The sequence below is a fragment of the Musa acuminata genome, chromosome BXJ1-1, assembly GCF_036884655.1.
Source record: "Musa acuminata AAA Group cultivar baxijiao chromosome BXJ1-1, Cavendish_Baxijiao_AAA, whole genome shotgun sequence".
NCBI classification, from domain to species: Eukaryota; Viridiplantae; Streptophyta; class Magnoliopsida; order Zingiberales; family Musaceae; genus Musa; species Musa acuminata.
The window spans coordinates 8,816,608-9,025,435 of NC_088327.1; the positions used below are offsets into that span (position 1 = coordinate 8,816,608).

At 38.5% G+C, this 208,828-nt stretch overlaps 21 protein-coding genes, 3 long non-coding RNA genes and 2 pseudogenes across 37 annotated transcripts in view; 9 read left to right on the plus strand and 17 right to left on the minus strand.

The window, feature by feature from the left end:
- Positions 1–285, minus strand: part of LOC135655067 (RPM1-interacting protein 4-like) — a 3,895-nt gene extending 3,610 nt beyond the window's left edge. The window contains exon 1 of the mRNA XM_065175697.1: positions 80–285. Coding sequence (XP_065031769.1) covers positions 80–85 — 6 coding nt within the window. The 5' untranslated portion in view covers positions 86–285. The remainder of the gene's footprint in view (positions 1–79) is intronic.
- A 3,721-nt stretch (positions 286–4,006) lies between these two features.
- On the minus strand, positions 4,007–5,498 carry LOC103994622 (ethylene-responsive transcription factor 3). Its single transcript, XM_009415016.3, has one exon. The coding sequence runs from the start codon at positions 5,199–5,201 to the stop codon at positions 4,551–4,553; it is 651 nt and encodes a 216-aa protein (XP_009413291.2). The 5' UTR covers positions 5,202–5,498; the 3' UTR covers positions 4,007–4,550.
- A 7,542-nt stretch (positions 5,499–13,040) lies between these two features.
- LOC135615418 (uncharacterized) lies at positions 13,041–13,571 on the plus strand. The gene has a single exon (XM_065114222.1). The coding sequence runs from the start codon at positions 13,041–13,043 to the stop codon at positions 13,569–13,571; it is 531 nt and encodes a 176-aa protein (XP_064970294.1).
- Positions 13,572–16,690: 3,119 nt separating this feature from the next.
- Positions 16,691–18,201, plus strand: LOC135656394 (1-aminocyclopropane-1-carboxylate oxidase 1-like). The gene is made up of 4 exons (XM_065175837.1): positions 16,691–16,911; positions 17,000–17,226; positions 17,308–17,641; positions 17,735–18,201. The coding sequence occupies exons 1-4, from the start codon at positions 16,804–16,806 to the stop codon at positions 18,011–18,013; spliced, it is 948 nt and encodes a 315-aa protein (XP_065031909.1). The 5' UTR covers positions 16,691–16,803; the 3' UTR covers positions 18,014–18,201.
- A 1,110-nt stretch (positions 18,202–19,311) lies between these two features.
- Positions 19,312–23,149, minus strand: LOC135656048 (protein CLMP1-like). 2 transcript variants are annotated; one of them, XR_010504017.1, is made up of 2 exons: positions 20,447–23,148; positions 19,312–19,625 (listed from the first exon to the last, which is right to left on the minus strand). XR_010504017.1 is itself a non-coding variant. In XM_065175813.1 (2 exons), the coding sequence occupies exons 1-2, from the start codon at positions 23,056–23,058 to the stop codon at positions 19,605–19,607; spliced, it is 2,400 nt and encodes a 799-aa protein (XP_065031885.1). In that variant the 5' UTR covers positions 23,059–23,149; the 3' UTR covers positions 19,362–19,604. The 2 variants fall into 2 exon arrangements, 1 of the variants encoding a protein (XP_065031885.1); XM_065175813.1 differs by having other exon boundaries at positions 19,362–19,625; positions 20,680–23,149.
- Positions 23,150–24,001: 852 nt separating this feature from the next.
- Positions 24,002–28,100, minus strand: LOC135656242 (plant UBX domain-containing protein 4-like). Its single transcript, XM_065175824.1, has 4 exons — positions 27,556–28,100; positions 26,500–26,785; positions 24,634–24,729; positions 24,002–24,551 (listed from the first exon to the last, which is right to left on the minus strand). The coding sequence occupies exons 1-4, from the start codon at positions 28,059–28,061 to the stop codon at positions 24,171–24,173; spliced, it is 1,269 nt and encodes a 422-aa protein (XP_065031896.1). The 5' UTR covers positions 28,062–28,100; the 3' UTR covers positions 24,002–24,170.
- A 965-nt stretch (positions 28,101–29,065) lies between these two features.
- LOC135656545 (pentatricopeptide repeat-containing protein At1g74850, chloroplastic-like) lies at positions 29,066–34,053 on the minus strand. Of its 2 annotated transcripts, none has more exons than XM_065175848.1 (5): positions 32,424–34,053; positions 31,918–32,330; positions 30,514–30,828; positions 30,284–30,391; positions 29,066–29,931 (listed from the first exon to the last, which is right to left on the minus strand). In XM_065175848.1, the coding sequence occupies exons 1-5, from the start codon at positions 33,879–33,881 to the stop codon at positions 29,592–29,594; spliced, it is 2,634 nt and encodes an 877-aa protein (XP_065031920.1). In that variant the 5' UTR covers positions 33,882–34,053; the 3' UTR covers positions 29,066–29,591. The 2 variants fall into 2 exon arrangements, with proteins under 2 accessions (XP_065031920.1, XP_065031943.1); XM_065175871.1 differs by having other exon boundaries at positions 29,792–29,931; positions 30,284–30,356.
- Positions 34,054–37,870: 3,817 nt separating this feature from the next.
- LOC103994572 (calmodulin-binding protein 60 A) lies at positions 37,871–45,401 on the plus strand. The gene is made up of 7 exons (XM_009414944.3): positions 37,871–38,126; positions 38,246–38,321; positions 39,797–39,849; positions 39,970–40,463; positions 43,420–43,580; positions 44,177–44,380; positions 44,459–45,401. The coding sequence occupies exons 1-7, from the start codon at positions 38,029–38,031 to the stop codon at positions 45,011–45,013; spliced, it is 1,641 nt and encodes a 546-aa protein (XP_009413219.2). The 5' UTR covers positions 37,871–38,028; the 3' UTR covers positions 45,014–45,401.
- Positions 45,402–47,408: 2,007 nt separating this feature from the next.
- Positions 47,409–56,062, minus strand: LOC135656934 (uncharacterized protein At5g50100, chloroplastic-like). The gene is made up of 8 exons (XM_065175907.1): positions 55,832–56,062; positions 54,037–54,167; positions 53,798–53,905; positions 52,562–52,618; positions 51,501–51,566; positions 49,627–49,687; positions 49,134–49,180; positions 47,409–47,796 (listed from the first exon to the last, which is right to left on the minus strand). Exons 1-8 carry the CDS (start codon positions 55,944–55,946, stop codon positions 47,758–47,760), a joined length of 624 nt encoding a protein of 207 aa, XP_065031979.1. The 5' UTR covers positions 55,947–56,062; the 3' UTR covers positions 47,409–47,757.
- Positions 56,063–56,344: 282 nt separating this feature from the next.
- LOC103994554 (pyruvate dehydrogenase E1 component subunit alpha-1, mitochondrial) lies at positions 56,345–62,506 on the minus strand. Its single transcript, XM_009414918.3, has 8 exons — positions 61,701–62,506; positions 61,523–61,602; positions 58,661–58,738; positions 57,281–57,376; positions 57,139–57,210; positions 56,970–57,023; positions 56,811–56,876; positions 56,345–56,621 (listed from the first exon to the last, which is right to left on the minus strand). The coding sequence occupies exons 1-8, from the start codon at positions 62,395–62,397 to the stop codon at positions 56,577–56,579; spliced, it is 1,188 nt and encodes a 395-aa protein (XP_009413193.2). The 5' UTR covers positions 62,398–62,506; the 3' UTR covers positions 56,345–56,576.
- Positions 62,507–65,909: 3,403 nt separating this feature from the next.
- On the minus strand, positions 65,910–70,418 carry LOC135657072 (putative multidrug resistance protein). The gene is made up of 7 exons (XM_065175925.1): positions 70,069–70,418; positions 69,920–69,974; positions 69,665–69,843; positions 69,112–69,569; positions 68,442–68,982; positions 67,458–68,345; positions 65,910–67,379 (listed from the first exon to the last, which is right to left on the minus strand). The coding sequence occupies exons 1-7, from the start codon at positions 70,297–70,299 to the stop codon at positions 66,021–66,023; spliced, it is 3,711 nt and encodes a 1,236-aa protein (XP_065031997.1). The 5' UTR covers positions 70,300–70,418; the 3' UTR covers positions 65,910–66,020.
- A 7,471-nt stretch (positions 70,419–77,889) lies between these two features.
- On the minus strand, positions 77,890–84,045 carry LOC135584245 (putative multidrug resistance protein). The gene is made up of 7 exons (XM_009414893.3): positions 83,408–84,045; positions 83,262–83,316; positions 82,994–83,172; positions 82,459–82,916; positions 81,853–82,393; positions 80,230–81,147; positions 77,890–79,452 (listed from the first exon to the last, which is right to left on the minus strand). The coding sequence occupies exons 1-7, from the start codon at positions 83,666–83,668 to the stop codon at positions 78,082–78,084; spliced, it is 3,783 nt and encodes a 1,260-aa protein (XP_009413168.2). The 5' UTR covers positions 83,669–84,045; the 3' UTR covers positions 77,890–78,081.
- Positions 84,046–87,126: 3,081 nt separating this feature from the next.
- On the minus strand, positions 87,127–89,200 carry LOC135680463 (uncharacterized). The gene is made up of 3 exons (XR_010515452.1): positions 89,144–89,200; positions 88,973–89,030; positions 87,127–87,400 (listed from the first exon to the last, which is right to left on the minus strand). It is a non-coding gene; the product is annotated as an uncharacterized LOC135680463 (long non-coding RNA).
- Positions 89,201–90,120: 920 nt separating this feature from the next.
- LOC135657521 (dynamin-2B-like) lies at positions 90,121–102,233 on the plus strand. Its single transcript, XM_065175974.1, has 22 exons — positions 90,121–90,658; positions 90,842–90,892; positions 91,002–91,122; positions 91,269–91,361; positions 92,538–92,599; positions 92,710–92,827; positions 92,986–93,328; positions 94,122–94,269; positions 95,909–96,010; positions 96,100–96,219; positions 96,830–96,913; positions 97,009–97,136; positions 97,907–97,991; positions 98,126–98,258; positions 98,792–98,868; positions 98,974–99,030; positions 100,009–100,150; positions 100,296–100,444; positions 100,806–100,919; positions 100,998–101,065; positions 101,291–101,463; positions 101,692–102,233. The coding sequence occupies exons 1-22, from the start codon at positions 90,518–90,520 to the stop codon at positions 101,934–101,936; spliced, it is 2,754 nt and encodes a 917-aa protein (XP_065032046.1). The 5' UTR covers positions 90,121–90,517; the 3' UTR covers positions 101,937–102,233.
- A 567-nt stretch (positions 102,234–102,800) lies between these two features.
- LOC135657671 (histone-lysine N-methyltransferase TRX1-like) lies at positions 102,801–117,895 on the minus strand. 4 transcript variants are annotated; one of them, XM_065176022.1, is made up of 29 exons: positions 117,081–117,894; positions 116,905–116,956; positions 116,752–116,826; positions 116,168–116,387; positions 114,797–114,920; positions 114,489–114,593; positions 113,300–113,499; positions 113,043–113,135; positions 112,825–112,922; positions 112,359–112,520; positions 111,199–111,324; positions 110,960–111,007; positions 110,753–110,870; positions 110,609–110,674; positions 110,464–110,525; positions 110,237–110,293; positions 110,010–110,078; positions 109,673–109,868; positions 109,195–109,476; positions 108,372–108,433; positions 108,212–108,289; positions 105,633–105,728; positions 105,300–105,403; positions 105,013–105,193; positions 103,522–103,569; positions 103,328–103,394; positions 103,155–103,202; positions 102,995–103,067; positions 102,801–102,878 (listed from the first exon to the last, which is right to left on the minus strand). In XM_065176022.1, the coding sequence occupies exons 1-24, from the start codon at positions 117,680–117,682 to the stop codon at positions 105,052–105,054; spliced, it is 3,237 nt and encodes a 1,078-aa protein (XP_065032094.1). In that variant the 5' UTR covers positions 117,683–117,894; the 3' UTR covers positions 102,801–102,878; positions 102,995–103,067; positions 103,155–103,202; positions 103,328–103,394; positions 103,522–103,569; positions 105,013–105,051. The 4 variants fall into 4 exon arrangements, with proteins under 4 accessions (XP_065032094.1, XP_065032110.1, XP_065032078.1 ...); XM_065176038.1 differs by having other exon boundaries at positions 102,801–103,067; positions 105,025–105,193; positions 117,081–117,895; XM_065176006.1 differs by having other exon boundaries at positions 102,801–103,067.
- Positions 117,896–122,445: 4,550 nt separating this feature from the next.
- Positions 122,446–127,817, minus strand: LOC135658095 (probable alpha,alpha-trehalose-phosphate synthase [UDP-forming] 9). Of its 2 annotated transcripts, none has more exons than XM_065176096.1 (5): positions 127,509–127,817; positions 125,538–125,639; positions 123,523–125,444; positions 123,155–123,431; positions 122,446–122,999 (listed from the first exon to the last, which is right to left on the minus strand). In XM_065176096.1, the coding sequence occupies exons 3-5, from the start codon at positions 125,415–125,417 to the stop codon at positions 122,712–122,714; spliced, it is 2,460 nt and encodes an 819-aa protein (XP_065032168.1). In that variant the 5' UTR covers positions 125,418–125,444; positions 125,538–125,639; positions 127,509–127,817; the 3' UTR covers positions 122,446–122,711. The 2 variants fall into 2 exon arrangements, with proteins under 2 accessions (XP_065032168.1, XP_065032154.1); XM_065176082.1 differs by having other exon boundaries at positions 127,389–127,514.
- Positions 127,818–128,714: 897 nt separating this feature from the next.
- LOC135658321 (uncharacterized) lies at positions 128,715–131,398 on the plus strand. Of its 2 annotated transcripts, none has more exons than XM_065176119.1 (2): positions 128,715–128,944; positions 130,465–131,398. In XM_065176119.1, exon 2 carries the CDS (start codon positions 130,474–130,476, stop codon positions 131,209–131,211), a length of 738 nt encoding a protein of 245 aa, XP_065032191.1. In that variant the 5' UTR covers positions 128,715–128,944; positions 130,465–130,473; the 3' UTR covers positions 131,212–131,398. The 2 variants fall into 2 exon arrangements, with proteins under 2 accessions (XP_065032191.1, XP_065032195.1); XM_065176123.1 differs by having other exon boundaries at positions 128,715–128,913.
- A 669-nt stretch (positions 131,399–132,067) lies between these two features.
- On the minus strand, positions 132,068–144,284 carry LOC135658701 (uncharacterized). 2 transcript variants are annotated; one of them, XR_010505561.1, is made up of 7 exons: positions 144,204–144,282; positions 141,607–141,715; positions 139,805–140,042; positions 134,704–134,776; positions 133,667–133,788; positions 132,699–132,861; positions 132,068–132,598 (listed from the first exon to the last, which is right to left on the minus strand). It is a non-coding gene; the product is annotated as an uncharacterized LOC135658701 (long non-coding RNA). The 2 variants fall into 2 exon arrangements; XR_010505556.1 differs by lacking the exon at positions 141,607–141,715 and having other exon boundaries at positions 132,073–132,598; positions 144,204–144,284.
- On the plus strand, positions 132,514–142,401 carry LOC103994466 (ABC transporter G family member 41-like). The gene is made up of 24 exons (XM_065176133.1): positions 132,514–132,893; positions 132,990–133,113; positions 133,314–133,403; positions 133,671–133,772; positions 134,683–134,842; positions 134,926–135,002; positions 135,162–135,215; positions 135,380–135,470; positions 135,619–135,920; positions 136,012–136,293; positions 136,372–136,685; positions 136,777–136,937; positions 137,019–137,122; positions 137,222–137,375; positions 137,473–137,613; positions 137,701–137,795; positions 137,878–138,210; positions 138,362–138,652; positions 139,174–139,257; positions 139,498–139,631; positions 139,836–140,063; positions 141,202–141,373; positions 141,463–141,717; positions 141,990–142,401. The coding sequence occupies exons 1-24, from the start codon at positions 132,514–132,516 to the stop codon at positions 142,254–142,256; spliced, it is 4,395 nt and encodes a 1,464-aa protein (XP_065032205.1). The 3' UTR covers positions 142,257–142,401.
- A 1,352-nt stretch (positions 144,285–145,636) lies between the features above and the next one.
- On the minus strand, positions 145,637–146,658 carry LOC135679035 (S-adenosylmethionine synthase 1-like; annotated as a pseudogene).
- Positions 146,659–146,921: 263 nt separating this feature from the next.
- LOC103994451 (protein MODIFIER OF SNC1 1) lies at positions 146,922–165,400 on the minus strand. Of its 3 annotated transcripts, XM_018827486.2 has the most exons (11): positions 165,206–165,400; positions 164,821–164,971; positions 164,010–164,156; positions 160,533–160,612; positions 158,477–158,551; positions 158,342–158,386; positions 157,832–158,207; positions 157,565–157,661; positions 152,629–152,706; positions 150,821–152,499; positions 146,922–149,850 (listed from the first exon to the last, which is right to left on the minus strand). In XM_018827486.2, exons 4-11 carry the CDS (start codon positions 160,562–160,564, stop codon positions 147,361–147,363), a joined length of 4,872 nt encoding a protein of 1,623 aa, XP_018683031.2. In that variant the 5' UTR covers positions 160,565–160,612; positions 164,010–164,156; positions 164,821–164,971; positions 165,206–165,400; the 3' UTR covers positions 146,922–147,360. The 3 variants fall into 3 exon arrangements, with proteins under 3 accessions (XP_018683031.2, XP_009413065.2, XP_009413073.2); XM_009414790.3 differs by lacking the exon at positions 164,821–164,971; XM_009414798.3 differs by lacking the exons at positions 164,010–164,156; positions 164,821–164,971.
- A 13,546-nt stretch (positions 165,401–178,946) lies between these two features.
- Positions 178,947–182,831, plus strand: LOC135584266 (uncharacterized). The gene is made up of 5 exons (XM_065176284.1): positions 178,947–179,081; positions 180,228–180,302; positions 180,851–180,975; positions 181,063–181,245; positions 182,206–182,831. The coding sequence occupies exons 1-5, from the start codon at positions 179,060–179,062 to the stop codon at positions 182,578–182,580; spliced, it is 780 nt and encodes a 259-aa protein (XP_065032356.1). The 5' UTR covers positions 178,947–179,059; the 3' UTR covers positions 182,581–182,831.
- A 1,178-nt stretch (positions 182,832–184,009) lies between these two features.
- Positions 184,010–190,494, plus strand: LOC135659284 (protein NPG1-like). The gene is made up of 5 exons (XM_065176291.1): positions 184,010–184,463; positions 186,631–186,880; positions 187,039–188,249; positions 189,197–189,344; positions 189,959–190,494. Exons 1-5 carry the CDS (start codon positions 184,278–184,280, stop codon positions 190,276–190,278), a joined length of 2,115 nt encoding a protein of 704 aa, XP_065032363.1. The 5' UTR covers positions 184,010–184,277; the 3' UTR covers positions 190,279–190,494.
- A 1,254-nt stretch (positions 190,495–191,748) lies between these two features.
- LOC103994417 (beta-glucosidase-like SFR2, chloroplastic) lies at positions 191,749–200,211 on the plus strand. 4 transcript variants are annotated; one of them, XM_009414739.3, is made up of 10 exons: positions 191,749–191,997; positions 192,962–193,316; positions 193,894–194,032; positions 194,316–194,482; positions 197,302–197,523; positions 197,703–197,871; positions 197,950–198,183; positions 198,264–198,413; positions 198,618–198,747; positions 199,677–200,211. In XM_009414739.3, the coding sequence occupies exons 1-10, from the start codon at positions 191,817–191,819 to the stop codon at positions 199,859–199,861; spliced, it is 1,932 nt and encodes a 643-aa protein (XP_009413014.2). In that variant the 5' UTR covers positions 191,749–191,816; the 3' UTR covers positions 199,862–200,211. The 4 variants fall into 4 exon arrangements, with proteins under 4 accessions (XP_009413014.2, XP_009413021.2, XP_018685110.2 ...); XM_009414746.3 differs by having other exon boundaries at positions 192,965–193,316; XM_018829565.2 differs by having other exon boundaries at positions 197,703–198,183.
- A 440-nt stretch (positions 200,212–200,651) lies between these two features.
- Positions 200,652–201,771, minus strand: LOC135680470 (uncharacterized). The gene is made up of 3 exons (XR_010515455.1): positions 201,346–201,771; positions 201,020–201,258; positions 200,652–200,774 (listed from the first exon to the last, which is right to left on the minus strand). It is a non-coding gene; the product is annotated as an uncharacterized LOC135680470 (long non-coding RNA).
- Positions 201,772–202,006: 235 nt separating this feature from the next.
- On the minus strand, positions 202,007–207,159 carry LOC135680466 (probable pre-mRNA-splicing factor ATP-dependent RNA helicase DEAH2; annotated as a pseudogene).
- Between the last annotated feature and the right edge of the window lie 1,669 nt (positions 207,160–208,828).

The following is a 208,828-nucleotide window of genomic DNA, read 5'->3' on the forward strand; positions in this document are numbered from 1 at the left end:
TAACATCACGGAAGAAAGTACTAGTTTTCAGGCAAATCAAAGCAATCGAAACATCCAGTGCATAAAACTTGGGACTCACAGCCATGCCGACGCGAGAAGAGGAGGTGTAGATGTTGGTGCAGAACAGGAGGAGGAGGTAATAGAGAGGATGGCTGTGGCGATTGAGGAAGAAGGTCTCAAATGAGAACGCACACCGACGGTGTCCATGCTCGTACTCTTCAGATTACGTGAAGACACGGCGAGCAGCCCTCACGCGACCGAGCCAACGCATGCCCGTTTGGTCGTAGTCGTGGCGGCACACGACTTGGCATCACGTCCGTTCGATTCGGTCAATTCCTTGAGTGGTTCATAGTCTCGTATTGAATATCACCATGTCATTCACTTATCCTCTCTCTCTCTCTCTCTCTCTCTCTCTCCCTCTCTCTTATTTATAAATGTTGGTGGAATTTAATTTTACATAAAAAAATCAAAATTTAATGTTGATAAAAGGGACCAAAATTTTCAAAAAAAAATAAAAATAAAAATATTTTATAAAAAATATTTTTTTTACAAAAGATTAATGATGAATACGAGTTCAAGAATTTATGATAAGGAATTAAAATATTTATCAATTAAATAGTTGAACCAAATAATTGGGAATAATATATTATTATTATTATTATTTAGGCTAAATCATTTTTTTTAACTCACAATGTTGTAGCTCTTACAAAATAACAAATATAATTTATTTAAACGTTCAAATAATAACACATCTACACTAACAACACCCATTAAGTAGGTGTGTTGAAAACGAACCAAAACCAATTCATCAATAATTTAATTTTGAAGATTTTAAACAATTCTGATTCAATAATACTTTTCTTCGATTTCGATTAATCGACTCAGATCGAACTAATCTTAATTTAAAAAATACCAACCGATCCAATTCACCGTCTTAAACCCTTAATCGATTCAAACTGATTAATCATGCCATCTCAAAGACCCCAAATTGATGATCAAACTAGACATTAAGTAGAAATGTTAACAAAAATTTAATGCTATAATTTGACAAATAATATGAGCTCTATTTCATAGCCCAATTTCAATACTATAATTTGACAAATGATGTGAGCTTTATTTTATAAATTATATTAATCTTATTATTTAGACTCAATTAAACCAAATTTTCAATTCGATTTAATTGTACCAAATCAATTCATTTAATATATATATATATATATATTTAAATTATAAACCTTGTAATTAAATAGAATTAATTAATTTTAGATAGATCTGAATCGATTCCCATTCGAACCTATTTTGATTGAACCAAACCAAACCGATTTGGTTAGAACCGGATCGAAAACCCAGGCTTCATCAAACACCCACCAAAACCTTCTTCCAGCTCCCAGCAATGCAGCAAACAGATGCCCTTCTGATTCATGCAGCAACAAGGATTTGATCTCACCAAAAAAAGTAGTGAGCTTTTAACGACTAACAATAATGCTAAACTGGAAGCCAGTATTTGAAATGAGAGTGCAATTTGGATGCTTTCTCACCCACCATGGTTTGGTCTAACCACTCCATCTGCTTGCTTCAGAAACTGGAAAGGCCAGACTTCCACAACACCCCATAGTCTGATATCAATCTCTGTCCATCACTCAAACACAAAAGAATCACATGCATATTCCATACCATACTGTGGGTTAAGAAAAAAGCAAACAGTAATTTTTGTTTCATGTCTCACTAAAACAATCACCAAATAGAGAATATAGTACTAATCTGAAACTGAAGAGACTGTTGAGGTACAAGTGATAATTCATATGAGAATATGATGATGCTTAACATGCATTGACCAAACCATTTTCCTCCAACTCAACCAACATAAAAGATTAAAACAGTAAGTGGCCAATGATAGAGCTGATCCTCATTTCTGGTTAATCAACTGATGGTAAACCTCAGTTGGATGCCGACATCCATCATTTTCTACACACCCTCAGCTCAATACAACAGATGTACAAACCAGGAAAAAAGCACATGAGCAGCTCCAACTATGGAAGAAAGAAGAAAGAAGATGCATAAACTAAAATAATAAAGTTAATTCTTTGAAGGTACTAATTGGACAAGTAGAACTATTTGGACAATGAGTAAATTAAATGCCAAAAGAACTATATGGCCGATGGAAAACAATGCTGTTGGATATTCATTTGAGCATTTCATATACTAATCAGCATTCAGAAAGGAAAGAACTAGAAACATGCCGGAAATTATGCTGCACATGAGGCAAATGCAATATTTCAGTTGCATTCACCACTAGCTTAACTAAAATGAACTGTATCTGGTTACCAACAGGTTTTGGTATTTAAATAGCCAGCAATCCATGACTCTACAAAATGCCGATGCATTGCCTTTGATATACTGCCTAAACTAGTACAAGTGGGCCTGAAAAATTAAGAAGAGATGAAGATCGAAACCCTCGACTAAATTCTCTAATTGTATCTCAGGATCTTTCTTCCCTGCTTTTTCACCCCTTGATAAAAGAGCATGGTAATAAACACAGATCCATTATACTATGATAGTAAAGACTAATGAATTCAATAGTGTATTCTAACTTTTATGTGAACATCAAGCCAGTTTTTTCTAACAGAAAAAAATAACATATTACTTTAGAAGCCTATTGCAGCTTACACCCTGCTCATCCGAGCTCAACTGGTTAAAAAAAGTCTAAATCTGGACCATTTAGCAAAGGAGACAAACCAGCGAGCACATTGATGACCTTCTCTAAAAAGGTGTCACACCTCGCTATTTCGAAGCACAAAACCTGCACCTCCAAGCTATGAAATGGCCTAAAAAGCCCCATCCATATTCAGCTTGATCCACTCCGCTGCAGGACGTGACCAACATACTTGAATAGAGCTTATCCCCAGTTGCAAAGGTTGCATCCCTGCAGGCCGGTTTACAATAGAGCTGTCATACAAGTATGAAACAGCTTTATAGGCAATCAAAAGGGGACTAATACAGACATTTTGGAACACTACATCATTCCGGGCTGTCCAGATCAACCATAGGCTGTAAGCGACAAGGCTAGCCGAGTAATTGGAAGAGGAAGGAAATAGGTCAGATCCCTCTTTTAGCCAGGTCCCCTCCCCACAAGAATTGAAGATGTTGAAATGCAAATGAAGTTTAGCCCGAAAGAAATCCCAAACTCTTAAGGAGAAGGGATGTTCAAAGAATACGTGTTGTTGACTGTCAGGTCTAGCCGAGCCAACTTGAAAACTAGAAACCACCACTTATTCCTAGTAAACTAGAAACCTTGTATAAATGGATGGAATAGGAAATCATTGTATAAAATCCATTTTTTACGTAAAATTTTTTGCAAGAAGAAATCCAGGGCAAGTCCATTATATGAAGACAGGAAACCAACTAACCATGCAAGAATAATCTACCCTCAAGGCAGATATCGGCCGTGAAAAATCATAAACAAAGAGAAAATTTGTCTCACATAGAAACTTGGTATCAAGTATCTGATAATGCAATCAATATAATCTCAACCAAAAAGGGAAGCAAAAAAAGAAAAGAACATGCTGGTAGCAAAAATATATTAGCATCATATTTGCAGATGACCACACAATCAATATTCTCCTTACAATAGCATAAACAAAACCAACACCAGCAGCTTAGATAAACTCCAAGAGCACCAGTTTTAACAGAACAAAAAGAGGTTAAAGCAATCAAAACAGCATCCAACATCCCAACGATGCAATCATGGAGTGCACTTATTACCAGAAATAATGCCCCATCAATTTGATCCTAAATGCCTACTCAATAGATTTATTGACCTTGTCTGGTAAGTAATCAAAAGATGAAATCCATAAAGAGCATTTGAGACATTACCAAACAATGCTGATGGATTATCATGTATATATATAATATAATCCAGATACTTCTACCAATCTAAATTTCCAACCTACTTATGACACAACCTCTCATCTGCAATCCACAGGAAGTCATCAAAATATTCATGGCATCAATGCAACCAGAAGAAAATAGCAATCGTTTAACATGGGCTAAGAACAACCATAAACCAGTTGAACCAGCATCTAAATGCATACATCCCTTTATCCATTTCCAGAAGATAGATCTACATATCAATACTGCCATGCCAAAAAAATCTCCCCTTGTTATCCTACACTGAACAGGATCGAACATGAAACATATGAGAGGTTAGAAATTTGATGGGGGAAAAGATAATCTTCGACACTTTCTTTTGGTCTTTTTTGTCATTTGATCGAATTAGATAGATATTTGTTTGTACAAGGAAAAAAAAGAAAAAAGAAACAGCAACAGATCTAAGAGATATCTCAGATCTGATCTGATACCACCCGATCCCTATATCCTCACCCCTCATAATAGCTTTCAGTCCTCAAATCCAGCCCCATACAAAAAGATCAAGTATAGAAATCATAAGATCGAAAGTGTTTATGAGAGTCGATAGGCGTAATGGTAAGAAGAGAAGCAAAAAAACCCATTTTTTTCCTATATTTCACTCTTCTCAACCGTGGGATTGAGCATCAAAGGCGGAGAGCAGTATCGTGGAGATCATCGTCAGGGAGCGGGAGGAGGTTGAGATCGAAAGGCAGCGGCGGCCGGCACATCAACACGACATCGCCATCATCATCGATGACGGAGGAGGAGGAGCCGCAGTCGCTGTGGCAGTCGTCGTCGCCGTTGAGCACGCGCGGGGGAGCCGGTGGGTTGGCCTGCTTCTTGAGGATAGGTGGCCGGAGGCGGATAGGCGCCGCCGCAGACGGGAGCCGCGGCCCGCTGAATGACTCCACGGTGCTGCTGTGGCTGCTGGACGTTGGCCGCTGAGGGGGCGGCGGCTGCTGCGGGTAGTGCTGCTGATGATGATGGAAAGAGAAGTGGGCGGCGGCGGCGGGAAGAGCGGCTGGGGGGAAGGGGGACGGGGGCGAAGGGAAGTTGGTCTTGGCCTTGGGACCTCGGAGGGCGATAGCAGCGGCGTCGTAGGCGCGGGCGGCGTCCTCGGCGGAGTCAAACGTGCCAAGCCACACTCGGGTCTTCTTCCAAGGGTCCCGGATCTCGGCGGCGAAGCGGCCCCACGGCCGCTTCCGCACGCCACGGAACCGCTTCTCCACCGCCATCGCACCACCGATCTGAGCCGCCGCCAGCGGGTCCACAGCTTGTGCGCTGCCCTTCCTCATCACCCACGATATCGTCAACGGCAAGGGGATGCCCCAAAAAATAGGGTTTCTACTCACCGATCAAGGATTGGATCGGGGAAAGCAGGAGAAGAGGAATAGAAGCGGAGGAAGCCTAAAAGAGGAGTCTTGACGAAATCACCATCCTTCGTAAATTTCTCCCTTGTTGGCCGTCGATCGCCCACGATCGTATCGACACGATCGACCTACTTACTTAACTTTCTCCTCTCGTTCTTGGTCGGCGGTCTCGTTCTACCATCCGCTCCTCTCCGCTCCCCGGCTCGCCCTCCCCTTCCTCCACCGGCCTATTCTTTTATGGACTTCCTCCGTACATTTGTGCTGTTGTGAAATGACCATAAAACCCTTCATTTTTCTTCTTATTCTTCAAATTTCCGCTGCTATTCATTTATTTCTCGAGAAACGGCGAAGCTGCTCGATCGTCATGTCACGTAGAAAAACATCGAACGACTTACCTATGCGGTTACCTTTCCTGTGATTGGAAGGAACGGCGGGCCAGGAGATGCGTCCGAGCAAGAGCAATGGAAGGGCTCGGAGAGAGAACCTGGTCGCTAGTCGTCATACGATGGAGACGGGAGGGCAGGGAAGAAAGAGAGGGTCGGATCCAAACACGCGGCTCCGAATCGGGCTGGAATCCGATTCTCGTTCCAAGTGTAACGTTCATTCGTCCGAAATTAACATGTGTTTCATTCCTCGGTTGTGATACGATCAATTTTGATCATTTATCGTATGTTGTATCACATATCTTGTATTTTATTTCATGTCTACGAGTAGAATTGCATTATTCCTTAATTTAGAGAAAATAAACTGCGATGAGAAAAGCAAAACTTTGATATCACATCTCAAAAATCGAGAAATCGATCACATTATTAATTTGATTTTACATCCAAAGGTCTATGTTTCAATGACTTGTAAATATTATGTTTGAAGCTAGTCAAAGTCACTTCAATGTTGATTTTTTGCTTTTGATGGAACAAATGAAACCTAAATGTTTATACTGTTTAAATACACGAGAAACTAATCGAGACTAAGGTCACTGATTCACTGGTCGGACCAGTGAGTGAATTGGTCGAACCGTATCTTTCTTCCCAAAATATATTAAATAATAACAATAATAATATAAATTTACTTCAAAAATATAAAGACAAAATAATAAAAATCAATCTTAAACGTAAGTGAAAAGAGAAAAACGATAATTCAAGAAAGAGGAGGAGAGTGCATGAGCGAAGAATATCTAAAATAAATGAAGATTACACGTCGATTTCCAAACTCAATTATCTCAATAGAGATGAAAAAATAAATATATAATTAAATTTTTAAGAAAATATAATGTCAAATACATATCAAATGGGATGTCTTAATGAAGATGGAAAAAAAGAAATTAACGGATCCATTTTTTTCTCTCATTAATTTTAATTTAAAATTGATATAAATCTCTCATAAAACAAATAATAAAAATATTTAAGTGAAGGGTATTTAAATTATTGTTATAAAATTGAACTGGGATTAAAAAAATCGATCTGGTTAGTCAAATTTAATCTGATTTTTAAGAAAATTAATTCAATAATCGGACCGTAGCAATCTTCGATTTTTCCGGTCCAAGGATCGGATCCGAAACGAACCGTCTTGATCTAATGTAAATGGATCCAAGCACACACCAACGGTCGAGATGTTCCGACATACCAATTCAATTTCTTGATTAGATTAAATTAACGATTAATTTCCAAGACCGGTTGAGTCCCATTCGGACATCATCATTGCCTATTACCTCCCCGGAGAGTCGAGGAAGAGACAGCCACCAAACCCGGCGAGAAGCCCGGCTTCGATGCCGATTGCTTAGTCTTCCTTCCCATCTCCCCGTAAACGACCGCAGAAGCTTCGTGTGCGGACACAAAACGACCACTCCTAAGTGAAGTCCAATCCGTGCCGTCCATTTCCTCCCGCATCAAACAAATCACGACCGCCCACCCGTTGAGCTCGGGCGCGCCACGAAACTCTCCCGATGTTGAATGACGATGTTACCCTCATCCTAAATTAACTGGCAATCGGGACCCGATCGTCCAACCCAACGTAAAATCGACTCGGTGATTTGGACCGACATGTGAGGTTTCCACGTCGAACGCGTGGAAAGTGGTGCGGTCGCGGTGCCTTCTCCCTCACGATTCGAATAGAAATAATATCGCCACGCGATGCCCGGATGCACCCCCTCACCCACTACTATTCCCCCTTATTTTGATTCCCTCGACTCAGGCCAATGGAAGGGTGGTGGGGTCACAGATGGCGATCCCACCGCCACCCACGTTGTTGCTTTGAATGGGAAGCAGCGGGGAAGCTAGCCTTTTCAACGAGGACAAAAAGGTCTCCTCCCTCGACTACTGGAATCATATTACAGGCATATGTATGCGGATGGATTGAGAGACGGATTGGGAGCAGTGGCTCGTATGGCCTCCACGTCGCCTAGTGTTCGGTGCCTTCTGTTTTTTGGCTAGTGGGAATTGCTGGAACCAAATGAACGAGTCGACGCAGCAGCTGCACCATCACCACCACCTTCTCCCTCTCCTCCGCTTCAAAGCGGGAGGAAATAGTACCCCGGTCAGGAAAACGACGCCAAAGGTTGGCGTTGGCGTTCAGCCCATGGCGGGCGTCTCCACCACGTCGTCTTTTGTGTGTTACGACGGGAAAAATTTTACTTCCTTTTTCGTGTTATTGACCGGCCTGCGCGCTCTCGTGACTGCAGCAGCGCATGTTCGCGCATTTAGTGTGCGAGGCAACGGCATGGGGTGGCCGGCGCTGGCTGCAGCTGAAGGCTTCAGAGTCGCAGGCTGGCCGGACCCAGCGGTCCGAGCCAGTGGAAGGTTGACACGTAGGCTCGTAAGCCTTTCTCGTGGGCCGAGGAGACACCGACCAGTCGTGGCTGGACCAACAGGGGAGGCCGACAGCCCCCAGCAGTCGCTGTCCTGCTAAATGGAGTCTGTTCCTTCTCTTCTTCGTCTTCTCTCTTTTTTACCTCTCGCGTTCGTTCACATACGGGGGTTGAAGAGTAATTTCGGTCTGTTCCTCGAGTATTCAACAGCAGTCACATCTCGTCATACGTTCTGCTTTCGGGTTATTTATTATGAGACGCAGAGGGGGAGGGAGATAAAGAAAGGAAAAGGGCGGTGGGTGCAGAAGGTGCGAATGAGTGGGGAAACCCGGGGTTGGTGGTTGGGGGATGGGGCCCAACATCCATCGCGTCTCGTGGTTCGCTCCGTCCGTCTGCTAGGTTGACCGGTCTTTTCATCCTCCTTTTTCTCTTTAACCCGCAAACTTTACTGTAACGCTCGCCGACAACCGTGCCGTCCCCGCCGGGGCCCACCGCCACTCCTCTCCCCCACCGAGGACCTGACCTTGTGGCTAATGATGGGCCAACGGACACGCGTCCCAACCTTTTGTTTCGTCCTCTTCGAGGACCTATTCCTCTTGATGGTCATCGCCAGCTTTGCACGGTCCTCACCGGCGGGACGGGACGCACTGCCAATCTGAGGGGAGGAACGTGTTCCCTGGCTCAGCGGAGACAGGCGAGCCCGTGGCGTGGGCCGTGGCCCGCGTTCTTTTCAGCCCAAGCTGTGCGCTGCCACCCCGTCATTAATGCGCCGCAGTCATAGTAAAAACCGAGAGCGAAAACAGAGGTGCGTGTGCTGGCGACGTCAGGGCGGCATCACATACGTTTCCAAGTGAAAAGGCCAATCAAATAAATAGTTCTCTAAGGTTAATATTCTATCCAACACTTCAACATATATTTGTATATTCAAGTGTCTCTTAAACTAAATGGCATCGATATTGGTATATGGAAGGTATGGAGTAGCAAAAATTAGGACACGAATTAGGTCAACGTTTCCTCCATTGTATTAGGCTTTAATTGAAATGTGATGCTACATGCAAAATTCTTATGATAAAGAATCTGGACCGTCAAATCTCGTAGCACCTCATCCGTTGGTTCATCACATCCGTGAAAATACAAAGCACACGTCAGCGGTAATCTTCAGCGTCCTGGGCCTATCGCAGTATATTTTCCCAACAAAACGGCATCTGATGGCCATGTGTCGCGCATCAAGAATACACCGCTATTTTTGAACGGTCACGATGAGCCGGTGAAAGAAACAAATATTTCATCGCAATAGGGTTCGTTATGCAGAAACTACACCCATATAAACCCCTCCCTCCTTCCTCTTATGTTCGCGCTCAGCGTCGACGAAGCGGAAGGCGATCCCCTTCTTCCACAACTGATCACTGATGCCGACTAAGGTTTCATTCTCTCAGATCCAGTATCTTGTCGTACCTTACATGGCTCTTTGGACGAAAGGTTCGTGGGGTTCTGATGCGACTTCTAGACTAGCCATTGTTCCATGTATTTAGTTGTGTTTTTGAGATAATAATCCTGTGCTTCGGTTTACTGCTGTGGATTTGGTGCTGATGATTGCTCGGCGTTTGCTTTGGGGTTCTGATCGTTGTTTTGTGAACGATTTGATGCATCTTTGTTTTGTTCGTTTTACTTTTTCCATGACGATTTTGTTTGTGCGCTTTAGTTTTGGTGGGTCTTGATGATTCGTTCTCCATTTCGGTTTATTGCTCCGTAGATGTCTGGTTGCTGATGAGATGAATAGATTTGCTTTGGAGAAGTTACCCTCCGTTTTGATAGTGGTTTGGATGTCCATGAGATGCCGAACCTTCTTTGCATGCTGATTAATTACTAATTTTCATTTGGTATCAATATCCCAATTACAAGTCTGATAAAGTTTGTCCACGAACTTTCTCCTTATGCCCTAACCATCAACAGAATCCTTATGTGATCATCTTACATCAAATAATCATTGAAAAGAAGACTGAACTGAACCAGGAATCATGTAACAGCAACGTAGTAACACATCACAAAATAAAAAACGGTGCTTCTAGAAAACAGAACTGTTATGCTGAATTGGATAGTGTAGTGGAAAGTAGTCAAGGAGCCAAGCAAGTCCGTGTCTGAGGGAGTCCTTATACAATATAGCCATAATTGTCATTAGTAAGTTTCAATTGAAACATGCTCTAAGTAAATATTTTTATACAAAACTGAGGGAACGATCAACATAATATTTGATGCAGTGAGTGCGCAAGCAAGCAGAGAGATTGATCGATATAGTGCTTAGTGGGAAACACAACTACTGAGCTAAGTAGATAATTTGTAAAAGACCCAAATGACATCCTAGATAGCTCAAGACTTTTAGCTACAACAACACAGCATAGTTAAGTGAGATAGTCTAATGGAGTAAATTAAGTTAATTTATCCCTTAAATAATTAAATTAATTATATTATTTTTTTGCATAGGTTAATCATATATTATCCTCTACATTTGAACCCTATTAGCATTACAATTCTGTACTTAAAAATTTTACATTATAATTTTTATAATATTAAAAATAAAATAAAATAATCTTATTTTTCGTAATATCGTTAGTTATATTGATGAAAAATATAATACATGACATAAAAATGATGGACAAAATGATAATTTTATATCTCTTTCTTTTCTAGTTTGTGGAATGTTGAAATTATCTTTTTGTTGATAAAATCGTTAAAAACAGAAGGAATATTAAAATTATCTTTTTTTTCATCATTTTTGTTCCGATCAAACATGTGGTGTCTCTTGCTATGTTTTTCGCAGATACAGTTCATGACTTTGAGACAAATAAAATTTTTTATTTTATTTTTAAAATTATATATATCTCAATATAAAATTTTTAACTATAAAAATAATAGAATCTAAATATAAAGGATAATCTATAATTAATTCTTTTCTATACATCTACTAGTGGAAACCCAAGTAAAATTTATACTCAAAATCATTGTATCATACTAGAGATGTTATGTTTTGGGAGTGCTAGACATTATTTCGAGACAACAAGAAGATGTCTAAAGGTACAAACCTTACGATGACGTTACAATCCATTTCACTTGTGCACCAAACTAAAGATGCTTTGAGAGTGCTTGACATTGTTCGAAGACAGCACAAGTCCTAAAGGAATAAATATTAAGGTGTTCTAAAGCAACTTATCATTGTGAACAAACATGCATCTTTATTTATTATGCCCTTTTGTCTCTGGGTTTGTGTGTCGGTCACACACTCGTTCTTAAGTGGTTGTCACTTGAACCATGCTGACTTAGATGGTGGTCCCACTGACTTCCTTAGATTTCACTCGAGCTTTGCTCCACTCGGGGTAGTTCGTCACTAAACATGGATACTTGTGTTGATTGATGCATTTGTGCAGTTATCTTGCTAATGCTTTTGAAGGCTGGATTTCATCTAGTTTCACTTCTTTCCGCCGCTATGAATATGGCACCCTGTTCTGGATATGTTTTGCTGGTCAACCCGAATCTGCAGGATCATAAATAACCGATAAAATGAATTTAGTAAAAATAACGGATCGTAATTTTAATAGAAGATAAAATGAAGAAAAATTGTTAAATATAATGTGACTCTGTTGGTCGAAAATCCACAGATTTCTAGTTAGAGGAGGCAAGTAAATTAAAGTTACTAACGGGACGAGTTACCGAGATCTGAATTGTTTGTAAACTCCTTAAATAGAGAATAATAGATGGAAAAGGTTCCACATAGGAAAACCAAAATAGTTGGTTCACAACAGTTTGTCTTCGTGTGAGCAGTAGATATCCTGGTACAAGGAGAATTCTCTTTATGATGGATATTAGGGTTCTCTGCTATGAGCCATAATTTCATGTCATGACATCGTTGTAATCCCTTATTTTCTTTGCCTTTGTTTCAGGTGGACTTCAGAGAGATTGGTAGTAGACTTCAGAGAGATTGGTAGTAGGAATCGATTTTAAGTCATCCCACTGGCTTTCCAAGCGCGATCACCGTCTTGGAATCCGTCTGTTAGGTCTTTGTTTCGGTACATCGCTGGGTCCTTGTATTTTGACAATGAATAGTAATGCCTTCGAGGTACGATTACTTCTGGTCGCGGGGATTAAGAAATATGCTCCAGGTATAACTTGCAAGCATTAGATGCACCGGGTGGTCGAATTTAACTCATTCCAATTCCCAGATGGCTGCTTGGCTTCAGCTTTGGTTGGCTGGGAGTAGGTAAAAATTAAGGTGCGTATTAAAACCACAATCAATCTTTAGAAATTAGACTCAAGCAAACAATCAAAAATAAAATAAACTCAAATTTTAATTAGAAATATCATAAACAATCTTTATATCAAGCATATCATCAGAACAAAAATCAACTCGATCTTAAACGAGAAATCACAACTTATTTTGGATGGGAGGCTTTTAGGCGGGAAGGAGGATGAGCAAGTACGCTACTTCTCTTGCCCACCGTACCAGCTGGCTTCCACGTGGCGCTCGCCTCAATCCGCACGCCATCATGGTTGGCTTTGACTTCCTTGTGGCACTTGCCCACACATTTTTATCATTACTCTCCCATCATTTTACGACTATTGATCGAGTCCGGTGCCCTGCAAGTATTAAACAATGCCTTCTACTGCCTTCAATCACTCACACTCCCCCAACCCCAACCTCTTCTCCCTTGTGAGAAGCCAAAGCTTCTGATATTATCTTTATTCTTTCTTGCCGTCTTCTTCCGATCTATTTCGGCAGTTGGGCATTTAGCGCTGAGATTGGATGGAGAGGTGCGGAGGATAACGACGAGGCGGCGGCTGCACTGAGCTTTGTAAGTAGTGCTCATGCTGGTCTTCCTTCCATTTGTCGTTGCTATTTTTGTGTGCGTGGAGTTCCAGTAGCATGCAAGAGTTATAAGAGGCGGAGCGAAGCAGAGCGGAACCCAGAAATGGAGGCGGAGCGGATCAGGAGGAGAAAGTGGAAGAGCCTCAAGGAGCGGTTGTCGCTTATGGGCTGCTGCGCCAGCGGTTGGGGGTTCCGCGCCTCCAATCCGACCACCATCACGATTAACGACGAGGAGGAGGCGGAGGAGTACGGAATCCACCGAAACCATAGAGAAGAGCAGGCGGAGGAGGCGGGGTCGGGGGAGGCAGTGGAGATGAACCTGGCGGCCGCGTTGGCCGCGGAGCGGCAGTACCGGGCGATTTCCGCCGCGGCGGACGAGAGGCTGGAGCAGGATGAGGCGGAGGGAGTGGAACGGGTGTCGCTGATGAGACTATTGGAAGAAGGAGAGGAGAATAGAGGCGGGGGAGGAGACGGGTGGTGTTGGTGCTGCGTGTGCATGGGGCGGCGGAAGGGGGCGGCGTTCATACCGTGCGGGCACACCTTCTGCCGGGTGTGTGCGCGGGAGATGTGGGTGAACCGCGGCTCCTGCCCCCTCTGCAACCGTCCGATCGTCGACATCCTCGATATCTTTTAAATCAACGGCTGCTGCTGCTTCACGCCCCCAAATCCCTTTCTGCTTCCACTATGCTACGTGGTATGACGAAAAAGATGAGACCAGGGAAAAGTGATCTCCGATTACTTCTGTTTTGCTCTCTGGTTATTGTCTTTGTTCTTTCTTGAATGAATCGGATTAAAGCAGCCGTTTTATCATGTTGGGAGAAGTATGACAAGTCATGAGAGCACTACCGCCGGATCCAATCTGGCTTTCCATCAATATCAAAGCTCTCCATCGGAGAAAGGATCACTGAATGAAATTGAGAATTCAATCGTTACACATCTGTTCTTACCTAATCTCAAATAATTTTGTCATGTCTAACCTCCAAGCTTTCCAACCTAGTTTTAACTTCGTTCTTGCTTTTTCCCTATAAATTACACAGGGATTTGGGAGTTTTCTCAATCTTATATGTTGATATCACTTTAAATGTTGTAGAACTAAATATTTTTCTCTAGGCCTAAATTCCAGTGCTATATATCATCTCTTTTACCTACTTGCACGCAGCGACGTTTAGCATCGTTTCCATGTTAAGCCCGACAACGGCAGCCGATTGGATGGGTCGGTGTTGGGCTGTAACACATTTCAGTGAACGAGAATGGCCTGTTTCTTGCAATTCTAAGAATCATGAACTTGTTCCGGAGGAGTTGATCTGATGATTCGTGGAGTTAAACCTTTTAAAGAATCTGAGCTTACGGCTGGAATTCCTAACTTCGACTGTGGTTTTTTGAGATATATGTCAATCGTACTCGAACGTCTAATCTGATTTCTCAATCTCCTCAATTCTCAATCTCATCATGATTTTGAGGATTAATTATATATTATCTCCCTAATTAGTTATTTTTTATTTTTATATTTTTTAAAATTATATTAAGTTTTTTTTATACTTACGAAGATATAATATTTAATCTTATTTTTTCTTATATTATCGATCTTGCTAATGGAAATATAATGTGTGTTCAAGGTGCATTACTATGTAATATACTCAAGATGCATGACTACGTAAGGAAAAATCCACTATCGTAGAGGCATAAGATAAAATGTGTTTAAGGCGCATGAGTCGAGAAAACTCAGCCTGCATAAAGAAAAATTTATCACGACAGAAGTATAAGATAAAATGTGCTCGAGGCACATGAGTCGGGAAAACCTAACTCGTATAAAGAGAAATCTGCCATAATAAAAATATAAGATAAAATGTGCCCAAGATACGTGAGTCAAAAAAACTTAATCCGCATAAAGAGAAATATATTATGTTAGAGACATAAGATAGAATGTATCCAAGGTGTTTGAGTCAAAAAAAACCTGACCCGCATAAAGAGAAATCTATCACAACGGAGGCATAAGATAAAATATGTCTGAAGTGCATGGGTCGGGTAAACCCAACCTGCATAAAGAAAAATATATTACGACGAAGACATGAAGTATAATATGCCCAAGGCATATATGTCGAGAAGACTCGACTTGTAAGAAAAATTTTCTAACGCTCACACGTCGAATGAAGTAAACATCACACTTTGACCCCCTCTCGAAAGAGCCTTGAGATAATCACAAGCTTTCTTTTTACATTTTATGATTAAAATGATAATTACAAACTTCTTTCTCACTATTTATAATGAGAAAGACATCATAAACTCATTCATGCTCTTTACGATCAAGTATAAAAGCTTATCTTTAACACAAAGAAAATGAAAAACTTAACTATTTACGTTCGCACTCATATATCTCGGGTTACTAACTTAACCATCGAAGATATAAGGTTGAAAAACCTTTTCGGACCTTAGTCACGTTTTTACCTCAAAGGCACATCGGATAATTCTATGCATATGGGTCCATACCGTATCGGACTGATCAAGACATTAATGATATTTTTTCTTAATAAATCTAAAGATAAAAAAAAAAATTATGGAACTCAGCAAGGAGAAGGTCCAAGATTTAAGTGTTATATTCGTAGGATAAAATAAAATGAAGAGAAATCTTCCCTATTCTCCCTCTAGCAGAGGAGAATCACAACACCCCTTTAGAAAAAGCCGAGTGACTTCTTTTGGTGCCAGAGGTTAGGTTGGTAGGTTTTTTTTATCGCTAACCTGCACAAAGGTGCCACAAGTGCTCGTTGAGTTCGAGCTTGTGATGCATTCGCTAGCTGTGTCGGAGGGGAAAGCATTGCAATTCTAAAATGGAAGTATATAAAAAGTCTCTGAATTATCTCCGAGTAAAAATAGACAAACGCAAGAATGAATGCTCTTTTTATCTCTTTGTTTTCCTTTTTTCTTTTTTTTTTTCATCACTCACGTGGCACAGTCAAGCTGCATGCACGATGGTCATTTATCACTTAGGACAAAAGGAAAAAGATCTATGCAGGATTAATTATATATTATCATTTATAATTAGTTATCTTTTAATATTTTAATTTTTATATTTTTAAAAATTATATTAAAATTTTTATATTTATGAAAATAAAATATTTAATCTCGTTTGTTTCTTCTTACGTTTTTACTGATGGTGAGGGGAAACGAGGTTAAATATTTCACTTTTATTTTTTAAAAATACTAGATGTAACTAATTATAGAGATAATCTATAATTAACCCTCTATCCACCACAAGACTCATAATGATATGAATGCTAGTCATTCATCACCTAAGACCAAAAATAAAAATCATATGCACTAGAAGAAATATTTACTCATAACGATATGTCTTAACCATCCAATTTAATGGATATCAACGAATGATTGTAGTTATAATGAGAAGATCATGTAAAACTTTTAAAGATCAAACTATTAATGAACTGATTCAAGCCAAACCGGTTTTGGATAGTCCCGTTCCGATTCCGGTTCGGTATTTTTCTTCGGCTCTGTATCTCCATCAGATCACCCGAGCAGTGCCATGTGCAGATAAAGAAACAAGTACCGATCGGAAGAACACGCCACTGCAATTTCTCCGAGTCACGCTACAACAGTAGCTCTCTGCAATTCGCACATACAGACACCAATCCTTCCAACCTCACAATAGCAGCAGCTACGCGCGAGGCTTCTTCCCCTCCCCCACCCATCACACCGACCCAAAGGTCGACGACAAAGATGGTGGGGGCTCGAACATGGGATCCAATACTCCCACCACGAGCGCTGTTCTCTTCCCCGGTGGCTATATATAACCAGCAACGCAGGGAGTAAAAGACCACTCGAGCGTGGAGTGACGAGTGAGAATAGACAAGGAAATGGCGTGCTCCTTCCCGGTCCTCGACTTGGAGAAGCTCCGAGGAGAGGAGAGGGAGCAGACCATGGACCTCCTTCGTGACGCTTGCGAGAAATGGGGCTTCTTTGAGGTGCTCTCATTCTTTTTACGTGAACAAGTTGATGCCCACGAGCATTTGAAGCTAATTATCATGGCTTTCCATTTGCTTGCTGATGTAGCTGCTCAACCATGGGATCTCGCATGAGCTGATGGACGAGGTCGAGAGGCGGACCAAAGCGCACTACGAGCAATGCAGGGAGCAAAAGTTCAAACAGTTGGCGTGCAAGGCTCTCAAGAGCGGACCCGGGACGGATGTCACCGACATGGACTGGGAGAGCACCTTCTTCCTGCGCCATCTCCCCGTCTCCAACATGTCCGACTTCCCAGACATGGACGAGGAGTACCGGTACCGCTTCGATTTCCTTCGTTACAGCGCACCCCCCACCACCATCGACTGTAGTCTGCCCCGACTAACCTTCGCCTTCAGGAAGGCGATGAGGGAATTCGCGACGGGGTTAAAGAAGCTGGCGGAGCGTCTTCTCGATCTGCTCTGCGAGAACCTCGGCCTGGAGGAGGGTTACCTCAAGAACGCCTTCTACGGATCCAAAGGTCCGAACTTTGGCACCAAGGTGAGCAACTACCCGCCATGCCCTCGCCCGGAGCTGATCCACGGCCTGCGAGCCCACACCGACGCCGGCGGCATCATCTTGCTCTTCCAAGACGACCGCGTCAGCGGCCTCCAGCTTTTCAAGGATGGCCAGTGGATCGACGTGCCGCCCATGCACCACTCCATCGTGGTCAACCTCGGAGATCAGCTAGAGGTCCTCTCTCTCTCTCTCTCTCTCTCTCTCTCTCTCTCTCTCTCTCTCTCTGTGCGGGACAAATGATCAAACAACATGAGGGCGTTCATGCAGGTGATCACGAACGGCAAGTACAAGAGCGTGCTGCACCGGGTGGTGGCTCGGAGCGACGGCAACAGGATGTCGATCGCCTCCTTCTACAACCCGAGCGGCGACGCCGTCATCTACCCCGCGCCCTCCCTGGTCCAGAAGGAAGCGGAGGCGTACCCGAGGTTTGTGTTCGAGGACTATATGAAGCTCTACGTCACGCAAAAGTTTCAAGCGAAGCAGCCCAGGTTTGAAGCAATGAAGGCCACGGTAATAGTCACTCGTCAACCTACGCCTACACCTTAGGACACCACGACGTCTCACGTTGGAGCTGCCACTATCTATTAGAATGTGGCATCCAATTGTGGAAATAATAAGCGAAGCACTATGAACGTGGCTTTTTTTAGTCTCGAGGGTTATGTCGTCGATCCAATTTTCCACTTCTTTGCCAACACTATTTTCTAATTAAATATATCAATGTCGAATAGCTCTAACTATAGTTTGATTCAAATCGGGTTGAAACTAAAACCGAATCCATCGACCGGTCGTTGATTTCAAATTGAATTGAAATCGAATCTGGATGATTCAATTAAGGAGGTTCTTAGGTTTGAGAAACCAGAACCAACAGTTCCAGTTCCAATTCAAATCACCGATGACATGATAAAATAAATAAATTATAATTTTTTCATATTTTAAATTATTTTTAAATTAATAATTATAAAACAAAACATCAAAACAGAGATGTTAAATATTGCCAGCTTGAGTCAATTAGAGTAAAAAAAACCACTTTCAACTTATTTTAGTCTAGATTGGCCAATATTCAATATGTTCTTGATATACAAAACAAAGTGAGAAAAATGAATCTCATGGTAACCAACATGTCAATTGAGAATGCAAGAGTCATCCAAATATTAAATATCTAAATCATAATTCATCTTATTGATCTGTACCGATTAACTATTGGTACAAACCGAATATATCGACAAATCAATATGCAACATCCATATCGATCCCTTGTCGGATCGATACATACAACCCGTACCAAACGGTATACGGTAGTATGCGGAGTCTTAATCTAGACTTACAACTACCTATGTACTATATCATCACGTAGATAATTCTTTAAAATGAACTTTGATGGTATCATAGGATAAAAACAATAAATGATTAGGAGTGCAGAACAATTTAGAGCAGATAAAGTAATGATATAATTCAGCTTCTTTAATGTTGTCATAAACTTCTATTCTTATCCCTGTGGATCAAGTTTTCTGAAATAAGAATTTGATGAGCAATGTCGAACCCATTGCAGCTCTTAAAATCAGAGAGAGAAAATTCAGTGTCAGAATGTACTATGTTGATTTTAACTTCTGAGAAGGGTATCATCCAGCATGAGATACTCCTAACTTCAGCCAGGCAAACATTTTAAGTTGCACAATGGTAAACTATAGACGATAATGCTATATAATATGACTTATGGCAACATAAGGAATTATGCTGGTGGATAAGCTGTCAGATGATCCCAATAATTTCATGCACTATACTCAACCTCATGCATTTTACCAGTACGATACAGCAAGTAAATCCTAGGTTTGTAACTACAAGTATTTGAACTGTAAGAAACAAGTATCTTTAACAGTTAGTTTAGAGAAGAAAATGTACCAACATAACAAGTTGTCTCATGGGTTTTGAAATCTCAGTACATCCCAGAATGTTAGATGAAGCTAACAGAAGTAGAACATGTCTCACCAAGACCACCATTGCTATGGAGTACGGCATGATCAGACAATTATGCAACATAAATAACTGGCTAAAAAGATGAATTTTGACAAACAGATGATGAGTACCTCAGCACATCCTAACATCTGCAAACACAGCAAGCTATTGTCTCTGAATTGTCTCAATACATCCCAGGTGATATCTACATCAAAAATCAAATGAACACTATCTCAGAGGCACAAAAGAAATGACATAATCACTGAGAGAAACGATACAAGCCTTTTTAACAAGATACAGAAAAGAACACCATAACTTACAAAATCAGAAATCCTCAATAATATTAACTTACTAACCTACTAATGCTTAGTGACCCAATATACAAGGAGGATCTAGCAAGCAAATAATTGATATTTCCATCATTCTTGTTCATTTTCAAAATGCTTTTTGATGGATAAGATACTCTATAAAAGCCAGCCAATTCTTCCACCTGATCTGGCAGAAGCACTAAGTAGTGCCATATTGACCTGCTATGATGCTGTGCAACTCCAGAGTCTTCATGGTTAGGCACACAACAATTTGATTCTTAGGCAAACACTGCTATAAAATAATTCCTCATAGTAATTTTAAGCCCAGAGAACCCCAATAATATAACAGAATAGTCCCCCATTCATACTCTTTGGTTCTCCATTAATGTTTTCTAAGTCATATTCTTTATCAAAGTCTCAAACGGCATAGAAAACAAGCTTGCTTTCACCGTCTATAATGACAACCAAGGAAATGCATGATCTATTATCACCTATGACATCCCAGTAAAAGCACACAAGTGGATACATCACTTGCAATAATTTATAATAAAAAATATATTAAAGAATCATGAGGATCCACGTTCCACTCTTGAGAGGAGATAAATGCAATTTAAACTAGAAATGCATACACTCCTATTCATTAGGTTCATGTGTTAAGTTTTTGTCTCAATCAAGAAACAAAAGAGGTTTCATGTAGATCTTTTTCGAGACTAAATACCTCAGTCAAAAAAGCACCAACTTCCTTCAGCAAAAAGCAGAAGCATTGAACCACAAGGAAAGGCAACATTGCCACACCAGGGACTAAGAGAACCTTGCTGAACTGTTAAGATAGTCCTTCATCCAAGCCAAGAAGATCTACCATCTCAATTTAAAAACTCTGTTATAACCAAACATGCAAGTCCTACGATGTCAATTCTCCAGCATGTGCTTATCCTCATCTTTGGAATTTACCTCTGAAGCAGTGGTGCTCGAACTTGTCACTTTCTTCTCATCACACTCGGCTTCAGTTTCACAGGAAGCATGTTTCTTCAGAACTGTAGATATGTCTCCTTCAGAAGCCCCAGCTAGCGTAAATCTTTCAACAGCAGCATCAAGATTCTTTTTCCAGTTGCCAAATCCAAGCTTAAACTCAAGTTGTGATCGCTCAAAGAGCATGTTACCCCAAAACAGATGTATCTGAGATCTCATTGCTGCAGCTTGCTCTGCTGCTTCATCGGCTGACAACTCAGCCTGACCATCTATTGCTTTCTGTTTCTTCCTCTTCTTTAACAACTCATCCTCCTTGCTTTTTCCAAGGTCTTTAAGCTCACTAATCCTTTGCTCCTCCACTTTCTCCCACATCTCAGTAGCAGACTTCATCTTCTCCTCTGCACTATCAAAAAGTCTGATTGTTTCTGAAGAGTCCCATGTTGACAGATCCACATTCTTAGCCAAGACAAAGGACCAATGGAGCTTTGCAGTTTCAAACTGCTGCTGCCCCAAAGCAAGCAACCCTTCATAAAAGTCGGGCTTGATTTGAAGCGCCTCCTCATACTTTTGCCCAGCAAGAGCATATCTCTCCCGCACCCAATCATATGCTGTTTGAAGTTGAGCAGCCATAACTTCTTTGGGTGAAGCCTCATCCAGGGGGATGCGTTTTCGTGCAGCACACATGTGCACATTCCCCCAGTTGAAGAAGGCCAGTGCTGCCACCTCCTGGAACTTAGCAGCTGCCATGTCAAAGAGTCCTTGGGCTTCCTCTCCCGTAATTGTCTCCTCGAGTGCCTCAGAGCACAGCTCCATTCCCAGTTCGTGCAAGTCTAAGTGGGCATCAGGGTCTATTCCAACTTGATTCCTGAACAGATGAGCAAATTCGAACAACCAATCATCAATCTCAGCCTCCTTACACTCAGCATGGCCGCATCCGTTGTTTGCATCCTCACCGTTATCTTTTGCAACTTCTTCTGCCTCTGAGCCTATCTTTACGACATCATTGTTTACTGCTTCAGCAATGGAGTCCCCATTTGATGAATCCGACACACTCTGATCAGTCTTTATCAACCCCTCATCCTCCGGCATCTTCTCCTCTTCTTCTTGAATCAGAGGTTCTTGCTCAGGGAACACCTCCACGATGTGCAACCTCAACAGTTGTAGTTTATCATCCATATCCATTCCAGTACCATCCTTTTTGTCTTTCTTATTGAGCTCATCGACAGAAGACTCAGCCAATCTTAACTCGGCAGTGCTGGTCACAGTCACGAGATCACCATCGGCATCCTTGTACTTGATCAGCACCGACTTGGACGATGGAAACCTATTCGCTACAATCTCCCTTAGAACCTTGAAGCTACAATACGCTGGCATCTGACCAAGCCTTATATCATGGTCATACACGAGCTTCAGCGGCCTCCATCGGTTTACCACCGTTCTCAAAGAAGGCTCCTTTCCAGCGCTTTGCTGTGAACCGTCAACGGGTGAACCAACCAGCACTGGTTGCGATGAGGCCTCCGCACTAGACGGCTTAGAAAGAAGCTGCCGAGGGGGTTTAGTGTCAGGACCATTAAAAAGAGCAGGTGAGGTCGGTGGGTGGTGGTTTTGAGAAGAGGAGGTCGGCTTATTGGCCGTCATGAAATTCTGTGGATTCTGTGCAGAGGGCGATGACTTCTTGGGGCGGGCGGGGAGGCAGGGTCCGAGACCCGCGACCGGGGCGCCAACTCGAACAGCGGAGGCGCCGAGGGCCGCAGGCGAGGGACGACTACCGGGATCGGCGGCGGCAGGGGCGGAGGGGGCGGAGGGGGCGAGGGCGGCGCGGAGGCGGCGGGCAAGGTCTAGGGCGTCGGAGTGGGAGGGGTCCTGGTCGAGCAGCGCATGGACGTCCTGGAGAGCGACGTCGTAGCGGCGAAGGGCCTCGAGAGCGCGGGCACGCCGGAGGAGGGCGCGGGGGAAACCCGGTTGCGCCTGGAGGGCGAGCGAGCACTCGGCGGCGACGGCCTCGTGGTCCACGGGGCGCATCTGCATGAGGCAGGCCGCGCGATTGCTGTGGAAGACGGCGCGGTCTGCGTGGCTGCGGGGGGTGAGCTTGAGGGCCATCTCGTACTGCCGGAGTGCGCCCGCATAATCCTTGGCCTGGAATAGCCGGTTGCCCTCTTCCTTGAGACCGTGGGCGCGCTTCAAGAGGAGGGAGAGGTCGATCTCCACGACCCCGTTGGAGGAGGCCGTCGGTGGCGGCGGCGGAGGTGGCGACGCTGGGGCGGCGGGGGCCGGGGCCGGGGCCGTGGCGGGGGCGGTGGCGGTGGCGGCCACGGCAGGAGCGGTCGCGTTCTTCTTCTTTCGGCCACCGGACTTCCCCATTCTTCTCTGTGCCGATAATTGGAGAGAAGGGAACGGGGTTACGGGTCAGGAGAGTGGCGAATGGATCCTTCCCTATATGTAATGTTCTCTTTTCTCCCTATTTATAGAATGCAAGTGTAACCCTATCGAACGAATGGGGGAGATGACGATGATGATGAAGCTCGGAGAGGCTGTGTCATTTCCAGAACGTTCCCTAGGCTCGGCCCAAATCGCACACTGGTGGTTCCATTCTGGTCTCGGATCTGATCGAGGTTGACCCAACTCGATCTGGCCCGAATTGGATCATACTTTGACGGATTGGCTGGCCCTAATTGTGGCTGCTTAAGAATTTGGTTCGGCCACGAGACCGATAGATACCAGACAAGCCACTTATGTTACTAAACCCGACTCCGAAGTCCCATATCCAACAAATGGATTTAGATAGGTTGGATTATGTTATCATTCTGGAATATCTGTCGATAACATCCCATGATATGATTCATCATAATCTTATTATAAAGACTGAAAAATGAAAATGATTTTATATAAAGCCTCCACGAGTATGTTACAGTTAACAATAGATTAAATATTTTTGGCACTCATCAAATCGATCAACTATACAAGCAAGAATTAGCAAGAGAGATTTAAGGAAACGATGAAAAGAGAAGGAAACATGAAGTATACGTTGTAATGTGTCCAAAGAAATCCTGATATCATATAGAACGAGAGATGAATTTAATACGTTGTTTACGAAGAGATTGATCAAAAAAGGTGAGCCCTGCCATAAGACACTCCAAACATTTCATTTACTGAAACCTAAAAGCAAAAAGAGAACAGCATATATTGCTCACAGAACTTCCCTAATGCATAGATTAATATAGCTGCATCAATATCATTTGTACGGCTTAATAAAATACTGCAAACATCAACAAAAAACTGCATCTTGAGGATTTACGCCACATGATTAACAAAATTATAGGTAATAGAAATGTATCATCTCAACACCAAACAACAAATTCCAAATCATTCAGTAACAGTTTTAAAAGTCTGAAAGCATCCGATAGGACACAGGCTATGCCTAGTCTTTAGTAGTTTAGGTGCTCCTAAATAGCAACACTAATGCATGAAATCAATCAACCTTTTTGAATAATAACCGAGTTGGCAAGTCCTGCTTCTTCGATTGTCTTACCGACATCATTCAGCTGCTTGGGTGGAAAACCAACAGTTTGTAGCTGGTAAGTTCTCGCTGAACCAGGCCTTGATGCATCGATGAATGCCCGAATGTCACCTATTGTATGATGAGTATTAAAGCGTGCAACCATGCGAGTGCCGTCCGCTAACCTTAGCTGAATTGAAGTGGACGGCATAGATTCATCAACTGAAAGACCGAAAGACGAAGGCACTGCACTGGACGCAGCATTATCCACAGTAGGTTCAGTCACAGAACTGTCAGAAGATCCACCAGCAAGTGTCCTTCCTACACCTTGGAATGGAGTGAGGCGTCTTGCAGGTTCCTGTCGAAGAGTGAAAATTTGGGGCATGATACCTCAGTGTATAATGAAACACGTATAAAGTCAATATTCAAAGTATACATACTGGGCAATTTTCTTCCCTCCGAATGAGATTGACATTAACCATAGACCTCCGATCTGCTGGTTCAAGTTCTTTAGGGCATTCAGACTTTCTAATGCTCTGCAAATCAACATCGTGGTTGTGATCTTATCATTAGAATAGAAATAACAGGACAATTCTTGCAATTTCTTTTGAAAATCTTAGCAAACTATTCAAGGATTGAAGCAAATTTGGTCTCAAGGATGATGTGTTGAGCAAAGTGCTAGACCTATAACATTCTGCCTACAATGTATATTAAGTTGTTAGCACATAAATTGCCGATCTATTAGGAAATTTAGCCCTTATTTCTGTTTTCTTTGTAATTTTGAACTTGAGTATCAACAAGCATTCAATCAGCAACAGAACTAATTAAATTTGCCTCACTGGTTATTTCCTTTTAAAAATTGACTTAGTTAAAGGTGTGGTTTACACAGCCACATGTGACACACAGCCTTTTGAGATTATCTTCCCCACTTGAAACTTTTGAAGATCATTTACGAGGGACGAGGCCAAAAGTAATTTCCATCTGATAGTACACATACAGCTTGTAAGGCATCATTTATTCTCACATTAAATGCAATTAACAGACTGATTGGTATGCAACGAGAGTTTCTACAAGTCACTTGGGCTTGAGTATCTTGGGTTATGTGGTGAAAAACACATTCTATTCATAATATTATCTAAATGAACACGTAAATTTCATCAATACAGGGCCATAACAATTAGTATTGTAGTGATTATATTACCATGAGTATTGATGGACAGTCCAAGAGAGATATTACGGAGCAGAGACATCACCAGTGCCCAGGGTTTCTGACACCTATTAGGGAATGATTACAGGATACAATTTGAGCCTTATAAGGACAACTTAATTTTTAACGGGAGATACTGTGATGTCCTTATGTTTTCCACATTAAAAATAAATAGGGGATTGGATCGGCAGAGAAAGCTTAATGGACCTGCCACTAGTAACTAGAGCTTCAACATTTTTAGCCACATGTTCAAGGCTCATCCTATCTAAATGATTGAGATAGTAAGTCCATCTGGTATAGTCACACTAGTACTATTTTCTGAAAGATGGTTTCATGATAATGAGAAGCCTACATCAATGACATATGAGACCTACCCCGGTTTAACAAAGAGGTGAGATTTGATTTCTGTTAATTCTGTGCACATTTAAGTTGACCTATATAAATAATCTTTGTTGATTCTGTGCATGTTTAGTTGATATTTTATTACAAAAATTGTTGGATAGCAATGTGGAACACACTATCCATGACCTGTAAGGCATTCTTCGGGTTCCTTATTATAATGTGATATCATATTCATTGATTCTCTTTCATCTAGAGCACTGTGTAACCTCTAAATTCCCCTTGATCTTTCTCATATATAACTGTTACCCTACACTAAACCTATTCAGTATAAAACCCAATGTCCTTACTCTTTCACATCAGAGTCCAATAAGTGAATGACATTGTTAAGAAAAGAAAGTAGAAGATAACCAATCTCAGATTTACCAGACTTTGACAGAATTCATTTTTCAATGACCCATAAATAATGCTGCTTCATTCATTGTTAAAAGTCAAACCCAAATGTATAATGATCACATCAAACTAAAGATGATTGGAACTAACATAAGAATTCAAAGCATCATCCAATATATGAACTTTATGCAGAAGAAGATGCAGATCTAATCAAGATTATAGTTCACATTACATCACAAATAGGATCACTGATCCTGATTCACAGAATGACAACCTGCAACTTTAAAACCTTAAAAGGAAACAGTTTTAAGAAATAAATAAATAGATTAAAAACAAATCAAAAGAATAGGATATGTATTTATTTTACCTCTAAGAAGGACGCATTCTCAGGATCATCAAACCTCCTTAATGGACCATCATTCACAGTAAATCCATTCCTCCAGAAATAGATATTGTGCACAACATTTTCAGGCTGTTGGGGAGCAGGTGGTACTGATTCACCTGTCAATAACCTACCAGTTCCAGTAAAACTTCTAGAACTAGAGGATTGCTGAGGCTCAAAAGGTCCCTGCATGGCTCCCATCTGCCTAGCTTGCTCAAATATTGCATCAACATCATTGCCACCTTTTGAAGGATCTTGAACAAGCATACCACTGCACAACAATTAAATGGAGTGAAGCAGAACCAATGGTATTTTTATATGCATAATAAGTTTATGAAGTAGTTGTGTCTAAGGAATGGTTATATTTTGGTGATCATGTTAAGCTTTTTGCAAGGAATAGTGCCTACAACATATATATACATCATTGGAACATGAAACAGATCTATTCCACACAATACGTCAGGCTAAACACAATTGCATTCATTTTCATCTTCTTTTATCAACAATTTATTTTGACAACATAAATATTCCCAAATATGCAATGTGCAAGGGCCAAAACTTATAATTTCGTACAAAAATATCTTATAAATATAACACTATGCTAGAAGTTATGCAATCTCTCCAGTACTTAATCCGTCTCTCCTTATAAACCAAAAGTTGGAAATGGGTGGCTTTATATGCTCTCAATCGGAAAGATATGTCTGCATAAACGCAAGGTAATATCATAATGTAAAATCCCGTGGAACGTTCCTGCGTTCATTTCTCTCCCAAAGTTACAACACTTCACTCAGTTCAATAATTATCTTATATCGTCATTCTAATAGAATACATAGCTTGAGATCTTAAAAGAACATATCAATAAAATTTGTTTGGAATACGCATCAAATTAAAACGCTTTCCTAATTTTTGATATCCTTCTTTACCCGTTTTTTTGGTTTCAGAGCCTACCAATGCTCGATGTCCCCAAACAACTGATCTAATATTCACATATATCATTGCTACTGAAATCAAGTGAAAAAACAGATTAATGGAAATTGCAACCTCTTCTCGCCGCCAGTGTAGTACTCTTGTGGTCCATCGGAGTCGCTATCGGAGCCCGGATCAGAACTCCGGTTCAGATCGGCTAGGGTTCGGATGGTCGGCCGGCTGCCGGACGGTTTGGAAGGCTTCTTATCCCCTCTGGAACCCATCGCGGTCGAGGATCCACCGGCAGAGGCAGAAGAACGAGTCACCCGCGCGGTCGGTGCAGCAGCGGCGCCGGTGGAACGAGTCACACGCGGGGGCGGTACGGCTGCGGGAGCGGCGACTTCCTGAGGTATGTAGTCCTCGTCCTGGTCGGCGGGGTCGTCGTCGTGGTCTTGGGGTTGGCGGTGCTGGTGGGAATCGGAGTTGTCGTCGTAAAAGGAGAGGATGGCAGAATCGAGGACCCAATCGTGGCTCTCGAGGAAGAAAAGAGCTTCCTCTCGGGTAGAGGCGGTGATACCCAGGAACGTCTCTACCAGGCTTCTCTTCTCTTCATCCTCCAAGCTGCTGCCACGCCCCTCCATCGCCCCCCTTACCCTTATTCTCTCAGCCCTCGGCCCTTCTTGACCGATGGAATCGTGTTTGCTTGGATCTCACGGCAGCGGTACACGAGAATGGGCCGTGGATCGATGCTATTGGGCTGGTCCATCGCGAAAGTGCTATTGCACCATATCGGTTCCAAGGAAACGGATCAGGGCTCGAAATGGGATATCAGTTACGTGTACGATCGATCTGAACTTGACTTACGGGGTTGATTGTAAATATCGCAGCGGATCATATTTTGTCGTTACTCGGATCTCCACGACCCGATTAAATAGGACTTGCGAATCTTTTGAAGATAGAATTCAAATTTTAAGGATGTCAGCTAATGTAATTGGTAATTGATAGTAACCATTTAAAATATTCAAATGGAAAAATAAATGCATGAGGGCACTGCAGTTTTGAATAAAAAAAATATATACTTCAAATTCATAATATCCGCATCAAATATATAGGTAGGTAGTTGATTTTGAATTAGAATATAATATAATTCGAAACTGGATTTTTTTTGGAATATTTGTGCTCATCCGATTTGTATAAATTGGATTCACAAATTTTTTTTTTTTATGAAGTTTGGAATGAATTCAGATAATAAAAGAAAAACAGAGACATTTAGATAATTAATTGAGTTTAAATTCAGGTGGAATGAAATTCCAAGTTACCAATACATGTTGCTATTCTCAATTGAAAGTTTTAGTATTAATCTGTTGTTAACCCAATGGTATTCAATCTCAGGCAGATACTTGCAGAACATAATTTGTCAATCTAGTGGAAAAAATATATATGACCAGATTACTATTTATTGGATCAATTGTAAAGAACTTATAAAAAAATAATATGCCAAATAAAATCACCACTATATTATTTCCTAATTAATGAGCTTCAATCACCTTAGTTAGTGATAATAGATCTGTCATAATCTACATGAACTCATAATCATCTTTCTACTTTCCATATGGGAGTAAATTGGAGAGTGGAATTAGCTCCATCCAGAAACAGTGCCCATCAATATAAAACCTTATTCCAGAGTATGAACAACAACTAAAGCAAACAGTTAAAAGAACTTTGATACATACAGAAATGATCTATCATAACCAGACGAGTAGACAGCCTGCTAGATTTTTTCCGACTAACAGGATACCACCGCAAAATAAGGGCTTATATGTGTCTCTTTCAAGAGTATATTGGATACTTCCCAGGTTACATAGACCCATCTTAAGCAATTAAATTCAGACATCTGCAGGATACATCCATGGAACATTTGGATGCAATCAAGAGCTCCTAAACTCACGCCTTGCACTTCCATAGCCTTCCATCTCATGCTACCGGTATACTGATACACCATGTGGGATGGTAACCATCCTGTAGTAAGCCCCATTAATTCAAAGCTAAAACTTCGACAACTCGCAAACCTCCAATTCGGTCAATGTTCTTTCTGCACCAGCCACACTCAAAATTGTCCCAATGTCAACAGGGTTAGCTGCACACGCAGGATTGCCAAGTCACCTGTGCATTCATATCGGTAGAAGTTCTGCTTCCTTTTCACTGCTTAATGACTCATCATCAGTACCGCTTTCACTGTCACTGTTGAACTCGGCAGTGTGTATTCGGGTACCAGGTTGTGGGAAGGCTGTATTCATTATAGGAACCAAATCCGTAGCTTCAGAGGCATCTGTAGATGAATCTGAGACACTTAATTGGAGCTTTTTCAGCTGAGATCTCTGGCAGACAACACGGCCCTTGTTCCATCCAGGAAAATGGAATGATGAAGATACATTATCTCTTAGGAATGAGTATACTGCCTTCGGAACAGGTAACCCCCTTGTTACTGAACTTTTCTCCATCTCCCCACGCCTGATTAACAAATAAAAATTGTCAAAATGAGCATTAAACATCACATCATAAACAATAAGAAACCTTAATAACTAATCCACTATATAATGCAATTGGAATAATCAGAGCCACTCTGAAAAATATTGTGTTCAATGAAAAATCATAAGTAGAAGCCATCAGCTAGTCAAGATTGCATGGTCATGATCAAAATTCTTAAACATATATCTTGCAAGGATATAATAGGCAACGTAAGCTGCAATCATTTGATCAACTAGGTAGGAGTGAGATAAAGTCCACAAGCGTTAACGAATTGTCATGAGATATCATAAGAAACTTTAAAAGAAACAGCTTAAGGAGGATGCAACAAGCTCACACTACAACAACTGTCGCCAAGTTAGGAAGATCATCCCCTCGCTTGAATCTAGCATGCATGTCGCCAAGCCACACTGATACAGCAGTAAGAGCACCACCAAAAGACAGCCTGATGAGTGAATAAAATCTTAAGTTTTGAACGTTTCCGAACTTGTATGAAAGTTACTGTATCCAGCATTGCTGTAATGCAAGAGATACACAACATGAATAAGATAAAAAAGTACATGGTACCTATGGACATCAAGAGACCAAACTAGATTGCTTTGACGGTACAGCTCAGGAAAGAGCCCACGCTTGGTTGCTTCGTTGAGTACACGTGCACCCCTTTCTTTTTGGCCCAGCCACCAAAGTGCTTCTAGGAGTGCATTGTACAATCGCAAACCGTAACCACAACCTTCAGAGTTATATTTGTCAAAGACATACTCCACCATTTGCCAATTGGATTCATCATCATATTCCCCCTTGATCATTGAAGCAATTACTTGATGAGTATTAGAAACCCTATTCGTTTTCATTTCTTCCAGCAACTGGTAAGCCTCATCCCACCTATAATATGGGTGAAAAATAGAATATGCCAAATTGGTGATAATGATCAAAATCGGGCAAGAAAAAGCTCTTCAAGAGATAATATGGAAAGAAGCAATCATATTCTACTACTCCTGAAACTGAAGAATGGAAATAAAATTAAAGAAAGAACTTGTAAATACTGAAGAGAAGCCAAATACAATAGTCTTGTTTTAGTCATGTTTGCATATAAAGAAGAAAAATATACAAAGCAAACTAAAGCACAGAAGCAATATACATTAATAAACCAATATTCTATAAACGATCATCATCGTAGGCTAAGCAAGATTCACATGTAATGTCCTTTCATGGAAAAGGGAACAAAAATGGACACTATCTCTAATTTACATCAAACTTTCAAATAATATCATCAGCAGAAATTGAGCTAATTAATTCCATACACAGAGATAATTAATGAGAATGACAACTACGAGACTGAAGAATGGTGTGCAGTTTATAAAATTCAATGACATAAGTAGGAATTGGTTGAGTAATACGGTTGAAATGAAAGACAGAAATTATCATAGTAGATATTGCATATCAGATTTGATAATTGCACCATTTGATACGCTATGCTATGGTACAAGTTAAATATACTTAATTATAGTTTTCCCATTGGGCTAAGTCGAGACCTAGTATTAAGTACTTGTAGAGGCACAACATGATGTGAAACCACAGATGTACTGGGTTTACATGCCCTGCTAGGGTAATTCTAAGTTATGAACCTCGAAGATATCAAGATTAAGTGGGACATTGTGACACCCTAAATTTGAACTTGTATCAAACATGGAAGGAGAATTAAGTTGGTCTAGAGAGTTAGATAAAACTACTACTATAAATATGGGTTCAAACATTTTTAGTGGTTCAGATTTGAATTAATTTTTAGAGCAAAAAAGCTATAATATCATGGTTATGCAGTCTAAAGCTCACTAGCTATCATATCATAGTTATGTGGTTGTTTAAGTCTATGAGCTCTCATAAATACATGGACCATATATGAAAAATATGCTAGAGAACTAGCATCCTAAAACAACAAAAAAAAGGTAGCCAAAGACATATTTCAGTTATTACCTGTCATTCTTAGCATATATGCCAAGCAACATGCAGTAGGCCACGACACTAGGCATGACCCCAAGCGACTGAATTTCTTGGAACTGCTCCTTGCTCTCATCAACAAGCCCAGCGATGCAGTAGACGTTCAGAATTCCCTCCAGGGTCCACTCATTTGGTTTGCATTTTGATTTCTGCATTTCTACATAAGCCTTCAAAGCATCCTCAAACTGTCCTCCTTGACAGTATGCATCAATGAGGGCATTGAAAGTATCATCAACTCTCTGAACCCCAGCTCCATCCATCCGTGCCAAGATCGCCTGTGCTTCCTTGAAGAGACCCCCTCTAGCAAAAGTATATAACAGGGAATTATAAGTCTCCACTGTCGCTATGCTCCCAATTTCATGCATAGTGTTAAATGCGACAAAAGCTTCCTGCAAAATAAATGAGTAACCAAATTTATAGAGCTGGTGTGATGACCACTGGACTAGAAGAATTAACTCGAGCACACAAGTGTGGCAGCTGACCTCATATAAAGCTGCCTGTCCATATGCTTCTACAACTCCGGTATAGGCCTTTGAGCTTGGGACAATTCCCTTCTGGTTCATGTGGGAGAGCACCGCCTTGGCTTCTTGATGAAGACCCCCCTTTCCACAGGCGAACATGAGTCCTTCATAGGTCTCCATATTGGGCTCTACGTTCTCCTCCACCATGTCATGGAACAGCGTGATCACCTCCTTGAAGTAACCCCCCTCCCCAAACACACTAATGAGGATGTTATATGTGGAGGCATCCGGTGCGGTATTCCCGACCTTCATCTCCAAGAAGAGGTCGCGGACGTCCTCGTACTGCCCACTCCTCCCGTAGAGATTGAGAAGGATGCTGTAGGTCGCGGCGGTGGGGGTACACGCTGCCGCCTGCATCTGGCGGAGGACCCCCATCGCCTCCTTCGTTGCACCTGCCTTCGCGTACGCCTCCATGAGCACGTTGTAAGCAACGGCGTCGGGAAGGTGGCCGCTCGCTTCCATTTCCAACAGAAGCTCCGAAACACGATCGAGTTGGCCAAGCTTGGCGAATGTGTCGACGAGGTAAGTGTGAGTTGCGTTGTCGGGTAAGACGCCGGCCTCAAGCATGGTCCGAAGCACCATCTCCGCCTCATCGGCAAGCCCCCGCGCCCCTGCGGCGGCAAGGAGAGTGTTGTAGGTGACGAGGTCCGGATGAATTCCGTCGTGGCGCATCTCCGCGAACAGGCCGAGCAGAGAATCCCATGGGAGCCCGCCACGAGCGCACGCGTTGATGACTGTGTTGTAGGTGAGGGACGTCGGAGCCACGCGGTCGTCCTTCATCCGGGCGAGGAGCGCCAGCGCGGTCTCGTGGTCGCCGTTGCGGCCGTAGGCGTTGATGAGCGCCGTGTAAGATAGTGCGGTGCGGGGGACCGAATGAGCCGGCATGTCGTCGAACACGTCGAGGCACTTGTCAAGGAGGGCCTCGCGGCCGAGCACGCCGATGAGGATGGCGTGGATGTGCTCGTTGGGGCGGCACCACGACTGGCGCTGCATGTACTTGAAGAGGCGGAGGGAGCGTTGCCAGTCGCCGCGGCGAGCGAACTCCTTGAAGACGAGGGCGAAGTCCGCGAGGGAGAGGCGGTGGCGGAAGGCCTCGAGACAGCGGGCAATGCTGCCGCGGGGCGGGAGGCTGCTGAGCTTGTTGATGAGGGTCTCCACGTCGTAGCTGTACTTGCCCTTTTCCACGGCCACCGACGGGTTTCCGAGCACCAGCTCCTTTGGCTTGCTCCGCCCGGCCGCGGTTATGCCCGCCCTCGGACGTAGGCGCTCGATTGGGGCACAATTAAGCCGCGGCGGCGGAGGCTGCGCCAGCCGCTGTGCGCCCAGGAAGGGCTTGCGAAGGATCTGGGAAGAGAAGAATGTGGAAGTGGGAGTGGTGGGGGTTCGGGGAGTGGGGAAGGGGTGAGAAAGGAGGGTCATTTCTGCGACCAATTTGGGGCGGAATGCAACCACGGAAGGTGGAGGAGACCGACGGGATGTGGGAGAGTTTGGGATTGGGCGAGTAGGGGTTTTAGATGGGGAAGAGAGAACAGAGAGGCGAAAGGTTTCGCCTGCCACCGCCGTGGAGTTGAGGCATGGAGAGGATTTTTACGGCCCGTCGCAGTGTGGATAGCGGTGGTTGAACGCGAAAACATGCGAAACGGTCAGGACCCGAATCCGATTATTGTCGAATTCAAACCATAATTGGATCCACAAACGATCGCCAAAACATCTCTTGATCGCACAGCCTGAAGTGGATCCGACCCGCAAACTTCCTATGTTGCTTCCGATACCACAGCGGGTATCATAGTGGATCCGACCCGCTAATCCTAAATGGCACTTTTGGCAATTGGATTATACTACTACCACAACAATAAATCCATACAGTTCAACAATTTGGGATAGGCTACATTAATTTTTTATCATCATTGAGATTTTATAATAATTATTTAATTAAATTAAATATATTTAAATTTTTATTTTATAATTTTTATTTTATACATTTTATTTTATAATTTTTATTAAAATATTTTTAGTTTTTACTATCGAGATCTATAATATATATATATATATATATATATTAAAAATATTTAAATTTTTATTTTATATTTGTTTATATCTTCCTCTCTCTCTCCTAAATAATCATTCAACATACGTTTATATAATATTAAATGTCTATCTCCAATTTTATACCTTATTGAAATTACACCTAATTCTTGATGAATAAAATATTTTTTTTCTTATATTTCCCAGTAGTTTCACACGTTCATCTTAATATTTTCTTCTCACCAACATAATTTTTCTATATATATTCTTTCTTAATTACTTAATATACAGATATATAAAATATTATTAGTATAATAATTATCATATAATTTTTCTTTTAATCTCAAATACATCTGATGATCACATAAGTATTCTATCATCCATCCTTAGTTTAATCAACTTATTTTTTATTTATAAATAATATATTCATTAAATTTTTTATTTTGTTAAATATTCATAAACGGAGTTAATTTTGTCAACTCAATGTGTGGATGTAACACAAATGTGCTAATCTGTGTTGGTATTATATTGATTCCCAAACTAATACACCTTAAGCTTCATTTGAAATTACGATGATATATCAAATTTAGATTTTAATTTATGAAAATAATTGTATTGATCGTCGAAATATCTCGAAGAACAACCATATGGACGACTAAGATCGATCATTATAATATCATGAATTATTATGATTCATCTTCAAATCATCTTTTTTATTTCCCGAACAAATAAAATAGTATTATTACAAAATATATATATATATATTCCTGACAACGAACCATCACAATTATAGCACATAACATAATTAGTTATTGAGATTGTAGCCTTATAATATTCTCTATAAGCATGATTAATTTTAAAGTCTTAATTTTTTAATCAACGTTATATTTTTTCTATAAAATGTTGATAGAATGCAATCTGAACAAGTTTTGAACATGGGAGCTATTGCCTTCGTACCATCTTAATTTTTTTATCAGCATATTCTCAATAGAGGATATCAAAATAATATAACATTTAAAAAATTAATTAGATTAATAATATATCAAGAAAATTAAATGTAATTACTGAGAATATGAATGCTATTAAAATAAATTTTGACAAATTCGATCATGTTGACTAAATTTTGAATTTTTAAGAGTCTAATAAGATAATACATTTAAGATGGGTTTTTATAGTATGGTTTTGGACTATCACACTAATAAGATATAGTTTAATATAAAAAATGATAATATGGTGTTGTGTGTAATCATGTAATGGTATAATTATGTACAGGATTGTAATGTTTCGAGAGAGGGGTTGTGTCCACTGCGAGGTACTGTCACGTAGTGTTCTGATGATATTCTTTAGCTTATTAATTTTATATTGAGTCTAAAATTTTGATGATAAAATTTGATAAACTAATATTATGTTAAATGATGTAGAAAATATTTACTAAGACTATTGAGCGGCAAATGTCAAATTAAAGAGTAAAATGTTATGTTAATATTAAAAATTAAATTTCATGTTAAAGGTTCAAGCATTACGTCAAAGGATTAAATATAACGTTAAAAAGGTAAATGTTACGATGAAATCGATACGTCGGAGGACCAAATAATTTACCGAAGAATAAGATGACATGCTGAAAGTTTGAATAAAATGCTAAAGTGACAAAGTACCAAAATAAGTGGTTGGTATTTTGAAACCTTATTTAAAGATAATTTGGGTTGAAATTAGGCTTCAATTGGGTTATATTTGTACTCAATTAGGGTGACATTGAAATAGATTGAATTAGCTTTTATTAGGATAAATAGTAATAGCACTATTATTATCCAAAATAGTAGATAATCCAATTGGCATAATTTTAAAATATTTTTCATGATATTATTATCCATCAGTACTATAGATTTTATGTAGATTTTCATGATTTATTTTATTTTTTTAACTTTTGGTAATCTATAAGTACCTCATTTATATATGACTAAAACATAATAATTAAATCCAGTCTTACTTAAATTATACAGTTTCTTCTCTCCCCATAGTGTAATACCTACCTTAACATCATCAACTAAGCCACATTAGCATTCACATAATAAAAAAATTACTTTAAAATATTATTCTTACTTTGTGAAATATTTCTTCTAGCTTAATCAGTTATAAAAGGTTAGTCAAACTATAAAGACAAGACATTATTGATCTTTCCTCCCATTTAATCTCAAGATTTAATTTGACTATTGTAAGGATTAAATATTTTTTTTATCTCTCCTCAATGCAACTGATCCTCTCTCCAAACCCTAACTATAAGCAGCTAAAAGAAAATCATACATAATATTTATCAAAAAAAAAAAAAAACAGATCCTCTCTCATTTAAAGACATTTTAGATTTCATTTAAACCCCTCTTCTTCCAAGCCATCATCAAATCATCTCGTAATATAAAATAAATAAATAAAATAAAATAAAATCAATACATTCAAGTTGTAATACTCATGATTAGTTCCACATTGAAAATGTATAAGATTAAGATTGACTTATAAGGGTTTGATGAGTGTATTATTATCAACTCTTTAAATTTTTTTTATTGACATAAATTTCATGTATTAGGCTCACCTTTCGACGTTGAAAGACGTAAATTTAACCTCTTACAACAATCATTGTTATTCATAAAGATCCAAAAATAATTCAAATCACGATGATTGTTCATTTGAGCAATAAAGTTGTTGTCTCTCATTCAAGCTCGAGATCGATGATTATTCATTTGACCAATAAAATTGTTATCTCTCCTTCAAAATTGATATCGATGTAAGACTGAATCATGATAGCTTAGACGTCGATATAAAACGTCCTCAAGTTTAATCGGTTCTTTGCTATCATCTCAATCATAATCGTTGATTTAATCAAACGTCGATCATGACCGTTCCCTTGATTGTCTAAAATTAGATCACGGCCGTCCATATACACAGCGCGGAGAACGTAGATCGACTTCGGACGGATGGCTGAGATATAATCTCACGCAACTATAGTCGTAATATAATGAGAGACACATCCTTTTACTATATAATTGATCATTTTAATCGAGACTATATACCCTTCACTGATGATAAAACACGTGCCGAGACACGAATTAAATATGCCACTCGCGTGGCGGGTCTCGTGGGGGCCCCGAGTGACATAAGAAACTAATGACACGCGTCAGCGGGACAGACGCCTTCTAAGACACTTACGCCCTCGGAGGCCGACACCCGATCCCCCGGTGCGGACCGCATCACGAGGGACGCGTGGACCGGCCGCATCGTGGGCTCACCGCGTGGGGCCCGCCGACGCGCTTCCGGCGGGCCCCGCCCTCATGATCGATCGCTCCCGCGAGTCGGTTTCCGGAAGAGAAATCTACGAGACGAAGCGCCTTCACGCACAAAAAATGTGGTTGTGGGGGACAGGTTCGAAGCAGATAGGTGGAGGCGGGCGACCGATAACTCGAGGGCTTCTTTCTTCTCGGCTCGCGATCGTCGAGGTCTGCTGTATCATCGCCAGGGATTCGAGTGGGATCCCGGCCCACGGAGGAGAGCCATGTCGCAGAAGCGGCAGCCGGAGGAAGGGGAGGTGGGGGCGTCGTCCGACGGCAGCGGATCGCCCGACGAGAAGCGGCAGAAGATTCGCTTCCATAGGTCAGTAGCTCCGCCACTTTCCCCCTAATTGCCCGATGACGGCGTGGGATTTCTCGCTGGGGTTTCGCTTTGGCGTGTTCTTGAAGTGATTCCTTCTGAGATGGTGATCATTCTTTCAGGGTGGTAGAGGAAGCGATGCAGAAGCACAAAATTCAGAAGTGTCTCGCGGCAATGGAGCCGTTGATCCGGAAGATTGTGAGAATTAATCTCAACTCCATATGTGTACCTTCTTTCCCTGCAATGTTATCTGAAATTGCTCCATACTTCTGCAATCAGCTTGGGGTCAATTGGAAGAATGCAAAGTAACTGGTTAATTTCTCTCTTAGTGGTCGATTGCCCTTTGGTTATAAAAAGCTTATTCGCATGACAAAATAAGACGAAAAAAAAGAAGAAGTAAAAATCAAACAGTGAAGCTAGCATGATAATAGTTGGTACACTTTAACTGCTGGTTGGCTGAACAGTTTGATTATATTGGAAATTTTACTTAATAAAAGGTAATGCATATTCTTATTGGGTAGACTATAGTAGTGAGTCAATATAAATTGTGCATCACTCCATCCCCATTGATAACCCAGTTGGTAGGGTCATCGCCACTATTTGTGAGTTGGTTGGGTTTGAATCCCTGGACCGTTGTCTAAAAAGAAAGTATTACCTTGTGCTATATCTATGCTTAATATCAGCTGACATCATTTCATGGACAAAGAGTGATCAGTCTATGTGCTTACTGATCATCTCACCAGGTGAACTGTGGATAGATCAACAAACTAGACAGGAGGAAAGCATGATGCTGCACAGTCAAAAAGGTTTCTGCTAGTCGTTGTGGGATATGTAGTTGGATTGCACGTTTTCTAAATGTCCATACTAAAAAAAACGGAGATTTTGGCAATTGGCACAAAATAAATGAGATCAGACCAAGCTAATTTACAGAAATTGCTGCAGGGGATAGATGTCTGCTTTTAGAGAGCACATGGAGATTGATCGGATGAACTTTTATTGCTTCCTATTGGATTATTTCTCTAACCGTGACTTGGCAATGATACGGAAGGGACATATTTACATAATTCTTGACATATTTACATAATTCTTGACGTTATTGAAGAGCCCTTATATATCATGGAGCCAAAGATCATTTTTTAACAAATAACTTTCTGCCGTGGCTCCAACTCACCTGCTGATACTCGGTGAAGAAAGTTACCTACTACTTAAATCACTCTCCTTTCCCTACGATGAATTTTGATCTAAAATTTAGAATTCTTTTAAAGTTACATGAATTGAACTTCTTTGACAGATCATCACAATATGATGGGTTCGAATCCGCCTTCGCCACTTATCCTTTGCAAAGAAAAAATCCTTATTATGCAAATATTCTGTCTATGATTCAGTTTAATTTTATCAGTGAAAGATGTGACTTGAGAGTTATAGATGGAAGCTAAATAGATAATGATCGAACAATCAGATTAGTGATTCTTTAGTAGTGTTCAATTTTTCTATGCCAGAGAGATTTTATAAACCCATGACGTGGTCAAAAGAATTCCCTTTCTGTCAAAAATTCTGATTATTGTTTCATGATTTATTTATCACTATTCACTTTTTGTCTGTATTACATGATCTAGCCCCTAGTTTAACTTCTTACGTTTTTTTTTTAATGATATTCTTTAAACTTCTTGCAGATTAGGGAAGAAGTTGATTTGGCCCTTTCGAAGCACTTGGCTAGCATTACAAGGTAAGAACCGACTTTTTTTAAATGAATATTAATCTTTTACTTTGGAATAATTGAAAATGCCATCATTTGCTCATCTTCTCTTGGAATTTACAGTTGATAATAATATCTGTCATCAATCAGACAATGTGAAAAGCAGGTTGTTTGTTCTACTACAAGAAGTCTACAACTTCAGTTCAGGAGCAAGCTCTCTCTTCCCATATTCACTGGCTCTAGAATTGAAGGAGAGGATACTTCTGCCAATTTTGTAGATTTAATTGATGCCTTGACTGGGCAAGTTGTCACAACAGGTCCTGAATCATCATTGAAGGTGGAAATAGTTGTTCTTGAGGGAGACTTTGAATTTGGCGAGGATGGCAATTGGACATTTGATGAATTTAAGAATAATATTGTGAGAGAAAGGGAAGGCAAGCGCTCATTGCTGACTGGCGATGTTTTCGTAGATCTTAATGAAGGGATTGGTATATTGGGAGAAATTTCATTTACAGACAACTCTAGCTGGACAAGGAGTCGAAAATTCAGGCTGGGAGCAAGGGTTCTTGATGGTCACTACAATGGGATCAGAGTAAGAGAAGCCAAGACTGAGCCATTCATGGTTAAGGACCACCGTGGTGAATGTGAGTTTATTGAAACATTTAGTTCTTCTATTATGTTTCTGTTATATATTAACAATACATTATCGAATGATGCTATGTAACTCTTTGATTAATGGTGTGTTACTTCATGAGCAGTAGCTAACTTATAATGAATCTAATTTGGTTGATATATCTGATATTGTGTCAATTTCAAGCTCAAATATACAATTATCTGAAATATTAGTGACAAACAAGTTTTCTATTTTTTCTTTTTTCCTTTCTTTTGACCTGTAATTGTAGTCTGCATATTTTCTTCCTTTAAATTAAAAAAATGGGTGCAATCAAGGGTGTTGCGTGTGTGGGTGTTTACTTCTAAATGTGTACACACAAACACTCTATATTATCATGGTTGCAACTAATTATTCAACACCATGAAGATGGTAATCCCTTCGCATTCTCCTTTACTGAGTATCTTTTGATTCATTCCAAGATTATGTGCTTATTAACATGTTTTTCATTATATTTCTGCATTTTTAAATTCAAATCCACTGTGAGACTGTTTCCTTTTCTGAGTATTTTTTGATTCATTCCAAGATTTTGTATGTGTTTATTAACAAGCTCTTCATTATATTTTTTATATTTCAAAATTCAAATCTATCCCGTAAGACCATTTCTATCATTGCTTTTATTTTGCATTGGTTAACTCTTGATTTTGGATAATTGAAGAGACTTGTCTAGTTGGCTTGATAATCATACTGATGCAACGGACGATGAAGCCTGTCCTTTTCAACTCTTATGATGCTTTCCATGATAGATTGATGGAATGTCACTTGGAATTTGAAGCTTAATTGTATTTGAACATACAAAAATAGAGAGGTCAATTCGAAGTTTCAAATCTCGATCCATGTGTCGTTACTGGACCTTAGGCAGATTGGTAAGATACTGGTATGCTTGTGCATACCGTGTGTCAGTATGCCCTTTTGCTTAGCAGTACATGTCTAATCAGGAGAGAAAAAGGGGAGACTTGAAAGACAGAGAGACGAGAGGCATAGAGGGAATGGGGGGAGGAGAAGCTGAAGAAGAGGGTGAGGTATCCTGGACTAGGAAGAGGACATGGTGGGGCAGGAGGGGAGGTGAAAGCAACAGGAAAGGAGGAGTGAACAGTGGGAGAGAGAAAGAGATTGAAGTTAAGACAGCTGTCATATTCTTATAGAAACAAAAAAGGGAAATAAATTTTCGGGTGGTAAGCCTAAACCAGTATGGTGAGTTTGCTAGGTGGTAAGATTTGTTTTGAAACAAACTAGGTGAATTTGTCTGGTCCAGATTCTCCTTCCACTTTCGATGTAGGATTAAATTGGGGGTTTTGCTATATTACTTAAGGGCTTCATGTTCTTTTCAAGGCGCAAATATAACCCAAAATTAAATCATAGCATAATGTATGTGAGGCCTACTCCAATAGTGGCTTTATGCCATGACGTGCTTATAGAGATTGGTAGTCCTCATTTCTCACTTGGGCCCTCATCATTTCTAAAGCTAGATCATCTCTCTGATACCTACATTTCGTTGCCTTTTTGAGAAAGGGCTTAATAGGTTTCAAATGATATTCAGCTCTGCTGCAATAAGTTTTGGAATGTAGTTGCTAGTTTGATTAGAAAGTGAACCTTAAACTTGTTGATGGCTGAGCCTGAAAAACAAAAGATTTAAAGAAAATGGGCGTCCGATAGTCAACATAGATTAGGTGAGTACCTGAAGAGATGTTTTGAAACAAGAGCAGGATGACAGAAGTTGAATCATAGGAAGAAGTTGCTAAAGTTGAACAGTAGAACAAGAGCAGGATGACAGAAGTTGAGCAGGATGACAGCTGTCATATTCTTAAGTGGTTTGTGGCTAAATCCATATGGGCTAAAATGGATCTTAACCAAAAATCAAAATAAAAAATAAACTTAAAATAGGAGGAGGATTTGTTTTGGCAAAACTCACTAGGATCGTGGAAAAAAAAAAAGAAACATTCAGTTGTGCTTTCTGACATTTGATTATGTGTTGGATTGGTAATGAACAAGCCATCGTGGTTGGTCTCAGCTTGAATCAGGCACCAAAGGGATGGAGCAATTTTTTTTCATGATATACATAATATTGTAATGGTATAGGGGAATAATAAGTACACAGCAAATGAATAGATGGGTAAGAATAAATGCATTACTTTGTAAAAGCATGTCTTTAGGTGTATGAGACTTTGGGAAAAGTTTAATGAGGCACACGACTAAGCATGTCAGTGTGCCTTGTGTCTAAGTGCATCTTTAATAGCTTTGTTTGGAATGAAGTTTTGAGTCAACTCTACTGAAAAGTTTGCAGTCTAATAATAATATAGATTTTTTTTATGTTTTTGTTTCTAAGAAAATGTTGTTGAGTCTTGGGACAATTTTTTTGAAAAGAACCAAACCGATCATATATTTCATGTCATCATGTATACTTGTAGTGCTCATGCTAAAATGTTACTCAACAGTGCAAATGAACATTGATGACACAACAAACTAATCTAAAACTAGTGGTGGCAACTAATCATGAGGGTTGCGATTTTTATATTTTCGTGCTGCAACCCTATGGAAAAGTTAGTAAAATGAAATCATGTGTCAAAAGGGTACACATATTTTTAACATTAGATTGATTTTCTTCAGAATTCTCTGAATATATCTGATATCTGCTAATGATGTAATAATATCAATGTTCTGCCATCATTATGGAGAAATACATCTGGACTACCATATATTTAATATCTTTTGAGTGTGTCCAATATTCTTTTGGGGTGCATGCTTATTGTTTTTGCTGACTGGTTTGACGTCAGTTTTTGTCTGTGATGTTATATCCAATGTGTTGGTCAAGTGGATCTTTCAATGTATCATGTACCCTAATTACGTTAATTGTATTACTTATTCCTAACTTCTCATAAGAGAGTATTAGTTTATGTTAGGAATATCTAAATTTTGAGTTTGCTTTACAGTGTACAAGAAACACCATCCCCCAGCACTTAGTGATGAAGTGTGGCGCCTAGAGAAGATTGGCAAAGATGGTGCTTTTCACAAGCGACTGAGCAATGAGAATATTAATACTGTCCAGGATTTTTTATTTTTACTGTGCAAGGATTCTACAAGGCTGCGAAATGTAATAATCTGTCTCTTTATTGTCATTTTCTATTCATCATTAATGTTTTTTTTCCTTCATTTTATTGCTTTCAGCAAGTATAGCTGCTAAACAAGCAAGTTGCAGTTGTCTAAAAGGATGTCAGCATATTTGATTATGGTTTTTTTTTCTATTAGCATATGTCAAATGATGTCGTATACATTTTTGCTAGTCTTGCCATCATACTGTTCTAGCTGTTATTATTATAATACACAACATATAAATATAATAGAGCATTAAAAAATATCGTATTAACTCTAGAGAACAAGTTAATTTCTTATTAACTTAAAAACATTATTTTGAGGCTTCCCTACTATTAATAAAGGTTTGAAAAATAAATTACTATTCAATGTCAAAGATTATTATTTCTTTAAATTATTTTAAACATACATAGTTATATTTTTTAAAATTATATACTTTTTTTTTCATTTTTCCACTGTGCATTGCATAGTTTTTCCCCCCTTTTAGTTTCTATTGATAACTTGGAAACCTGTGTTTCACTTGCAACTTCAGCAGTGCTAAAATTATTAGCTAATTTTGTGTTAACCGTCATCTTTCCTTGCAAAATCTTTATGCAGATTTTGGGTAGTGGAATGTCAGCTAGGATGTGGGAAGTTACTGTTGAACATGCCCGTACATGCATTCTCACTGACCAGGTGCATGTGTACTACCCAGATAGTCAAAGGAAAACTGGTTTCATCTTCAACGATGTCGGTGAAGTACTTGGGGTGCTTTCGGAGCAGCGATTAGTGTCAGTCAACGATCTTCCAGACGATGAAAGAGTGTGTACTTTCCTTGTTCCTATTGCTGTAGTAACTAAGTCATATGTTGTGTTCCTAACTTGTCATTGTTTGTATTAGGCAGCAGCACTTGATCATGTAAAACAAGCATATGAGCACTGGAACGATGTCACTACTTATGAGACAGCTGATGTTCTTGGTATCTCATCACCAGCACCGCAAACTTCATCGTTGGGATTGGAAAACATGTACAGCAATTTTCCAAGTCCTGTCAAGGGTGATGGCTTTGGTTTCACTTACTCAAGCATCCCATCACCAGATATATTCTCGGTTGGGGGTATGAGGGGCTTGGATGCTTATACTCTGGAAGCTATAGGCAGCATGGAGCCTCGATATGAGCAAGATAGCCAGAGCACTTCACTATACGACGGGTGTAGCAGCCAGGCATTGTTCAGTAGCATGCCTCAGTATAATTCTAGCTTTTCCTCGCCATCTATTGGCTTCATTTCTGAGTCACCAGCTGACTTTGGGGTTGCCTACAAGGGCTTCATCGATCCGCAATTAGCAGCAGCAGCCCCTGTAAAACCTCGCAGGGGTTGGAGGAAACTGTCATGTGTGTTTAAGTTCATAAGTAAGATTGTGATGTCGATGAAGTCGAGGGTGCATGAAGCATAGACTTGGTAAGATTTTACTCCTGGAGAATAATAGAATGGCAAAGAGAAGGTTTTAGATGGCTCAGATGAAATGGATGGAGATTTCACTCGCTCCTCTGTTTATTCTTGTTGTTGATGGCATGGGATTCTTATGAAGAATAACAGAATCACAAGAAGAAGGGAAGGTTTCAATTTGCTCAGATGAAATGGATATGCGTCATCCTTGTTTCATCTTGTCAATATTCTTCTTTTTGATGGCTCGCGGTATAAGATTGATAGAATGGTGTACATAATGAATGATATTAAGACACACCAAAGGGTCTCTTTTATCGGGTCCTTGGTTGCTGTGTATTACTGGAGAACGTAATACACATATATAAAAAATGATAGGATATTGTTGTTTATCTTAATCCTTGTTGGGTCCATACACTTTCTACAGGCAATATGAGGTTCTTTATTCTTTACTGCATCTTTGTAATCAAAACACGAACTAGAAGATTACACAAACCCAAATGAAAAAAATGAATACAGGTAATGGCTTTTCTCTTTGTCGAAGAAAGGGATATTTGTTTTGTGATTGATACCTCTGATATTGATGTTCATATCACGTCTGTCTAGGGAGGTCATCCACTGAATGAACAAACTAAAGTTGATTATTTTTTGAGAGGGGAGTGGCCCTCTCATTTTCTAAAGTCTGATATCAAGTCTGAGTAATTTGTATTTTTTCTTTGTATATACATATATATATATATATATATATATTCAAAAGTATACCTCTTATACATTAACTGATGGGACTATTGGAACAAGACAGCTATTCTTCGTTTACACACAGCGGTGGCGGTGGAATCTTGCCTGCGAAACTTGGGGTTGGGACAAAGATCAAAGAGTGGCTTTCGTGCTCGATCTTTTGCCGCCTCGACGTCCACCGATGGACAATTTTACGATGATCCGCTCAGGAAATGATGAACCCCATTGTTGAGAGACTGCATGGTTGAGTCAGTTCGATTTAGTCTTAACCCGTAGACATAGAGATGTTGAAGAATCTCTCCGAACAGTCATTTAATGACTTATGTGGCTTCGAAATAGTCTTTGTATAGCTCCGAGGTATATGAGGTAGTCCGGTATCTAAGGTGATTTGGATGTCGCTTCGAGATTGGGTCTAGCCTCTCGGGAGGTTCATATACAAAGACCAACGTTGATAGAAATTTTTCGATCCGACCCTCCGACACTTAAGTTAGTCTCAAGAGATATAAGGGATGTAAGATATTCTTTAAAAACAGTAACCCTTGAGCCAAGGTCAAGAGTTGATTTTTATACCTGATCGACTTAGGAGACCTTTTGTAACGATTTTAAAATCCTTTGAGATTGTCTGTACGAGGACAAGTTCGAACGATCTCATGTGAATTATTGTTCACGGAGACCAACAGACTATAACCACCCCCACGTCATCGAGATTGACTATCAAGATATTTTCTATCACCCATGTTTGCGACGTGGGTCATGTCTACGTTGCCATGAATCTTGATCCGACAGCATCACTCGCCATCAAACCTGTCCGATGTCTCCCTCTCTCCCTCCTTTACTCAAAAGGATCGTCAGGGTTAGAGGATTTGATTTTTGGGGCATTTCCAGGTTTTGATTGAAACGAGCAACTCCTATGGTGAAAATTTCCTTCTTTCTTTCACAAATAGCGTCCCAATTCACACGCATACACATGTAGACATGGACGTACACGCACACATGCTAACACATATATGTATACGTACATGCGTGACGATCGTGCACGCACACATATGCATATAAGTTGAAGATCGAGAAGTGAATGGTTTCACGCATGTGCACACACGCGTAGACATACGTATGTACACACACGCATGTATATATAAGTTGAAGATGATGAAGCGTGTAAGGTTTCAAAGAACCTTTAGGATCACACGAGGGAGGTCAAGTAAAGCTTCTGAAAACATATTCATGGCCTTCTGCCTCAACAAAATTGGAATCAAGTTCACACCATTGATTCTTTCTAGAGTTAAAGGATAAAGTTTGTGCACATCTTTGTAGTGTGAAATGCTTTAATCCTTCTATTGAGAGGATCCTATAACCAGACTCAAATTTCCACCTTATAATGAAGCTAAAGAATATGACAATTGCTACCTTTCATGATATTTAATGTTTTTTAAAAATTATTTAACTGTGCAAGTGAAAAAAAAAAGCAGTTTTGAGGATACATAAATCCATTTTAATTAATTATTCTTTCGTTCTTCAGAACTGGAGGAAGAAAAAGTCTAGCAATTATGGTATATTATCAAGGTGAACAATATCCATGGTATTATTAGGACTATGGTCCTCACGAATTAAAGGAAGAACAACATGCACAAAGACACAAAGATTAACTAAATGCACTAACACAAATATGCAATAAGCATGTTTGATGAGCACTTTGCTAATATGTGATGTCCCAGATTTCATTCACAGGATGCCCATGTTGCTGGCTGTGTTTAACTAGTTAAACCCGGATACATACTTCCTTGGACACATTAATCCTAAATATAACTCTTCATTACATGAGAGTGTTCACCTTTGATGTGGCATACTTTCAAATGCACCAATCTTTTTATATAAATATCCATTAGAAAAGACGTTCTGAAAGATAATATGTGAAAGGGTGAATGACTGCATAGACAGGCAATCAGATTGCACCGCACCTTTAACCTATATGTCCAATCGTGCGAAATGTTTTGGGATTAATATTCGCAGATGCTCTCACGTCTTACAGACTTTGTCGTTGCTGCATGTTTCACCCTGAATCCACCAAAACTTAGACATATAAGAACAGGAGGACTGTAATTCTTGCCAACAGTTAAGTTTATAGACATAGAAGAGATAAAAAGAACATGAGCCAGCAGTATAACTACATATTAAAGGAACAATTTTCAACCATAAAGCAGCCAGCGTTTAAGTAAACACAAGAAAGAAAAGAAGAAAGACACACATGGTGGAAGATGTTTCAAGCTCCAAATACTGAAGCCCTTGCAACATGACAAATAATTACAAATGTCTTACCGAATTCTAGACGTTCATTTAATATTATTCTTTTTTTCTAGGATGGGATGAGTGATTTGTGTGATATCAAATTCAAAGAAGAAAAACAGAACTGAGGATTTAGACTTCAATCTAGTACCAATACCAATTGTTAGTCGTATTGGTGTAGTAGCGGTTCTGGATCATATCATCAGTACAATGGGATGCAGACGATCTTCTTGAGCCACCAGGGGAGGCTCACATCAATTTTGGTGAGGGAGCACAGGCTGTGTCGATAGCCTCGTGGTCAAAGTAGTCATCAAGGAGGTGGAGTGGATTTGGGCAACTTTAGAGATTGCAGAGACCGTGGGGACAAGATGGGCCCAGTGCCGGAGGAGGCAGTCGCTGCACCACAAGATCAACCTCCTCAAGATGTGGAGCGATCCACCGAGAGAGGCTGATTGATCTCAATGAGGTGGGTTCGGATGACCTCATGGTTGAGGCAATCACTAAGGAGCCAAAGTACAAAGTGGGGCTAAGCAACTTTGGAAACGACAAGAGGCCATGAAGGTGATGGTCAGCCGCTCCACAAGATCGACATTAATTATCATGGCAGAGGTTGAAAACATCAAGAGGGGGCTGCTTGAAGGTTTATGAAGCATCGAGGAGATGATCTTGGGGAGGCCGGGAAGGACTTGGGGCTGGGAACAATCATTGCCTTCAGGGAATTGGGAAAAACGAAGTCTTATGTTTATTAGTTGAAACATTTGGTCCAGTAGGTGTACCAAGTGGTACAACCAACATGAAATCAGGCTAGCCAGAATTGACTGGTCAACATATCAGTTGGTCATTAGATCTGTAGGTACCAGCATGAATCAACCAGGAGCTCAAACATGTTCAAGTTGGGTGACAAACTAGCAAGGTTATTAGACAAGTGCCTCTCTTAAATTTATCTTTAACAAAAAAATTTCTTATTTGCTTGTCGGCTAGGCAAGCCATATAACTTTGCTACTCTTATAATGGACCACTGTTGGCATCAAACTATGTTTCATTCCACATGGATGAAAACGGTTGTGCATAAGTTTAGATGTCTAGGTAACACTGACAATTGCACTCACCACATTTTTCCTTCTTAACTCCATAACGTCTTCCAATGGAGGGCGTCCTGCAAAAGGGATAGCACATCACCAAGTGTAAACTGAAACAAGATTTGCAAATTCTAAAATTCAAATTAATAATCAGAAGCTAATAAGTATCACTTGCTAGATTTGAGGCTTAGTTTCATGAACCAAATAAGTTTACAAAATCATGATATACAATAAGCTTTGAGCATCTCATATATTTCAATACAAAACTTTCTCTAAGCTTACTGCCCAGCTTTTCTTCAACTTTGTTATTGATGACAGAGGTAGGTCACAACTGGCAATATAATTTCAATCAAGGAGGCAGAAACAAGGAATGCGATTAGATATAAATTGTTCTGTGCAAATTTGAATTTCATGGCAGCCCACCAATTTGTCTATGTGCTATTAGGATTTGATGTCAACAACCAGTGAATACAAGATAGACTACAAACTGAAAGGTCATGGATCAGCTAGTCAACCACAATACCTGTAATTTGCAGACGATATTTGGCCCAAACACTATAGATTGCATTTGCTACAGTAGCCATCTGTATCATCGACATAGTTATGTCAGAAAAGATAATTTTATCTTGTTGAAAATGGTATTAGCATGCTTTCGAAAACCAAAAAACTATAATATATACTTGAAGCATGACCAAAGACCAATATATATTTAAATCATAAAAAATACAAGGAGTAACAATATAGACATGCATTGCTGTGAGATAAACGGCTAGACCCATAATTAACTGATTTAAGCACTATTAGCAATGTATCGTTATTGGCTGAAAGAAAAAAAATACTCAAATTAGACAAAACCTTCAAAATTTTAGATATAAGACTCATTCCTTGGTACAATCTTAAGGCTTAAATAAAACGTTAATTGCACTCAGAGTAAAATTCTTTCAGAGAAACCAAAGGAGAATGGTAAACCAAGGATGAAGAAGGCAGCTAAAGGAGGTTTAACATAGAAAGCATGATAACTGCTAGAGTTGATTAGCTGTTGTAGCCTCAACATATATTCATGCTGAAATTGGTAAGATGTAGAAAGTAGAATTGCTTCATGAAAATATAAGATGGCACATGTTGCATCGGATGGATCAAAGTATTGAGCAACATGGCAAGTAAATAACATAACCTGCAAGGGATGTTAAGCCTTTTGATGGCAAGATAAACAATATAGAAAATGAAAGAAAACTCAAAATTGCAGAGCAAAGATTGAATTTTAGTGAAATAGTCTGAATAATAGAGAACAAGGCTCATGTCTGGAGGAAGAGTAGACAAATATAAATGGGGCAAGAAGACCCAAAGATTAGTAGGAAAGAATGTATGATGATCTGAAATTAACTTTAATAAAAAAATGTACAGCACCCTTGATATAAACATATGGTAGAGAGGTATAATTGAAAAATACATGATTTTGACCAATGTCAAAATACATCGTGTTCATTAAAATCTATCATCCATCTTCTTGTAGCTTGCAGATTCCTTTTTAAAATATTTTATAAAGGTGAAATCCTGAGAGTTGGTTTTGTAGGACCTCTTTAAATAGCTAAAACAACAGATGTAGTACAGCAGTCAACAGCAAATACATCTGCAACCCAAGATTTCCCAAGCTACGGGCAGTGGTACCAACTGTATTCTTAAAAAATTAAATTCAACACTAATAACATATATATATGTCAAAAGCAAATAGTATCAGACTAAAGAATCATTTAAATTATATAAGACGGTGCTTTTTTTCTAATTATCCAAAGGCTTTAGCATTCAATTGGCATATGCATTTCTGAGAACTTTTTGTTTCCAAATAAAATATCTCATCTACCATGGATCTGCATATTTATCCTTTAGAAGAGCACTCAATGGATATTATTGAGCAAAGACGTGACAGCATCAGCATGACTTTTCCATGGATATGTATACAAATAAGAAGTGTTTTGGGGTGTAAAACCCATAATGAAATTCTTATTCAACGTTAAAAACACGACAAAGGAAATTCAACTTAAATGTGGAAAGTCACAAAGCCAGTATGAAGACATGACATGACATAACTTAGAAACATGACAAAGGAGATTCAACTTTAATGTGGAAATTCACACTCAAAGTTGGTAAATATGAAACCCAAAATTTAGAGTAAAGACATGAAAACATACGTGACTTTTCCAGGGATATGCATACTGATAAGAAGTGTTTTGGGGCATAAAACCCATAATGAAATTCTTATTCAATGTTAAAAACATGACAAAGGAGATTCAACTTTAATGTGGAAATTCACACTCAAAAGTCAGTATGAAGCATCACTTCCTAAAACTTGAGCCCATCGATTAATGAAGGGATGGTTTCGGATCGAAGTAAACTTACAGGCTCATATTTTGTTATAGCGTAAACCCAGCCTAAGCCAACTTCCTCATACAATCTTCGAAATGCCTGTGAGCAAACATTCAAATTAGAAGCAGCACTTATTGAGATTAATAAAATCACATTAAAAGTTAAACGGCAGATCCCCAAAATAAAATGTTTGCCTCTAATTTCATTTGATTGACATGCAACCTCTTTGGTAAAATTATTGAAATAGATTCTATCAACAAAAAAAAAAAAAGCACAGTGGTGCCCTATACTGTACAACTTTTGGTTGGTTGCTGACTTCATTGTAGAAAATAAGTGCTTATGCTTGTTTTCTCTGTGACCAAAGAACTCTATTCACAAGTTTTAAGGTGATATTTTACTCAGTCTATGACCAGGAAACAAGATATAAGTATCCTCTCCATGAATACTAGATAAAAGCATTTGAATAATTGCTGGTTGCATTGATTTAGCAGTGAAAATTGTGACTCTTATACTTCTACCGTTCTATGTAAATATAGGTGCACTTAATACGATGACCATGAGCATGTCATCAGCACGCTTTATTGGTAAAAGTGACTCAACTACCACAACTTTTGTCTTCTCCACAAAAGATATTAAAATCAATATCATATCAGTATTCACCAGTCTTGTATAATTGTTTCTGCATGTTTTAGGACTATGCCAGCAGAATCATGGATAAGCAACCTATGTAGCATCTGAATTTTTCATTCAGAAGTAGTTGGCAATGCACCTGCATCTTATCTATGAAAATAAATCAACTCCAAGTGTCTCTTTGGCAAGCATGCCTGCAATTATAACATTTGAAAAAAAAAACCTGTGTCGAAGCAAAAATGACAAAGTCTATAATAATGCTCTTTTTTGTAGGACATAACGCATCAAAGAATTTATATATGGACAAAGCAATTATCAAGGACATCAATATCAATTATCGATATATCTAGCCAGAAAATTAGAAAGCTAAAAGTTAAATTTTACTTTACAGTAGAACCAACAGCTATTAAGATCCTAATTGAATGAAGCTTATACAACTTTATTGTAGTTTGACTATGACATACTTCGACATCTCTAAGTACAGTGCCATCGGATTGAATTGCATGGATCCTTCCCATCACCTACATGAACAGACAATTGTATTCAATAAAGGGGAAGGACATAATATATGCTACACATAAACTTCATATTTAATTTCTCTTATCATGCCTCGTGTACTGATTATTTCTACAACATGTTAAGATTTCAAACTTTGTAATATGATTTTCAGAAATGTAAAAGAAAATCAAATCATCCTATTTCAGAACTTTAGCTTACTGTGCAATTCTTATATCAACAAACTTCTCGACTATAATACAATTAGTGTTTCATTACAGCCTAAAAACATAAATGTTATTCACTAATCTCATGTGCTCTGGACAACTGAACAAAATCCATATTTATGACTATGGATACGCAGATTACTGCATTGAACTTTCATGAAATGGTGGTTCAGAGACCATGGAAAAATCATGATTATTAACATCAACAAATTTTAAACTTAAACAAGTAAGCAGCAATATCTTTGAAACCATGAATTTAAACAAGCTATAGTTTTTCTACAGTCATTAAATCAAAACTTTTGTTTAAATCATCTAGAAAGATAAGAGGATAAGTGATATCTAACTTTCCAACATCTACATCATGAAGATGCAGGCAAGAAGGCAAAATTTCAGCTATCCTCCTTACTCTTACTTGTTTTATTTATCTAGGCACCCCAGTATAAGATTGATGCTACTCAGCCATCTGATAGATCGCAGTCTATCTCAAATATTTTAGTTGAGCTATATATTCAATTGTCAAATATTCAACCATAATATTTATAACAAGTATAATTCTGAATCGATGAAAGTTGAAACAAATGCAAGATAACTTGTCAAAGAACCTCAATAAAAGGCAAGAGATCAACAGTGAACGTCAACCTTCTGCATATATAAAAATGTCACCAAAACAAACAAACAAAAATCCGAATGCACTATAGGTGGCAAAAGTACTATAACTGCTGATGCTAACATCATCGAGCACTAGACTATGAACTATAGAGACTTCATATATGCATTCCACATTGGAATTGGGAGAAAAAGTAGAATCATCATTTCAACAGACACAAGACAGTTTTTCCATTGTCATCTCAGGTTGACCTGCAATTGCAATCATTTTTCATCATTCATATTCATTATCAAACTCTTGGAAGTATTAAGAAAATACTGATGAAGCACAGTATTCTGTAAACAGAATATCATACAATAATAATGACATACAGTTTCATAGTCAAGACCCTGGTTCTCCTCAGGAGAGTAATCTTTTGAGCTTATGTCAACAAAATTTATGGCTCCATATGATCTATTCCTTTCCCTGAGAAAATTAACCTGAAAAATGAAGCAAATAAATGATTATGTTCACCATTAAATTGCAAGTTGTTAAAAGTTGACATAACTCCCACATCTTGTGGATTTGCGGGTAAAAATAATATCATGTGTGTCAACAAGGATAAGTAGACCTCACGCATACAAAGTGGGCAATCTCCATCATAAAGTATTTTGATCTTCCATGTGTTAGAAGGACAGGCGTCCTCCTTTACTTGAGTCACAGTTCCCAACTTGGCCTCTGAATGAACCCTGTATCTGAAAACTATTGGAAGAGTTGACTAAGCTATATATTCATTAGTCTTTAACAGAAAACATGAAAAAATAAGTTCAACAATTTCAAAGAAAACTAACAAAAGCTTTCAAGAAACATAGCTATAAGATAAGAGTTCAGAAAACATGAAACAATAAGATCATCAATTTTAAAGACCAAATAACAAAAACTTCCATGAAATATACAGCTATATGGTAAGAGTTTATGTACTTATCACAAACATAACCCATAAAAGTTTGACACTCAGATTCTCATAGCAAAATTATCTACATAAACTACCACACGATAGACTAAGGCTAAACTAGGGCACTGATATTTAGATTGTAATGACTATTTTAAGAACAAGCTTCTCAGTAGCTTCCTACTCCTAATCCACAATACTAGAAACAAATTGCCGAGGCCATCAAGAAACTGCACCTAATGATCTGTCACAACTTAAAATTTTCATTATCCATGTACATATCATCATATATCTATCTAAAATATTTGCTTAAAGATAATCTACATAAAGCCAGTTTTCAGTTAGTGCAACATTGATAATGTGGACCTTATATCTGTAGGAGATAAGCACAACCTATTGCATGATGCTCCTATAGATAGATCATCTAAGGATGATTTGTCTGCATTAGTCTTACCCATGTAAGAAGAGAAATCCTTTGTTATTAAAAAATCAAAATATTAAAGAATTATGATAAATATTCAAACCAACACATCACAAATAGAACTGGTAGGCTAGTATTTTTTTGGGACAGGTGCTGAAGTCATTAAGTATACATGATCAGAAGCTTGCCTCATATCTTCATATCTATTGTTCCTGAAACAAACAGATAATTTTGTTTGGCATGGGAGATAAGTTAACAGTTTGTTAGTTATATCTCTTCTAGGTTAACTTGCATGTCCACTTAATTGCATTCTTTACAAAGATTATTGAGATTTAGTTTTGATATTTGCAACATATGAATATCAGCTACTTTTGATGATAGTTTAAGTAAAAAAGGGTGGGCCCGCACATTGAGGCCCCTATCAATGTGGGGATAATAACCATGATGAGTGAAACTGATGTGACTAAATATATTCATCTTAAATGTTACTGGCTTTATCATCCAAATGGGCAATCCAAAATGGAAGAGGTGGTCTATCCAACATTGGAATGACGAACCTACCATGCTACCAAGGTGGGGGAAGAACTCTCAATTTCATGATTTCTCGAACAATAACACTCATTAGAATGATAGCAGAATAGCTTTTAAAAGAAAGGAACCCTGAGCACATGTCATTCACCACATATCAACATGACTGCAACAGGAACATTCAATTTAAGCAACGGCCTTGAAACACAACAAGAATGGACTATGAAGTCCAAAAGATCACTCCAAACGAATGATGCCCTGAGGCCTCTAAAATTTCGCACCTCTTCCCAAAGTCGAGAGCAGACAACATGTCCGCGAAAGCTTCATGTGAACGAATGAAGAATTGACAGTACTGTCGCACTGAAATCGACAGGGAGAAATGCTTGCTAGCATTCACCGTCTATGATTTCAACCAAGTGTAATCAAAGGAAACAAACCAAGTGTCCAAGAAATGACCGACATCTCGACGAGATCCAAACGACCATCAAACGACAGAAGAGAACATATCACGATCGGAATTGTTACCACGGCGGGGAGGGAAGGCGGAACGTGAGATTTGGGACGGAAAGGAGGAAGCGGGAGGAGAAGCCGAAATCGGAGCCCGGAAAGCAACGCGGGGAAGAGCAGCTCGGCACGCCATTGCGCGGTCCTTCTCTCGATCTCTCTTTTCTTCTTCTCTCCTTAAAGTAGAATGGGTTTCATCGGGTGGAATGGGAGGCGATTCGTGTCGCCATAGCGGCCTCCAAAATGTCTTTGGACGAGGCGAAGGCGCGCCGTTGCTTTCTGCTTTTTCTCCGACTTCTTCCGACTGTTTCTTATTTTTACGTCATATTTGTTTCTTAATAAAAAGAAAAACAAAAGCCCACGAAATATAAAAAGAACATTATTTCAGGATTTTTTACATGCAGGCCGGTAGGCGTTAGAGTTACTTATTGATCAGTCCTCGTTTTATCTAATTATTCTCAAATTAAATAAATACAGATATCCATCATCTAATTTATTGCAGCCATCTCAACAATTTGTAGTCTAACATAAACATGAGGTGCGAATAATCTTTTCTAAAAGTTGTATTACTTATAGATCCCCGTAATTTTTAGTTAACCACTGATCAGCCATCACTATTACAAGGAAGATACAAAGAAAAAGATACAGATGGCCACCATGCAGCACACGTGTCCTGGAATCTTGTTTATCACATTAATCTTTCATTCTCATGCTTTCTAGAGTTCTCATGACCACGAAATCTTTATCTGTTTCAGGGACGCTTTCTTCATGGAAGAACAGCCTTCACCTCTTTCCTATCTGCACCGAATGCCTGTAAGAAGAAGAAAAACGATTTATTTCAACCACGGCCAAGAATAGCAGTGTCGAGATTGGCTATATGCATGTAACCAAGTTGGCATGGTTGGATTTGAGCCATAATGAACTTCTCAAAGAGATCATGAAGCACTAGCTGCATCGATAGGATTAATTTTGGATCACTGATGCCTCCTGGTTTGCTTACCTCCACGCCGAAACCTTTTACGTATACGTTGGTGAATAGCTCAGAAGGATCAGGCATTGGACTTTCCTGAAAATTAAAGCAAGAGGATATGATGATCAGAGGGCAAATGCTAATTTAATCGAGCTGAATGCTATAGCTAACTTTCAGTATATTAAGCACCTTTGCCTGAGCAATGGCCTCATCTACTTCCTTCCTAACTTCTTTCTCGAAGTCCTGCACAAACATTTGCGAGAAAAAGACGATGAAGACTCCAGTGAAGAGAAAGTATGACCAACTTCTAACTAGTGTAGAAGTTCCTTGAGGATATTGTAGGGATATATGCACACACCTTAAGCTCAGAGGCAGTGGCTAGCTCATAGGAGACTATGAGCTTCCTAACTCTTTCAATAGGATCACGCTCCTACAAGTGTTACCGACATAAGTTATGGTAAGTTAGAAACTTGCACGAGTGTGGCCCAAATCCGACTAACCTGTCTCACACCAGTAATCTCATCACGAGTGCGATAAGTGCTCCCAGGATCTGACATGGAATGACCATGGTACCTGTAAGTGTCCATCTCAAGAATCTGCACAATGAAACAATATATAAGAAAACATCAGCTCCTTGATTAATATTAAATTACGCATAAACCTTCAAGATCTCTATGATACAACACATTGCCTTATGAAACATGTTCTTGTAGAAGCAATGTTTGCTAACTGCTAATGCTATGAAACAACACATGCCCTCTAATCATCCAATGGTTATCAATCAAGGCAACTTTATGCCTAAGATACATTAATCATAAAGTATATATACATAGCCAACTGAACTTCATGCGCAAAAAAAATCAAATTTACCTGGAAAAAAAGGATATCACATGTTTGTTCTACTAGCAGGGTTGAAATAATACATGTCAATGACTCTGCAAAGTGCAAAATAGACAAATGTGGAACTCTTCCTCAAAGGGGCTTTAGATGGCGCAGATCTTGGTAAAAAGAATTGTTCTTTATCAAGATCTTAAGTGTGAAAAATTCTCTGCTGTTCAATCTTTAACATATCTAGACAAAATTACAAGTGATACCAAAGTACATTGTATAAACTTCCAGACATGATAAAAAAGCAGATAAACGTATGAATTCAAACTTGCACAGGTAATTGCACAGTTTATCGTGGTAACCCTACCCATACCATCCATGGATATTAATACATAAAGAAAATAGAACACTCTATGTTGCTGAACCTAAAGAGTGATAGATCTATCAACTAGAACTTTTCCAGAGAATTTAATTTATCTTCATTATTCATAGCAACAAACCTTGTTTTATCATAATTATTTAGTTTGTTTATGCCTATAATCTATATCCACATATAACTAATTTGTCTAGTTACAAAATTCAATCACAAGGAAAATATCCACAAATATAGTAGCAGAACAGCAGGAACATATGTATGCACCATGGATAATGAAAAACATCAGACCAGCTTCATAAAACAAAAACAGTCAAGTATCGATTGTTCATAGTTTCAAGTGTCACACATGAAGATTATAATATGTAAATAAAAATTATATCGATTGTTTATAGTTTCAAGTGTCACACATGAAGATCAAAGTATAATATGTAAATAAAAAAATATTGCAGTTCCATACACCTAGAAGTTGTAGCATCCACCTTTTTAATGTCCTTAAATGTAACATTAGCATGCAACTGCCTTCAGATATTCAGCCAATCATTCTCCGAAGATCAAAGGGTCCAACTTAAAGTTGAAAAATATGCTTATAAGTTATAGGTGCAAACATTCTTAAACCTGTAAACATGTGACAAACTTCTAGCTGATTGGGAGTGAGGTTCAAAAAGATGGTACTCACGATGGGTCCATTTTGCAAGGCATACTCTTTTGCAAATTTGCATGCCTGCTTCACAGCAAGAACATCCATTCCATCTACCTGTCCAGACAAGCATCATATTAGAATAATGTAATATAATTTCAAACCACTTAATTTTCAAATAATGTACTCTTCATTTGAAGCCTAACAACACTACATTTATATCAAACACCAAATTTACCTTTTCCTTCTGCAGCTGCTAAGACAGTTGGTAACCTGATTATTAGTAAAGCATATTTTGCAGATTTTAGAATTGTACTCAAATCATCCATAGGGACTTCAACATGCAAAGTATCCATGTAGTGTGCAAGGATTTTAGTGCAATAATCCTGGACCATCATGGGGACTAGAAGGCACAATATTACGTGCTATGATAGCTGGTGTGCTCAATCATACTCAATTGCCTAGTCTGTAATCACAATGTTGTGTTCTGCATCATGGCCTACCTGAATAATATGCAAGACCTTCCATACACCAACAATCATTAACATACATAATAAAGGTTTCCCACCCTCCCAATCATCCCAACCAACAAAAGAGAAATAAGAGAAAATTGAAAAAAATAAATATGAAGGCTGAGAATTTTAAACATTTCTTATAATCTCATTTGCAACCGTGGAAACACATGGTTAAAAAATTACTAAAATCGTGAATGTTTTTCACAACCAATAATCATCAATGAACAAAAGTTTTACACATTATACTTGCTTATGATGAAAGTTCACCAATGATAAAAAGTTAGCACAGAAATTTGTACAGCATGATGAGAATATGCACAATATTTTTTACATAAAATTTCAAAATTAAATATCGTGATGTCAACTTTCTCGAAAAGCTTCTAAAGAGCAAAAAAAAGTAACCTCAGGATATAAGTAAAAGAGAATATTCTGTAGATCAAATATCTTAAGCTAAAGAACTCTGGAAAAGGTAAGTGTCAGTATGCACTGGAAGAGGTGGCTGATTGAGCAATATAACAAAATGATATACATTGTCATACATACAATTGTTAAGAGCAGCTCTCATGATGCAAATGATTTTTTAGATGAAGCACATAAATAAGATCCTATTGACCTAGAACAACTTCAAGTATTTTAATTTAGGTACGTCGTAGAGATCTCTACTTTACATAGTTGTTTATGTGTTCATTATAATAACATGTCCTTATTAAGTCATTCCTTTTAACAACTTGATGTCTCCAATCATTTAACCAGAATTAGAATACCCCCCTCCCCCACTCTCCTAATCATCCCTTCTTTTTATTTATTGATGAAGATCAATCTAAGCCCAAATTTCAAAACTGAGTTATTTAGGTTTTCTTCGAATCTAGAAGTGTTAGGTTCAAGTTTTCCAATTTTTATGTATTTTTCCCAATTACCTTTGTTGGCATTATTTAATCTTGAGCATCAGAGAATTTTCCATTTATATTTGGAATTATTTTTTATCAAAAATTACGGATATTAGGTTTTCATATTTTCTAAATTTTGGGCAGTTCAAGTAACAAATCTGTTGTTGTCCAAAACAAACAAATTTCAATGAGCCAAATGTGACAACAACTCAGCAAAAAAATAGTTATGAGATTCTCTAGACAGAAGTCTTGGGGAAGATAATGAGTTATATGAGATTTTCTTGATGAAACTTCTGATTTATGGCATGGCCATGATATTCCTCTTTTTCTACTGTTGTTGAGATTCTTTATACTTCCGACCATGTCTTTTCCTCCTCTGGTCCCCTGCCTTCCTCACTGTGCACTCTCTGTATCCTATGTATTTTGTCTATGGAACAATTTATATCAGAATTATGGATGCAACATCTCCCATTCCATAATTAAATAAGGGAAACCAAACATGCCCAGTGTGCTAAAATAAAGCAGAGAGTCATAGTTATTTCTCTAAGAAGAGAAAAGTTTCTAGAAGGTCTACTTCCAATCATCAAATACAGGAGACACTGGAACTACTTCTATGTTTTGAGAATATATAACTGTTACTAGCTATGAGAGATAAAAAATTCATGTTATAGCATCAAAAATTGTATGATCTGAGTAAGTGATACCATTTGAAATCATGATACTAATGAGACAAAATACCATTTATATTAGACTCAATTGTCAGATACTTGGTTTCTACATCTCCTCCTCAAAGTTTAGAATTATATATCACACAAAATATCAAAATTATGTCAGTGTAGATGATATACCCAGTAGACTTCTAACTGTTCACAAAAAAAATAAAAAACTTACTTTTGCCACCAAAAAATTCAGATATCTAGTTTATCTACAAATTGATGCCTCTTTGTGCATGCACTTGTATACATTTTCTCGATGGACCTTCATTTGCCCCTAAAGAGACACTATGGCTTGTTTCATGTCTTCCATTTCAACCCACATAGTAATCGCCACATCGTTGATCTAATTCCTAATTGGATAATTTTACATGTCAGTTATAAACAACTTGGCATTCACCACACCAGCTCATGTCCTTATCCTGACATTCCATTAAGCAAAATCATTTCATAGCGAAAGAACCTACAAGTTGCAGCACACTGTTCTACTACCAAATATGATAAAAGAGTAAGAGATGATGCTAGTTCTCCACAACGTTAGTAGTTCATGAGTTATAAAAGTAGAATCACCCAAGCATAAGGCTAAAGAATTCAAGCTTTCTATAACATCATCTTCTATTCAATCGATGATTTTGTAAAATTCAACACCAATTTTACTGTTTTAGTTTGGACAAATGAATTAAAACAGTAGAAGAACATATGGACCTAGCAACAGAGTCAAGTATTTTCCAACATCCAAAGGCATAGATCAACAACAAAATGGAAAAAGGATTCCATCTGTCTCACCTTCAAACCAGGGACATAATCCCCACGTTTGTAGTAGGCAGGACTCTTTGCAGCCCGCCATTCAGCTGTCCCCATACCATCTGCAAAACAACAAACACCAAGAAACACATTAGATAAATCCAACAGACGGGAAATCTTCTTTTTACCTCCTTTTGCATCCCAGCCCTCTTGTACTCACAATGATTATTCTCGCAGACCAAAATGACTGGCAAATCCCAAAGTGCAGAGATGTTAAGGGCCTCAAACAGCTGCCCTTGGTTAGCAGCCCCATCGCCATATAGCGCAAAGGTCACAGTCCCCTCCTTGAGGTACCTCTGGGCGAAGGCGAGGCCGCACCCCAGTGGCACCTGCGCGCCCACGATCCCATGGCCCCCAAAGAATCCGGATTCCTTCTTGTAGAAGTGCATCGACCCGCCCTTCCCTTTGGAGCACCCGGCGCGGCGGCCCATGAGCTCGGCGAAGGACTCGACGAGGGAACCGCCACGGGCAAGATAGATACAGTGGTCGCGGTAGGCGGTGATGATGGCGTCCTTCTTGGTGATGGACGCCTCGAGGCCGATGGCAACGGCCTCCTGCCCATCGTAGAGGTGGCAGAAGCCGCGGATGAGCTTGGACTTGTAGAGGGAGTCGGCGGCGATCTCCATTCGGCGCATCAGGGACATCTCCCGGAAGAAGGATAGTAGCTCGGAGGGGTTGGTGTCGACGGAGCGCGAGGGAGGATCGATCTTATGGCCCGTGAAGGGGACGCTTGTCTCGACGGTGAGCTGGGGTTGGCCGCCAGCGGAGGAAGCGAAGGGACGGAGGAGGGGAAGAAGGTGGCGGTGGTCGCGACGCAACAAGGAGCAGGAGACTCGGCGGGCGGCGGCGGCAGCCATGGAGGAAGACGGGAGCGAGATCCGCGGGCAGAGAGGAAAGGAGGGAAGGCGGTGGGTGGGGGAAACGGAAACGGAGGGGAACTAGGGATGTGTGAGTCTACACATACCATCTAACGGCCACAGTTGAACTACCAATCATAATTATCTAAGTTCTATAAATGAATTTTACGTCCAAACATTCACCCGCAATATCTGACCGTCAATTTTGATTTCCTGAACATCCTACGGTCCGGCATGATCAATTTGATGTCTAATTGCAATATCTAACCGTCAATTTTGATGTCTAATTGCAAATTAGACATGATCAATTTGCAATCGAGAAATCTGTTCGTTGGCAGCAGATTCCGTAGTTTGTCTGTCGTCGTCAGGTCACGCGGCGTTTTATAATTCTATATTACTAACGTTCCTCCTTAGGATGTGGAAATTTAATTGGTCTTTTTATCAATATTATTTAGTGAAGTTTATAGGATGAATTTTCAAAAAAAAAAAACTATCTTTTCAGATTTTTTTTTTAAGAAACATCACGTATTTCTAGAATTTCAAAATAAAAAATACCTCCAGCGACATACTCATGTTTCTTCTCTTTTCTTTTCTAAATAATACCTCCAGTGATGCACCTTGATCGGATGTGGAACGGTGATTAGCCGGTCCGTCGCTCGGCTCGGGGTGTGGATCGATGCGGGCTGCATCGACAGTCGAAGCCCGGACGGATCGTTCATTCGAGGGGATACCATCGATGCGATCGAGGACATGACACATGCCGTCGGTGTGCCCCATGGGGTACACGTGCGACCTAACCATCGGCCAGTGGGCTCCCCATCTGACCCGTCTTGAAATACGAACCAAGAAGTATGACATACGTGCGAGTAACTAGTATTCTAATAACATTATACCTTTTAAGTCTTATAAGACATGATAGTATGTTGTGAAAAAACCTTTTTTAAGGTATTTATTCTTTATTATTTTTAGTATCAAAATAAAAATATTAATCATATACTTATAGAAGAATAATTGAAAATCACAAAGGAACTCCAAAAAAAAAAAAACTTTTTTTCTTCGCCGAGTAGAGTAGTCATAATTAATTTTGTACCGAGAATTAAAACAACTTTCTTTAAATTACTTCAATCTGAACTATGTAAAACATTTTGAATTTCTCTAGACTCATTGAAACTTTCCAATGGAATATAATTATCTCATGAGTATCTCAATATTAATCATGAAATTAATATGAAATAAGTCTTAAAATTTTGGTTTATTGGAAAACAATTGTCGTGGGAAACAACTTTGAGCCGTGGCCTCGGGGCCGACGCGGCTCGATTCCGATCTGGACGACGGGGATCTCCCTAGGGCGTTCCTTGAGCCTGCTGAGGCGGTCGGGTGTGGTGTCCGATCGGGACGGTGTAGCCGTCTCCTCCGGGCAGGAACTCCTCGCCTGCGCGTCCGGAGGGGACCTTCGGCTTCGCACCTGCACAAAGGTCGGGCCGAGGCGCTCAGCCCGACCCCTTCGACGATCAAGTTAGCAGATGTGGAGAGGGTTACATATGAAGAAGTATTTTTATGTGTCTGTCTCTCCCCCCCTTTTTAATGAACGGAGGGTATTTATAGGGAAGCATACTACTTCCTGAGCTACCCGTTTATAGGGGGCAGGCTGGTAGCGTCTGACTTTGTGTTGGCATGGCGTGAAGAATTGAGCTTTGGCAGGATGTTAATGCACCTCGGTCGGCGTTCCGATCTGCATTGACCAGGTGCTGTTGTGTGAGGCGTCATCTGACGTCAGCCGAGTCTTATCATAATTACTATCCTCATCATATTCCCCCCCCCCCCCGAAGGAAGTCGTGCCGTAAAAGGGGGGGTCCGAGGCATGGCTTCGGCTTTGAGAAACTGTCCCAGCCGGCCGCCTTGCCGAAGGTGTGGGAATCGTGGAGTTTAGCAACTAAGAAGGGTCGGGTGTGCAGCGGTGACCCAGGTAGTGTGCGACCGACGAGCACACTTAGTAGGGCAGGCAGACGCATGGTGTGACCTCAGGGAGCATGGAGCCGAGGAGGACGACGCAGGCAGGTTGGCCGCGCAGGTGTGGTCTCAGGGACCATGAGGCCGAGGAGGACGATGCAAGCAGGCTGGCCGTGCAGGTGTGTCTCGGGAAGCATGGGGCCGAGGAGCCAAGGAGCCGAGGAGCACGACGTAGGCGGGCTAGCCGCGCAGGTGTATCTCGGGGCGCATGGGGCCGAGGAGCCGAGGAGCACGACGCAAGCGGGCTGGCCGCGCAGGTGTGTCTCGGGGCGCATGGGGCCAAGGAGTCGAGGAGGACGACGCAGGCGGGCTGGCCACGTAGGTGTGTCTCGTGGCGCATGGGACCGAGGAGCACGACGCAGGCATGTTGGCCGCGCAGGTGTGTCTCGGGGAGCATGGAGCCGAGGAGCACAACGCAGGCGGGCTGGCCGCGTAGGTGTGGTCTCGAAGAGCGCATCGTGCAGGCCGCGCAGGTGTGGTCTCGGGGAGCATGGAGCCGAGGAGCACGATGCAGGCGGGCTGGCCGCGCAGGTGTGTCTTGGGGCGCATGGGGCCGAGTAGCACGACGCAGGCGGGCTGGCCGCGTAGGTGTGTCTCGGGGCGCATGGGGCCGAGGAGCCGAGGAGCACGACGCAGGCGGGCTGGCCGCGCAGGTCTGTCTCGGGGAGCATGGGGCCGAGGAGCTGAGGAGCACGATGCAGGCGGGCAGGCCGTGCAGGTGTGTCTCGGGGAGCATGGAGCCGAGGAGCACGACGCAAGCGGGCTGGCCGCGCAGGTGTGGTCTCGGGCAACATGCGGCCGAGGAGCACGACGTAGGCGGGCAGGTCGTCCTGAGGCAGAACTCGGGCAGTCTACGACCGAGGGACACAGCTCAAGTGGGCAGTCACCCGACATTCCGGGTCCTTCCTCTAGCGCCAAACTATTGTGGTAAACAACTTTGAGCCGTGGCCTCGGGGCCGACGCGGCTTGGTTCGGGTCCGGACGACGGGGATCTCCCTGGGGCGTTCCTCGAGCCCGCTGAGGCGGTCGAGTGCGGTGTCCGATCGGGACGGTGTAGCCGTCTCCTCCGGGCAGGAACTCCTCGCCTGCGCGTCCGGAGGGGACCTTCGGCTTCGCACCTGCACAAAGGTCGGGCCGAGGCGCTCGGCCCGACCCCTCCGATGATCAAGTTAGCAGATGTGGAGGGGGTTTCAGATGAAGAAGTATTTTTGTGTGTCTGTCTCTCTCCCCCCCCCCCCTTCTAATGAACGAGAGGGTATTTATAGGGAAGCATACTGCTTCCTGAGCTGCTCGCTTGCAAGGGGCAGGCTGGTAGCGTCTGACTTTGTGTTGGCGTGACATAAAGAATTAAGCTTTGGTAGGATGTTAATGCGCCTTGGTCGGCGTTCCGATCTGCATTGACCAAGTGCTGTTGCGTGAGGCGTCATCTGACGTCAGCCGAGTCTTATCATAATTACTATCCTCATCAACAAGATATCAATAATACATTGAATGTTCTTAATTCCAGGCATATGACAACACATGAAATTTAAATCTAAAAATAAATGGTAGAAGACGGTGAAACTTTACGGATGATAAGTCTGCAACCAAGAAGTCACGTTGGGTGTCCGAGCTCAGTGAGACCGGAGGCTGACCAAACCATAGTAAGATCCTGCGGGCCCCTTGGCCAGAAGTGATTCATGGGTCCCTTTCTCCACCACCGATCCCTTCTCCAGCACAGCAATGAGGTGGCAGCAGCGCACGGTACTCAGCCGGTGCGCCACCACCACGCACGTCCTCCCCACCATCACCCTCTCTAGCGCTGCCTGCACCACCTTCTCCGACTGGCTATCCAGAGCGCTCGTCGCCTCGTCCAGCAGCAGCACCGCCGGGTTCTTCAATACCGCCCTCGCGATCGCGATCCGCTGCTTCTGGCCCCCGGAGAGCTGCGCTCCCCTGTCGCCGCAACACGTGTCGTAGCCGTCCTTGAGGCAGCTGATGAAGTCGTGGGCGTTGGCCGTCCTCGCTGCCTCCTCGATCTCGCCCTCCGTCGCCCCCTCCGTGCCGTAGGCTATGTTGTCGCGCACGGTGCCGGCGAACAGAGTCGGCTCTTGTCCCACCAACCCGATGTGCTTCCTCAGTGACCGCAAGTGATACGACTTCACGTCCCTGCCGTCGATCCTCACTTCCCCCTTCAGCGGATCGTAGAAGCGCTCGATGAGCCCGATGACGGTTGATTTCCCGGAGCCGCTTTGACCCACCAATGCCGTCGTCTTACCCGCCTCGATGGCGAGGGAGAAGTCTCTAAAAATGAACACGTCTGGCCGCGACGGGTATGCGAAGTCAACCCCATTGATGTCGATTTCGCCGGCTAGCTTCTTCGGGCGATAACCTCTGTCGTCCTCGGGATCGATGTGGGTACACCGATCCAGCACTGCGAACACCGAGCTGACTCCATCTGCTCCCTTGGCGAGGTCGGAAGTCATGCTTCCACCCTCGGCGATGACGCGGCCTGTGCTTATTAGGATCAGCACGTTCTGAAACAGAGCCTTGGCGGTGATGTGGCCATGAAACATCAGCCTGCCGCCGTACCAAAAGGCCAGGGACCAGCTGCACCTCATGAGAGCCTCGGAGAGGCCGAGGACGATGCCGGCCACGCACGACTGCCAAACGCTTTTCTGCCGCGGCCTGTCTTGGGTTCTCTCGAACAGGTGGATGATCCGGTCCTGCGACGAGAAGGCAGTGATGGTTCGCACGTTTGCGACGGCCTCGGTCGCAACCTTGCTGCTCTCGGACTGGGACGCCCTGGCCTTCTTGGACATGCTCTGAAGGATGACCTTGCGGCAGTAGTAGCAGACTATTATCAGGGGTTGGATGGCGATCAAGACGAGGCCCAGCTTCCATGCGATGGCAAGGCCCATCGTCCATGCGATGGTGACAGCAGAGACTGTCTGAATGATCAATGACATCCGATCACCCACCAACATCCTCACCTGCAACAGGAGAACGACAGTGAAGTGATACTGAGATTTGAACATCAAGAATTGCTATCGATGGAGAAGACCACCGACCACATTGGCATCGTTGGCGAGCCGAGAGCAAACGGCGCCGGTGCAGTTCTCGTCCCGATCGAACCACCCGACCTCGAAAGTGAGGATCTTGGAGAGCATCCTCTCTCTCACCCGCTTCGTCAGATACTCCCCCATGGCCCCGAAGTTGTAGTGCAGCAGAATGTTGACCAAGAAGGAGAGGACCGACAGGGCGACGAAGACGAGGCAGTACGTCGTCGTGTTCGATTTGATCTGCTCATGATCCGTTAGAAAGAACATGGATATCATGCTCCCCATCACGAAGGAGTACAGCGGCTGCACGGCGCCGAAAGCCACCGCGCCCAGGCTCCCCATCACCGCCTGCCGCCACTCTGGCGCGTTCAGCAGCAGCAGCCTCCGCAGGGAAGGAACCGGGCGAGCAATCGCCTCGAGCTCATCGTGCGCTTCTTGGTGCCTTGAAGAGGTAGCAGAGTTGGATCTGCTGCAAACTGAGAAGCTACGGCTCTTGCGGTCACAGAGCAGAGAGGAGGCTACCGGTGCTACCGACGATGAGCTGGAGTCCTCGCCCACTGTTGCTCTCGTCGTCTGCTGGAGGCGAACGAGGGATGAATAGAGTCCGTCTTCATCGCGAATGAGGTCGTCGTGGGAGCCGAGCTCCATGACTCGGCCGGCCTGCACCACAGCGATCGCGTCGGCGTTCCGGATCGTGGACAAGCGGTGGGCTACGACGATGGTGGTCCGGCCAACCGACGCCAGGTCGAGTGCTTCTTGGACGATCCGCTCCGACTCCGAGTCCAATGCACTTGTGGCTTCGTCAAGAAGCAGAATCTTTGGCGACTTCAGCACAGCCCTTGCGATCGCTATCCGCTGCTTCTGACCTCCTGACATCTGAATGCCTCTTTCTCCTACCTGCAGAGTAGTTCCTTACTAAGTTCTTGTAACACACAAGCATTTGACATGTCACGTTGTAATGACAGGAAATATAGCATTAGAAGACAATATTACCTTCGTGTCATATCCCTGGGGCAGCTGAGAGATGAAGTTGTGGGCATTAGAGGCCTTGGCAGCTGCCACCACCTCTTCCATGGTTGCTTCTTCCTTGCCAAACAATATGTTCTCCTTTATGGAGGTGGCAAACAAGGTTGGCTCTTGGCTTACCAATCCTATCTGTGACCTCAACCATTTGAGTCTAAGGCTCCTTATGTCAATTCCATCAAGCAAAACCTCACCCCGTCGTGGATCGTAGAATCTCTCCATCAGTGCGATGACTGTTGACTTCCCCGATCCACTGCCACCAACCAAAGCCACTGTAGTTCCTGCCGCAACCTTCAGGTTGAAGTCATTCAGTATGATGCTATCGGGACGTGAAGGGTAAGCAAATTCCACCGATCTGAACTCCACATCGCCGGAGATATTCTCCATTACTATGCCCTCTGTGCTGTCTGAATCAATTCTCGGTATTCTTTTCATCACTTTTAGAATCCTCTCTCCGGCCGAGCTCGCCTCTGAGAAGTACTTGATGTTGGAGAGCCCAGATCCGAATGCCCTGTTTCCAATTAGATGGTGAGTATGGTGAGCAGAGGTAGAGTGAGTAATGAGTATGGTGAGATCGTGGTGGAGAAGAGAGAGAGAGAGAGAGAGAGAGAGAGAGAGAGAGAGAGAGAGAGAGTATTACAGGCCTCCTCTGACGATTGCAGTGCCAACAGCGAAGATATGGCCACCCTTGACACCGTGGTGCATGGCAACCCGGCTGCCGTACCAAGTTATGAAGGCCCAGATGGCGAAGGTGACGGCGTTGCTCCCGACGGCGACGCCCTTGGCCAGCCCCTGACGCAGGCCGAGCTTCACGGAATTCTCGAGCGCGTTCGAGAACATGCTCATGGTGCGCAGCTCGGCGACGGAAGAGTAGGCGGTGCGCACGGAGGAGACCGCCTGCTCCGCGATGGCGCCGGCCTTCTCGTACTCATCACGGATATTCTTCGCCAGGTCCATGAATATCCTACCATACATGATGCCAGGTATGACGAGAAGCAAGAAAGTGGGGAAGGCAACCAGCGCGAGCCTCCACATCACGACGAACCCGATCGAGTAGCTGCCGACAAACAACGCTACGTTCTTCACGAAGTTGGGCACCTGCAGCGACGACGTTCCGGAGGTCGTTCAGCAACGCTGGACGTGCATGTGCAAGGACATGTGACGAGAAGGGTAGAGAAGTTGGTGCTGATCACCTTCTCGCCGAGGACGTCTTGGATGATGAAGCTGTCGCTGGAGACGCTGGTGATGACCTCGGACATGGAGGTGACGTTGAGGTCGAAGTACTCCACGTCCTGCCTCAGGATCGCCTTCAGGTATCGCGTTCGCATACGCATGGCTTGTCGGTCCCCTGTCCTCGTCCAACAGTATCCTTCTGCGATCACCACAGCCACCGTCAGCCAACGAAAGGGACGGAAAGCAAAGGGAGAGGCTTGGTGTTGTCTGCGTACCTAAGAAACACGTCACGAAGACCAACAGCGACAGGTACACAAAGTCGAGAGAGTCCTGGGGAAGGGAGGAGGGGGAGGGGGAAGAAGGAAGCGTGAGAAGGATGAGATATAGACGCAGGTCGAGGGAAAAGAAGAGGAGAGAATCTAACTTTGTTAACGTTGTCGATGAAATGAGTGGAGGTGGAGGGGCCGGCGCCGAGGTTGTTCATGATGCTGGTGGTGACGAGGAGAATGAAGGGCGTCGTGAAGCCGCTCCCGGCGGCGCCGACGAACCCCACAGCCATCAGCAACATGTCCGTAGCATCTGCATGCATGAAGATGGTCCAGAAAGAGGAGAAAGGGCTTCTCTTCTTGTCTCCCTTCCCCGTTTCCGCCTCCATTTCCGCCTGCACCTTCTCTCGCTCCTTCTCCCTGCTATATATATTGCTCGAGGAGGGAGGAGGAGGAGGAAGAAGACGAATAAGTGTCGCACCCCACTCAAATCTGTCTCTATCGACGACAGTCCATTTTGCCATCCATTAATTTCCCCTGTAAGCTAGTGGTAGTGTTTCCCAGTTCCTCACCATCAAAGAACCTTGTTGGTCGCACCTGTCACGCTCCTCGACGAGGCGGAAGGCACTGAGTGGCCGTAGGAGCTGATCTAAGACTCACGATCACTTGTTTTCCTGTCAAAATTCGTCACGCTATCATTAGGATCGCTCGTCGTTTGCAGCAAGTGGTGACTCCCAAGAACCTGTCTCCGGCACGTACAAGATGTGCTCTCTCTCTCTCTCTCTCTCTCTCTCTCTCTCTGTACGTTGATACTTTGCAGCCTGTTAAATCGGAATCTTTCAATGCGGCCAATAGTAAAGGGTGTCCCCATCGAACTGTTGTATGCCACTCTAATCTCATACTACTCGGAGAGTAGTATGATGGGCTTGTCAATGATCTAAGCTTCTTGTAATTGGTGTAAAGTGAACATTAGTTATATATACTCTATACATTTTTTTTATCAAAAATTGATGCTAACATATTGCATGCATATGAGGTCTATATAGTCTCTAATTTTATTAAAAAGTAATTTTTCATCATGCTTAATACTATGTTGGTTTTGAAATCATTTGTCATGATTTAATTTGATATGATAAGTGATCTATTAAAATTTGTTGAGTTGGACCCTTTACCCATACTATTTAAGCCCGGTTAATAATAGTTTATTTATCAGAATCTTATAAGTTAATATAAATGTTTGTTCATTTTTTATGTAGAACTAAGTTAGATTGCTATAATATGTTTCGAATAAAAGCTTGATGTCATTTTAAGGCTCAAGATAATCTTGATCAAATCATAACATGTTGACCTTCATTTATGATAAACTTTTTTTTATTTAAACTTCTTATCATGTTTGATACTTGGTTGACGTTGATACCATTTGTCATAATCTAACTCAATATATAAGTAGACTCATTAGCTTTGTTAAGATTGAACTATTGACCCATAATGTATAAGCCTAAGTTATTGATAATAGTCTGATAGGTCCATTTAAATTTAAATATTTTTTTTTAAAAAAAATCTTTGTTATTGAGTTTTTATCTAATGGTATTTTTTTTTATCACTTAAACAAAAATGCCCCTTCATCACTACCAATACCCCTAATTATCGACACACCATCGCCTCCGCTCCAACGTGATGTAACGAGGCGATGATGACGATGCCAACGAGGGTGGTGGTGCAAGGATATTTTCATCAAGATGATGACATAGGATATCCCTAGATAAAAACTAATTGGAGGGCATCATTAGGTAAAAGCTCAAGGAAAAAATGCCCTTTAAATTTTCTTCCCATCCCATCTATGACTATACCATTAAGTTTGATCCCCACACTAATATGTCTTGATGTTAATTACGTATCCCTTTAATAATAGCAAAATCCATGCATGTACGAGTCGATATAAGTACTGACTGCCTTTGACGCTTAAGCAAATGTGATATTAAAGGATTATTAAATGATGTGATCTAAAAACAATGTATGCATACTCCTTCAATAGTAAAGGACTTTAACTAATTTCCTCATTTTATATAGACAAAACAATTCAAGTCGACGAAACCATGCATTATATGAATGGTGCGGTGCTCTCGAGAGAAAGGGAAGCCAAGTTTAAAGGCTAGGAAAGATACACGTTAGTTAAATGGACACTAATGATGCAAAAAGGTGAGCATTTAGTTCCTTTAGTTAAAGAGTGGACAGACATCGTTACAAAAGAAATAAGAAACAAGTGGATCTTATAAAGTCATCCAATAATGGAGGATCGATCGATCGATCGATCCATCTTTTGACATCCTCTTTTTAGACCTTCAAAGCTGGAAAGCTATCGGGCTGAATAGGATGACCCAATATGAACGTGCTTCTTTAATCTGTAATTTTCGTTGCCACCTCGAAAGAACGATAAATATCAACTAAAATGAATGAAGTTTTATTTGATCGAATGGAAAAGTCGAAAGCCAAAAACCTCTAATCTATCTTAGTTAAATCGAACAATCTCAAAACGAAAAATTTCTCATGAGTAAGATGTTAGAACCGAAGCATCCCCCCGATTCTCCATATACACATGCATATATGAGTGGAGCTTAATATATCTTAGATGGATTATATATGTGACTTATCATGTTGGCATAAGTGTGCTATTTAAATTTATATTTGATAGGGAATCTATTATCATATGGCACGTGAATGCCACATGAGATCCAAGTGTATGAATCTTCAAAGAAGGAAACACAAGCCTTTCTCATTCATTATGATAAGAAAAATAATTATAAGTTTTCTTTTCATCCTTTACGGTAAGGAAGATAATCACAAGCTTTCTTCTTATCAATTACGACGAAAATCATAAACTCTCTTCTTATCCTCTAAGATATAAAAAAATATTTAAACAAAATACATTTGAGGATCTCATATTACTAACTTAATCGCCATAAAGATTGAATCGAGAAACTCTTTCCGATTTCAATCTTCGTGACTTCTTAGAAGCATGACATTTCTACCTTAAGAGCATAGTATTTCTACCTCTAAGACATCTAGATATTCTTGTGCATAAGAGTCTAGACCATATCATCAATATTTTCCCCTAAAAATATTCATAAGAAAGATTACAAGCTAATTGAAACAAGCAATGCGATGGATGAGCAACATCATATTGCACCGAGACCGGAATCGGCAGCTGAGGAGCAATCCACGGGGGTGTTGCTGCCTTGTTGGAGAGGCTTGCCATGGATGGGATTCTTAGATTCTTAGCCGCTTGCTTGAATGAAATGATGAAGAAAGCCACGCGTGCATGGTTGTGCACCAGAATTTAAATTTTAAGAGAAGTAAAAATATATTTAAATCCACCATTATTTTTAACTTAATGATAGATCTAAATCATTGATGCAAAATAATCTTATTCTACTTAATGATAATAGATCCTTTTTAACTCTATAAAACAATTCTAAGTTCTCTTTACTTATAATAGATACTTTTTAACTCTAAAAAACAATTCTTCAAATGTGAGATCATATTTGACATGTCTAATTTTTGCATCATATTGATGTCAATATAATTTAGAATCAAACTCTAATATAACATATTATATTATAGTTTGATTCTCTTTTATATGTTATAAGATAATTAATTTAGTTTGACTTTTCTAAAGAAAAGCGGTGAAACGAGACTCAATCCTACGCCACCTTTACTATCACAGTCAGGACTTTATTGACTTAAAATATTAACTAACACTTTTGATATGATAGATCCATCTAACTTTTCACATCAATTCAAATTTTTTTGATATGATGCTCTTGCCTTTTTTTTTCTTCTTTAATATTATCATCATAGAGGATCACTTGGATTTCTTCTAAGAGGTGTAGAATGATGATCTGTACTGGTTTTATAATATAATAATATTATCGAAGTTTTTCATATTTTAGAAAGAATACTCCATATCGAATACGTAAAGCGTTTGGTGATTTTATTGATGGATAGATAGATAGATAGTGAGTGGCGTTTAAACTATATTTTTGGTTACTTATGCATGGAGGTTAACCAAGCAAACACGCGTCGTTAGTCTCACGGTGGTGATAGCTTAGTGCCAAGGCACGACGGAGTCTCGCTATTATGGTCGAGTGGTTTTTAAAAGCGAGCAGCCTCTGCAAGTCGAACCTCTCCTCTCCTCTCCTCTCCAGAGATGATGATCACGATAGAAATAAGTATAATGATATTTTATAATTAATTTATAATTTAAAGATTAATCATCATCATCATCATAATATAGGCGTATATAATTCAAAAAAATCTCATCCTCAAATCTGAATAAATATATATTATTATATCAACAAATAAAATTATCGTACTTCCATAGGAAAGCTCTCTTTGCTCTCAAGTAAGGTTTCCTCCCTTTTTTTTTTTATTATCCCTCTCTTTTTATTTCTCCCTCTTCCCTAAGATGTTATATTCCTCCCTTGCTCCAACCGTTTTCTTTGATAATTTTATATTTTATATTATTTTTATATATTACTTTACTAAACATATAGACTCTATCCTCTCAAAATGAAGTTATCATAATCTTTACTCGTCTTAAAAAGGTGGTCGAAAATTTCTTTCGATCTACTATTAAAATAATTTACTCTAATGAAGGAGGTAAGTATCGAGTTTTAACAACTTATCTCGCATTATGTTAAATATAACATCTTAAGTTACCATTGCACACAACTCGACTAGTTGACTCTATCGAATAAACGGACATACACGTAATTGAAATTGATCTCACCCTCCTATACCAAGCCTTCATACCACTACCATTTTGGTTAGTAGCATTCTAAACAAACTATGATCTACCTTATTAATCACATACTCACCGTAGTCCTATAATATCATTCATCATTTGAACGATTATTTTATAAAACCTTAAACTTTCAAGATCTTAAAATATTTAGTTGCTTATGTTATCCCTAGTTATGCCCTTACACTTCACGCAAATTAACACTAAGATCCAAACCGAATATCTTCATCGGGTACTCCCTTGAATAAATTTTTTTTTGGTGTTTTGATCCTTAAACTTATAAGGTATTTGTATCATGTCATGTTATTTTTATTAAGTCTATATTTCCCTTTTTAAATCTTGCTCATTCAGCAATCGAGTCACTATAACGACCATCCATCATCACGTTCATATTAGTACACTTCAAACTCTCTCAAGCGCACCTCTTACCATATCAATCAACAGGTTCTTTCTTAGATCCTTGTACTCGCTTATTGCTCTAGTTTAACACCTCACCCCTTCTGTAATTTCTTCATCCACTTCTTCACCACTCACCTTGTAATACTCGATGAAGCAACACCTTTGGCACAAAAAATGATGCCTTTGTCCTCTCCTCGACTAAGTGATACCGAATGACATCAACTTGATCAGGTATGTGTCATTAACTCTTTACTAATTCTCATACCATCAACAAAATCAAATGATACTAGTGATATTGAACATCACATGATAACATACTCCAAAAATGACATCTTCAAACTATACCAAATCCTTAATTTCAGCATTGTTATAAGCTCTCCACTAGGCCTTACTGAACCCACAAGCATTATCCAAGCTAAAAAATCTTTATAATAACATAAAATCATGTGTGAGGAATATGATACTTTACTCAAGAATGTCATATAGACCGTATTATCTCACCTCATATAAAATATTATCGAGTGTACGTAGATTTTTAAATTAAGTGAAATTCAAATGATTTCATTTCTAGATACAATGCACAACTAGTGGCCAAAACGTTTCATCAATGACCAGGTGTTAATTTCACAAAAGCATTTAATCTAGTTGTTAAACCAACAACAATTCGACTCATCTTTAGTTTGACTACCACTAAAGGCTAATATATATCAACTAAATGTTAATAATACTTTTTTGTAAAGGACCTCAATTAAAGATATCTTTATGCAGTAACCTCCCGACTTTATCTACTCTCAATATTCAAACCATATTTGTAATCTATAAAAAATTATTTATGGACTTCATCAAGCTTAAGAGCTTAATATATTAAACTTGACTCATTTTTATGTTAGTTGGCTTCATTAACTCCAAATTTGATTGCTCTTTATTTTTATAATAACAAAAAGGATGTGATATATGTTTACTGATTTATGTGAATGATATTATTATTATATATAATAATTTCATAAAGATCAGGTAATTATTAAATTGATTCTCTATTAAAGACATAAGAATCTTATGTTATTTTTTTAAAGTTGAAGCAACGTTCATATCTTCTTATTTTTTCTATCTCAAAGGAAGTGCATTTGAGATCTATTATTAAAGACGAACATACATAATATTAAAGAAGTTGTCATCCCACTCTCCTATATAAAGTCACTCAAATTATATAATGACAGCTATATTATGGATCCTACGTAATATCGATAAGTACAAGGTCCTTTATAGTATTTAACTATTATATGTCCAGATATTTTATTTACAGTAAATAAATTACCATAATTCATGCACTAACCTTTCACCATGCATTGATCAATATATCTTGTGATATCTTAAAGGAACTCTTAATCATAAATTTTTTCTTTGTAAACACTCATCCCTTTATCTCTATACCTTCATTTATGTTAATTGGCAAGTAATACTGTTGATAGAACATCTATATCAACTTATATTATCTTCCTTGGAGCAAATTTATTAAAGTTCCAAAAAATAGAATACAAACTTGACATCACCTCCCAATCCTCTCCAATAATATATTGTGATAATATCGGTGCCACCTACTTATGTTTTGACTCGATGTTCCACTTTCGTATGAAATATATTGTCATCGACTTCCACTTTATTAAAGACCAAGTTGTTAGACATCAATTCTATGTTTTTCACATTCATACTTGACCAATCAATCGATTTCCTTAGTCTTTCGCTTGTAAAGTATTTCAATCACTTCGTTTCAAGATTGATATTTTAGACGGAAACTCAATATTATAAAGGTATGAAAAAGGATTACGGTAGAGACAAATATATAATGATAATATTATATTCGTTATATATTTTAATTTTTAATTAATTTATAATTTAAAAATTAATTAACATGATATATGTACAAGTAGATGATCTAAATATATGATTATGAGATATCTCTATCTCAAATATGTATAAATATATGTTATCTCACATCATCATTCTTTTCACGTTACATTCTTCAAAAACCGTTTGATGCTGTCCGGCCAGCTTTTCCGGACTTTGTGTCAGGTGGGTGGAGAAACATGGTGATTTCATTTGCAGGTGAAGGGCATCTACTTTTGATGCACCATATGTTTAATCATTTGCAGGGACAACCAACAAATCTTGTTGTTGATGTGGTAAATATTTTCCACCGATCAAAGTCAGTCGTGGGTGTTAATCAGTCAAATCTTGACAAGATAAGTTAATGATATTTGACAAGTCAACATCAAACCCTAATAGAAAGAACTCTCCGAGGTAAGATATGAGATTCTAAACAGAAAAGAACTCTCCTTTTTTTTTTCTATTATATCTAATATTCATAAAAAAAAAGTATTAAATATTAGTATTTCACTCCTATATCTTGTATTCACTAATATAAGCATCAAAAGATCATACGGACATGCTTTCGAGGAGGGTTGGAGTTGTGGATGAAAAAAAAAAGAAAAGAAAAGATAATATTTATAATTGAAGGATTGTAAATAATAAAATATAATTTTATTATTTTTTAGGGATTATAAATAGTAAAGAGATTATGAATAACATAAAAGTAGCTAACTTCTTTCTTCGTGAGCTCTGAATTCCAAGATGACTAGATTAGGTCAGATCAGATAAGTAGGATCATTAATCTTAATCTTAGGGTGCTCTTTAATCTGTTTACTTCCATAGCCACCTTTGAAGGATGATATGCATGCTTACGCCTACTAGAGAGTAAGAGAATTGGGAGGAAGTGCACAGATTAAAGTGCAAAACAACAACATTGTTACGATCTATCAACACTTCAAGGAAGATAAAAGAAGAGACATGATAAGTGAGAAGAGAACGATGTGTAGGTTCATGTGGCGCGACTCTTGCAGGAGAAATGCAAGAGAGAGAGAGAGAGAGGGAGAGAGAGCAAAATTGGCAGCTGAGAGGCGATGCGTGGCCGCGTTCACGCCCCCTTGTTGCCTTGTTGCAAGCTCACCAAGGCGTAGTAGGAGCCTTTAGGGCCCTTGGCGAGGAGCGCGGCGTGGGTGCCTTTCTCCACCACCACCCCCTTGTCCAACACCGCAATGAGGTCGCAGTTCCTGATGGTGCTCAACCTGTGAGCCACCACCACGCTCGTCCTCTCCGCCATCAGCCTCTCCAGCGCCTCCTGCACCACCTTCTCCGACTGGCTGTCAAGCGCGCTCGTCGCCTCGTCCAGCAACAGTATCGCCGGGTTCTTCATTATGGCCCTCGCGATCGCGATCCGCTGCTTCTGCCCGCCCGAGAGCTGCACCCCACGGTCGCCGCAGTACGTGTCGTAGCCGTCCTTGAGGCAGCTGATGAAATCGTGGGCGTTCGCCGCCCTCGCCGCTGCTTCTATCTCCGCCGTGCTGGCCCCTTCCGTCCCGTATGCGATGTTCTCCCGGATGGTCCCGGCGAACAGCGTCGGCTCCTGTCCTACCATCCCGATGTGCCGCCTCAGCGATCGGAGATTGTAGGACTTGATGTCCCGCCCGTCGATCTTTACCGACCCCTTGAGCGGATCGTAGAATCGCTCGATGAGGCCGATGACGGTGGACTTCCCCGACCCGCTCTGGCCTACCAGTGCCGTCGACTTGCCTGCTTCGATGCTGAGGGAGAAGCCCTTGAAGATGACGACGTCAGGGCGTGCAGGGTAAGCAAAGTCGACCCCTCGGATGTCGATTGCGCCGTTTAGCTTCTCCGGGCGGTGGCCCTCCGGGTCGTTGGGCTCGATGCGGGTGCAGCGGTCGAGCACCGCGAACACGGATCCAACTGCGTCGGCGCCCTTCACCAGGTCCGTCGTCATGCTGCCTGCGTCCGCGATGACGCGGCCGGTGCTCACCAGAATCATGAAGGTCTCGAAGAGGGACTTGGCGGAGATGTACCCGTCGGCGATGAGCTTGCCGCCGTACCAGAAGTCGAGGGCCCAAGTGCAGGTCATGAGGCTCTGGGAGGAGGCGAGGCCGATGCCGGCGAACCACGACTGTCGTACGCTCTCGCGCCGGGGGCCTTCTTGGGCGGCCTCGAACATGCCGAGGATGCGGTCCTGCGAGGAGAAGGCGGTGATGGTGCGGAGGTTAGAGACGGCCTCGGCCGCGAGCTTGCTGCTCTCCGACTGCGACTTGATGGCCTTCGCCGACAGTCTCTTGAGGAGGACGCGGCGGGCGTAGAAGCAGACGATGATGATGGGCTGCACCGCGATCATGACCAGGGCCAGTCTCCATGCGATGACCAGTCCCATCGTGCACGCGATCACGACCGCCGACACGGTCTGGATTATCAACGCCATCCGATCTCCCACCAGCGACCTTACCTGCACATCAACCAGTAAACAATCCAAAGTTACCACAGTCAATTCCCAGCCCTTTGGTATTCCACGGGATCGATGCAGATGCAATGTCATGGGGCTGAGGCGGGAGAAGCCTTTTGTCTGAACGGATGCTTCCATGGTTTCAGTGCACGGCAGTGGACTTTGATTAGGACTGTAGGAGTCATTGGCTACAGTGGCGATGCTACTTTACATGAGACAAGAGTTGACGAGCAACGCAACACTGGGCTTTTCGATAAGCGGATTGCCTCGGGAATCATTTCATCCTTCCATATCTCTAAAAGAATGGCGCCTGTGGCTTGTTCTCTTGTGCGTCCACCGAGAAAGTCGAGAGAATAATGGCAGCGGCGTGGACCGCTCGTACAGACCACACCACCATTCCTCATCGCCCGTATTCTCGGAAGCGAAGCGAAGACTCGGAAAGTTGCGGTCCTGTTTGTCCCCAGTCAGCGATGCACGATGAAACCTGAATCCCGTGTCAGCAACAGCCCGACGAGCTGCACACCCACCAAGCAATACAGCTTCCAGTTTCCGAAACTGTATCTTGGCAATAACTCAAACAGTTGGCGAGTCACTATGACTCACTTTAGCTCGAGTCGTATGCTAGAGTAGGTCACTTTACCCTGGCAAGGTCCAAACTCTCCCACTCACACCACGCGTTGTATCAAAATAACAAACACATCTCGTGCATGAATTTGCGGAGCATGGCGATGTAGATCTGTGCACCTAAAGGAAGAGCATATGTGGGTTGTCTGTGCTTACCACGTTGGCGTCCTTGGCGAGCCGAGCGCAGACTGCACCCGTGGAGTTCTCATCCTGGTCGAACCACGCCACCTCAAAGGTGAGGGTCTTGGAGAGCATCCTTTCTCTCAGACGCTTGGTGAGGTACTCGCCCATGGCGCCGAAGTTGTAATGCTGCCCAATGTTGATGAAGAGGGAGAAGATAGACAGCGCCAAGAAGACGAAGGCGTAGGTCCTCGTCTTCGACTTTATCTCGTCGTGATCCTTCAAGAAGAACACGGATATCATGCTTCCCAGCGCGTACGAATACAGTGGCTGGATCGCGCCGAACACTGTCGCGCTGAGGCTCCCTAACAGTGCCTGCTTCCACTCGGGCGCGTTCAGCATCAGCAGCCGCCGGAACGAAGGCACCGGGAGTTTGGGCTGCTCCGGATCGCCGTCGTCGTCCGTGGCCGGAGTTCCGGTAGACCTCGCCGAGCTGCTCCTGCTGGCCGCCGAGAACCTCCGGCTCATGCTGCCGCTACTGCCAAACTGCGAGTGCGCCGTCAGAGCAGTCATGGCGGCGGCGGCGGCGGAGGAGGAGGCCCCACCTTCGACCTCTCGAGCTCTCGCCGTCTGTTGCAGGCGGACCAGCGACGAGTAGAGCCCGTCCTCGTTGCTGATCAGCTCATCATGGGAACCCATCTCCATCACCTGCCCATCCTGGACCACCGTGATCACGTCGGCGTTTCTTATGGTGGAAAGCCGGTGCGCGATCACGATGGCAGTCCGGCCGACCGACGCCAAGTCGAGCGCTTCTTGGACGATCCGCTCCGACTCCGAGTCCAGCGCGCTGGTGGCCTCGTCAAGGAGAAGGATCTTTGGCGACTTCAACACAGCCCTCGCAATGGCAATCCTTTGCTTCTGGCCTCCGGACATCTGCACCCCTCTTTCTCCTACCTGTGTCAGCGTTATGGCCTCAATCACAGTACTGGCAGTTCTTAGACATCAGAGACTATTCTCCTGCATGCAGGAAATTAAGACCAAAGGAATCTAATATTGTCGAGCTCAAAGACCAGAATGTGATCTCCCCGAAATAAAGCCTTCGTCTAAGCTAATAAATAGACCGAAGACTTTTGCGCCAGACATACTTATGATACAGACTGAAGTTGTTATTTTAATGATGATTGATCAGTAATAATACAAACCAATAATGGCGCACGCAAAAGAACTTTCCTGAACTCCACCCCACGCACACACCAAGGCCACTAATAAACTTACCATTCGCGGGTCCCTCTCAGGAATCAGATTTCCAATGGTCGGGCCTATACACCAGAATTAAGATTGAAAAGAAATGTATGAATAATGTTTGCACTTAGCCCTCTCGGGCCATTTTATATGGAGGATATTTTGATCCTCCATAGCAGATGTTGGCATCTTGATTTGATTACAACATAGTCATCATCTAGTCGTAGCTGTAAAGAGATTGTAATGGTGAACATAAAGCAAAGAAACAAAGCCTGTTCTCATCTATTCTAGTGGAAGGAAGCAGCCCCATCTAATTAGCTATTTCTCAGCAGCTTGATCCATTAATTATAATCTTAACCAATAATGAAACCAACACTTCACACACAGGAATACTAAGAAGAGATGGAAGTGATCTACCTGAGTGTCATATCCTTGAGGCAGCTGAGAGATGAAGTTGTGGGCATTGGCTGCCTTGGCTGCAGCCACCACCTCATCCATGGTGGCGTCTTCCTTCCCGAAGAGTATGTTCTCCTTGATGGAGGTGGCGAACAAAGCTGGCTCCTGGCTCACCAATCCCATCCGTGACCTCAGCCACTTGAGCTGTAGCTTCCTGATGTCCACCCCGTCGAGTAAAATCTCGCCGCCGAGCGGATCGTAGAACCGCTCCAGCAGCGCCACCACCGTGGACTTCCCAGACCCGCTGCTGCCCACCAGCGCCACCGTCTTCCCCGCCGGCACCTTCAGGTTGAAGTCCCTAAATATAAAGTTATCCGGCCGTGATGGATACGCGAATTCCACCCTCCTGAATTCTACGTCCCCCGATACGCTCTCCAACACCTCGCCCTCCGTGCTCCCCGAATCGATCGTCGGAACTCTTCTTATCACGGCCATTATTCGCTCTCCAGCTGAGCTCGCCTCCGAGAAGTACTTCACGTTCGAAAGGCCCGACCCGAGCGACCTGTTTCATCGATCTATCAGACATCAAGAAGAGAAAGAGAGGCATTGAGGCGATTGGATCATTACAGGCCGCCAACGATGATGGAGGCTCCGACGGCGAACACGGTGCCGCCCTTTTCGCCTTGGTACATGACGAGGCGGCTGCCGTACCAGACCATGAAGGCCCAGATGGCGAAGGTGATGCCGTTGCTCCCGATGGCGAGCCCCTTGGCGAGGCCCTGCTTGAGGCCGAGCTTGATAGAGTCGTCGAGCGCTGCGGAGAATTTGGCCATGGTGAAGTCCTCCGCCGCGAAGGAATAGACGGTGCGGATGGAGGAGACGGACTGCTCGACGACGGTGCCGGCCTTGTTGTACTGCTCCCTCATCTTTCTCGCCAGGCCCATGAGGATCCTCCCGTACATGAGGCCGGGTATGATGAGGAGCACCACCGTGGGGCAGGCCACCAGAGCCAGCCTCCATATCAAAAAGAATCCGACCACGTAGCTGCCCAAAAATGTGGCTCCGTTCATGATGAAGTTGGGCACCTGCATGATCCCCCGTTAGCATCTCAGGCTCAAGCCTTCATCAAAGAGAAGAGAGTGGGGGCGAGGAGCAGCAAGACCTTCTCGCTGAGCACGTCTTGGACGACCAGGCTGTCGCTGGAGACGCTGGTGATGACCTCGGTGCCCGACCCAGCGTTGAGATCGAAGTACGCTATGTCCTGCCTCAGCACTGCTCTCAGGTACCGCGCTCGCATCCGCGACGCTTGACGCTCGCCTGTCCTCGTCCAGCAATATCCCTCTGCAGCCATCAACCAACACCATCAGGCAAATATGCACGTCAGGGAGCTACAGAAAACGGAAAGGGATGAAGCGTGGTGAGAGTTGTACCCAAGAACGACACCACGAAGCTTCCGCACGCCAAGAACAGCAAGTAAACCGCACTCTGAGGCGCGCCATGGCCAAAAGGATTAGCAGCTTCTTACGAGGGATCCAAAAGAGAGAGACGAGAAGAAGAAAGGAGAGGCATAAGTCACCTTGTCGATGGTGTCGGTTAAAACAGACAAAGCCGAAGGTCCGTTCCCGAAGTTATTGAAGATCTTGCTCGTCATATAGAGCATGGTGGGCATCGACAGCCCATCGCCGACGGCGCCGATGAACCCCATCGTCATCAGCATCACATCCGTCGCGTCGGCATGCATGAATATTGTCCAAAAGGAGGACATGGAGGAGGAGGAGGAGGAGGAAGACCTCCCTTTCTTTCCACCGCACCCCTCATCCCCCTCTCCTTTCCCCATCTCTCTTTCTCTTTCTCTCTCCTCTCCTCCTCTAAGGAGAAAGACTAGTCAAGCAAATTCTTAACACAGGAAGCCAGGCCAGGACGAGCTCCTATATGCCTTCTGCTTCACAGATAGGAGCACATGGAAGCGACCATTTCATATATATAGACCAAAATGGAAGGTCAAGAATCGGCCGCCTTTATGTCTATGGTTTGTTTCTTCTCCATAATGGCCATTCCCTTGTAGTAGATGAATTGAACACTGTTGTATCTTACCGCGCACACACCTCATTGAGTCCACCACAAGGGATCCTAACCCTGTATATTATACTAGCTGTTGAAGCTACTGTTGGCTTACGGAAAGCGTGGTGGATTTGTGGTCTAATTAATGAAAGGTTGAGGAGGGAGGTGGTGATCACGGGGAAGGAGTGCAGGTTGACTTCGGACCGCCGTGATATCGTCATTAATGACGACTGTGCCAAAGTCTCTCCTTGGGGCGTGGAAAAGGAAGATTACGAGGGCAGGAGGTGAGCATCAGTGTCACCAGCTAATCCTACTTCCTCATTAATTTATGACCAGGGCAAACGGAGATGAAACCAGCTGTTCCTCCTCGTTCCCTGTCCTCTCTCATCCCTCTGATCTCCATGGCCGGTGATTGATTGGCCGGGCAACTGGGCCCGCTGCACAACCAAACTTCGCGCCCCCCTCTCCTCGCCTCTCCTCTTCTCTTCCATCCCCCGTCGTCCCTGCACAAGAAAGATCCCACGTTTCCTCGATACAGATCCATCCGCTGCGTGTTTGTCCTCGACGTCAGACACCGACCTTTCTAGCATCAGAAGTTTGATTGGCGTCATGATACCTAATCCAATACGATAACGATGAAAGAAAAAAATCGTCTGTCGTATTCGTATGAAGAGAAGAAATCTATCACCTTCCCGGTCAATTTCCAACACCTAGAGTTGTATTCTGTGCTACTTTGAAATTGGAAGAGCAGGTAAAATATCAATCATTTGACAACAGCCAATGACAGAACGCACAGTTGTTCGTCTTCTGTTCAAGATTCCTCACTATTTCCCCCGGTCATAATCCGAAGCTCACAGCACTACGACTCCAATACAGTATTCGATCGGTGTCGCATGCAGAGAAAGGTATGAAGCTACAGTCTGGGAGCACAAGGGCGAGCCAGCCTAGTGCGCCAGTACAGGAGGGCAGAGCAGATGCAATGCAACGAGGCAGCAATCGAGCAGGCAAAGTGGAGAAGGACGCATGTCGCAGCGGGGGATATCCTCGCACAGATGTGTGTATGCTGAACGAGTCACCCCAGCACGCGAGCCTTTCTCAGTCGCTCTCCTAAGGTGACAGATGAAACCGACCCAATTGAAGTTGTTGGCCACAGAAGCACCGAGGCACGGGCGAAGGGGAAAGTGAAGGGCGGAGATCATCAATGATGGCCACTTTATCCCTAACACCCCATCACAAAAGCCACAGGGGAGGGGGATCGAGATGAATAAAGAGCTGCAGGTGCTGCAGGGACCAAAGCTCCTAAAGCAGGACACATTCAAGTTGGGCATCCTTTTCGCTCAACTAGATCTCTCTAATAATTCAGGGGCTCTAATACAACTAGTTGCTTTGTAGTGGAAGGCTTGCCATCAGTGGACAGGGACAAACTCCTTTCCATGATCACCATATACTACCTCCCTCATCCTAATCCATAATCCGAGTCAAATTAATCAAGATTAACATGTATCACATTCAACACCGATTCAATCCAAAAACCACCAAACATATGTTAAAACTCATGCAATTCCGAAGAATGCGGGATTCTTCTTTTAATCTTCATCTCACAAACTCGCGTATAGATATTTATTTAACATCATCTTCTATTTTATTCACGTATGGTTCAATTACCTGCCCATGTTTACAAGAAAAGATCAAACTAGAAACAAATTTATTTTCTTTTTTGAAAATTCTTTTGTAAACACTAGTTCTAATTCTATGTTGAGATTCATGATGAATGTAAATCATACTAGTTAACATACATCGTATCTCGATACCAATTCTACCTAAAATCGTAAGCTGAATCTTATGGTCGTCTTTCAATTTTTACCTCATAATCTTACACAAGAATATTCTTTTTTAACACCCAAGCCGAGGTATTCACCACAGGTAAGAGCTGCAACCCAATCCCTTGTTCACATCAAACTGGAATCAAAGTGGCAACATACTTGGGACTTGATGTTACAATGGGTCAACATAGCTACTTTCTAGGATGCCAAGGTAGGTCACAGACTCTATCTAGATTGATTCCCCAGTACAAGGTAGTCTCATTTATTGACTCAGCAAACACTTATCTGTATTGCCTTGACACTTCGCATCACTGAAAAATATGAGAAATTTGTGTTCACATAGTAAACAGTATCATGCAGTTGATAAGGCTATCACAATCAGCACGAAAACACTCATTTAGCAAGTATGAAGTGGAGTGCTCAAATTGTACCTGTGAATGGCCTCGTGAAGCAGCATCACATGATTCACCTCTAGCTTTCTCAAATCTCCAACTTTTGGGTTGTCAGGTGTGACCTTCCACCAATATCTGAGATCTCCACAATCTTCCTATTTTCTGCAAATCGTATATCATTTGTTTCAGAAAAGGCTGCCAAAAAGAAGCGGTTAATTTGCGTCAAAACTAATCAAGCAATACATCATCATCTGACAACGGAGCAACCGAGAGAGTATAACAAGTATAGCGTTACTTAGGCTTCATTCGCAATAATAAGTGAAAAAAGCTGCATCATGGAAATCGTGCCAATGTATCTCCAATTAGTCACATTGCTAGTTGTACTTGTAATAGCACTTACATATTTTCCCAAAATTATTTTAGTTACCTCAATTCACATAAGCAAATTCCACGAAATACTGAGATAAGTACGGGTTTCATTTCCGATAATAAGGAAAAAGAGTGACATCATGAAAACCAGAATCGATAAAAATGTGCATATCCATGCCACTATATCTCCCATTAGACATATTGCTAATTGTACTTGTACCAGCCTTTACGAGTAAGTACCCGGAAAAATCTTTACGTTATCTAAATTCACATATACAATTGCCTCAAGATACCAAGATAAAGATCATAGCATTCGGTCATATCATTTTAAATCGTCATCCAATAAATTTTTACACATTAAATATTAATGTGATGATGATGTAACTAATAGGTAGTGAACTACCTGTTTCATTTTCCCTGGATTGAGATTTAAAACCTTATCTTACAAATTTTTTGCAAGATATAAGTTAGCTTAATGGTAAACATCTTGTCTACTGTAACAGAGTTTTTAGATCAAATTTTATCTTTATCGTTTACCTTTGCTAAAAAAGAAAAAAAAGAAAAAGAAAGAAGAAGCAAGAAGCCTTACAGTTGACATGTGTATTGTCAGTCTTAATATTCTGCCTCATGATTAATCGACATTGGGAAAGAAAATGGTACCCACCATGCGAAGTTCATCTCAACTCACATAAAGGATACAATTAAAAATAGATATGGCTGCTGTTGCATCAAGTATGATGGGATAGAAATTATACCATGAAGTTGACATAGGGCCCCAAAAAACGACAAGCTCAGCATCACAAATTTGGCTGGTATTTGTCCACATGCCTCCCTCCTTTTGCAGCAAACGTCAATTCCCAATGTCAAGAACCTAGTGTTCCCGATAACTTATTCTACGCTTCAGCACAAGTCAGGAAGCGTGCACTGCACCACCAACAATAACAACAGTGATATTATACGTACAAATACGTCACCAATGTTGGATGAAAAACAACCTTTGGCATAGAAGAGGTCAGAGACTAGAGTCTACTGCAAAAAGCGAAGATAAAATGGCTCTTATGTTCATTGTGAACCACTATCAAATGTTATTATGTCAATCTTTAATTCAATACACCCACTGAAGCCATACTACAACATGGCTTCATTTGTGACCAAAATAATATGTGCAACACGTGCAAGAAGAGGGCAATAAATTTTAGTCAGTAATAAGAGAACCAACAAGTCCCAACTGATTTTTTACGAGCATTTTAGGAAGAGAGTTAACATCGCATTATCTAATGGGAAGGAGATATTAACACCTCATGCAATTAAAGTACTAAGGTTTTGACGGAGATATGTATCTGAAATATTTTGTGATAGTTGAAAATCTCTTAGATTAGAACTCATAAATGCAAGCGAAAGTAACTATACTTTCAGATGACTTACAGAAAAATTAGGAAATATAATAATATTAATGTAAATTGCTTGAAAATGAAGATAAAGTATTATTGAAAATCAAGCTCCTTCAACAATCTCACACTAATGCACATAGTATCTGAAAGAGCATGTAGTCCAACTGAAAACCAAGCTTCTCAAACACTCTAGCACTAATTGATATAGTATATGAAAGAGCATGTAGTCCAGCAGCAACTAAGAGCATAAATTTACATCAAACCAGGCCAATAAGGTGATTCATACAATTAATGTCACACTTCAATATGCCCAGAAATTACATAATATAGATCTACCAGCGAAAAGAGCATGTACAACACAAAAATAGTATTTCCAATCATAATAGAACGACTGAGGAAAATCATTAGTTGCACAATAAAGACTTCCAACTGGTTATTTAGTCACACAAGTTTTTCCGTAAGGAGACTACATTAACACTTCTTCCTTAGCTTTCTCAACTTGATAAAGTCCAGATGGCAATCAAAAATAAAAGCAAGCATCATATGATTAAATGACAAAAGCAATTGATCCTAATAATTTACATCAATAGCTTATTTAAAGGTACAAATTATAACTTGAACAACTTTTTTGGCTAAACAACTTGATTGTCTAATTAAAAACCTAGAAGACATGAGAAGGTGATTCTCCATCCAAGGTATCTGTTTTCTCAAAGATTGATAGCTCTTTCAGAATCACCATACAAACACAGAGCTCAAGATAGTGTTGAAGGATCCAAACTACAGTGACTAAATTGTGGGCATCATCATAATCCTATTTCTCTTCGAATCCCCCACTTTCTACTCGGTACAAAGATATTACTCACATTTATAATGAGAAAAGAGAGAAGCTACTTTTTTCCGATGATGCTAACATTCGGACGCTCGTTTCAAGGGTGCTGGAAGGCAGATCCATGTTGCCCGAAGACTCTCGAGATTCCTACTCTGAAAGACCAGACAACTATGGATTGACTACATATCTACCAACCGACGATCAAAGATCATTACTAACACCGACTCGACCATTAGCATCGACCAAGACTATAAAAGTCGATTAATGAATCTGTACCTTGACAGACTCACCGGCTGCGCCCCTGCGTCGAGCATGTCCGGCTTCGGTTCCGGATCTGTTGATTAATGGACAATAAATGCAAGCAGAAGGCGATTAATGTACCACTAGAAAGGAGATTAAAAGAGATAATTGGACTGGATTTGCGTCGATTTCACAATAATTTCTAACCTTTATCTCCTTGACGATCTCTGTCGCTCGAGATGGCCGCAGCGGAAGCGTCGTCTGCAGTCGCTTTGAAGCCCGTCTCTTTGGTTCTGTGCGTTTATATACGAAGCCCCACAGCAAAGGAAAGTCCCCAAAACACCCCTATTTGTTACGTAATTATTATCTATTGGTCAAGACATTATTTGCGAAAAAGCCCCCATGGTTTTATACGTTTTAAGCTGTACATCAGGCAACGGTGTTGGTGATACAAATGTTGCGAAATAATCCCTATAATTAATATGCTTTAATCACCATAATTTATAATGGTGTACATTTCTTTCGTTCATATCTTCTTTGCACCATGTTTATAGAAATATATTAATGATTCACTAATTGCATTGAGATAATTGTCACCCACGATTAAGAGAGTCATGGTCTATAAATTGGTTCGAGTCTATTAGTATTTGCTAGCAATAGCATAATAAAGATAAATAATTCAGATTAATTAATATATTATTACATAAATAATGAATCTCAATCCATAGTCATTTAATATAATAAAAAAATATTTTTAAAAATATAATTAATATAAACTAATACGAAATTTAACTTAGATCCACTATAACATAATATAAAAGAATATATAATCAATTATATTTAGTGAATATACGATCATAGTATTAAATGTTATTGAAACAACTTGAGATACGAGGGTTACAAAATTTACTGCATTGAACCTTAACCAGCAGATATCAGACGATGGCGTTGGGTACAATAAGTTTGAATAGCTTGTAAGACCGACCTGAATAAATTCCAAACTAGCGACAATGGGTGTCATGTCGTGCGAGATTGTAAGGGGCAAATAATTCCACGGCCCAATAATGTTGAGCTCGGGAATGTGAATAATGGCTGGCTCGAATTCAAAATCCTAAAGGACGGGCCGATGATCAAATGGTTGCACCCATCTCAAAGCGTGATGGAAAATAGACCTCTTTCCGGCTCCATTTCCTTTCCGGGTAGCAGCGCTCCCCCCTCTTCGTCAAGCGGTTTATAACCATTCCCTCTCTCGCTCTCTCTCTCTCTCTCGGATTCGACGATCAAAGAAGAAGAAGAAGAAGAAGCTGCCGGTTGGGGGTCACGCGGACGCCACCTCCCTCCCAAGAACCGATTTCCGTGTTTCGCCGCCCCAAGGTCTCAGATCTTTGGTCCTCTCTCTCTCTCTCTCTCTCTCTCTCTCTCTCTCTCTCTCTCCCGCGATCTGGGGTTTGAATTCGAGTTCAAGATCCGGGTCCGCGTCCCGCTCGGGGTTTCTTCTGGATCCCGCAGCGGAATCTGCGAGCCCCGCGGTCGAGGGTCGGTTCTTGATCAATCGCCGTCGGCATCCGGATCTCTCTTGCGATGGAGGCCATGGAGGACCTGAGCCAGCTAGCCGAGTCCATGATGCAAGCCGCCGCCCTCCTCGCGGACGAGGACGTCGACGAGGGATCGGCCAAACGGCGGACTTCCACCTTTCTTAACGTCGTTGCTCTTGGCAATGTCGTAAGTCCTCTTTAACCCTAAGCCTCTCTGTTACATGATTGGTTGATTGTCCCGAGAACGTGGATGAAGGTTTTCTTGATTCGACAGACCTGTGGAAATTCTTTTTTCAAGATTCATGTGGTTTGTGTTTATGCCTCGTTTCTTTACCTGTTCCTTTTGTCTATCCGGGAAACGTGATTTCAGGGTGCTGGTAAATCGGCGGTGTTGAACAGTTTGATCGGACATCCCGTCCTGGTACGGTGAATTTGTTGGAAGTTGGAACTACCTTTCTCCTTTGACTTATGTTTCATCTTTTATCCGCATCTTCTTCTCGATTTAATGAGCTTTTAATTGCTTGCTGCAGCCGACTGGAGAGAATGGTGCTACTCGGGCTCCTATCAGCATTGATCTGCAAAGAGATGGCTCTCTGAGCAATAAATTGATCATTTTGCAAGTCGACGATAAATCCCAACAGGTTTCTGCGAGTAAGAACTTCTAGAATGAAATTAGGGTCAAGTATAACCTATTTTGCTTGACACGTGGATTTCATGGATTCAAGAAGCTCCTATGTACTTTTTAGATGCTGGGTGCTAATTAGTCTTTCAACATTTTTTTTTTGTGTTTGTTCAAGGTGCTCTCAGGCACTCTCTTCAGGACAGGCTAAGCAAGGGCACAGGAAAGAGCCATGCAGATGAGATCTATATGAAACTTCGGACCAGTACAGGTTTAACAATATCTTTAACTTTTTCTATTATTTTTTTCATCATAACAATATCTATAACTTTTCTACTTTCGTAGGGTTGCCGAAGCATTGTTGCTTTTTGCCATTCTATCCTACTTATACTTCAAAATATTGATTTCTTGGGACCTAAATACTTTGTACACCACTTCATGCTACCAAATTGTTTATGTATCTTACGTTGATCGTGTGATAGTTGAACCATGTATACTCATTACGTGATACCTTATTTTCCACTTCCACTGAAAATAACGAAAGTGGGTGGGAAAATAACGAAAGTGGGCGGACTTTCAGTCTATATATAATTTAGCTATTCTAGTCTTGCTCTATATTGATGATCATTTGCAAGAAGTTGATGGTCTGTTTATTTCTTCTTCGGTTAATGCATATGTTTCAGCCTTTCAAGATGCTGGAAGCAGCCAATCATGCACTCACATAGTAGTACAACTCCCACTATTTCTTGTGTTGTTTGCATATGGTGTAATTTGTCCTATGCTAGATTTTCCTGTTATTAACATACAATAATGTAATTTGCGATATATCTTGAACATGCATAATCAACATTGCAGCGTTGTACTTTTCTTTTGCTTCAAATGGACTCTTTTTCATGTAATTGGCAGGATTTTGACACATTAGTTGGACATATATGATATTGACTTTTCATACTTAAAGGAACTAATGACAGAAGTTTTTTGACAGAATTTAATTGGCACAATGTTTAATGTCTTGAAATTATAAAGAAACTTTGAGCAGAAATGCAGCTGGAGTTAAGGTTAGGAGTGGAACTGAGGAGTAACTTATGTTCCATGAAATTATGATTATTGATGAAAAAGGGGTTCCTGCTAAATATGGTTTACCTTAGACTGCCCTATGATCATTTTCACTACTTTGTCAATGAAACAGTTTTCATAGAAAAAATATACTGTGTAAAATACTGGGACAATTTCTAATTACTATGCTAGCATAATCCAGGTTGTGTTTCTTGTATGACTAAGATTACGTAGCAAACTTTCAGTTGTAGACGTTGCTTCTCTGGGGAATTTCTGTTGTGTTTAATTTCTTGTGAAATGATTGTTGTCCTTGGTATACACTGACCCCTGTAGGTGGTTCTGCAATGAGCATAAGGTATACTCACAGCTGACATGTTTTTTGTTATACCAGCTCCTTCTTTGAAGCTGATTGATCTACCAGGATTAGACCAAAGGTCCATGGATGATTCTAGGGTAAGTTGCTATTTACAATTATATGATTTCAGCGATACATATTCTTTGGCAATGGTTATTTTTCCTTTAATGCTTTGGGGAGATGGGGGTGGTGATGCATCTTGTTTCAGGTCAGTGACTATGGGGCACATAATGATGCTATATTGCTAGTAATAGTGCCAGCTGCTCAGGCACCAGATATTTCTTCTTCTCGAGCTCTTAGACTGGCTAAGGAATTTGATGCAGAAGGTTTGTATTGCTTACTCAGTTGCTTTATTTTATTTTTTATGACATCAAAATAGAGCATGAACTTGTACGCAAAGTGCAATAATAGGATATTTATTATGTTAGTCTCCTTCCTGTTATAGAACTTTGACCAACGTCTCATGTGCTTCTGTTTCTTGTAGGGACTAGAACAATTGGTGTTATTAGCAAGATTGATCAAGCTGCTGGAGACCAGAAAAGTCTTGCAGCAGTTCAAGCTCTTCTTCTGAATCAGGGGCCACGGAGTGCTGCTGATATTCCATGGATTGCTCTGATTGGGCAATCTGTTTCTATTGCCTCGGCACAATCTGGATCAGTTGGATCTGAAAGTTCACTTGAAACTGCTTGGAGAGCTGAGACTGAAAGTCTAAAAACGATACTTACTGGAGCTCCACAAAATAAGCTTGGCAGAGTAGCATTAGTTGATGCCCTTGCCAAGCAAATACGTAAAAGAATGAAGCTCAGGTTGCCAAATCTTCTCTCAGGGTAATTCTCTATGTCATATACTGTTACATGCTTTTAGTTACAAAACTGTTATTATATACGCTAGTACAGATGTCTTTTTTGGTTAGCAACTTTTTATTTTGGGTATACTATGGAAGTTGGGAACTAATGTAAAAGTTTCATGTCATTTTTTCTTTCTTATAATCTCTATTAAGCATGTTTTTCACTTGTATGTGGTTTGTTCATTGAAAACAGCAGCCGGTTAGATAGTCAAATATATTCTATAATTAATTCTTTGAGACCTCTCAACCAAACTTCTTTGTTGAAATTAATGTGAAATGAGTATCAATGTTGTTTTTTTATGGTGGTGCTAATATTCCCATGAATGCTTATCGCTACATGGCCAGAGCATCCTAGGAACTGTAATCGGTAGTTTTTTGATGCAAGAGATATGAACTGCTGCGGATATTAAGCGACTGAAATTTTTATTAGCAGATGAAAAAAAGGTATATTGTTCACCACATATCTTATTTGTGAGGCATTGGCTTCTTTTAGAGGATATTGCAACTGCTACATCCCCTCGTGGATTGACTAAGAAAATAAAAAACCATCTCCTTAAATGGCATATTCTCAATTTGTATTTGTCAAGCTAAGCTTTGAGATATGTCTTTCTTGTTTGTCTTTTCAATAATTGCATGTGAGCAGTTCTGTATTAATGAGAGATTGTGCAGATTTATTATTCTTGTCAAAATATGTATTTGCTGGATTTTTCTTGCTGAGGTCAATAGGGTTGCTGTTGATGTTCTTAACTGATTAATCTACTTAATCCTTGCAGATTACAAGGTAAGTCCCAGATTGTTCAGGATGAGTTGTTTAGGCTTGGTGAACAAATGGTGCAGAGTGCAGAAGGTACCAGGGCTATTGCCTTGGAGCTTTGTCGAGAATTTGAGGATAAGTTTCTGCAGCACATTGCCACTGGCGAGGTCAGTGGTTGGCATTTTTGTTTGTAGTTTGGGTTTTATCATTCTTTGTTCAGACAGCTGTAGTTCTGCTCCTAATAGTATTTGTTTTCATCATAAGGAACTATTTTTCTGACATGTAAATTTTCATTGTCATTTATTATGTACTGGAATTTTCTTGGTGGTGCATGGTCACTGGTCTATCTCCAGGTTCTTGTACGATCTCTATATCAATTCAAATTGGTTCTTTGCTCCTTCATCTAAATTGGTGCCACCTGATCTTCATATGGACCAGTATATTTGAAGAATGAAATTGCTGAGTGCCATCTCATGATGTCAGAACCCAATGTGCCTTGTCAATGCCTAGGCTAAATGAAATGCCTTTATGTCTCTTCTTGCCTGATGACATAGAAGTAAGGATTAAAATTTCGTACCATATCGGAGTTTCGAGATTTGTTCGGTATGATACAATACTGTATACCGAGTGGTATATTTCGGTATACCACTCGGTATATATATATATACATACATTAACTTTGTTGCTTTCATTGTCTGACGTCTTTGAGGACTTAATATCAGCTGAAGTTTGCAGAGTTGCAAGGACCTAGACCTGGTTACATGATTATGAAAACAAAAAAGGGGCTACCTATTCCATGAGGCTCCTACTAATCTGTGGTCTACTCTTGTAATCAGATGCTGTTTTTGACTTTTTGTAAACTCAACTTTGGACATCCAGGTCACGAAGGAGGGAGAGCAGGAGTGCCTTCATACAAATAGTCATGATCCAAGCTGGCACAATAACCCACTTACTTTATGAAGTGGGCCTTGACTACATAATAATTAAGTCACAGTAACCTCAACTTTGGTCATCCAGGTCACTGAGGGAGAGCAGGAGTGCCTTCATACAAATAGTCATGATCCAATCTGGCACAACAACCCAATTACTTTATGAAGTGGGCCTTGACTACATAGCATTAAGTCACAACTGATAGGTTACACAATCTGCAAAATATTGTCTGTTTCTTACAGCATGTTATGTACCTGAGCTTGCCTTTCAGATGGGATAAAGGAAAACAAAAGAAGCTGCACAAACCCATTTTTGTTGTTTAAATGCATTTGATTCAACCTACTAGCAATTAGCATCTTTTTGTGTTTGATAGGTTATTCCTTTCTTATATTTTTGATGGTTTATCTAAGATAAATCTGCTTCAAATGCTTTCATTTCCTTCTCACAATAACCCAATTACTTTATGAAGTGGGCCTTGACTCCATAGTCTTTAAGTCACAACTGATAGGTTACACAACCTGCAAGATATTATCTATTTCTTACAGCATGTTATGTACCTGAGCTTGCCTTTCAGATGGGATAAAGAAAAACACAAGAAGCTGCACAAACCTATTTTTGTTGTTTAAATGCATTAGATTCAACCTACTAGAAATTACCATCTTTTTGTGTTTGGTAAGTTACTTCATTCTCATATTTTTGATGGTTTATACTTTATAGTAAGATAAATCTGCTTCAAATGCTTTCATTTTCTTCTCATTCTGAAGAGGTTTTTGATACTACTCCAAAAAAATGAAAAAATATGCAATTTATACTTTATAAGGTCATTGAGTAATATCATCTATTTGTTACATAGCAAGTTGTGCATTTCATTTACAGGGTGCAGGTTGGAAAGTTGTTGCAACATTTGAAGGAACTTTTCCTAACAGAATAAAGCAGCTTCCATTGGACAGACATTTTGATATCAACAATGTCAAAAGGGTAAGTTATACCTTTATGTTACATTTGATAAGATTTTGCTACATTTATACATGTTTAAATGTGCTGCATGATCTTATTGTGCCTTACAGATTGTGTTGGAGGCTGATGGTTATCAGCCATATTTGATATCTCCAGAGAAAGGTTTGAGATCTTTAATAAAAGGAGTATTGGAACTTGCAAAAGAACCATCACGACTTTGCGTGGATGAGGTAAGCAAGCCACACTATTTGGATAGCTTTTGTAATTGGATTGGCATTTATTTTAACATGTCAAATCTCCTCATGCTATGACCAGTTTTTCTTGCCTCTTTTTTCTATAGAATTTTATGCAAGTTTATTTGGATTCTAAATTTTAATAAACAGTAACTCGTGCATGTACATAAGTTTTGTTTTTCATCATATGCTTTTACCTTTATTAAAGTTCTTCTGATCACAAGCTACAGCTTTGACCTACTCTAGTTACTCTAGGTCATCATAAGTTTGGAAGCTTGAAGAGTTAACCTATTTATGACTTAAGGCTCCTATTTATTTTCATGTTCTTTCAAGTTTATTTGTGGATTTATCTGGGTTGTCTTTCTTTAAAGGTTGCCAACTATGTAATAATTTATTGTCAGATTTATCAGGGACTACCTTCAAATTTTTTACATGGAGAGAATGTGTGATTCACTGATTTGTAATAGAGCAGTCCTTTCATTGACATTGATCTATGTTTGACATGCACTCATGTAGTTGTCATGATAGGTAACTATAGTCTATATTTCATCGTAACAAATTGTAGCAATTTACTGTGTTATGTTGTTTTGAAATGGTTATCAAATAGGTGCATCGTGTTCTGTTAGATATAGTTTCTACTTCAGCGAATGCTACGCCAGGACTTGGCCGATATCCTCCATTTAAGAGAGAGGTAAAATTGGTATTAGCGTTATTTTATTTGTTAATTTGTTCATGAAAATGATTCACATTAACTTTTTATTGTTTGTTTTTCTTTCCTTGGAAAAGGTGGTTGCAATTGCATCTACTGCATTAGAGAACTTTAGAAATGAAGCCAAAAAGATGGTTGTTGCATTAGTTGACATGGAGCGCGCTTTTGTTCCCCCTCAACATTTCATCCGTCTTGTCCAGCGGAGGTTTGTCTGTTTCTTATGTTGTATTCGTTTCTGATATTTGGTGAAAACAAAGAACAAAATAGTAGAACATCTTCACTTGGATGCAACAGTTTTGCATCTCAAGTTCACTATTTAGCTCATTTTTTAACTTGAATTGCTTAAATTTTGGCTTATAGCTTTGCTGTTAGCATATGCTTAATTTGGCATGTGCTATCTTTTATTGAGATGATTTTTGTGTGAGAGAGGTTGGCTTTTTCTTTGGGGGGGGGGGGGTGGGGGGGGGTGTTGGGGTTGTGTTGGGGTGAAGGATTTTATGCTCTCTGGATCAGGTCCTGAAGCTTCGTATATATATCATGTTTTTATTCTTCAGAGCTAACAATTTTGCAGAAATCTGCCTGTTTTTACTCTTTGAAACATATTCTCATTTGTCATCATGTGAGATGTTTCTTAATACATACACACACACACATATGTATATATATATATGTGTGTGTATATATATATATATATATATATATATATATATATATATATATATATATATATATATATATATATATATATATGTATATATGTATGTATATGTGTGTGTATGTGTATGTATACGTGTGTATATACATATATATGTATATATGTATGTGTGTGTATATATATATATATATGTATGTATATGTGTATGTATATATGTATGTGTGTATATATGTATATGTGTGTGTGTGTGTGTATGTAACTGTGTGTGTGTGTGTATATATAACTGTGCAGTTTTCTAATACAAAACACTTCTTTACCAGAATGGACAGACAGCGTAGGGAGGAGGAACTGAAGAATCGATCATCAAAGAAAGCAAATGAAGCAGAGCAAGCTATATTGAATAGAGTTAATTGCTGAACTTTTTATTGATTAGTCCATATTGAACATTTTGCATCTCAAATGTTTTGTTATTTAAATAGTGTTGGTCTGTAATTATTTTCAATCTTACATGTCTTTTTCTATCATATTATATACACTAGGCATCAAGTCCTCAACCAGGGGATCAAGGTGGTAGCTTGAAATCGATGAAGGAAAAATCAAATCAACCAGAAAAAGAAACCAAAGAAGGCTCGGCTTTGCAGGTTGCTGGACCTTCTGGAGAAATAACAGCAGGTTAATAGAATATCCCGGATGTTCTTGCATGATCTGGACAAAGATTATGCAGTTTATTTGCACACTACATAACATGCATTCCTTCTAAACAGCATAAATTATGAGGGTCATGAAATTGCCTTTTATGATAGATGCAACCTTACATGTAGTTCACCTGGTTGGCCAAAATGTATGATAGACATGACCTCATATGTGGTTCAGCTGCTTGGCCAAAAGGTGGAAGAAGTAGCTGAAAAAATCTTATAAGAACATTGGATTATTAGTTAAGTAGTCCATCCTTTGTTTAATAAGGATAATACAGAACTTATTGCAAATACTGAAGGAAAAAACGAAAATAAATGAGCATTTGAATGGTTTGTCTCCCCAGTTAATTTCCTAATGAAATATATTATGTAGTTTCAATGATGAGTTGTTTCTGTAAGCATTTCATTATGTCGACCATCTAGTTCCAGGTCATGTACAAACTGTTTCTTTTGTGTGTTGTCATGCTGAAATTTTCTATGGAATCATTAGGGATTGGTCTTTGTCTTTAGGATTCTTACTGAAGAAAAGTGCAAAGACAAATGGCTGGAGCAGGCGATGGTTTGTCCTCAATGAGAAAAGTGGAAAGGTTACACCTCTTGACTTTCTTGCTACAGATTTTGCTATTTGCTTGATATATTTGCAACATTTTCTCATAATTATGTTCTGATTGGATCATCACTTTCTATTTCAGCTTGGATACACTAAAAAGCAGGAGGAGAGGCACTTCCGTGGTGTCATTACCTTGGAGGTACCAAAAGTTTTCTTTTTCTTTCTTTGTTACATCTTAAATTACAAAAGCAAGATTGTCAGTTTCTTTAAAATTTCATTTAATAGCATGGTGCTGCTGATAAAAATAATCTTGGCTCATGTCCTGTATTAATTTACGTGTAACTACATGCAGAGAAAAAATTTTGCATGACATCATTGTTTACAAGAACTTGAAACCAGTTAGTCTACTGTGTGAGATCTTGTTGTTTATACAATTACAGATTGCAGTTGACATAAGAAATTTGATTTTGTACAATGATTTTTCCTGATAGTATGTAATAACTAAAATATCCAACCGATTAGTCCATAGTTATCTAAAAAGAAAAAGAAAAGTTTGGTGGTGGATTCCTAAGTATATTTAGAGATAAAGAAATTTAATGAATTGTACATGCTTACAGCCATAGTTGAATTGTTGAATTCCCCAAATTGATGAGAACTGCAGAGTCCTAGGTCAACCAATCATCTTATATATATACAGAAAGTGCCTGAATTTGCCAGGCAAGGATCATAAAATGACAAAGTTCTTTATTTGGAAAAAGGTTTATTGTGCAAAGTATGCATCTTGGAGTTATCATACAAGTGTCAATTGGGTAACAGAAGGCATATGTATAAAATATTCAGTTTTTATATTCACATAATATTGGTTACTTGAAATCTCTCTTGCACAAGTTATTTGTGTTCTGAATGAAAAATATTCGATTTAGATGTTCGACTGCAATCAGTCAATTAGTGAGCGCATCAATCATGGACAAGACTTTTTGGTTTTTCAAATAGGTGCATTTTTGCTACTAGCTTGTTGCTGATAAACATGCATATAGTTTCATGCTAGATACACGTAGGGAATCATGTTAGATTATGCTTACAATTTAAGCTTTATACTTCCCAACTACTCTGGTACATCTTCTATTAATTTCCAAGTACTCTCTTCTTGCTAACGAGCACAATATATCCTCTGCAGGAATGTAACCTTGAAGAAGTTTCAGATGAGGATGACCCTCCTAAAAGTTCCAAGGACTCTAAAAAAGCAAAGGGACCAGAGAAAGGCCCAAGTCTTATCTTTAAGTTAACCAGCAAGGTCGCATACAAAACTGTTTTAAAAGGTGACTTTCTTATGCGTACAACAGCAACAACAATAAGTTGTAGTGTCCCAACTGTTTGGGACATATTTAACAGTATGATTTTTGGCTAAATATTGTTATACTTTTTTGTTACTGCTATTAATTCATGATTTTCTTGAGCTTGCAGCTCACAGTGCAGTAGTGTTAAAGGCTGAGAACATGGCTGACAAAGTTGAATGGATGAATAAGATTCGAAATATAACTGGACCTTCTAAGGGTGTGCCTGATTCTGTAGTTACTCCCACAATTAGACAAAGCCGTTCAGATGGTTCACTAGTAAGTCTGTCCTAATATGATTGAATACCTTCTTTTGTAATTAGGGAGAGGAACAATATCTACTGAGAATCTAGACACCATGCAAACTAACCGTGTTTTCACTTTTACCTGGAAATTGAGTTCTGCTATCAATTCTGATGGTCAAAGCGGTTTCATTTTCAAGGGTCTAAACCATGCAGTTTGCACAACACCTCTGCCAACCATATTAGCTTTTGGACTAATTGTTGCATGCTGGATAAAGCACTTATAGTGCTTAAACATTGAAGATATGCCTATACCTGATTTAGCACTTAGTGCTTTTCTAATACTCTCAGTACCATGTCAAGATTTACAACTCAAACTAACATGCAAATAATTTCAGGACACCATGGCTAGAAGGCCAGCTGATCCAGAAGAAGAACTTCGATGGATGTCTCAAGAAGTTCGGGGTTATGTGGAGGCTGTCTTGAACAGCCTTGCGGCAAATGTTCCAAAGGTAAAATATTGCTCGTTGGCCTGTATCTGCCTACTTTGCATATTATTAGCTTGTTTTATCTCTTTTTTGATTGAGCAGGCAGTTGTGCTTTGTCAAGTTGAGAAAGCTAAGGAAGACATGTTGAATCAGCTATACAGCTCTGTAAGGTTGGCTGCCATTCGTTTAGTTTGTGACTGGAAAAATTTTGTAAACAAATGAGAACAAAAGAACAAGCCATCTATCATTACTTCAATCTTAAAGAACTCCTAAGCAGTAGATCATTGTTATTTGCTTTTGATACTATTTTGTAACGGAAAAACTAATCATTCTCAATCAGGTTGCTGGCTGATCGCAATTGCAGTCTTTTATAACCAAATTGTTTTCTTTCATAGTGCTCAAAGTACAGCGAGGATTGAAGAACTACTCCAGGAAGATCAAAATGTGAAGCGTAGACGAGAACGGATCCAAAGGCAGTCATCCATTCTTTCAAAACTTACACGGCAGCTAAGCATCCATGACAACCAAGCAGCAGCAGCTAGCTGGTCTGATGGTAGTTCAGTGACAGGTAACTTTTATGGTTTCTGTTGCCAGTTGCATGAGTTACTCCCCAAGTTAATCTTTTAAGTGCTCAACAGGTAAGTAGTTGCACGTCCCAGGTTATTCTCATTGTGAATTTAATTTACATTTGCAACAAGTAATTAATGGATTACACCAGTCCAAAAGTTTAGCACAAAACGACGATAGCTTGAGAATATTGCCTAGTGTAAAGGTGCTGTGACTATATGAACTGCAGAAAGCAGCCCGAGGGCGAATGTGTCATCAGGTGATGATTGGAGATCGGCATTTGATGCTGCAGCAAACGGATCAGTTAACGGTGCATACACTAAGCCATCTAGGTCCAGCAGCAGCGGCCGTCACCACAGCAACCCAACCCAGAATGGTGACGAAGGTTCAGGTGCGAACTCTGGTAGTCGTCGGACGCCTAACAGGTTGCCACCTGCTCCACCTCAAGGCAGTTCATCCACGTATAGATACTAAGTTGCCGTGAGGGTCTGTTGAGCATTAGATATTCTTGATGGATGCAAATTATCTGTGCTTTGGCATTTTTTTTTAGTTGATTCGAGCCACAGAAGAGCCAAAATGACCTATATAGTGTTTACCACCCGAACGCTGGAAAGTTGTATTCCATATACGGAGGTTCATATGTATTTATATCTGGGAAATACAAAAAGATACGCAGGGGTATCTACCCAGTGCGATAGTGATGTATGTTGGTATTATGATCGCTGTAGGCTTTTGTTCCATCGTTATTTTAATTTGACAGGTCTTTTTTAACGTGCTGTGGCTCTTTCCCCATTAGCTGCATCCATCCATCGTACATCATGGCAAGTCTTGACCTCAGCTGTAGTATTTTGTAAGCCAAAGTAGCAATTCATTATGGGTATAAAACTGAAACAGAGCGAAATGCACCGTAGGATCAGATTGTCTGCAAAATATATATATATATATATATATATATATATATATATATATATAATGTAGGTGAACTGTCCGGATCTTAAATAGCAGATATCGGAGTAATATAATGTAAACTGCAGGCTCGGAGTATTATAACGCAAGGCTATATTGTTGGTGCTATACCAGCGTTAGATGAACCGTCCGGATCTTAAATAGCAGATATCGAAGTAAGCTCACCAAAATGCACAAGGGAACTTTTGAGAGGAAAAGGATATTTTTCTAACATGGTTGCAAATACTAGTTCCCCAACTGCCTCAAGACCTACACCCCATAAAAGCAACGGACAGAAGAATGTAACGGGGCACAAATGGGTTCAGGTTTTCATGAATGCACAAAACCAATGGAAAAACCTGTGGGTGCCCTGTTAGGCCTTCTCATATAAACTGAACACAATAATAAATACACATATATCATTGATATGGTCATAAGAACTATATACATAAATAAGCCTCTTTTCCTCATCTACATAAAGAGAAAAAAATTGATCAATATGCATGGAATAATCACATGCAATTCAAGAAAGAAGTAAACAAGTTTAGAAGGCAATCTTATGAACGAAATCCTAGAGATCAACGTACTCTTGCAGTCTGATCACTCGATTCAGTGAAATAACTTGCAGATGCAATAGCAATCCTTTACATGGCGTAAAATCTGCAGAACAATTACAGGTTACCAATGGTATGGAAGAACTAATACTCAAGGATTACCAGTAAGTTGCTTCAGGAAGTTGTAGCTTACCTTGTCTTCCGTGGAAGAATGAGACAAGCTAATAAAAACATGGGTGTCCTGAAAGCAAAAAGATCAGAGAACATACAAACTATATCATCGACTTGTAGGTATAGGACAAGGTCAAGGATCACTTTCTTTCTACAATAACAAAATAAAGCTGTTGAAAGATGTTTGCAGCATACCTCATATCAAAACTGAAGACTCCATAGAAGATTGATTCGATGTCCATACTTCAAATCCAACCATATTCTAAAAAAAAGTTATATTTCTTGTCAGATTAAAAGAATAACATCTAACATGGTATGATATGCTAACAGGAAAAGACCCAAAAATTACAATTCTGCCAAATCATACTTACTATTGCAAGAAAGCTTACATTTTTTTTAAATAAAAAGACTTTTTGGCACATCCGCACTTCTAAGACCTGGAAGCCAAAGAAAAAGAAACTCATTACATTCATCTGTGCCCAGATAATAAGTCATAAGTAATTCATTGTAGTGGAGATTTACTGATGATCCAAACACACACACAGGAAATGGTCAGTACAGAAACAAAAGCTCAAGTTTCTCACTAGGCAAATGTAACCCTAAAAAAATAAATAGGTTTTGTCAGTATCTGTAAACTGGCATTGTCTATTTCTTCATGTGCAACATCCATTTTCGGCTCCAGCACTCATAAACTCCTATATGCTTGACGATTTCTGTTGAAAGATATCTGCAGTAAGTCTGCATTTCTTGTATCATATATTTAAAAGGACTGGTATAAGTCCAGTTCCAAAAGAAGGCAGCCCATGATGCTGACAAACATTAGATTATACCTGCAATCTTATAAAGCAAATCCTTCCAATTGTACTTCTGAACAAGGAGTCCAATTTTTAACCAGACTGGTCTGGGAGGAGGCTGCCCTATTACGGGCAGTCAGATCCACTCCTTTTTTTTATTAAAACAGCTGTTTTTTCTATTAAATGACCTGTTGCCTACGGCTCACGATTCGCGAGCATTCCTCTTTGTCCATCGCTAAACCATCTCCATCGCCTGCCGCTGTACACCTGCCTCATCTGTGGTGCATCCCCTCACTGCCTCCTTCCTCTTACTCCCCCTCCCACCCTCTCCACCAACATAAGGATGCAGTGGTACGTTCCAGCATCCCGTATATTGGTATGTCAAAACAAACCGGACCACTACCAGCCCTCACTGCCACCAGCCGTATGCTTAAACAAGTTACCGATCAACAAGCTTCCTCAAACTTCCTCACTATGACACCCTTTTCATCAACCAAAATATTCAGTCACCAGAATAGCCATTGCAGCATAATTTGCATGCTGACTATTGCAGTAGACAATTATTCCATATAACAAAAGGAAAAAGGACATCATACTAGTCCAGTTTGAAGCAACGGCAAACCAGATTAAATATTTTTCTTATTCACTAGAAGAAAAATGTTAATTGATAAACAAAAAATCATGTGCAAAAATCTTAAAAGTTAAAAATGTCATTTCATCATTCATTTTTATAATTATGTTTTTTTAATTGGTGTATTAATGAACACTTAAGGATACTACAATAAAAAGGAAACTCAGATTTCTGTTCTGTTATAACCAATGATAGTTTCTAAAAAAAAATTAGTATATTAAATTTTAAAGAACCTGCTTCAACTCCAATGAACACATCCAGACAAGAATAAGCAAGACAGAGTATGACCTCTTAGCATGCTTCACAATCTAAAAAAAGTGAATTGCAAGACGGAAGTCCATGTTACCGTTAAGCAAAACACTTTCAGTAAATTATCCCTAAACAAAGGCCAAAAATGCAAACAGATACGACATAAGCGAGAATCACAAATATCAAAAGGATTGTTGAATACGCACCCCTAGTCTTACCCCCTCATGGCTTGACCAAGCTAACCCTCATTCACCTTTCCACTGAACTAATTCACTAAGAGGTACCCGAATTTTGGCCACCTGTTCTTCTGCTTCAGTGTCATTAACAATTCCACGACATCTCGAGAAGCCACAATAACAAGCAAGTCGTTCGTCAATTGAGAAAAATCTGACATGAAAATAGAAAAATGTAAAGATCTCGTATAATAAAAGGAAATATTGGACACAATCTCGTATAATAAAAGGAAATATTGGACACAAGGATTGACTTATACCTGTAGTCATATGTCAATTCCTCCCATTGTTCAATGTCGCGTTTTGCAAATATTATAATATGTTCATCACCATTAACACTTATGACCCTCGAATAACAATTGGGCTGCAATCAATAAAAAGTTTTAATGCTTTTTTGATTGATATCAGGATAATGAAGTTGTGCCATCCCCAATCTTGTCAAAACTAATTGTTATCTATTCAAAGGTCCAGTTTATCCTTGCCAAAACTAATGTTATCTATTCCAGTTTATCTTGTACAATCAACAAACTGCAGTGCTATCCCAAAACTTGCTGTTATCTTGTACAATTAAAGTTCAAGGTGAAATCACTTACTTCACAGGAGTGGTTGATCAAATGAGCTATGCTTCCTGCCCTTGTAGCATCGATTACACGCTCATCATCTATCCTAAACATATAAGTCCCAGCACCCTGCAAGCATAGGTTATAATCTGCTATTCAGGACACTGTAAACAAACTAATAACTCACTTTATTGAACTTATCTAAAAGAAAAAACAGAAGCAGATGAACTAAATTTTAAATGTTATCTTATAGATGTGAAAACATGGCAAGAGAAGGAAAGAAAGAAAGAAAGCACAGCAATACATATATAGATTTTATGGTTAAGTGATACGACCTTGAACCATGCTGATTTTATATAAGAAAAATTAGGACAGTTAAATGCAATCATGCATCAAGACTGCAAAGCAAGATGATCTGATAATTTCCTACAACAACATGAAGAGCTCGAGTCAAAGTAACTATGGAGCAAATTACAGATAGTGACAAAGTTGTGGATATAGCCAAAAAATAATAACTAGCACAAGCAAAATTTCAAGGCAGTTAAACAATACCTAGGAGTGAAGTCCTCTTGCATAACGAGGACTCAGATAAGCCACCTAGTTGATGAGATGTCCCTTTCTTATTTATGAAAGAGACTTCTTTGCATTTCAGTAAAAACTAAGCCTTAACAACCAATTCCCAAGGGTGTGAATCCTCATCTTCTTACCTACTTGCTAATCCAGCTTCCACTCTCCATTAACTACTCTGCCTCACCCTCCATTCCAATACTACACATACCACAAGCAGGAAAGCAACATCCTATATTGGACACCCCAGCTATCCTTCCATTGCAATGGAAGCCATTCCTCTTATTTTGGAAGGGAGTAAATTCTCAGTGTTTCTACTCTTTAGTCCGCTCCCTTCTTAGTTCAGACCCATCCCCTGATCTATGCCCAACATCTCCAGTGCAGCTTTTTCCAATACAGAACCATCAAACAATCAGGACAGCTAATCTTAAAATTCCATTTCCTAAACAAGGGATCTGATTCAGGCAAAAAGAGATTCTAGAAAGAGTCAGAAGTGTCAAAAATGATACCAGGGCAAGAACCTTAACACCTTATTCAGATATGTCAAAGCCATTTATCATCCTAGATCAAGTGATGTATCATCCTAGATCAAGTCATGGCATGTTAACAGGCCAAAAGTAGGGCTGACAGAGCATGTCCATGATAAACGTTGCTATTGACATTATGTTACATGACTATGCCCCTCAAATGGCAATGTATATGCTTAGTATTACTATATGAGCCCGATGTGTGGGAGTATTGAAGCAATAGCAAATTATGTTGATTTTCCACATTTCCTAAGCCATTCCATTTGAAAATTCTGCTATCTTTCACTTTAAAGATAAAAAGGCCATTGGCACTCTCAATTTACACCTTGTCAATCACAAATAAAATTAATCCAAATAGACACTGCACATGCATGGACTTACTCATAGTGCCCATATACCATTGGCAGAGCCAAATCAGTAATACCGACACTTTCCACTAGTAACCCTCATTGTCGAAAGCCAAATCAGTAATCGGATTTAACCAAATGGCAACAATCCTTGCTTCCAATGTCACAAAAATCAAACAACATAAAACATGCTTAAAATGTGATTATTGCATCTCTCTTTTCAACATTTAAAAGGAAAAGTATGTATACATGAAAACACAAACTACTTGAAGGTTTCCTAGGGAAAAGACCAGAGGCAGAAAAGGATAGAATGTTAAAGCTTGGTTATCTAGAAAAGAAAAAAGCTGATAGGGCCGTGCTAGACTATAGTAGTCGTATCATTCTAAATTTCTAATTTGTTAGAAAATTCTTGTTTTTTGCAAAGTTGAAGCTTCAGTCTGGAGAACAATTGAAACCAAACAGCCATATCATTAGTTGCATGTGTCAACACTAATCAAAAGAGTGAAATAGCGAATAGAAGGGATTGTACAGCATCAAGACACATACACAGCAGGAATTGTATCATTAGTAAGAAGTTAAAACAAGAATTCAGTTAGAAATTCGTTTGCACAGGGCTTCCACCAATGCAGAGTGTGGAGTGTCAACATATAGTAGTACTTCTGTAAGTAGAGAAGTTGTGTCTACGATGCAAACTCTTATCACCCAAATCACAAAAGAAGGAACCTGACCATGACAATCAAGGTCACCCTCTAGTTCAATTATCAAATCATATCATTCAATATTGGACAGACTGTACCCATATAGATGCATGATATAAGGTCAGTTGCCAACACAATAAACATATATACAGTCATGCACCATATCAGATTAATGGACCATACTGGTCCAACTCTGGAATGGTAGAGTAAAGAATGACATCTCATTATCTGAACTTTAATATCAATCCAATGAAGTGTTTGTCTCGATCAATGTAGTGTATGGTCCTCTTCTATTGACAATTTTTAGGCAACTCTTCAATTCATTATTTTTAATCACTTCAATTCTTAAGCTTCCCATTGCATTGCAGCTAAATTAATAGATATAAAAACAAAACATACTCAAATTCCATTATATCACTACATGTGGAAATAATGCTTCAATCTATATAAACAACAATGGAAAGCAGGTTTACCACTAGCGAATTATAGATTCGCCGCTCCCTTATATCTGCTATTGTGGGCCTAACAAGTTCACCTATGTACTCGATTACCTGCATCAAAACAACACTTCTCGGTATTATATTAGTAATCCAACAGGAACAAAAGAATATTCATAGAACCTTTAATGCTCACCATGTCTCCAGCCTTGTGCGCAAGCTTGGCAAAAACACCAAACCCATGAATTTTTGACTTTCCTATCATAAAAAATGTTCCAGTATGTTGGAAAGATTCACAAAAGAACATGGTGTACTACAAGTATACCATATGGGAGGAAGGGTACAAAGTACAATAAATTAAATCAGATTCACTATATCAGCACAATATATGAGAAAGAGCTCATAGAGGATCCAAGGGTACAAAGTACAATTCAGGATCCAAGTACAAGTCAAAGAGCTCATAGAGGCCAAAGACCAAGATATAAGGATAATAATTTTTCCTTATTTTCTCCTTCAGCAGAAATTTGGACATGTGAGGAGAAAAAAAAAATTAACTTTCCATTTCATAGTAACAAATGGGTGATGAGGTTTCTTGCAAAGAATATTAAGCATGAAATTAGATTTAGTTCCTCTACATTAATTTCTTGAAGGATCAAAAAAAGTAAAAAAAATAGTAAATGTCAGTGTAAGTTTCATGTTTTAGCATTGATGACTTGCATAACGACTTTTGGTGTCAAATAAAGTCAAAAAATCTGTAAGCAGTGGATGCATACATCTCATCTTATTCTGATGTTGGTTCTTTATTGCAGATAACAGTCAAATACCACAAACATAAATACCTTAATATGCTGCATCTCCAAAAAAAAAAAAAAAACAGACATAAGAAGCTACACAAGGAATATACACCATAATCTAATAATATTGTTACAAGTAACAGAAAGAGAGATTAACATAAAGGAACACACAGACATGCCATCGACAATATCACTGTAAAAAGTCTGTTGAAATGTATAACTTACCAAAAGCAAGCCTCCTTCTGAATGTTGCTTTCATGTTTCTGTACTTCTCAGCCATAGAACAGACACTTACATGCTTCTCAAACTGAGAAGCACCCAGCTTAAGATCATCTAATGTGCATTGAGCTTGTGCAGATATATTTCCAGATAAACCACAGGCACTTCCATTTTGACGAAAACCAGTGACCAGATATGGCTTGTTCTCTACAAATAGGCGTTTTTGAGATGCAGCACCAAGAATCTGAGGCTGTTTCTGACCTCTTCTCCCAGAGAAATTATACGGCTCTATTTGATAAAAAGAATTTAAGAGACCACCACTCAAAAGACAATTTACAACAATCATACATGTAGACCAATGAGAATATAGAAGAAGATGAGAAAGGAGAAGCAATATTTTCTTTGTAAACTATTATTATAAATGAAATGATACTAAAAAATGTTAAATAAATAAGTCTTAGATGGATCAAGCTTATGTCCCTACCACTCCTAGCACAACCAGATGGATTAGATGCAGGAACATAACTTGAACCAAGCTGAGTGGGCAATCTTAAGCTGTCATCTGCAGGTGGTCGTTCATTTGATGGCTGCCTATGCTTCTTGCAGAAGGAGAGTAAGCGAATACACTGATCATCATCCTCATCGAGTGACATGAGGTGAATTTTGTCCTCATCTTCAAGCTATGTGTCCGTAAAAACAAACATAGCAAGAATACGTTAAACAGCACAATTCAGTAAACAGAACACAAACAGCAGTGAAATTGACAAGGGATCTCAGGAAAATGATCCCATATGCAGAGATGTGTTTAATAATAGAAGTACCTCAACACAAAGACCTGCAGCGCGTGCACAGAGAGGATGATATGCCACTCGGCAGGTATTATGAGAGCACTGTTAAAAGACAAACTTGTTAAGATCCATTACAGTGCTTGTCTATTAAACTTAATGCAGTACCACATGTTGAATTGATTGATATTGACTTATATAGAAAATATGTTAAAATGAAATTGAATCATACATAATTTAAATAAAAATTTATAGATAAGAACCTGGATGCAGGCCCCATAAGATACGCCACAAATGCTGCACAAAAGTTTCCACCGATCCTGGGATGTCATTTCACAGTAGGATTAATATATGTTTATGAATGTCAATCAGGAACACACATTCAGGTGCAAACATTCCTTGGCACATTCACATCAACAATATGACCATAATTACAAAAGAAAACCAGAAAGAATTACTAAAGGTATCCATTGGAAAATAAAGGGAACACCTTATTAATTCTGCTTATTCCATCAATAGGCTCCATTCGCTTCACATCAACAAGACATGTCTCTGAGGATGATTCAGATAAGTTAAAGGCAAAATGAACTTTGCTATTAAAACTCAAAGACAATGGTATGGAGCTTTTTACGAACCAGGTATCCACATGGCACAAGTCAAATGAGCCCAGCGCCCATCTGTTGTAGGTTTGATAGCACCACCTAAAACAATTACAGCTTGTAAAATCAATGTATCCAAAATGTCCAGAAACTGTAAGGTAAATATACAAATTAAAATACCAATAACAGGACAGAGACAGCATCTTGGAGGGAACTTTGGTGCCCCGGGCCGGCATAGATTGCAGAGCCAAAGCACTCCATCCAAAGGTTCCAGTTCACCATAGCATTTAGCATGCACCTGGAAAAATGTATAAGTTTGAGAAAACCAGGGAAGGAACTTCTAGACAATCTGTAGCGGCACCATGTATAATACTCTTAATAATGTACCATGATGCGGCATTTGTCACACTGCAAGAATAGATTGTCCTCGTACTCCTGCAGAGGTCAGCCAATTTACATTTGAGCTAGTATGACGAAAGTGGAACCATATAGAGAGGCCTAACTTCAGTTGATGTTAAGAAAAACAAAAGCATTTAATAATGATAAAAGGAAGAATCACAACAAATATTTTTCAAAAGAAAGTAACCTAAAGAAAAAACCATAATAACATCAAAAAAATGATTTACCTCATCCATGTCACAAACACCACATCTATCAAGATCCTTCCAGTCAACTCGAACAGCTCTGTAACCCATGGGCATATCCCCATAGCTGTCAAAGTACTTTGAGCACACTCTAGAATTTGGAAGTTCCTAACAATTTATAAAAATGTTGTGAAAACATAGTAACATAAGGAGTATTCATCTTTACTTAAATGTGTATATATTGCTAGATCATGACTTTATCATAGGTACCACAAGTCCAATTGAAGGAAAGCAATGCCATAAAGAAAATGTAAAATTTCAAGATATATAAAATAACAAACAAGATGTAAATAAAAAAAGAAATAAGAACGTGGTTGCACTCCATGGTTGTTCGGTTCTCTCAATATTGCATTATTTGCTGCAACGCAAGTGTGTTCAGTTGCTTGCATATTGTCTTAATGTATGCACCTAACTATGTAACATAAACCAAAATAATGAATTTGACGATTCAAGTCATGCCTCATTTTAATGGATGACTAATTCAACCATATAAATAATAAAGCTTTAGCAAAGTGCTGATCTTAGGTCTAGCAAGCTGTACAATACTGATTCAGCATTTATTTGTGCCTCTTTGATGGCCCAAAGTGCTGATCTTAGGCCTAGGCCCCAGACTGATAGGACGATGCCTACACACAGAAGGTTTTCTTTCTAGAAAAAGAAAGATAGCTAAGAGAATAGCCTTTCCATCTTACCTGTTACAAGCTTCAAACCAATGCAGCAAGCAAGGTATATCCTAAAAAGAGCCTAGCTGAAGAAGCAAGTTGTTAAACAGCAAGGAAACTCAGTTCCATTGAAAAAAGTGACAATAGAAAATACACCATAAGACATGTGAACACAATCTAGGAAATCTCAATCTAAAATATAGAAAAAAAAAATACATAGAGATTTGCAATAAAGAGAGCACTTGCATTCATTAGGAACAAAGTTAACAAACTTAAATTTGGATCGCCGCATAGGACTGAGATGCATAGCACACCTGCAACTGTGAACTAAATAAAACCAAAGAATATTGTATCTGCTATTGATGCCCATGCTAAGTTATATTCAACACCATGATATGATTTCAAAAGATATTGATAGGAATAAAATGGGCATCAAGAGAAAAATAATTGTAATTCATTAGAAGTAAATATTTAACAAACCTGAATTAGCTGGGCTATGTGAGGATTGGAAAATCCAAACATGTATGAGCCAGATTTCTGAAGACCACTTCCTTCCACTTCGGTCTGAGTATCATCCCATTGCTTATTCCTTATTCTGCTGTAGATTTCCTTCCAACAAGCATTTGGAGTTGATCCATCGATCTGTAATTCAGAAGAGATTCAAGAATAATGGAGCCAACAAACTTCTGACATGGTGTTTCAGCATCTAATGTATACTCTAAAAATGCCTCACTAGTATGCATAAAAAATAAGTCAACATTTATAAGTAATAAAAGTTAAGTTTATTGATGTATCCCTTTTGATAATAAGTTCACAGTCTGCAAATTTACTATCTGCACCCTAGCACTGTTTCACATGTAATGGAAAAATATGTCAATGCTTCCATATGTTGCCTGGATAGACTAGGAAAGAAATTAAGATAGCCGAGCAAAATGGATTCTCGAACCTGCTCCCCATCATCTGTTGTTACTCTAAACAAAGGCCGAACTTTTACTTTGGGATTTCTCAGAACTTCCATCCTATACGACATCACTGAACATGGATCTGCAACAAGAATATGCAACTCTTTTAGATGTCAAGTTCAAGCAAGTGGATAGCCTCAAAGTTGTGAAAAACGAATTGCTGAAACCAGGCAATATTCAGCAACTGAACACAACATGTTACCTTCCAATGATGTGAACTTTCTAAAAGCAGTATATCCTTCAGGCCAGATGTGTTTCTTGTTATGGAAATAGTCTGAATCACATACTATTTTTCCTGAAAAGTAATTGCAACACAGATTGTAATGTAGGTGGTACATTTCACAAAGCATAGTGCCTGATGCTTTTTCCAGTTCATCAAACAAATAAGGTGATATTATGCACGTTCCTGAAGTGTCACATAAAATAATCTGAAGTGCAGAACATTTCAAGGATGAGTACCTAAGCTAGTTACACGAAGATTTCCTATTTCAATTGGTGAGGTGCTAGCCAGTTCAACAGCATTTATTATGTAGCCTGTTGAGAGATCATCATCAGATTTTGTTCCTTCATCCTCTCCAGAAGCAGATTTAATATCATCTGCCTCAATTCTTTTTTGTAGATGCAGCATGCTCTTTGGAAGCTGCTGCTCAATCAAGTACCTGCAAAGAATATGAGATTAATTATTTTACAAATCACAAAAAGTGTTAGTTCCAAATGTATGATGCAACTACAGAACAAATTCCTCTGCATCCACATATAAGCAAAGAATTAAAAGAGCAACAAAGGGCTAAACGAACGTAAACAAATAGTCAATAATTGGTTGTGTCCACTTTCACATTAATTGTCATATGTTCCGGCTATCTTCAGAATGAAACCACTTATGACATTCAAATTTTGATTGGCAAAAAATATGAGATTAATTATTTAATGACAATTAACCTAAGCAATTTTATACAAAGAAAATATGACTAAATTCAGCTTGGATCCTTTTTGCCTTCTAATCATCTGTTTTCCAAACCACCATCTATGTTGACTTTAATAGATGAAAGGGCATTGAATCATCAATCCTTGGACCAAATAATTATTTCCAACCACTTTTCTTAATGTAAAGTCATGGTATTGAATCACAGGTCTTGGCACTTTGAACAACATTGGATGCAAGAATAAGACATACAGCCATATACTATCTGTCTGATAAAAGAGATAAATTTTTGACACCTTACGCCATCTGTTTCTGATAAACACTAGTGCAGCTCTGAGTAACATATATACTTTTGTAACAATTTAATAAAGCTCAGTTCTTAAAGATAACTTACGTTTTGTAGCATCAGTTTAGTTGGATCATGTTTTCCAACTACCACTAAAACAAAAGAAAACAGGCAGAGAGAAGATGTGCATAAGCTATTCACAAGATATTTAGACTCTGACAAACATGTAAAACTGTATCAGCCCCCCCCCAAAAAAGTTATCAGACCCCGGAAGAAACATGTACAACAAACTAGTGCAACATGGTACGATTGAATAGCAGACACATGCCATATAAACCTAATGCAGAGTGCAGACTACCAATCCATATATGCATTAATTAAGAGCAACAGGTAGTCATCTGCAGCTGGTAAATATAAGTCCATGTGTGATGAGTACATACATTTTTGCTTCATCTAAGCTTCGATAGAAACGTGCCTGCTTGCACTTAAGATGCAGTGAGGAAAGCAGGCCGTTGAGAAATGGGATAGCCTGTTTCAACTTAATCCTGTAAACAAATCAGAAAAGGTAACTTTTAAATTACTAGGTGTGAAACTTCATAATAATAATGTCATGTGGTCATGAGATATTTGCTGATAGAAGCAGAACTTTTCGATAGCAAACCCAATTTGCACCAACATCTTGAGGTTTCAATAACCGGCACTTAAGTTACGAGCATAATATGATACATCTCTAGAAAATGGATCGAACCTTGCAAAATCATGTGTCCCAAAAAACTGTACGAGAATTGATTGATTTATTCGAGTGGGCTTCAGATCTCCACGTGGACCAAAATTTGATTCACTTACAACAACTGCTGGCCACATAGCATGCCCTGTCAGTCGAATGCCTATTGTTAGATCTGTAGAACTTCTACAGTAGAAGATTGTGCAAGCTGGCAAAACAGGGCACAAAAAAGCAAGATAGTGCACAGCACAATTAAGTCATGCAACCAAAAAATTACTATACCAATAAGATACCCTTTACCAAATTCATTTAAGTTATCCTATACTCTTCCTGTCCACTGGCATTGCCATCTCGGCCATCAACTTCTTTTAAGATATCCTATACGAAGTTACTTAAGTTATTATGATTATGTTCTGAACAGCATCAATCAAGAAAAATGAAATGTCTGCTCACCCGTGAGATTATGTGTACATTCTCATTCACACTTGCCCACTCATAAAATGCCGCAGATCAAGTCTTTGTAGCTAATAAGCATTAAGAACATTTTGAAGTTTCAAGTAATGACTAAATTCACAGTAGTTCAAGCTTCCAAGAAACAGCACTCCCATAATAAAAAGCAGCATCCACCAAGCAACACAGGCATCAATGGAACTAATGAAGAGACATATTACGGGAATGCTGTTTCTTGGAAGCAACACAGGCAGCCATGGAATTTCTCACACATGTTCATGAGAGTTTTGATCAGTCCCATTCCATACACCTGGAGCTAGAAAGCAGTTCTAAGAGTCATCTATGCAATCATTTTCATAAGATCCTTGAAGAAACAAACAATGGTGTCTCTGGATTATATGCCAAAATGTAAATTGATCCAGCATTTCTTAATATAATACACCACCAAAGCCTTGGTAGCACTGAAAACTGCAGCTATTGAATCATTGAGAAAAGGTTAAAAATCAGCATTACAATGACAATAGATAGAGAATAGGACACAAACTCCAACATTCAGGATGGATAAGGTTTTCTTGTCATGGTGGTAAAAACACACAAAAAAAAAGGCTATAGGCAACCAACTACAGGAATAAGAATCTTCCTTATGTGACAGTCTTGTTGCATACTGATAAGGACAGCAAACTTATCAGATCAAAGAAATAGATATCATTTTACAGTGACAATAATACTCATTGAAATTATTTTAAGATTATATAGGAAAGTCATCTTTACAGATTGTTGGTTATTATTTAATTATATATATATATAACTTACATCCAAATGATTGCGTAACGATGGACTAGATGATACTACTAATTGATGCAGCAAGAATATTTACATATTGAGTGAAATATAAAATGGCTGAACATTAGACCTAAAAGTAAATGCTTGTGAATTAAAAGATACCTGTAAGTTTTGCCCATACAAGTTCACCAGGTTCAAGATCTTGGCAATCATGAAAACTAAGAGCCAAAGCTAGCAATTCATTGTAATTGGGCCCTTTCTTCTCTAGGTTTGGAACACCACATTTCAAATGTAAATGTTCCAGATCTTCACAAGATAAGTGAAATTTTATCCTTTCGCTCGAGAGAATTAAATGCTCAATCTCACCGTCCTCATATTCGACCTGCAGAAGAGTTGAGTTTGTTCAAACAAGTGGAGCATAAAAAGGTATGATGTAGAAAATTGTTCCAAAAGAAAAACCAATATTGGTCATGGTTGCAACACCTTGAGCAACTCAAGGTCTGGGTTATATATAGAATGCAAGAATAAAAGGTTATGCTTGCCAAACTTTTGATTGTGGTAACAAACAACATCAGAATTCATGATTTCACGCAAGCAAACACCACACGCGACACTGCATAGTTCTCCAAATGCTTGTAAAAGATGAAGATTTCAGAGATATGATGATTATTTCAGAGATATCATATTTCAGAAGAAGTTAGAAGATGCAGATATTGTACTGGAAAATTTATCATAGCAATACATACTCTATGTTGGGTGGTGAGTGGATTATACTCGGTAACAGAACCCTTGTACCAGTCATCATCCATAGGCCAGAAAACCTGCAAAAACCAAGTCGTCAATTTGGATTCCAATACAAATAATTAGTTATCTAATGTATGTCACCGGAAACAACTTGCCTTGCACACCAAGCCAATTAGTACCTGCGGGTCTGCACCTTTGAATTCCAACCTATAAGCACACACAGAAATAAATATCCATTACCATTGCTCACAAATCCAAAGACCAATGAAACCTCTCCCTAAAACACGTTCCAAGAATTGATTTAATCTACCCAAGCGATGGATATACTCACTCAACCCATCTCTTCACTTTGCCCACGGCAGAAGAATCCTTTTGAGCACCACGAACATTCTTCTTTGGCTCGGCAGAATTAGCCCTCTTACACCCTTCGCCTGCTCTCGAACGAGGTGCAGCGTTTCCGTTCAAAGAACCGGAGCCAGATCCCAATCGAAGCAACTCATACTTCATGATTCGCCTCTTCTTCGCAATCTGCCCATCCCCAAGCGAATCGACCACACCATTAGACCTCCCTCGATCACTTCCCTCCTCCGACCGCTCGGAGCACGACTCGACCCGCCGTTTAGGGGAACCAACGCAGGGCTTCTTGATCCTCCGCTGGTAGACCAAGATCGGCTGCCTGGCACTGCTCTTGCACATTCCCGCGGGGTCAAGGCCGAAGAGCTCATTCCGGCCGCCGCCGTCCTCTTCTCCGCCCCCCAGGTCGCCATTCTCGACGATCTTCCGGGCCTTCACCTTCTTGGAGACGATGCTGGACGATCCGCTAGGGTTGACGGAGGAGGCAGAGGAGGAGTAGACATGGCCGAGAGGGAGATAGCGTACCGGGTGGTCCACGTCCTCCTCCTCGTGGACGAATTCCTCGAGGGCGAGCGCCATCAGCAATCGGAAGCAAGAATCCCAGAACTAGGGTTTGGGGATCGCTAGGGTTTCCAATGATGGCGGGGGTTTCTTTTCCCCCCCTTCCGCCCCAAAAAATCGCCGTTTCCCGCCGCGACTGTGATTTGGGTACAAATGCGTTTCTTTGTTTTTTTGAGTCCCGCTGGTATTTATAGGCGATGCAGCTGTTGCCTTCTCCTCTCTGCTGTCTTCACAACCTTCAAAATTAATCTAAATACTTTAAATAAAAATTATAACCCGATCAGATACCTTCACTAAACTCAATAATAATAATATTATTATTCATGTTAATGCATCGGATTCCACATGAAAAATACTAAACCGAGTGACCCCAGAAGTCCTCGTATCGCACTCTTATATTATGAGCTTGTTAAGTGGAGTTGTGGATGAGTTCTGATTTCTATTCTACGCTGTGCCGAAGAAGCGGCAGAGAAAATGTGGATGTGTTTGTGCCAGATTTGTACGCTGCTTTGCAACATGTGAACATTGATGGAGTTATGGGTTGGAGGGTGTTGTTGAACTGTGAAAGTATATGACTGGGGCACATTCTGCTTGGAACATGAGTTGCTAAAATGTTTGAATGGAACCATGGAAGGAGATTAGCAGGCACAAACTTTTATCTAGAAGAAAGGATCAAATCTTCTGCATAGGGTTTGATGACTTCTTTGAGTCATTAATCATTCTTTATAAGACATTTACTTCCAATTATATAAGTGTTTGTTTGGAGAGCCATCGGTATTACAGATCGTCAAGTATCACTGTTCATCTAAAATAATAAAAAAAGGGGCTAAAATGGACAAGATGTCTTAACGAAGGACCTATAAAGATCAATATACGTAGTCTTATTCCAACAGGAAGATTAATTATTTTCATGACTTGAATGTCGATCGTTTGGATATGAGTTACGGTAAATATTTCAAAGTAAACTATAGTGAGTATACGAGAGTTTCTTGTATCGATGTTTTTTATTGTTTGATGTGTATACTTTTGTTTTAGTAAGTATAATTTTTTTTATTAACAAAAAGATACTAGAATAGAGTCTTTTACCATCATGATCCGGCATCAATTCATATATTTTAGAATATGAGGATTTGATACGGGTGCATCAGATCAATTGGTCCTAGATTCATCGTAATCAAGTTTGTATGTTGAGTTTTCTTCTTTCCTTTTCATCAATTTAATATAATTTTAAATATCTTGAGGATATATGAATGATAAGTGAAATTTTTTTTGGTATTATTTATTTTATATGTTAACCAATAGATCATATTCCTGAGAGGGGTTGATTAGGACACAGGCACGAGTATCTTTATGGCATAATTAGTAATTTACTTCATTGTTGAATCTTAATTGATCAATGTGGAGTGTTTTGAATGCTTATTATTATTTTATTTTTTGAATAAATATGTTTTTGTTTGTTTTTAACATAAATTAAGATACATAGTATGTAGGGAACAAATATATGTTTGGTAATATAAATATATAGTGAAAGTTTTTTAGCACTTTCCTCGCACTTCTTTGTCTCAAAGGAGTCGATTTCTTTACAGAGATAATAGTTTAGTCTTGTAATTAGTAGACTCATCCAAATAGATATTTTGTTGACCAATTTGATAATGTGAGGATGTATTCTCAGCTTTCTCAGATTCATTATTACTGACTCAAGCCATGCGACCAACATATCTAAGTGTCGGAAACATTTTGCGAATAGTTTTTAGCCAAGAATCGAGAAAGAGTAAGACATATGACCAATATATCCAAATGCTAGAAATATTTTAAGAGTAGTTTTTAGCCTAAAACCAAGAAAGAGTAACACAATGGATTTGAGGCACAATATATTAACCACATTAATGAGTTTAGTATTAATGTCTTTACAAATCAAAACTCATTTTAACTCAGATCAACCCAAGTAAAAAAAAAAAATCAACCGTATAATAAAAATGAATTGTCTGATTAATTTGAATTTTGGCTGACTTTAGTCAACTAAACTTGATTGTTTTAACTGGGATCAGTTTCAGGAATAAAAAAGCAGGTGTAACTATGAGTTATACTTAGCAGTTAGCACATGTCTGGAAGCCAGTGGTTTTATGTGCTTCAGCTCAGTCCCAATATACATTTGCATTAAAGGATAGAGTGAATGCAAAAAGACAATTGTTTTTTACTACAATACCCAAAAAAGAATGATATATTCAAGTACTTCAAGTCTTAAGCAGGAGTATAAAAGGTATACATATTACAAAACTGGAAAAAATATGATGCTCTAATACTCACAAAATTTGACCAAATGCTAAACAAAATACTCATAAATTATTTTGTTGAGAGGATCATTGAAGTGTCAGATCCTATTATTCTCATTCTGAGAGTTATTATTTGACTTTAACTCCATCCATGAAGCAGCTCTAGTAATGATTAATCCCTTCTCAGGGCTGCATTAGGTGATGTCAGATGAACAAGTGCATGTAAACTAATATTACATATCCATCTTGATATGAACACTACACTTCTTTACCTCAATCTTGATTGTTGTCGATAATCCATACCCTCGACTTGGCTAAAAATTTTCTGGGCATTTGCTCAAAAAGTCTCTAATTGCCTTCCATGATCTGGAATCCCTATTTAAGCTGAAAGAATTATTCCTTGATCAGATTTTGATTCTGTATGTCCTGTCATCTTTAACATACTACTACCCTCTCAATGGTTTTTCCAATATCACAGAGGAGGTTAATTTATTTTTACTTGGATCATCAATTCCAACTATCCATGCATTCATTCATCCAGGTTTTCCAAAATTGCATTTGACTAGGCATGGATGTTTCAGAAAATTGAGATTGTAGCACCAGGAATTCTCCAATGTGCTAACCTTGGATTATACACTTATTTGTAACAGATATCGGCATCCACAGCAGAATCTTGTTCTAATTTAGCTAGCACTATGTTAGACATCACAAATTCATTTGATATAGAAAAATATTCCATGGAAGGAACATAGTTCAATGGATGCTTTTATGAAAATGATCCACCCAAAATTTGAATTTCTGGTCCTTATTTTCATGCTTCATTTGCTCGCGAACTCTTGATACAGAGTAATATCATGCATAAACAAATAAGTAGGTACAAAAAAAACAGAGGGAAGTGCATGTATATAGAAAATGAGATCATAATAATTATCTGAACGATATATTCTAGGAGCTAAAATATAATAATGCTGAACCCTCAAAAATGCAAAAAGAAAAGCCAAAATGATCCATGTATTCTCACTTGATGAAGAATATTGAGTATAATTCAAAACCTTAGAATCATGGCTGTGAAGGTGATGTATCAGACAATTATTCTGTCTTGCAAATCTAATTTTATGGGCAATGTTAGGGAACATGCATGTCTGTCTGATGGATGAAAAAGAAACAATAAGTTCAGTGAGACTATATCTTAAATTTATAAGCCTTTCTTTGATTAGATAATTCTAGAGCTCCATTTCATAAAACCTCTATATAGGATGTTTAACATCTTCGACTAAAACAGTTGCTTATGTTATGTTAATAGCAGCTATAACCAAAAGGTTTTTGACAGGTTATCTGAAGCTTACCCATATGTCATGTTATAATACATATTGATCATATCAAATTGAGCTGACAGAAAACCTCAGATCCAAACATATATTTCTGATCTTTTAGTTTTTGTGATATATCCGAAGCTTACCCGTATGCTATGTTATAATGCATATTGAAAATTTCCTGAAATCCAAATCAAGTAATCTCTGATATTTTAGTCACAGAAAATGGATGCTTGTTGAATCAGTTGTACCATCTCTGAAATCCATAATGAACCATATATGGAGGAGGATTACTTGAACAATGGACTCCCAGATATATAGTAAATGCATACCAAGAGAAATATTTCCTTCTATTATCTAGTGGATTTTTTTTGTGTTTTATCATAATATAAGTGCACCATTTGAATACAAACAATAATTTTGACTTCTCTTTCTATTATGTTTTATGTATCAAACAAAACAAAATGGAAAGAAAGTTGAATATTGTGCTTTACCCGATATTCGACTTCAAATGTCAAAAATGAGAAAATCAACTTAAGGAGTAGTTCACCAAGGAATTGTTTGCAATCAGACCATCTGTTTCATGCTCAGTATCATAGAGTGATCCAGACATCAGTACCAGCTGGAATTCACTTTGCAGCTTCTTTGGCATCTGACCTCTTTTTTAGTAATCCAACAATCTCCTCTAATGGTCACAGTAGGTGCAACAAAATTGAGAAAATATACATCAATATCAGTCAGTAATCAGTTTGAAGCTTATTTGTCATATGAATCCTTCTTAGTAATGCACCATTTTATTTCCTCTCATGTTTCTCCCAACTATTAGAACAAGAGCACTTAGTAGGCATAAATCAGCAAACCTTAATCCCAGGAGTTGCTTACATATTTAGATCATTTCTTGAGCTACAGCAATAAAGACTTGCATTTTGCACTCTCTTTTTGTGTTTCCATGTAAAAGGAAACTACATGAACACAAGCTCTCTCTTGTCGAGGCCAAGGCATAGAACAAGTTCAGAAAGAAGAAAGGGTTTGTGATCCTAACTTTGGCTGTGTGTGGCCAATTTGCTCAGATGAGAATTCATGTGCTGATATCAAAAGTAGAACCAGTTTTCCATCCTTCCTGTGCTAAGATTCCTCCCCAGCGGATTCTATCCCTAGGAGCCGCAGAGCAGCTTGCTGAACATTCTTAAGAAAGTTTAAATAGGCTGAGTTTTCATTTGATTGTCACAAATGTGAAGGAATTGCATAGCCCACAAATTTAAGACTTATCTATCATCATGCTATTGTTTTCTCCTCTGCAATGGGGGCTTTACAATTTAGCACACAAACATGCAATCAAAGGAGCAACAGTGGGAGATCGCCAAAGACACCAAGAAGCACCATTCAGAACTTTGTAATGTGGAGACAAAAACATTACAGAGAGCTGGTATGGGATGTACAACAGAGTTTATGGTCTGTAGCTCAAGGGGAGACTATTTTGTTCTGGGACTGCACAAGAGCTTTTAGCAACAGAAGCACGTCACTGGTTTCGTCGATGTAATACTTGGCACTGCTTGGCTTTTGACCAACTGTGCAGGCAAAGACCTCAGGAGCTGTGGTCGAAGATTCTTTTTTCGTGGCGTTGTTGATGCTCTGGAACATGTCTTCATCAGATCGGTCATTGCCAACACAGATGATAAGTTCTGGTGGCTTTCCATTGGCTACCAGTTGTCCGAGAATTTTATCGACTGCCCTCCCTTTACCCACTCCCTGAATTATCAATTGCCATATATAAGGCACCAAGGTTTCATAGAAAATAAATGAAGCTTAGGCTGAGGCATCAAATCCAGCGCAGCATTCACTACCATTGAGCTCAGTTCATAGAAAAGATTAGGGAAATCTTTGGGGAGTAGCAGAAGACAAACCTGAGGTATAACCTCAACAATATAGTGGCCCCTTCGAACAACAACTGGATCATTGGCAAGCAAACTCTCGAGATGACTAGATAGCTCTTTGGCTTGACAGGAGCCAAACCCAAAATCAGCATCCTGATAATTCCACACCAGTGCACTTTCCTTTGATTCTATAAAGGAACCATCTGTTGCCTCGGTGTATGATTTCATCACCCGCTCAACAGTATTTCTCCACTCAAAGCTCACACCGAAAGGTGGAGAAGATTCCCAATCGGAGTCTACGTTCCATCTATCTTGAAAGAAGCAAAACATTTTGCAACCATTGTTAGAAATTATAAAACAATCAAACAAGATCTATCAGAAGTTACAAATCGACAAACCTGATGAAATAGCCATGCTCAGCAGCGATTCCTAGGTTTGTACAAGAACAAAACCACTCACCAAGAGCAGTCCTCTCTCTTCCACTGACGATGAAAACTGTATTTTGGGGATCAGTGCAAAGGTCATTAAGAATGGAAATGAGTCTCGTTGAGGGGATTTTACATGCAGAACCTGCAGGCATTATGGTTCCATCGTAATCCAAAAATATTGCTCTGCGATTGGTTCTTTTGTATGAAGAGACAAGTTCATCTACAGATAGCTTTCTGAAATCTGGAGAAAGAGAAACAACTCTGAAGTTTAAACCAATACCAAGGCGGTAGTATTTCTGATTGCAATTGCCTTGACAAGCTCTTTCTAGTTCCTGCAGAAAGCTCTGAACCCAATAAGCTACATGATGAGAGATAACATATCGATAATGTTTTTCGTGATGCAACTGCCTCACATTTTCAGACAGCTCACTTGCATGATATAAGGCATCAGCAACATCCTGAAGACTCCAAGGGTTGACTTTTATAGCTCCACTCAGGGATGGAGAACAGCCGATGAATTCAGAGACGATCAGTGTGCTTGTGCATCGCACCATATTAATGCCTCGATGTCTATCTATCTCCTCCGTCCCTTGTCTACAAACTACATACTCATATGGTACTAAGTTCATACCATCCCTGACAGCATTTACAATGCAACAATCCGCCATCACGTAATATGCGATCTTCATGTGATAGGGAATAGAATAATCCATAAAGACCACAGGTTCATAACCTGGACTACCGTAGACACTGTTTATTCTTTCGACAATTGAGATAACCTCATTTCTTGTTTCCATCACATTTTTTCCCACTGTTCTTGGAGGATTAGCAATTTGAATCAGGACCATCTTACCTCTAAGATTTTCATTCCTCTGCAACATAAATTCAAACGCTAAAAGCTTCAAACTCATACCCTTGAAGATGTCCATGTCATCAATACCAAGAAATAATGTCTTCCCTTTAAATCTTTGTTTAATCTCTTGAACCTTGGCAATTGTGGTTGGACATTTTAGAAGTTTCTCAAGCCGGCCAACATGAACACCAACTGGAGCAATCTTAATGCTCACAATACGGCCGAAATACTCAATTCCTATGTACCCATGCTTAAATTTGTAATCTAGGCCTAGCAGCCTGCTGCAACAAGAAAGGAAGTGGCGTGCATAATCAAATGTCTGAAAACCAATTACATCAGCATTCAGTAACCCCTTAAGCAGTTGATCTCTAACAGGAAGAGTCTTATAGATTTCTGAGGATGGGAATGGGCTATGAAGGAAAAAACCAAGCTTGACTTGACTCAGCCGCTTCCTTAGGAGAATTGGTAGAAGCATGAGGTGGTAATCATGAATCCAAATATAGTCCTCATCTGAATTCATTGCCTCCATGGCTTTATCAGCGAATATCCTGTTGGCAGAAATGTAGGCTCCGAAAAGAGATTTATCAAAGAGCTCACCTTGTGCCGCACTGATGGGCAGCATGTAATGAAAAAGTGGCCAAAGATGTCTTTTACAGAAGCCATGGTAGAAGCTTCTTTGGAGATGAGGAGCTAGAAAAGTCGGTATGCACTTAAACTCCTCTAAGAGCTCTTGTGAAACCTCTTCTTGCTCTTCTGCATCTACATCAACCTTCAGACTACCTACATAGACGACCTCAATTTCAGGGGAAAACCCATCTTTCATCTGCAATAGTAAAGAATCTTCATCCCACTCAAAGCACCATTTTCCAGTTGTTTTATCCCGAGCGGTATGCAGCGGAAGGAAATTTGCGACCACAACTTGCCTTTTCAGGAATATTGACATCGGACTAGCTAAATCTTCATCACCTACTGTCACTCCATGAGAGCCAGAAACTATATTGGTAACCTTCATGATTGGAGAAAGTGCTCCACGGAGAACCTGTCACACCAACAAAATCAGAATAGGAAGGCATGCTCATATTTGCAAAATATTTTAATTCTCAGCAGCTGGTAACTAAATATGGTAACTTACACAAAGTTCAGTGTTTAGAACCTTTGCATCAGTTTCTAAGCCCTCTTCCTGCTCTTATCCAATCTACAAAATGTCATGGTGCAGTAATCCTCTTCCTTTCACCTGCATGATACAAGTAGATTTTTCTATCAAATGATGTGATATCTGCTCGAATCACATTACACACCAAACTGAGTTGACAGTTTGCAATAGCATATTCTTCGATTAAACAATGCGACATGTGACTGAGAAATTCAAAGGCACACTAGATCACCCTAAGTAGTTAATAACTCATAAAGTTTAAAAATATGGCCTTTCACATAAGTTGGAAAAGAAAAAATGACCTCCTGAGTTAAATGATAAGCAGCAAGAATTAAATGTCTTATCCTACAGCAAGCATTTCTAAGTGAATAAGATTTTAATGTGCTGCAAGTCCTCCTGAGTTTCTTCTTTCAGGTAGGAACCATTCCAATGATGAACATTCACTGAGCAACTATTAGACCCTAAATTAATCAATGAAACAGGATGAACATGATGGATGTTGAATGAAACACCATAAATCTATGGTTCAAGTCATGAAATTTGCATCATACACCCACCAATCAGCTCTGTAAAAGAGAAAGTGCTGCAGAATTCCCCCCTAATGTTCATCATGATAACAAGACATCATAACATCAATAGATGTACCGACTTGCACTACGGGCATACACATTTACTAGCTAATGCCAAACTAATAATATAAATGAATCTATCAAACCTCAAGCTTTAAATAACCACCATAGGCATTTACTAGTCAGTGACAAATTAACAGCATAGACAAATCTAGCAAACCTTTAGCATTACACTTTGTGCATGTACTCCTTAACGGCAAATTAGTAACATAACCTAAACCAGAAAAAACCTTAGACATTGAAAATCGCATGTGCACCCGGTAATGAGAAACCAATAACATGAATGAATTTAGTAAAATCTTAAACCTTGTGCACTTACTCACTAACGACGAACTAATGGCATGAACAATCTATCAAACCTTAAACATTAAAATTACGCATTTACTGCATAATGAGAAACTAATTATGTGAGCGAATCTAGCAGACATTGAACATCAAATCTTATGTAACGACAACAAGTCTAGAAAAACCTGATTGTTAATCCATGGATGAATAAACACAAAAAGTTACCATGCATAATCCAGGATGTATGCCAAGCTATCCACTATGCTCAAAGGGAACTGCTGCAAGTTTTCCCCTGTCAGGTCCTCACAGATTTTATAGCAGACACTCGTGGCAAAACTAGCAAGTAGTATCAATGGTCAATTTCTTAAAGGATATTAGATATTATCTAACATTTACCACCAGGCAGACATGACTCGGATCAGGTCTTATCCATATCTAGCGTATCTTAGAAAAGGTTCAGTGTTACATATGAAGCCTCAACTTCAATCCATATTCCATCAGTTTAAAGAAAATTGAAGTTCTACGTGACAACATACTTGAACTTTGATGTTAGTTCTCCAGTCATTCCACTTGTGTCATTAGGAAAATCTAAAAAAATTTCCCCTAAAAATCAAGAAAATCTCTGATTCCTGTCGAAACCGCAGCAGTCAAGAAAGATGTATCAAAGATTTCGTGGTTTCAGGAAGCTATCGCATCGCCCCCATCCAACAATTAATCCACCCCACCGAAATGTCTAAGCGCGAACAGAAGCAAAATGGCTAAACAAACTCTGATTGAATTCGGTGCAGAGCATTTCAGAGCGAAGATTCGGAGCAAATCTACTGAAAGATTTGGTCCCAAGTGCAAATCTCCAACCCAATCTCCGCCATCTGTGAATGCGGGAGCAAAGAGCAAAAGAGGACGTTGGAGAGCTCACCAAAGGTGCCACATTTCTGCACAGGAGTCTCTCCTCCTCCTCCCTCCTTTCACAGCTGGAGATAAAGAAGCAAACAAAAAGAGAGAGAGAGAGAGAGAGAGAGAAGAGTTCGGTTCTTACTTCGTTCGAGCTTACATTTTCCACCTCGATCGCCGTGTATTAGAACTCGAAACGCTTTTCGAGGGCTCCATTTCTTGACCCTCCAACTCGGACAAGATGTCGTACCCGCACACATCTCCTCCGACTCACTCGAACTCTTAAAATAAAAAAAAAATCAAAAAGAAAAGCCAAAAGAATAGGAAAATCTCATCATACAAATCCAGCGTGACTTATCCTTTCTAAAGTTGGGTGCTAATATGGAGACATGCGCAGTGAAATCCGGACCAAAAATGACCCATGGATTCGAGGCGAATCTAAAGCTGCTGTGGGTTTATTTACTCCCAGGTTTACGAGAGAAATAAAGAGCATTTACGGGGTCATAAAGGGAAAGAGAAGTCCACAGTGGCACGAGGCAGCGAGTAAGTGAGGACAGCTGGAAAACCGAGTCCGTTGTCCTTGTCTGAACGCGGCGACGCGGCGACGGACGCAGCTGGCTGACCACGCGACGCCAACTCGGTTTCCTATGCATTTTGCCCCCTCCATTTTGCTCTTTTCACATCGCTAAGCATCTCCTTTTTGCTTATACACCCTCCTCGTTTCTTCTATTTGCTATTATTATTATTATTATTATTATTATTATTATTATTATTATTATTATTATTATTATTATTATTATTATTATATCCACACCCCTTCATCTAATTTTTTAGCTTTCTTCTTTTTTGGTCACTAAACTGTGATTAAGAATATTATTATCAAAAGCATAAAATAGAAGCATTTAAGAAACACAACCAATAACCTGCATTACCTGTTTATATAATTATTTCATAAATGACAAAAAAAAAAGAAAAATATATATATATATCCTGCCGACAGATAGCGTTTGCGGTGCCCACCAAACGTCGAGTTAATCTCTCTCACCTGCAATGCAATATGTACAATCGAAACCTTTCGAGTCGATTGTCTATATTATTATTACGTATAATTATAAAAATAATATATTATAACTTCCAAAGTATATGTTTTGAAATGGAATGAAGAGTGAACGAATCAAATTCAATTTGTTTTACTCCGTTCAGTTTGGTGTCAGATTGCGTTCTAATTTCTCGTATCTCAGTGGACGTCACGTGATTCCTTTGCTTTTGGTTGACTTCGGGACCCACCAGCACATGTGGGGGCCACGTCGGGTCACGAAGCTTTTGGGTGGGATTCCGGTGCTGTTATCTGTACCTTCTATCCAGTTCAGATAAGGAAGACCCGAAGGCCGCGGCCCAAATTGGATTCCAAGCCCTAGCGATTCCCCGGTTCGTTCGATCGGTCGTACCCCGCGCCATCCTTCCCTCGCGGCGACGCCGGTCATCCCGCGGCGTCGGCCCTCCCTGAACCGTCGTCTCGCCCCCTCTCCTCCGACGTGTCGACTTCCGAGGTTGTGACGTAGCTGGTTCATCCATCCCCTGGCAAGTCTTTCGATACAGGTTTCATTCGGGTAGATCGTTCGCAGGGGTTTCGTTCTTGGATGAAGGGGGTTTGGTATTCATAATCTAACAATTGTTTATCTCGATTACAACGATGCGAAGGTGGAAGAATTACTATATGTTAAGGGGGGAAAAAAGGGGGTTTTGATGATGGTGTTTTGGATGCTAATGGAAAGGATTTTTTAGCTCGAGTGCCATAAATTGGATATGAATGGTCTTAAATCTCTATCCATGATGAAATGTTTCTAGTGAATGTATTTGCTCACTGTCAATACCACATTTCAGAAAAAGATATGCATTAGATCAGTACCAAACAATTGCGAAGATGATTGCATTTGCAGGCATAACAGCATCATCATCATTGATATTTGACAACCACAACTTCTTCATCCTCAGCTGCTGTTGAGTCTGCAAATCTAGATTTCTACTTTAAAATACCATTAGTAGAATAAAACATGTTTTCATTTGTAAGATGAAAATCATTACTTGCTATGACTTACCTAAATGGACATCTGCAAAGATATTCAGTTTGCATATCCAGAGTCAAAAACATAGTGGCTTGTTTCAAGATTGGCTTGACCAATTTATAGTAAATGGCGAAAGTTCCTCCGTGGGCCTTGTATTTTGGCAGAGCCTACTTCGCCGAATTCTATATTTACCGAGGTGTGTCGTAATGTTGCCTGTCTACTTCACGGGGCTATTTAAATGTTTTGATACCACTAACCTAGTTACTTTTTTCTGAGACTGGAACATGGTTACAAATTCAATCATAATTCATAAACTTGGATGTGTGTATTAGGCGGTGAAACTTCTTTTCGTGTAGTTTTCTGTTTCATCATCATCGGCAGTTATTCGTTATCTATTCCTACATCACTATTATCATGTCCTTGTAAATATGTGTCCAGGTTCCCAAGTGGTATGTCTAGATGGTTGCTATATCTTATAGGTCTGTTCTTTTGTTTCTTAGAGATGTGAGATAGTATTCCTTAGATTCCACTGTCTTTTACAAATGCCATTTATGACTTTATTATGTACTGCTTTTGCCTTTCAGCATAGCTTGACCGTGCTTTTTGTGTTTTCTGTTATGTAAATGTAACTTGAGCTTAAAATAGTTGTATCATGACAAATTTCAGGGGTTATGCAATGTAATCTTTTAAAAGCCGAAATGAACCACTAATGGAGAAAGGGATACAAAATCAAAATATTTGCTGAGGCATCGTGTTAGATATTGCATGACTGGGATAATGTCTATGTTATTTTCCTTTTCTTTTTTATTTTTACTTGAGTAGCTATCATGGACCATAATATCAGTGTGCTATCCATGAATTCTTCCATGAGGAGATAAGCAAACCATCCGTAAGCTGCAACCATAAACACCACGCATATTGTTTCATTATATTCTCCAACAAGAGATGGGTTTCTGGACACACCTAAACAGTTTCATGATGAAGGATGAATTGCTTCATGAAAGATGTGGTTGTGAATATTTTTTCTTTTTGCAGGCATTACTAATGAAGGTATCTAGGACTGCTCAGATCAGACTAGTCAGTTGCCACCCAGAGGTGTATGAGCCATGCGATGACTCATTTGCGCTGGTTGATGCACTATTAGCTGATCGAGAGCATCTGATAGAGCACCGGCCAAGGTTATGCATGGAACTGGGCTGTGGAAGTGGCTACGTAATCTCATCTTTAGCCATCATGCTTGGTGAACTAGGCTGCGGGGTCCATTATTTTGCAACAGACATTAATCCAGATGCAGCTCAAGTAACTCGTGAAACACTTGAAGCTCATGGGTTGCACGCCGAAGTCATCTCGACCGATATTGCGTCTGGTCTTCAGAAACGCCTTGCGGGCATGATTGATGTGGTTGTTGTGAATCCTCCCTATGTGCCTACTCCTGAGGAAGAGGTTGGTTGCAAGGGGATCACAGCTTCATGGGCTGGAGGAGAGAATGGTCGTACGGTGATCGATAGAATCTTTCCTGTCGTTGATGAACTGCTGTCAGAAAAAGGTTGGCTATATATGGTCACTCTAACTGCGAATAACCCCACACAGGTTTGCCGAATGATGAAAGAAAAGGGCTATGCATCACGGATTATCGTGCAGAGGTCCACAGAAGAAGAGAGCCTTCATGTTATTAAATTTTGGCGGGATGGTGTCATCGCAAACAGTGCTGAAGGTTCAGATTCTTGGTTGTCACAGTTTCCATTCAAGTCTTTCTGGCGAAATAGTGGAACCAGTGCTTGAGTTTGGTTCTGAAAACTGACAAACTCCAGATCCTTTGTGGCTATTCAACAGCTGGTGCAATTCATATCCTCTTACGTCCTACAAGAGCTTTTCGGCAATAGTTTTGTTGGTCGATGGCTAACAATGTTTCCAAAACGATCTTGATAATAGTCTGTGGATAAAAGCTTCCTCATCCAATTTGGTGCCATGGAATTTGATACTTGATGTGCTGAAAAATCTCTTGTATATTTTTTGTCTCGGCCAGTTGGCTAATTTTTTAGGGCAAAACTATAATTTCAGTCAACTCAGTTAACTTTAGGGATCGATCAAACGTTGAACCTTTCTATTCGAGATGATGCTAGAATTCTTTAACGGTATATTTGTTAATATTAATGTCGAGATTTTGATTGTTAACTCGATGAGTCGAAGCCATGATGCCATTCTTTTGAACAGAAGTCTGTCCTGTCCTTGAATCCCAAACTAAGAAAAAACTTATGCTCTTTGTTAGGACTAGTGCTGATGACAATAGACATTCGATATGAAAGAAAAATATTTTGTGTGCGAGAAAGTAGTCCGTCTTTATTTGTGGTCCTGACCATTGGCAGCCAGGGAACAATCGACATATTAAATTTGATTCAAACAATGGTCCTGTTTTGGCAAAACTGGTCTTTGACTAGGAACCACATGTCACGTCTTAATTAATACATGGCGTCAATTCCTTTCCTTTTGTTTTTGTTTTGTGCCATTCACTTGTGTGCTTATATCTAATTTATATGCAGTAAATGGCATATCACATTGATATCCCTAGAGAACATTATTTTTAATTTGCATCAGCATCCCTATCAAGAACAAGTTCATAAATGATGGTTGGTGTTAGATCAACCATCAGGTACCAGTGGCAGAAGGGTCAAGGTATTAATTGCCCTTTTGCTAATCAGCAACAAACTACTAACAACAAACCACTAACGATGGAAAAACCACAGATTAAGCTTGTATTTTCAAACCTATTTTACACACAAAAATACCAAGTAAAACCTTTGCTTAGTATGGTTGCAAGTATTGTCATAATCATCCGACAAGCTAATCTGACAGATATAGAAGCATTTCTTTTGTTTCTATTCTATGGGCTTGCATATGGACTGACTGAGTAATACTAATTAAGTAGTGGTCAAAGATAGATTATTAGGAGACTCGAACACAGTTGAAACACTAACAGTTGGGACGGTACCTGACGTTAACTCCACATTTCGACCTGAGTCGATCGCCTTCTATAAAAGCTGATCCTTTGGTATGCAAAATCGTTGCACCAAAACATTTTGAAGGATGGCTCAGTTGGGCGAAAACATAACCGAGTCGCTGGATGCTGAACTAGCAGAGATAGGAAGGAGCATGAGGTCATCGTTTCGAACTGCAACGGCAAGTTTGCGAAGAAGCTCCGCTGTTAGTTCCACGCGGTATGATGATGACGAGAATGAGTTGATTTGGGCTGCAGTCGAGAGACTACCCACCTTCGAACGAGTGAGAACATCAGTTTTTGATCATTGGGATGGTGACAATGGCTCTGGAGAACAAAACAAAAGGAAGGTAATTGATGTCACCAAACTTGGAGCACTGGAAAGGCACTTGCTCATCGAAAATCTCATCAAGAATATTGAAAGTGACAACCTTCGCCTGTTACAGAAACAAAGAGAGAGAATAGACAGGTAAACTTCACTGCCAAGTTGTGCATGTGTATATCATTGCATGCATGACTGTCAATTTCAGAAAATACAAGGTTAGTCATGAACAATTATTTTCAGGGTAAATGTGAAACTGCCAACGATAGAGGTGCGATTCAAAGATCTGTCTGTAGAGGCAGAATGCGAAGTGGTTCAAGGGAAGCCTCTGCCAACTTTGTGGAACACCACGAAAAGCATCTTATCAGTAAGAAGATCGACCGATTTTGTATGCTCATCATCCAACATGTAGGTTGTGGTGCATCTGTTTATAGTTGGGTACTATGATTTCAATCATTTATCAACATTCAAAATATTGAACAATGTTCGAACAAAGGAGCATCGAATCATATCATTAGAGAAGAAATGTTTCTAATGCTTATAAATGCAAATTTCTTTGTTCAATAGGATCTCATTAAGGTTCCAGGAGTAAAGACTCACAAAGCTAAGATTCACATCCTCAAAGACATCAGTGGGATCATCAAACCTTCCAGGAAAGTATTAAGAGAAGTATTAACCAAGAGATTGCAAAGAAATTGCTTTAAATATTTGCCCTTTTCTCTGAATATTAAGAATTCAATGTTTTCGACAAGTTCAAAAACAATTGCCCTTTTCTCTAAATATTAAGAATTCAATTCTCAGGAAGTTATAGAGATGCTTTATCCATAAACAGTAATATTTAAAAAAAAAGCACATTATAATACAAAAGAAAACAATAGTTGAATCCCATCAACGGTATAATCTATAGAAAGATTACTTACCAAGGTGTGTATTGTTTACAGGATGACTCTGGTACTTGGACTTCCAGGATGTGGAAAAACCACCTTCTTGAAAGCTCTCTCTGGAAAATTAGACAAATCTCTCAAGGTATCTCTTTTTTGGCCTGATTGGAAAAAACAATAATTAGTTACAGTTACAATAAGCAGTTATTCTCATCTGCAAAGATCAAAGAAGATAATGAGAATAGAATGGCATTCAGTTTCCTTCCATGAATTTAACTTCAACATATTTAAAAATACAGTATCATAAGAAGCAAATAAAGCTTTATTTTTCTTAGAACTTCATAGTTAATGTTAATCCATTCTAATCTTTGTTTTTTGTGGAAAAAACATCTATCAGTAGCACACTTTGATACTGCTCACTATTAATTTCTTTATTTTCATTTTTAATTTGCTTTCGCCTGACACATGACTTTCATCCTGCTGCAAAAAATCATTGATCAGTTCATTATAAGTCAATAAGTTAGCACTCTTGCATTAAATATGATTTGCAGATACTCAGATAGCAATATAACACATTAGAATCTGTAAAAATTATAATAATCTAATATAGTATTTTCTTACAATTTGGTTCCTTTGAGCATGAAACAGATCTAAAATCACCATCACTCTGCATTTTGTGGTGGATGAAAAATACACATGTTTCTACTTGCAGCTATATTAGTAAGCTCGTAAAATTTGATTAGCCAACTGAATTATTTTGTTTCATTTAGTATCACAAGGATGTCCTTCCCCTCAAAAAAGAAAAAAGAAAAAAAGGAAGAAAAAAAACATAAGGATAACCTACTAACATAAACAACACAACATCATAAAATATTTGCTTTTTCAATTTTTATCTTTTATTTCATTTAAGGTACAAATATGTAAATTGAAATTAGTTTTACCTAAACTTTCTCAGACAGAAATTAACATGGTGATGTTTATTCCACCAAAATGCTTTATTGCTTAGTTGAAAGAAAGCAAAAACAATTAAATGAATTAACAAGTTAATGTCACAGGTGACAGGTGAAATTTCTTACAATGGCTTCGGATTGGAAGAATTTGTGCCTGAGAAGACATCAGCTTACATAAGCCAATATGACCTACATATTCCTGAGATGACAGTGCGAGAGACAATGGATTTTTCAGCATGCTTTCAAGGTGCCGGGAATAGAGCAGGTTAGATCTAAATGTCTCCTTCAACAACTTCAAATACAATACATCACAGTTCACAAAATGCTTACTGAGCATATATTCTAAAGAGATCATGAAGGAAGTGAGTCAAAGGGAGAAGCAGGCAGGAATCATCCCTGATCCTGAGATAGACACTTACATGAAGGTATATCATTAAGTAACATACAATTCCATATAGTTTAATTTAACCAATATGTTCTCAGATTTTGGAAACCTGGGAAAACATACTTTTCAATATGAAATAATAAAATCCAAGTAAATTATCATGTTGTCCAGAAATTTAAGCACATATTTTTGTGTACAGGCAATATCATTGGAAGGATTAGATCAAAGCCTCCAAACAGATTACATCTTGAAGGTAATGTTTCTCAGGAGTCAGGACCAAGTCAAACTTCTACAACAGTGTATCACCATTCTAGCAGCAATCAATGACTTACTTCCAGAAATTAATGCAATATAATCCTAGCAGCATTTGTAACATACTTCATGAAATTGATTATTCAATTTTGACCTGCTTATCAGATAATGGGACTGGACCTTTGTGCAGACACAATGGTAGGGGATGCCATGAGAAGAGGCATCTCAGGAGGTGAAAAGAAAAGGCTGACTACAGGTACGTCAAAGCAAAAATAGAGAGAATAGTATATGCTGCCTCTTGCTAACTCATAAGGATAATGATTCATAAATCAGCGGCATATTCCAATAAGATGCCACAAACTTAATCTACAAAGCTTTTCTTACAAGTTCAATTTGTTCTATAGGAGAGATGATTGTTGGACCAACAACAACACTTTTCATGGATGAAATATCATCTGGCTTAGACAGCTCTACGACCTTTCAAATAGTTACATGCCTTCAACAATTTGCACACATCACGGAATCTACTGTCGTGGTTTCACTTCTTCAGCCAGCACCTGAGACCTATGAACTATTTGATGATATAATCTTAATGGCAGAGGGAAAGATTGTATACCAAGGACCTTGCAATCATATTCTTAACTTCTTTGAAGAATGTGGATTCAAATGCCCAGAGAGAAAAGGAGTAGCCGATTTTCTCCAGGAGGTAATTGCAAACTCAAATTCACTAATAATAAATATTATTTCATTCCACATCCTCTAAATGGTACACACTAACATGATTTGCTATTATTCAGGTGCTGTCAAGGAAAGATCAAGGACAGTATTGGTTTAATTCAAATAAGACTCATAGTTATGTTTCTGTAGATCAATTCTCTAAATCATTCAAGGTCTATCAAATTGGACAGAGTCTGAGCAAGGAATTATCAAAGCCATATGATATGTCTCAATCCCATAAAAATGCTCTATCTTTTAATAAGTTTTCATTGTCAAACTGGGAACTACTTAAAGCTTGCGTAGTGAGGGAATTGCTCCTCATGAAAAGGAATTCATTTGTGTATATACTCAAAATATCCCAGGTAGCTACTACTACTTGGTATGTTTTCCAATATTGTTCATGATCAGCAGCTAAGGTAGTTGAATCACCTCTACTGCAGATTGGAATTGCTGCTTTCATCACAGCGACTGTATTTATACGAACACATATGGAAGTTGACATGATCCATTCCAATTACTATCTGGGTTCCCTCTTTTTTGCACTTATCTCACTAATGGTAAATGGATTTCCTGAAATGGCTATGACAGTTTCCAGACTTCCAGTCTTCTATAGGCAACGAGACTGCTACTTTTATCCAGCATGGGCATATGCAATTCCAGCTACTATCCTAAAGATACCCATCTCTCTTGTAGAGTCATTAGTTTGGACATCAATTACTTACTATGCCATCGGATATAGTCCTGAATCAGTAAGGTAAGAACAACTAAGTTTTCAGAATTAAATGTATTTTTTTCTTCTTTGAGAAAAAAGAAAACTTAACCAATGTTTCTATTTACGCTCTTAGGTTCTTCCGCCAATTCCTCCTACTCTTTTGCGTCCACCAAATGTCACTATCGCTGTTTCGCTTTGTCGCCTCCTATTTTCAAACAGCAGTGGCTGCTACGATCAGTGGTACAATGTGTTTGATAGTAATCTTGTTGTTTGGTGGCTTCATTATTCCAAAACGTAAGGCGGCTTCAGCTTTCAGATCATCAAGCCAGCATAGCATAACAAGAACAAAACTAACAAACCTGATTTGTGTTGCAGCCTATTTACCAGGTTGGTTAAGTTGGGCATTCTGGATTTCTCCATTGTCTTATACACAGATAGGCTTAGCTGTTAATGAATTCCATGCGCCAAGATGGCAAAAGGTGAAATATGATACTTCCCACCAACATAAGACCACATTACGTCTTAATGAGTTATAAATGACACTTTAAACCATTTTCTGTCACTGCTATAAGCCACAGGTCTCATCAGCAAATATGACAATAGGGCAGCAAGTTTTGACCAGCCGTGGACTAAACTACCAGAGCTACTTCTACTGGGTATCGATAGCAACACTAATTCTATCGATTTTTCTACTCAATGTTGCATTCACCTTGTCATTAACTTTCAGAAGACGTGAGTTCTAGTCCAACTATCCTATCCATAAATGATTATTGATGTATGTGCTCTCTGTCATGGTAACCTAGTAGCAATAACAAGTTTTATATTACAGCTGTTGGGGTTTCTCGTGCCATTATCTCTCTTAAAAAGCTTTCTCAAATACAAGGCACAGAAAATGGAGAGGATACAAGTCATCCAAATAGTGAATCTCCCGCTGGATCACCTGTGAGGTCTACATTGCCAAAAAGAACTGGTGAGACTGTTCTACTGCTGTTAAGTTCAACAAAATAATACGCATAGAATACGGTATAACATCAAAATTTCATGGTCAATGTGGCAGGGAAGATGGCTAATCTGTCAGAAAAAATGGTTTTACCTTTCGTTCCCCTAGCAATGACATTTCAGAATGTGAATTACTATGTTGACACTCCTCTGGTAATCATGCAAAAAGATTAATCATATCAGATAGGCCGATGGTTATGAAAGGAAATAATAATTAGTTTGCCTTGTGTCCTAGGAAATGAGAGAACAAGTCCATGCAGAAAAAAGGCTACAACTGCTTCACAATATCACAGGAGCTTTCCAGCCTGGAATTCTTTCAGCACTGATGGGAGTAAGTGGAGCAGGGAAGACTACCCTCTTGGATGTTCTTGCTGGAAGAAAGACTGGTGGAACTATTGAAGGAGACATAAGAATTGGAGGGTATCCTAAGAGACAAGAAACTTTTGCTAGGATATCAGGTTACTGTGAACAGTTCGACATACATTCTCCACAAATCACTGTTGAAGAATCTGTCATGTATTCAGCTTGGTTGCGTCTGCCACCTCAAATCGATGGAAAAACAAGATCTGTAAGCTATATTCTACACATTATTTTGTTCCTTGTTGACATCATTAAGGCTTTAGAACTGTCAGAGCAACAATTTTATATAAAATGGTTTTTAACGGTGGGATATCTAATTCCTGTTAGATCCTTTTTAATGCATATGTATTGATCTTCAGAAATTTGTTCATGAAGTCCTCGAAACAATTGAGCTTGACAGCATCAAGGATTCGTTAGTTGGGATACAAGGGGTCAGTGGTCTGTCTACTGAGCAACGGAAACGACTAACAATTGCAGTAGAACTTGTTTCAAATCCATCTATTATATTTATGGATGAGCCAACCTCGGGTCTAGATGCTAGAGCAGCTGCTATTGTCATGCGTGCAGTGAAAAATGTTGCTGAAACAGGAAGGACAGTAGTTTGCACTATCCACCAACCAAGTATTGATATCTTTGAAGCATTTGATGAGGTAACTAGATTATTATCACCTTCATTTTGGAAGATGTGTAAACATCTGAAGTATATATATATATATATATATATATATATATATATATATATATATATATATATATATATATATATATACTAACACTTGCAAAAGGTATACCTAGTTTTTTATTAGATATAAGGCCACCTTTGACCGGTGTAATGCAATGCTATATACAAGAAAGAAAATAATCAAAATACTACAAAAGTTTGCAAAACAAACTTAAATTTATGGGCAAGATGACATAACATACAATAACAAATTGTGATGTCACAACTATTTGGCCTCAGCAACATAAATCTTTTCCAAACAAGGACACAACATAATAAATCTAAATACTTGTTCAAATGTTATTCTTGACAATTGGACTGAAGTAACAAAATCTAGTTAATACGTAATCTACTCATAAAATTAAATACAAATATAACTTAATTTACTGTTCACTTTTGCAAAATTTTCTATTGCATTTTATGAAATATCTTTGTTTCATGTTTCCACAGCTGATCTTAATGAGAAGAGGGGGAGAATTGATTTACACTGGACCAACAGGAAAGCACTCAAGTAAAGTTATTGAATATTTTGAGGCAAGTCTTTACCAAACTCAAACATTATTATTTGACCCTCTTCTGTTTTTGCATAAGACCAATAGCCAGTGGTTCTCTTTTCAAGAACAGAGAATTCATTAAACAGGATCATGTACAATAGCACCGAATCACCAACGATAAGAGAACTGAATGCTTGCGGTTATGGAAAGGGCATTCTTGATACAGTAAGTGTACAAATCAAATACTGTGAAAATCACCTACTCTTTCTTTACATGCCAGGGCATTTCTGGAGTACCAAAGATTAGAGGTAACTACAATCCAGCGACGTGGATGTTGGAAGTCACCTCTATGTCAATGGAAAAGAAACTAGGAGTAGATTTTGCAAAGATCTACACAGAATCGTCTCTTGACAAGTATGCATCAAAGTCTATCTAAAACTATGCAGCAAACATGAGCTGATGTAACTATGATAACACATGCTGCAATTGATGTTATAGCAGGAAAATATATTGTTATTAATGATCCTCTGCATGGCATTAATAACCAACAGCATGAAACCATTATTCATATGCATAACATTGTTTACCAGAATCTTCTATGGTCGTTTCTCAATGCAGGGACAGCAAAGAGTTGGTTAAGCGCTTAAGCACACCACCACTGGATTCAAATGACCTGAGCTTTTCAACACGCTATCCACAAAAATTTTGGGTACAGTTCAAAGCTTGCATTTGGAAACAATCCTTGTCTTACTGGAGAAGTCCTTCATATAACATGGTGCGGATATTTTTCATCCTTGTTGCATCCATAATCTTCGGAATAGTATTCTGGCAGCGTGGGAAGACACTGTAAGTCTCTGCTTTTCATATACTAAACACTTTAAAGCAGAAATTGGATAAGTGGAGGTATATAATATGACGAGGAATAAGCATCATTGCAAATCAGTAGTGAGCTTTTCTCGCATAATGCCCATATTCAGATGCATAGTATACGAATAGATATCAAGATAAAGTTGAAGGATTCTTTTTTTATAAAGGAGAAGCAGAAAAAGTGGCCTCAAACAACACTTTCTTGAAGTATATTAGATTAACTGTAGTGCTCAAAGAACTATATTGTCAAGCTGTTCACAAATTTAAAAAAAAAATGCCAATGACAAAATGGAATATCCTTCTATTCATAAATTTACAAATGATTTATTATATTTGGTCAATAGCCTAGTTTCTTCTTCTTTTCTCTCTTCCCTTATTCTCCCCATCGTTTTATCATCCAAAATCTATTGAAATCTTGTCCTACCACCTGTAATTTTCAGGGTTTTTTTTTCCTTCACTCTTATTTATATCAAAATTTAATAGATTTCCTATTAAATGGGGGAAGCAGTTACAAGATATAGAGCCAAAATACTAGCAATCTAACAAAAGCTACCGACCATCTCATCACACATTCTTAGTCACACATTAGTGGGGGGTCATTCTGCAACACCAGTCTCCTGATTAGGTGACAATTTGCAGGACCAGTTAAGCTAATAAAGTATAGATGATGATAGTCATCCTAGAAAAAGGAGAAAAAAAAAGGTTGCGACCTAATATTGAGCCTCATAATAACAAGCAATCAAAGAGCCAAATAGATCTTAAAATTTGATATTCCATAATAAAAGGAAGGGGAGAAAATCTGTGCAAGTGCATTAAAAACCAAATTATTACCCAGCATACTTCATAAATTTACATCTAAAATTGTAATTCCGTTGCCATCAATATAATCATACTGATACGAAATAGAAAGAAATGGGAACTTTGATTATGAATCCTACAGTAACTTCGAGACTTGTTTTAGGCATGTTGTCTTGCATTATACTTGCAAGTTGCAAATATCTGACATCTTCAGTTTAAAGTTGATTTCAGGATTTATGCTTCGCTTATCTTCTAAACATGTTCTTAAAGTAACCAATGGTTCAGGATTCTAATATAATTTCTTTTCCCTCCCTTGAAGAAACAATCAACAAGATCTATTCAATACATTGGCGATCATGTATCTCGCCACAATCTTCACCGGAATAAATAACTGCTCGCCAGTTTTACCATTTGTTTCTATTGAACGGACTGTCCTATATCGGGAAAACTTTGCAGGAATGTACTCTCCATGGGCTTACTCTCTTGCACAGGTTTAGTAGCTATGTTAATGGTGTATTTACAATAAGACTAAGGAAGATCATTTACAGAATGTTGACCAAGATACACTTTTCTGTTTCAGGTAGCCATTGAAATCCCCTATGTACTCATAGAAGTAGTACTGTTTATGATCATTGCATATCCAGCCATCGGTTACCACTGGACAGCCTCCAAGTTATTCTGGTTCTTTTACACCATGTTATGCACATTACTCTACTATGTTTACCTCGGAATGCTGCTGGTTTCATTGACTCCAAATGTTCAAGTGGCTTCAATAATGGCATCTGTTTGTTACACCTTGTTTAATCTCTTTTCAGGCTTCATTGTGCCAGGTCCTGTAAGTACCATTCACTCTCATCCTTCAAATTCATTTCTAAACATCTGGATATTTCACATTGCTACATATGCAGACAACAAATATACCACAGCATAGCATCCTATGAACTGATAAACCAAAAGTTAATTCACATGAATTTTTGGTATCGGCAAACATCTTAATATTTAAAGGCATATACCTGGAAGCTTGGTAAAATAGGTTAAAGTGTCCTAGAACAAACATACCTGTAGCTTATTACTATATGAAATAAACTAATCTTTGCTTCATTGCAGCAAATTCCAAAGTGGTGGATTTGGTTATATTACCTGAATCCAATGTCCTGGACATTAAATGGCCTATTTAGCTCACAATATGGAGATGTGCAGAAGGAGATAATGGTGTTTGGTGAAACCAAGTCAATAGCTTCCTTCCTAAAAGACTATTTTGGCTTTCACCATAATCTTTTTGGAGTTGTTGCTGGAGTTCTTCTTGCCTTTCCTTTCATATACGCTACCCTTTTTGCCTATTTTATTGGCAAGCTAAATTTTCAGACCAGGTAAAAGTTCTAAGCCTATATGTAAAGAGGTTCCTGAACTTCAACAGTAGTTTAGGACATGTATTTACTGAGAACTTTGGGTCCTTTGGTAATTTCAGCGATGTATCAGTCCCACAAAGAATTTCAAACTGTCAACTCTAATGAAAAGACCAGGGAAAATCATTTATAATCTAATAAACTGTTCCGTAAATTGGCATAAAAATAACAACTGTAATGTTCCAATCAGTGCAGTTAGCTACATGGAAATTTTTCTGCCATTTAGCTTTATAAAGAGCTATATCACTGGTCGAAACAACAACAATCGAATCATTTTTGTTGCTTCTAATAAGTTGTTTTAGCCTTTTAGGTCTTCTGGCACCTCTCTGCATGGTGCACACTACTAATAACAATTGATTCACCTTATACAATCCTTATATGTAGGTCTCCTGGATATATTACATTTCAGACAGTTCTTCCTTATTTTATAACTGAACAGGAAAGCCCAATGCATAAGGCTCCTCAGTCGAGTTATGGTTAATGTACTAGTGCCAGTATTTGATTCTATCTTTCATAGTAACTCCACCAATTCAACTTAGCATTCTTCTCTTCACAACACTAAATTATTGAACATGTTTTCTAACTACCCAACACTTTAGGACCATAAAACATAGTCTGCCTTGTAATATAATAATCATGCAAACTTTTTACCTTTGACCTAAGAGACATACCACAATCATGAAAACTCTTGACATTTTCATCATCCTGCTTCAATTCTGTGAGCAAATAACTTCATCAATCTTCCCTTTTTCTAGAAGATTTAAGAATCCTAATATTCTATTTCTAGGAATCTTTGGTCCAATAATTTCAACTAAATCCTATAATCTTCACTTATTATTGCCAAGTTGAACTCAACGATATCAGTCTTAGTCCCACTTAGTCTAGTTCTATTAGTTTCTAATGATTGTCAGTATTATTTATAGTCTTGTAAGTTCATTTATCATAAGAATGGTATCAAATTCAAACAGTATGATGCGAATCAACTGGTATTATGATATCCGGCCATATGATCTGATACTGGTTAGTTGCTTTTGAATTTTTTTCACTGGTGATACCAGTATACAGGTACCGTACCTGTCTGGTAGATTATTGAAACTGATGTTGGACCAAGATTTAAATCCTTGATATAAGTTTGAAAAGATAATGATTTAAGGTCGATGTTTGATGTAAACCAATGGTGATGAAATATAGATTAGTATCTTCACAATGCAAACAAAATCCATCAATAATTATGACCCCACAGCATTAATCAGATAATTTAATAATTTCTGTATAATTGACTCCACGAAAATTGTGTTTCAGTGCCTAGTAAATGCATAGGAAAACTTATGTTTAGCACAACTTGAACTCGCTTATGTTAACGTACAGATGAGGACACATGCAACTCATTCTTCTATCCTGTTGTATCTATTGCATTGGAGATTGTATTATCTAGTATATCAAAGAATAACTTGACTAGAGAGCTCGGTTTTTTTGTCAAGATTACTTGTAACACTAACATTGAACTAGTTGATAATTTTGTAATGTAATTGGCCATGAAAACATAACAATATAAGTTAGAACATGAAAAAGTTGTAGTATAGTCATAAGCTGACATTTCTCTTGGTGTTAGGCACATTCCATATTTCAAAAGGAACCATTGATGGGAACGCTAAGAATAATTTTAACTGTGCATTAAATCATCTAAGTGGAATTGACAATATCTGCATTCATGTGGTTCCATAGCTTCATCCTGTTACCAATTTCCAAGATTCAAGAAAAACGCCAGGATTATGTAATCAAGAATCAAGATCTCAGGCAATGCGCCCTGCTAAAACAGACGAAGGGCAGCAAGCTGCGAATTATGCTGCAGTTCAAGAAACCGATCGACGAATAATAGGACGAGAAAGTGGGATTGGGAAGATATAGTACTCACTGGATCCGGAATTGGCCGACCCTGGAGTCGGGAACGAATTGGGATTAGGGTTCCCATTCGTCTCTCTACAGCGGGGTTATGCATGGTCCAAAGGATCATCATGTAAACAAGATAACGGACCGTTATCGTCGACTGGAACGGTTACAGTTGCCCGTCACTAAACATCCATCAGTGAAATATCGTTTATCCGACCGTTGTCAGCCGGCGGTTGTATGAGAACCGCTTTTAACGGTGTTATACTCGTGAGATTCTCTCGTGTTTATTTACTCGCACATAAGAAAATAAGAGTCGGTATATATTAAATAGATTTTGATTATCCGACGTGTCGAGTACAAAGCAGCAATCGACCGTTAGATGATAAAGGCGGTTAACTTTGAGAAGTTCTCTCGTACCTATCTATACATAGGTGATAAGGGACCACCAGGCTAGCATTGGTGCAACCCGTAGATTTGCGAGGAATTATCCACTTTTGACAATTTAGATCGAGCGCTAAAGGGGTTAGGGTTCCCATTCGGAACCCGTGAGCTCCAAAAGGCACCTCTAAAGGTAAGGGAGACTCAGCGGACTTATGAGTTATTAGTTCCCGTACTCCTCAATCAATATGGGATTGAATGACGTTATCAATACGTACACACGAAAATAAGAGTTGATACATATTAGAATATATTCTAACATCCTAGCATATTACAAATTTTGATATATAGAAGGATTCGATGGGGATGTAACTTACAAAATGCTAATGAATATGTACTAAAAAAATATTATAATTATTTATATAAATAATCTTGTAAGATTCATGTTCATGAGCTCTGTATAATTTTACATTAATTATAATTCTTTTATTTCTACCTCAGCTTATAACTTAGCAATGTTTTTATGGTTTTGATGGAGAAAGAGAAAAAGTTTTAGAAAGCATACGGTGTTCAATCATGTTTAGTTGTTAGAGGATAAAATGAGAGGAAAAATATTACATGAAATAGATATATTGCACTTAGAAAAGATGATGGTATGATGAGTACAGGGAGAGTTAAGAATAAGAAGGTATAAAATTCATTATAAAGGTTTAAATATATTTTAAATTATCATCAAGAATATTATTTTATAATAAGAGAAAAGGGGGATTCTCTAGAAATCATAAATAAATAAATATTCAAATAGACAAGAGATGTATGTAACTGACATTAAATAATTGAGATATTATGATGTATCATTATATATTCTTGTCAAATACCCCTCTAAAACTACGAGAATGTTAAGAATATTAAAAACATTTCGAAATTTTGTTTTTATATATGAAATTATGTGATCCCACGAAATTATTTTAGCTACCAGAAATTTTGGATTCTTGTAATGTCACACTTGTGGTACATCAAGAATGACAACAAAGGAGCAGTCTGGCATGGCTGCAAACAGACAGTGCAAGCATCAAGGGGACTTTAGATCCATGAACATCCAGTACACGTACCTCAAAGATCCATGAACACCCAGTACAGAATCAGCAGCAGCAGTAGCAGTAGCAGATTGAAAGATGGCAATATCCAATCATTTAAGCAGCTGTCTTCTCCCATTTGAGAGGCTTCACCACCTCCCAGGTGAAGTCTGGGTCATCCCTGCCGAAGTGACCATAGGCTGCTGCTGTCTTGAGGAACCTGCCGTTGCCACCTCTCTTCAGGTCAAGGTTACTGGTGATCATCCCCGGCCTGAAGTCAAAGTTCTCCTTGACAATCTCCAGGATCTCCTTGTCACGGATCTTGCCGGTGCCGTAGGTGTCAACAAAGACCGAGAGGGGCTCGGGAACACCAATGGCGCAAGAGACTTGGACGATGCAGCGGCGGGCGAGTCCACTGGCCACGATGCTCTTCGCTGCATGCCTGGCGATGTAGGCGCCGCTACGGTCAACCTTGGTCGGGTCCTTGCCGGAGAAGGCGCCACCGCCATGGGCCCCCCAGGCGCCGTAGGTGTGGATGATGATCTTGCGGCCGGAAAGCCCAGCATCGCCATGGGGTCCGCCGATGACGAAACGGCCATATGGGTTGAGGCGGAAGATGGTCTTCTCGTCCAGGTACTGCTCGGGGATGACCGGCTCGATGACATGCTCCTTGAGGTCTGCGGCGATCTCATCGTTGGTGACAGTCTCATCGTGTTGGGTGGAAACGAGAACAGTGTGCACGCGGATAGGAACCATGGCGCCATGGTCGTTGCGGTACTCGACCGTGACCTTCGTCTTGCCATCGGGCTGCAACCAGGAGAAAGTTCCATTCTTCCGGACCTCGGTGAGGCTTTTCAATCATTTCACAGGTAATGACAAGCTTCTAGTATCAAGATTAAGCAGAGTGCATCAACCAAGATTTACAGCATATAAACTTCAAATCGTTAAGGCATTTTGTCCCTACATCAATCATACTCTGACAATTCATAGTAAAAAAGAAGTGAATAACAAAGAAAGCACCTCCATATTTGGGGGCCTTGGATCGCATGTGAGTAGCGCCAAAATCATATCAAGAAGAATGAAAACAGAAAAGTACAATGCAACACCACTGCTCGCATCTGAGTAGTGCCAAAATCATATGAAGAAGAAAGAAAACAGAAAAACACAATGCAACACCACTGCTCGCATACGTGAGTATTGCCAATCATATCAAGAAAGAAAACAGAGAAACACAATGCAACACCACTGCTATGCATATGTGAGTAGTGCCAAAATCATATCAAGAAGAATGAAAACAGAAAAACACAATGCAACACCTTAATCGTAAGTCTATTTCTGTACACAGGTTCCACATAGGGCACACGGATTGGACTTACAGTAGTTAAACAACAAATGTGTCAGGTAAGACTAACTGCGGCAGCAAGCATACCCATGGCAGGAAGAAATTTTACCTCAACGAAAATTTGAAGCTGTATCTAACGAGTGGGACTAAAAGCAAGTCAAAACCAACAAGTTTCAGAAGACAGTAAATCATACTAAGTCATTGTCCTTGGATTTAAGCCGGTCACCAGACTCCAACATGCTGACAACTAAATAAGACTGATTCGAACTTTGACCTTCACCCGACTCCACAAGTTATCCACTACCCACAAGCATACGTGCAGAAAATTTAGAGCCTGTTGTGACGGCTGTGCACAAACGGATCCATGCATGCACCTGTCACATGTTTCATTCTTCGCTGTTGCAAGAATCATTAACATGAGCAGTGGCACCACTATCCCGCCTAACGAAGTGACCAGGGTTTCTTGTTTGTGTCTGAACCCGTTCCTTGTACCTCTGTCTAGAAGCATGATGACTCTGAGCTTCTTGGTCAATGTGAGAGTCCAACTGTCTTATATCACTTGGCTTATTATAAGAACCCACAGGCTGGTATCCCAAGTGTGAGTTGTTCTTTCGCTTGTCGCCATTTTTCTGCACATTTGATCTTCCAGAAGTTAGCATTGAATCCCTAATTCTATATGTTGCTTCCTGACCTCTGTTAAAACGCCCACCGCGATGTCCATGTCGCTGAGCATTCATATTTTCTGGAGGTAAAGCAGTATCAATTGGCACATCTGGTTTTGGGATGTGAATCTGCTCCTTTGATGGATCAGAACTACTAGCACCTGTCTCAGTTCTGATAGAATCTTTATGACCAGCATCTGTGACTACATGATCTTTTTCAGTCAGGGCACTATCATTCTCGTTATATGAAGAATTACTCTCAAAGCCTGGAGAAGTGAACTTCTCGGACCTGCCATCATGAGAAGGGTTTCTTTGACTTCCACTGCCCGTGGTTCCCTGCTGTTGATTGTGAGAATAAGTCTGAGACTTTGGTTTCCAGTGACTCTGAGTTCTAATATGCTCAGTGATAGCATTCTTATTATCCTTTGTAGAATTTCTTGTATCAGTCTCATTTATATCCAAGATGGGAGAACCAACGCCAGCTTTATCATCCATTCCATGCTGCAAATATTGATGATCAGGAGTCGTGACATAATTCCTTCCTCTAGGTCTGTGAACTTGCTGATTTCTTTGCCTGCTTGTTACTCCCTGATCCTTAATCACAGCAGGAAGGACACCTGAATCTTTCACCAGAGAATCGTTTCTGCTCTCCCAGCCATCAGATTTTACTTGTTCTGGTAATAATTGATGCTGACCAGAAGGCCTATTAAAAAGCTTACTAGTGTCGGAAGAACTCAAGCTTTCATTTGAATTCTGCAAAGGTAATGTAGATTCAGATGAACTCCTCTGCCGCCAAGTGGCATGTGCCCTACCGCGTTTGCTAGGCTTATTATCCTCCCCGTTTGTATTAGAAAAGAAGTCAGTGCTCCGAGGCTCTGACCCATCAAATTTACCTATTCTAACACCTTTAGAATCAGTGTAAGACTCATTGGGCACGTCACCCGTTGCCAACTGATTAACATAGGATGAAGATTTTCGTGTGTTCTCATGCTGTAAAATTTCTTTGGCTACAGGCTTAGGCACATATCTCTCTATTTCAGCCCTCCTTGTTCTCATACCATTGTGTAAATCATGTTCATTCCTTTGTGAAGACTCATAGTTACTTCCCATCATACTACTCTGACTGCTTTCCTCAGGTTGCTCATTCTTATTTGCAGGTTTTATAGGTGCCCAGACAACAGTCTCACTTCCATGGACCTTTTCCATGTTCCTAACAATTTGCTGGCTTCTGGCTGGCCTTCTAGGTGGTTGGGGTTTCCATTGGTTGTTCAGCCTACCATGAACTTCCTCAATAATATTTGAACACCCTTGGTTGGAATGCACTACACCATCCCTGGCGTCTTGACTTCCACTATTTTCAGGAGAAACTTGGGCAAGCACTGATGAAGTCACTGTAATAGATGCCGGTGGATGAGACTTGGAACTTTCACTCAGACGTTCTTCAACATTTTCATGGGAATGTGCTGAAAAGGACAAACTAGAAGTCATTAAAGGCTCATCCTTGTTCTTATTCCTCGAATTCCTACTGTTTTTCTTCTTGTGCTGAAGAGAAGGATCCCCATTATGTTGCAACATAGCACTATCTGGTGCAGGTGTATTGACCTCATCAATGATTTCTGGACTCTCTTTGTTCCCAGCAGTGACTGGCTTCTCATCTGGGCTTCTTTCCTGCACAACCTCATCTAGACATTTTGACCCCACATTCTCCATCATTGGCTTCTCTCCTAAACTTTTCTCCAGTGGAACTTTCTGTCTTCTTCTATGTCCCATCTGTTTATGCTTGGAACCAACACTCACATGAGACTGTGAACCAATATTATGGGTTGTCATTTCTGTAGTATTTGTCTCGTGCCCCAGTGATGACGGATGTGAAACCGTATTTAAAGGCAAAGCAATTGATGTTCCATGTTCTTTGTTATCACAATCACCTGCCTGGAGAAATATGTCAGCATTCTCCACTAGGACACCACCTGGAGGGTTACCCGTTAGAGCATCAGTTTGAGCAATATCTGTTCTAGATTCCTCTTGGTGCTGCACACTCTTTCTTGTGGAAAAAGCATCATTCAATTTTTGATTCATACTTTGTGCTGCTGAGCGTCTGTTCAGTTCCTCCAACTTTGCAAGAGCTTTTGCCTTTTGTTCCCTTGTTCTCTCCTCCTCCTCCTCCTTCAGTTGCTTTGCACGCTGAGCAGCAATCTCTTTTAATTTGGCACGCTATAAAAAAAGTCAAAAAAGTGATGTTATAACTACTAACTGACACAATTAAGACCTTGAAAAAACAAGACAAAGCACAATCCTTAGAAATTTTCACCAAATTTATGACCAAAATCCTGTCATTATTCATAGATTATATAATTCTCTCTAGTATTTGAAACACCTAATATTTGTGCTTCAACCTAGCAACCTCATTAATTCCATAGGGATACAATATATTTCTTTTGCACAAATCATATAGAAACAGTAGGAACAAGCTGAACATAAGCATATTAGGTCCATGTCATATATGGCACCAAAATAATAATCTTGCTGAAACAAAATGTATTTAGCTCTCTCAAAAACATGTTCAAAATATGCATGATGCTTTTCAACCAAGTGTTGCAACTTCTATTGTTGTCTCTTTCTACCAGATTTTATTTTCTTTATCACATAAGATTTGTTAAGAACAATGTTCAACTTTCACGATTCTATTGACAATGTCAAACAACACAGGCCTATTCACCGTTTATCCAGATATTCTTTCAAATCAAACATGACACACAGGCTTGTTTTGTGTGTTAACAAACCCCTTGGAAGGACCAGTTAAGTCTGTTTTAATAAAATGATGAGCTTGCACCATACACATGTACAAATTTGCAATAAAATTGAGCATGTTCATGTACTCCAAGCACAGAAAAAACACCAACATTTCTGGATTAGACAAGCCAACTTTTGTAGCAGACACATCTCAAAATATGTCAGTTGTGGGCATCTGTATATAATCCAAAAACATCAAGCAGCAGTAATAATCACAAATTGTTGGAAGGTGTGCAATGCTCAAATCAAGAGATGTAAATTTCCTTGAAAATCTAATTTAATCTATTCAACATGGAAACCTGAGCTATCATGTGATGAGATGGAGAACTATCACCTTGTTTTGTGTACCAAACAATTTCTCTATATGCCAAGGTAAATAAAAGCTACATACTTGGGCTCTGTGATCAAGTAGATCTGAAGAGGATGTCAAAACAGTCTCCTTAGAAGAGTGATTATCAAGAATCCCGGAGACTGGGCCATCTGCAACTTTTTTCTCAACGGGAATGACAGTGGAATCTCTTCCAGACGATTCTCTTGTCAATCCACCATCGACCTGATTATCTAATAATGGCTTAGCTTGATAATTATTCCTTCGTGTGGAAATGATCCTTTTTGGAACATGTGAATAAACTGCTTCACCAGGTATCAAAGAATCAGGCTTCATTAGGGCAAAATCTTGATATTCTGATGTCCCAGGGACAACTGCTGAATCAATAAATTCATTAGAATTATTAATTACATTTATAGAACCACCATCAGAAGAAACAGGCATCACCATAGTACTTGATATAGGGCCATTTATGGAACTCCCCTCAAAAGAAACAGACATAGGTGTAACACTAGATGTAGAAGCATTTTCAGTAGGTGCAGCATCAGAGAAAATAGCTTGTGCAGGACGTTCAATTTTTGCATTGGCAAACTTCTGTTGTTTCGTTTGCTCTTTTCTAAGTGGCAATTGTCCAACATCAAGGTTATCAGCATTCCTCACTTTGTTATTTAAGCCTTCTATCTTTTCAATCAGTGCAGAATTCTTTCTCATAATGGGATAATGTTTCTGATCCTGAACCACTGGAATTGTAATACCTGGTTCTCTCCTCAGCAGGCCATCGGATGTTCTGCACTTATTTTTTCCCAAGTTAGTGGCACCAACTTTTGAAAGCTGTTCTTCATGATTACCAACTAGCTCGGTTGGAGCCTGGCAATCAGTCAAAGTAACAGATTTTGTTGTTTCATTCTTTCCGCCAGCTATGGACAGCTCACCCTCCTTAGAATTGGAATCTCCTGGTTTGAATTCTAAATCAAAATGCCTTGGAGAAGATGAACCATATTGCCCCTTCCCTTGTGGGTGATTATCTTTCAAGTCATCATGTGGCTTTAGCAAAACTTTGTAGTGCCCTTGATGAGGAACACAAGCTCTATCAGATAATATTGGTTCCTTGGTCAGTTGTGAATCATCTCGACCAGGGATATTCAGAAACTCTACTGAGGTCAAATTGTTATTATGATTAGGATATTCATCATACAAATTTGGCCGAGTAGACACTTCTGTTGAAGGGATTTGTTGTTCACCTGAACTGCAAAAGCTTGCTTGATGATAGTTATGATATCCATCATAGGGACCCAAAGCTTGGTAAGGCCCAGGTCTAGCTGGAATAAGAGAATGACTAGGGAACATGTACGAATTTGGAACAACTTGAGGACGATATGTCTCTCCATTTGTAGGATGGTAAGTGCCCGATCCAGTTCCTGGCCTTGGAATAGCCTCAGAATTAGGTTGGAATGGACGTTGACAGTATGTAAAAGGATCAACAGGAAAACAGCCTGGGGGACCTGCTGGTCGGTATGGGCCACCTACTGCCCCTCCTCTATACCAAACCCCATCAGGATGCTGGACTGAAGGACGATGCCAAGAATTGAACTGATGAGATGTCACTTTTGAGCTTTGATATGGCTGTGTCTGCTGTGGGTTATTCAGCCATTTTTGATTTAGTAAAGCACCACCACCTTCAACATATGAATTTCTCTCTGTTCTGAAAGTACTAGCATTTTCATTATCCACAAAACTATCTCCTGGAATTCATAAAACAGATTTCACATTGTAATGAGACAAGAGTAAACAAATCAGAAACTGAAAGCATAAGTTAGTGAATGAATGGAGCACAGTGCTTTCCAGAGGATTATAAAGTCACAGCAACCTACCACTCGCAGGAAGTTCTAGCTTTTCATTGGGTTTCGATGCACCAGAAGCAGCAGCAGAGGGTGATTGGGAATTGTGACCTGGTAGTGAGAGACACTGATCAAAAAACCTTCTCGGCATTGTGAAGTAAAAAGATATCCATTTACTTACAATTCTCCCATTCAATTCTCTTTAGCTTCAACAAACTTAAGCTAAGTGTGGACCACAAAAATACTGAATTTGGGAAAGAACACTAATGCAGAACACATGATGTCAATCAGAAAAAAGCAAGAAGTCTGCTGAACAACAAATTAGAATGCAGGAAATCAATTTTGAGAACATTGATGTGACAAGGACAAAAAATATCAGATGATACATCTTGATCCATGGTTGTAATGACCTAGCTTATATAAGTTTTGAACTTGATCACCACGATCCTGTGATATGTATTCTATTTTAATTTGCATATCATGGTGCTTTCACAATACCACCGGTCCCATCTGTAACTACATTGTGACAAGGCCAATCTAAAAATCAACTCAAACATGTACTATAGATTGACTTAATCATTACAAATTATTCTAGGTTACGAATATGGGCAAATCACATTTACCCACATGAGATGCAGCAGTTTTGCACCTACACTGATAATGCTCTAGGTCATGACGTTTTGTCCACCTGTGAAATATTTATTATGCAGGTTACTCTTTATGTGACCTACTTGTGGTTGCTTTGTAATTTACTGATGTTTAGTAATAAGTAATACTTAAAAGTTAAAACTAAGGTGAGTGCAGAAGGGTGACAACCCATTGCACAAGTTATATAATAAAAAACAAGCACCAATTAAGCTTAATTCCACTGTATTTATGGCATTGTAATTGTCGGTGTGTTTTCAACCACCACAAAGGCTCAACAGCAAATAGAGGCCAAAAAGAAACACAACTAAATATTTGTCAACATCTTGACATTAAATAGCAAAATAATTGACGAAGAAATACATCTTACAGAGTTTATCCTTCTCTCCAAATTACTATTTCATTATCCAGATTTGCTCAAATGGCATCTTAAATGCTACGACCAATATTTTCCCAGTCTGCTAATGGCAGGTGATTGACAAAAAGAGTGCATATAACTGTCATATCACAGACAAGAAGTAAATGAAGTCCTACCTCACAAGTGTGCAAAGGTTCTCCCATACAACATTTTTTCCCCTACTTATTTCCGCAACACTCAATTCATAAACATGTATAACGAATTAACATATTAAGTTAGAACCAGAGTGTTGTTCATTAGATTTCCTTTTTAACTCGAGACAAATTTGGCAACATAGAAAGGGTTAGCCAATGCATGAGGCTACCGCTAATGCAAGTTTTGAGGATTGTCAAACTATAATATACAAGACAACAAGATGTAATATCCCAACTATTTGGGGTTTATATAGATTGTGTATGCCAATTGAGCTCTATTCAAAGCAATAATATTTGTTAAGTCAAGAGTATTTATATCTTTGTTTATAATCAAAGTCCTACCTCACAAGTGTGCAAAGGTAATTCTCCCATACAACTAATTTTTCCACTATTTATTTCTGCAAGGCTAAATTCATAAACAGGTATAATGAATTCACATATTAGAAGTTATAACCATGGCATGGTTCATTAGATTTCCTCTTTAACTCGAAAAAAATTTGGCAACATAAAAAGGGTTAGCCAATGCATGAGGATACCACTAATGCAAGATCTGAGCATAGTCAACATATAATATGCATTTGGGATTGGTTATATAATATCCCAACTATTGGGGGTTGGTTATATAGATTTTTAATGCCATTGAGCTCTATTTGAAGCAATATTATTAGTTAAGTCAAGAGTATCTATATCTTTGTTTATAATCGAACCAAGATACCTAAAACTCTTATTCGAACTAATTGTCTATCCATCTTAACTACATTTGCAATTTTTCTTAGTACCCAACTACCCATTTATTTAGTCTTCGCTAGTAATTCTTCCTACAGTTCTAACACTAGTGCCTATATTATCATACAAATCTTTCAAGGTACATGTAATTAGTAGATTTATATTTTTTTAAAATCTCATCAAATAAATCTTTAGGGGTTCTATCTTTTTTAAAGCTTATAGAAAACATATACAATCCTTTCTTTTGCTCACTATAATTCTTCACTAATTGCCTTAATAAATAAATAGCTTCTGCATCTACCAAGCATAAAACCAAATTGATTCTTAGATGTATTTTTTCACTTCTCATAACATTTTTAGTTACTCTTTCTCAAAATTTTATAATGAGATTCATTACCTTAATTACTCTATAATTAAAATAGTTCTAGATATATCCTTTATTTTTACATGTTGATACTAAATAACTCTTCATACATAGGGCATCTATTATTTTTCTAAAACTTTATTGAAGAAACTAGTCTACTAAACTCTCTCTTGATGTCCCAAACTTTTTTGAACATCAATAAGATTATTATCTATCCTACACTCTTATCTATTTTCATCTTTAAAGCTTCTTCTACCTCATTTGTTTGTTCTAAATTTATAAACAAATCCATAATTGTTAGACCTAAGACTATTATTTATCTCTAAGAGCTAAGTTATTTATTGAATGTTCATAAATAAAAATAACTTCTCAGTCTTTCCTTAATCTGTATATCATTAACAAGTATCTTTTAATCTTCATCTTTTATCTAAATTCACTTTTTTCACTAGTTTTAGTAATTCGAAGAAAAATTAATTTTCCTCATCCTCAATATCCAGCTTATTCTGAGAATTATCATAAATCTTGAACCTTGTCATATACTTGAAGCACTTTTAGCATTTTTTTTAAATTTTATACATCTTTAAAAAAATTTCCTCAATTTTGTAATCTAGCCAATATTTATAGAACGATCTTCCAAAATACAATAAACATAATTTTTTTCCTTTCAAACAACCTTTATGCACAGTGCATTTCCAACCAGTTATATAACTAAGGGGCAGACCTATATAGACAAAGCTCCCACTAATGCATGGTATGCAATCTTATTCCAACATGTACTCAGTTTACGCTAAAACAAACAAGTTCAGTAATCCATGTAGTCTAGGTAGTGCGTGAAGGCCCCTCCAATGCAGGGTTGCCATAGCCTCACCTTTACAAGCAGAGATATTGTTTTAAAAACCTAGTCGCCTAGCTTGCAAAAGAGTATCCTTATTGTGGAGGCAATGTTTGATATCTAAATAATCTTAAACCACCATACTAAATGTTCTAGCTTAAAGTTTATTCATACTTTCCTCTTTTCTCTGTCGTATCACACCATAAAACCTTGCTCTAATAATAACAATCATTAATAAGCTCACCCATAACTACTAGCAGAGTCATTAGCACTGATCATTTATGCAAACCCATCATGGAACGCCATTGATTTTTGTCAACTTGAATTCACACACTTTTCATGTTCATTTGGCAACATACTCATCGAACCTTAATATTATGAATCTAGCTGCATTTTCTATATAACATTTAGATGCTTCTTTTAAGTTTGAAAACCATATGAAGGTCTCCACCAATGACCCTTTTCTTAGTTGTTTAAGTGAAGAGCTTCTATTAGGCCTGACCACGATTCCAGAACCAACAGTTCCAAACCAAGAATCGGATCCAATCCAGTATGGGCCGGTTTTGGAACCAGAACCGGTGATTCCAGTTCGAACCGCCAACTTTTTATTATTTTTAATTCAAATGTTTAAAAATAAAAAATCATAAATTTATTTACGAATAATAAAATTAATTTAAAATTACGAAACTGATGGTTCGAATTGGAACTGGAACCTGAACCACTAGTTTCGAAATCAGCAATTCCAGTTCAATTTGGGACCTACAAACTGCCAGGTCAATTCGGTTCTAGTTTCGACCCGGTTAAGTTCAGGTTCGGTTCAAACCACAGTCAGGCCTAGCTTCTTAGCATTTAATGGTATAAAATAATGTTTCATCCAACAAAAATAATATAATAAAGACTTCTAAAAATGCTTAGATCTATTGTCTAACACACAAAAAGTAGCTAAAAGTCATAATTACACCCCTTAAAAAGCCAATTAGTGTTTGAGACAAAATATCAATGAACGATAGAACATTATGATGTCTCATACACAAATAAAGGGAAAAATGCTTCATGCAAAAGCAACAACATTGAGCTCATAAAGTAGAGAACGGAATCTCTAAAATTTTGTGGTTGCTGGAAAGAGGACAAGCACTGAACAATAGCCTTTTCTAAAAGATCAATATACTGTTCCATTTTAGTTGTTTCAAATAGTAAAGTTTTGTTCTTGGTACTTCTGTTGGCCTTTTTAAATTTCAGTTCTGCTAAAATTAATTTAATCGTGAACTAGTTTAATGCTCTTTTAGTTTTGCTAGTGGCTGACAGCTAAACATCATATTGACGGACAAGTTGGTATTCATGATTACTATCCTTTCCAATAAGAACATCTCCATGAAATCCAACATGATTTAAAATAAATTCAAGATTAAACTAAAGGCTATACCAACTCTCTAAACTATCACCAACAAAAAATGGCACAATTTTAAAAAGGCACAAAAAATTTTCATGCAAAATGTATGTCAACTAACAATTTGTCCAATCTTTGCAAAGAGCGTTCCTGAGATGACAAAGAAAATAAAATAAAAGATGACATGACTTAGAAGCTCTGTTTCTATCATACACAAAAGTTTTTAAAAAAAGTCTGAATTAAAATCATCTAATGAAATTTCATTGTATATCTTACAAGTTGCAACCCATTGCAGAACCTACCACAATGCCCCAAGGACACACACAAGCTAATCCTTAACACAATACATAGTATATAGAATACTAGACTATTCAAAGTTGCAGTGCACTAATCAACATACAACTTAGATCCAACGTTTAGTACCTTTGATACACAGACAAGAAAAAGATTAAAAAGTAATCACCTTGCGGACTGTGTGACTCGGATTTTTTCTCAGAGCCTAGTGTTGGGAAATCTCCTGAACTGAGGGAAAACTCATCAGTTTTTGATGATGCAACCCCCTAAAAGGATACAAAGTCAGGTTGCATGCCAGAAATAGGGATTAAGTTTGGATTCAGGATATAGAAGGCAGATGTTGCTAAAAATGAACATCAAAGCACAATTGCAGGTGTTGCAAAAAAATGCCTTCTAGAGATTTGAGCATCAAACAGATTGGCTTTTAGGGAAGTACCAATTTCTCAGCAGTTCTAGTAGCCCCCCATGCAACTGCAGATTCTGATGAATTTTCTGCAAATCGAGACAACTGAGAGCTACCTGGCCTTGTTTCTGCACTTCGAGGACGAGCTGAAACAATTGGTGTTTGGTTCGATGGCAATAATCCAGATGCTGTAGATGGCCGTGAATTTGAACCCCATGCATTGGGTGAAGGGTCTTGGGACCTATCACTACCTGCCGTTGATGGCCTTGTACCACTTCCAGATGATGGGCGACCACTATAGTGACTTGGTGAACCAGTACTTCCATCAGTCTTAGGTGATAGTAATGTTGATGAACTCCAGACATTTGGAGTTGCTGAAGATGATCGACTTCCCCAAGTAAGTGTACCCCTAAAATATGAAGCAGAGTCATATTGCTACTAGAATAAACTAGAAAATCTTGCAATTGACTATACTGAACTATGAAAAAACAACAGTATGAAATACTATGAAAGTAATACAATGTAATGAAGCAATAGCCTCACTTTGGAACAATTTCCACATTTGGATCAAGACCATTGTTCTCCAACCTTCAAAGGCGATAAAAAAAAGATAATTTAGATATTGTGGGCTACATACATCAATAAGTTTTTGCTTTGGTACAAAGAATAAATTTTTACCTTTGACTCGGTAAATTGATGGGTTTTGGTACTTTGCCCAAGATAGTCATGCCCGACTTTCGTGCAGAAGCCCATCTAACAAGTAAATTGTAGAGATTGATCATCTATTAGTGCAGCTATGGCAAAAAAAATCACTTATAAGTACTGAAAAACAGGACAAGACAATCTTGATTGTAAGTAAAGAAAAAGGGATGATTTCTATTACCATGATAACAAGCAAATAGGCTGCAAGGTATGAACAAGTCAGTACAATTCTTTGTCTGTTGTTACACAAAAGATATCATTTACAGTAAGTGGGCATTGCCAGTCAGTGGGTTTTGCATTTTCCCCAGAGGAAAAATGATAGTACTTATAGTCATCCTTCAGAATAGTTCCATTACAATACTCTGTAGCATAAACAATGTATACTAACGTCATGAGTTCAGGTTTTCAAATAGCCAAAGGAAGTCCGTATATGTGCTGTACAATATTTTAGTTTTACACCAAAAGCAAAATAAAAGAGCACCATATTAGCCATTATATGTGTTGTATACAATTTCACTTTTACATCAAAACTAAGCGTTGAAGGTTTCATCACACAAGACTTCTTCAACCAAAATAACACAGCTTTTGTTAAGCAGAATGGCACAGACATCCAAATGCACATGCATGTGACCTGAATAGGGCACATACACTATATACAGAGAAATTATATAAGTTCAACCAAAAGTAACTATGATAGTGGGCAAAAAAGAGGGTCTAACTTAGCCGAATTGTGACAAATTCTCCCAACAACAAGAAGTTGTAATGAATACTTTCCTGTCATCTATTTCTGTTGAGAACAATAACACTCGTCAAATTTTGAGCAATTATAAATCACTGTTAATGGTTTCTAATAAAGGTTGAGTCTCTATACTTCTACACACCAGTAATCACAATCATAATGCTACTTATTGAAAGAATGGAGATTGGGAATTAAAACCATTAGAAAAAACCAAAGCTGATTCCACAGCTTTAGGTGTTATCAAACATAGTTTGTCATATCAACCTACCCTAATATGGTTCGGTGCAAATTCAGATGATTTCTTTGCATTATGACAATATCAGTTGGAATTTTAAAAAATCATCTGGATTCAACCATACTCAGGCAGTATAAACCAAGTCCAATTAATTTGTCCACCTGTCATCCTTGAAAGAAAAAAGGAGTTGGCTGAGGATGACAACTATCACTAAGGGGGACTGTATGAGTAGAAGATATGAAGGAAGATGATGAACAAAAATGAAGCATGGAAATTGTGCCTATAATGTTAAAGAGGAGATGTCATTGACACATTAACCATTTGTCATCGCCACATTTTCCAACCACCATCCACCACTGCATGAGAGCCAAAAGATGGAAGCAGAGGAAACAAGAAGGATAACTTCTTGTCCTCCTAAAAGAAATGTCGAGACAAAGAAGGAAAACACCATAAAAATCAAGATAAATTTGAAATCTTGTAAGCACTCTCTTCAGGCATTCCTTTCTTTACCTATCTTTGCACTACCTTTATCCATATGGTAATTGAAGAGGCAGCAAGGCCATACCACCACCATCTTGAGTAATGCAGGCAGATAGGTTTTAGATCATTTGTATATCATATATAACAGTTAACTTTGTCTGATATGACTATCTTTTAATTTCATGATAATTATAGCATAGCCTTCTTTTTCTTTATAGACTGCACTATGATATTATCGAGAAGTTAGATATCTTATGGAATATTAAAAAAATATTTTAGCATATATAGTTAATTTACAATCATTCGTTTGATCTAATGTTTATCATTTTTTATTTCAAATTATTTTGTCAATCAATCCCAACGTCATCTGATTGATCAATCCTACATACACCAACAATATCACCCTTGGTCTAGATTGCCAATCCTAATCCCAAACAATACCAAACAAATTATAGAACTCACCCAATAGAGCTTGGCTCATTATTAAAAATATTTGACCCAGGAGTTATATACAATGCATAATAGTATTGAATGAAAAATGGATTAAAAAAACAAAATCCAGATGGTAAGACATCAACCTCCGATCTCCAGACAGAGTATTTGAAGCCATAAGACAGTGAAAGCTCTTGGATCATCAAAACGTATAGAAAATCACCACCTGAAATAAAAAATAACTTCATCATTAGTAACAGAAAGAAGTACTTTTGCATAAGAATATCGATGAATACACCTGACATTATTTTGCTTTTTTGTAGAATCAAATGAAGCTTCAGATAACATCTGACACAGTGACTTAATCCAAGATTTTTTTAGAGAACCTAATAAAAAATTTGTTTGTCCAACAAATTCCCTACGTTGTTGTTGTTGTATTGTATAAAGTTCCTACATTATCAACATCTGCAATTTGGCCCACAAAAACCTCATTTAATTAAAAAAAACTATCATAAAATTCCTTTAGCAGCGAGGTTATATTTCTTATTATCAGAAAAAGAAATGTAACATAACTCAATCACCGGTTTTCCTCAACTTCTTTGCCGCCATTGTTATCAATAGTGTCAAAATAGTAGGTATGAAAAATAACCAAAAAAGCAGGTGGACAACAAGAATGCACTGTGGCAATAGTGGAAGTGGCATTGCCACTAAGCAGAACAGGTGGATGCGCAAATTGATCAAGTGGCATGGTAAAAATATTGTGAGCGACATTACCAATAAAGATGGCCAAGAGTAATAGTGATAACTGATAAGTCACTAAGGTGTTGGTGTCTATGGTAGGTGGATGGGGAGTAAGACCACAAAGGAGACAAGAACATAAATGTATTCAAGAGACAGAAAACTAAAGTGCATAGATGGGAGAAAGAAAGCTATATATTAAAAAACACAATAGTGGTCAAGGGTTTGATAATATCAAAGGCAAAGGTGGTGGCTTGAGTGGTGAGTTGATGAGATGGTAGGGTTGGCGAAAACGAGAGCATGAAAAGGATAAATGGCAGCCTCATTTTCTTACAGTTAAATTATGTCACTATAACATAAAATGTTCTTCAATCAGTACTAGGAGAAGACACTGGCAATGCAGTGACTACCGAACAAGAAAAACCGTGACTTCTAAGTTTTTGGCACTGATGTTTTGTTTTTGTCACAGTAAATAGTATGACAGAAAAAATGTATGTTTAGTATATATCACATGAAATGTCAGTTAAAGTGCAACATCTCATACAAGTTCCGCAAGGCCAGGGGATGGGCTTGGATTCAGGATTGAGATCAGTCAATTAAGATCAACCAAAAATAATTTTAAAGTAATAAAATATAACTTGGAGAATTGAAACATAAGAAAATAGTATATTAAATTGAGAATTAAGATTTATTCAATATGGTTGATGGTGCATGCAAACCCTTCCTACGTCTCAATTCAGGCAACTTCACTGGCAAAATGAACTTGGTCCACAGTGTTATAGTTGCCTTGTTCATGTTTAATATATAAGTCATTGGACCACATCCCCCCACTCCAGCAAAGTACAAATGAGATTTGGACAGTTGTATCGTGGGAATTGATGGTTCCATTTTAAAGAATGATTGTGGAGTATTTTCACCTACTAACAAGATTTAAGATAGAAATATATGATCTAGAATAATAATAATGGATGAGGGAAGAGCTTGCAAATCCAATAACCATTGAAACCACATAATGGTCAGTATCGAGATCCAAAATCTCAGACAGTCTCCAGTTATCTCCAATAATCATGATCAACAAGCGACATGAGCTGCTGACAACAACATTAATTTTCTTCTCTGAACTTCTAATTCACTATCCTCTCCTCCACCTCCAGAAAAGAAAAAAGAATCCCACATCTGCATCTGCCACAAATAGCAGCCAGAGCTGACAACAACAAATGCTGGCAGAAAAATCTTTGAATCAGCAAGAACCTCCTAATCTATTTCTAGTCACTGCCAGTAATCTAGCAAAGTTATAGACCAAAATTGAGTAGGCCATGTCAAATTACAGTCATAATCAATTGGATCATATCCAGTGAAACTATGACCAAAGTTCAAAGGACTACAGTTGACATTTGGATCAGCTACAGTTTCTAGAATCTGAATTTTAACAAGCTGAGAATATATATATATATATATATATATATATATATATATATTAGGACTAAAGTTACAAATTACAAAAATAGGAAATATTGGAAAGAATCATAATTTTATAATATGCTGCAACAAAAATGCTGTACACAAAAAGATTTAAAATAGAAAAATGTTTCTCATAAACATTTTACAAGCATTAGCTAATTTCAAATTTTGCCCAGTTCATCCCATTCCAGTCTCTCCCAATCCTACTTGTTTCTCACTGCAAACTCCCATAGGTTATTCCTGTGTATGTTGTCGCCTGCATGAGGCTAAATCAACAATCACAAAGAGTCGGTCATCAACAATTGAAAGGTATAGATCGAGAGAATACAAGGGTTCTTTTGCTTCATTTCTTTCCACTACTCCCACTTCACAAACTTCTTTCCTTGTTCTAAGACCTCCTCTTCTTCTTGTTAGATCACCACAACAGCTGAAATAGCCTCCCCACAGTCATGTTCTGCTTCCAGCTTTTTTTTTCTCTCTTGTTGTTCAACAATCTGGTTTCATCGATTCCCAGTTAAGCCACAAGTGGTTTAACAGGAAGGCTGAGAAATCAATCATAAGCAAACCCAACATCCAGATCTAGATCTACCAGATCAGATCAAGATATGTCACTCAAGGAAACCATGTTGACTTCAATTACTACAAATCATAGATAAGTCATAATTGTCTTAAGTGAAAACAGGACTATATCAAGGGAAGCCATCAATTTCAAAAAAACGGCAAGCAAGGCTCCAATGAGGCCTGAGGCTTTCTTATTGTCTGTGACTTAAGGTGCATTGTTCTAAAAGCAAATGCTTATATACTAAAAGACAAGGTTCCTCATTTCCTGAAATTATAAAATAATAACTGCAAGCACAATGGTAATAAACAATGATAAGACTTGAGTTTGAGCTCTAATTATGTAAAATGCATGAGATCATGTTCAATAATGTGGATCTTCCATTCTAGCACTCCATTTTCTCATGTCTGAGTTGGAACTATTCAGAGCTTAATGCTATTGAAAATATTCAAGCCTTTTATATGAACAATATGTACATGCATATTAATATTTGCGGAAGTGTACTGATGGATAGCATAATTTAGACACATAAGGGGATTAGAGCGTAACTTTCTTGCTAAACGTATAAATAACCTTCTCAGAACATGTAATAAAGCCTATAATCTTTTCATGTTACACCTAATTCATGATTAATAACACTGGAACAGAAGCGTTTGATATGGTCAAATCATCTAACACTAAAATATGCTACCCTGCGCTGGAAAAATAGAAATAAAATTAGAGTACATGTACACATTGAAGATATAAAATTTCAGGCCAGTGTGAAGCAATAAAAAAAAATCAAATAATTACAAGCTTACCCACACAATTCATAATTAAAATGGCTGAAACAGAATGGACATTAGAAAAACACAACAATATACACCTTTAATCAGCACTTGTAAATTTAAAAAACAAATAGCATGTGAGATTTCTTTTTTGGTGGTAGCTTAAAGCTACAGAAACAGCCTCTCTACTTGCAGGGTTGAGTATCTAGACCCACACTGGTGAGAACCTCGTGCAGTGGGTTGACCTGACACGAACAACAACAAAGATAAAATGCATGACAAATACGGATTTGAATCCGATTTCATGTATAAATACTTAAATAGATGCATGAATCATATATATATCACCGGCAAAAAGTCAAGCACAAGTCAGAAATAGAAGACATATCTTGAATTCAGATATTGGATATGGAAAAAAAAACCAAGCCATATCTCTAAAAGAGTTACAAGATAAACTGGGTACAAATATAAGATAAATGTATACCATAGGTATGAGATAGTTATAAGATAAATGTATACTATGTAATTATATCCAAATCCAATGGAAATGGATTCAGACAAATATGCAATCTATTTTCATCATCATTTATAAATTTTGTACCCCAGAAACCATATCTTAAGACATTTTCAAATTAAGAAAAGAAAACTGAGAAGAAACTAGGTGCTGCTTAAGGGTGATATTTGGATTAAAGAAAATGCCATTTTAATGATGCAATCTACTTCTTCAACAATAGTTCAAATCTTAATACCATAACCAAATGTTCCAGAATGTGTCACCAATGGCTTCGTTATCTTCCCAAGCCCAACGATTGATGACTAGTTCCTTTTTCAGACAGCGTGCTCAAAAAGACCTAATTGATGGTTAAGAATCTTATGGATCGCCTAGTTGATTGATGGAGATTAACTTACATGTACCAAGGGCCTATATCGTGGAAACAACGTCAACGATTTGTCATATTCGGATACATAAAAAGAGCCTCCCGCCCTTTCTCCCTTTCTCGGGCATAACTAATTCATATTCGTCCAAAAAAATTGCGGAAAAAGATCTCCACATCTGTAACTGAAGTCAATCGTCATAGATCAAAAAAATCAAGAACGATATGAGTCACAGAAGACGATCATTAAGAGTAACTCAATCAGACGTAATCAATTTCTAAACCAAACAGTAGACAACCACAGTGATAAAAAGATCCACAATAATAGCCATTTGTAGCTGGTTTTCCCAGGCCGAATCATAGAACAAACCCCAAGGGAACCGTTAACCCTAGAAAAGAATAAGCATCCCGCTCCGTACCTCGTCAAACTTGTCGAGAGCCGACGAAGTCCCTGGAGTTTTCCGGCAGATCACGGCGGCCGTGAGCGATCGGAAGGGCCAAGAGATGCGGAATCGCCGCCGTAAGAGGCTTCCGCGAGGGGCTGTGGGGAGAGGAGAGAGAGACGGGAGGAGACAGAGGAGAGGAAGAAAGAGGGGCAGCGAAGGCAATATAATAGGAATGAGGGGTACATGGAACGTCTCTAGTGGTCGATCACCGTGTTTGTGTGCAACGAGTATAATAGGCGGATGCAAAGGCCTCCCCTTTTCACCGACGCACGGGATGCGCATGTTTTGCGTATCCTACGGGCCTTGATGATTGCCACGTGGTCGATGATGGAGCCGTTCGCTTTCTTCCTACACAAAAATGTTGTAATATTTTTTTATTTTTTTAACTAGCTTAAAATAAATTAAAAATGTATAAAAATAACACTATAATATATATATATATATATATATATTGATACAAATATACTTCAAAAAAATAAAGAGAGAAACAGAAAATATTAATAATTAGTTCAATCGACCCAAAAAAAAATAGTGTGACTATATGTAAAAGCAATGTAATCGGTCTGATTTAACACCAAACTAGTTTGACTTCTTTGATGAAAACTTATAAATTAAAATTATGAGAATTTTTTATACATTTAAAAAGTTTAAATTTTATTTATATATTTCTAAAATAAGGATGAGGAAAAACTAGAAACTTGGCATCTTGGAAACCGCCCATGATATCGACTCAATCTCCATTCAATGTTCTTGTTACTTTCGACTTAAACGCTATGATCGAATTCCATGGATGTAAAACGATAAATTCTAAAGAGATAAAAATAAGTCATGGGTTGGAGTAGATAAACATTTGAAGTGAAAATTATTATCAACATGATTGACAAGCATATAATACACCTGTCCCGCATGGTTCGTGAATAGATTAACATTCAAATTAAAATAGACAGTTAAAATGTTGAGGTCTCTTGGTGCATTATAAGCATAAAATTATAATCATATTACTGTTTTATGTTTATATTATAGTTATAAAAAAGTTAATATCAATATCATATATCAAAAATTAGAATATGTGTACCTTTTGATTTTATTTTAAAAATATTTTCTAATATAAAAACTCATTCCGCGATCCAATCCTGTATATGTATAAATAAGGCTAAACTCTCATTCTCCTCTTATTCTATCCTTCAAGAAAGTAATGAGAATATACATAAAATCACATATATTATATGTTAATGCGGTCTTGTTCATTTGTATGCAAGAGCATCGAGCTTAAGATAAGCAGAGATTCTTTTTCATCAAGATCATATAATAAAGAATTTTACTATAAATAAATATCTATAATCGTATTCAAAATTTAATCAATATATCTTATCCAATTAAATAAGGACATACAATCTAACATTCTCTTACTTGGTTTATTAATTGGTAAGATATAAAATAAACTTTAAAAAATAAATATAAATAAAATAAAATTATTTTAAAAATTATATAATTGAATTATAAAAATTTTAAAAGTTAATTTATATATGATCATAATTTTTAAATAAATTAATAAAATATAATAAATATAATGATATTTTATTAAGTTTGATTATAAATACAAGTCATATGATTGTATGTCTTCAATGTTATACTTCCTTTTATGTATCATAATATTATTAATTTTTTCTATAATGTCATGTATCATAATACTATTAGTCAAAACATTATGAGTTTTTTTCTAACATAACATTATAATTATTCCTAAACACACATACTATTTAGGTTATTCAAATCATATTTATCTTTATTTATATTGTAATCAATCTTAAATAGGTTAAACTAAGAAATAAGAAAATTAAGAATGAATTATGTGAGGAAAGACTCATCTATATTCATATCTAATCCTTTAAAATTTACAACCTTATTATCATATCAAGGATGTAATCATAAATCTCTTGATTAATATGTTAATTAATGACTTATCAACATATTTAAACTTATCTTCTATGGCCCTTAAATATTATTGTAGCACTAGTTGCAATGAAGTCTTAATGTTATTTACGATTATCATTCTTATAAATATTACACAGAACCTATTAGATATTTCTTAAGCATACATTTCATTAATTAATTTTATAATACTTTCATTAGTCAAGTTTATGAATATTTTAATAAGTAATATCGGGTTAAGATATAATAAACTACACATGCTCTAATACTAAAAGTATAAGAGTTTATGGAATAAAATACCATTATAAAATATAAAATAGCATTAATGCTTTCATTTTTCAAAATGTAATAAATTATTGATATCCTTTATATTTCATATTTAGGTGAAATATTAATGTCCTTAGTGTTCATTCAAATTTATTTATGAATGAGTAATACCATTATTATATAATAATATTACTATCTTTGAGTATATAATCTTAAACTATAAGGATATCAAAAATAGTATCATTATACTTCAAATAATTATTTGAAATATATTTCCTTTGAAAATATCTAAATTTTCTAATTATGTGTGTAATTATGAATATTATTTTCCTTAATATCACTTAAGATCGATTCTTTAATGTTATTTTATAAGTCATTAATCTAGACCACTTTGGTGATTATAAAATCAATACAATAATATAAAATATAATTTAAAATATCATATAAAAGGTAAAATATTTCTTATAATTCACATTTGATAAGTCTATCATCCGGACTTATATTTAGCAACTACTAGTTAGATAAAATTGAAGAATATAAGTTACTAATAATATTCACTAAATATCACAAACAAACAAAATTATTAATATATCATATGAGAAAACTATAAAAAAATCCATAATTTATATTTTTAAAATTTTTATAAATAACCTAAATATACCAATTAATCTTATTTAATTAGACATACCATATTGAAATAATTTGAATTTGACTAAACCATTTGGGCTACCCAAATTAGACCCAATAGCCAACTAAATCAAAATTAGATTTAGTGAAAATCTAATTTAGAAACAAATTTATCAAAAATTGGGCTAAAATTATGTTTCAATCAAATGTTTTATTAAAGCATGTCAAATTTATCAACTTTATAGTTGAGGACATAAATAAAAAATATTTAATTTTTGAATGGTAAAACTATAATTTTATCAAGATATATATTGAAAAATATTTAATTTTTGAAAAGTAGAATTATCATAAGGGGATATCGACCGTAATTAAATCATTCAAAAGGGTAAAATGATCTTTTTCTTATGTGAAAGCCATAACCATAATTCGTCTCTCTCACAGCTACCATTGTGTTATATCGTGGCCACGCATGCACCCAACCACGTGAGTCCTCACCGATGGCGACCCTATAGTGGTGATGAGACGATGTTCAAAGGTCACCTTCGGTCTAAGAAAGTATTGCCACCATCTATCGTTGTCCATCATTCGACCACTACGACTCCTTATCAGGTCGATGACCCTCGATGTGGCTATCAACCATGGTGTCGCCTAGCGTCATGCAATACCTACGACCATCACGGTGCACAACCCATTTGTTGCTTATGTTGTATGTCGTTAACACAGCCAGTCGCAAGTCATGCGACATAGCCTGCTGATGTCATATGTCGATCAGTAGATCATCGCAGCAGCCAATTGCAAACAACATCGCTGCCATGCATAATAATGACAACACATAAGGCAACTATTGCATGTAGCACTACCACCTGCGGAGGAATGTTGTCCACAACAGCAACCAACGATAATAGTGTTGTGGTCCAGGCTGTTGGGAAAATCTTTGGGGGCGACATCACATGCGTAATTGAAGAACAAGAAAACAAAATCCCTAATTCCCAAAGAGATGTTCGTCGTCGTGCGAAGATTAGTGCGCAAAATCCGCGAAACTGAAAAACTAGATTGTGTTACCTAGGGAGATCGTATATCCTTGTTGACTTGCAGATCCTGAGGAGAGGGTGAAAGAGGTCAAGGTCCTCCTCTGTAGCGGTGATCCACACAGTAGGGCTACGACGACGCTCCTCAAAACTCCAGGTTTGCTCTGAATACCTCCTATTTATAGAGGTCCCCTATCAAACCCTAATGGATCCTTCCCTAGTGGGTATTGGATCTGCATCCAATAACGTAAATATTTTAGATTAGTGGATCTCTATCTAATAATCTCTCATGGGCTCTTATTGGATCTCGTCCATGGGATCCAATCATTCAGGGGCTTATTGGATATCCAATAAGACAAGGGCTCCGTTAGATATCTCATATTTGAACCTCTACTCATCGCAATGCCTACCATATGTGTGTGACTCTCTAGGCCCAATATCGAGCTAGCCGTGAGTTATACCTGTCAAAACTCCTTCTAACTCAATGAATTATTATCTCTGTAATAATTCACTTGACTCATCGACTACGGACGTACTAGGCCATTACGCCGTAGTCCCCAGACGATATAGGAGAATTCAATCCTTTGGACCTGTCTGTCCTCAGTTACTGTGTACCTATAGTCCCTCATCAATCTAATATCCCAGAGACCGTATATCGAGCATGGTGCTGTCAGACTCATACGGTTTCAACTCGAGTCTCGCTCTAATCGGATTCTCCCGGAGAACTCTTTCTCTCTCAACCCGAATGACCCTAGCTAGGGATTTGTCTGAGCAGGAACACATAGGATATTCCTCTCATGATGCCGAGAGTGGATGATCCTATATTGACACTCAATAGCCCTCGTAAGGTCGACTACCACTCTCAATGACCAGTTGTACTAGATCTGGGACAGCCAAACCTATAAGTCTAGTATCAAAGAGTGTAGCACTCATACAAGACATCCTTGGTATCTTAAGTCTAAGGATCAGATATACCACTAGGACTACGGAATCGCTGTCTGACAATAAGGCATCATCAACCATCTAACATTCCGTAAGCGGATCAATCAGTGAACTCATTCTCCAATGAGCACCTGTACTATATCCCTAGTGTCCCTACACGAGCAGCTATGAGACCAGCTACATCCATCATATGGATGGGTATACAACACACCAGTCTGTCCGGTTATCACGATGTCCCTCTCGAGTAACCTATGACCGGGATTATTTATGATATGTGTTTAAAAGTGCATCGATCTCATTTTCATGATCTCATCACGATACGATTCCCATTGCACAAATCCAATGACATCACAATATATATATATATATATATATATATATATATATATATATATATATATATATATGCAATAGCTATAAGGTGATATATGCCAAAATATAATAAGCAAAAAGATTCTGTATCAAGTCACACGTGCCATCACTCGCGTGATTGGCTTGTTGGGTAACTATGACCAGCACAAACAACCTCTATATCAAAATAAGGACACTCTTATGACCCTTGCAACCAACACAATACCAGAGTGATGGCTGAATCTTCGTTACATGTAAGACAACCACCAATAGTAGCAATCGCCCACAATAGGGCTATCACACACCACCAACATTTGTCGCATATAATAACACTATCACCTTTGTAGCCATTGCTCACGATAGAGTTAGCAACCAATGTAGGTCATCACCCTCAACAATATCATTGCTGACAACAAATTATCAACGACAACCTACTATTATGATTCTATCTATGTTGCATCGCCTATAAGAAAGCGAAGAAAATAGTTAAATAGATTCATATACTAGACATAATATATCATAAATTAGTTTAAAAATAATATCAATCTAGGATTAAAATAATGATTCAAAAGATAAATAGATGTAAATTTTTTTTATGATTTAAATCATTTTGATTTTAAAATATAGCTCAAATACCAATTGTAAGCATAAAATTATAATCAGACTACTATTATGCGAAAAAAACTTTAATGCCAAAAACTAAAATCCACTAATCATATATCAAATATAAAGATGTATACACATTTCGATATCATTCAAAAAATATTTTTTAACTCAATAATGCACTTTGTAATTCAATTCATATAATGTAGCGATATCGAGCTACACAGAGAACTAGACTCTCATTCTCTTCTTTTCATATCCTTTACGGGAATCACTATAAACAATAGAATAATAATTAAAAAGAGACAAGAATAAATCTATAATATCATATATATTGTATTATTATACATATTTTATGTTATTGAATATGTAGAAAGTTTGAAAAGCAATAAATTTATGATAAGTAATTTGAAGACTCCCTCCCACCAAAGTATCTCATAATGAATTATACTTTAAATATATTTCTTTTTTATTAATTTATAATCATAATTAGCATCTGATCAAATATATATTATATCTTATACAATTAAACATTGTTACATAATCTATCATGTGTTCGCAACATTTAAAATTTATATTGCAACGGTACATTAAGGATCTAGTAGATATTTTAAATATTAGTTGATGTTATAATTGGAATGAGGGGTACATGGAACGTCTCTAGTGGTTGATCACTGTGTTTGTGTGCAACGAGTATAATAGGCGGATGCAAAGGCCTCCCCTTTTCACCGACGCATGGGATGCGCATGTTTTGCGTTTCCTACGGGCCTTGATGGTTGCCACGTGGTCGACCATACATGATGATGGGAGTTGTTCCCTTTCTTCCTACACAAAAATGTTGTAATATTTTTTTATTTTTTTTAACTAGCTTAAAATAAATTAAAATATATATAAAAATAATACTATAATATATATATATTGATATAAATATACCCCAAAAAACCAAAGAGAGTAACGGAAAATATTAATAATTAGTTCGATCGACCCAAAAAAAATAGTGTGACCATATGTAAAAGCAATGTAATCGGCCTAATTTAACACAAAACTAGTTTGACTTGTTTGATGAAAACTTATAAATTAAAATTGTTAGAATTTTTTATATATTTAAAAAGTTTAAATTATATATATATATTTCTAAAATAAGGATGATGAAAAACTAGAAACTTGGCATCTTGGAAACCGCCCATGATGTCGACTCAATGCTAAAGTCATTCAATGTTCTTGTTACTTTTGACTTAAACGCCCTGATCGAATTCCATGGATGTAAAACGATAAATTCTAAAGAGATAAAAATAAGACATGGGTTGGAGTAGATAAACATTTGAAGTGAAAATTATTATCAACATGATTGACAAGCATATAATACACCTGTCCCGCATGGTTCGTGAATAGATTAACATCTAAATTAAAATAGATAGTTAAAATGTTGATGTCTCTTGGTGCATTATAAGCATAAAATTATAATCATATTACTGTTTTATGTTTATATTATAGTTATAAAAAAGTTAATATCAATATCATATATCAAAAATTAGAATATGTGTACATTTTGATTTTATTTTAAAAATATTTTCTAATCTAAAAACTCATTCCGCGATCCAATCCTGTATATGTATAAATAAGGCTAAACTCTCATTCTCCTCTTATTCTATCCTTCAAGAATGTAATGAGAATATACCTATAATCACATATATTATATGTTAACGAGGCATTGTTCATTTGTATGCAAGAGCACCGAGCCTAAGATAAGTAGAGATTCCCTTTCATCAAGATCATATAATAAAGAATTTTACTATAAATAAATATCTATAATCGTATTCAAAATTCAATCAATATATCTTATACAATTAAATAAGGACAAACAATCTAACATTCTCTTACTTGGTTTATTAATTGGTAAGATATAAAATAAACTTTTAAAAAATAAATATAAATAAAATAAAATTATTTTAAAAAAAATTATATAATTGAATTATAAAAATTTTAAAAGCTATTTTATATATGATCATAATTTTTAAATAAATTAATAAAATATAATAAATATAATAATATTTTATTAAGTTTGATTATAAATACAAGTCATATGATTGTATGTTTTCAATGTTATACTTCCTTTTATGTATCATAATATTATTAATTTTTTCTATAATATCATGTATCATAATACTATTAGTCAATTCATTACGAGTTATTTTCTAACATAACATTATAATTATTCCTAAACACACATACTATTTAGGTTATTCAAATCCTATTTATCTTTATTTATATTGTAATCAATCTTAAATAGGTTAAACTAAGAAATAAGATAATTAAGAATGAATTATGTGAGGAAAGACTCATCTATATTCATATCTAATCCTTTAAAATTTACAACCTTATTATCATATCAAGGATGTAATCATAAATCTCTTGATTAATATGTTAATTAATGACTCATCAACAGATTTAAACTTATCTTCTATGGCCCTTAAATATTATTGTAGCACTAGTTGCATGTAGTAATGAAGTCTTAATGTTATTTACGATTATCATTCTTATAAATATTACACAGAACCTATTAGATATTTCTTAAGCATGCATTTCATTAATTAATTTTATAATACTTTCATTAGGCAAGTTTATGAATATTTTAATAAGTAATATCGGGTTAAGATATAATAAACTACACATGCTCTAATACTAAAAGTATAAGAGTTTATGGAATAAAATACCATTATAAAATATAAAATAGCATTAATTCTTTCATTTTTCAAAATGTAATAAATTATTGATATCCTTTATATTTCATATTTAGGTGAAATATTAATGTCCTTAGTGTTCATTCAAATTTATTTACGAAGGGCTAATACCATTATTATATAATAATATTACTATCTTTGAGTATATAATCTTAAACTATAAGGATATCAAAAATAGTATCATTCTACTTCAAATAATTATTTAAAATATATTTCCTTTGAAAATATCTAAATTTTCTAATTATGTGTGTAATTATGAATATTATTTTTCTCAATATCACTTAAGATCGATTCTTTAATGTTATTTTATAAGTCATTAATCTAGACCACTTTGGTGATTATAAAATCAATATAATAATATAAAATATAATTTAAAATATCATATAAATGGTAAAGTATTTATTATAATTCACATTTGATAAGTCTATCATCCTAACTTATATTTAGCAACAACTAGTTAGATAAAATTTAAGAATATAAGTTACTAATAATATTCACTAAATATCACAAACAAACAAAATTATGAATATATCATATGATAAAACTATAAAAAAATCCATAATTTATATTTTTAAAAATTTTATAAATAACCTAAATATACCAATTAATCTTATTTAATTAGACATACCATATTGGAATAATTTGAATTTGACTAAACCATTTGGGCTACCCAAATTAGACCCAATAGCCAACTCAATCAAAATTAGATTTAGTGAAAATCTAATTTAGAAACAAATTGATCAAAAATTGGGCTAAAATTATGTTTCAATCAAATTTTTTTTTAAAGCATGTCAAATTTATCGACTTTATAGTTGAGGACATAAGTAAAAAATATTTGATTTTTGAATGGTAAAACTATAATTTTATTAGGATATATATTGAAAATATTTAATTTTTGAAAAGTTGAATTGTCATAAGGGGATATCGACCGTAATTAAATCATTCAAAAGGGTAAAATTATATTTTTCTTATGTGAAAGTCATAACCATAATTCGTCTCTCTCACAGCTACCATTGTGTTATATCGTGCCCACGCATGCACCCAACCACGTGAGTCCTCACCGATGGCGACCCTATAGTGGTGATGAGACGATGTTCAAATGTCACCTTCGGTCTAATAAAGTATTGCCACCATTTATCGTTGTCCATCATTCGACCACTACGACTCCTTATCATGCTGATGACCTTCGGTGTGGCTATCAACCCTGGTATCGCCTAGCGTCATGCACTACCTACGACCATCACGGTGCGTAACCCATTTGTTGCTTATGTTATATGTCGTTAACACAGCCAGTCGCAAGTCATGCGACATAGCCTGCTAATGTCATATGTCGATCAGTAGATCATCGCAGTAGCCAATTGCAAACAACATCGCTGCCATGCATAATAATGATACCACATAAGGCAACTATTGCATGTAGCACTACCACCTGCGGAGGAATGTTGTCCACAACAGCAACCAACGATAATAGTGTTGTGGTCCAGGCTATTGGGAAAATCTTCGGGGGCGACATCACAAGCGTAATAGAAGAACAAGAAAACAAAATCTCTAATTCCCAAAGAGATGTTCGTTGTCGTGCGAAGATTAGTGCGCAAAATCCGTGAAACTGAAAAACTAAATTGTGTTACCTAGGGAGATCGTATATCCTTGTTTCATTGCAGATCCTGAGGAGAGGGTGAAGGAGGTCAAGCGTCCTCCTCTGTAGCGGTGATCCACACAGCAGGGCTATGACGACGCTCCTAAAAACTCCAGGTCTGCTCTGAGGTGGAGAAAGGAAGGAGAATATGAGAGGCAAGCAAAGGCTCTAGCCTATGAGGCTCTGAATACCTCCTATTTATAGAGGTCCCCTATCAAACCCTAATGGATCCTTCCCTAGTGGGTATTGGATCTACATCCAATAACGCAAGCATTTTAGATTAGTGGATCTCTATCTAATAATCTCTCATGGGCTCTTATTGGATCTCGTCCATGAGATCCAATCATTCAGGGGCTTATTGGATATCCAATAAGACAAGAGCTCCGTTGGATATCTCATATCTGAACCTCTACTCATCGCAATGCCTACCATATGTGTGTGACCCTCTAGGCCCAATATCGAGCTGGCCGTGAGTCATACCTATCAAAACTCCTTCTAACTCAATGAATTATTATCTCTGTAATAATTCACTTGACTCATCGATTACGGACGTACTAGGCCACTACGCCGTAGTCCCCAGACGATACAGGAGAATCCAATCATTTGGACCTGTCTGTCCTCAGTTACCGTGTACCTATAGTCCCTCATCCATCTAATATCTCAGATACTGTATATCGAGCATGGTGCTGTCAGACCCATACGGTTTCAACTCGAGTCTCGCTCTAATCGGATTCTCCTGGAGAACTCTTTCTTTCTCAACCCGAATGACCCTAGCTAGGGATTTGTCTGAGCAGGAACACATAGGATATTCCTCTCATGATGCCGAGAGTGGATGATCTTATATTGACACTCAATAGCCCTCGTAAGGTCGACTACCACTCCTAATTACCAGTTGTACTAGATCTGGGACAGCCAAAACCTATAAGTCTAGTATCAAAGAGTGTAGCACTCATACAATACAACCTTGGTATCTTAAGTCTAAGGATCAGATATACCACTAGGACTACGAAATCGCTGTCTGACAATAAGACATTATTAACCATCTAACATTCCGTAAGCGGATCAATCGGTGAACTCATTCTCCAATGAGCACCTGTACTGTATCCCTAGTGTCCCTACACGAGCAGCTATGAGACCAGCTACATCCATTATTTTGACGGGTATACAACACACCAGTCTGTCCGGTTATCACGATGTCCCTCTCGAGTAACCTATGACCGGGATTATTTAGGATATGTGTTTAAAGGTGAATCGATCTCATTTTCGTGATCTCATCACGATATGATTCTCATTGCACAAATCCAAGGACCTCACAATATATATATATATATATATATATATATATATATATATATATATATATATATATATATATATATATATATATATATATATATATATATGCAATAGCTATAAGGTGATATATGCCAAAATATAATAAACAAAAAAGATTATGTATCAAGTTATACGTGCAATCACTAATGTGATTGGCTTGCTGGGTACCTATGACTAGCACAGACAACCTCTATATCAAAATAAGGACACTCTTATGACCCTTGCAACCAACACAAGACCAGAGTGATGGCTGAATCTTCGTTACATGTAAGACAACCACCAATAGTAGCAATCGCCCACAATAGGGCTATCACACACCACCAACATTTGTCGCATATAATAACACTATCACCTGTGTAATCATTGCTCACGATAGAGTTAGCAACCAATGTTGGTCATTACCCTCAACAATATCATTGCTGACAACAAGTTACCAACGACAACTTACTATTATGATTCTATCTATGTTGCATCGCCTATAAGAAAGCGAAGAAAATAGTTAAATATATTCATATACTAGACATAATATATCATAAATTAGTTTAAAAAATAATATCAATCTAGGATTAAAATAATGGTTCAAAAGATAAATAGATGTAAATTTTTTTTTATGATTTAAATCATTTTGATTTTAAAATATAGCTCAAATACCAATTGTAAGCATAAAATTATAATCAGACTACTATTATGCAAAAAAACTTTAATGCCAAAAACTAAAATCCACTAATCATATATCAAATATAAAGATGTATACACATTTCGATATCATTCAAAAAATCTTTTCTAACCCGATAATGCGCTTTGTAATTCAATTCATATAATGTAGCGATATCGAGCTACACAGAGAACTAGATTCTCATTCTCTTCTCTTCATATCCTTTACGGGAATCATTATAAACAATAGAATAATAATTAAAGAGAGACAAGAATAAATCTATAATATCATGTATATTATATTATTATACATATTTTATGTTATTGAATATGTAGAAAGTTTGAAAAGCAATAAATTTATGATAAGTAATTTGAAGACTCCCTCCCACCAAAGTCATCTCATAATGAATTATACTTTAAATATATTTATTTTTTATTAATTTATAATCATAATTAGCATCTGATCAAATATATGATATATCTTATACAATTCAACATTGTTACATAATCTATCATGTGTTCGTAACATTTAAAATTTATATTGCATCGATACATTAGGATCCAGTAGATATTTTAAATATGAGTTGATGTTATATTTTTTTTAAAAAATTATTTCTGACTTGGATAGTGTATTGCAAATGTTCAAATATTGATGGTAGCATTTCAGTATTTTCAAAATGCTAATAAAATTGAAGTTTATCATTCACAACATAGTATTATCGATTATATATATATATATTTTTTTTTCTCAACCCCTTATTTTATCTTCGTCGCGGACATCGCTCTCGCTAACAAATCACTATTGACTTTTATCATCATTGACTCAGCTTGTTGGCATTTTGACGTGGTCCTCTAAGAAGGAAGAAGATAATGAATAATTAAAAAGCCAGAAGGAGGAAGAACTAGAAGAAAAGGAGAATGAGAAAAAAAATGATATTTATATTCATTTGTAAATAGATAATTTAGAAATAAAAATAAAATAAAATGAGACGGTAAATAGTAAACAAAAGTTACAAATAATAATCTATATGAATTTTTTTTATATTTATCAGAATACTTTATGATATTTTTTAAAATTATAAGATTGTCATTATATATTGAGTTTTTCTCTCTCATTCTCTTTAGTTCTGTTATTGTTGACTCATTCTCTCGTAAATTCGTCGTGCTGTTTGTTTCGTTAGGCACTTGCTCATCGAGTAGCTTGCAATTATATTGTTTAATTTTTAACTATATATTAATTTTTTTTTTTTTTAATTTTTGAATAAATATAAAAAATATTAGAAGAATAAATTTACCAAACTTTTAGAATATAAATTTACGAAACAATATTTAAGTATTTAAAATGTAATTTTTTAATCTATTATTCATCTAACACTCAAATATTTTATAATTCTCTATTATTCATCTATTTAAATAATAATTAATAATATAAACGTATTCCTAAACATGTTCCCACTCTTCTACTCGGGCATCTTAAGCTTCAGCCGAAAGCAGGCGTCGGATTTGATCCAACGGTCGAGGACGTGAGTAGCACGAAAATTAGAGAGGCGAGTCGCCGTATGGAGTAGAGGCAACGAATCACCAATAGATGATATATGTGAAGGGTTGAGATGAAGTCTCCAGGGCAATATTTGCCGTCGTCGGTGTACCCAATGCTTCCGTGCCCTCGCGGCCCTTTTGATCCTCTTCGGTTTCGCTCTCGCTCGCCGTAATGGCGTCCCTCGATGATTCCGGTGCGTTCCATTCCAAAATATCTATTTTTGCTCCCCGTTTTGTGTTTGAATTAGTTTTTTCGTATTCTCATCACTCAATATCATCATCATCTTGCGTTGATTTGTATTGCCGATTCAAGGATATCTCCTCCACATAGTTTGGAAAGTCTATAAATTTCTGTTCTTATTCTCGATTTGTTATTAGGTTTTAGGGTTTTTGGGTGTATGTACTAGGTCAATCTGCCATCCTATGACTGCTCTTCCTTCTTTTACGCCCCATTTTCTTCGGTTCAAGATCGACAACTTGGTGGATGTATCTTCAAGCCTAGTCTTAACGAGTTGATCTTGTTCATGACTACCAGAGAAACTATCAACTGATCGGCACATCAGGCACATCGATAAGTTAGGCATATTGGCATCTTTCTTGCCTTTGAGGCCAAGCTACCTTAAACTAGTACTGGTTGATCCCGTCAAATATGTCTTTGTTACTACGAATTCGTTGGTTGCGTAGGTGGTGGGTTCTGTATGTGGTTCAGATTCTCACCTGGCGTAATAGAATGATAAATGAGCATAAATTTACTGTAGCTACTATAATTGGGTATAATTTCCAACAATTTATTGGGGTTGTGACCATGAATTTTCCTACGATCTTGCCCCTTACGATGAGCAATTTGGTTTATCTTCTCTTGCCAGCTATTTCAAGAACATGTGGTTGATTTGATGGTTTATTGGATTATGAAGCACTTTACAGTGTGGTTTTGACAGACTCATGTTGTAATACATTAGTGTTATGATGTTCTTACAGTTTCCTTGTCATCCCAAAAATGTCCCTTAGCATTGCCAAAATTTTTATTCGTTTTAAAATCTAAAGTAAGTTTTATTATTTTCACTTCATTCATGTAGTTGCTGTAAGATGATAAGAGCTAGGTTATGCATATATACTAATGAAAATATTTTACACTGATGCACTATTTAGGAATGCTGGTGCTGCAGGATTTACTTTTAATCAAACTGGAATAGTTGTGTAAAATGCTCACACTTCCTTTTTTAAATGCTACTTTTGAACTGATGAAATTTGTCTTATATCAAGCTAGGGATAGCCAGATGGCAGTTCTGTTTTAAGTTTTATTTTCTAACCATCTGATCTTAACCTGTTAAATATTCCAGGGAACAAAGCTGATACTTCAGATGTTATTGAAGGTAATAAGGTTCCTGGTTTGCAGGAACAACACGAAGATAGTGGTAAGTGTATAAATCATTTTATTGGAAGTTGTTCCTCCTGTTTTGAGAAATAGTACTTTTTGATTTTATTACTCCAGATGACTTGTAGTCCCAAAAAATACTTCCTTAGAACCTGAGAAGTCTACTTATATTTCATATTACTGTTGCTTTTACCATTCAATTCCTATTCCTTAATCTACTATCACAAAAAAGGGTGGTCTAGTACATTTGGCTTCCATCAACCCATCGTACGGGAAAGTCAGCATATGCAGTTTTTACTTTACAAACAAAGAGGTCATTTTCATTGCTCGAACCATGTTTGCCCAGGTCGCAAAGTGACAATCTTACCATTCCACCAAGGCTTACCATATGAGTTTTTGTAATGGAACCTTCCATAAGTATACTTTGTCTGGGTCCTGTGCATTTCTGAGAACTTGCAGTATACTGGACAACGTATTCATCGACCTCTCTTTAAATTTTAGTGTGTTCACTCTCTTGTGGTTCATTGTTCACTTCTGCTTTTTCTGCATTAATTGCTGGGGACTTGACAAATGCTGTTGTTGATTCAGAAAGGAAAGCTCGGGTTGAGGAAGTTTGGAAGCAAATGAACAGTGGATTGCCAGTTAAGGTGCCCAAACCTTTTGTGAACAAATCTAATTCAACTGAACTTACAACGACAAAGAAAACAATCCCTGTAAGGATGCTACGCTTAACATTTTGTTATCTACTTATCTTATGATTTGATCTTAAAGGTTTCACTTGCTTTATTGATATTTCATAGGATTGGATGTTCACTCTTGGCCTTGCACCAGTAAAAATGGCAGCTACTAAGGATCCACTGGGAAAGAGGCCAGCCATCATACAAAATGGAACAAGTGAGCAAGCCAAGAAACTTGCTACAGCTGCCATTTCAGCTGTTAAAGATGTTGCATCTGCTGCCACTGCTGAAAGGGGAAAAGTTGAAGTATGCTCAGATTTTTTTCATACAGAAATTAGTTCATTTTTCTCTAGTGTACTTTTTCTACCTTTATTTACATGGTCCATTATCTGAAACAATGAAGCAAAAAATATGAAATTGTGCATGACTGCATAATGCATAAGTTGTCCGTGATAGATAGTTTGTATTGATTAGATTCATGTGCCTCATAAGTAAATATCACATGTGTTCTTCTGTTCTATGGGTCGGTCGTTTGGAACTCTGAACCGTTGTGTGCACTTCCACATGTATGTTTCATAATGAAGAGTGTGCATGAGCTAGAAAGCTAGGTACCTTGTCAGAGAAGCCTTTCTGTTGTTAGGCAAGCTTGTCTTTTAATTAAAATTTTCCTTGACCGAGAATGCAGCTCCAGATTTATACTGTTGATGTGAACTTGTTTCCGGGAGCCCTCTCAATTTTGAGTTGGGCTGTAAGGGCTGACCTCATAGTGATGGAGCCTTCTTGATTTTGTTATCGTGGAGTATCCGGCCCATAAACTACTCCAGTTGGATACCTGCTTGTCTGACTTGTTATTGATGAAAATTTTAAATTAAATGATTGCCTTTTAGTGTTCCTTATCATTCAGCAATAAGAATATTGGTTTCCTGACATTTTAGAAGTGCAATAGTGTAGGTAATTGACTTATTTTAAGACAGATACGGGCTTTTAACACAATTTTTAGATTATCAAATGCTTGGACAAATTTTTCTGTGAATTAGCAACTTTTTGTGCGTGAGGGTGACTGCTCGCCATGAAATTGCAATCAGTGAATCTGTAGAATTCAACAAAGTTAAAGCTTAGATTTAGAGAACAAACCTTAGATGATTTCGTATGTAGTCTCCTATCTTCTATGATCTTGACCCAACATTTAAAGAATCAAAGACTATGCTTGTCTAATTACATCCATTACAAGATTCATAAAATAATCTTTCTTGTCCATTCCTGCAGATAACTGAGGTCCACGATTTTGCGGGTGAAGAAATTGAAGTTAAGAAACTTGTTGAGGCTGACTCGAAGGAGGCAGCCGAGAAGGCTAGAGTTGCAGGTGCTCCCTCCTCTGCCCTGGACACTATTCTAGAGCAGATAAAGAAAAAACCAAAGCTCAGTGTCCTCGACAAGACCAAAAAAGACTGGGGCGAGTTTAAGGAGGAGAACCTGGGCATGGAAGAGGAGCTGGATGCTTACAAGAAGAGCTCAAATCAGTATTTGGACAAAGTTTCCTTCTTGCAGCGGACAGATCATCGAGAATTTGAACGAGAGAGGGATGCTCGTCTAGCAATGCAGGCAAAGAGGAGGCCAGCTATGAAAGAGGATGACTTGTAGTCTACATCCATTGTAGTTTGCAGCTATGGTTGTTCTTTACTAGTTGCAACAGCTAAAAGAAATCACTGCAATGGTTCAACATAGAAGTAGCTGCATTTTGTTTTGTTCATGCCACCAGATGAAGGAAATAGCTTACAATGTATCCTGGCATTTTCTACCTAGCTGCAGATTTTGCTGTGTAAAAGAAACGCCTAAAGCTATTTTTCTGTATATTTATTGGTGAAAAGATGGCATTGCTTCCATCATCGATATCATGTGGTTTTCTTATCCTTGGACTGTTCTTGTTCTGAGTTACAGTTTCTTAAGCTGTATACATAATGGTGCATTTTGCAGTCATGAGTTCATTGCTTCCGAAACTTCCTACATGCATTTCCCCAACGATCGCTTCATTGTCAAGCCATTCAATAATTCTGATACTATGTGTAATTTAATGAAGATCGAGAGTACTAAAACATCCAGAAAGCATTCTTGTACTTCAATGTGGTTTGGATTGTACATTGTCTCGATTGATTGATCAATCTTCATTTTCAACTGGACTAATAATGTCAGGAGAAAAAAAACAAAAAAACTGGTCCAATAATATAATCTTAAATAGATGAGAATTATTGGCCTCCCAAACTTGATCGGTAATCGATATCCAACACACGCACACAACTTAGATAATGATCAACTAATATCAAATAGAAAACACCCTCAAGAGGATTTGATTAAGAGTCACGTAAAGATGGAGCTGTGTTCTACAGCGAAGAAGATTCCTTCCCTCCCCAAACACATTGCTATCTTCCATGAGCGACTCGATTCATGAGATTGGTGGGATTTTAATGCGTGTGGGCCTCGTGGACGTGAGGACCACAGCGTACGGACCTGGCCACCGTGTAACCTCAACTAATACTTTTCTGTCCCTTTCGACGCGGGTCAACAATTGGCGGAAGCACGGGCCCGGAGGTGGGGTCCACTTCGTGTCCTATGACCGGACAGGTAGATACGACGGGCGGTCGTCGACAGTCGGAAAAAGCTACTGTTTCCCCGGCCATTGAATCCCAGAGCGGAGACCTCGAATTCATGCTTCCATTGTATCGGAAAACTCCAATATAATTTTCTGTAATCTATTTAATCATTTCAAAGCATGAAAAATAAAAGGAGATTCAATATGTGAAGTAGAGGTCGAACGAGATGATGCATATCAATGGACTTGCCTATTAAAGATCGAACAACAGTGATATCCAACTCGGTAGCAAAGCGTCAAAACCAATTTAGAAGTGGATCGATTCATCTAAAGGACCGGTATTTTTGGACATATTGGATTAAAATAGGAGTACCGTAAAATTTGAGGTGTTTCCTGGAAATTGTCCGAATATTGTTTTTAAAAGTGTTTTTTGTTTTTTACTTCCTAAATCGGTCACATAGGAAATTATTTTTACCCACCCGGAGTCAGAGCATGGCCGCCATGGATCTCGCACTCCCCCCCGAGCTTCCCGTCACCGCCCCCAACCCCTTCTTCTCAGTCTTACCATGAGACGACCCCGAGAGACTGCAGCCGATCTCGACGCGACCGCCGCTCCGGAGATCTCTCGAGCACACCCCGCTCTCCCGATCGAGTCCCCCTCCGGGTTCCATCCCCGTTGAGGCCTCCGTCGAATGCGCGAAGGCAGCTGCTGCCGTGGCGGGGATTGGCGGCGAGATCCCGGGGAGCGAACATGGGGATCGGGGAGTTCGAAGCGGAAGGGGATGGCGGGGAGGAGGACGAGATGTCGGTGAAGGAGCGGGAGGTCTCGGTGAACGGCCTCTCCATGAAGACCTCCGAGGTAGAGGCCAAGCTCGACGACGGCAACATCCAGGAGGCCGAGTCGTCCCTCCGGGAAGGACTCTCACTTAATTACGAGGTTCGAGATCTCTCTCGTCACGTCTCTTAGTTCTCTCTGTAGTTCGTTGTTCCGTGGGAAAGTCCCCGTTTTTCTTGTCTTGACTGCCTGTCGTGGTCTTTTCCAGGTTGAATTCTTGACGGTTTTCCTTTTCTTGTGTTTAAATCTTCCAATGACGTGTCTTGTTGTGGCGTTGAACAAACACTGCTTATGCTTGATTGGTTTTTGGAATTCGTTTTACAAACATGCCTTAGGCTACCTTAGTGTGTGATATTTTTTCTTAGTAGAACGAAAAGAAAACGAACAAACCCCCTCCCTTTTTTTTTCTGATGGTGGCATTCAGGTTTTTAAACCTGATGCGAAATGTGATATAAATGGGTGAGTATATCATTGTATTTCTTCGGATAAAGTCCTGATCCATCGCAATTTAAGCCATTGCACATATAATCCAGTTTCTTAGGGAGGGAACTTTGTTGCAGGGAACTTAATTATTCAGTATGCATGTAAAAGACTGATGCTTAAAGATAGATTGGCAGTTGTCTTCAAGATTACAACTTTTATTTTAGGAAGCTCAGCAGCAAAGATAGTGAAATTGGTATGCCAGCTTCTATTGTGGTCAAGTTAGCGATTGCAGAAGTTGGCAGGAACCATTTTATACTCTTTTACTTCTCAAAACACAAAACATCGTTTGGACCACCTCAACTAGGAGAAACATGAAGACACGAAACTGAACTGGAGTTGATTTAACCTCAAGTGTCACGACATTCAAAAGTGCCTGGATGTGAAAAATATAAAGTTATTTGTGAATTAGAATGTTGTGCTGGAATAAGTTTCTAATTAGGTGCAATATATTGATGGAATGCAGCTGAAATACAGATCTGCAATGAGTAGCAGTTGGAAGTGTCCCATTTATCTCTTGTTCATGTTAGTAATTCTATTGATGAGCTTCTCATCAGTGTTACAATGGGGCAAAAATATATCTAGGACATGATATTTTTTCTACAATGAGACAAAAAAAATGTACGTAGGACATGACATTTTTTCGTAAGCAAAACTATTATAGGAATGCTATTTGTAGCTTGAAATTGGTAATAACCTGGGATAGATGGTGCAATAAAGCTGAGTTCTCAGTGTACCTTGAGGCCAAGGTTCAAGAAATAACCTGAAGTAACAAAACTTTATGGGAAGAGAAACTACTGAACTAAGTAATCCTAACTTAGCATCGTCTCTCTGGAGAATGTACATGAGGGAAGGATACCGGTGATGAGGATCATGGAGGATCTGTTTCACACTATTTGTTTCATCTCGGTATTGCTTAATTACAAGAAAACTAGTAGGACAAAACGAATCAGAAAGAAAAAAATGGGATACAGCTGGAAGAAAGATTGAACGAAGGGGCCAGCAACCTGTCCAAAACTTTTGCTTCTTAACTAATATTGCTTTAACAATGTGTTCTTCCCCATCCAATGAGATCTCTGATATTAATAGTCAACATATAAGACTTTTTCCAGAAAATTTCTATCTAGCTTCAAAACCTATGTCCAGATTTATCTAATTCCTGTGAAATTTTGTAGTGAAGGTTGACTTATGATTTCTGACCAGTTTTATTTGGATGCTTGTTTTTCTAATTTGTGTTTTGACTTTTGAAATTGAAAGCTCAAGGTTCAGTGGTTATGGGAGTTTTTAGGTATATTGTTATCTGAGAGCTTTGAAGTTCTACAGTATAGAGGTCAGTTCGATCATTAGTTAGCTTACACTGGATCCCCTCTTTTACATGTTATTTGTACTTACTTTTGTCTGTGCTGTCTCTCTTAATTCTGGAAGGACTTTTATCCTTAAGCTAGAACAGCAGAGAAACAAGTTTGTTGACTAGTTCAACTGGATGCCACTGTCTCTCAAAACCTATAATGTCAATCTTTGTTCATGGTTTTTAGGTTTTTGTAAGATATTCCAAGATATGGCAAGTTGCCAACTCTTCCAAAGAAATTCATGGGCGTATACTAATTGATAATACTGGAAAAAATAAGTTTAATCAAATGTTTGATTGTAGTTTTATGAAATTTGACACTACATGTGTAGACTGTTGATTCCAAAATCTATTACTGAATGATGTAGATTGCTTTTAGTGATCAGATAATTTGATGTTGATCCTCTTTCTTTGCTGTTATTTTTGTTTCAAATGCTAAAGGAAGCAAGAGCACTACTAGGAAGGCTTGAATATCAAAGAGGCAACATAGAAGCTGCTCTTCGTGTATTTGATGGAATAGATCTTCAAGCTGCCATTCAGCGTTTGCAACCTTCTCCTGAGAAGCCTCTTTCGAGGCGTAGCCGCTCACATAGTGTGTCCATACATTCGGTGTCCCAGCATGCTGCTAGCCTTGTTCTTGAAGCCATCTACTTAAAGTCCATGTCTCTACAGAAGCTAGGCAAAGCTACTGGTACGAGCTGTTACTCATCAGTCATAATCTGTGCAATATGCAGAGGCCTTAACATATGAATCACAATCTGCTTTTTTCTGTGCAACGTTATGTCTTGTAATTCTCTGATGTTCTGTTGGTAGCCTACTTAAGAAATATTTTTTTTTGGCTCCATGTAGAAGCTGCTCAAGAGTGTAGAAGTGTCCTTGATGCTGTGGAAAAGATATTCCAACATGGCATACCTGATGTTTTGGTTGAGCAAAAGTTGCAGGAAACTGTCAGTAAGGCTGTGGAGCTCCTTCCAGAGCTCTGGAAGCAAGCTGGTCGTTATCAGGAGGCTCTGGCTTCTTACCGGCGTGCTCTTCTAAGTCAGTGGAATCTTGATGATGAATGCTGTGCAAGGATTCAGAAAAGATTTGCTGTATTTTTGTTATATGGCGGGGTAGAGGCTAGTCCACCCAGTTTGGCATCCCAAATTGATGGTTCGTTTGTTCCAAAAAACAATTTGGAAGAGGCTATTTTACTTCTAATTATATTATTAAGGAAGTGGTACCTTGGCAAAACCCAGTGGGATCCATCAGTAATCGAGCATCTTTCGTTTGCTCTCTCCATGTGTGGTCAAACATCTGTACTTGCTAGGCATTTTGAAGAGCTCATTCCTGGAACATATGCACGGTGTGATAGATGGTACAGTTTGGCCCTATGCTATAGTGCAGCAGATCAGAATCATTCTGCATTGAACTTATTAAAAAAGTTATTAAAAAAGGATGAAAGTCCTGATTATATCATGGCATTGTTATTGGCTGCTAAGATCTGTAGTGATGACTGCCTTTTTTCAGCTGAAGGAGTAGAATATGCTCGGAGAGCTATAGCAAATGCTCAAGTTGCATATGAGCATTTAAAGTGTGTGGGTCTTCGTTTTCTAGGTAATTGTCTGGGAAAACTGGCTAAAATTGCCTCCTCAGATCATGAAAGATCTAGCTTGCAAAGTGAAGCTCTGAGATCACTTGATGAGGTGGTATCTCTCGAGCGCCACAACCCAGAAATACTTTTTGATCTAGCTCTTGAATACGCTGAACAGCGCAACACAAATGCTGCACTCCGATATGCAAAAGAATTTATTGATGCAACAGGTGGATCAATATCCAAAGGATGGAAGTTGCTTGCTTTAGTTTTATCTGCTCAGCAGCGTTACTCAGACGCTGAAATTGTCATTGATGCAGCACTGGATGAGACTGTTAAATGGGAACAAGGACCTCTACTTAGAATCAAGGCAAAACTAAAAGTGGCTCAGTCCCTACACATGGATGCAGTTGAAGCATATCGCCTTCTACTTGCTCTTGTTCAGGCCCAAAGAAAGTCCTTTGGATCTTTCAAGAATATTATAGAGGTTTGCTTGAACTTTCCACTAACTTCTATTTTGATAATTTCCACACATATATGTATATACTTAGCTGTCCTTTGTTCTACTTACTATATCTGCTGATCCTGTGTGTTTGTGTTTGTTACCAAAACTTATATATCTCCACAATTAATATTGTCTGGCCGTTTTTGTGTTAGTTTATAATGATTGTATTTTCACAAATGCAAAGAAATCCACTATATGTTGATAAAATAATAGTACCACTTTCATTTTAAGGTTTATTTTATGTGCACAAAGACCAAATAAACTCTCTTGAGCATATGACTGGAAATGAGATATTAGTTGTGCTTGTATTCATGTTTTTCATTGACCAGATTATTAATTTGAAACAACTTCATTATGCATTATAGAGCGACTTGAAGCCAAATAATACATATTTAATAGGATATGTTATATGAATCCAAGTTCAAGAAAGTGAAGGAAGAATTACCTAATTTCTTGTTATTGCTAAAAAAGCACTATAAAAGTTTATATTAATGATCTTGGATGTACTTCTTACCGGGATGATTATATAAAGTTTATGTTGGTAAAAGTAGATAAGGTATATGATGATCTTTTATTCTTCTTCTGTGATCATTAGTTTGTTTCTAACACATTTCTAGTTGTTCTGAAGGGATTGATTTGCTTTTCAATTGGCTTGTAATAAGCCCTGACAACAATGGATATTTATGTCAAGGAAAATGAGATATACTGGGTATTGTGTATTCCTAATTGATCTTCTAGACATTATGTGAATCGATGGTAGTTGGAAAGATAAGTGAAATGAAGACCGGAGGCTAGCTTTTCTGACTTGCGAGTTGTCCTTACAATAGCAATCTTGAAAATTTTAGAAACTCTAAAAAATATAACCGCATGCTGATTAAGATTTGTTTGCCCTCTTTTTATAGTAACTTCTTAATCTGATGTTCTTTCAGGTTGAGGATGAAAATGTCAGTGAGTTTGAAGTTTGGCGAGGTCTTGCCAATCTGTACTCTGGCCTTTCACACTGGAGAGATGCTGAGATATGCTTGGAGAAATCTAGAACACTGAAACCTTACTCTGCTTCAACTCTGCATATCGAAGGTACTAAAGATCATATTTTTTGAAAAAAATAATCTCTCTTGAGTTTCTTGATTGGTTTCTCAGTTGCATCCATAGAAAATCTTGTGAAGGTGCTTGTTGCTGCTAATTCTTTGTCATATTAGTTCTTTAGTGTATTATTTAAAAGTGAATGGTCATCTTATTCCCATGAAGTGTGAGACTTTAAGTTAGATATGCCAGCTCCTTATACAAAAAAATTTAATTTATGCACCGTTCCTCTTAGAAAGAGATTTCTTTTTTAATCTGTGCATTCATCGTATGTTCCAACTGCAGCATTTAAAGGCCTTTATAGACCTCTAAGCAACTATTGTTTGCCACGTACCAAGAGAAGTCTTCATAATAAAAGAACTGTTGCTTACTGTATTTTTTTTATATTCATTTGTACTGTCTTTTGGTGTAATATTTGGAAAATCTGCATTCTTCAAAATCTCTGGGAAATTATGGTCTGTATAATTGTATGTCCTGAATTTTTTAAATTAGTAATTACATTAACCAGCTGCCACCACCTTTGGTTCAATTTCAAAGTGTTAAAGAAACATCTACCACAATTTGGAATTAGTAAAAATGCGATTGTCTTTGTTTATGTAATTCATCAGGTCGGATGCTGGAAGCCCATGGACAGATGCAACAAGCATTGGCTACTTATGGCAATGCCCTCTCAGTGGAGCTTGACCATGTGCCTAGTAAGGTATCAATTGGTGCTTTGCTGTCCAAAAGAGGCTCAAAATCTTTGCCAGTTGCTCGAAGCTTTCTTTCAGATGCCCTAAGACTCGAACCTATGAATCGGCTGGCATGGTATTACTTGGGAGTGATTCACAGGGATGAAGGTAGGATGGTTGATGCGGCAGACTGCTTCCAGGCAGCATCACTGTTAGACGAATCAGATCCTATAGAGAGTTTCAGTTCTCTTTTATAAGCGTCCAAGGATCCGTTCCCATTTTTTTTCTGGTTTTACATTACCTGCGTATTGAATTGGATATCAGTTGTAGATTGTATTTATTAGAGCTTAGTCTGGTGGACATTTTCTTTTTCTTTTCGTTTGTTTCTTTTTTCCTTGTAGTTGAATGCCGTCTGTTGCTGCTTTGACAGTCTATTATATGAAATATGAGATGCTTTGAGAGGAATTTCTTGATTTGACATGGTTACAACTGGATCTGCAATCACTTACCTCGCTGCTATTGGTATGAGCGTTCTTCTTACTGCAGCCAAACGCATCTTATGATCCTTAAAACATAACATCCTGCTTGCAGTTGTACAGTGGTAGCATGAGTTGTCTGGCTAGTGATCCTTCATTTTCTGTCACAGTTTAAGTTGTAAATGAACTCTATCAACCTTTTTATTACATCAGTTTGCTCTTTGTCATCCATCATGCTCCCACAGGTTCTTTATGTTTTCTTTTTTGATCTACTAAGTTTATGTAGTGTGTTCAGCTTAAATTGACACTATTCTCTTGTGCTAATTTTGCTTCTGTTTTTTTGTGTGCAAAAGAAGTCTTCTTCCCTTGGAAGTCTTATTTCTATTCTAATTTTGTCACAGTACTTTTTGACCAATACCTCTTTATTATCTTTTATTGCACATTCTGTTTCTAAGAGATTACAGAACTCTAAACATATGGCAAGCCCAATTGCATCTAACCACTGCATTTGAATGAAATGGAAGATTATAATTGGCAAAACAGTATTACCTGAGATGGAGAAGATAGCACTTTTAGTTTGATTAGATGAAATGTTCCATGCTTGATATGTGCTTGAATATCCAATTTTTTCATTAAAAAATAAAAAAAAAATTAAAATTAAAATAATATATTTGTGAACTGAATCAAACTTAGCTGACAGTTCAATGCATCAAATATTATAATTTCTCTATAAATTTATATAAATTATATGATGATTATTGGGACTAGACTCCCATTTCATTTGCATTATTTGCCACAAAGAGTGGCTGTAGCCATGCTACAACAAAAATCCTTGGACATTTAATTTTTATTCTATTGATTTTTTTTTATAGGAATAAATGTTTTGTATGTAACACATACTGAGGTTAATTGTATGCAATTCTCTCTCTCTCTCTCTCTCTCTGTATATATATATATATATATATATATATATATATATATATATATATCTCGCCATTTGGAGATAGGAGGACGTGGGCACACGGCTTCCACGGTGACCGCAGAAGTGAACGACTTGTACTCAGCTTGCGAACACATTTTTAGTTGCGGTGCAGCATCCACGCCGCCGTCGGATGGCGGGGTGATGATGATGGGTCCACCATTTCAGTTCATCCGACGGTTGAGGTAAACCACCCGTGTTCTCCCTGCGTAACTTTTGAATTCTCACCGTGATTGGAACCTTCTATATGATCCGTCGCCACGTTTAACCGCAACCCACTCTTATCACGTCTTTCCCGCTCCACCTCCACTCTGTCCGCGTGACCGAGCGCGGAGGTAGAATGGCGTCAGTGGCGCTCTTCCTGACGGCGACGAAGGTCGCCGGAGCCCTGGTGCTGGCCACCGTCGCCGCCAACGCTCTCTCCTTCTTCCGTTACCGAAGGAGGTACCTCCGCCCGTTCCGCTCCCCCATCGACGAGTCATCCGACGTGCTCGCCGACTTCAACGTCCTCCCATCCGGAGGTAACCACTCGCGCCTCCCGGCTTCCAAACCCTATATCGAATAGCTCACCCTTGTTCAGGAACTTCTCGTGTGCTCTTCGTTCACGAGTTAACGGCCTCATCGGCCTCCTTCCTTTCGGACGTAACTCCCCCGCTCCTTCCCGGTTTCAAACCCTACCTCGAATCGATTGCCTTAGTTCAAGAACTTCTATTACTGTGTTTGATGGGTTCGGCTGCTGGGTGGAGCTTTGGCGTATTCCTTTCCTCTTTAGATGTGATTTCTGCTATTCGCACGTGTATTAATCTGACTTGAGATTTTGGCGAGGTGGGTTAGGATAAATAATTAATCTCTATAGTATCAGTAAATTCTAGTTAAAGATCTCAGCGATTGATGAATTGAACCGTACTAGAGCGAAATATCAGGGTTCTTCATTATTCGGTTATGTTTCTTCCTCGCCTTATCCTGTTTCTTTGGGTATTTTATTGTCCCCTTTTCATTTGAAGACTGATACTTGTTTTCATGAGTATGCAATTATGCGTTGTTGGCCTTTCGAATTTTGTTTTTCCTGCTGAATCAGATTTTTTCTGTGGTGGAATTAGGCTAAAAAATTTACAGCCACTCATTCCTATGACTACGCTTTTGACCACCAGATGTGAATTATCGTTTTTGAATTCCCGGAAGAATGATGCTTAGTGGAGTCTTGATAGTGTCAATGTAATGCGAGAGTGATTATTGTGTGTGTGAGAGAGAGAGAGCAAGAGAAGACTGTAAGAATTTCTTTGGGTGAAAGGGAGAGAACGGGGAAGAGATTCCACTTTTTTGTTCTTTTAGAGAGAGAGAGAGATAGAGAGAGAGAGAGAGAGAGAGAGAGAGAGAGAGAGAGAGAGAGACTGAATTAAGTGCGTCCTGTATTGTCTTACACATCTAGCTTAGTGGTTCCAGTCGATCTTATTTTTTGTTTTTGTTGTCTCCTGCTTTGTGCAGCAGAAGTAGATGGGTTCTTCTTTGGGTTGGCTACAGCACCTGCTCATGTTGAGGACAGGCTCAGAGATGCTTGGCTTCAGTTTGCAGAGGAGCAACCTTGTGCTGATGTGGGACTTGCTCAGAAGCATCCAGTGGATGCTTTGCTGGCTTCTGCTACTGGTGATGGTGGTTCTCAGCAAGGCTCCTTAGCCACGGATGAAAGTAAAAAGACAGGTATATTGGAGACTAAAAAGCCTCTCAAGATTGCTATGGAGGCTATGATCAGAGGATTTGTGAAATATTCAGATGATGAAGGCCTGAATTCCGACACAGAATGCCACCACACTGTTGCTTCATGGCATAATGTGCCTCACCCGTATGTACTCCTGCTTTTTCAGAGCTATCTATATTTTAATTTAAGTGGATAAACCAACCATCTGCATCATTACAGATCAGGTAGTGTAAGATATTTACATCATATGCGTATTAGGAACATTGCAAACATGAGATTTGTTTCTGTTCTTACATCTATATTAGGCAATAACATGCCAATTCGAATGGCCGGTACTGTTTTGCTTTTGCTGAGCAGCAAGTATCATTCTGTTTAATTTGTTGGTTAAAGCATTTGTCTGAATTTTTTTTTTTTGGTAAGTTCTGAAATTTGCTTTGCTTGCAGGAGATGCCTAACTAGAATAACTTCATTTTTCTAAAATCTGCTTTCCTAGCAGTAGGTTATTAGGTAGGATAAATTTCCACGTTCAGCATTTACTCGGCTCAACTATAAGGAATTTTCTTCACAGCTCTTTCTGATCCATGCTTGGTTTATTAAGGCATTGTTGCCATCTATTTAACCTAAACCATCCAGTTCTGGAAACCTAGATGAGGCTCTCGTTGACTTCTTTTAGTTGATGTAATATATAAATTGAAATCAGACACTTACTTGCTGGTTTTAGGCAAGAGAGGCTGAGATTCTGGTCTGATCCTGACACTGAGTTGAAGCTGGCCAAAGATACTGGTGTCAGCGTCTTCCGCATGGGGATAGATTGGTCAAGGATAATGCCAAGGGAGCCAATACGGGGACTCAAAGATGCGGTAAGTTGTGACCGAATTCGATTCCTTATTATGGTCACAGTAACTATAAATATAACAGGATGGTTAACAAGCTTGTATACAGTGACTAGGGAAGTTGTTCATGCAGTACCTTTTGGTGATTTCAATCTTCATCATGACCATGCTCTTCTGTGGTTTTGACAATTATATGTGTCTGTCTCTGTGGGTTATGTGCTTTCTATGATAAAAATCAATTTCTTTGCGGTGCTTTTACGGTATTCTGCCATATGGTTGACATCTTTTAATAAGTAGATGTTTTCTCTAGGTTAACTTTGCAGCATTGGAACGCTATAGATGGATTATCAAAAGAGTTCACTTTTACGGAATGAAGGTGATGCTTACTCTATTTCATCACTCACTTCCTCCATGGGCTGGAGAATATGGAGGATGGAAATCAGAGAAAACTGTTGACTACTTCATGGATTTTACAAGGTTTCTGGATCTTGTCAACATGAAGGTTTTCTGGACTTTGGAGGATCATATTTTATATGCATTTTATTATTCAAGTGGATTCTACTCTATTGTTTTATACCATGCTTGCTTTCACTTATTACTAGTTAAAACCTGAATAGGCCAGTATAAACATCTTGAATTTCAATTCGACTATTAGTTTACCTTCCTGATGATAGAATGGGGCACATGTCTCTTGCATCCTGTGAACTAGGTATGTCTTTCACAGAGTTGGTTGTTAAAATTAAATTTTACTTCTTCCATTCAAGGATTATATAACATGCACAGATGCTCACAACAGAACTCAAACTCCTGACCTTCTGATTGCATACTGCACCTTAACCATTAAAATGTTCCCTCAGAGATGATATGTTAAGTGAGTTAACCCTTTCATGAAAAAAAAGTACCTTTCATGGATTCTGGATGTATTTAGAAAATTCATTATTATTTTTTCCTATTAATATTTATTTTTTTGTACTAGTTAATGCTTAAATTTAAAAGAATCATCTCAGACTTTAGGTATTAAAAGACTATCTGGTGTGAGTATATCATCAGAAGCCAAGTCTTGCGCCTATTGAGCTTTTGAATTCCAACTTCAGTCCGCCAGCTCATTTGATCTGGGTGAAGTTTTAGGACATGCTAATTATTGCTAGTTATGTACACTGGACCTGCTTCAAGCCCTATGTCGTGCCAAATTACGGTTTAGCTCATTCAAAGTTGTTGGGGTTGGAAATTTTACCATTTTGAATAGTTTCTTGGTTGATCTGTAGTTAAGGATCAATATTTCCATGTTTATGATATATTCATATAGTTTCTTGTGGTTTATGCTTTCTCATTTTTCCCTTAGGGTTTATTGGTGGGCTTCACCCTTCAAGATTCGTAAAACTAATCAAAAGGGTTTATTTGTAATTTTGTATAACTATATGTTTTTTTAATGTTGACAAGTTGATAGTCTTTCGGGATGGAAAGATCTCTTTCTCTCTTTTCAAACTTGGCTGTTCATTATCTTCTGGGGTTGTTTTGTACATCCCCTTGTTCTTTGCTCTTCATTGTCTAACATGCAATCAAGAGAGCTTAAATTGTTAGTGTACAGGATGATTCATGGTTATGTATGTAACTGTTGTGTGATTTTCTTCCTATTCTAGATGCTATATTGGCTCTAAGGGGAGAAAATTTTGTGAAATTAGGGCTTATTGTTATAGTATATGTTGTTGAAGCCAAGGATTGTCACTATGGGACACAATGGTGTGCCATTTGGTTCTTGCATGGTAAGATTCATTTGTGATGTCATGTGTCATTCGCACACGCTAGCATGGCAATGACAACCACAACACTACCTGACATATCTTTTTTTTTTCTTTTGGTTTTTCCTCCCAATGTGTGTTTGCAGGTATTAGGCTTGTATGAGATTAGAAATTATGGATTTCATCAATATTTAATTTTTATTTGCTCCATCTGTTGTCCCTTTCCTGCTCCTTTGATTTTGGGGCATCTTTACTCAATCTACTGCATTCAATAAATTAAGATCATCCTATAAAAATCATGTGCTTAAAAAAGAATAACTTGCCCATATTTTGTTTGTTGCAGAACTTGTTGCATGAGATTTACTATGGTGACTATAGTGGAAAACAAAAGGAAATAAATAAAAAACAAATGTCTTAGTAAGTCTTAAATGTGCCAGTTGACACATTAATTTTGTTGGTCTGCACCGGATGCATAATAGATTCACTGGTACTCAATAACTTTATTTTTCAATAGTACCCCCAATTCCACGAACTGTTGTATTCTTTAAAGCCATTAAGGTTGCAAACTGGTCACCCCAGCATTCTTTGGCTTAAGCTCCTCTAAAATCAACGTTCTTTGAATTTTACAATGCAACTCATTTTCTGTATGACGTGACACACTGTAACTGATATATATTATGTTTCAATCCTTTAGTTGTCATTTTCTTATTAGTTTCTTAATTAAGTTGAGTTGTTTCTGTATTTTAACTATTTTAATTGTATTCCTTGTTATTCATTTTTCATAGTCTCTCTTTCTTTGTGGGACTTGCTGTGTGTAAATGCAAGGTGCTGCCTCAAATTTTCAAAACATATCATAACCTTGGAGCACTTGGTTACCATAGGGGATACAAGTTTGAGCAAAAGGAACAAAGTCTTTTTTTTTTTATCTTTTTAATATTTGATTGTTATTTTCTAATATTTGAGTGTTATAACAAGATTCTCACTTTAATTAGATAACTGACCTGTAGAACCAACAATACAAGTGCATTATATAGAGCAAATAAAAGGTTATAGAGCAAAAAAAACCCTTTTGTTACTCCGAAATGGGGGTTGATGCAATGAGGTGTTGTAGCAGGTACCTTGAGAAGAGAAATTAGATGTTTTACTTGATACAGCATCCTTCTCGAACTGAACTTCGAATGTCTACCTGGAACATGAAATTGGCATAGATGATTTAACATTTTGGACTTTCCATTTGGCAATTTCGCCAAGGAGCACTATACAGTCAGGAAACTTGAAAGTTGCAGGTTGTAGAGCTATCAACACTTTATATGCTATCCGGAGAATCTGTTTTGTCTTTTTCACTCGTTTGCTTGTTTGATTTTGCCACAAAATGCTCATACATGTGCTTTTGATGTTGAGTTAATTTTAAACAAATGTATCTTTTGTTATGTGATATGGTTTCTTTGGATTTAAAGAAGTTGAATGATTAACCAGATCTTCACTTTGTTATCCACTGGCTGATTGTGGACATTCATTTGTTGATATTTTGAATGTGTGATTTTTTCTGGTCCGCAGGCTTGTTGTTGATCGAGTAGCAGATTTAGTGGACTACTGGGTAACATTTAATGAGCCACATGTATTTGTTTTGTTAACTTACTGCGCTGGTGCCTGGCCCGGGGGAAATCCAGATATGATTGAGGTAGCAACATCTGCTTTGCCGACTGGTGTTTTCAATCAAGCTATGCATTGGATGGCTGTTGCTCATACAAAGGCCTATGATTATATCCACGGAGAAAGGTTGCACAAAACTGAAGTTGCATTTGTCTAATGCTAATTGCTTTATTTGATTCTTACATTTAGATGAAATTTGTCTGACTTTGTCAGTCTTCTATTCTTACTAAAATAGCCATCATTCAAATACTGTTCTGTTACTGCACTGTTTAATATTTGCAGAAGTTTTATTTGACTTGCAACAGGAGTGTCACGAAACCTTCTGTTGGGATTGCACATCATGTCTCTTTTACTCGACCATATGGCCTATTTGATGTCGCTGCTGTCACACTGGCTAATTCACTGATAATTTTTCCCTATGTGGATAGCATCTGTGATAAGCTGGATTTTATAGGGATAAACTATTATGGACAGGTTAGCACCATTATTATACTAATATTTCAGAAAGAAATGCATGAACAAAGTATAACTGGAAGTTTTTCCATTATTCAGGAAGTGATTTCAGCGCCTGGCTTAAAGCTTGTGGAAAATGATGAGTACAGTGAATCTGGACGTGCTGTTTATCCTGATGGTTTATATCGAACTCTTCTTCAGTTCCATGAGAGATACAAACGCTTGAGTTTGCCTTTCATCATTACTGAAAATGGAGTTTCAGATGAAACTGATTTGATTCGACAACCGTATTTGCTGGAGCATTTGTTGGCTGTATATGCAGCCATTCTTATGGTTTTGACCCCTGACATGTTCGTGTATTACTAGTATATATAACTGCTTCGTTACATGAATATGTCTCTCTTCTTTTGTAGGGTGTACGTGTGCTTGGTTATTTGTTCTGGACAATTTCAGATAATTGGGAATGGGCTGATGGATATGGTCCTAAATTTGGCCTTGTTGCAGTTGATCGTGCCAATAACCTTGCGCGTAATCCTCGCCCATCATATTATTTGTTTTCCAAGGTAATAAATGTCAAGGAGACTGGATTTTCTTTGAACTTCTCTTGGTATTTTAGTCTCTTTGTTAATATACTGCATGTGCGATCCTTATTTAATCTTGCAATGATCTTCACTTAGATACCCAGCCAAACTGTGTGGACCAGTTATAGATTTATGGTTTATGAACATCGATCCTTAAACTGATGCAAATGGATCTACCCAATTTAGGTAGTGAAAACTGGCCAAATTACAAAGTTGGATAGGATGCATGCTTGGAAGGAGCTCCAGCATGCTGCCAAAGAAAAGAAAACACGGCCGTTCTACCGAAAAGTTGACAAGCATGGACTTATGTATGCAGGTAAATATATTTGGTTTTTGATTAACTGACATTATATGATATATTCCATATTTGCACTTAATTGCCAATAACCAATATGAAGCAATGTTATCTGGCAATGAATGCTAACATTTTCCTTGATGTTAAGAATCTTACTTTTTAAGTTTGATTGGGATCCTACAATGGTGATCATATTTAATCACGATTGCTCCTATCTACATGGTTGCATTAGAGAATATATCTTGAATCAAAAGGCTATATGAACAATTTAATTCTTGGCTTTCAAGTTGACCACAATCTCTGCAAATGAATCTACTGAATTTATGGTCAAACCGATGCAAATGGATGTGCTGGATTTAGGTAGTGAAAAGTGGCTAAGTTACAAATAAATTGGCTTCCTAGATTTAAGGGAAAGGAGAAGCAGAGATTTATGTGGTAATATTCTATTAGATGTATGAAAAATAAAAGATGTTTGTCATGGATGAATTGTTTTTGCAAGTTATTTAGTGATTGAAGTTGTTTGTCATGGATCTCCTATCTAACCTGGGTGGCCAAGATTATATATATTGACTCTCTTCAAACCTGTTCTGGTTGGAAACTTGTGCATTGGATTATCCATTTTAGTATTTTAGACTACATGCATAACATCATAAACCTCTTCCTGAATCGGTCCATATATAGTCTACATGCTCTCTCTCTCTCTGGCCCTTTACTATAACTAGCTTGGGGCCCTTTTTTCAGATGTTCTACTTCCTTTTCTAGCAATTGTAAAATGTTGGCTTTGATATTCTTGAGTAGTTTACTGATATAGCTGCAAATTCACAACTATCATCCACTATGCTTGTGTTATACTAACATCTTTGATTATACGTGTTGATTTTGATTATTCATTCCACTTGTACGTTCTCCTTTTACTCGGTATGACGTAAACAAATTACATTATTGTATAGGCGGTCTAGACGAACCTATTCAACGACCCTATGTACGGAGAGACTGGCGATTCGGGCACTACGAATTGGATGGTTTGCAGGACCCTCTGAGTCGCCTTTGGAACTTTGTCACCGTACCCTTTTCGCCCAAGAAGAAGGTTCAACTAGAAGATCCTCTTGTAGCTCCGCTGCCCGCTGGCCTCTGAAGTCCCCCAAACCCACCACGAGGCAGCGAAAGGATATCGAGTCCCTTGTTATGATATGTATCAAATTGAAGGAGTCCAAGAAACTCACCGTGTTCCCTACTTAGAGCATATGCAAGCGCATCACATGGCAGCAGGTCTGGCGTTATGTTTGACGGGGTTATCATTGATGCCTATCTGGTTTAATCGTATGTATGCTCTCTTATGCTGGCAAATTTTTTTTTCCCGACCCGTAATTGTGATGTGTGCGTGTAGGTCACTTCGATATAATCTTTGGCTGACATTGTCGACGACTGACGACTCTGCATGCAAACAGAAACAAAAAATTATATCTTTAAGATTTTTTTATTTTATTTTTTTGCAATGTGTACGTTTTATTTTTCTTTGCATTGTCTGTAGTTGCTTGCGACCAGACAGTGCTTAAGGTTTCTACATTTACCTGTAATAACCCAACCAAACAAGAACATGGGCACCGGTACCTACCTCGAATCCTCGGAGAAGAAACATAAAGCCTGCAAGTATCTCGAAAGCAATCTCTAGTATCAGATTGCGAAAGTTGAGATCGTTTCGTTCATGGCAATGCACATGCACTCTGCATCTTGGAAGAGAAATAGATGCCATCAGATGGTGAAAGTGAGATCGTTTGGTTCCTGGCATGCGCATGCACTCTTTTCTGAATGAATGCCCCAGCGATCCCCTTTGGGATAGGAGTATCAACTTTTCTGCGAGCGAGTCCCTGATGGCACGCCAATACAGAGGCAAGTAAATGCTACACAAAGGCTCGTTTCTAGTCTTTTATTCTCCCCCTTCTCTTTCCCACGTTTATAATGCAACCTTTCCGGTACTCGTTTCGCCTCGCACAGAGGGAAAGTTTGCTCAAATCATAGTAGTGTAGTGTCGAACCATATCGATCAATCTGCAAATACAAACATTCCATTCAGAATATTTCAAAATTTTAAATTGGGAGAATATATCTGTAAATAGGAATAAAGTTCCTGCTGGTCAAGACCTACTCATTGTAAATGACCCATTATGGCTTATGATCCAGGGAGGTTGATGGATGGAGACGAACAACCTACTCATTGCAACATCAAACTATAGTTCATGAAAATTTCATGATGAACATTTGATAATTAGCTGGAAAAAAAGCAGCATAATTACCTGATCGTCCTTCACTGTCAGGTAGTTTCCACTTTTCTCAAAATTAGCTACCTGCATGAAGTTCCCCGCAAGCATCGCCTTCCTGATGTTAATGTAATAATCACGGCTGTTGAAATCTGTACTTCATAGCTTGAGGTTGAATCTAGCCATAATACGCACAAGCTGTTGCCTCACATTGTCAGCAGCCTTTAGAGTCCTTTGGTCAATAAAATTCTCATAACACCATGACGGGTCCTCCCCTGTCATGCCCAAGTCAAATTCAAACAAAATAACTAAAATAAAAAAGTGCGGAAAGTGAAAAATGAAGTGGTATATCATGTACTTACTGTTCTGCTTGTACGCGTGATATACATTTCACAGCATTAGGTGATCTCCATCAATGTGACCAAACTGAGCCTTAGCTTCATCAACAGCTTTCTGAGCCTCCCTAGGCCGGAGAAAGCAAACGGGCATTAGAAATAGAATTTCTTATCATAGATGAAGCCCATGGAAGGTCAGCATATGTATGGAGTCGAGACGAAACTGCTTCATAAGAAACTACCTGTGAAACTGAAACTATCTACAATAGCCCTAAAGACTGATTAGTAAGATCATGCCAGATTGAATCATTAGATTCTAAAGCCTGATCAACATAGCAGCCAGTGAAACCCAATCGAATACGCATCAAAGGTGTGGCCTACATCTACTGAATGCTTGACCATAGACAAACAGTAGAGTAAAAGCATGCAATAATGATAATCCCCAAAATGTAAATAACATCTGATGAGCATTGGTGCTCAAAAACCAACAAAGTTATGAAAAAAAAATGCACAGCTAAGCAATACCACAAACATGATTAACTTCAATTCTTCTACATGACTACCATGACACAAATTTAAACATTCAGCATGACTACTATGGCACGAATTAAAATGTTCATTCTGCTTCAAGTCAAGATGCTAACGGTACAAATGCAAACCAGTAAGTACAAATGGACAGCATAAAAATCATAATTGTACATGACAAACATATATTTAAAACTTCATAGTCTTATCAAAGAATAGCAAATTTACTTGCTTTCCTGACAGCATTGCAGATATTGAGAGAATCTCATTGGAGCAGTTGAACTCTGGACTGACAACCAACATCTTTGCCATCTGAGGATCCAAGGGAAACTCGCTCATAATTTCACCTAGCTTAGTCAAGTTGCCATCAACGTCAAGAGCACCTAGGTAATTCAATACCTCAAGTACCCACATCAATGTTTCAGGAGCAGGAGGATCCATAAAGTCAAAATGGACAAGATCATCAATTCCAAGTTTCTTCAAATTAAGAACCATATTTGCTAAATTAGACAGAAGAATTTCTGGATATGTTTGATCTTGTAGATCATTTTTAAAACTTTTTTCTGTGTAGAGTCCAAAGAATTTTCCTGATTTTGTTCTACCAGCACGTCCTGCCCTTTGATGTGCACTTGCCTTTGATATTGGAGAGATGAGCAAAGATTCCACACGTATTCGTGGGTTATACACCTTTTGTTTTGAGAACCCTGGATCAATAACATAAACAATACCATCAATGGTCAATGATGTTTCTGCAATGTTTGTTGACACAACAATCTTTCAACCAGGTGGGCCACCTTCCTTCAGCGGTGCTGGAGCAGGTTCGAATATCTTCTGCTGCAACAGCGGGGACAAGGTGGAATATAAAGGCACCACTTTAAAGGGCCAACTTGATCACCCAAGTTATTGATCTCCTTTGTTATTTTCTTACATGCATCTTCTATCTCTTCCTCTCTGGTAAGGAAAACAAGTATGTCACCAGCAGGTTCACACATGTATATTTGTACAACAGTCCGGATAGCAGCTTCCAAGTAATCTCTTTCACGTTCTTGTGTGTAGAAAATTTCCGCTTCATGCAATCTACCAGGTACCCTCATCAAAGGTGCTCCACTGAAGTAATCCCGGAACTTTTCAGCCTCAAGTGTTGCACTCATTACCACTAACTTTAAATCAGGTCTATTTCTCAATACTTCTTTCAGCAGCCCAAACAAGACATCTGTTGCTAAGGTTTGCTCATGAGCCTCATCTCTCTCCAAAAGTGGATCAGCCATTGCTTCTCTTAAAAGCATACCATCAGTTAAGTACCTGGCATCACAAAGTGAAAGCAGAAAAAATGAGTCCATAATTTAAATAACCAATGTATGGAAGCCAGGAGCAACGAAAGCATGATACAGAGGTGTTTACCTCTGACAACTCTGCAGTGCAAATAAATATTAGCCTGGTGTATAACAGTTCACAAATATACACCATCAGTATGTGCGCAACATGACCATGGATGTGTCAATACACCAAGAAATGACACTTGTATGACAATCTACAAATCCAGTCTATGACTGCCTTGGTTTGGCATAAACTTTAATCACTGAACAGGATCACTTATCCACAACCCAGAGACAAATAAACAATCAAAAGTTACCAAGGCTAAGCCAGCATTGTAGTTTAGTATTTTCAGTGTGACCAGAAGCATTCAAGGGCTTACTTCAATACAGTTTTATGACTACTGCAATCTTCAAATCGGATGCTATAACCAACTTCTTCTCCTATTGTTACATCCATCTCCTCAGCAACTCGACGGGAAACAGACATTGCAGCAACTCTTCGAGGTTGAGTGCAAGCAACCATTGGGTGTTTGCCCAAGTCATCGTATTCCAAAACAAACTGGGGAATCTGTTCAATGACATGTCACTTCTCTCGTTCAGATATGTTGGAAAAATAAAATAGACTTAAAAGTTAAAAGGAACAATCATACCATCTGAATCAAAATATAAAAAAGAAGTAACATGAGTAATATGAACAAATCTGAAGAAACAAGGAAACAATAGAAAGTGGCAACCAAAAGCAATATCTCTTATGGGAATCACCTGATGAGTGAATCTGTATTTAAAATTGAAGCATAACTATCTGAGCAAGAATAACCACAAGATTTTCAAAAAAAAAAAGTAGAAAATATAAACCGATAGGCCACAAGATGAACAGCTTGATCACAGACACCTAAAAAACAGTGGCCGCGACACAGTGCTGAACAACCTAATGTCCTTGTCTAAAGCAGAATGGAGTCTAAAGCGGTTGCTGATACATCTGTTGGGGATGGAGGAGCAAGGAAAAAATAGAATACTACGATACAAGTAAAAAAAATCCTTTCGATTCAAGAAAACCGATATAATATTTAAAACAAGAGGATTGATATAAAACAATTACAAGATATTCCCAAGTGTATTCTCTCTTTTATCTTGCTTCATGAACTATGGTCCTATTTATAGGACCTAGTGGTAACTACCCATATCACCCATGATTGAGGTAGTTATTGAAACTACCCGATCATGGTAACTACTTAGATGACTACTAGATCATGGTAACTACCTAGATAACTACTATGAATCAATTCTAACACTCTCCCTTGATTCATAGTTACATGCACTGATTTACAACATGAAATAAACAGCTTTTGAACTGGAAGCGACTTGGTGAGGATATTTGCAAAATGTTGGATTCTTCGTCATTGCAAGTGGAGCTAAACAGATGAGCAAGTTGTAGATATCCTCACCAAGTCGCTTCCAGTTCAAAAGCATATTTATTTCATGTCGTAAATCGGTGTATGTAACTATGAATCAAGGAGGAATGTTGAGAATTGATTCATAGTAGTTATCTAGGTAGTTAACATGATCTAATAGTTATCTAGGTAGTCACCATGATCAGATAGTTTCAATAACTACCTCAATCATGGGTGACATGGTGATATGGGCAGTTACCACTAGGTCCTATAAATAAGACTGTAGTTCATGAAGCAAGATAGAAGAGAGAATACAATTGGGAATATCTTGTAAGTGTTCTATGTCAATCCTCTTGTTTTAAATACTATATCGATTTTTTTGAATCGAAATGATTCTTTTTACTTGCATCGTAGTATTCTGTTTTTTCAAGTGACTTATTCAACCTTGCTTCATGTGCTTGTAAGGAACCCATTAGTTCATCAAATGAAAATGTAGAAAAATCTTTTGACTCCTCAAATTGTGGCAACAACATGATCAAATTTCGAAATTAAACTTCTCAAAACTTTTGCAACAATTATATGATCAGGAAGATGTTCACCACAGGATTTCATTTGACTAACAATTTCAATCACTCGAGAAAGAAAATCTTGCACCGATTCATTGCTTTTCATGAATAAAATTTCAAACTCACGACGGAGAGTTTGAAGTTTTACCGTAATCACCCTTGATGAACCTTAAAATTCATTTTGAATCAACCAAGCTTGCTTTGAGGTTATCGCTGCTGCAATTCTTGAGAAGATTGTCTCATGTACAGCTTGTTAAATGAAGAAAAATGCCTTTGAGTTCTTTCTATTCTCCGTCAGCCCGATTTCGTTATCTGGATCCGCATATCCATTCTCTATTAAGTCCCAAAAATCTTGAGACTTGAATAGAGTTTTCATCTTGATACTTCAAAATTCATAACATTTGCCCGAAAAGATGGGAATAAGGGGTTGAGACATAGAATTGCCATTGAAAACCATAATGCCCAGTTCAGATTGAAACTAGGCTCTGATACCACAAATGTTGAAGATGGAAGAGCAAGGAAAAAATAGAATACTACGATGCAAGTAAAAAGAATCCTTTATATTCAAGAAAACTGATGTAGTATTTAAAATAAGAGGATTGACATAGAACACTTACAAGATATTCCAAGTGTATTCTGAGGTAGTTATTGAAACTACTAGATCATGGTAACTACCTAGATATTGCCTGAAACTTCTAGGACACAGATCTCTGATGTGGTTGTAATCTATTCATTCTCAATATATCCAGATTACATGAAAATCATAACAGTGCCTGATGAGCAAAAAGAAGAAGGTTATTTGCATGATATATTCTGCTTTTAACATGTGTCATTTATTCACACATCTGTTCTTAGTCAAGAAACTATATTATGCATGTAGACTTATCGGGTCACACGAAATAAGCATTCAAATGTGTATTTATAAGGATCCATATCTATATTTTCTTTGATAAAACTATGCAAGCTTTCAAGTGTCAACTACCAATTCCAAATTTAGGGCCAAAAATTGATAGGATACAATGCCAGGATATATAGCATCTTGACCAATACATGTGACAAGATTCTGGTCAAACCTGATAAACTTGTCCTCGTGAATAAGGAACTACTCTACATATGAGAAGGTTATAAAGCAAAATTAGCATGGAATTTTATTTAGGAGGTTGGAACGTTGTTGGATCTCAATAGCATCTTGCTTTTTGACAGCCAAGATTAACAAGGATTTTGGGAATTTCCTAACCAAAAGATATTATTTCACAATTCAATATATTTCCCTATATTGGCACTTGATATCTGATTATGGTGGCTTACAAAGAAGCTGGATAAGAAGAAAACATAGATGTCCCATTTATTCAATCACCGTCCCACTATCATGCAATAGTTGTTGTCCTTTGTTACTCATAAATGTGACCTCAAGGTGGTACTCTACTCTTCAATGATTGTAATGATACTACATGAAGAAAAATAAACATTACTTCCTATTATTTGTCAGGATACTTTTTCATTGACATGTAATTTAAACCAAAAGAATAAGAAATATCTTCTTTGTCAACCATTTCACGGCCGGTTCAAAAGCTTCATGAAGATAGAGCAGATTGTCACAGTACAGCACTTGGAAGCACGTACTTAACACAAACATGACGTCTACTTAAGAAGACCGAAGTAGTATGTTTACCCAGGAGTTCGTGGGCAACAAACCTGGGTTGTTTTACCACTGGCTGGCGTTCAACACCTTCAGGAACTCGTCTTTCTGGTGCCAGACCGGAAGGGTCTGCCTCTTCTCCAGTATCTCGTGGTACCTCCTTGAGTAGGGCCGGCCGTTCCAACGGTTGATCCCCGGCGGGAACGACGCCGACTTGGCAGAGAAGGATCCGTTCGTCTTGGCCAACTTCGCCGCGACGGATGACTCGTCCACCACGTCGAAGAGGCTCACCTTCAACATTCCCAATTCCTATTCCGCCGAATAAGATCAACAGATGATCGACCCCGCTACGAATTCGACCTCAAGTTCGAGAGACGAGCAATCAATGAGTTCAGGTTTTCGGATCGAAACCCTAATGTTTGGGAGGGAAAAGGTCGAGCAGGACCCGATTGGTTAAGCCGTTTTATATAGTAGAGGCGCGGGGCCCATTAGAAGCTCGAATGTACTAAAATATCCTTGTCTTCGTCCCGATTCACGATAAGACCTCCGTGCGCTATGCATATGGAAGCGATACTCTGTTTCCATCCTTCCACCGCTTACCCGATGGGCTACCTCTGTCGTTATTAGAGGGTGAACAGTGGAGCCCAAGTGTGAACAGGAGGAACTGATCCGTACGAAATTTAAGTGGCGACTTCTGCACGTTTGTGCAACGTGGCTTTATATATAGTAAATTCATGAATTTTCTTTTTCAAATTATATATATATATATATATATATATAATTATCGTGTTAGGCTGATGCAAACATAATAAATAGCATATATATAGGAACCTGATGTGAAATAATAGGTTCATAATAAAAAAGGAAATTGGTGTCAACCTATATCTACTGTATACAAGCATTTTGATTACTTGAATAGTGAATGTTCTTATATATTTTATTTTTGGTTGTAAAATTCTAATCATCCAATGTTAGATGAGAAAGGTGTTTTCATAAAAATAAAATCTAAAAGAATGTTTTTATAACTATAGGGAAAATCAAGGATTCACCGTTAAATTTAATCTGTCACTTGTCTTCCGTGCATTCATCAAATTTGTAACACTCCAATTCAATCAAAAATAAGATAAATGAATTTATAAAATAAAATGGATCTACCATTATTAGTAGTCGATTTTTATTAGGGTTTAATTCTATATTATGTTAGTTATTAAGTAAATATTGTAATATCCCGATTTAATCATACATAAAAAAATTCACTAACATATGGTGTATTCAATTATATGCATTCACTTATTATTTATTCAGACATCTCATATTTAAGTCCATGTATTAGCATCATATATATATTTTTATTAAAAAAATATTTTAATATATTAATTAAAAATATATTAAATATATATTTTACGAAAAATTATAGGATGCCTAAATATTTCAAGAGAAGGCGAACGAGGTGGAGTGAGACTAATAACCAAGGATGAGTAGATATCAATGTGGATTTAATTATTCCAATATTTGTATAAAAACAATGATAATTTCACAAACACTATAATTTCATTCAAAAAATATTATAGTGACATATTCTATTTTTTTAATTATTATCGTTAATTCACAACAATAACGATCACAAATATTATATTTAAATTTAAGATAAAATAAATATTAGAATTTTTCATGCTTTTATTTTGAAACATGTCAAATCCTTCATAATTTTCATATAAAACATTCAGATTCTCGTATAAAATAATTATTGGGATTTCAATTAATTAAAGTTCAGTTACGATTCAGCTATAAGAACACTATAAATCTATACAAGAACATTTTTAAGTCTATTTTTCTATTATCATTTTTCAATAAATTAAAATAAAAAATACTATGCTATATTTCATAAGCATCAATTCAATATGTTAAGCAAAAAGAAGTGAGGACTTATCATCATTAATATTAGATTTCAAAATATATAATAATATTTATTATCAAAGTTGATGGAATTTAAGTTAATTAGCATGTTAATTTTTTTTTAATAGTATCACAATGTTCTTAACTTAGAAACCTCCCAATCTTTTCAATCACATT

Coding starts and splice junctions, on each gene's coding strand:
- LOC103994622 (XM_009415016.3), bottom strand. CDS start 5,201: ATGAGGAAGGGCAGCGCACAAGCTGTGGACCCGCTGGCGGCGGCTCAG.
- LOC135615418 (XM_065114222.1), top strand. CDS start 13,041: ATGGAGGCGGAGCGGATCAGGAGGAGAAAGTGGAAGAGCCTCAAGGAG.
- LOC135656394 (XM_065175837.1), top strand. CDS start 16,804: ATGGCGTGCTCCTTCCCGGTCCTCGACTTGGAGAAGCTCCGAGGAGAG. Junction 16,912..16,999: donor AGAAATGGGGCTTCTTTGAG/GTGCTCTCATTC, acceptor TTGCTGATGTAG/CTGCTCAACCATGGGATCTC. Junction 17,227..17,307: donor GACATGGACGAGGAGTACCG/GTACCGCTTCGA, acceptor CTTCGCCTTCAG/GAAGGCGATGAGGGAATTCG.
- LOC135656048 (XM_065175813.1), bottom strand. CDS start 23,058: ATGGGGAAGTCCGGTGGCCGAAAGAAGAAGAACGCGACCGCTCCTGCC. Junction 19,626..20,679: donor CGAGCACCACTGCTTCAGAG/GTAAATTCCAAA, acceptor TTTTTGATGTAG/ATATCACCTGGGATGTATTG.
- LOC135656242 (XM_065175824.1), bottom strand. CDS start 28,061: ATGGAGGGGCGTGGCAGCAGCTTGGAGGATGAAGAGAAGAGAAGCCTG. Junction 26,786..27,555: donor TACACTGGCGGCGAGAAGAG/GTTGCAATTTCC, acceptor ATTGTTGTGCAG/TGGTATGCTTGTTCAAGATC. Junction 24,730..26,499: donor AGAATGCGTCCTTCTTAGAG/GTAAAATAAATA, acceptor GTTGATTTGCAG/AGCATTAGAAAGTCTGAATG.
- LOC135656545 (XM_065175848.1), bottom strand. CDS start 33,881: ATGACCCTCCTTTCTCACCCCTTCCCCACTCCCCGAACCCCCACCACT. Junction 30,829..31,917: donor ATATATGCTAAGAATGACAG/GTAATAACTGAA, acceptor CCCATATTATAG/GTGGGATGAGGCTTACCAGT. Junction 29,932..30,283: donor TTGGCGACAGTTGTTGTAGT/GTGAGCTTGTTG, acceptor TTTGTTAATCAG/GCGTGGGGAGATGGAGAAAA.
- LOC103994572 (XM_009414944.3), top strand. CDS start 38,029: ATGTCGCAGAAGCGGCAGCCGGAGGAAGGGGAGGTGGGGGCGTCGTCC. Junction 38,322..39,796: donor AGCCGTTGATCCGGAAGATT/GTGAGAATTAAT, acceptor AACTTCTTGCAG/ATTAGGGAAGAAGTTGATTT. Junction 43,581..44,176: donor ATTCTACAAGGCTGCGAAAT/GTAATAATCTGT, acceptor ATCTTTATGCAG/ATTTTGGGTAGTGGAATGTC.
- LOC135656934 (XM_065175907.1), bottom strand. CDS start 55,946: ATGGCGTGCCGAGCTGCTCTTCCCCGCGTTGCTTTCCGGGCTCCGATT. Junction 51,567..52,561: donor CTGTACTTAGAGATGTCGAA/GTATGTCATAGT, acceptor GTTTGCTCACAG/GCATTTCGAAGATTGTATGA. Junction 47,797..49,133: donor AGTTAAGAAGGAAAAATGTG/GTGAGTGCAATT, acceptor TGGTGGATTCAG/GGTGAAACATGCAGCAACGA.
- LOC103994554 (XM_009414918.3), bottom strand. CDS start 62,397: ATGGCTGCCGCCGCCGCCCGCCGAGTCTCCTGCTCCTTGTTGCGTCGC. Junction 57,377..58,660: donor CCTTGCAAAATGGACCCATC/GTGAGTACCATC, acceptor TTCATTGTGCAG/ATTCTTGAGATGGACACTTA. Junction 57,211..57,280: donor AGATTACTGGTGTGAGACAG/GTTAGTCGGATT, acceptor TAACACTTGTAG/GAGCGTGATCCTATTGAAAG.
- LOC135657072 (XM_065175925.1), bottom strand. CDS start 70,299: ATGGAGGCGGAAACGGGGAAGGGAGACAAGAAGAGAAGCCCTTTCTCC. Junction 69,975..70,068: donor TCATCGACAACGTTAACAAA/GTTAGATTCTCT, acceptor TCCCTTCCCCAG/GACTCTCTCGACTTTGTGTA. Junction 69,844..69,919: donor CTTCGTGACGTGTTTCTTAG/GTACGCAGACAA, acceptor TGGTGATCGCAG/AAGGATACTGTTGGACGAGG.
- LOC135584245 (XM_009414893.3), bottom strand. CDS start 83,668: ATGGGGAAAGGAGAGGGGGATGAGGGGTGCGGTGGAAAGAAAGGGAGG. Junction 82,917..82,993: donor AAGACGTGCTCAGCGAGAAG/GTCTTGCTGCTC, acceptor GGGATCATGCAG/GTGCCCAACTTCATCATGAA. Junction 79,453..80,229: donor TCGCCAAGGACGCCAACGTG/GTAAGCACAGAC, acceptor GTTGATGTGCAG/GTAAGGTCGCTGGTGGGAGA.
- LOC135657521 (XM_065175974.1), top strand. CDS start 90,518: ATGGAGGCCATGGAGGACCTGAGCCAGCTAGCCGAGTCCATGATGCAA. Junction 90,893..91,001: donor TGATCGGACATCCCGTCCTG/GTACGGTGAATT, acceptor TGCTTGCTGCAG/CCGACTGGAGAGAATGGTGC. Junction 100,445..100,805: donor GCCGTTCAGATGGTTCACTA/GTAAGTCTGTCC, acceptor AAATAATTTCAG/GACACCATGGCTAGAAGGCC.
- LOC135657671 (XM_065176038.1), bottom strand. CDS start 117,682: ATGGCGCTCGCCCTCGAGGAATTCGTCCACGAGGAGGAGGACGTGGAC. Junction 114,594..114,796: donor GGGACACATGATTTTGCAAG/GTTCGATCCATT, acceptor ATTTGTTTACAG/GATTAAGTTGAAACAGGCTA. Junction 110,871..110,959: donor GTGACAAATGCCGCATCATG/GTACATTATTAA, acceptor ACATTTTTCCAG/GTGCATGCTAAATGCTATGG.
- LOC135658095 (XM_065176096.1), bottom strand. CDS start 125,417: ATGAAGGTTACCAATATAGTTTCTGGCTCTCATGGAGTGACAGTAGGT. Junction 123,432..123,522: donor GAGCATGGCTATTTCATCAG/GTTTGTCGATTT, acceptor CTTTCAAGATAG/ATGGAACGTAGACTCCGATT. Junction 123,000..123,154: donor TTGTTGAGGTTATACCTCAG/GTTTGTCTTCTG, acceptor TTGATAATTCAG/GGAGTGGGTAAAGGGAGGGC.
- LOC135658321 (XM_065176119.1), top strand. CDS start 130,474: ATGAAGGTATCTAGGACTGCTCAGATCAGACTAGTCAGTTGCCACCCA.
- LOC103994466 (XM_065176133.1), top strand. CDS start 132,514: ATGGCTCAGTTGGGCGAAAACATAACCGAGTCGCTGGATGCTGAACTA. Junction 136,686..136,776: donor TATAGTCCTGAATCAGTAAG/GTAAGAACAACT, acceptor TTACGCTCTTAG/GTTCTTCCGCCAATTCCTCC. Junction 141,718..141,989: donor GCTTCATTGTGCCAGGTCCT/GTAAGTACCATT, acceptor GCTTCATTGCAG/CAAATTCCAAAGTGGTGGAT.
- LOC103994451 (XM_009414798.3), bottom strand. CDS start 160,564: ATGGCTTCAAATACTCTGTCTGGAGATCGGAG. Junction 158,552..160,532: donor ACTCTGTCTGGAGATCGGAG/GTTGATGTCTTA, acceptor TTTACTTGTTAG/ATGGGCTTCTGCACGAAAGT. Junction 158,208..158,341: donor AATGTGGAAATTGTTCCAAA/GTGAGGCTATTG, acceptor TTCATATTTTAG/GGGTACACTTACTTGGGGAA.
- LOC135584266 (XM_065176284.1), top strand. CDS start 179,060: ATGGCGTCCCTCGATGATTCCG. Junction 179,082..180,227: donor GGCGTCCCTCGATGATTCCG/GTGCGTTCCATT, acceptor TAAATATTCCAG/GGAACAAAGCTGATACTTCA. Junction 180,303..180,850: donor GGAACAACACGAAGATAGTG/GTAAGTGTATAA, acceptor TTGTTGATTCAG/AAAGGAAAGCTCGGGTTGAG.
- LOC135659284 (XM_065176291.1), top strand. CDS start 184,278: ATGGGGATCGGGGAGTTCGAAGCGGAAGGGGATGGCGGGGAGGAGGAC. Junction 184,464..186,630: donor GACTCTCACTTAATTACGAG/GTTCGAGATCTC, acceptor CAAATGCTAAAG/GAAGCAAGAGCACTACTAGG. Junction 186,881..187,038: donor GAAGCTAGGCAAAGCTACTG/GTACGAGCTGTT, acceptor GGCTCCATGTAG/AAGCTGCTCAAGAGTGTAGA.
- LOC103994417 (XM_018829565.2), top strand. CDS start 191,817: ATGGCGTCAGTGGCGCTCTTCCTGACGGCGACGAAGGTCGCCGGAGCC. Junction 194,483..197,301: donor TACTTCATGGATTTTACAAG/GTTTCTGGATCT, acceptor TCTGGTCCGCAG/GCTTGTTGTTGATCGAGTAG. Junction 197,524..197,702: donor GATTATATCCACGGAGAAAG/GTTGCACAAAAC, acceptor GACTTGCAACAG/GAGTGTCACGAAACCTTCTG.